This window comes from Thalassophryne amazonica, chromosome 1 (genome assembly GCF_902500255.1).
Source record: "Thalassophryne amazonica chromosome 1, fThaAma1.1, whole genome shotgun sequence".
Classification (NCBI taxonomy): Eukaryota; Metazoa; Chordata; class Actinopteri; order Batrachoidiformes; family Batrachoididae; genus Thalassophryne; species Thalassophryne amazonica.
Window position 1 is genome coordinate 47,887,139 of NC_047103.1, and position 288,358 is coordinate 48,175,496.

At 43.2% G+C, this 288,358-nt stretch overlaps 3 protein-coding genes and 1 long non-coding RNA gene across 5 annotated transcripts; 3 read left to right on the plus strand and 1 right to left on the minus strand.

The window, feature by feature from the left end:
* Window positions 1–1,533: 1,533 nt before the first annotated feature.
* On the plus strand, window positions 1,534–24,292 carry zdhhc23b (zinc finger DHHC-type palmitoyltransferase 23b). The gene is made up of 5 exons (XM_034169432.1): window positions 1,534–1,768; window positions 5,652–5,809; window positions 12,246–12,929; window positions 21,556–21,723; window positions 23,384–24,292. The coding sequence occupies exons 2-5, from the start codon at window positions 5,676–5,678 to the stop codon at window positions 23,649–23,651; spliced, it is 1,254 nt and encodes a 417-aa protein (XP_034025323.1). The 5' UTR covers window positions 1,534–1,768; window positions 5,652–5,675; the 3' UTR covers window positions 23,652–24,292.
* Window positions 24,293–24,406: 114 nt separating this feature from the next.
* On the minus strand, window positions 24,407–112,900 carry ccdc191 (coiled-coil domain containing 191). The gene is given in 16 exon segments (XM_034169419.1): window positions 24,407–24,600; window positions 29,364–29,518; window positions 29,614–29,766; window positions 48,188–48,331; window positions 48,460–48,561; window positions 49,704–49,786; window positions 50,180–50,262; window positions 56,067–56,281; window positions 71,095–71,344; window positions 71,492–71,682; window positions 71,757–71,901; window positions 83,785–83,993; window positions 84,143–84,321; window positions 95,687–95,833; window positions 95,927–96,059; window positions 112,764–112,900. Coding segments are annotated over 16 exon segments (2,412 nt in total). The 5' UTR covers window positions 112,845–112,900; the 3' UTR covers window positions 24,407–24,458.
* LOC117509720 lies at window positions 26,424–50,646 on the plus strand. Its single transcript, XR_004560478.1, has 4 exons — window positions 26,424–26,435; window positions 32,912–32,918; window positions 40,203–40,211; window positions 50,543–50,646. It is a non-coding gene; the product is annotated as an uncharacterized LOC117509720 (long non-coding RNA).
* A 196-nt stretch (window positions 112,901–113,096) lies between the features above and the next one.
* On the plus strand, window positions 113,097–176,711 carry qtrt2 (queuine tRNA-ribosyltransferase accessory subunit 2). 2 transcript variants are annotated; one of them, XR_004560477.1, is made up of 9 exons: window positions 113,097–113,232; window positions 113,444–113,669; window positions 113,748–113,803; window positions 123,109–123,185; window positions 126,785–126,994; window positions 130,570–130,769; window positions 148,863–149,031; window positions 174,946–175,057; window positions 176,078–176,215. XR_004560477.1 is itself a non-coding variant. In XM_034169421.1 (9 exons), exons 2-9 carry the CDS (start codon window positions 113,452–113,454, stop codon window positions 176,325–176,327), a joined length of 1,275 nt encoding a protein of 424 aa, XP_034025312.1. In that variant the 5' UTR covers window positions 113,097–113,232; window positions 113,444–113,451; the 3' UTR covers window positions 176,328–176,711. The 2 variants fall into 2 exon arrangements, 1 of the variants encoding a protein (XP_034025312.1); XM_034169421.1 differs by having other exon boundaries at window positions 148,863–149,014; window positions 176,078–176,711.
* The last annotated feature ends 111,647 nt before the right edge of the window (window positions 176,712–288,358 follow it).

Consider the following 288,358-nt stretch of genomic DNA (forward strand, 5'->3'; position numbering starts at 1 on the left):
CTACAGCTTCATTGCTCCACACTTTAGATGTCCTCACAACAGGTTTAGAGAGTTTAAGTCTCTGTCTGTACGTGGGGATCAAGTGGACCATCACGTGATCTGAGAGTCCCAAAGCTGCACGGGCCACCGCTCGGTACGCACCACTCACTGTCGTGTAACAATGATCTAACGTGCTCCCTTCTCTGGTCGGGCATTTAACAAACTGTTTGTATTTTGGTAATTCCTGACTGAGATTCCCTTTGTTAAAATCACCGAGAATTATAACAAGAGAGTCCAATTGCTAGTTAACAGAAAGAGCTAATCAGGCAATCACATGGCAGCAACTCATTAGGCAGCTAGATGTGATGATGACTTGCTGAAGTTCAAACTGGCATCAGAATGTGGAAGAAAGGGAATTTAAGTAATATTAAATGTGGCATGGTTTTTGGTGCCAGATGGGCTGGTCTGAGTATTTTCAGAAACTGCTGATCGGTTGGGATTTTCATGCACAACCATCTCATATCCAGTGAGTGACTGTTGTGTGGATGAAAATGCCTTGTCGAGGTCAGAGGAGAATGGGCAGACTGGTTGAATAGGTGACTGCGTGATGCTGTCATGTCAATATGGACCAACATCTCAGAGAAACATTCCCAACACCTTGTTGAAAGCCACCAAAAATTAAGGCAATTGCAAGGCAAAAGGGGTTCCAACCCAGGGTCGCAGCCTGAAAAGTTCCCCTGCTTTCATTGCGCATGCGTCATTTCGCTATATCAGCAGCGATTCACCGATTATAGCCTCGTTTCTGCTTAAAACTGCCCTCCAGGCATCATCTATCTCAGTGACAGATCTCTGAAGCTTTTGTACAACAATCATTTCCACAAAATTCAGCATTATTTCATAATAAAAGATGGGGGACTGATCAGAGTGTGACACTAGCACATCTGAGTCTGAATCGCTACCTTCAAACCGATCAGGGAGTAATGTGATTATTGACCGTCAGATGACAAAGTAAAACCTCTTTCTAAAGTCAGTTTTTAAACAGCAATGAGGCGAAAATCTGTTAATCGCTGTTAGCGCTCAGAAATTACGTATGCGCAGTGAAGGCAGGAGGACTGATCTGTATGGGGGGTCCGTTCAGACTGCGATACTGGTGCCAGCAAGGTGTCTCTAATAAAGTGGCCAGTGAGTGTATTTGTAACCTGGTATCTGTGCTCATTGATGTAAAATAGGTGATGCCCAGGTATTTATAACAAAAAATGTGTTTTTATTTTGTTGTTAGATGATTTCTATGAATGCATTGCTTTTTTTGGAGGGGGGAAAGCATTTGTTTGCATTTTTTAAAGATGAAACTCTAGAAGCCAATTTTTGTGGCCATTTAGATCATCTTGGATGCCATCATTCATTATACTTTATCTAGCCTCAAAATAACTGACATGGCTCCGTAAGTACAGGGAGAACTCACATTTTGCAGTCAGACATTATACTGCTGTCCACTAGGTGGGAGTAAAGGAGCCGTCGGCGGGAAAAAATCTACTTCAGTCGACGTCAGGAGGAGCAGCAGGAGGAGAAACCAGAGAAACACTCACCGAGGGACTGGAAACACACGACGCCTCGAACGGATTCTGCTCACGAGCTCCTTCTAGAACCGAACCCACCAAACTATTACATGTTCTGCTAACTTCCGCCACGCGCGGCGCGTGCGGAACCCCGGCACGAGCCGGAGGGAGACTTCCGGGGAAAATAACTTCAGTCGATAATCGATGTATCGACATTTAACAGCGGTGTTCAGGTATGTTGTTGTGTCAGGTAGGTTGTTCTGGTGACACGGACTGTTGTTAATGTGTGAGAAATTAAAATCTGGGTTCACTTATGCGCACAAACTCATGGAATAAGGCTAACAATCTGCAAAACAAAACACAAACATGCAGCTTTGAATCCTCAGCAAATTGTATGTGTGTTTATTTGTATTTTATTGTCAAATAAAATTCAGTTAAACTTTGTCAACATAAAAACAAAAAGTAAAACACAAAAGTCATCAAAAATCACACACATCTAGATAAAAAAAATACTAAAACATTTGCCTACTTGATATGGCTTTCATGTCTGATTTTGAAATTCACAAGAATCATTCATTCATTTGTCCAGTATCTATCTATCTAAAAATCAAATGAAAACATTTCAATGAAATTTTGTGCAGAGGTGGGTCTTGACTTGAGTCAGTAAAGAACTCCTTGGTGCAGATCTGGATCAAAGAGCAAAGCATGTCTTTGAGCATGTCTTTGATCCCGATTGTTTGATCATGTGGGCGTCATGCCATCGCTTCCTGCCTGGTCCTTTCCGTGTGGAATTTGCATGTTCTGCCTGTTTGCGTGGGCTCCCTCCAGTGATGCTAGAAGTCAATCAGAGATGGAGGTGCTGAGAGAGAGAGAGAGAGTGGAGGCTATATAATGACAACATATTTGTAATGCCGCACAGTGACACATTTGTGATTTTTGTAGTTTTAGTGCAATTTACCATAGCATGGTAAAGCAAACTAATTCTGAGTTTGAGAATTAGTCGCTAATTTCACCATACAGTAGACAGCAAACTTGAAAACGAAATTGATGCATGTTCATCATGTTCATCAACTCATCACATTATGGGAAACCATTTCACTTCAAGAGCTGGCCTGCCAGTATGTAGACCTGGGGTTGATTCTCAGTCACAGCACCTGTGTTCTTGGACAAGACACTTAAATGACATGTCACACATTATTTAACGTCCCAGTTAGTAACACACCATCAAAGTATTCATGATTGTAAGTCTATCTGCACACATGCGGTAATAATTGGCGCTCTCTGTATTTTTTTTGCTAATTATCCCTCTCGCTGAGCGACTTAACAGGTTCATTTTTGGAAAACCTCTTACTCGGCAATTCTTGGCATTTCTCAGCATGTGACTTATATTTTAGAATAAGCAGAAACATCCCGATGGCCGACAGACAGAGCGTAACGAATGTGGTTATGTCCGATAACGAAGCTTCTGAGCTTTCATTTGAAAGAGATGGCTTGGATTTACAGAGGATGTACAGAGAGGAGGCGACACACTTCACCCCAAAACTCTTAACCTTTTCAGAGTCTGTTGGATTTTGGATCCTAGCATGTGGTGATGAAATTCGCAGATTATTTCTTACATTGGAAAAAGTCAAAAGATGTTATTTTCGGGAGATAATGGACTTTCTATGTAATGTGCCAGAATTGTGAGAGAACTTGAGGAGCTAACAGTGGAGCTGCAGTCAGACATTATTCTCCAGCTGGCGATTGTACTCAATCTGTGCCTGAGGACTTGTTGTGGACCTGGACATTGCTCTCTGGCTGGCGATTGTGTGCTTGTGTGAGGACTCTTTGCTGAACTTTACGTATTTAATCTTCAGTTTTTCCCCCTTTTGTATTCTTTTTTCTCCTCAGTGGAGCTGGTAGGCTTTATTTTTATTTTACGTTAAGAGAGTCTGTCGGATTTCAGATCTGTTTTAACGCGCACGCAGACCTCGCCACTGTTTTTCAGGCTGTCTGATCACACCGATGTAATTTTTTTTTTTTTTTTTTTTTTTTTTTTTTTTTTTTTTTTTTTACGGTTATATTGATGACAACACTTATAAGCGTCCAAAGCTGAGTGTCTAGTAAAAACTCTTTCTGACAGGCTGCGTTTGTGACTAATGGCCGTGCATGGGCACTCACTCTACCCAGCTGTAGATGTGTTCCTGCCTGGCTGGTTAAAAAACCTGCATCAGACTGGACTCCGTGTCCAGGGGGAATCATCCACAGTGGAATCTGGAAATAAGCAATGGCACCATGGACCTCAGACCCTACATAGGATAGAAGAAAGCTGCTTTTGCACAGTACAACCCCATGAATGGAAATACTTATTCCAGTTCTTGTCTCTTTATGAATATATTCTCTATTTTACAATAAAAGCAGATGCAGTGTAGCATGTTTTTTTTTTTTATATAAGAGCAGTAATATTCCTGCATATGTTTCCTGCTGGTTAAAACTCTACCACAGAACACCGCATAATATAATCATCGGATGGCAAAGGGCTGAGTAGTACAGTCGCTTTTGTCATGGAGCAGATGTTCTATTTGATGCGAACACACACACCCATTAATCAGCACACACACAACACAATGTCTTCTCTTTAGGCCAATACATATTTGCTCCAAGGCCAACTCGAAGGACTCACTAGATGGATGATGGTGTTTCTCTGATCTCAGTGTCCATTTTAACTATATTTGGCTCTTTGGAAGATTAATAATAAAAATAATAATAATACATCACGTCATACTTTGATTTGTTGCTAATGAGTCCTTCAGGCTGTCTTGACAGACGAACGGTCCCCCAGAGTGTTTGAAATGAACTAAATATTCACTGGAGCACAGGCAATCTCATGTTCAGCGATTAATTGTGGATTTTGTGGACACTTAAATTTAATGTTGAAAAGCCCATTTGGTGTACATTTTGCATTATATCTCAATCAAAAGTGCCTCAATCACTCTCTTTTTTTTTCTATTATGGATTTATCTGCACCACCAAAATTGGTTGAAGGTTCCAATTTTATGCCTGTTTGTCTATATTCGTTATCAGTCGGAAACCAAGTGACAAAAAGCGCAACACAAAGATAACCAAATGTTCTGTGAAAGTTATCTGAAAAAGAATTCAGAAACTGAAAAAGTTAAAAACAAAACCCGACAACACAAAAAACTTCAAGTGCACAAACGAAATACATACCCCTGACATTTGATCACGTCTAATTTATCTTATGAAAAGCCATTTCTAACAGGACTTTGACCTTTAAAATTTTTTGTAAGGTAAAAATTTGTGGAATTGCTAACTAGTGTTGGCGAAGGTTTGTGCTCTACGAGTACAGTGTTCTTGTTTTGTTTTATTATGTTTGTGGCTTTCAGTCTGCAGTTTTTCTTGCAAAAATACACTTAGAGTTCTGCATTTACGTCACACCACCAAGACATTCCTCGTAGATGAAACCCCACTTGGCAGTAAAACTGATTCTGATTAGCCACAGTTTGCATTTCTTAATGGTTGATGTATGAAAACTACCTGTAATGATTATATGAATAAAAATGACAGGACTGTTTAAAAATAACTAATTCCTAAATGGACAGTGCAGTGTTTTTTGTTAAAGCCTTGAATTAAAGTTGAAAGTCTACACAGCAAGCACATCTTGATTGTTTCATGTCTGTTGTGGTGATTTATACATCACCAATGCCGACACATTGGAGGGTATTGGCGGGTCACTTATGGACTTTGTCTTGAAGTTGTGCAGTTTGTATAAGTGCTGCCCCTGCTTCACCACTATGTGTTCGTACCTGTGGAGTCTGAAATACAGCAGTAGGTTTGAGTGGTCAGACCGTTCACTAGCTATAAATGATTAAGCTTGACAGATGTGAGGGCAAGAGTTCGACTGGCTCAGGGCAAATGAGCAGGATCTGCTTTGCAGTGTTGCACTGTGCACATTTGTTGAGAAACACTTAATTCAAAATGCATGCAACAAGCTAGCAAGCTGCTATGTGCAGAAATAATTTAGCAAAGCAAATTTACTGACTTCCAGCATCCTTCTTTACCTTTTGCATTAAATGCATGTCGTGACAAAAAATGTTACACATTCTTTTTCAAACGCAGTGGGCTGCAAGGCTGCTCGTCGTGATGAAACGCACCAACAGGAAGCGTGAAGAAGACGAGACCCTGTGCTGCTGTGAATATGTGAATCGTCATGGAGAGCGGAGCCACATAGCAGCCTGCTGCTGTGACTGTGAAGACCTGGATGATGTCTGTGACAGGTGAAAAACGTGGCACAAAATGACACCACATATTCTGTTAGCATGCTATTTAACTTTCAAAAGCACATTTCAAACTAATCAGAAATTTTGACTGCTGTTCCAGTCAATAAGCACTGTAAACCTTTGTGAATTCTGCAGTATTTGTTGTTCACTTACTATGGTGTTCCAAGGAGGTTTCCATTACTTTGCAAGTCTTTCAGAAAGCGCTGTAACTAGGTTTAAGGATATGATTCCTTCTTTATGTTCTCCAATGCCATATACCAACACGAGGCAGAGTAGCTACCTAAACTCTGTGAGTGAGATAGATTATCTCGTCAATAGTTTTATATCCTCATTGAGGACAACTTTGGATGCTGTAGCTCCTCTGAAAAAGAGAGCCTTAAATCAGAAGTGCCTGACTCCGTGGTATAACTCACAAACACGCAGCTTAAAGCAGATAACCCGTAAGTTGGAGAGGAAATGGCGTCTCACTAATTTAGAAGATCTTCACTTAGCCTGGAAAAAGAGTCTGTTGCTCTATAAAAAAGCCCTCCGTAAAGCTAGGACATCTTACTATTCATCACTAATTGAAGAAAATAAGAACAACCCCAGGTTTCTTTTCAGCACTGTAGCCAGGCTGACAGAGTCAGAGCTCTATTGAGCCGAGTATTCCTTTAACTTTAACTAGTAATGACTTCATGACTTTCTTTGCTTATAAAATTTTAACTATTAGAGAAAAAATTACTCATAACCATCCCAAAGACATATCGTTCTCCTTGGCTGCTTTCAGTGATGCCGGTATTTGGTTAGACTCTTTCTCTCCGATTGTTCTGAGTTATTTTCATTAGTTACTTCCTCCAAACCATCAACATGTCTATTAGACCCCATTCCTACCAGGCTGCTCAAGGAAGCCCTACCATTAATTAATGCTTCGATCTTAAATATGATCAATCTGTCTTTATTAGTTGGCTATGTACCACAGGCATTTAAGGTGGCAGTAATTAAACCATTACTTAAAAAGCCATCACTTGACCCAGCTATCTTAGCTAATTATAGGCCAATCTCCAACCCTCCTTTTCTCTCAAAAATTCTTGAAAGGGTAGTTGTAAAACAGCTAACTGATCATCTGCAGAGGAATGGTCTATTTGAAGAGTTTCAGTCAGGGTTTAGAATTCATCATAGTACAGAAACAGCATTAGTGAAGGTTACAAATGATCTTATGGCCTCAGACAGTGGACTCATCTCTGTGCTTGTTCTGTTAGATCTCAGTGCTGCTTTTGATACTGTTGACCATAAAATTTTATTACAGAGATTAGAGCATGCCAAAGGTATTAAAGGCACTGCGCTGCGGTGGTTTGAATCATATTTATCTAATAGATTACAATTTGTTCATGTAAATGAGGAATCTTCTTCACAGACTAAGGTTAATTATGGAGTTCCACAAGGTTCTGTGCTAGGACCAATTTTATTCACTTTATACATGCTTCCCTTAGGCAGTATTATTAGACGGCATTGCTTAAATTTTCATTTTTACGCAGATGATACTCAGCTTTATCTATCCATGAAGCGAGAGGACACACACCAATTAGCTAAACTGCAGGATTGTCTTACAGACATAAAGACATGGATGACCTCTAATTTCCTGCTTTTAAACTCAGATAAAACTGAAGTTATTGTACTTGGCCCTACAAATCTTAGAAATGTGGTGTCTAACCAGATCCTTACTCTGGATGGCATTACAGTGACCTCTAGTAATACTGTGAGAAATCTTGGAGTCATTTTTGATCAGGATATGTCATTCAATGCGCATATTAAACATATGTAGGACTGCTTTTTTGCATTTGCGCAATATCTCTAAAATTAGAAAGGTCTTGTCTCAGCGTGATGCTGAAAAACTAATTCATGCATTTATTTCCTCTAGGCTGGACTATTGTAATTCATTATTATCAGGTTGTCCTAAAAGTTCCCTGAAAAACCTTCAGTTAATTCAAAATGCTGCAGCTAGAGTACTGACAGGGACTAGAAGGAGAGAGCATACCTCACCCATATTGGCCTCTCTTCATTGGCTTCCTGTTAATTCTAGAATAGAATTTAAAATTCTTCTTCTTACTTATAAGGTTTTGAATAATCAGGTCCCATCTTATTTTAGGGACCTCATAGTACCATATCACCCCAATAGAGCACTTCGCTCTCAGACTGCAGGCTTACTTGTAGTTCCTAGGGTTTGTAAGAGTAGAATGGGAGGCAGAGCCTTCAGCTTTCAGGCTCCTCTCCTGTGGAACCAGCTCCCAATTCGGATCAGGGAGACAGACACCCGCTCTACTTTTAAGATTGGGCTTAAAACTTTCCTTTTTGCTAAAGCTTATAGTTAGGGCTGGATCAGGTGACCCTGAACCATCCCTTAGTTATGCTGCTATAGACTTAGACTGCTGGGGGGTTCCCATGATGCACTGAGTGTTTCTTTCTCTTTTTGCTCTGTATGCACCACTCTGCATTTAATCATTAGTGATTGATCTCTGCTCCCCTCCACAGCATGTCGTTTTCCTGATTCTCTCCCCTCAGCCCCAACCAGTCCCAGCAGAAGACTGCCCCTCCCTGAGCCTGGTTCCGCTGGAGGTTTCTTCCTGTTAAAAGGGAGTTTTTCCTTCCCACTGTCGCCAAGTGCTTGCTCACAGGGGGTCGTTTTGACAGTTGGGGTTTTTCCGTAATTATTGTATGGCTTTGCCTTGCAATATATTCGCCTTGGGGCAACTGTTTGTTGTGATTTGGCGCTATATAAATAAAATTGATTTGATGGATGCTGATACTCTGTAATAGGTCACCAAAGGCAGGCTTGTGATTTTATCTGCTCAATGGAATGGAGTGCGTTTTTATTTATTTTTTGACCCTGTGAATCGTGAGATGATGAAAGATTCACACCCCTGTTCTTGTGTCAGCAGATACATTTGTAAACACAACAGCCAATAACAAGCTCAGCAGAAATTGAGGTCATGTTCGTATGTAGTACAATAAGTTGAAATAGTAATGTTTGTGACAGACCCACCTAAAATATGGACTAATGTTCATGGAAGCAAACATGCAGACTGGTGGAATACAGTGCATTATGGGTAATAACTTATTTATGGTTGTGTTGGTGACTTCTGTGGATCAGTATGATGGTCATGCAACTTCAATTTCAGTTCAGTTTATTTCATTTATATAGCGCCAAATCACAACAAAGTTGCCTCCAGGTCCCACCAGTAAGGTTTAACTTCATCAACCCCCAGAGCAAGCACACAGGTGACAGTGGTAAGGAAAAACTCTCTGATGATTTGAGGAAGAAACCTCAAGCAGACCAGACTCAAAGGGGTGACCCTCTGCTTGGGCCACGCTACAGACACAAATTACAAAACGAATATACAGGAAATTTTGGGAGTCCATGCTGGTGCACAGGACAGGTCTGCAGAAGAAGACACCACTTCCATCTCTAGATGGAGCCGCACCTCAAACGGAGAAAAAACAATCAGGCGGCAGAAAGACAACAAATGCAGTATAATTAATCAGCATTAAGCAACAAGAAAAACAAGAAATACTAAGGTGATCGCCGGCCACTAGCCCTAAGCTTCACTAAAAGACCCAGAATTTTAGATAAAGTTCGGGCCGTGGGCCACTCTGTTTACTACATGGGTTAAAGTTCTCCCTCACCGCGACAGATTTCTGTCATTTGGAAAATTTAACCACACATACGCGTGCGCACGTGGTGTCATGCGTGTTTTGGGGCTGAAATATGATAGTCTCACTGTCAAAGCAACACCCCATTCTGCGCTAATCAAAACAGCAGCAATGTCAGCGTGAACTGCGGAGGAAGGGACTGTGTGAATTTTCACTCCTCTCCGCGCTGTTTACTGCTTGCTATGAGCCACGGTCCTTCTCCTCTCTGTCTTTGTGGGAACATTGGCAGACACTCCCCAAGTAGAGCGAGGCGTGGCTTTGCTTTGAACCAATGAAGCAATGATCCGACTCTGCTTCGATGGTTTGTCGCTTTATCTTAATTTTCCCCCGCTAAATCTCTAAAGAGCATATGTCTGTGAGTAATATTTACCTTTTTTATATTAAACCGACCTGTTATGGTCTTCTAAAACAGTTGGTAGATGTATTTTATAACTTAAAAACGGGACCGATGCTAACGTGTTAGCATGTCTATGGCGTTTTCAATGATAAAGTTAGCATTAAGCTGTTCACATCTCAGCACAGTTTGTGTGCATGTTTTCTGTATAATAAATAATGACTTAGTGTTTGTTGTCGTAAAAGAGTCAAATGTATTACGAATTATAATTTATTTATTTTTATTTATATATTAATAATAATAATAATCGCCTTTATTGTCATTGTAATTTCCATTACAACGAGATTTGAGTGCAATTCCAAAAAGGTGCTTTCCGTGGTGCGAGTAATTTTTAGCCAAATGAAAGATCGTGAAATTTAACGGTATATGTATATGTAGTATATGCACAACTAATATAAACATAAGGTAAAATGAAATGTGGACTAAGTAATGTAAAACGAGAATTATATACAACTGGTTAAGTTTAATGACAATTTGTTTCGGTCAAACCACATCTAAGCTGTGTTTTTACACAAAAAAATAAAATGCAGTAAATTGCACATTTGTATCTTTTTCATGAAAATAACTTATTAAAGATCACATATTACACTTTAGTCAGGCCTTTAAAATACTTTTGTGGACTCTTGCTGTAATATGTTGTCAGTGGTTGATATAGTTTCTTTAGGCATCTAAAAATGCTCATAATCGATGAAACCTGATGGAAATCTCTCAAAATAAAACAAAACATTATTTGAGGTATGTTTTTGATGAGAATATAACATCATAACTTTATTGCAAGGTCAAACATTGATGTTGCGTGATAAAGTCCTTTTAATAATAACTCATTTCAAGAAATAATGGCAAAACTCACATGTAAGTAAAAAAAAAAAAAAAAAAAAAAAAAAAACAAACAAAAAAAATGATTAATCGATTACTAAAATAATCATTAGTCACAGCCCCAGTTTGTTTTAGGAGTGAGAGCATTTTACAGATTAAATGTGAATAAGCCAGTTTTGAGTTTCTCAGTGCGCATGCGTTTTCAAAACTGGTGACATTGTTACTTTGTGCACAGCAGAACAATGCTGTCAGTTGCTTTAGGCCCTAATTTTGTATTTTGTTGACTGTACAGCGACACAGCACCCATTTGGTGCATTCACTGGATTAGAACAGATCAAAATACTACAGAAGACAAAGAATTTTTACTTGACAGTTTGAAGTGCGTTTTCTTTGTTTCAGAAGACTTCATACCCATTAAAATTCACCAGAATATACAAAATTTGACTTGCTCTTTTAAAAAAATTCTGTGGTAGATCCCCCAGACCCCCATAGTTTGAAGTGAGTTTTCTTTGTTTCAGAGGGCTTCATACCCATTAAAATTCACCAGAATATACAAAATTGAACTTGGTCTTTAAAAAAATGTTCTAGAGGAGCACCCCCAGACCCCTCACAATCAAGACTACACCCCACCCCCACCACCCTTTTATGTACCTTTATGTTCAGGTTTTGCATTCTTTTTATGCTTTGTCTGTCTCTCCTTAGAGGCTATTTAGAATTGATTTGTATGCTGTATAATGTGTTTATTGTATTTGTTGAGGAAAAAACAGTGTGTGCCCCCACTACGCCACATTTTAGGGAATTGCTGGCATTGATTTTTGCCAGGAAAAAATTTCAGTCAGATGAAAATTTATTGCTTTAACCCATGGTTTACTAATAAAATGAATTTTAAAGGATAGGAAGCATAGTAACATACTATACCAGTATGCTAGCCATACGAAAGGGAAAATAAGTGTGTCTTAAGTCTGGACTTGCAGGTCTCTACAGAATCTGACTGTTTTATGGATGCAGGGAGATCAAACTAATTTATACATATGGAAAGAAAATGTTGTGGATTCCTTAAAAATGAGTGGAAAAATGTGTCACTTTGTTCATAAGGCAGACTTTGCCAGATAATACTGTTGAAAGTGTTTTGTGGCATTGCACCATTTTCCTGTTGTCAAGGCACATTTGACAATTGACGAGCTGTATTAAAGAAAATGTCACCTGCAATTAGCATCAGCATATGCTGTTATGCTACATGTGGTCAATACTAAGGTTAGTGGTGGACCCCATTAGGGAAGCAGTTGGTGTGACTGTATATGCTAATTGTACCTGCATTGCATGACTGCGTATCTTAACGCTGACCACAATCAGCGTTTTCTTTAATCCGGCCCATCAGTAGTGAAATGTGCTGTCACTGTGATGATGTTCAGTATAAATAATGATACATTGCACATCTGGAATTTTCACAGATCCTGGAAAACTTTCCTCTGTGGTAATAAGAAAATAATTGATAACTAACCATCAAAATGTTTGATTTTCTTCTTACTTCATCAGATTTCTGAAGAGGGAGTCTCAGAAACCAGATTCACTGTCACAAGTGGCTGCAGTTGTGACAGACAGGATTCGTGTTCCCTGGATTTGGGGCGGAGCTCGAAAAGTGGACTTGTCCGTCATCCCTCCACTTATCCTTCTTCCGATCCTCCTGCACGTCGCTGCTTTCCATTTCTTGCTCGGCCTGGTGGTTCTGACAGCTCTGCCAGGCCTGGTGCTGTGGTACTACTACGTTACCCACCGCAAAAAGGGACAAACGCTGTTTTTCCTGAGCTTGGCTCTCTTCTCTTTAGTGTACATGTACTATCTATTTATCACAGAGGTGTTTCCTCGTGGGGATGTTGACCAGGTTCAGCTGGTGGTAGTAACTGTCGGGGTCATCCTCACACTAGCTGCACTTGTTCACACTAAGAAAGGACCAGGCATTGTGCAGCCAAACCAAGCTACCGTTCACAGCACAGTAACTTATTACAGGTGTCTGGCAAACACAGATTCTGCCAGTAACGGTGGGAGGCAAGATCTCATGGTGACAACAGTCAACCAGACAGTACAGCAGAAGGAGTCAGAGCTGAAGGAAAGCAGCCAACAGAACTGGTGTCCAGTGTGCAGAGTGGTACGACCACCCAGGGCAGGACATTGTCGCATCTGCAGTGTCTGTGTACTGCGTCTTGACCACCATTGTGTCTGGTGGGTTCCATCAATTAAAGAATTTGTGCCTCTCACAGGATACTGCCAGGAGGCAAAGTGAAAACACCTAAATTCCAACAATTGCAAAGGCAATCAAAATGCATAAAAGTTTACACGCCAAGCCTTAGCACAGTAAAAAATAGTCCTATATAGGTCCTGAAACCCAGTGGAACCAGTGCTTATCCCCAGATTCCTTTGCGTGAAGTGAATGAGAGTCTACGTCTCCTCCGTGACAGGACACCCCACCCAAAGCCAGTACCCATTTACATCTGGGTGAAGTGAGACTGTGCTGATGCAGCTGGGGTGTCTTTTCCAAAGACACAGTTAGTGTGACTGGGAATTGAGTCCAGGCCTACATATTGATAGCCCAGCTCGTTAGCCCACTGAGCTATCTGTTAACATGTTGAAATCAGGCTCACATGGAGATGGAGCCAGCAAATGGAGGCTAATGCAGGAATATACAGTAGTGTTCAGAATAATAGTAGTGCTATGTGACAAAAAAAGATTCATCCAGGATTTGAGTACAACCCCTGACAAAAATTATGGAATCACCGGCCTCGGAGGATGTTCATTCAGTTGTTTAATTTTGTAGAAAAAAAAGCAGATCACAGACATGACACAAAACTAAAGTAATTTCAAATGGCAACTTACTGGCTTTAAGAAATACTATAAGAAATCAGGAAAAAAAATTGTGGCAGTCAGTAATGGTTACTTTTTTAGACCAAGCAGAGGGAAAAAATATGGAATCACTCAATTCTGAGGAAAAAATGATGGAATCATGAAAAACAAAAGAACGCTCCAACGCATCACTAGTATTTTGTTGCACCACCTCTGGCTTTTATAACAGCTTGAAGTCTCTGAGGCATGGACTTAATGAGTGACAAACAGCAGCCCCATATCATCAGTGACTGTGGAAATTTACATGTTCTCTTCAGGCAGTCATCTTTATAAATCTCATTGGAACGGCACCAAACAAAAGTTCCAGCATCATCACCTTGCCCAATGCAGATTCCAGATTTATCACTGAATATGACTTTCATCCAGTCATTCACAGTCCACGATTGCTTTTCCTTAGCCCATTGTAACTTTGTTTTTTTCTGTTTAGGTGTTAATGATGGCTTTCGTTTAGCTTTTCTGTATGTAAATCCCATTTCCTTTAGGCGGTTTTTTACAGTTCGGTCACAGACTCCCTTCTGTCTGATCATTTCTTAATAACATTTACATTTACTCTGATGGACTACCCAGCAGTGGGGAATAAGTTTCATTACACTAGAAGTCTTTCAGAAAGCGCTGTAACTAGGTTTAAGGATATGATTCCTTCTTTGTTCTCTAATGCCATATACCAACACAGTGCAGAGTAGCTACCTAAACTCTGTAAGTGAGATAGAGTATCTCGTCAGTAGTTTTACATCCTCATTGAAGACAACTTTGGATGCTGTAGCTCCTCTGAAAAAGAGAGCTTTAAACCAGAAGTGCCTGACTCCGTGGTATAACTCACAAACTCGTAGCTTAAAGCAGATAACCCGTAAGTTGGAGAGGAAATGGCGTCTCACTAATTTAGAAGATCTTCACTTAGCCTGGAAAAAGAGTCTGTTGCTCTATAAAAAAGCCCTCCGTAAAGCTAGGACATCTTTCTACTCATCACTAATTAAAGAAAATAAGAACAATCCCAGGTTTCTTTTCAGCACGGTAGCCAGGCTGACAAAGAGTCAGAGCTCTATTGAGCTGAGTATTCCATTAACTTTAACTAGTAATGACTTCATGACTTTCTTTGCTAACAAAATTTTAACTATTAGAGAAAAAATTACTCATAACCATCCCAAAGACGTATCGTTATCTTTGGCTGCTTTCAGTGATGCCGGTATTTGGTTAGACTCTTTCTCTCCGATTGTTCTGTCTGAGTTATTTTCATTAGTTACTTCCTCCAAACCATCAACATGTCTATTAGACCCCATTCCTACCAGGCTGCTCAAGGAAGCCCTACCATTATTTAATGCTTCGATCTTAAATATGATCAATCTATCTTTGTTAGTTGGCTATGTACCACAGGCTTTTAAGGTGGCAGTAATTAAACCATTACTTAAAAAGCCATCACTTGACCCAGCTATCTTAGCTAATTATAGGCCAATCTCCAACCTTCCTTTTCTCTCAAAAATTCTTGAAAGGGTAGTTGTAAAACAGCTAACTGATCATCTGCAGAGGAATGGTCTATTTGAAGAGTTTCAGTCAGGTTTTAGAATTCATCATAGTACAGAAACAGCATTAGTGAAGGTTACAAATGATCTTCTTATGGCCTCGGATAGTGGACTCATCTCTGTGCTTGTTCTGTTAGACCTCAGTGCTGCTTTTGATACTGTTGACCATAAAATTTTATTACAGAGATTAGAGCATGCCATAGGTATTAAAGGCACTGCGTTGCGGTGGTTTGAATCATATTTGTCTAATAGATTACAATTTGTTCATGTAAATGGGGAATCTTCTTCACAGACTAAAGTTAATTATGGAGTTCCACAAGGTTCTGTGCTAGGACCAATTTTATTCACTTTATACATGCTTCCCTTAGGCAGTATTATTAGACGGTATTGCTTAAATTTTCATTGTTACGCAGATGATACCCAGCTTTATCTATCCATGAAGCCAGAGGACACACACCAATTAGCTAAACTGCAGGATTGTCTTACAGACATAAAGACATGGATGACCTCTAATTTCCTGCTTTTAAACTCAGATAAAACTGAAGTTATTGTACTTGGCCCCACAAATCTTAGAAACATGGTGTCTAACCAGATCCTTACTCTGGATGGCATTACCCTGAGCTCTAGTAATACTGTGAGAAATCTTGGAGTCATTTTTGATCAGGATATGTCATTCAAAGTGCATATTAAACAAATATGTAGGACTGCTTTTTTGCATTTACGCAATATCTCTAAAATCAGAAAGGTCTGAAAAACTAATTCATGCATTTATTTCCTCTAGGCTGGACTATTGTAATTCATTATTATCAGGTTGTCCTAAAAGTTCCCTAAAAAGCCTTCAGTTAATTCAAAATGCTGCAGCTAGAGTACTGATGGGGACTAGAAGGAGAGAGCATATCTCACCCATATTGGCCTCTCTTCATTGGCTTCCTGTTAATTCTAGAATAGAATTTAAAATTCTTCTTACTTATAAGGTTTTGAATAATCAGGTCCCATCTTATCTTAGGGACCTCGTAGTACCATATCACCCCAATAGAGCGCTTCGCTCTCAGACTGCAGGCTTACTTGTAGTTCCTAGGGTTTGTAAGAGTAGAATGGGAGGCAGAGCCTTCAGCTTTCAGGCTCCTCTCCTGTGGAACCAGCTCCCAATTCAGATCAGGGAGACAGACACCCTCTCTACTTTTAAGATTAGGCTTAAAACTTTCCTTTTTGCTAAAGCTTATAGTTAGGGCTGGATCAGGTGACCCTGAACCATCCCTTAGTTATGCTGCTATAGACGTAGACTGCTGGGGGGTTCCCATGATGCACTGTTTCTTTCTCTTTTTGCTCTGTATGCACCACTCTGCATTTAATCATTAGTGATCGATCTCTGCTCCCCTCCACAGCATGTCTTTTTCCTGGTTCTCTCCCTCAGCCCCAACCAGTCCCAGCAGAAGACTGCCCCTCCCTGAGCCTGGTTCTGCTGGAGGTTTCTTCCTGTTAAAAGGGAGTTTTTCCTTCCCACTGTAGCCAAGTGCTTGCTCACAGGGGGTCGTTTTGACCGTTGAGGTTTTACATAATTATTATATGGCCTTGCCTTACAATATAAAGCGCCTTGGGGCAACTGTTTGTTGTGATTTGGCGCTATATAAAAAAATTGATTGATTGATTGACGTTGACTCCGTTTCCTCCCATTCGTTCCTCATTTGTTTTGTTGTGCATTTTTGATTTTTGAGACATATTGCTTTAAGTTTTCTGTCTTGACGCTTTGATGTCTTCCTTGGTCTACCAGTATGTTTGCCTTTAACAACCTTCCCATGTTGTTTGTATTTGGTCCAGAGTTTAGACACAACTGACTGTGAACAACCAACATCTTTTGCGACATTGCCTTTTTAATGTGTATATGGACGATCTGTCTAATCTGCTGAATCAATGTAGGACTGGCTGTGGGGTTGGCCATACAACCATAAACCACCTAATGTACACCGATGACCTTGTAATCTTCTGTCCGTGTAGCGCTGGGTTGCAGCAGCTGTTAAAGGTTTGCTCTCAGTACGGTATAGACATTGATATTAAATACAATGCAAAAAAGAGCAACAACATGATTGTCAGAAGCAATGAGGACTCTAAATTGTGTTTTCCTACCTTCTCTCTGTCGGGCAGCATCCTCCAAGTGTGTGATGAAGTGAAATACTTGGGACATTACATAACCACTGACCTGTCTGATGATAGAGACATTCACAAGCAGCGTTGTATTCAATATGCACAAGCTAATATGCTTGTTCGTAAGTTCTCTATGTGCTCTGTACCTGTTAAAACTGCACTTTTTAAAGCATATTGCACTTCAATGTACACTGCCCACCTGTGGCGGCATTACAAACAAAGTAGTATGCACAAACTTCAGGTCGCATACAATGACGGCATGAGAATGCTGCTTAAGGTGCTGCGATGGAGTAGTGCCAGTCAGATGTTTGTAAATGTCAATGTCCCAACCTGTGCTGCTGTGCTCAGAAACCTCATGTACAGATGCATGTGCAGACTCATAGATTGTGTAAACAGCATCATTCACACCCTGACCAGCCCTGCACAGAGCTCGGTCAGGTTCTTTTCCAGACTGTGGAAACATTGGCACCTCAGTTTACATGGTCATGGATTAAATTGGTCTTTTATTGTCTTTTTTGTTTGTTTGTTTTTTGTATGTTTCTCTGTGTTACTATGGACCATGTGTCTGAAATAAAGTTTGATGATGATGATGATTTACCCTCTTTTAAGAGTTTGATAATCCTCTCCTTTGTTTCAATTGACATCTCTTGTGTTGGAGCCATGATTCATGTCAGTCCACTTGGTGCGACAGCTCTCCAAGGTGTGATCACTCCTTTTTAGATGCAGACTAATGAGCAGATCTGATTTGATGCAGGTGTTAGTTTTGGGGATGAAAATTTACAGGGCGATTCCATAATTTATTCCTCAGAATTGAGTGAGTCCATATTTTTTTCCCCTCTGCTTGGTCTAAAAAAGTAACCGTTACTGACTGCCACAATTTTTTTTCCTGATTTCTTATAGTGTTTCTTAAAGCCAGAAAGTTGCCATTTGAAATGACTTTAGTTTTGTGTCATGTCTGTGATCTGCTTTTTTCCTACAAAATTAAACAACTGAATGAACATCCTCCAAGGACGGTGATTCCATAATTTTTGCCAGGGGTTGTATATTTCTTATTGTTACATGGGAAACAAGGTACCAGTAGATTCAGTAGATTCTCACAAATCCAACAAGACCAAGCATTCATGATATGCACACTCTTCAGGCTATGAAATTGGGCTATTAGTAAAAAAAAAAATAGAAAAGGGGGTGTTCACAATAATAGTAGTGTGGCATTCAGTCAGTGAGTTCATCAATTTTGTGGAACAAACAGGTGTGAATCAGGTATCCCCTATTTAAGGATGAAGCCAGCACCTGTTGAACATGCTTTTCTCTTTGAAAGCCTGAGGAAAATGGGACGTTCAAAACATTGTTCAGAAGAACAGCATAGTTTGATTAAAAAGTTGATTGGAGAGGGGAAAACTTATACGCAGATGCAAAAAATTATAGGCTGTTCATCTACAATGATCTCCAGTGCTTTAAAATGGACAACAAAAACCAGAGACGTGTGGAAGAAAATGGAAAACAACCATCAAAATGGATAGAAGAATAACCAGAATGGGAAAGGCTCACCCATTGATCAGCTCCAGGATGATCAAAGACAGTCTGGAGTTACCTGTAAGTGCTGTGACAGTTAGAAGACGCCTGTGTGAAGCTAATGTATTTGCAAGAATCCCCCGCAAAGTCCCTCTGTTAAATAAAAGACGTGCAGAAGAGGTTACAATGTGCCAAAGAACACATCAACTGGCCTAAAGAGAAATGGAGGAATATTTTGTGGACTGATGAGAGTAAAATTGTTCTTTTTGGGTCCAGGGGCCGCAGACAGTTTGTGAGACAACCCCCAAACTCTGAATTCAAGCCACAGTTCACAGTGAAGACAGTGAAGCATGGTGGTGCAAGCATCATGATATGGGCATGTTTCTCCTACTATGGTGTTAGGCCTATATATCGCATACCACGTATCATAGATCAGTTTGGATATGTCAAAATACTTGAGGTCATGTTGCTTTATGCTGAAGAGGACATACCCTTGAAATGGGTGTCTCAACAAGACAATGACCCCAAGCACACTAGTAAACCAGCAAAATCTTGGTTCCAAACCAACAAAATGAATGTCTCGCAGATGTGAAGAAATCATGAAAAACTGTGGTTATACAACTAAATACTAGTTTAGTGATTCACAGGATTGCTAAAAAAGCAGTTTGAACATAATAGTTTTGAGTTTGTAGCGTCACCAGCAGATGCTACTATTATTGTGAACACCCTCTTTCCTCCTTTTTTTTTTTTTTACTAATAGCCCAATTTCATAGCCTTAAGAGTGTGCATATCATGTGAACTGTGGCTTGAATTCAGAGTTTGGGGGTCGTCTCACAAACTGCGGCACTTGGACCCAAAAAGAACAGTTTTGCTCTCATCAGTACACAAAATATTCCGCCATTTCTCTTTAGGCCAGTTGATGTGTTCTTTGGCAAATTGTAACCTCTTCTGCACATATCTTTTATTTAACAGAGGGACTTTGCGGGGGATTCTTGCAAATAAATTAGCTTCACACAGGCATCTTCTAACTATTTTAAAGCATTGGAGATCATTGTAGATGAACAGCCTATAATTTGTTGCACCTGCGTATAAGTTTTCCCCTCTCCAATCAACTTTTTAATCAAACTACGCTGTTCTTCTGAACAATGTCTTGAACGTCCCATTTCCCTCAGGCTTTCAAAGAGAAAAGCATGTTCAACAGGTGCTGGCTTCATCCTTACATAGGGGACACCTGATTCACACCTGTTTGTTCCACAAAATTGACGAACTCACTGACTGAATGCCACACTACTATTATTGTGAACACTCCCTTTTCTACTTTTTTTTATTAATAGCCCAATTTCATAGCCTTAAGAGTGTGCATATCATGAATACTTGGTCTTGTTGGATTTGTGAGAATCTACTGAATCTACTGGTACCTTGTTTCCCATGTAACAATAAGAAATATACTCAAAACCTGGCTTAATCTTTTTAGTCACATGGTACTACTATTATTCTGAACACTACTGCAATATGGAATTTCCCAGTTGTGGTCCAACTCTAGCAGCCATATTTTGAATCCTTTGCAGGTGACTTACCCTACTATGTGGTAAACCAGAAAATAAAACATCATTGTAAGAATTTTTGGAAGGCAGAAAAGCATAAATCTCTCTGTGTCATCTATAGATATCTGTTGAATCATTGCAATGTTTCTTGGAGTAAAACTGGTAGTCTGATTAATCTGCTTAATACAGAATTCTAAGGACAATATCAGATTAAATATCACACCAAGATTTTTTTTTAACCCTTTCACTATGATTAACTGCACAATAACCAAGAAATAATGTTAACTGATTGAACAAATATGCCTTTCTAGCAGGGCCAATAACCTTCACCTCAGTCTTCCCAGAGTTCAAGAGCTAAAGAAAAAGCACATATGCAGCCTTTAGCTGCAGGTAACAAGTCTCCATGTATCAGACATTTCCTGCTTAAACAGGTGTGCAAGGTTGTATATCTTCAGTATAATGAATGCGAAACCTGTCTTTATAACCCCACAAATAAAAGGTTATGGGTATTTAAGGATCACTCTTTCTCATCATCGAGGAGTTTTGTAAGCACAGCTTGTTCTCAATAGTTTTTGGGTCACTTCTTCAGTCATTTATTCACACATTGGTAGGGTGCTGTATGAAGATGTGCATGAAGGAAACTAATTCCAGTCAGTCATCTTCAAGAGAACATTTGTAATAAATATTGCCGTGAAAATGAAAAAAAAAAAACAAAAGTGACCAGTGAGCTGACCACTTAGTTTAACATTTGAGGCAGCAGTAATAGTTTGAGCAGGTGCGGTCTAGAGAAACAATCAAAAGCCACTTGGTACAAATCAAAAATATTTGTGTACAGTTTAAAATAAGTCCTTTTATGTCTTTAGCCCCATTTCCCCCCATTAAATTATTATAATAAATCATTGCTTTAAAAAAAAAAAAAAAAGCACTTAAGACAACCTTCCTTGGATAAGACATTCCACCTGCATTGTTTGAGTCCGCGTGGCTGTAAATAAGCACCGGCCTTAACTTGGGAAGTAACCTGGTGTCACATCCAGCAGTCATGATACTCATCCGCTTCACTGTCTGAAATCTGAGGATAAGTACCAGCGCCGTTAGACTTACGTTGGAGTGTGTAGAAGTTTTAGATCATTTGCTCCATTTCATTATATTTTTCTTGAGTATATGTGTGTGGTATAAGCCTAGAGTCTCAAGAGCTGCTTTTGTATGAGTTTTTGTGCATCTGCTTTGGGGTAGGATAAACAGCTGCGTGGGACAAGCCAATCACTGCAGCTTCCTGCTTACGCTCGTCTTCTTCTTGTTGACCTCCGTATATGGGATCAGCTTGGTGCTGCAGAGTGTGTGTCCACAGCGAAACCTTCCCACTGCCCTGCTCTACTGCCCCGGGGTCTACAGCCAGTACAGGTACTGACAACCCTGACATTATGTGTATGCATTGTCTTATTATGTCATCTTTTTATGTATATAGTGTAACTGATCACAAAGTGATGAGGTTTCCTTTGAAAATTGGTGATTAAAGTTAGAAAATGAAAAGGTGAAACCTTTCTCCCCAAATGCCGCCATCGTGAACTGAGGAGAAGAACTACTGTTAGATCCAAACATATTTTGGACACTGGCAAAGTTTTACTTTGGCTAGCTGCTGCAGCATACTGGAAACCAACAATCTTGAATGTGAGCTCAACGTGCTGATGTTCAGCATAAATGACGATATCTGAGTCCATAGAAAGCAGCCAGCTGTCACCCACTCTGACCCCGCCCCATGCGCACAAACCTCTTCCTCACACAACTTTCCAGCAACACCAGGTGGCAAGATTTGATTTAATATAAAACCAAATGATCCGCACAGCCACAGCTCTCTGATACAAAAAAATTAACAAAAGATAAACGTAGCGTTACATTTATCTTTTGTTAAATAATTTTTTTTTTTTTGTATCGGAGCGCTTTGGCTGTGCGGATCATTTGTTTTTTCTCTTTGGTATTTTTTTGGTCCTGCACGCTTTTTTTATGTGTTTTGGATGTGCGTGTCTTTATTGCATCACTAGGGTTTGATTTAATGCCATCCCCAAAAACTGCAAAAAAACAGAAAAGTTAAAAATGATGTGGATGCATGAAGTGCTCTGTAGACGCAGAATGAATGGCATGAAAAGTCTGCTGGTATAGGCTCTGTTTGGCTCCATGTTTTTCCTGGTTGCAGGGAGAACGTTTCAATCAAAGCGAGAGAAAAAACGATGAGACCCAGAGAGCACGGCGGTTAGACCATGTGGCAATCGACACTTAAATAAAAATCTGAGAAAATGTTTTGTGATCGTTTTACAGTGGTTAAGCTGGACAAAAAAAAATTCTGACAATTTTAAATGGTTGGACACACAACAGCAAAAGTACCTTTTCTTATGCATTCATTGTTGCTCAGAAATCTCATCAAAAAATGGCATCTTGTGGTTATAGATGATATTGCAGTATTTTTATTATTATATAAGTTGCAGGACCAGCCAAAGGAGGAGGCGGGTACTTAAGAGTCTGGAAAATATGGTAGCTATAAGATGTAGTCTGAGTGTTTCTACAAGGTTCTTGGACACTGCTGAGCAGCAGTAATTCAGTTTCACTGACTGGGTTGAAATATGTCCTATAAAGTATTCATAAGTGATCTGGCGCTTTTCAACACAAGAAAATTGATTTGAAAGAGTTTAAATTCTCTGGCATCAGGCTTTCAGTCCAACCTGAGTGCAGTTATCACATCCTGAATATGCAACAGTGTGCACAGTCTTATCTGCTTTGTTCACACAAAGGATAGATTTCTAAATAAGTAAATTGTATGTGTATCATATAAAATGAACACTATTTGTAACCCAGATTTGGAATAATTAATTTAAAGCAAGAGTGGGATGTAATACGTTATTAAATTAATTCATTTACATGTATGTGTATCTCTGCCAAATCTAATTATGTGAAAAGCTAAAACCTTGAAAGCACTCTGCAGATGACACAGATGTTGTGCACGGTATTGTGTTGAACTGTGACTTGCTGTTCTGTGGAGACTCACCCTTTCTCCTGGTTTGTGTTGCAGCACAGCGCTGTGCTTCACCTGTGCATGGTACAGCAGCATTGTGACAGGTGGGCTCCTCCACCTGCTGATGGTGCAGGTCATTAACGTCAGCTACAACGTGACTGAGCGAGAGGCACGTGTGGCTCTGAGAGACAGGACCGCTCGCAGTGCCTGTTGGGGACTTGTTGTGGACACTGGTGTTTACTCTAGAGGGTTCCGCAGCAATTGGACAGAGTTTATGACCATGGCAGACAAAGTAAATTCTCCCACCCCAACAGACTTGGTGTAGGAGTGCTGTGCTTTTAATGTCCACTGGATGGCAGCATGGCTCCTTCTAAGATTTTACAAAGCTGTTCTGACAAAAATAAAACACTTAAGAGCTGCTGTAATTGTTACTGATGTGCGGTATTAACAGGGGTAATCCAGTTAGTTTCTCTGAGTTGACTTTGTCACATCGAAAATAACAACTACAAACTATAAAGAGTCACATTCATTGTTGTTAATGTCTGATGGCTGTTTTGTCTTCTCGCCATCTGACCTTATGATGCTGCCCCAGCTCCACTTTTCATCTTTGACAAATATCACCGTGTCCCTCTTCTGGAGACTTGGAATATTCTCTCATGCCAGCTTTACATCTTATTTCCTTGCTTAGAATCAGCAAGGGAGTTGCAGTGAGTGTGAAAATGTCTGAACTGTAAATAAATGTGCAAATCTATTCACCTTTAGACTGATCACACATCTTTAAATAGTATGTTAACATGACGTCAGTGGAACCGACCAGTTTGACCGCAGAGAGAGAGAGAGAGAGAGAGATTGGTTCAAAGTGACTCCCAAATGAAAGCCTTTGAAATACTGACATTTTCTTTTCAGTGCTTTTATTTCACATATATTGAAAACATTTGTATCAACTGTTCTAATAGATTTTGCATGTAATATATAACAAAAGGCAGCGCAGCATTGGTGCTTTTCTATTCTAATTCTAATTTTCTATTAAAAAAAACATTACTTTTCACAGGTCTTCTCCATATCAGAGAGGCTTCGGTTTTTCCTGTGGGTAAGTGTTTTATGTCGTACAGTGATATATTCCACAGTGGCGTTACAGTGGCGAGAAGCCAAAGTTTGGGAGAACCTCGGCCACTTTTCTTCCCAACTTCTCTCGACGCATTGCACTCTCTCTCTCTCGCTGCAGCAGACAAGGAAACTGGGTCCAGGCCAAGAAACATCTCCGCAACACCCGGCTGCAGTACATGCAGATGGAGAAACAAATGAACAGAGCACATAAGTAATGAGAAACTAAAATGTAGTGACCTGTGGGTTGAAAAAGATAATGAGCTCTCACATGATGTTACAACAGGTACTTTGATTAGGACAGTTGGCCGGCAGGTAGGAACGCTGACATTATTTACATAGAGCTCCCTAACCCTAGTGCCTGATGTGTTAATGTACCAAAAGTCTAGGCAGGATTTTGGAAAATGTGCTTATTTAAAGTCCCAAAGGCAAATCACGTTAATTTTTGGCATACAACATTTTTAGGGGTATGAAGGGTGCTGAATTCAAATCTATTTGCCAGGCTCAATAATTACCCATAATGCCCCAAAATGGAGAAATCCAATATGGCCGCCGCCGCCAGGTCAAAATCTAATTAATCACTTATCTTTTTGACTGTGCAAGGTAAAAACCTGAATGTAATGTGCTTTTATAGGTTTTCACATATGAGGAATTCAATGCCATGCTCAGATTTGAGATCAAGACTAAAGAAAATGCATTAAATGATTGTACATGGTTAAAAATGTCTCGAATAAGGAATATTCATGAAAAAAGTGGACCATGACACAGGTAGATGCATTCTGAAGAATTTACTTGAAACATGTTAAGGAACAAGGCTGACTGCCATATTTTAACTATTTACTTATCTGCATTATTATTTAACTATAACTGCTTTTATTATTAACTTATCTGTGTTACTGCTTAACTACAATTACTATTTATTTACTAATGGTATTTTACTTACTTATCAACAATTCGATTCATTAAAGTTCTGGGTGTGAAGAGGTAGGCTACACACTTTGACTATTCCAATCCTCCTCCTCCTCCTCTCCAGTGTTCTGACAGGAGTTGCCTGGTCTTCTACAGCTGCATGACTCCATGCATAACATTCCACTTTTCCTACAATTGCAGCGTTGGCTTAGACATCCCTTGACACAGCCATAGGTGGTGATCTCTTTGCAGGCTTTAGGGATGGGTGGCAGAGATAGCAGCTGTGGTACTAAGTGATCATCCAGGTTGATCCATCCCATTTCAGTCACTGGAGGGAGATCAGGGTTTGACAAGTCAACTTGATTCCAGACCATGGCTTGGTAGTGCGCACGCATGACATGGAATTTTGCTGCATTAAAGGTTGGTGGCAGAGTCTCTTGAGAATGACCAGTGCAGAACAACTTGACTTGCTTTATCAGAAGTGTCAACCTCAGGCACACCATAGATCTTACAGATGAATGCCTCAGTTGACCTCAGTATGTCTTCTGTTATAGGGCCCTTCCCAAGGCCAAGAAGATCAGTATGATGATTGAGGAACACCTGCCAGGCTGTTTTCTTGCTGTGGCCACTGAACTGAGACACACTATCACAACCAGTGACAGCATGGAAAGCAAGTAAAGTTTGCAACTGACCAGGAGACAGCAACTTGTGAATCTCATGCACTGGCAAATACTTGAGAGCCTTTGAGGTGCCAGCCTTCATGTACAGATATTTACACTGCATTTTCTCATAATGTGCCAGAAGCAGAAGAAACACATCTGTATCTCGTGCTGACATGACAACTGTTTTCATGTGGGCATGTATGCAGTGTAAAATCAGGCGTGTGTTAGCTTTCTCATGGTCAGCCTGTAGAGAGGTTATTGTACAACCCCTGGCAAAAATTATGGAATCACCGGCCTCGAAGGATGTTCATTCATTTGTTTAATTTTGTAGAAAAAAGCAGATCACAGACATGACACAAAACTAAAGTCATTTCAAATGGCAACTTTCTGGCTTTAAGAAACACTATAAGAAATCAGGAAAAAAAATTGTGGCAGTCAGTAACGGTTACTTTTTTAGACCAAGCAGAGGGAAAAAAATATGGAATCACTCAGTTCTGAGGAAAAAATTATGGAATCATGAAAAACAAAAGAACGCTCCAACACATCACTAGTATTTTGTTGCACCACCTCTGGCTTTTATAACAGCTTGCAGTCTCTGAGGCATGGACTTAATGAGTGACAAACAGTACTCTTCATCAATCTGGCTCCAACTTTCTCTGATTGCTGTTGCCAGATCAGCTTTGCAGGTTGGAGCCTTGTCATGGACCATTTTCTTCAACTTCCACCAAAGATTTTCAATTGGATTAAGATCCGGACTATTTGCAGGCCATGACATTGATCCTATGTGTCTTTTTGCAAGGAATGTTTTCACAGTTTTTGCTCTATGGCAAGATGCATTATCATCTTGAAAAATGATTTCATCATCCCCAAACATCCTTTCAATTGATGGGATAAGAAAAGTGTCCAAAATATCAATGTAAACTTGTGCATTTATTGATGATGTAATGACAGCCATCTCCCCAGTGCCTTTACCTGACATGCAGCCCCATATCAATGACTGTGGAAATTTGTTCTCTTCAGGCAGTCATCTTTATAAATCTCATTGGAACGGCACCAAAAAAAGGTTCCAGCATCATCACCTTGCCCAATGCAGATTCAAGATTCATCACTGAATATGACTTTCATTCAGTCATCCACAATCCACGATTGCTTTTCCTTAGCCCATTGTAACCTTGTTTTTTTCTGTTTAGGTGTTAATGATGGCTTTTGTTTAGCTTTTCTGTATGTAAATCCCATTTCCTTTAGGTGGTTTCTTACAGTTCGGTCACAGACGTTGACTCCAGTTTCCTCCCATTCGTTCCTCATTTGTTTTGTTGTGCATCTGGGGTGCTCCCCCGTCAAGATGAGGTCCCCATCATCTAACGACAATATTCGGCTTTAAAGACAACGTGTGTGCATGCAAGTCTTTACTTTTTAAAATTGAAAAGACACATTACTGTATTTACGTGTCAAACGAATAGTTGCTTAGGAAGACTCAGATGAATCTTACTACTTACATTGTGACAAAATGTCAGCTACAACATTTTGGCCACATGGCATGTTTTTCTGGGCATGGTCCAACATGCAGGTGCTGAGGTATTGACGACCCCAGCAACTGCAGGAGGCCAAGGGACGCTCACTCCTCACCTGGCTGCAGCAGACAGATGGCTAATTTTGAGAGGTGGGGATGGAGCAGTTGTTTGCCAGAGTAGTTGCCAAGCAGGACCCAAGATGGTTCTGAAGTGTGGTGGATGTAGCAACGTGCAGCACCAGCACATGCCCCCAGACCTCAGTGAACAGTGATCAAACTAGTTTTTAAACACAGCTTTACTGCATCATATGTCACTTGTACTGCAGTCACAAAATCATTGGGGTATACGAGGTCTATTAGAAAAGTATCCGACCTTATTTTTTTTTTTCAAAAACCATATGGATTTGAATCGTGTGATTACATCAGACATGCTTGAACCCTCATGGGCATGCGAGAGTTTTTTCACGCCTGTCGGTTACGTCATTCTCCTGTGGGCAGTCTTTGAGTGAGGAGTTGCCCACCCTCTCGTTGATTTTTTCATTGTTTAGGAATGGCTCAGAGACTGCTGCTTTGTTTGATCAAATTGATCAAAGTGGACACCATTCGATAAATTCAGCTGGACCTGACCGCGGGGGGTCGCGACAGGAAAAACACCTCCGTTGGAAACCTTAACGGGCAAGTTGGAACATGCCCAAGCTGTTAAACAATCAGTTACTCACTTGTTGAAAGCCATCAAAAGCCGCCTGAATTTTACAAATGGTTTTCAACACGGAGGTGTTTTTCCTGTCGCGGCGCACACAGATTTGCCGAGTCGTCACGGAAACGACTCGGCGAATTTGCGCGCACGTCTTTCATTACAAAATGTCCTTAAACAGTGGAATGTCCGCATGCCGGCCTCTGTTCTCTCACGATGTGCTGGGTGAATTAAGCCTTAAATTAGGATGTTTTCAGGTGGAAACAGGCAGACAACGGCGCCTGGAAGCGCTGCATGACGTCCCGCTGCGTGGGAAGTCCTTACACCGACAGAAACACCCCATAATCTCTCACCAGCCGTTAAACCTTTCACCGAAAACCAGCTTAATTTCTCGAATAGTGTCCACTCGGATATTCCTCACAGGTCCAGAAAAAATTTTGATAAAGCAACGCGTGCCGTCTCGAGCAGCGTGTGAAACAAAGGAATTCAGCCGAGAGGGCGGGACCACATCTCACTCAAGGCCTGCCCACAGGGAAATGACGTCACTGACGCGTGAAAAAACTCACGCATGCGCACGAGGGTTCAAGCATGATTGGTGTAATCGCACATCATTCAAATCCATATAGTAAAAAAAAAATAAAAGGGTCGGTTTATTATCTAATAGACCTCGTATGTGGAAGATAGAATTATCATTAGGAATTTTATTTCTTTATTTATTTTTGTTATCTGGAGTTACAAGCTAGTTGGCACAAGCAGACTGTGCCATAATCCCCTGGATATAATATTAATAATAATATGAAAAGACATTGTCAACTAAAAGCAGAGAAGGTACTTTGCTGGTGTTAAAGAGATGAATGTTGAAAAGACAATATGAGGAACAGGTGGTACAAAAGATTAAAATATCCGCACAAAATGTGCAGACGAGCCGGTAAATCCTCTTAAATGTACTCTTAAATCCTTTTTAAGTACTCTTAAATGTTTGTGAGCTACAGTATGTGCTCATGAATACACAACAAATACTCTCTATTCATAGTGGCTTATGTTTAGCCTTTCAAGATGACATAATTACTCTGAAGAGGAGTGTAGACACCGTCTTGGTTGGTTGTATTATTGCAACACACGTACAGTGAACATATGGGATAGTCACGGGTAACTAACCTGTCATCGTGTTTCTGAGCCCGCTCTTGACAGTCCAACTCCAACTGCCTCTCCAGGGTCACATGGACACACAGCGCCCGTAGAACCTTTCTCAGTGTGCGGGTGTGATCGAAACGCTCTGCTCGCTCTGTCTGATGCATTCGCCATTCCATCAGCTGGTAAAAGCAGCACAACATAAAATGTTAGGAGGGTTAGTTAATATTACGTTTTTAGACTGCAGTCCTGTGCATGTTTATTTTTGTATACACACTCTCTTCCAGCAGCTTACGCTCCTTTGAAGGAGAACATGCTGGTGCAGTTGGTCAGCAGATGCTTCCTTTCGAGACACGGATTCTCTCGCCGACTGCTGCCAGCATAATGTGAACTGCCTCAAGAGGATGAGATTGTGATGACTCTCAGCCAGCTGGGAGGGATTGAAAAGGAAAGCAGTCAGGCAGGCTTATGAATGCCTCCAAACGTCATCATGTGTGCCAGCTACATACAGTGGACCTGCATGAAATGATAAAGCACCTGCCTTCCACCGCTTCTCATGTCTAACACAAAAAGCTCAGCCATGCCGAAATGTGAAACATCACCACGCACAGGAACTTCTGAATTCAGCTGTGATAAGGTAGTTACATTCTGAGGAGGAATTATATTGTCAAGGAAAAATCATGTGCCACTGTTGGACGTCTTCTGTCGCCACCTTCTCATGCTGTTGAGGGACTATTTTAACTTAAATATTTGCTAACATCTCACAATTATGAGTCCATTATGTAATAAGAGTGGGTTGCCTGTGGATACACAGCATGTGGTCCTTTAACATGACTCGCTTCATGCAGCACTTCTCAAGGTCTTTCATAATAAGGGATAAAAATAAAATAGAGTATCATGGATTAATATTGATGAAATGTAACAATGTGTAAAGAGGAATCCTACTGAAAAAATACTTAGGAAGTTTTAAGAGGCAATTGAAAAGCTGTACTGATGTTGCTGTAGCTCTTTAGTTAATGTTGCAGTGCAGTAGTTCTGGCACCTCTACAGTTAAATGCTTGCATGGACACGGTGTCAGGGAGGGTTGCGCAAACCAGTGGCTTAAACGTCTTTGTTGGTGAGGAATGAGTTATTGACCATGCCTTTGTGGATGGCACTGTAATCTTTGTGCAATCGATGGATACCCTGACTGTATCATTTGAGGAGTTGATTGAGGAGTCTGAGTGTCCTGGATTAAGACTAATATCCAGACTTTCAATAACTCCCTGGACTCAGCCATTACAACCCCAATTCCAATGAAGTTGGGACATTGTGTGAAATGCAAATAAAAACAGAATACAATGATTTGCAAACCCTCTTCAACCTATATTCAATTCAATACACCACAAAGATGATATTTAATGTTCAAACTGATAAACTGTATTGTTTTTGTGCAAATATTTGCTCATTTTGAAATGGATGCCTCCAACACGTTTCAAAAAAGCTGGGACAGTGGTTTGTTTACCACTGTGTTACATCACCTTTCTTTCTAACAACACTCAGTAAGTGGGAACTGAGGACACTAATTGTGAGTGTCATTGGGTATAAAAGGAGCTTCCTCAAAAGTCTCAGCCGTTCACAGGCAAAGATGGGGTGAGGATCACCACTTTGTGAACAACTGCATGAAAAAATACTCCAACAGTTTAAGAACAATGTTTCTCAACGTTCATTGCAAGGAATTTATATATTTGATTTCAAGATGGCACAATGAACAGACACCCTGGTACTTCGGTGTGTTCTGTTTTGTCTGTTTTTGTGCGTTATTTCTGTGTCTGGACATTCTTCTGGGTACTCTTACAACAGAGAACCATAGGACTACAACACCTGTGGATTTATTTCCTGTTTTTGTCGCATCTGCGGCAGATCTATTACACATTTTAATCCGGAGAGTGAGACGCCAGAAGAGAGGAAGACATGCAGGTGTGCTTGTGCGTTTGAGGAGACGTGGGTTACGCAGTTTTACCAGGGATTTTTCTCTCCAACGTATGCCCACTTAGAAATAAAATGGACAAATTGACACTGATGAGGAGCATGAACAAAGATTTCTCTTCATCCTGTGTGCTATGCTTCATGGAAACCTGGCTGTGTGAAGAGATTCCGGACTGCGCACTCCAGCTGGATGGATTTAATCTCCTCTGAGCGGACTGGCAAGCTGTGCTCTCAGGCAAGGCAATAGGTGGTGTTATCTGCTTTTATATCAACAGTGGCTGGTGTATGGATGCGACAGTGATTACCAAGCATTGCTCTCCCTCCTTGGAATATTTTTCATTCACTGTAAACCGTTCTACTCTCTGCAGGAGTTCGCTTCACTCGTACTGGCTGCTGTTTACATCCCGCCAGACACGGACGTGCACGAGGCTCAAAGCGCACTCGCAGAGCAGATTCTGGACATGGAGCGGACATACCCGGATTCATTAATCATCATACTCTGGGACTTTAATAAAGCCAACCTGAGTCAGGAACTTCCCAAATACAAACAATATATCAAATGTCCGACCAGAGAGGAGAGAACACTGGATCACTGCTACTGCACGATAAGTGGGGCTTATTGTGCTGCACTCGGCCTCTCTGACCACGAAATGATCCATCTGATCCCCGCGTACAGCCAGAGGCTGAAGCTCTCTAAACCTGTAGTGAGGACAATAAAACAGTGGACCGTTGAGGCTGTAGAGGAGCTCCACGCATGCTTTGAAACCACAGACTGGGACTCAATGAGATCTGCTTGTGAGAGTTTGGATGAGTATACGGACACTGTGACCTCGTATATCCACTTATGCAAAGACAACATCGTACCATCACGCACCTGCGTGAGTGATAACAATGACAAACCCTGGTTTACTCCCAAACTAAAACGGCTGTGATTAGATAAGAAGGAGGCTTTTAAAAGTGGGGACAAAGATTGCTACAAAGAGGCCAAGTACAGGTTTAGCAAGGAAGTGGGCACTGCTAGATCACACTACTCTGAGAACATCCAGCAGCATATCTCAGAGAATGATGCAGCCTCGGTGTGGAAAAGTTTTAGGCAGATTACCAATTACAAGCCTAAAACCCCCCATTTCACAGACGACCAACAAAGTGCAAATAGACTGAACGAGTTCTATTGTCGTTTTGATGGCCAGTTTAACAGCCCTCACACCTCCTCCAGTCCAAGACATACCCAGCAACACATTCAGCATGGACATTAACTCTCCCACCTCCCCCACCCACCACACTTTAGCTGAGCCTACAATATCAAGGACTTCCATCCCAGAGCCCTCCTCCTCTCTCCCTGCCCCCACAGCTCTGCATATTTATGAAGATGAGGTGTGAAAGGAACGTAAAATCTCGCAAAGCTCCTGGGCCAGACGGTGTCTCACCTGCCACTCTGAGACACTGTGCTAATGAGCTTGCCCCAGTGTTTACAGACATATTCAACTCCTCACTGGAGGCTTGCCACATGCCTGACTGTTTCAAAACCTCCATCATTGTTCCTGTTCCCAAGAAACTGAGGATCACTGGACTCAATGACTACAGACCGGTGGCACTGACTTCTGTAGTCATGAAGTCATTTGAAGTCTGGTTCTGTTTTACCTCAAATCTCTCACGGCCTCCCTCTTGGACCCCTTGCAGTTTGCTTACAGAGCAAATATCAGAATCAGAATCAGAATTTCTTTATTGTCCTGAAAAGGGAAATTATTGTTGCAGCAGGAGCACACAAAGGACAAGGTACACAAAGATAACTATCAACAGTGAAAATAAGACCCAATTAAAAGTCTAAAATCAAATGTAATAAAGGAATAAACATAATAATAATAAAAGTAACTAACTAAATAACTTTTATCACTAAACTTAGTAATAAAAGTAAAACTTAATAATAAAATAAAATCATTACCCATACAGTGTCAAATATTCAATCCAGAGTCCATGCCAAAAACAAAAGTATTGCAAAAATGCAATATGTGGATGTGCAAATAAGCAATAGTAGTGCAAAATAAACAACATCAAAGGCTAATTGCCATTGAGTAATAAAATTGCACTAAGGATAAACGAGACCTGAAATCTTTTAGTCCTCCTCATAGGAGCCCTAAAACGACGGCCTGAGGGCAGAAGCTCAAACTCTTTTTTCAGTGGATGATTAGAACAATCCAGAACAGCATTAGCCTTTCTCAGGACCTGTCTGTTATAGATGGACATTACTCCGGCCTGCTGACTACCTGAGATTTTTCCAGCAGTTTTGACAAGACTGGCAAGATGACTCTTATTTGAACAATTCAAATTTCCAAACCAAGCTACAATACAAAAAGTCAAGACTGATTCAATAAAACTTCTATAAAAAAGAGTCATCATCTCAGAAGAAACCTGGAAGGTTCTCATCTTCCTCAAAAAGAACAATCTTTGCTGAACCTTTTTGGAGATAACATCAACATGAGGTTCAAAGCAAAGTTTATTATCAAGGACCACACCCAGATATTTATAGCTCTCCACCATCTCAACATCAACATTTTTAATAATAGTTGGTGATGGAAAACAGGTAGACTTCCTAAAATCAATAATCATATCTTTAGTTTTTGACACATTCAATTCCAGAAAAGACTCCTCACACCAAGAGACAAAGTCATCAACAGCAGGCCCATGGTCCTACTCATCTCCCTGAAGAAGACTAACAATAACTATCATCAGCAAACTTTAAGATGTGTCTGTTACTGACACTGCTGCGGCACTCATTAGTGTACAAAATAAAGAGCAGGGGTGACAAGCAGCAACCCTGAGGAGAGCCAGTAGAAGAGGGGAGCACACGAGAAAGAACACTGTTGACTGTCACACACTGTGACCTATGAGTTAAAAAGTCAGCTATCCAACTAATCAGGTGAGGATCAAGTTTAAAATGAAGGAGGAGCCTATCAGCAAGCAAAAAGGGTTGGATGGTATTGAATGGTGAGGAAAAGTCTATAAATAAGAGTCTGGCATGTGTCTTCTGCCCCTCCAAATGCCTAAACAAAAAGTGCAATAATGTTACCATTGCATCCTCGACACCTCTGCCAGCTCTGTATGCAAACTGCAGTGGGTCAAGCTGTTGTTTAACATGCAACAAAATTTCTGATCTGATAATCTTCTCAAAAGTCTTCATCACTAAAGAAGTCAAAGCTATAGGCCTGAAATCATTAAATACTTTGGGGGAGCCACTCTTTGCTATTGGAACAATAACTGAATGTTTCCAAAGCTTAGGTACTTTGTGCAGCTCAAGAGACCGTGAAAAAATATAATGGAAAATGCTGCTCAGCTGATCCGCACAAGTTTTTAATACTTTACCACAGATATTATCAGGGCCAGGGCTCTTAGCCTTAGTTTTCTTAAAAAGATTTACCACATCATCCACATCAATAGAAAATGCTGGAGACATTGTCAAAGTACGAGGTCTGTGATGAAAAAAGCGGTCCTTTTGATTTTTTTCAAAAAATAAATGGATTTGATTCATATGTTTTTACGTCAGACATGCTTGAACCCTTGTGCGCATGCGTGAGTTTTTTCACGCGTGTCGGTGACGTCATTCGCCTGTGGGCAGGCCTTGAGTAAGGAGTGCTCCACCCCGCCCGTCGGAATCTCTTTGTCTGAATAGCCGCTGCGGACGGCGCGCGTTGCTTTATCAACATTTTTTCTGGACCTGTGAGGGATATCCGAGTGGACACTATTGGAGAAATTAAGCTGGTTTTCGGTGAAAAGTTTAACGGCTGATGAGAGATTATGGGGTGTTTCTGTCGCTGTAAGGACTTCCCACAGAGCGGGACGTCGCACAGCGCTTCCAGGCACCGTCATCGGCCTGTTTCAACCTGAAAACATTCTAATTTAAGGCTTAATTCACCCAGGACGTCGTGAGAGAACAGAGAAGATTCAGAACAGGCCGGCATGAGGACTTTATGGGGACATTCCACTGTTTAAGGACATTTTGTAATGAAAGACGTGCGCGCAAATTCGCCGAGTCGTTTCCGTGATGACTCGGCGAATCTGTGTGCGCCGCGACAGGAAAAACACCTCCGTGTTGAAAACCATTTGTAAAATTCAGGCAGCTTTTGATGGCTTTCAACAAGTGAGTAACTGAGAAATTGTTTAACAGCTTGGGCATGTTCAAACTTGTCCGTTAAGGTTTCCAACGGAGGTGTTTTTCCTGTCGCTAACCCCCGCGGTCGGGTCCGGCCCGATATGCGACTCTGCCCGCACGTTCTTTCATTACAAAATGTCCGTTAACAATGGAATGTCCGAATAAACTCCTCATGCTGACTTCTTCTGAAAGTTCTCTGTTCTCTGACGACTTCCTGGGTCAACAGAGCCTGAAATGTGGAAGTTTTCAACTTGAAACGGCGAGACGCTGCCGCCTCGAAGTGCAGATCGCCGTCAGGCGCCGTGGGCCGTCCTTACGGCGACACTACCAGACCAAAATCTCTCATCAGCCGTTAAAATTTATCGAATGGTGTCCACTCAGTTGTGCCGTACAGTTTTTGAAAAATTTTTTATCAAACAAAGCAGCAGTCTCTGAGCCATTCCTAAACAATGAAAAAAATCGACGAGAGGGTGGGCTACTCCTCACTCAAAGAGTGCCCACAGGTGAATGACGTAACCGACAGGCGTGAAAAAACTCTCGCATGCCCACGAGGGTTCAAGCATGTCTGATGTAATCACACGTAATTCAAATCCATATGGTTTTTGAAAAAAATAATAAGGTCCGTTACTTTTATCACAGACCTCGTATCTTTAAAAACACCTGTCCGTGCAATAAAATTCTGATTTTCAAATCGAAGATAAAAACTGTTTAAATCATCTGCTAACTCTTTATCTGAAGTAAAACCATCCAATAAAATTTTGTCATTCCCCTTCCTCAGTAACCCTGTCATTGTTCTCATTCCATTCCAGGCTTTCCTCAAATTGTTACTGCTCAGTTCATCCTCAATTTTATCTTTATACAAATAGGTCTGTGGATGACGCCATCAATCTGGCTTTGCACTTCGTTCTGCAGCATCTGGACTCCCCGGGAACCTACGCTAGGATCCTGTTTGTGGACTTCAGTTCTGCCTTCAATACCATCATCCCAGATCTTCTCCAAGATGAGCTTTCCCAGATGAACGTGCCTGATTCTACCTGCAGGTGGACTGCCAACTTCATGAAGGATAGGAAGCAGCACGTGAGGCTGGGGAAGAATGTCTCGGACTCCCGGACCACCAGTATCGGTACTCCTCACGGCTGTGTCCGACCGGTACTCCAGCTCGTTCCCCTCAGACATGCGGCCCACAATGGTGGCGTCATCAGAGAACTTCTGGAGGTGGCAGCTGTCCGTGTTGTAGGTGAAGTCCGAGGTGTAAAGGGTGAAGAGGAAAGGTGAGAGGATGGTGCCCTGGGGGGCCCAGTGCTGCACCTTACCACCTCAGACTGACAGCCGCACAGCCGCACATACTGTGGGCGGTCAGTGAGGTAGTCGATGGTCCAGGTGGCGAGGTGTCCATTCACACCTGCGTCCTCCAGCTTCCCCTGCAGCAGCACCGGTCTGATGGTGTTGAAAGTGCTGGAGAAATCAAAGTACATGACTCTCACAGAGCACCCAGGTGGGTGAGCACTCTCTGCAGTAAGGAGATGACAGTGTCATCTACCCCGATGTTGGGCCTGTAGGCGAATTGCAGTGGGTCCAGGGTGTGACTCACCACGGTGCAGAGTTGAGACAGGTCGAGCCGTTGCATGGTCTTCATGAGGTGGGAGGTCAGGGCAACTGGTCTGTAGTGGGCCGGTTCCTTGGCGTGCGGTGTTTTGGGAACTGGGACCACACGAGTCTTCCACAGGGTGGGGACCACCCCCACGCTGAGACTCATGTTGAAGATGTGGCTGAGGACCTCACAGAGCTCATCTGCACACGTCCTCAGCAGCCTCGGGGAGATCCCATCAGGTCCTCCTGCTTTCCTCTGCTTCAGCCGCAGGAGCTGGCCTCTCACTTCGGTTGGAGTTACAGTGAGGGGGGAGCTGAGGTGTGAGCTGAGGTGGGCTGGTGCTGAATACAGTCGCGGGGGAGGAGGGACGAGGTCCGGGGTGCAGTGGAGGTGACCAGGGGGTAGAAGGTGGGGGGGTCGGGGGGACTGGAGGGCTTCTTCACTCATATGGCAATAAAACCTTTGTGATTCTGATTCTGAATTTAGGGATTCTATCATCTACAGTCCATAATATAATCAGAAGATTCAGAGAATCTGGAGAACTTTCTACACGTAAGCGGCAAGGCCGAAAACCAACGTTGAATGCCTGTAACCTTCAATCCCTCAAGCAGCACTGCATTAAAAACTGACATTGTGTAAAGGATCTTACCGCATGGGCTCAGGAACACTTCAGACAATCATTGTCAGTTAACACAGTTTGTCGCTACATCTACAAGTGCAAGTTAAAACTCTACCATGCAAAACGAAAGCCATACATCAACAACATCCAGAAATGCCACCACCTTCTCTGGGCCCGAGCTCCTTTGAAATGGACAGACGCAAAGTGGAAGTGTGCTGTGGTCTGAGGAGTCCACATTTCAAATTGTTTTTGGAAATCATGGATGTCGTGTCCTCCGGACAAAAGAGGAAAAAGACCATCCAGATTGTTACCAGTGCAAAGTTCAAAAGCCAGCATCTGTGATGGTATGGGGGTGTGTTAGTGCCCATGGCATGGGCAGTTCACACATCTGTGAAGGCACCATCAATGCTGAAAGGTACATCCAGGTTTTGGAGCAACACATGCTGCCATCCAAGCAACATCTTTTTCAGGGACGTCCCTGCTTATTTCAGCCAGACAATGCCAAGCCACATTCTGCACGTGTTACAACAGCGTGGCTTCGTAGTAAAAGAGTGCAGGTACTAGACTGACCTGCCTGCAGTCCAGACCTGTCGCCCATTGAAAATGTGTGGTGCATTATGAAGAGCAAAATAGGACAACGGAGACCCCGGACTGTTGAACAACTGAAGTCGTACATCAAACAACACAACAATGGTAAACATACCACTGTCCCAGCTTTTTTGAAACGTGTTGCAGGCATCCACTTCAAAATGAGCAAATATTTGTTGTGTGGGCCGCTGAAGAGGAGGTACTGCTGGCCCACCACCACCAGATGGCGCCCTGCTTGGAGTGCGGGCTTCAAGCACGAGAGGGCGTCGGAGCAACGGAGAGTGACAGCTGTCATTCATCATCTGCACCAGCTGTCACTCATCTTCCACATCACCATAAAAGCCGGACTACAACTCCACCTCCCCGCCGAGAAATCAGCAACCAAGAGGTAACCTTCTCTGCGGTAATTTCTCTGCTAACTGAACTCTTTGCAGCCGTTTGCCCTGTGGTGTCCTTATCAGAGCTGGAGTAAGGGCGTGACCGCGATGACTTCGCATCACGCTCCATATCAGCTAAGTGGTTACACAGGAGCTGCACGAGTGTGTGATTGGAGGTGGAGGTGCTCCCTCCTTAAAGAACATTTATCTGTGAGTGGACTACTGAGTGTGCGGATTCACACTCACCTGGATTTTCTCTGTTCTCTGCCAGCAGTACCAGGGTCGACAGCCGAAGGCAGAGGCCACCTGGGGACTCGGGACTTGGCGGCTCCGGTGTTCTTCAGGCCCGTTGGTGGTGGAAGCTGTGTGGGAATCAGCTCTTCTCTCGCCAGAGGTTTTCTATCTTCGAGCCTGCCCACACATCACCTGGTGTATAATTGGCAATCCATATTTCTGTCTGTATTCCGTTGTGTGTTTCCACAACATTAAATTGTACTCGTTGACTTATCCATTGTCCGTTCCTTAGCGCCCCCTGTTGTGGGTCCGTGTCATGACACTTTCCCAACAGGATTTCTCGGCCATCGTCATGGATCCTGAGGGGCGTCAACCAGAGCTTGAACGGCCAATGGAAGAGCAAGAGGCGCAGGCGTCAGCGGGAGGTGTGTTGAGTGATCTGCAGCATATTCTAACCGCTTTCACGGCTCGGTTGGATTTGGTGACTGAGCAGAATGTACTCCTTAATCAGAGGATGGAGGCTCTCACCGTCAGGGTGGAAGCGCGCGATCAAGGCGCTGCTGCAGTCCCTCCTCTTGCTGGTCCTGGGCCCGACACAGACATTCCACTGGTCGTTCAACGACCCCCCCCACCGTCCCCTGAAGCATACATAAGCCCTCCGGAACCGTACGGAGGTTGTGTCGAGACGTGCGCAGACTTCCTCATGCAGTGTTCGCTCGTTTTTGCACAGCGTCCAATCATGTACGCATCAGACGCTAGCCGGGTGGCTTATGTGATCAGTTTGCTTCGAGGAGAGGCACGCGCCTGGGCTACGGCGCTCTGGGAGCAGAACTCACGGCTCCTAACGTCTTACGCTGGGTTTGTGCGGGAGTTCAAACAGGTTTTTGATCATCCCAACAGAGGCGAGACTGCTTCGAGCGTGCTACTGTCAATGAGACAGGGGCGCCGGAGTGCAGCTGAGTATGCAGTCGACTTCCGCATCGCGGCAGCGAGGTCCGGCTGGAATAACGTTGCGCTCTGCGCCGCCTTCATAAACGGACTGTCTCCGGTCCTGAAGGAGCATTTGCTGGCTAAGGAGGAACCGCGGGATTTTGATGGGCTTGTCGATTTGGTTATACGCTTAGACAACCGTTTGAATGAACACCGTCGGGAGCAGGCCGGGGGGCGTGGCCAGGCACGAGCCGTCCCTCTCCCTTCCGGTTCGGAAAGGGTGCCGTCGTCCCCATGCTTCACTGCCAGAGAGCTCCGTGTGGCAACAGCTCCCCCTGCTGACGAAGCTATGGACACGAGCAGGGCCAAAGTGAAAGCAAATATCAGACAAAGGAGGCTGGGCCGCGGGGAGTGTTTTTCTGTGGCTCATGTGAGCACATGCAAAAGGACTGCCCCAAACGGTCAAACTACAACGCCGGTCCTTAGAAACTGGGCTAAGGGTGGGCCATAACACACACGCGGGGAAGCCCCGCAAATCTGCACGAATCCCAGTAACGATCCTGAGTAGGGATTTAACCCTTCACGCCCCAGCACTGGTAGACACGGGGTCGGAAGGGAATCTGCTGGACAGCAGATGGGCAAGGGAAGTAGGGCTCCCCCTGGTGGCTCTGCCGTCACCATTGCAGGTGTGGGCACTAGATGGCACCCTACTTCCATTAATCACACATCAGACACAGCCCATGACGTTGGTTGTGTCTGGGAATCACAGGGAGGAGATCGTGTTTCACGTAACACCTTCTACCTCCCGAGTGATTTTGGGGTTCCCATGGATGGTGAAGCACAATCCCCGGATTGATTGGCCGTCTGGGGTTGTGACGCAGTGGAACGAAACCTGCCACCGGGAGTGTTTAGGATCCTCGGTTCCACCCGGCATGACGGCTAATGAGGAGGTCAAAGTCCCCCCCAATCTGTCGGCGCCAAAGGAGTACCACGATCTTGCTGACGTCTTCAGCAAAGATCTGGCACTCACTCTTCCCCTGCACCGACCATACGATTGTGCCATCGATTTGATCCTGGGCGCTGAGTACCCGTCCAGCAGGCTGTACAACCTCTCACGTCCGGAACGCGAATCAATGGAGACCTACATCCGGGACTCCTTAGCTGCCAGGCTGATCCGGAACTCCACCTCCCCGATGGGTGCGGGTTTCTTTTTCGTGGGCAAAAAAGATGGCGGACTCCGTCCATGCATCGATTACAGAGGGCTGAACGAGATCATGGTTCGCAACCGATACCCATTACCTCTGTTGGATTCGGTGTTCACGCCCCTGCATGGAGCCAAAATCTTCACTAAACTCGATCTTAGGAATGCGTACCACCTAGTTCGGATCCGGAAGGGAGATGAATGGAAGACGACATTTAACACCCCGTTAGGTCACTTCGAGTACCTGGTCATGCCGTTCGGTCTCACGAACGCCCCCGCGACGTTCCAAGCCTTGGTAAATGACGTCTTGCGGGACTTCCTGCATCGTCTTCGTATATCTGGATGATATACTCATCTTTTCTCCGGACCCTGAGACTCATGTCCAGCATGTATGTCAGGTCCTACAGCGGTTGTTAGAGAACCGGTTGTTCGTGAAGGGCGAGAAGTGCGAGTTCCACCATACGTCTTTGTCCTTCTTGGGATTCATCATCTCCTCCAACTCCGTCGCCCCTGATCCGGCCAAGGTTGCGGCGGTGAGAGATTGGCCCCAACCAACAAGCCGAAGGAAGCTGCAACAGTTCCTCGGCTTTGCGAATTTCTACCATAGGTTCATTAAGGGGTACAGTCAGGTAGTTAGCCCCCTGACTGCCCTGACCTCCACTAAAGTCCCCTTCACCTGGTCGGATCGGTGCGAAGCCGCGTTTAAGGAGTTGAAACGTCGGTTCTCGACTGCACCAGTTCTGCTGCAGCCTGACCCTGATCGCCAGTTTATTGTCGAAGTGGATGCCTCTGACTCAGGGATAGGAACCGTGCTGTCCCAGAGCGGGGAGTCCAATAAGGTTCTCCATCCTTGTGCCTATTTTTCCCGCAGGTTGACCCCAGCCAATATTTGCACAAAAACAATAAAGTGTATCAGTTTGAATATTAAATATCTTGTCTTTGTGGTGTATTCAATTGAATATAGGTTGAAGAAGATTTGCAAATCATTGTATTCTGTTTTTATTTATGAATGAATGAATGACTGAATGAATTTATTCGGCACACAGAACAACACAATAACACACTCATAAAAGGAACAATGTACAATGAATCCATGTAGCCGAAAGGGCGAAGGCAGAAGCAAAGCTTATAAATACCCTCCCCTTATACCATAAAAAATAAAGTAAAGAATGTATAAATATACATATGAGGAAATTGATGGTTTTGAAGATACTGGGTTTTGCATCTGAATTCCCCACATATAAACATATATACCCATAAAAACAATACAAAAGAAATGTGCACAAACAAAACAACTCAGTGCACCAGAATTTTAAAACATAACCAAATGAGCAAAAGTACATAAACCCAAGCACAACAATAAAATGGTAAACCTAATTTTCCAAACTATAATGAGTAAGTATGTTATTTTAAATTTTATTATTTTATATATTATTTTATTACTTTTAAAGCTGACTAAGGTACCAAGTAACTTAATATTATCAGGACACTTATTCCAAATATTAACACTCTTAACGGAAACACAATGACTTTTTGCAGTAGTTCTGATCCTTAGTTCTCAAATATTAATGTCCCTCTCAAACTGTAGCAGGAATCCCTCATTTTAAACAGATCCTGGATTTACATTTTACACAACATCCCAACTTCACTGGAATTGGGGTTGTAGAACTGCATCAGTATGCTGCATTTATATTGTAAAGAAATTCACTTATTTTGGGGTTGTAGAACTGCATCAGTATGCTGCGTTTATATTGTAAAGAAATGCACTTATTTTGGTAGTGATGTTCATGTCTCTGAGTCCTCGGCTTTCATAACTGTCGTAACTGCTGGTAATCTCATCCATATAAAATCCTTAGAAGATTGCCTTGCATCAGTGAAAAGCTGGATGTCCAGCAATTTCCTACTTTTAAACTCTGACAAGACTGAAATGATGGTTCTTGGTCCAGTGAGACAGCGGCATTAATTTGACCAGCTATTGCTTAGAGGGTCGTGTCATACATCAAACTGACAAAGTGAGGAACCTTGAGGTAATTTTTGATCCTACGTTGTCCTTTGACCACCACATTAAAGATATTACGAGGACTGCTTTCTTTCACCTGCAAAATATAGCGAAGATTCGTCCCATCCTGTCTATGGCTGATGCTGAGACCCTGATTCATGCGTTTATCTCTTCTAAATTTATTTTCTGGTTTACTGCAGTTCAGCATTGGGGGTCTCCAATTGGTTCAAAATACTGCTGCCAGAATTTTGACACGAAGCAGAAAGTTTGACACATTCCGCCCATTTTGGCATCTCTTTACTGGCTTCATGTCCTGGTGAGATCAGATTTTAAGGTTCTGCTATTAACTTATAAAATTGTTCACGGACTGGCACCTCCCTAATTAGCTGACCTAATTAAACCCTACGTACCGGCCTGGGCTTTGCGTTCTCAGGGTGCAGGTCTACTTTGTGTCCCTAGGGTGAATAAAAAGTCTGTGGGTCACAGAACTTTCTCTTATCGTGCCCCTGTTCTGTGGAATGATCCCCCCTGCATCAATAAAACAGTCAGATTCTGTAGAGACTTTCAAGTGCAGACTTAAGACGCACTTATTTTCCTTTTCGTATGGCTAGCATACTGGCATAGTATGTTACTATGCTCTTTACTCTTAAATTAATTTTATTAGGAAACGGAGTGGGCCACAGCCTCAACTTTATCTAAATTCTAGGTCTTTTAGTGATGCCTAGGGCTAGTGGCCGACGATAACCTTAGTATTTCTTCTGTTTTTCTTGTTGCTTAATGCTGACAAATTATACTGTATTTATTGTCTTTCCAATGCCTGATTCTGTTTTTTTCTCTGTTTGAGGTGTGGCTCCATCCGGAGATGGATGTGGTGTTTGTTTCTGCAACCCTCCTGTCCTGTGCACTGGTAAGTTTTCCTGTATATTCGTTTTGTAAATTGTGTCAGTAGCGTGGCCCAAGCAAAGGGTCACCCCTTTGACTCTGGTCTGCTTGAAGTTTCTTCCTCAAATCATCACAGGGAGTTACAACTGTTGCCTGTGTGTTTGCTCTGGGGGTTGGTAAGGTTAGACCTTCCTTGTGTGAAGCGCCTTGAGGCAACTTTGTTGTGATATGGCCCTATATAAATGAAATTAAATTGAAATTGAAAAGAGACACCTAGGAAGAACTTACGGAAGCACGAGGTCACAGAAGAATGAAAATCCAAGTGTTGTGAGTCCTGGTGCTTCCCGTCTTACTGTATGGTTGTGAGGTTGGATACTAACCAGTAACTTAAAGGGGAAGAAAAACGCCCATGGATTATTTATAGCATGAATAAACACAAAAAAATGTGTTTTGATAGTTCAAGAAACACTAAAGACCATAAAACATCTAAAAAAAACCCTTGTTTTAGTCATGGTCTGAGAGGCTTTGATATCGACCGGCTGCCGCCATTTATACAGGTCAGGCGGGTGATGTCACTGGTTGGGGGGGGGGGGGGGGGGGGGGGGCAAGATGAGCCTCGTTCTGAAATTCCCTGCTAGAGGCACCAACAAAGAGGTTATATATGACTACTAGAGTCCGCACTCCTAATGTTGCCCACTAAACGTGAATGTCCCTTCATGGACAGAGACATGACACCTCCTAACTGGGGAAAATATTGACAAAGTTCCCGAATGTTAATGCATTTTCAATGGGGATTCGCAACTGAACACACAGAAAAACTCTCGCAAAATACGTGTTCAAATGCCATTCTGACCTGGATATCAAGTCGGTAAAATTAATTAACATTAAATTATGTCAGAAAGTATTAAACTTACTCTGACACCCAGAACATTCCAAAATATTAGTGGTCAAAGTTACACGGCTCTGCGCTGTTAAGCTGCGTTGCTGAGACGTCCTGCTGCTGTTTTCAGTATAGCACAGCTACTAAAACCATTACGAAACATTTATATATGTATTTTTACACAATTATCCTTTATTAACCGAGTTTCATTCATGAAGTCAGTGGTGTGTGTGCACATCTGTGTGTGTGAGTGGTGTGTGTACGTGCTGTCCGTGTCCTCGGACGACACAGGCACGGGCAGGAAACATACACCTGTTTATCAACCAAATGTCACGGACAAAGTGACAAGAACAACCAAATACTGTCTCCCTTGTTCCTCCGTTTGTGGCTTTGCCAACATGCGCATCTTTCCGGCATATTCCACCTGTTTCTTGACGAGACTAATAGAACTTCAATGAGTGAGCTCAATAAACTGCACTCGTCCCCAGCAGAGGAGACCCCAACCAGTGACGTCAACTGGAAGTGCCCTCCACTGACTTTAGCCAGTGGCGATTTACATGTCAATTTAGCGGCAAATTTGATACAAATAATATTATTTACACTGCACTCAAACATTCTGCAAGTGTATGAATAACACTTAATTTTTACCAAGGAATGCACAAACAAATTCTCAAAAAGTGTTTCTGTTCCCCTTTAAGGTGATGAATACATTTTTTGGTATTCAGTCTTTTTGGATGATACCTGGGTACCACTGCAATTACTTTGTGTCAAATGAAGGGTTACACACAGGAAGAATATGATGAGGACTATCACTGGCACTGTGAAAGAACATCAATTACAAAATTGTGGCTATGTTATGTGTTTCTCTGGGTCAATGTTAAGGACCTCAGTGGCTGGGGAAGACCAAGGGGATGCCCATGTTTTGCCAGGTACTTTCAAGAGATGTCTGGTACCAATGCATGCTCCTAGACCTGGCCTACAGTAATGTGGTAAGTAGACAGAAGTATGTATAAGTCTCCTTATCCTTAAGGGGGTCAAGTACTCGCCAGAACATGTCACGTGAGGCTTCATCACGGCGTTGTTGTGCGCCATGCGGCACCGCCGCGACGCGCGAAGCCTCCGCTCCTCTTTCCATGACAAAAACTCCTGTAACAGTGGAATGTGCCGTTCATTTCCAAACTGGACGCTGTGTTTTATCCGGGACGTCGTCTGACTAGCACAGGAATTGTGAAAAGACGTGGACATCAGCACTTTTTCGGCACATTGAGACAGACATACGGAGGAATTCCGCGCGTCGCGGCGGTGCCGCATGGCGCAAAGCAACGCCGTAATGAAGCCTCATGGGACATGTTCTGGCATGTCCAGGCACATCCACAATTTCTCGGATAATCACTCGATGGAAAAACCACCGACAGCTGTCTGAACGCCATCTCAAAGCCGTCCTGTGAGACCAAAACGGAGGTGTTCCTTTGTCTTGCTCCATCAGCAAATCGGTCGTGACGCGCGAAGCCTCCGCTCGGCTTTCCATGACAAAATCTCTTGTTAAAAGTGAAATTTGCCGGAAAATGGCTGATGTCCAGCTCTTGTGATAACCAGAGAAAGTGCACACGACGGTCTCGGATCCACAGAGCCATCCGTTTAGAAATGATCCGGTGGTTTGTGGCTCTCGATGGCGGCACGGAGCGCAGAGCGTCCTTAAAGCCGTCCTTAAAGCTGTAGTAACAGTCCTTATTCTCTGTGAAGCCCGTAAAATTTTCACCGAAAGCCAGATAAATTTTTCTAATGGTTTCCAGCTGCCAGTCTCTAACAGTTTCTGAAAAAATTCTGATGGAAAAAAAAAAGCCCAAATCATTCCGCCATTTCCTGACAATGAAAATCCGCCGAGGGGGCTGGACCACTCCTCACTCAAAGCCTGCTCACAGGCGAATGACGCAACCGACAGGCATGGAAAAACTCACGCATGCACACGAGGGTTCAAGCTTGTCTGACGCAATCACACGTGATTCAAATTCATATGGTTTTTGAAAAAAATAATAAGGTACTTTTCTAATAGACCTCGTATACTCAAAAACCTGGATGAATCTTTTTAGTCACATAGCACTACTATTATTCTGAACACTACTGTGTATATATATATATATATATATATATATATATATATAAACAGAGAGAGAGAGAGAGAGAGAGTTTTAATCCAACAGTGATTCGATTATTCATTTTTAGTCATTTGTTGAGGAAAAATTCACACTTTGAGTAGTTACAACATATTAAATATTGAGAATGTGATCCTGCTGTTTTTGTTATTGTAAACTGATTATAGATGGCAGCTCAGTGGGATAAGGAGTTGGGCAATGTATCTAGTAGACCTGGGTTTGATTCCCAGTCATGCTACCTGTCTGTGTTGTTGCACAAGACTGCATCAACAGTCTCTCAGTCCACCCAGCTGTAAATGGGTATCATCCTTGGCTGCGAAAGAAAACCGTGTCACCCTGGTGTGTGGGGCCTTGGTAGAGGATTCCACTCGGAGTACAATCATCTGCCAAGGACCCATAACTCTACTTTAATTTAAGATCAAACCAGATTCCATTGTTTAATCCATGCCAGTGGACTGTGTCTGTATGAAATTACATTTATGTCCACCACATCTGGATCATTATCTGGACCTAGAACAAAATGCAACTACGGAGAGAGAATCATGGGATCCCAAACACCCACCTAAGATCTTGATGACTATGACTATGACCCTGATTGCTCTTCTTTGTTTATGGTTATGCTGACCTGTGACCCAGGTTTCCGATCACAACATTACTCACTAACATTTATGTATTCTCAGTCTAAAACATAGATTCTTACTGTTGATCTTTGATCTTGATCACTGGGATTTCATCCTGATTGATGTTCTTTGATTCTGACTGCTCACCTTTGACCCAGATCAGAGATTTGATCTTGATCTCTGATCCTGACAGCTGACCTTTCATCCCGATCACTGTTTTGATCCCAATCACTGACCTCTGATCCTATGTGACGGATGCTTTCATGTCTCTCTGTCTTACTTTGATCTTGTACTCAAGTAATTTTAAGCCCCCCTCTCAGCCTGTGCAAAAGTTTAAACAGATTCTGTGTGTATTTTTCAGACATCATGGGACTAAAAGAGAAACTTATTAGTTGTGAAGACATAGTAATACTGAAGAATGAAAACTGGAACTGCTGGCTGCAGCTCTGTTACACCTCTTGGTTTTGTTTTATTCAAATCCATGCAGCCTGTGAAGGACAAAATTGGAAGCTTTTTGTTTGCTTGTTTGCTGTAATCGTTTTTCTGATATAATGCCTCATCGTAGATTTGCAATATATGTTAGAAAATTAACATGTTGACTGAATGCATTGTGAGAATATTGTTATGGATGGTGGCTCAGATGGACTGTACTGACGAATTACCTGTATGTTGGAGCGTCTGAGCTGAATGAGATGTTTCCATGGTGCAATGCCACACTGTAGTAACAAGAAGCGTTTGTAGTGTTGGTGGGCTAGACCTTGAAGTTCTTGCAGCCTTTTCAGTTGTCTCTGCTTTTCTTCTTCCCTCTGAACCCACACAGTAAATGATGCATTTAATAAGAGTGGAATCTCACTATAATCACTCATTCTTACGAATGCCGACTTCTGCTTGTGCTCTAACTACGATTCATCATCTCTGTGAACTTCTATTTCACCTGTCTCTCTTGCCGCTTTTCCTCCTTCCTCCTTTCTGCCACTCTGCGTTTCTCCTCCTCCTCCTCCCTCTGTCTCTGCTCATGAGCAGCTTTCATCTCTGCCTATTTCATTGATTCAGAAATTTCCACCAATATAAACAGACAAGCCATTTTTGACAGTTAAAACTTGTTTTTCTGGACTTCATCATCCTGCAGAATGATAGTAGAGGAACAACCATAATGTTTCTGTAACACTTTGCACAAGGACCAAGGTTTGAAAGTGGTTTAGAGTTACCTGAAGGGTATTGACGATAGTGCTGGACATATTTTTGTAGGGACCAAGTGGGGGTCAAAATTAAACAAAGAAATAAATTAACTTCAATCCTGTTGAAAAATAACCTTGAAATGGTAAAGTGGCCCACATAATGACTGGTTTGAAATCTCAAGGGTAAGGCTTCCATTTGGGTTTTTGAAAGGAGTTTGGTTGAATGGGTCATGTTAGAAAACGTGATTACACACCAGAACTGTTCAAATTGGATCATCTTTACAGTATTGGTAAATGTGACCTTTGACCATAAGTACATTGAACTTTCCGTATTTCTGGTCATTGTGACTTTACAGAAGGTCAGAAATCAGGCAAATCATATTTTTCGCCAATAACATGGGAAGATAACTGACTCATGAGGTCACTGGACAGAGGTGTTTGGTGATGCCGATATCTTTGCAGGAGAACAAAGGTCAAAGTCTTCAGGGTCCTACTGTTGCCTGTATAGTTGTGAGACTCTGATGCTAACCAGTGTCTTAAGATGATAACTGGATGTTTTTGATACTAGGTTTCTTTGGCTAATCCTCAATTACCGCTGGAATGACTTTGTGTCAAACAAGTGGTTACTTAAGGAGGTTCAGGTGAGGAGATTCATTTGTATTATGAGGGAACATCTATTATGTCTTTTTGGCCATGTGGCGTCTATCTCTGTACATGATCGTATGAGCCTCAGTGTTGAGGACCAGATGTATACCTGGGTGGCTGCCATCCAGGACCTGGGGTAGTTTTGTGGTGTGGTGGAATGCTGCGCCAGTACATACTCCCAGACCTGACAAAACAAGATTGGAGCATTTGTGACAGGTAGCTCTGTGGGATTGGTGATAGACTACCAGTTTCAGTTGTATACTTCAGGCAAAACCAAACTATATACTTTAAACCTTGGTGCCTGTGAAAGTGTCACAGAACATTCATATATATTATTGGCTCCATCCATTCTCACCAGTTTTGCCTCTTGCTTCTTTCTCTTCAGTTCCTCAATCTCCCTCTTTCGTTCTGCACGTTGACGTGCACGCTCCTCCATGGCTTCACACACACACACACACACACACACACACACACACACACACACACACACACACACACAGAAGAGGGGGCGCTGTGAGTTGGGCGTGCAGTATTTTCTGAACATACCAACACACACTGTACGTACACTATAACACATGCAACTGGTCGTAAACAGAAGAACTGCTGTTGGAGAGCTATCTGCATGTTATTCCTCCACACAACCGACTCAGGGTCATGCTTTGTTTTTCTGGTTATAGACCTTGGCCAAGAAGTTACAACATTCTGTCAGCACATGCTTGCAAGTGAATGTGTGCCTGTTTGCACAATCCGTGTACATTAGTTTATTGCAGCACATGGCGGCCCATCTGGAAGAGGTGGTTGTTGGGGTGGGACGGGGTGGTACAAACTGACCTGTGATGATTGGATGTGGGCGTGTGACAGTTTTTTGTACAGGTGCAGAGTGACTGTCAGGTTCTTCAGTAAAGCTCAGTGCCCTGGAAGAGTGAGAATGAGAAGAAAGAAATACACACAGTCAGAAGCATAACAAAGCTGGGCCCCCTGTTTAACATTTTCCTGATCCTTGCGTAACAGTTTTTAATAGAGACAACTACTGATGTGAGGGAAGCTCACCTTACACCTATCAAACTGCTTTACAAATGCTAAACTGTATAGAATGAAAATTTTGTTATTGATTAATATATATTGGGCCTCATTCACGAAGCGTTCTTAAGAACAAATTTGTTCCTAAGTCCTGCTTACAAAGTCTTCACAAAGATCCAGGATTTGTTATTAGGGAAGAACAAATCCTACGAACACTCAGGAGTACTCTCATGCACATTTCAGTGCAGACATGTCACATTGGTGGCGTTGTCTACTTATGAGAAGATCATTAAAATATGATATTGCAGTGGTATATCTGTGATATCTCTGTTCATTACTATATGTTACCTTTGGGTAATTTACAGAGAATTTTTTTATATTAAATCAAAAGTACACTGTAAAAAATGACAGCCCCATTAAGTTAAGTGAACTTACTTATCCTCATTTACTCCACTTGTAATGGGCAAGTTTAGGATATTGGACTCAAGTTTATATGTAACTCACATTTTCAAAGCACTTGGCGAACTTCAGTTTTTACAGTGTACCAACACTTTAGCATAAATCAATTGGAGTAGCAGCCGCACCTGCGGGGATGGAAGTGTTGCCTTGGGGCCCAGGTCTGTATCCAGACACTCAGTCAATGGTACTCCTAAAAGGTAGGGTGTGGAAAAATTAAACAGAAAATGATTTAGAGTTTTTCCATAGACTACCTGAGAGTGCCGTCTCCCCAATGATGGCCCTGATGTGCTGGTCCAACTTCGGCAGGTTTTGGGTGTCTGCTGTTCCCCCTCCACTCTGTTGTATCTCCCGTCTGGATTTTGAGATGGTTTTGTTGTTGTCGGACTTTAAATCAAGCCATTTCTTTTTTGCTGATTTCTTGCACCTCTGAAATGCCATAGTTCTTTGTTCTCTTTGCCTGCTGCACTGAAACTGATTTTCCTTTTGGCATTTTATGAAATCTGCATCTGGCCACGGCAGTGCAGTTCCATGCCCTTGTATGGACATTGATGGGCTGTTACTTATGCTAATCATATGTTACTTAGGCTCACTGGGCATGCGCTTTCAGTTTACGAGGAGATGGGATTCATCAACTTAACACAGCTGTGAACAATTCTGCAGTTTAAGAACACGATGATGAATCTGACGTAGCATTTTCTTATGAACCTTTTTAGGGACAGTTTAAGAAGGAATCTAAGAAGGTTCTTAAGAAGATTTTTTTTTAATTATATTGTAAAAATGTGTGTTGTTTTTGAACTTTTATACTGAAACTTTTCCAGTGGCTGGTAATTGTTTATTCTGTACGTGTGGTGGAATGCTGAAATTGACACGTAACCTTGCTGCCTGTCTTGGCCAGGATGCTTTTGTAAAAGAGATTTTTAATCTCAATGAGACTCTTTTCCTGGTTAAATAAAGGTTTAATAATAATAATAATTGGTGAATGAGGCACATTGTTTATTCAGATTAGTGCAAACGTATTTACTGCCAATGTGACTTTCTTTAGCATTACCTGGAAATAAGCTTTACCAGAAAACTCAATAAGATGACTTTGAGTAAGGTCTATAATCTCAGAGTTACTTTTGGTGAACAGAGCGCCTTAAATGGCAGCACACTGACATCAGCGTGTGTGTGCATGCATGTGTGAGAATGGGCGAATGTGAGGCATCACCGTAAAGTGCTTAGAGGATCTGCATCAGATGGAAAAGTACTACAGAAAAAACAGTCTATTTACCATTTTCCTAATACTTCATTCATTCATTTTCTGCTGCTTATCTGAGTCACGGTGGCAGTAGACCAAGCAGCTCACATCACACTTCCCTATCCTCAGCCAAGTCCTCTCACTCTTCCTGGGAGATCCCGAGGCATTCCCAATCCAGATGGGAAATATATCTCTCCACCAAGTCCTGGGTCTTCCACGGGGACTTCTCCCAGATGGATCTGCCTGGAAGACCTCCCTAGGCATACGACTAGGGGGTATAGTCACCAGATACATGAACCACCTCACCTGGCTCTTTTTGATGAGAAGCAGCAACGTCTCTATACAGACTCCCTCCCAGATATTCATGCTTGTCACCCTGGCTCAGAATGTTAACCCAGATATCTGACAGAAGAATATTATTCCCACCACTTTATCCACATCTTTGTTCTTTCGGTCATTATCCAAAGTTGATGATAATGGGTGAGGATTGGAGTGTAAACAGACTGCTTCCACTCTGGTTGTTCCAACCCTTCTACAAACATCAACATTAGGTATCTCGTCTGGCCATTTGATTACCAGAATTTGCTGAAGATGCCTCAGTTGTATTTTGGTTAAATTCCTGATGGACTTGCTGTACAGCGTCATGCATTCAGTCGAGTAGAGCAAGGCTGGTAGTACGGCAGTGTTGCACACCTTCAACTAGGTAGATCTTTGGATGCCATGGAAAGACCACATTTTCTAAAAGGAGTTGTTGTTTGTTGTTATTATAGTAGAAGATAGGGGGCAGCACAATGGCTTAGTGGTTAGCACTGTTGCCTTACAGCAAGAAAGTCCTTGGATCGCTTATGGTCTGTTCTATGTGGAGTTTGCTTGTTCTCCCCATGTTGGGGTTGATTCTTTCCGGGTGCTTCAGTTTCCTCCCACTTCCAAATACAGGTTAGGTGAATTTCAAACATTAAATTCACCGTAGGCATGTGAATGTGTTTGTTTGTCTATATGTGGCACTTTTCTCTACGAGCGCCTCTCGTCCCATTACTGTTGGGATAAGACTGTTGCCTGCAAATTTGAAGTATTCTCAACTATTCTTTTTTACAGTGCAGTTTTTGTCTGCAATTTCAAGCTTGAGCAAAAATTGCCTTTGACATAACACATATGCACAGTAGTTAGTAAAAAATGCCAATGTACATGGAAGTCCATTTGAAACACCACGCTGTTATTGAATTCCTCGTGACGGAGGGGTTGTGCACTGGTTGAGATTCAGTGATGAATGAGTGTTGTCTATGGAGATGCCTGTATGGATGCCAGTACAGTCAGAAGGTGGGTAAGGAGTCTGAAGGGCAAATATTACATTGAGTCTGCATGACCAGGCTCGTGGCAGGCGCCACATAACAAACACAGATGCACAGCATCTCCATCGCTGGTGTCAAAAAAAGACACTCAATTTCATCACTAACGGGATGCAAAAGTGTGTGTGTGTGTGTGTGTGTGTGTGTGGGAGGCATAAGTGTGTGCAAAAGGAAGGTGACTGCCTCACACAGAACACTCCAAGCTTTACGCTGATATACCCCCTGGCAAAAATTATGAAATCACCGGCCTCGGAGGATGTTCATATAGTTTAAATATTGTTTAAATTGTAGAAAAAAGCAGATGCCTGAAGAGAACATGTAAATTTCCACAGTCATTGATGATATGGGGCTGCATGTCAGGTAAAGGCACTGGGGAGATGGCTGTCATTACATCATCAATAAATGCACAAGTTTACGTTGATATTTTGGACACTTTTCTTATCCCATCAATTAAAAGGATGTTTGGGGATGATGAAATCATTTTTCAAGATGATAATGCATCTTGCCATAGAGCAAAAACTGTGAAAACATTCCTTGCAAAAAGACACATAAGGTCAATGTCATGGCCTGCAAATAATCCGGATCTTAATCCAACTGAAAATCTTTGGTGGAAGTTGAAGAAAATGGTCCATGACAAGGCTCCAACCAGCAAAGCTGATCTGGCAACAGCAATCAGAGAAAGTTGGAGCCAGATTGATGAAGAGTACTGTTTGTCACTCATTAAGTCCATGCCTCAGAGACTGCAAGCTGTTATAAAAGCCAGAGTGGTGCAACAAAATACTAGTGATGTGTTGGAGCGTTCTTTTGTTTTTCATGATTCCATAATTTTTTCCTCAGAATTGAGTGATTCCATATTTTTTTCCCTCTGCTTGGTCTAAAAAGTAACCGTTACTGACTGCCACAATTTCTTTTTCCTAATTTCTTACAGTGTTTCTTAAAGCCAGAAAGTTGTCATTTGAAATGACTTTAGTTTTGTGTCATGTCTGTGATCTGCTTTTTTTCTACAAAATTAAACAACTGAATGAACATCCTCCAAGGCCGGTGATTACATAATTTTTGCTAGGGGTTGTAGGATTTATAGTGCGCTTAACTTTTTCCACTTGTTATGTTACAGCCTAATTCCAAAATGGATGAAATTATTTTTTTCCTCAGAATTCTACACACAATAGCCCATAGTGACTAAGTGAAAAAGATTTTATTTTTTTAGATTTCTACAGTTGTATTAAAAATAATAAATTAAGAAATCACATGCACATAAGTAGCTTTTTAGAAAATGTCCCCCCGCCAAAACAAATTCAGATTTTCGCATACATGTGGATGCCAGAGCTCAAAATTGAGCTCAGATGCATCCTGGTTCCACTGATCATCCATTAGATGGTTCTACAGCTTAATTGGAGTCCACCTGGGGTAAATTCATTTGACTGGACATGATTTGGAAAGACACACACCTGTCTACATATAAGGTCCCACAGTTGACAGTGCATGTCAGAGCACAAACCAAGCATGAAGTCAAAGGAATTGTCTGTAGACCTCCGAGACAGGATTGTCTTGAGGCCCAAATCTGGGGAAGGGTACAGAAACATTTCTGCTGCTTTGAAGGTCCCAATGAGCGCAGTGGCCTCTATCACCTATAAATCAAAGATGTTCAAATCTATCAGTACTCTTCCTAGAGCTGGCCGTCTGTCTAAACTAAGTGATTTGTGGGGAAGGGCCTTAGTCAGGGAGGTGATCAAGAACCCGATGGCCACTCTGTCAGAGCTCCAGTATTCCTCTGTGGAGGGAGGAGAACCCCTCCAGAAGACAACCATCTCTGCAGCAATCCACCAATCAGGCCCATATGGGAGAGCAGCCAGATGGAAGCCACTCCTTAGTAAAGGGCACATTGCAACCCACCTGAAGTTTGCCAAAAGGCACCTGAAGGATTCTCAGACCATGAGAAAAAAAAAATTCTCTGGTCAGATGAGACAAAGATTGAACTCTTTGCCGTGAATGCCAAGTGCCAGGATTGAGAGAAAGATCAATGCAGCAGATACAGATACATTCTGGAAGAAAACCTGCTAAATATGTACACAACCAAGATATCAAAGTTGTGGCTCAGGACAACTCTGTGAATGTCCTTGAGTGGCCCAGCCAGAGCTCAGACCTGAATTCAATTAAACATCTCTGGAGAGATCTGAAAATAGCTGGGCACCGACACTCCCCATCCAACCTGATGGCGCTTGAGAAGTGATGCAAAGAGGAATGGACAAAACTGCCCAAAGATAGGTGCACCAAGCTTGTGGCATCATTTTCAAGACGACTTCAGGCTGTAATTGCTGCCAAAGGTACATCAACAAAGTATTGAGCAAAGAATGTGAATACTTATGCACATGTGATTTCTTATTTTTTTTTTAAATTTTTTAATAAATATGCAAAAATTTCAGCAAACTTTTTTTCATGTTGTCATTATGGGGTGTTGTGAGTAGACTTTGAGGGGAAAAATTAATTTACTCCATTTTGGAATAAGGCTGTAAAAGAAAATGTGGAAAAAGTTAAGTGCTGCGTGTGAGTATGCTAGTTGTTATTGAAATAACTGCGTAGGAGACCGAATGTTTCAGGTGACCCTCTTATGAGTATCTTACAATTTGGATGCTGCAGTGAACTTCTGCTCACTTACCTTTGCTGCGGTGTTTCAGAGTTGTGGCTCTTTGGCTTTGAAACATTTGGAAACAATTTCTGGGTAAGCTGTGGAGGTTGCTGCACTTCTAAACCAGTCCTGCTTTGCTCATCTTTTAGTTGTGAAATCTGCTGTTGCTGCTCCTTGATCAGCCTCCTCTGCTTAGCAATGATCTGATGCTGATGATCTGATCTGATGAAAGCTGCTGCTCTACACTGGAAGGCCAAAATCAACATAAGGAGAGCAGCATAAACAGAGTGTGAAGTTCCTGTAAAGTACAACCTAATCTTTAATGAGACTTGGTCCAACACCAGGAACCATGAATAGAAGCTCAAGCATGGCAGAAACTATAATTGCTTGTAGACAGTGTAGCATTCAGAGAGGAATTCACACAGTTTCAGTACACTCAGCTGTCAGTGGACTGAGCAAAGTCTCTCCACTGTGAAAGCATTACCACGCACTTTAGCTGCCAAATTGTACATTTTGCTACAATTCTGACCTCATGAACTCACTTTAATGCAGTGAGTATTATCTGAGCTTTTACGAGGGTAGGTTGAAAAGTTCTAAGGCTCACCAAGAAGGAGAAATGCCATTTCCAGAACCAGAGACAAAAAAACAATCAATGCAGTGGAAACACCCAAGGTCACCACCTCCAAAGAAGGCCAAGGTCGTTTCGTCTGCGGGGAAGGTCATGGTTTCAGTTTTCTGGGATACCAAGGGCATTGTGTTCGTGGACTATCTTGAAAAGGGACAAACCATAAATGGACAGTACTATTCTAACCTACTGAGACAGTTACACAAGGCTATCAAAAAGAAGCGACCACGAAAGCTGACGAAAGGGGTGCTGTTCCATCAAGACAATGCCCCAGCTCACAAGTCAACAGTGGCCATGGCCACTATCCACGAGTGTGGATTCGAACTGGTAGATCACCCACCATACTCCCCTGACTTGGCACCCTCAGACTTTCATCTGTTCCCAAACCTGAAAACAAACTTGGCTGGGAAGCACTATCGGAGCAATGATGAGGTGATGGCTGCCGTTGAGGACTATTTTGACTCACAAGATGAAAGCTTCTATGCCAAGGGAATCAAAGCACTCTACATACATACATACATAGATAGATAGATAGACAGACAGACAGACAGACAGATAGATAGATAGATACTTTATTGATCCCAGAGGGAAATTCAAGGCATCCAGCAGCTTACACATTAGACAAGACACACACATTGCACCAGACACACAAAATAGGGTTAAGTGAATAAAAGAAAAAATGGAATAATCAATAAAAGCTATTAACTAAAAATAAAATAAATTTGTGTGCAAGTGCAGCATCCAGTCTCAGAGAATATGACGGAGGAGTAAATGTAGTAGTGCAGTAGTGAGGAGGTAGCACAGATGTAAACAGTACACAATGTGAACAGTGTAGGTTGTGCAAAGAAGTAAGCAGTGTAAACAGTGTTGGTAGTGCAAAAGAAAGCAATAAAAGGTCAAACAGATGTGTCACAGGATTATTTCTTACTGAGATGGGAAGAGTTGAACAGTCTGATGGCCTGAGGGACAAAAGACTTCCTGAATCTGTCCGTGTGGCAGGACTGGGACAGCAGTCTGCCGCTGAATGAGCTCCTCTGCCTGATGATGGCGCTGTGCAGAGGGTGCTCAACATTGTCCATGATGGCCAGCAGTTTACAGAGGGTCCTTCTCTCTGCCACTGATGTTAGTGTCTCCAGCTCTGTTCCCAGCACTAAACCAGCTTTCCTCACCAGCCTGTACAGTTGCCCGGCGTCCCTCCTCTTCATGCTGCTCCCCCAGCAGACCACCACAGAGAAGAGGACACTGGCTACCACAGACTGGTAGAACATTCGCAGGAGTTTATGGCAGATCCTGAAGGACCCTAACCTCCTCAGGAAGTACAGTCTGCTCTGTCCCTTCCTGTAGAGGGTGTCAGTATTGGCTGACCAATCCAACCTATCGTCCATAAGTGTCCCCAGATATTTGTAGGTCTGGACCACCTCCACATCGACCCCCTCAATGGAGACTGGCTGCAGAGTGGGCCCAGACCTTCTGAAGTCCACTACGATCTCCTTTGTTTTGGCAATGTTCAGCTGCAGGTGGTTTGATTTGCACCACTCCACAAAGTCCTGTATCAGGTCCCTGTACTCTCTTTCCTGTCCCTCTCGCACACATCCCACAATAGCAGTGTCGTCTGAAAACTTCTGCATGTGGCACGACTCCGAGTTGTAATTGAAGTCTGATGTGTACAGAGTGAACAGAACTGGAGAGAGCACAGTTCCTTGTGGTGCTCCAGTGCTGCTGATCACTGTGTCTGAGGTGCAGTTACTAACTGTTACTAACAGTTACTAGTAACCCTGAATTTGTTCAATTCGACAACTGCATCATAGTCAGCCTTAGAACTTTTCAGCCTACCCTCGTAGAGGGTAAGACTACTATTTACTGTTTATATAGGCAATTCACTGATGAGATATACCGTATTCGCGGGTCTGAGCACCCTGGGCGTTCTGTACCAAAGTGTACTGGAAGTGGGGTAGGGCGTTTGCACAAACTCATTAAAACATTATGTTTGTCAGACCACCCATTTCAATAAGATGTCTGATTTCGTCACAAATAAAGAACAAATCACCTGTCTGTACCTGTTTTTTCCCCTATCCTTTTGTCATTTATTAAATGTGCTCCTTATCAGATGACTGGCACAGCAAAAAACAAAAAACAAAACAACAACAAAAAAAAAGGTGACACGCACGGTCAGTTTTCAATATTAACCACACAGACAATAATTTACTTAACTGAAACATTTTGCAGTTTTTATATTAAAGCAGAAAACTCTGGCACTGATGGAAGCTTCACAAAGGCCCTACCTGTTTAAATACAGGTGATTCTGCAGGCAAATAATCTATTTGTTGCTGCCCGTGATTCCTGCTCATTAAGATAAAAATAAAGAAAAAACTTAAATTCCCCTCAGCCTCTCGTTGAAAAAACTAGAACATTCAGACTGTCAACACTTGAAGTCAGTTTCTCCGTGTTCGGTCAAGAAATGCTACATATCTACTCTGTGTCCCACTCTCTCACACTCAAAACGGCAGCAGGAAAGATCTCGATCTGAACTCTCCTCAAAGTTTTGAATACGCACAAAATTTTGCAACTAACTTTGCAGACATCAGCTGACATGGAATGTATTTTGCTGGATGGAAAAAAGACTTTTGTCAGACAAAAATGAACACAAACTGCTAGTAGCTCCTTCACCATGTGAAGGAGGCTTGTACAAAGCTAGCCACATTGTCACAGAACACTTCCTGTTTCTTGCACAAGATCTTCCACAATAAGAGCACAGAACAAACAGATGATGAGAAAACATAGTGAAAATTCTTTTTTTTTTTTTGGCTTTTTCCAATATGCAGGGGGTCATGGAATTAATTTATTTTATTTGAGTGTTTAAAAATCTTTAATTAAAAACAAATTTAATTTCGGATGGGAGTTTAACCAACTTTAAAAAGGGGGTGGGTGGATAATTGGCCCTCAGACAGGCAAATATGGTATAATGCAGCCCATATTTGCCGTAATGTAAAATTCAAACTATGTAGCCTACTTTGATTCCGAAAGTATAACCACAGGATTCATTATAAGGACTAGATGTTGTAATCCCTGATGTTTTTACTTCAGGACTTATTGGTGAATGGCTGCCATCAGGCTTTCCCAGCGGGACACATCATCAGTTGTGTGCCTCAGTGTTACAGGGTGTTTCGGCCATTTATCACAAGACACCCTCTGCTTAGGCAGGCCCACCACAGGTTGATCAAGCCCGGGTGTGTGTCCCGCTGTTACATGTTTGCCCTAGCAGCCCAGGTGGGGTCACTCCTTTTCAGCCACAGCCAATGACTCGTTCTCTCTGCAGTGTTGGCCAGCTCCTTGATGGCTTGTCTGTGCTTCTGGCCCCTGATTCCGAGCTCCCTAAGGAGCTTTACAGTTGTTCTGGCTACGAAGCCTCTACACCCCACCTCCACCGGGCGCACCCTTATTTTCCATCCTCTGTCCTCTGCCTCGGCTGCTAAGTTGGAGTAACGCAGCTTCTTACGCTCATATGCTTCTTCGAAAGTGTCCTCCCATGGAACTGATTTAGTACGCCAAAATAGTTGAAGGCTGTCCACAAGATCTTGTGAGGGACTGACCCGAAGGCGTTCGCAAGGTCTAAGAACACCACATGCAGGTCTCTCCGTTCCTTTTTGGCAGTTTGTATCTGGTGACAGATGATACTGATGCCAGATTTCTTTGGGGATTAGTATACCTCCCGATCTTCTCCATGCTTTTGGTATCACTCCCTTCTGCCAAACCACCTTCATCAGTTTCCAGAGATATCTAAGCACACCCAGGGTGTTCTTATAAAACCTATATGGAACACCGTTGGGCCCCGGTGCTGATGCTGATCTTGCCTGCTTCACTGTCTTCTCCACCTCACTCCATGTGGGAGGCCTTACATCCATTTGATACTCAGGAGCATGAATTGGTGGCATGTCATTTGGGATGGTGACTGGCTCATGCCTCCGATCATCAGAGTAGGTCTTCTTCAAGTGCTCTTCCAGGTCTTTTCTGGGCACTTTGAGGCTCCCACTCTTTTCTCGTTCAAAAAGGCCTTTAATGAAGCTATAGGGATTGCTGTAGAAGCGGGTCCTTGTCCATTCTTTCCGCTTACGTTGTCACCTGAGGTGCTCTGCTCTTCGCAGCTTCATCAATCACTGCTTTATTTCTGCCTGCAGATCATCTAGTCCGACTCTTTCCTTCTCTGTAGCTCTCTTCCACTGCTTTCTCAATTGCCTTCTTTCCTTCACAAGCCTGTCGATTTCCCGCTGCCTCCTGGACTTTGGCTGACTTAAAGGGCCTTTTTGCTGCCTTCGGGTTTTCTCTTTTATCCCAAACCTCTCAGCCCCATAGCTGTATATGATGGATCCCATGTTTTCCAGTTTTCTTTCGACCGGACCCTTCTGTTGTTCTAGCAGGAGGATGAGGTCTAAGTCGATAGTCTCCCACTCTCTCTTCTGGCTGGATTTGGGCCACAGGATCTGAGGTTTCCTTCCTTCCATCTTCCTTTCTGTTGCTGGCAGCAGATGGCTAGGTGCTGAGCTCGGAGCTGGTGTTGGCTGTGTGGGCTCTGGGCTGTAAACTGTTGCTAGGTATTGCAGGCCTAGCTCCAGGTTGGGGACTGGTGTTGACTGTAGCTGGCTGGACTCTAAACTGGAGACTGCTGCTGGCTGTTCCTGGCTAGGCTCCAGACTGGAGACTGCTGGAGGGTCTATGCGGTGCTGAGCTTCAGCTGAGGTGCTGATACCCTGAGGACTGTGGGGGTTCTCCTGCCTCCAGGCTTCACTCGACTGATTTGGCCGTCTTCTTAAGAAGTATTGGTCAATGCGACACCCCTTGCTGAGCTTGCTGAGGCATTTCTTTAAGCTTTGATGGATTTTTAGGCCCCTTGCTGTTGTTAATTTTGACCAGCCGCAAATGCAGTTCTGCAGTTTTTGTCCTGCCAGCGTTGATGGTCCATCTGTTGCGGTGCTGATTATCTATTCATTGTCTTTTCCGTTCCTTGGTCGGTCACCATGTTATCCGTCCGGGGTGGGTCATCTTCCGCCCCCGCTCTCGCAGACCCTGGGGGTATTCTCTTCTTTGACATTTTCGTAGCAATGATGGGTGGATCCAAGATCGCTAACCAGCGCTGGATCCTGCTAGTGTGGGTTATTAACCCACAAATAGAAAGCATGGTGTCAGGTTGTTCATTTACTACTGATTTACTGGCCAGTCCTTTCATATTTTGGACACGAAATGTTGAAGCAAATTTCAATTAATTCCATGTAATTCATGATGATACACAGATTTTCACACCTCTGCCCATAGAGCCAAAATATTTGCTTAAGTTCTCAATGTGAATACTTCTGTATTCATATGACCACGGCAAATGGAGAGGGCCAAGGGAACGCTCATACAACCCTGGCAATAATTATGGAATCATCAGCCTCGGAGGATGTTCATTCAGTTGTTTAATTTTGTAGAAAAAAAGCAGATCACAGACATAACACAAAACTAAAGTCATTTCAAATGGCAACTTTCTGGCTTTAAGAAACATTGTAAGAAATCAGGGAAAATAATTGTGGCAGTGAGTAACGGTTACTTTTTTAGACCAAGCAGAGGGAAAAAAATATGGACCTACTCAATTCTGAGGAATAAATTATGGAATCACCCTCTAAATTTTCATCCCCAAAACTAACACCTGCATCAAATCAGATCTGCTCGTTAGTCTGCATCTAAAAAGGAGTGATCACACCTTGGAGAGCTGTTGCACCAAGTGGACTGACATGAATCATGGCTCCAACATGAGAGATGTCAATTGAAACAAAGGAGAGGATTATCAAACTCTTAAATCAAATCATATCAATTTTATTTATATAGCGCCTAATCACAACAAACAGTTGCCCCAAGGTGCTTTATACTGTAAGGCAAAGCCATACAATAATTATGGAAAAACCCCAATGGTCAAAACGACCCCCTGTGAGCAAGCACTTGGCGACAGTGGGAAGGAAAAACTCCCTTTTAACAGGAAGAAACCTCCAACAGAACCAGGCTCAGGGAGGGGCAGTCTTCTGCTGGGACTGGTTGGGCCTGAGGGAGAGAACCAGGAAAAAGACATGCTGTGGAGGGGAGCAGAGATCAATCACTAATGATTAAATGCAGAGTGGTGCATCATGGGAACCCCCCAGCAGTCTAAGTCTATAGCAGCATAACTAAGGGATGGTTCAGGGTCACCTGATCCAGCCCTAACTATAAGCTTTAGCAAAAAGGAAAGTTTTAAGCCTAATCTTAAAAGTAGAGAGGGTGTCTGTCTCCCTGATCCGAACCGGGAGCTGGTTCCAGAGGAGAGGAGCCTGAAAGCTGAAGGCTGTGCCTCCCATTCTACTCTTACAAACCCTGGGAACTACAAGTAAGCCTGCAGTCTGAGAGCGAAGCGCTCTATTGGGGTGATATGGTACTATGAGGTCCCTAAGATAAGATGTGACCTGATTATTCAAAACCTTATAAGTAAGAAGAAGAATTTTAAATTCTATTCTAGAATTAACAGGAAGCCAATGAAGAGAGGCCAATATGGGTGAGATATGCTCTCTCCTTCTAGTCCCTGTCAGTACTATAGCTGCAGCATTTTGAATTAACTGAAGGCTTTTCAGGGAACTTTTAGGACAACCTGATAATAATGAATTACAATAGTCCAGCCTAGAGGAAATAAATGCATGAATTAGTTTTTCAGCATCACTCTGAGACAAGACCTTTCTAATTTTAGAGATATTGCGCAAATGCAAAAAAGCAGTCCTACATATTTGTTTAATATGTGCATTGAATGACATATTCTGATCAAAAATGACTCCAAGATTTCTCACAGTATTACTAGAGGTCAGGGTAATGCCATCCAGAGTAAGGATCTGGTTAGACACCATGTTTCTAAGATTTGTGGGGCCAAGTACAATAACTTCAGTTTTATCTGAGTTTAAAAGCAGGAAATTAGAGGTCATCCATGTCTTTATGTCTGTAAGACAATCCTGCAGTTTAGCTAATTGGTGTGTGTCCTCTGGCTTCATGGATAGATAAAGCTGAGTATCATCTGCGTAACAATGAAAATTTAAGCAATGCTTTCTAATAATACTGCCTAAGGAAGCATGTATAAAGTGAATAAAATTGGTCCTAGCACAGAACCTTGTGGAACTCCATAATTAACCTTAGTCTGTGAAGAAGACTCCCCATTTACATGAACAAATTGTAATCTATTAGATAAATATGATTCAAACCACCGCAGTGCAGTGCCTTTAATACCTATGGCATGCTCTAATCTCTGTAATAAAATTTTATGGTCAACAGTATCAAAAGCAGCACTGAGGTCTAACAGAACAAGCCCAGAGATGAGTCCACTGTCTAAGGCCATAAGAAGATCATTTGTAACCTTCACTAATGCTGTTTCTGTACTATGATGAATTCTAAACCCTGACTGAAACTCTTCAAATAGACCATTCCTCTGCAGATGATCAGTTAGCTGTTTTACAACTACCCTTTCAAGAATTTTTGAGAGAAAAGGAAGGTTGGAGATTGGCCTATAATTAGCTAAGACAGCTGGGTCAAGTGATGGCTTTTTAAGTAATGGTTTAATTACTGCCACCTTAAAAGCCTGTGGTACATAGCCAACTAATAAAGACAGATTGATCATATTTAAGATCGAAGCATTAATTAATGGTAGGGCTTCCTTGAGCAGCCTGGTAGGAATGGGGTCTAATAGACATGTTGATGGTTTGGAGGAAGTAACTAATGAAAATAACTCAGACAGAACAATCAGAGAGAAAGAGTCTAACCAAATACCGGCATCACTGAAAGCAGCCAAAGAGAATGATATGTCTTTGGGATGGTTATGAGTAATTTTTTCTCTAATAGTTAAAATTTTATTAGCAAAGAAAGTCATGAAGTCATTACTAGTTACAGTTAAAGGAATACTCGGCTCAATAGAGCTCTGACTCTTTGTCAGCCTGGCTACAGTGCTGAAAAGAAACCTGGGGTTGTTCTTATTTTCTTCAATTAGTGATGAGTAGTAAGATGTCCTAGCTTTACGGAGGGCTTTTTTATAGAGCAACAGACTCTTTTTCCAGGCTAAGTGAAGATCTTCTAAATTAGTGAGACGCCATTTCCTCTCCAACTTACGGGTTATCTGCTTTAAGCTGCGAGTTTGTGAGTTATACCACGGAGTCAGGCACTTCTGATTTAAGGCTCTCTTTTTCAGAGGCGCTACAGCATCCAAAGTTGTCCCCAATGAGGATATAAAACTATTGACAAGATAATCTATCTCACTCACAGAGTTTAGGTAGCTACTCTGCCCTGTGTTGGTATATGGCATTGGAGAACATAAAGAAGGAATCATATCCTTAAACCTAGTTACAGTGCTTTCTGAAAGACTTCTACTGTAATGAAACTTATTCCCCACTGCTGGGTAGTCCATCAGAGTAAATGTAAATGTTATTAAGAAATGATCAGACAGAAGGGTGTTTTCAGGGAATACTGTTAAGTCTTCAATTTCCATACCATAAGTCAGAACAAGATCTAAGGTATGATTAAAGTGGTGGGTGGACTCATTTACATTTTGAGCAAAGCCAATCGAGTCTAACAATAGATTAAATGCAGTGTTGAGGCTGTCATTCTCAGCATCTGTGTGGATGTTAAAATCGCCCACTATAATTATCTTATGTGAGCTAAGCACTAAGTCAGACAAAAGGTCCGAAAATTCACAGAGAAACTCACAGTAACGACCAGGTGGACGATAGATAACAACAAATAAAACTGGTTTTTGGGACTTCCAATTTGGATGGACAAGACTAAGAGTCAAGCTTTCAAATGAATTAAAGCTCTGTCTGGGTTTTTGATTAATTAATAAGCTGGAGTGGAAGATTGCTGCTAATCCTCCGCCTCGGCCCGTGCTACGAGCGTTCTGGCAGTTAGTGTGACTCGGGGGTGTTGACTCATTTAAAATAACATATTCATCCTGCTGTAACCAGGTTTCTGTAAGGCAGAATAAATCAATATGTTGATCAATTATTATATCATTTACTAACAGGGACTTAGAAGAGAGAGATCTAATGTTTAATAGACCACATTTAACTGTTTTAGTCTGTGGTGCAGTTGAAGGTGCTATATTATTTTTTCTTTTTGAATTTTTATGCTTAAATAGATTTTTGCTGGTTAGTGGTGGTCTGGGAGAAGGCACCGTCTCTACGGGGATGGGGTAATGAGGGGATGGCAGGGGGAGAGAAGCTGCAGAGAGGTGTGTAAGACTACAACTCTGCTTCCTGGTCCCAACCCTGGACAGTCACGGTTTGGAGGATTTAAGAAAATTGGCCAGATTTCTAGAAATGAGAGCTGCTCCATCCAAAGTGGGATGGATGCCGTCTCTCCTAACAAGACCAGGTTTTCCCCAGAAGCTTTGCCAATTATCTATGAAACCCACCTCATTTTTTGGACACCACTCAGACAGCCAGCAATTCAGGGAGAACATGCGGCTAAACATGTCACTCCTGGTCCGATTGGGGAGGGGCCCAGAGAAAACTACAGAGTCCGACATTGTTTTTGCAAAGTTACACACCGATTCAATGTTAATTTTAGTGACCTCCGATTGGCGTAACCGGGTGTCATTACTGCCGACATGAATTACAGTCTTACCAAATTTACGCTTAGCCTTAGCCAGCAGTTTCAAATTTCCTTCGATGTCGCCTGCTCTGGCCCCCGGAAGACAATTGACTATGGTTGCTGGTGTCGCTAACTTCACATTTCTCAAAACAGAGTCGCCAATAACCAGAGTTTGTTCCTCGGTGCGCGTGTCGCCGAGTGGGGAAAAACGGTTAGAGATGTGAACGGGTTGGCGGTGTACACGGGGCTTCTGTTTAGGACTACGCTTCCTCCTCACAGTCACCCAGTCGGCCTGCTTTCCCGGCTGCTTGGGATCTGCCGGAGGGGAACTAACGGCGGCTAAGCTACCTTGGTCCGCACCGACTACAGGGGCCTGGCTAGCTGTAGGATTTTCCAAGGTGCGGAGCCGAGTCTCCAATTCACCCAGCCTGGCCTCCAAAGCTGCGAATAAGCTACACTTATTACAAGTACCGTTACTGCTAAAGGATGCCGAGGAATAACTAAACATTTCACACCCAGAGCAGTAAAGTGCGGGAGAGACAGGAGAAGCCGCCATGCTAAACCGGCTAAGAGCTAGTAGCTGCGCTAAGCTAGCGGATTCCTAAAAACACACAAAGTGAATAATGTGTAAATAATTTAGAGGTGATTCAGCAGAAGGAGTGCTTTAGTTAAGGCATGTGAAGATTACACTGTGAAAAAAATCGTTATCTAGTTAACTAGATCAATCTAACTGCACAGATTAAACAGCTAACAGATACAGCAAAACACCGCTGTGCTCCGGAACAGGAAGTGATACAATACCGCAGTGAGAGCCAACCACCAGTAGAGGCAAAGAGGGTAAATCATCATGCAATGTTGCAAAAGATGTTGGTTGTTCACAGTCAGCTGTGTCTAAACTCTGGACCAAATACAAACAAAATGGGAAGGTTGTTAAAGGCAAACATACTGGTAGACCAAGGAAGACATCAAAACGTCAAGACAGAAAACTTAAAGCAATATGTCTCAAAAATCGAAAATGCACAACAAAACAAATGAAGAACGAATGGGAGGAAACTGGAGTCAACGTCTGTGACCGAATTGTAAGAAACCGCCTAAAGGAAATGGGATTTACATACAGTAAAGCTAAACGAAAGCCATCATTAACACCTAAACAGAAAAAAACAAGGTTACAATGGGCTAAGGAAAAGCAATCGTGGATTGTGGATGACTGAATGAAAGTCATATTCAGTGATGAATCTTGAATCTGCATTGGGCAAGGTGATGATGCTGGAACTTTTTTTTGGTGCCGTTCCAATGAGATTTATAAAGATGACTGCCTGAAGAGAACATGTAAATTTCCACAGTCATTGATGATATGGGGCTGCATGTCAGGTAAAGGCACTGGGGAGATGGCTGTCATTACATCATCAATAAATGCACAAGTTTACGTTGATATTTTGGACACTTTTCTTATCCCATCAATTGAAAGGATGTTTGGGGATGATGAAATCATTTTTCAAGATGATAATGCATCTTGCCATAGAGCAAAAACTGTGAAAACATTCCTTGCAAAAAGACACATAGGGTCAATGTCATGGCCTGCAAATAGTCCGGAGCTTAATCCAATTGAAAAGCTTTGGTGGAAGTTGAAGAAAATGGTCCATGACAAGGCTCCAACCTGCATAGCTGATCTGGCAACAGCAATCAGAGAAAGTTGGAGCCAGATTGATGAAGAGTACTATTTGTCATTCATTAAGTCCATGCCTCAGAGACTGCAAGCTGTTATAAAAGCCAGAGGTGGTGCAACAAAATACTAGTCATGATTCCATAATTTTTTCCTCAGAATTGAGTGATTCCATATTTTTTTCCCTCTGCTTGGTCTAAAAAAGTAACTGTTACTGACTGCCACAATTTTGTTTCCTGATTTCTTATAGTGTTTCTTAAAGCCAGAAAGTTGCCATTTGAAATGACTTTAGTTTTGTGTCATGTCTGTGATCTGCTTTTTTTCCTACAAAATTAAACAACTGAATGAACATCCTCCGAGGCCGGTGATTCCATAATTTTTGCCAGGGGTTGCATTTCACTTGGCTGCAGCAAATAGATAGTTACATTTTCTGGAGGTGTTTATGGACCAATTGTCTGCCTGGGTGGTTGCCATCTCAGACCCAAGGCATTTCTGTTGTGTGGTGTATGAGTAAATGTGCGGCACCAGCAGATGGTCCCAGAAAACAAGAAAAAAGCTAACCAGCAAGTACCAAGTATTACTGTAGAACTAATGATCAGCGATGCAACTGTAGGTGTATGCTAGCAGTTGTCTTGGTCTCAATATAACCATTTTTATACTGTGTTACAAAGACATCTTCAAAATATCAAATCTTATTTTGATCAAACCTGGCAGGTACAGTAGTGTTCAGAATAATAGTAGTGCTATGTGACTTAAACGATTAATCCAGGTTTTGAGTATATTTCTTATTGTTACATGGGAAACAAGGTACCAGTAGATTCAGTAGATTCTCACAAATCCAACAAGACCAAGCATTCATGATATGCACACTCTTAAGGCTATGAACTTGGGCTGTTAGTAAAAAAAGTAGAAAAGGGGTGTTCACAATAATAGTAGTGTGACATTCAGTCAGTGAGTTTGTCAATTTTGTGGAACAAACAGGTGTGAATCAGGTGTCTCCTATTTAAGGATGAAGCCAGCACCTGTCAAACATGCTTTTCTCTTTGAAAGCCTGAGGAAAATGGGCTGTTCAAGACATTGTTCAGAAGAACAGCGTAATTTGATTAAAAAGTTGATTGGAGAGGGGAAAACCTATACGCAGGTGCAAAAAATTATAGGCTGTTCATCTGCAATGATCTCCAGTGCTTTAAAATGGACAAAAAAAACAGAGACGCGTGGAAGAAAACGGAAAACAACCATCAAAATGGATAGAAGAATAACCAGAAGGGCAAAGGCTCACCCATTGATCAGCTCCAGGATGATCAAAGACAGTCTGGAGTTACCTGTAAGTGCTATGACAGTTAGAAGACGCCTGTGTGAAGCTAATTTATTTGCAAGAATCCCCCGCAAAGTCCCTCTGTTAAATAAAAGACATGTGCAGAAGAGGTTACAATTTGCCAAAGAACACATCAACTGGCCTAAAGAGAAATGGAGGAATATTTTGTGGACAGATGAGAGTAAAATTGTTCTTTTTGGGTCCAAGGGCCGCAGACAGTTTGTGAGACGACCCCCAAACTCTGAATTCAAGCCACAGTTCACAGTGAAGACAGTGAAGCATGGTGGTGCAAGCATCATGATATGGGCATGTTTCTCCTACTATGGTGTTGGGCCTATATATCGCATACCAGGTATCATGGATCAGTTTGGATATGTCAAAATACTTGAAGAGGTCATGTTGCCTTATGCTGAAGAGGACATGCCCTTGAAATGGGTGTCTCAACAAGATAATGACCCCAAGCACACTAGTAAAGGAGCAAAATCTTGGTTCCAATCCAACAAAATTAATGCCTTGCAGATGTGAAAAAATCATGAAAACCTGTGGTTATACAACTAAATGCTAGTTTAGTGATTCACAGGATTGCTAAAAAAGCAGTTTGAACATAATAGTTTTGAGTTTGTAGCATCAACAGCAGATGCTACTATTATTGTGAACACCCCCTTTTCTACTTTTTTTTTTTTTACTAATAGCCCAATTTCATAGCCTTAAGAGTGTACATATCATGAATGCTTGGTCTTGTTGGATTTGTGAGAATCTACTGGTACCTTGTTTCCCATGTAACAATAAGAAATATACTCAAAACCTGGATTAATCTTTTTAGTCACATAGCACTACTATTATTCTGAACACTACTGTATGTGGAGCCAAACGAAGGGAAGATGTTCATTGAATTTGAGTAGAATCAGCCAGTGATCAAGATCAGAGGTCAATGTAAAATTGCCTACATGCCTGACATGCTGTCCTCTCTGAGCACTTCTGATGTACATTAACCTTGCAGCTGTGATGTTTGATATTAGTGAAAGATGTTTATCTCCACACTGATGCTCACCACACCTGCAGGACGTCACTGCTTCACTAAGCCTCCAGCTATCTGCCAGAGTAAAAGTTGTGATGCCACTTCACAATTAGTGTGCATATAAGCAAAATATCATAACCTAATAACCTTGACCTTTGACTTTTTGCCTCACGTGCAAAGAATCTCTTGAGCTTGTCCTTTACCGATTCCAGGTTGTGCACTACATTTGTTAAGGGTAAAAATGGCCTTTTTGGTGGCCTCTCCTGCATCGCCAAGATAATCTGCTATTGTATCTCCTGAAGTCCATCCCCACTGCCTTATGTTTAATAGTCTTTTAGCCTCCTTCCTGTCTGCTCTGCAACTTTGCCTCATTTATATTTGCACCATGTAAAGCAGGGGTGGGCAACTTGTTCCAGAAAAGGCCAAGAGGGTGCAGGTTTTCTTTGCAGCAACTGACTCCACCAGATGATTTCACTGATTAATATCATTTTGAGCAGATGGAATCAGTTAATCAGTGAAATCACCTGGTGGAGTCAGTGGCTGCAAAGAAAACCTGCACCCTCTTGGCCCTTTCTGGAACACGTTGCCCACCCCTCATGTAAAGAATGGTTAAAAAGCCATTTACTCAAATTAGTGCAAACTACGTCTTCAGCATTACCTGCCGAGGGGAGGGGTGACGTTTAAGTCATGATTTCACTTAGTGTAACATTTGTATTACAACCTTCACAATGTGACATTTTCCATTGAATGCATTATAAACGTGGTTTTGCATTTGTGCTTCAATGTTGACAAAAGTTGGGTTTGTGACTTAGCTCTTACCTTCTCTGTGGCTTCAGGTTGCTTCAGTGTCTCATGTACGGCCGCTGTTGTTTTATGGGCTTTGGCTCCACCGGCTGCAACTTTGCCCGTTGACACAGCAGCGATTAAAGTCACCATCTTCTCTTTGATGTCTCTCTTCTGTGCCAAGAGCTCTCGTTTTTCTCTCTCCATCCGACACCACAGTTGCCATTCATTAAAAAATCGTTGTAGCAATCGCCTCTGGTCGTTTTCTGTGGCCAGCTGCCACCGCCTGGAGGAAGTGATAGATGTGATCACATTTTTTACTTTCACATATTGTTTAGTTAAAAAAAAAAAGCCTGCATCCTACTGTCTTGTTGCAGAAGGTATTTGCAGCCTCAAAGGTCAGCAGAATGTGCCAACATTAATTCTCTCTTGCCTGTTTTCAGCTCGTAGCTCCTCCCGTGTCTTCTCCACTTCTCTGCGATTTTGTTCTGCCCACACCACTTTTCTCCACGCTCGCCATGCTCTCAGCTTCCTCTTCCAGTCACAGAGGGCCATGGCCTTATCCATTTGTAACCTTCGATTCAGCACCACTGAAAACCATCTGAAGAAATGGCTCTGCAGGCACTGCCATATGCACAATCCTTACATGCACGCCCACTGTTACACACCAAACATCCCACCTACACACGTTAACATACCTAGAGATTTTGCATATGAGCCATGGATTTAACTTCCTCCTCTTCATATATCTGCTCCGCCATGCAAGGTTGCAGTTTTGTAGGAGGTGGTGGACCTGACTGGAGGCTCCTTGCTGCTCTCTGACCTTCCAGCTGCCCTTGCTCTCTGTGGACATGTACAGCTCCAAGTAACCCAAAGAAAGGTTAGAAAACTGACTTGAATTTGAAATTAAGGTGGCTTGGATAAGAAAGCTGACTCATAAAGATCTTACTCATCAGTACGCTGCCATCATTTGACTCAATCTCTCAAAAACGAGCAAGAGTACAGTTAATGCAGTCAGACGAAACAACAAGATTAGTTTAAGACGTACAGTCAGGTATAGGGATGGGAATTGATAACTTTTTTAATCAATATCAATGCTGTACTGTGCTTATCAGACTGATGTCAGATTCCAGATGTGACATGATGACATTCATTTCTTAAATGCAGAAGTATCAAAATAACATTCCAGCAGTGATGAGAGGAACTGATAATGGCTAAGGCAACAGATTATGATAGTTTGAAAAATTTGGAACCAGTTCTCAATTCCCATCTGTAGCCAGGTCCATAGATATTTCGGATAGTGGCACAGTTTTGGTAATTACACGACCAAAATGGACTTGAAATGAGAAAAGTAAGAACTGCTTGTAGCGTGGACTTTCAGCTTTAATTCAAGGGGTGTAACAAAAATACAGCATTAACCATTTAGAAATTACAACCATTTGTGTGTAAAGTCCCTTTATTTTTAGAGCACATAAGTCTTTGGACAAACTCAACATTAGGATTATTATTTTATAAATAATCACTTTTACAATCAGTTTTCTTTAGAAAAATCAGGGGATTGTTATGTGGGCCACTGAAGAGGAGGTACTGCTGGCCCACCACCACCAGAGGGCGCCCTGCTTGGAGTGCGGGCTCCAAGCACGAGAGGGCGCCGGACCCTGAAGAAGTGACAGCTGTCATTCATCCCCTGCACCAGCTGTCACTCGTTCATCATCATCATCACCATCTTAAACGCCGGATATTGACTCCACCTCCTCGCCGAGAAATCGACTACCGTGAGGTAATCTCTCTGCTGATTAACACGTTGTGTAGGATTCTGAACTTCTGTTGCAGCCGGTATCCTGTGGTGTTCACCCTTATCTGGGAAGTGGCGTGGAGCGTGACGACGACAACCGCGCTACAGATAAGTGGTCACACTAGGAGCTGCACGAGTGTGTGATTCGGAGGTGGAGGTTCTCCTCCTAACTGTGTACAGACTATAGACCGCTGAGTGTAAGGATTTACACTCATTCATCTTTTCTCTGCTTTCTGCCAGCAGTACCAGGGTCGACAGCCGAAGACAGAGGTCACCTGGGGATTCGGGACTTGGCGGCTCCGGTGTTCTTCAGACCGTTGGTGGTGGAGGCCGTGTGGGACGCGGTCTCTCTCTCGTCGGGGTCTTCTATCTTCGAGCCTGCCCACACGTCACCTGGTGTTCATTGACTTTGTAATTTCTGTACGTTTAGTTGTGTATTGTCACAACAGTAAATTGTTACCTTTTGGCTTACTCATTGTCCGTTCATTTGCGCCCCCTGTTGTGGGTCCGTGCTACGACACCTTCCCAACAGGATTTCTCGGCCAATCGTCATGGATTCCGAGGGGCGTCAGCTCGAGCGTGAACGGCCAATGGCAGAGCCAGGAGCGCAGGCGTCAGCAGGAGGCGTGTTGGGTGAGCTGCAGCAGATCTTAACCGCCTTCACGGCTCGGTTGGATTTAGTGACCGAGCAGAATGTCCTCCTTAATCGGAGAGTGGAGGCTCTCGCCGCCAGGGTGGAAGCGCACGATCAGGGCGCTGCTGCAGCTCCTCCTCTGGCTGGTCCTGGGCCTGAATCAGACGTACCACTGGTCGTTCAACAAACCCCCCCACCATCCCCTGAAGCTTACATAAGCCCTCCGGAGCCGTACGGGGGCTGTGTCGAGACGTGCGCGGACTTCCTCATGCAGTGTTCGCTCGTCTTTTCACAGCGCCCTGTCATGTACGCATCAGATGCTAGCCGGGTAGCTTATGTTATCAATCTGCTTCGAGGAGAGGCACGCGCATGGGCTACGGCGCTTTGGGAGCAGAACTCACGGCTCCTAACGTCTTATGCTGGGTTTGTACGGGAGTTCAAACAAGTGTTTGATCATCCTAACAGAGGCGAGACTGCTTCGAACGTGCTGCTGTCGATAAGACAGGGGCGCCGTAGCGCAGCCGAGTATGCAGTCGACTTCCGCATCGCGGCAGCGAGGTCCGGCTGGAATAACGTTGCGCTCCGCGCCGCCTTCGTAAATGGACTGTCACCGGTCCTCAAGGAGCACCTACTGGCGAAGGAGGAACCGCGGGATTTTGACGGGCTTGTCGATTTGGTTATACGCCTAGACAACCGTTTGACTGAGCATCGTCGGGAGCAGGCCGGGGGGCGTGACCGGGTACGAGCCGTCCCTCCCCCTTCCGGTTCCGATAAGACGTTGTCCCCACGCTTCACTGCCAGAGGGCCCCGTGGGGCTACAGCTCCCCCTGCTGAGGAGGCTATGGACACAAGCAGGGCCAAAGTTAAATTAAGTGACAGACAAAGGAGACTGGCCCGCGGGGAGTGTTTTGTCTGCGGCTCTTGTGAGCACATGCAGAGGGACTGCCCTGAACGGTCAAACTACAACGCCCGTCCTTAGAATCTGGGCTAAGGGTGGGCCATAACACACACGCGGAAAGACCCCGCAGATCGGCACGAATCCCAGTAACAATCCTTTGTGAGGAGTTAACCCTTCACGCCCCAGCACTGATAGACACGGGGTCAGAGGGGAATCTGCTGGACAGCAGATGGGCAAGGGAAGTAGGGCTCCCTCTGGTGGCTCTGCCGGCACCATTGCAGGTGCGAGCACTAGATGGCACCCTGCTTCCATTAATCACACATCAGACACAACCAGTGACATTGGTTGTGTCTGGGAATCACAGGGAGGAGATAGTGTTCCATGTAACACCATCTACCTCCCGAGTGATTTTGGGCTTTCCATGGATGGTGAAGCACAATCCCCGGGTTGATTGGCCGTCCGGGGTTGTGACGCAGTGGAGCGAAGCCTGCCACCGGGAGTGTTTAGGATCCTCGGTTCCCCCCGGCACTACAGCTAATGAGGAGGTCAAAGTCCCCCCCAATCTATCGGCGGTGCCAGAGGAGTACCATGATCTTGCTGACGTTTTCAGCAAAGATCTGGCGCTCACTCTTCCTCCGCACCGGCCGTACGATTGTGCCATCGATTTAGTCCCGGGCGTTGAGTACCCGTCCAGTAGGTTGTACAACCTCTCACGTCCGGAACGCGAATCAATGGAGACCTACATCCGGGACTCCTTAGCTGCCGGGCTGATCCGGAACTCCACCTCCCCGATGGGTGCTGGTTTCTTTTTTGTGGGCAAGAAAGACGGCGGACTCCGTCCATGCATTGATTACAGAGGGCTGAACGAGATCACGGTTCGCAACCGATACCAGTTACCTCTGTTGGATTCAGTGTTCACGCCCCTGCATGGAGCCCAAATCTTTACGAAATTGGATCTTAGAAATGCGTACCACCTGGTTCGGATCCGGAAGGGAGACGAATGGAAGACGGCATTCAACACCCCGTTAGGTCACTTCGAGTACCTGGTCATGCCGTTCGGCCTCACTAACGCCCCCGCGACGTTCCAAGCTTTGGTAAACGACGTCTTGCGGGACTTCCTGCATCGGTTTGTCTTCGTATATCTGGACGACATACTCATCTTTTCTCCGGACCCTGAGACCCATGTCCAGCATGTACGTCAGGTCCTACAGCGGTTGTTGGAGAACCGGCTGTTTGTGAAGGGCGAGAAGTGCGAGTTCCACCGCACTTCTTTGTCCTTCCTGGGGTTCATCATCTCCTCCAACTCCGTCGCCCCTGATCCGGCTAAGGTTGCGGCGGTGAGAGATTGGCCCCGACCAACAAGCCGCAGGAAACTACAGCAGTTCCTCGGTTTTGCAAATTTTTACAGGAGGTTCATCAAAGGTTACAGTCAGGTCGTTAGCCCCCTGACTGCCCTGACCTCCACCAAGGTCCCCTTTGCCTGGTCGGATCGGTGCGAAGCCGCGTTCCAGGAGTTGAAACGCCGGTTCTCGACTGCGCCAGTTCTGGTGCAGCCTGATCCTGATCGCCAGTACGTAGTAGAAGTGGACGCCTCTGACTCAGGGATAGGAGCCGTGCTGTCCCAGAGCGTGGAGGCTGATAAAGTTCTCCATCCTTGTGCCTTTTATTCCCGCAGGTTGACCCCAGCTGAACGGAACTATGACGTTGGCAATCGGGAACTTCTTGCGGTGAAGGAGGCTCTTGAAGAGTGGAGACACCTGCTGGAGGGGGCTTCGTTGCCCTTCACGGTTTTCACTGACCATCGGAACCTGGAGTACATCCGGACCGCCAAGCGGCTGAACCCCAGGCAAGCCCGCTGGTCTCTGTTCTTCGGGCGCTTTGACTTCCGGATTACATACCGCCCCGGGACCAAGAACCAAAAATCAGACGCCTTGTCCCGGGTGCACGAAGAAGAAGCCAAAGCGGGGCTGTCGAACCCCACCGAGACCATCATCCCCGAGTCCACTGTCGTGGCCGCCCTTACCTGGGACGTGGAGAAGACCGTCCGGGAGGCCCTGACCAGGAGCCCGGACCCGGGGACTGGCCCCAAGGACAGACTGTACGTCCCACCAGAGGCAAGAGCTGCCGTATTGGACTTCTGTCACGGGTCCAAGCTCTCCTGTCATCCCGGGGTGCGTAGGACCGTGGCAGTAGTCCAGCAGCGCTTCTGGTGGGCGTCCCTGGAAACCGACGTCCGGGACTACATCCAGGCCTGTACCATCTGCGCCAGGGGCAAGGCAGACCATCGGAGGACGACGGGCCTCCTCCAACCCCTGCCGGTGCCTCATCGCCCCTGGTCTCACATCGGCCTGGATTTCATCACGGGCCTCCCGCCGTCCCAGGGCAACAACGTAATCCTCAAGATAGTGGACCGGTTCTCCAAGGCGGCTCACTTCGTGGCCCTCCCGAAGCTCCCGACGGCCCAGGAGACGGCAGACCTCCTGGTCCACCACGTCATGCGGCTGCATGGGATACCGTCGGACATCGTCTCGGATCGTGGTCCCCAGTTCTCTTCACAGGTGTGGAAGAGTTTCTGCAAGGAGCTGGGGGCCACCGTGAGTCTCTCGTCCGGGTACCACCCCCAGACCAACGGCCAGGCAGAGCGGGCCAACCAGGAGTTGGAGCAGGCCCTTCGGTGTGTCACCTCCGCACATCCGGCGGCCTGGAGTCACCATCTGGCCTGGATCGAGTATGCCCACAACAGCCAAGTTTCGTCTGCTACCGGCCTCTCCCCTTTTGAGGTGTGTTTGGGGTACCAGCCCCCATTATTCCCACTGGTGGAGGGAGAGGTCGGTGTGCCCTCGGTCCAGGCCCACCTTCGGAGATGTCACCGGGTGTGGCGGACCGCCCGCTCTGCCCTGTTAACGGCCCGGACGAGGGCCAAGTCCCATGCAGACCGCCGACGGTCCCCGGCCCCCACGTTCCAGCCCGGGCAGGAGGTGTGGCTCTCGACCAAGGACATTCCCCTCTGTGTGGACTCCCCCAAACTGAAAGACAGGTACATCGGACCCTTCCCAATCCTCAAGATTGTCAACCCGGCCGCAGTGAAGCTCCAACTCCCAGCTTCACTGCGGATCCACCCGGTATTCCACGTGTCCCGTATAAAGCCTCACCACACCTCGCCCCTCTGTGCACCTGGACCTACGCCGCCTCCTGCCCGGCTCATCGACGGGGAACCTGCTTGGACGGTCCGCAGGCTCCTGGACGTCCGTCGTAAGGGCCGGGGGTTCCAATATCTGGTGGACTGGGAGGGGTATGGACCTGAGGAACGCTCCTGGGTGAAGAGGAGCTTCATCCTGGACCTGGCCCTCCTGGCCGAGTTCTACAGCCGACACCCGGACAAGCCCGGTCGGGCGCCAGGAGGCGCCCGTTGAGGGGGGGGTCCTGTTATGTGGGCCGCTGAAGAGGAGGTACTGCTGGCCCACCACCACCAGAGGGCGCCCTGCTTGGAGTGCGGGCTCCAAGCACGAGAGGGCGCCGGACCCTGAAGAAGTGACAGCTGTCATTCATCCCCTGCACCAGCTGTCACTCGTTCATCATCATCATCACCATCTTAAACGCCGGATCGTGACTCCACCTCCTCGCCGAGAAATCGACTACCGTGAGGTAATCTCTCTGCTGATTAACACGTTGTGTAGGATTCTGAACTTCTGTTGCAGCCGGTATCCTGTGGTGTTCACCCTTATCTGGGAAGTGGCGTGGAGCGTGACGACGACAACCGCGCTACAGATAAGTGGTCACACTAGGAGCTGCACGAGTGTGTGATTCGGAGGTGGAGGTTCTCCTCCTAACTGTGTACAGACTATAGACCGCTGAGTGTAAGGATTTACACTCATTCATCTTTTCTCTGCTTTCTGCCAGCAGTACCAGGGTCGACAGCCGAAGACAGAGGTCACCTGGGGATTCGGGACTTGGCGGCTCCGGTGTTCTTCAGACCGTTGGTGGTGGAGGCCGTGTGGGATGCGGTCTCTCTCTCGTCGGGGTCTTCTATCTTCGAGCCTGCCCACACGTCACCTGGTGTTCATTGACTTTGTAATTTCTGTACGTTTAGTTGTGTATTGTCACAACAGTAAATTGTTACCTTTTGGCTTACTCATTGTCCGTTCATTTGCGCCCCCTGTTGTGGGTCCGTGCTACGACACCTTCCCAACAGGGATGGCTACATGAACATTTCTGAGTCACGGTAATGGACTTTATTTACATCAATCAATAAGAATTACAAACAGTACTGTACTGAATGGTAAATCTGTCTGGAGTAGGCAGTTATCAAAAAAACTGAGTGATTATGCAAGAAGGAGACTAATGAGAAAAACCACCAAGATAGGCTTTTGTGGCTGCGATTGGAAAAATTGCATTGTGCAGCTTTTGTCCGTTGCATCACAAGTTGCACACCTCCATTGTGGAGAGGAAGCGAGAAGCATTTATTTATTTATTTTAACTACTACATGAAATTTCAGCTACTGTTTACCAAAAGGCACACAGGAAATGCACATCTAGATTTGATCTGTTTTTCTTGTATGGAAATCTTTCACTGTGCTATTTCACCATAAAGATGTGAAACTGGTCATGCAACAAAAAGTTGCACTCTGCACAGTTTCTGCAATCACAGCCACAGAAACCTACACCCACAATTCCAATGAAGTTGGGACGTTAGATAAAATGTAAATATAAACAGAATAAAATGATTTGCAAATCCTCTGCAACCTATATTCAATTGAATACAATCAATCAATCAATCAGTTTTTTTTTTATATAGCGCCAAATCACAACAAACAGTTGCCCCAAGGCACTTTATATTGTAAGGCAAGGCCATACAATAATTATGTAAAACCCCAACGGTCAAAACAACCCCCTGTGAGCAAGCACTTGGCTACAGTGGGAAGGAAAAACTCCCTTTTAACAGGAAGAAACCTCCAGCAGAACCAGGCTCAGGGAGGGGCAGTCTTCTGCTGGGACTGGTTGGGGCTGAGGGAGAGAACCAGGAAAAAGACATGCTGTGGAGGGGAGCAGAGATCAATCACTAATGATTAAATGCAGAGTGGTGCATACAGAGCAAAAAGAGAAAGAAACAGTGCATCATGGGAACCCCCCAGCAGTCTACGTCTATAGCAGCATAACTAAGGGATGGTTCAGGGTCACCTGATCCAGCCCTAACTATAAGCTTTAGCAAAAAGGAAAGTTTTAAGCGTAATCTTAAAAGTAGAGAGGGTGTCTGTCTCCCTGATCTGAATTGGGAGCTGGTTCCACAGGAGAGGAGCCTGAAAGCTGAAGGCTCTGCCTCCCATTCTACTCTCACAAACCCTAGGAACTACAAGTAAGCCTGCAGTCTGAGAGCAAAGCGCTCTATTGGGGTGATATGGTACTACGAGGTCCCTAAGATAAGATGGGACCTGATTATTCAAAACCTTATAAGTAAGAAGAAGAATTTTAAATTCTATTCTAGAATTAACAGGAAGCCAATGAAGAGAGGCCAATATGGGTGAGATATGCTCTCTCCTTCTAGTCCCCGTTAGTACTCTAGCTGCAGCATTTTGAATTAACTGAGGAACTTTTAGGACAACCTGATAATAATGAATTACAATAGTCCAGCCTAGAGGAAATAAATGCATGAATTAGTTTTTCAGCATCACTCTGAGACAAGACCTTTCTAATTTTAGAGATATTGCGTGAATGCAAAAAAGCAGTCCTACATATTTGTTTAATATGCGCTTTGAATGACATATCCTGATCAAAAATGACTCCAAGATTTCTCACAGTATTACTAGAGGTCAGGGTAATGCCATCCAGAGTAAGGATCTGGTTAGACACCATGTTTCTAAGATTTGTGGGGCCAAGTACAATAACTTCAGTTTTATCTGAGTTTAAAAGCAGGAAATTAGAGGTCATCCATGTCTTTATGTCTGTAAGACAATCCTGCAGTTTAGCTAATTGGTGTGTGTCCTCTGGCTTCATGGATAGATAAAGCTGGGTATCATCTGCGTAACAATGAAAATTTAAGCAATTCTGTCTAATAATACTGCCTAAGGGAAGCATGTATAAAGTGAATAAAATTGGTCCTAGCACAGAACCTTGTGGAACTCCATAATTAACTTTAGTCTGTGAAGAAGATTCCCCATTTACATGAACAAATTGTAATCTATTAGACAAATATGATTCAAACCACCGCAGCGCAGTGCCTTTAATACCTATGGCATGCTCTAATCTCTGTAATAAAATTTTATGGTCAACAGTATCAAAAGCAGCACTGAGGTCTAACAGAACAAGCACAGAGATGAGTCCACTGTCCGAGGCCATAAGAAGATCATTTGTAACCTTCACTAATGCTGTTTCTGTACTATGATGAATTCTAAAACCTGACTGAAACTCTTCAAATAGACCATTCCTCTGCAGATGATCAGTTAGCTGTTTTACAACTACCCTTTCAAGAATTTTTGAGAGAAAAGGAAGGTTGGAGATTGGCCTATAATTCGCTAAGATAGCTGGGTCAAGTGATGGCTTTTTAAGTAATGGTTTAATTACTGCCACCTTAAAAGCCTGTGGTACATAGCCAACTAATAAAGATAGATTGATCATATTTAAGATCGAAGCATTAAATAATGGTAGGGCTTCCTTGAGCAGCCTGGTAGGAATGGGGTCTAATAAACATGTTGATGGGTTGGATGAAGTAACTAATGAAAATAACTCAGACAGAACAATCGGAGAGAAAGAATCTAACCAAATACCGGCATCACTGAAAGCAGCCAAAGATAACGATACGTCTTTGGGATTTCTCTAATAGTTAAAATTTTGTTAGCAAAGAAAGTCATGAAGTCATTACTAGTTAAAGTTAATGGAATACTCAGCTCAATAGAGCTCTGACTCTTTGTCAGCCTGGCTACAGTGCTGAAAAGAAACCTGGGGTTGTTCTTATTTTCTTCAATTAGTGATGAGTAGAAAGATGTCCTAGCTTTACGGAGGGCTTTTTTATAGAGCAACAGACTCTTTTTCCAGGCTAAGTGAAGATCTTCTAAATTAGTGAGATGCCATTTCCTCTCCAACTTACGGGTTATCTGCACCACAAATACACCACAAAGAGAAGCTATTTAATGTTCAAACTGATAAACTTTATTGTTTTTGTGCAAATGTTTGCTCATTCTGAAATGCATGCCTGCAACACATTTCAAAAAAGCTGGGACAGTGGTATGTTTACCACTGTGTTACATCACCTTTCCTTCTAACAACACTCAATAAGCATTTGGGAACTGAGGACACTAACTGTTGAAGCTTTGTAGGTGGAATCCTTTTCCATTCTTGCTTGATGTACGTCTTCAGTTGTTCAACAGTCCAGGGTCTCTGTTGTCATATTTTGCGCTTCATAATGTACCACACATTTTCAATGGGTGACAGGTCTGGACTGCAGGCAGGCCAGTCTAGTACCTGCACTCTTTTACTACGAAGCCACGCTGTTGTAACGTGCAGAATGTGGCTTGGCATTGTGTTGCTGAAATCAGCAGGGACATCCCTGAAAAAAAACATTGCTTGGATGGCAACACGTGTTGCTCCAAAACCTGGATGTACCTTTCAGCATTGATAGTGTCATGACAGATGTGTAAGTTGCCCATGCCATGGGCACTAACACACCCCAAAACCATCACAGATGCTGGACTTTGAACTTTGCGCTGGTAACAATCTGGATGGTCTTTTTCCTCTACTCCAGGTTTTCCAAAAACAATGTGAAATGTGGACTCATCAGACCACAGCACACTTTTCCACTTTGCGTCTGTCCATTTCAAATGAGCTCGGGCCCAGAGAAGGCGGCAGTGTTTCTGGATGTTGTTGATGTATGGCTTTCGCTTTGCATGGTAGAGTTTTAACTTGCACTTGTAGATGTAGCGACAAACTGTGTTAACTGACATTGGTTTTCTGAAGTGTTCCTGAGCCCACGCGGTAAGATCCTTTACACAATGATGTTGGTTTTTAATGCAGTGCCGCTTGAGGGATCGAACGTCACGAACATTCAGTGTTGGTTTTTGGCCTTGCCACTTACGTGTAGAAAGTTCTCCAGATTCTCTGAATCTTCTGATTATATTATGGACTGTAGATGATGGATTTCCTAAATTCCTTGCAATTGAACATTGAGAAACACTGTTCTTAAACTGTTAGACTATTGTTTCACACAGTTGTTCACAAGGTGGTGATCCTCGCCCCATCTTTGCTTGTGAACGGCTATGACTTTTGGGGATGCTCCTTTTACCCAATCATGACACTCACCTATTTCCAATTAACCTGTTCACCTGTGCAATGTTCCAAACAGGTGTTCTTTGAGCATTCATCAACTTTCCCAGTCTTTTGTTGCCACTGTCCCAGCTTTTTTGAAACGTGTTGCAGGCATCCATTTCAAAATGATCAAATATTTGCACAAAACAAAAACGTCTATCAGTTTGAACATTCAATATCTTGTCGTTGTGGTGTAGTCAATTGAATATAGGTTGGAGAGCATTTGCAAATCATTGTATTCTGTTTTTATTTGTATTTTACACAATGTCCCAACTTCATTGGAATTGGGGTTGTAGAATTGCATCAGTATGCTGCATTTATATTGTAAAGAAATTCACTTATTTTGGCAGTGATGTTCATGTCTCTGAGTCCTCGGCTTTCATAACTGTCATAACTGCTGGTAATCTCATCCACATAAAATCCTTAGAAGATTGCCTTGCATCAGTGAAAAACTGGATGTCCAGCCCTTAAGGTAGTGCTAATATATAGCTGTAAGCTGTTCCAGAGTCTACTACAAAACCATGTATAAATTAGAACAGTAACGTTTTTGTATATCAAATGAGCTCACTGTACAGACTGTCAGCTTTAACTGGACAATGTAGAATTAAAGTACAGTGTGTGTGTGTGTGTGTGTGTTCCTGCAGGTTACTAGCCTTCCATTTCTTAAGGACTCATTTACTTGAAATCCAAGGGATATATACGTATTAAGAGCCAGCCTATTAGACCTCAGGGCCTGTATGGGAGTTACTACTACATCAGGGGATATATGACATTGATATAAACTCGGACATTTTATCTGTTAACTGACAAAGAGCCAATAACGGAATAACCCACCTGGTTATGAAAAAGTTCAGAAACCAATATCAGAATTACTTGCAGCATTTAAAAATGGGGGACCACAAACAAAATTTGTAATTCAATTATGAACTGAAATTTTATTTAAATGTAATTTAAATTGAAAGTGACAGTCTGTGCAACAAGCTCAAATTCATCATTTGTGATTAACAATAAAGTGTTGTAATAAACAGCTAAAATTGTGTCCAACCTGGCCAGACCATAGCACATTCACATCAGCAGATATGAGTGTTCCTGTGGACTATGTACCTCTGGCTAGTCAACTTTTCCAGGCCTTTCTTTATCTCCATCTGCCGTCGCAGTCTCCCCATCTCATGTTTCATCACCTCCATGTACTTATGCACCTCCTGCCTTCTCCTCTCCTCCTCTCGTTCTCTTCTTTTTGCCTCCCGTTGAGCATCCTTCTCTGTCTGCTGCCTCCGTCTCTCTGCATCCCGTAGCACCCTGTTCTCTCGAACCTTCAGTCGCAGCCAGTGTAAATGAGAAGACAACTTGTGGCCCATCACTGCTTTTGCTTCATCATTCATGGCAATTTTTAAAACCAACTGAAGTGATTTATGCAACCTGAAGGTATTTAAAGCTTCTCACTCCACTTTTGAAGACATACCTGTTGGTGTCTTGCGTCCATGATCATTATTGGGTCTCTCATTTTCTTCCTCGTTTGTCCATTGTCCAATGATAGGTCCTTCTTCATCCTGGTTCCCAATACTTTGTGCTCCATGAGGTCTTGTAAGAGGTTAGTAACAGCACCATGTTCGTCTTCCTCAGCCAGGCGCTTATACAGATCTGTTTGTACAAATAATTGTGGAAAAAAAGTGCTAAGAGAATTCAGCGACAGTATACCCACATTTCAAACTATTGGGCATGTAGAAAAAAAATGTTACATGGGCTTTTTAACAATCTCAATCTGAGTCAATTTCCATAAATTTTGCCTATCGTATACATTAGAATGAGGCAGAATTTGAACCATGACCCCTGTCCTTAATCCAAAACCACCGTACCACTTGTGTACAGGCAGCACCTTTTCTGCCTACTGCTCCTGTAGTCCGTGAGGTCATGTGAAGCCTCCAAAACAGACATGAGATCCACTCCCTCAAACACATTTGCCACATTTTGACCTACTGACCTGAGGACCAATTGCTGTTGGAATGCAAAGCACAAAAAACACCCACCCACCCATACACACACACTCACACACACACACACACACACACACACACACACACACACACACACACACACACACACACACACACACACACACACACACACACACACACACACACACACACACACACACACACACACACACACAGTAAATCCTGAAACATATGCTTCAGTTGTTGGATCATCCTTTGAGGTGCACTATATATTTTTTAAAAGTATCATAAATCCACTTCTGAAGTATCATACTATAATTTGCAATGCATTTGTCTGTCTGTTCCTCTACTCCTCTCAGGTCCTTTGACACCAAGCAGTGTGTAATGACAGTCAAACTCAGAACTGCCCTTAAAAGGTTTGTTTTGGCAAAGGTCAAGGCCACTGGGGTCATAGGTAAGAATTTAGATTTTCATGCTGATGTCTACCAAACGTGGTACAAATACAGTGAGGAAAATAAGTATTTGAACACCACGTGATTTTGCAAGTTCTCCCACTTAGAAATCATGGAGGGGTCTGAAATTTTCATCTAAGGTGCATGCCCACTATGAGAGACATAATCTAAAAAAAAAAAAAAAAAAAAAAAAATCTGGAAATCACAATGTATGATTTTTTTTAAATAATTAATTTGCATTTTATTACTGCTGCAAAAAAAGTGTTTGACCCCTACCAACCAGCAAGAATTCTGGCTCACACAGACCTGTTAATTTTTCTTTAAGAAGCACTCTTATTCTGCACTCTTTACCTGTATTAATTGCACCTGTTTGAACTTGTTACCTGTATAAAAGACACCTGTTCACACACTCAATCAATCACACTCCAACCTGTCCACCATAGCCAAGACCAAAGGGCTGTCTAAGGACACCAGGGACAAAACTGTAGACCTGCACAAGGCTGGGATGGACTACAGGACAACAGGCAAGCAGCTTGGTAGAAGACAACAACTGTTATGATTATTTATTAGAAAGTGGAAGAAACACAAGATGACTGTCATTCTCCTTCAGTCTGGGATTCCATGCAAGATCTCTTTGTGGGGTAAAGATCATTCTGAGAAAGCTCAGAATTACACAGGAGGACCTGGTCAATGACCTGAAGATAGCTGGGACCACAGTCAAAGATTACATTAGTAACACATGATGCTGTCATGGTTTAAAGTCCTGCAGGGCAGCAAGGTCCCCCTGCTCAAGCCAGCACATGTCCAGACACGTTTGAAGTTCACCAGTGACTATCTGGATGATCCAGAGGAGGCATGGGACGAGGTCATGTGGTCAGAAGAGACCAGAATAGAGCTTTTTGGAATGAACTCCACTTACCATGTTTAGAGGATGAGAACAACCCCAAGAAAACCATCCCAACCGTGAAGCATGGGGGTAGAAACATCATACTCTGGGGGTGCTCTTATGCAAAGGGGACAGGACGACTGCACCGTATTGAAGGGAGAATGGATGGGGTCATGTACTGTGAGATTTTGGCAAAGAACCTCCTTCCCTCAGTAAGAGCATTGAAGATGGGTCATGGCTGGGTCTTCCAGTATGACAATGACCCCAAACACACAGCCAGGGCAACTAAGGAGGGGCTCTGTAAGAAGCATTTCAAGGTCCTGGAGTGGCCTGGCCAGTCTCCTGACCTGAACTCAATAGAAAATCTTTGGAGGGAGCTGAAACTCTAAACCTGAAAGATTTGGAGAAGATCTGTATGGAGGAGTGGACCAAAATCCCTGCTGCAGTGTGTGCAAACCTGGTGAAAAACTACAGGAAACATTTGACCTCTGTAATTGCACACAAAGGCTACTGTACCAACTATTAACATTGATTTTCACAGGTGTTGAAATACTTATTTGCAGCAGTAACATACAAATAAATTATTAAAAATCATACATTGTGATTTCCGGATTTTTTTTTAGATTGTCTCTCACAGTGGACATGCACCTAAGATAAAAATTTCAGACCCCTCCATGATTTCTAAGTGGGAGAACTTGCAAAATCGCAGGGTGTTCAAATACTTATTTTCCTCACTGTATGTACATAGCCTGTGGAATTGTTCAGGTCATATCAAATGTATATGATTTTGGCAAAGATAAAGGTCAGTTAATTTGATTTTCAACCAGATTTGGAACAACTGTGCCGACACTTGGGTCGATTCCAGAATTTCCCTGGCAACAGCAGCCAGAGCTCAGTCTTTTGTTTGTCAAGGTTCAGTTCAATTCAATAAATTTTAATTATATAGCGCCAAATCACAAGAATGCTGCCTGAAGGCACTTCACACGAGTAAGATGTAACCTAATCAACCCCCTGAGCAAGCACATAGGCAACAGTGGTAAGGAAACACTCCCTCTAGGGATAATGAGGAAGGAACCTCAAGCAGACCATATTCAGAGGGGTGACCCACTGCTTAGGCCATTCTAACAGGTACAAGGATTTTTACAAATTGTATAAGACGTTCTTTAGAAACATAAGAAACAGAAAACAGAAAGAGAAAAAAAAAACAGAAGACCAACAAAAACAGTCTTTAACTGAAAGAAAAAACAAAAAAACAAAAAACAGTTTATCGTGGGTCTTTAGTCCCTGTGCCTCCAGGTTGCTGAATAGGTAGGTCTTGAATATATAGGGCTTCCTGGGATCAGTCTGACCCCCTGAGGTGTAGGGCTAACATCCGTTAAAGGTGTTAAAGATTTTATATATATATATTTTATCACTGTTAAACATTTGTTCCTTTGTCTTTGTTCTGATGAAATGTTATTGAGCTGTTTTGCACCTGTCTTAACGTAACCCTGAGAATGTACTTGTTATTATTACACTGACAGCACAACCTTTGTTTCTGTAGCCACTAACGACTGGGAGTGAAGAGATGGAGGTTATTTTGACCTTATGCTGTACAAATGCTTACTGTTTTAAACAGGACACTCCAAGCTTTTGCAGAACAGATGATAAGTGCAAACAGAGGAGCCTGCAAGAACGAGATGTGCTGACCTTCAAAGATATGATTAAACAAAGGAACTGTTTTTCCACGCAGCTGCACTTATTGACGTATGTGTTTGTTTTACGGGAAGAAACTTGTCTTGCGCTCCCCCCCCCCCCTTAGGACAAGTTTCACAATGTGGGTAGGGCTTTCTCCTAATAAAAAGAGTGAGCATGCGCAACAGTCCTTAGTGCTTTCAGTGGTACTACGTGTACGGACTGTTTGCACTCCTCGCGAGCTAAATTTGACTTTCTGTCTCACTGGTGTTTTTTGACTCTGTTTGTCTTGTTAAAGGTTTTAAGAATGTTTGGAGGAGAAAATACCCAACATTGACTGGAGGCTACGTCCGGGATCTCAACAATACCGGAGGTGTCCGGCGGAGGTCGTCAAGTCCAGACGTAAATCCTTGGCCAAGGTCCGATCGATTGATCGTGTCTGCAATTGTCGACTGCCGGTGGCATCGTCTGGTTGACGAGATTTTCCCGAAGAAGACAGACAGGAAGTCGAGTCAGTGAGTAGAATTTCTTTGTAACAGTACTGAGTGAATGGTGATCAGATCACATAAACAGTTAAATTCCGCAAGCGATGATACAGAATCGTCTGTTAATGAAACACAGTTAAACTCTGTAAGGAGGTCGGACTCCTCTACGATGGCGAGGAACGCACGTAGTTAAATTCCGAAGGAGGGTGCGGACTCCTCTGTTTATATACGCGTACCGGTAGGGAATAAAAGTGTGATCACATAAACAGTTAAACTCCGTAAGCGATGGCGTGGAATCGTCTGTTAATGTAAAGCAGTTAAACTCCACGAGGAGGGCGGACTCCTCTACGGTTGCGAGGGACGCACGTAGTTAAATTCCGGAAGGAGGGTACGGACTCCTCTGTTTTAATACGAAGTAATACCGGTTTTGAGAATAAAAGTGTGAGAGTGTAATACTTTGGACAACGTAAGTGACAACCGTGTGAGTGGAAGCAAAGGCAAGTGATTCCGCTTCCTACAGGGAGGTGAAAGGAATCAACCACACGACGGCAAATTAATTGTCACGTCCAAAGAAAGTGAAAACTTCAGATTTAGAACACCCTAGGTGTGCCCCCGTCTGAAGTCCAAATTATAACAAGGGATAATAAAAATGGGGGGTAAGACGTCTAAAAATAAGGGAAATTTATCAACTGACGACTGGAAATTTATGGAAGCAAAAAATCCAAAGGCAACTAAGAAATTGGAGACCTGGATAAATAAACATGACTTTGACGGACAACTGAACCTGACTAGTATTCAGAAGTTGAAGGAAAGGTTAGAAAAGGAACATAAAGGTGATGAGAAAAAAAAAAAACAGCAATAGGGGCAGATTTAGTGGCGTTTTGGGAGGAGGAAGCAGAGAAAAGGAGACTAGAAAAAATGAGGAAAAAGAAAGGAGTAGGGAAAGCAGAGGAAGATGTAATAGTACAACAAGAACCACAAGAACCTCAGAAACAGGCGGTAGGACCGTCTGGAAAATCATTATATCCTCAGGTAGAGGACGAACCACAGCATTATGACTTAGCAGTAGGACCAAAAATAAATTATACTGAAATTACCAGGACAGCTCAGAAAGAAGGAGAGCCATGGACAGAGTTTAGATGCAGATTTGAGAGTGTATTTAAGGTCCACAGTGGCATAGTGCCAGGAACACCAGTGTATGAACAACAATTGAAAAACGCTCTGATCCAGCATTCCAACAAGGATATAAAAGCTTGGATACAGAAACATTGGATTGGACTGCCTACAGGCACATTGGAAGAAACACACTCATATTTCAGCGCACAGGTGGTGTTAACATGGTGAGAGAAGAAAGCGATGACCCCACATTCCACTATTACTATACATTTGACATTTCTGAAGAAGATGCTGCAGGATGGGGTAAAGATGTCGTTTTGCAAGCAACAGCCCTACTGAAACATCCTGAACAAAAGATGTCACCACCTGACCTGCATGTCACAATGTGGCATAAAGATCCTCCAGGTCCGGATGGTGACTATGAAAACAAATTGAAAGACATTTCACCTGTGAAGCTGACAATGACAGATTTGATTCATGATGGCAACTCCACAGCTGTCATAACAGTGACAGGTGCCACTGAAGATGTTTTAAAATTGAGATTCACAGGTATGCCATTACATGTGTCACTTTGTAAACCATATTTGACAGAATGGCAAGATTTGGGACTGACAGTCATGACAGCTTTGTCAGCCACTGATTGGAGCAGAGTTGGACCACGAACGGAGTTCAGTCCATCAACTAAATTGTATAAAGTGCCAGTTAATGTCTCATTGGTGCTGACAGCCGGAACACATATTGATGTGTCCACTTCACAATCCTGAGTGTTTCAGTTGAGTCCTGGAGAAGATGATCTTTTTTCTTCAGTACCATCAGGATTGTGGACAACAGGTCCTTCAGACGTAGGACTGATTAAAAATGCACAACCTGTAGTTATAAGACCAAAAACAGAATACAGACCATGTGTAAGACAGTATCCATTGAAACCTGATGCAATTGAAGGAATCAGGCCAGTAATAGAGGATTTGTTAACAGCAGGAGTAATAGTGCTATGCCCAGATTCACCATGTAACACACCCATATTTCCTGTAAAAAAGGCTCCGCCCTCAGTGGGGTGGAGAATGATTCAAAATCTGCAGGCAGTAAATGCTGCTGTGATTAAAAGAGCACCATGTGTTCCAGATCCACACACCTTGTTAAATTCGCTGAGACCAAATTCTAATAGTTTCTCAGTAATTGACATAAGTAATGCATTTTTCTCTGTGCCAGTACACCCAGATAGTCAATTCTGGTTTGCTTTTACCTTTAAAGGACAATGATATACATTTACCAGATTACCGCAGGGTTACGCAGAGAGTCCAACTATTTATTCTCAAGTCATGTCAGCATGTTTAGCCAATTTCGTTCCACCGGCAGATAGCCAACTATTAGTGTATGTTGATGACATTTTGATTGCCTCTGACACACGAGAAAACTGCATAACTGACACAGTAGCATTATTATGTTTCTTATTTGATAATGGCCACAAAGTGAGTAAAAACAAAGTTCAGTTGTGTAGGGATAAAGTAAAATATTTAGGACATGAATTATCAGCCACAGGGCGTACTATCCTGTCTGACAGGAAGGAAGCGATTTTATATGCTCCGAAACCACAAACTAAAAGACAGATGATGTCATTTCTTGGACTGACTAATTACTGCAGGGCATGGATTCCCTGCTATGCAGAATTGACTAGTCCACTTTCTGATTTGATGTACAAAGATGATATTTCAATGTCAACCGTGTTGGAATGGAACAAAGATGCTGAGGAAGCTTTTGTAAAAGTCAAACAAACATTAGTGTCATCCACAGTTTTGGCACTACCAGATTATAGTAAACCATTCTTTCAAACAGTTGATTGTAAGAATAAGTTCATGACTAGTGTTTTGGTACAAGTGTATGGCTCAAAATTAAGGCCAGTTGCCTACTACTCATCTAAATTGGATGCAGTGGCAAGTGCTCTACCACCATGCGTACAAGCTGTTGTTGCAGCCTCTATGGCTGTTCAAAGTAGCAGTAATGTTGTTCTATTCCATCAGCTGACATTGAAAGTTCCACATGTAGTTTCTGCACTTCTGTTGCAGACAAACATGAGCTTTTTGTCCCCAGCAAGACATCTTTCGTGCATGTCCTTGCTATTATCACAACCACACCTTACGGTAGAGCGATGTACAACATTGAACCCATCCACATTGATACCTTTACCCGAGGATGGTGAGCCGCACAATTGTCTTGATGTAGCAACTGTCTGTATGAAGGCCCGTGTTGATCTTTTGGATACGCCCATCCCACACAGTACAATTGTGTATGTGGATGGATCCTCCACTAAAAATGCTTATGGACAAACACAATCTGGATATGCTGTTGTCACAAATTCAGAAGTATTGGATTCTACTTCATTGCCATCGTCATTCTCAGCGCAAGCAGCTGAATTAGTTGCTTTAACTGCAGCTTGTCATTTGTTTAAAGGAAAAGCTGTGACAATCTATACGGACAGCCAGTACGCTTTCAGCACAGTGCATGTGTTTGCAAAACTGTGGGAAGAGCGTGGGATGGTGACATCATCTGGAAAGCCAGTAACTCATGCCACACTCCTAACTGCACTACTGAAAGCTGTGAAATTGCCTAAACAAATTGCTATATGCAAATGTGCGGCTCACACCAAAGGCTCTGACAGTGTTTCAAAAGGAAATGATTTTGCTGACAGAGCAGCAAAGGAGGCAGCAGCAGCTTCTTCTATTTTTGTTGTACAGGAAACCACTCCAGATTTGCACTTAGGTCACATACTGCTTGCTGAGATGCAACAGCAGGCACCTGAGAAAGAAAGGCAGATGTGGTTACACAAAGGAGCTACATTCGCAAATGATTTGTACTTATGACCACAAAAGAAACCCATATTGCCAAAAAATATGTTTAAATGGGCAGCTATTATGAGCCATGGCGTGACGCATGTCTCATCAGGGGGTATGATATCGCAATTGCAATCTATTTTTTGTCTTTATGGGTTCGATGCATATGCAAAACAGCATTGTAGAGCATGCATGACATGTGCAAAACACAACTCACAAGGCAATTTGAGACCCCAAAGAGGCAAATTTCCAACACTACAATATCCCTTTCAAGTGATTCATATGGATTATATACAGCTGAGTAAACATGAAGGGAAGGAATTTTGTTTAGTCATAATTGATGCCTTCTCAAAATGGGTAGAATTGTTCCCCACAAAACATGCAGATGCACTTACAGTGGCTAAAGCACTGTGCAAAGACATCATTCCACGATTTGGAATACCAGAAACAGTCTATTCAGATAATGGAGCGCATTTTGTTAATACAATAGTGCAACATGTGGGAGAAGCGCTACAGATTAGCCATACGTGTCGGACACGACAATACAGGACACATCAACAAACTAAATAGGCCAAAAAGAGAGGACAGAGGCCCCAATCCACTTATACCTGTAGGGCATCGATGTAGTAAACAAAGAGCATATCAATTTGGTGTACAGGCCTGCTTTCCCCGAAATGCTTCAGTAGTAATCAAAGTCCCTTTTACATCCTTGACACGGACACAGGATGATCAACAGGGATCATGGTATAGTGGCTATGATTGGTATATGACAAATGATCAACAGGATAAGAGATGGGAGACCTTGGTGGCAGATAGGTATGACAGATGGACGCCTAGTTGGGCTCAAACCGGGTGGGCTAAGTACCAAAGCCAATTCCTCAAAATGTATCAAACAGAGGATAGCTTGCTGATTGCAGTGGATACAAAAAACAAATCCATAATCCCACCAGGAACACCGGATCCAGAATGTTGGTTGTTTTTGTTGTGGGTCCACAAAACAGGGTCTGACCCCTACTTCTCCCTGATATTGTGTGAAGATAATATCATGGCTACAGCTAACAAGACATTAAAGCAACCAGTTATGACTGATCTCAGCAGGACAAAGGGTGCATCCATAAGAAATACAAAAGACATGAAAACAGATGACTGGTTCCTAGTAACTACAGGAATTAGTGGACAAAATAATAATTGGCTTTTAATGGCAGAACAAGCAGGACTAGCTACAAAAAGGGACTGTGTTGTATGTATGGGACCCAGACCTATATTACAGGTAATACCGGCAGCATTACCCAAAGACTGTCTGTTGACTGTAATGACACAGACATACATTGCAGCAAACAACAATTGTTCTAAGTGGGACAAGATCTATCCATTGACCAAATTGACTAAGATTAAACCTTTATTTTCAAGCAAAGTTGGGCATGCTAACCATACATGTGTAAACTTGACAGGGATAAGTAAGACTTTGGGTAGCTTAAACCACACTGCCTGGTGTAAGGATGTGGTCCATAGTAAGTCCACATTCAAGCCTGTCAGTAGGAGTGATGTATGGTGGTGTGGTGATAACAGAATCTTTGACAGACTGCCAAGAAATGTGTCAGGTTATTGTGCATTAATATCATTATTGTTACCAGTTAAAGCTATACCCATGACCCCTGAAGACGTTATGACATATGCAGCCGCTCTTATTCCTGAAGACTGGCAGAAAGGCATAGCCAGACATAGAGTAAAAAGAGATTGGAAAGGAGTGGGAGATCCAACATATATTGATGCGATAGGAGTCCCCAGAGGAGTGCCTGACAAGTATAAACTGGTTGATCAAATAGCAGCTGGATTCGAATCCTCCATCTGTTGGTGGTGTTCAATTAATAAGAACGTAGACAGAATAAACTACATCCACTACAATGTGCAGAAATTAGGAAATTGGACTGAGGAAGGATTTAAGGCTGTCCATTCACAGTTAGAAGCCACGTCCCTTATGGCCTTCCAGAACCGTATTGCTCTGGATATGTTGTTGGCAGAGAAAGGAGGTGTTTGTGCCATGTTCGGAGAACAATGCTGCACATTCATTCCCAACAACACAGCTGCAGATGGCAGCCTCACTCAAGCCATCGACGGGCTGAGGACGTCGAACAGGAAGATGAAAGAGCACAGTGGAGTAAACACCGAAGGCTGGGATTGGTGGCTGGAAGGGATGGGAAAATGGAGGTCTTTGATTTCTTCACTATTAGTGTCTATAGCAGTATTTGCTGCGATTCTAACATTGTGTGGATGTTGTTGTATTCCATGTCTTCGAGGCCTTGCAAATAGAATGATAACCACAGCAATAGGTCCAGGACCAGGAGGGGGACCAGCTTCATATCCACTCCTGGGGCAAAACAACGACGAGGAGGAAGAGGGCTCTCATGACCTGTACCCAGACCAATGGAAGTATGATGACCCAGACACCGATGATGATGACATAACCTCTGGGGTGTAAGCCTGTAGAACATACCATGATGAACCTCTTAGTGAAAATCTCAAAAGAAGTGCTAAGCTAGGTGATGCCTACTCTATGTTTAACAAGCGATAACAGGAGGGAAATGTTAAAGATTTTATATATATATATTTAATCACTGTTAAACATTTGTTCCTTTGTCTTTGTTCTGATGAAATGTTATTGAGCTGTTTTGCACCTGTCTTAACGTAACCCTGAGAATGTACTTGTTATTATTACACTGACAGCACAACCTTTGTTTCTGTAGCCACTAACGACTGGGAGTGAAGAGATGGAGGTTATTTTGACCTTATGCTGTACAAATGCTTACTGTTTTAAACAGGACACTCCAAGCTTTTGCAGAACAGATGATAAGTGCAAACAGAGGAGCCTGCAAGAACGAGATGTGCTGACCTTCAACGATATGATTAAACAAAGGAACTGTTTTTCCACGCAGCTGCACTTATTGACGTATGTGTTTGTTTTACGGGAAGAAACTTGTCTCGCGCTCCCCCCCCCCCCCCAGGACAAGTTTCACAATGTGGGTAGGGCTTTCTCCTAATAAAAAGAGTGAGCATGCGCAACAGTCCTTAGTGCTTTCAGTGGTACTACGTGTACGGACTGTTTGCACTCCTCGCGAGCTAAATTTGACTTTCTGTCTCACTGGTGTTTTTTGACTCTGTCTTGTTAAAGGTTTTAAGAATGTTTGGAGGAGAAAATACCCAACAGAGAGAAAAACAGCAGAAGCAGTCGGCCAGAAATAACTGCACCTAAGGCATTAATTCAACAGGAAAGCAGAGAAATTACTAAGGTGGCTGCCGGCAGCTCTCCCTGTGCTTCACTAACAGACCCAGAATTTTGAGACCTGCACAGCTAATAATGCTGCTAATAATTATGAATGAACAGGTTATTGTCAGTGTCAGATTGTCCAGCTTTTAGTACCTTCATGCCCACAGGTACTATTACCTAGTTGTACTTAACCATTGTTTTCATCACTCTACATAACTACATTGACAAAAAGAAGTCTCTAAGTTCTTTTTGTGGTCAGAAAGGTTTTAAGATGGTCAAGACCAATATAATCAGCCTCAGACTAAAATAAATAAATAATACATTTAAAAAATTCTGGCCTGATACCTTTAAAGTTGTTGTCATCCAGCGTAGTGGGCTGAGAACTAATCAGTGGAGCAGCGCTGTTGTTGACAGCGGAGGAGGTTAGGTCTTCATCCATCTCCAAATCCAGCTGCAATTTACTGTTCATCCAATCATCTAAAACAGCCCGAGCTGCAAGGAGCAACATCCCAAACACTAAGTGTGTATCACAATAAATGACCCCTTTCCTAGGAACACTTCAGCATTTCAAATTGGCTGACCCACCTTCACTGTGTGAGTCATGATATATTAGCTGGTCAGAACATTGTAATGGTGCAGACATGCTGTTTGTTCTTGATTTTGTTTTCTTGCTAGAGAAGACTTCAGACACAGCAAACTCAGAAGCCATTTCCACTTGCTGGAGATGAAGAAAACAAGAATGTTAATACCCCCATCACACTTAGTAAGAATGTGCACGAGCAAAGCCGAATCAGGCAGAATGTCAAAAATAAATAAATAAAATAAAACATTCCACATCTGGCAGGAAACAAGAACTGGGGAGGGCCGAACACCCAGACTGCGCTCTGACAGGCCCTGACCGATTCATGCATGTGCCATGTGCATGAGCCTCCAAACAATTTCAATTTATTTTCAATTTATTTAGCGCCAAATCACAACAGAGTTGCCTCAAAGCACTTCACACAGGTAAGGTCTAACCTTACCAACCTCCAGAGCAACAGTGGTAAGGAAAAACTCCCTCTGAGGACGAAACCTCAAGCAGACCAGACTCAAAGGGGTGACCCTCTGCTTGGGCCATGCTACAAAACATAAATTACAGAACAATTCACGGACGAATATACAAGAAATGCTGTTGGTGCACAGGACAGGAGGATCGCCAACACGAACACAACTCCCATCTCTGGATGGAGCTGCACCTTAAACAGAGAGAAAAAACAGAATCAGGCATCAGAAAGACAATAAATACTGTATAATTTGTCAGCATTAAACAACAAGAAAAACAGAGAAATACTAAGGTGATCGCCGGCCGCTAGCCCTAAACTTCACTAAAAGACCCAGAATTCAGGTAAAGTTGAGGCCGCAGCCCGCTCCAATTACTAATAAAATAAATTAAAAGAGTAAAACGCGTAAAACAAAACTGTACCAGTATACTAGCCATATGAAAGGGAAAATAAGTGCGTCTTAAGTCTGGACTTGAAAGTCTCCACAGAATCTGACTGTTTTATTGATGCAGGGAGATCATTCCACAGAACAGGGGCATGATAAGAGAAAGCTCTGTGACCCACAGACTTCTTATTCACCTTAGGGACACAAAGTAGTCCTGCACCCTGAGAACGTAAAGCCCGGGCCGGTACGTAAGGTTTAATTAGGTCAGCTAGGTAGGAGGGTGCCAGTCCATGAATAATTTTATAGGTTAGTAGCAGAACCTTAAAATCTGATCTCACTGGGACAGGAAGCCAGTGAAGGATGCCAAAATGGGTGTAATGTGGTTGAACTTTCTGCTTCGTGTCAAAAGTCTGGCTGCAGCATTTTGAACCAATTGGAGACCCCTAATGCTAGACTGCAGTAAACCAGAAAATAGAACATTGCAGTAGTCCAATCTAGAACAGATAAATGCATGGATTAGGGTCTCAGCATCAGCCATAGACCGGATGGGACGAATCTTCGCTATATTTCGCAGGTGGAAGAAAGCAGTCCTAGTAATATTTCTAATGTGGAGGCCAAAGGATAACGAAGGATCAAAAATTACCCCAAGATTCCTCACTTTGTCAGTGTGATGTATGACATACGAGCCGAGGCTGAGCGTTAACTGGTCAAATTGATGCCGATGTCTCACTGGACCAAGAACCATCATTTCAGTCTTATCAGAGTTTAAAAGTAGGACGTTTCTAGACATCCAACTTCTCACTGCTACAAGGCAATCTTCTAAGGATTTTATGTGAATGAGATTACCAGCAATTATTGGCATGTATAACTGAGTATCATCTGCATAGCAGTGAAAGGTAATCCCAAAATGCCGCAATATGTGCCCAAGGGGTGCTGTATAAAGGGAGAAAAGCAGGGGGCCTAAGACAGACCCCTGTGGAACCCCAAATTTCATGTCACTAAGGTTAGAGGTAGTGTTACTGTACAAAACACAGTGAGAACGACTGGTCAAGTATGACGCCAGCCATGCAAGGGCACTCCCAGTAATCCCAAAATGATTTTCCAGCCTATCAAGTAGAATATGATGATCCACTGTATCAAATGCAGCACTGAGATCTAACAGCAACAGAACAGTAGTGGTGTCCGAATCCATTGTAAGCAGAAGATCATTCACCACTTTAGTGAGAGCCGTCTCTGTGGAATGATATTTTCTAAAAGCAGACTGCAGTGGCTCAAAGAGATTATTCTCAGTGACACCACTTTTTCCAGAATTTTAGAGAAAAATGATAGATTTGATATCGGCCGATAGTTTGTTAATACACTAGGGTCAAGATTAGGTTTCTTAAGCAATGGTTTAATCACTGCAGATCTGAAACATTTAGGAACAGATCCAGAAGTTAAAGAAAGATTAATAATTTCCAGCACAGTCGGCCCAAGAGTGGGCCACAGGTCCTTAAACAGTTTTGTTGGTATAGGATTACGAGTTTTGTCAGCATGCCTAGTGAGATACTGTCAAATTCTGTAAATCTAGGTAATACCTCAGTAGTGGCGCCCACATCAATAGCAGGGTGTAGTGGCTGGATTAAGGCATGCCAGGATATGTTTAACCTGATGTCTTCTATTTTCTTCCCAAAGTAATTCAGGAAATTTTGTGCTGTAAAAGGAGAGCAAACTACAGGTGGTTGTCCATGCAAAAGTGTTGCCACCGTGTTGAACAAGAACTTTGAGTTATGCTTGTTTTTGTTCATCAAATCAGAGTAGTAAGTCCGCTTTGTAGCCAATAATGCATGCTTATAGTCTAAGATAGCATCACGCCACGCAAGGTGAAATACTTCGAATTTTGAACGACGCCATTTCCGTTCTTGACCTCTTGCTTTATGCTTGAGGTCACGCAGATAATCATTGAACCAAGGTGACTGTGATTTGGGGGAGCGCGGTTTTAACACAGGTGGTGCAATCATGTCGAGTGTAGTTTTGAGCACTGAGTTTAAACTATCTACAAGTCTGTCTACTGACTGGGCATTTGTCAAATGTGAAGCTAAGCAGTCTAGCTTCGAGTTCAGTCTTAGTTGAGGAGTTGATGCATCGCCGTAAAGATATACGAGGTCTGTTAGAAAGTATCCGACCTTTTTATTTTATGCAAAAAATATATGGATTTGATTCATATGTTTTTACGTCAGCCAAGCTGAACCTTTGTGCGCATGCGTGAGTTTTTTCACGCCTGTCGGTTGCGTCATTCGTCTGTGGGCAGGCTTTGAGTGAGCACTGGTCCATCCCTCTCGTCGTTTTTTCATTGCAAGGAAATGGCGGAATGATTTGGGCTTTGTTCCATCAGAATTTTTTCAGAAACTGTTAGAGACAAGCAGCTGGAAACCATTCAGAAAATTCATTTGGCTTTCGGTGAAAATTATATGGGCTTCACAGAGATTAAGGAGTGTTACTACCGCTTTAAGGACGGCCCACAATGGCGCACGGCGTGCCGCGCTCCGAGCTGCGATCGACAGGCAGAAATGACCATTTCATTTCTAAACGGATGGCTGTATGAATCCGACACCATCGTGCGCAATTTCTCTGGTTATAACAAGAGCTGGACATCAGCCATTTTACGGCAGATTTCACTTTTAACAAGAGATTTTGTCATGGAAAGAACACCTCCGTTTTGGAGTGTCAGAGGACAAGTTGGGACATGCCCAGCTCTCCACAATTTCTCTTATACTCACTCGACTGGTAAGCCACTGAAAACCGAGATAGGCGAGATAGGTGTTCTTTGTCTCGCTCCATCTGCGAATCCGTCGTGACGCGCGAAGCCCCCGCGCGGCTTTCCATGACAATGATATTTTCTAAAAGCAGACTGCAGTGGCTCAAAGAGATTATTCTCAGTGACACCACTTTTTCCAGAATTTTAGAGAAAAATGATAGATTTGATATCGGCCGATAGTTTGTTAATACACTAGGGTCAAGATTAGGTTTCTTAAGCAATGGTTTAATCACTGCAGATCTGAAACATTTAGGAACAGATCCAGAAGTTAAAGAAAGATTAATAATTTCCAGCACAGTCGGCCCAAGAGTGGGCCACAGGTCCTTAAACAGTTTTGTTGGTATAGGATTACGAGTTTTGTCAGCATGCCTAGTGAGATACTGTCAAATTCTGTAAATCTAGGTAATACCTCAGTAGTGGCGCCCACATCAATAGCAGGGTGTAGTGGCTGGATTAAGGCATGCCAGGATATGTTTAACCTGATGTCTTCTATTTTCTTCCCAAAGTAATTCAGGAAATTTTGTGCTGTAAAAGGAGAGCAAACTACAGGTGGTTGTCCATGCAAAAGTGTTGCCACCGTGTTGAACAAGAACTTTGAGTTATGCTTGTTTTTGTTCATCAAATCAGAGTAGTAAGTCCGCTTTGTAGCCAATAATGCATGCTTATAGTCTAAGATAGCATCACGCCACGCAAGGTGAAATAGTTCGAATTTTGAACGACGCCATTTCCGTTCTTGACCTCTTGCTTTATGCTTGAGGTCACGCAGATAATCATTGAACCAAGGTGACTGTGATTTGGGGGAGCGCGGTTTTAACACAGGTGGTGCAATCATGTCGAGTGTAGTTTTGAGCACTGAGTTTAAACTATCTACAAGTCTGTCTACTGACTGGGCATTTGTCAAATGTGAAGCTAAGCAGTCTAGCTTCGAGTTCAGTCTTAGTTGAGGAGTTGATGCATCGCCGTAAAGATATACGAGGTCTGTTAGAAAAGTATCCGACCTTTTTATTTTATGCAAAAAATATATGGATTTGATTCATATGTTTTTACGTCAGCCAAGCTGAACCTTCGTGCGCATGCGTGAGTTTTTTCACGCCTGTCGGTTGCGTCATTCGTCTGTGGGCAGGCTTTAAGTGAGCACTGGTCCATCCCTCTCGTCGTTTTTTCATTGCAAGGAAATGGCGGAATGATTTGGGCTTTGTTCCATCAGAATTTTTTCAGAAACTGTTAGAGACAAGCAGCTGGAAACCATTCGGAAAATTCATTTGGCTTTCGGTGAAAATTATATGGGCTTCACAGAGATTAAGGAGTGTTACTACCGCTTTAAGGACGGCCCACAATGGCGCACGGCGTGCCGCGCTCCGAGCTGCGATCGACAGGCAGAAACGACCATTTCATTTCTAAACGGATGGCTGTATGGATCCGACACCATCGTGCGCAATTTCTCTGGTTATCACAAGAGCTGGACATCAGCCATTTTACGGCAGATTTCACTTTTAACAAGAGATTTTGTCATGGAAAGAACACCTCCGTTTTGGAGTGTCAGAGGACAAGTTGGGACATGCCCAGCTCTCCACAATTTCTCTTATACTCACTCGACTGGTAAGCCACTGAAAGCCGAGATAGGCGAGATAGGTGTTCTTTGTCTCGCTCCATCAGCGAATCCGTCGTGACGCGCGAAGCCCCCGCGCGGCTTTCCATGACAAAATCTCTTGTTAAAAGTGAAATCTGCCGGAAAATGGCTGATGTCCAGCTGTTGTGATAACCAGAGAAATTACACACGATGGTCTCGGATCCATACAGCCATCCGTTTAGAAATGAAATGGTCGTTTCTGCCTGTCCATCACGGCTCGGAGCGCGGCGCGCCGTGCGCCATTGTGGGCTGTCCTTAAAGCGGTAGTAACACTCCTTAATCTCTGTGAAGCCCATATAATTTTCACCGAAAGCCAAATGAATTTTCCAAATGGTTTCCAGCTGCCTGTCTCTAACAGTTTCTGAAAAAACTCTGATGGAACAAAGCCCAAATCATTCCGCCATTTCCTCGCAATGAAAAAACGACGAGAGGGGTGGACCAGTGCTCACTCAAAGCCTGCCCACAGGCGAATGACGCAACCGACAGGCGTGAAAAAACTCATGCATGCGCACGAAGGTTCAAGCTTGGCTGACATAAAAACATATGAATCAAATCCATATATTTTTTGCATAAAATAAACAGGTCGGATAGTTTTCTCACAGACCTCGTATAAGGTTGTTGTTCCACTAAACACGGCAGCGAAACTGTAAACTTAACAAGTGAGTGATCAGACACCACTGATGTAAGAGGCATGATGTCAATATTCGTGACAGCAATTCCACGTGTGAGAACCAGATCCAGGGTATTTCCACTAATGTGCGTTGAATCCCGAATGCATTGCCGAAATCCTAATGCATCCACAATTTCCATAAATGATTTGCAGAGGGGATCAGAAGGCTTATTTATATGAACGTTAAAGTCACCAATGATCAGAATGTTATCTACACTAGTTGACAAGTTAGAGATGAACGCACCAAATTCATCTAAGAATTCAGAATATGGGCCAGGAGGCCTATATACAGTGACAAAGTAATACGACTGATTTTTATTCAGAATCAGATGCTCAAATGAGTGATATTTGTAACCCCCAACAGCTAATAAGCTAAACCTAGATTTATAAATAAGAGCAACACCCCCGCCTTGCTTCGCATCATGAGGGACGTGACTAAATGTATATGCTGGTGGGCAGGCCTCATTTAAGGGGAGGACAGCTGTAGCTTTAAGCCAGGTTTCACATAGTGATGATCAATAATTAGATCATTGATCAACAATGATTTTGAGGACAGTGATCTTATGTTAATGAGACCCAGTCTAAGGACCTCAGTGGGGTTGACAGTTGAACTGTTTGGGTTTAGGGGTGGTTCCAGAGTAGCATATATAAGATGCAGACACAAAATCTTTGCTATTGCTGGAACAACCACTGGGCCATCCTCAATTTCAACATCATCCGATATAGTAATAGGTATTAAATTTGGAAAGCATATCCCTCTATGATTTTTATGGACACGACTACGGAAGCAGGCCACAGTCTGAACTTGCTGAAATTCCCTCCCTGGCAAATAAACTGCACTATCACCATAGTGGATTTTTTGCACTAAATTTCCTGCTACGCTAATGGATTCCACACCCACATTTGTCATAAGCCTTGCAGGGTCTCTAATCACCTACTCCGTGGCCTGCTGTAGATTTCTAATGTTACCCTCCCTGTAGAGCTCTATCTATGTTCGCAGACAAGATGGCGGCGCCTTCCCCAGTAGGGTGGAGGCCGTCCGGCATCAGCAAGCCACGGTGGTCCCAGAACGAAGGCCAGTTATCAATAAAGCTAAAGCCTTGCTGTCTACAAAACTGCGCCAGCCACTTATTTAATGATGTCAGCCTGCTAAACGCCTCATCAGTACCCCGGGAGGGGAGGGGACCAGAGACTATTAATCAATGCCGACACATCTTTCTGGCAAGGTCACAAGTCCTCTCTATGTCCATTTTTGTGACCTCTGAGTGCTTCATCCTGATATCATTGGTGCCAACGTGAATAACTATGTGACTATATCTCATGTCATGTTCCTTCGTCTGTCTTCCCTTCTGCAGCGTCAGCACCCTAAGATGAGATGCAGTGTCGGGAGCTCTGGCCCCAGGAATACATTTAACGTCAGCCGGCATCTGTAACCTGACTTTGCGGGTGATAGAATCCCCTATCACTAAAGTCCGGTGTTTCGGCCTGGAGACAGGAGTGGAAGTCACTCGTAGGCTCAGAGAATTCACATCTGGTAAATCCAAGGGGGAGAACCGATTCACAGTTCGCACTGGCGAGTGTGATCGGGGTGCCACGACCGGGCACCAAGCCCTACGGTACTTCCTCCGCCTAGCCACAGTCCGAAAGCCGTCCTCCACAGCCGGCGTTTCTAAGCTGATGCTAATGGGCTCGCTAGCCGGCCCAACACTAACCTCATCTGGAGTGCCTGTAACATCTAACTCCACTGCGCTAAGAAGCTGCTCTAACTTATGGACACGGCTCTCTAAGAGAGCCACCCTATCGTCCAACATCACACAGGATTTACGGAGGGTGTCAAGTATAATAAGTAGTGTACTTTGTGCACTAAGAAATTCAAAAATGTAGCCAAGCAGACATGAGCTAACCAATAATGGATAAGCTAACCACTCCTAAGGCTCACACAGATGCAGATAAATGAATTAAAATTCACAGCAGCAGAATGCAGTGAGAATATGAGGAGGTGTTGTCCAGGATGCTAAGCAATTTCCCCAACATCCTCCTCTATGACACCTCCACTACAGACTCCAGCTCAACCCTCAGGACAGAACCAACTCTCCTGATGAGCTTGTTGAGTCGGTTTGCAGGTGGTTGAATCTACACCACTCTACAAACCTGTTCACCACATTCCTGTACTCAGCCTTCTGGTCACTGCCAATGCAGTCCACAATGGCAGAGTCATCCAAAAACTTTTGCAGGTGGCAAGACTGTGACCAGACCCTGAAGTCTGAGGTGTAGAGTGTGAACAGGAAGGGAGATAGGAGGACCGTCCCCTGTGGTGCTCTTGATGGTGTCTGATGTAATGTCCTGAAGCCTCACATACTGTGGGTGGCCTGTGAGGTAGTCTGTAATCTAAGCCACCAGTGGAGCCTTCACCTTAATGTCACGTAGTTTATCACTGAGTAAGTTGGGCTGGATAGTAGTGAACACTCTGGAGAAGTCAAACAACATGACTCTCACAGTGCTGCCTGCCTCCTCCAGGTGAGAATAAGCTGTGTGCAACATGAAGATGATGGCATCCTCCACTCTCTTGTTCGGCTGCTACGCAAACTGCAGGGGGTCCATCGATGATTCGAATGTATGGATGTGCCTTTGTATGAGCCTCTTAAGTGAATTCATAACATGTGATGTTAGGGCCACACGTCTGTAGTCATTAAGTGTGTTGCGGTTCTTCTTCCTGGGCACAGAGACCAGGTATAAGGTTTTTCACTGCTCAGGACCATCTGGCTCAGGCTCAAGTTGAAGATGTGCTGGAAAATCCCACAGAGCTGGATAGCACATCCTTTCACCACTCTTGGGCTGAGGCCATCAGGACCTAAAGCCTTTCCTGGAAACAGGTGACTAAATCCTCAGCAGATCAGATCCTCAGCAGTGATGGTGATGGGAGGTCTCGAGGAGAATGAAGGAGTAGTGAAGGAAGGGAAGCGGGGGTAGGTTGGTAAAAAAGGGGGTGGTAATAATTGGGGTGTGAGGTGAGTGCACAGGGTGGGGGAGCAATGAGAGGGGCTGGGGGAAGGGTGGGCAGAGTTCATGTTGTCAAACCTGTTGAAGAACAGATTTAGCTCAATGGCCACATGTAGGGCTCCTTCCATCATCTGGTCCGCCTTCTTACCATGATCAGTGATGGGTCTCATCCCACTTCACACCTCCCTCATGTTGTTCTGCTGGAGCTTGCTCTCCAGCTTCTTCCTGTAACTGTCTTTCCCCTCTGTGATCTTCTTCCTCAGTTCAAGCTGCAGCCTCTTCAGCTCCTCTCTGTCTCCATTCCTGAATGCAGCCTTCTTCCTGTTCAGTGTTGCCTTGATGTCCTTTGTCACCCACGGTTTATCACTGGGGTAATGGCGCAGAGTCTTGGTTGGGAAGATATTGTCTGTACAGAAGTTGATATAATCTGTGATGCAGTCCGTAATGCTTTTAATATCCTCTCCCTGCGCATCACAGAGCACACCCCAGTCAGTCACCTCAAAACATCCACGAAGACTGTCTTCTGCGTCCTTTTACTACCTATGTACCATTCTGGTGATCACAGGTTGCTGCTGAACTGCAGGGATATAAAGTGGCACTAAATAGACTAGATTATGGTCCGCTTTGACGAGTGGGGGGAGGGCTGTGGCACTGTATGCTTTCTTGACATTAGCACACAACAGGTCTACTGTCTTACAATCAACAAACTGCTTGAAAGTGGGAAGGGATTTTGAAAGGGTTGGTTAAAATTCCCAGAGATGGCAGTGAAAATACTTGGGTGCAGCGTCTGCAGCCTCGCGGTCACAGAGGTAGTAATAACATTACTGGCCTGCGATGTGTCTGCTGCCGGTGGGATGTAAACAGTAAGGACAATGGTGTGGGAAACCTCCCTCGGCAAATAATAAGGATGAAGACTCACTGCCAACAGCTCAGTGTCTGGTTTACGCACACGCTTCTTCACCGTAATGTGTCCGGGATTGCACCACTTGTTGTTCACGTAGACAACGACTCCCCTGCCTTTCTTTTTGCCACTGTCACCGTAGCTCCGGTCCACTCACACCAACTGAAAGCCGGGTAAACTCACTCCAGTATGTTGTCCTGCAGCCATGTCTCTGTGAAGCACAAGACTAAGCCTTCAAGAAACACACTGTCACTCATCACAAGTAATATTAATTTGTGCACTTTGTTCGCCAACGATCTTCTGTTCCCCATCACAATGGAAGGAAGATGCGGCTGATATCTCCTCTTCCTTTGCCATGTCCTCCCGACTCTACAGGCCTGGTATCTCCGCCGCAGTTGTTTAGTGATATCATGTCTTTCCCCGTTCAGGCTACTGTGCTTATTTTACACAGCTTATCACTTGTGTAAAATAAAAAAAAAAAAAAAAGGTAAATGGACTGCATTTATGTAGTGCTTTTCCATCTGCATCAGACGCTCAAAGTGCTTTACACATCAATGCCTCGCATTCACCCCGATGTCAGGCTGCTGTCATGCAAGGCGCCCACTACACACCAGGAGCAACTAGGGGATTAAGGACCTTGCCCAAGGGCCCTTAGTTATTTTTCCGGTCAGGCTGGATCCTCTGGTCTCAAGCCCAACGCTTAACCACTAGACCACTAAACAAAGGAGTCCTAGCGATACTCTGCCATGGCCAGGAACTGGTTCAGGAAAAGTACTCCAAACACCAGGGAAATGATAAATAACAAGTGAAGCAGCATGTATTCACTGGCCAATAAATTATTAAAAACTATTAAGTAAAAGAAAGTAGAGGAAGAAAAAAATATTGTAAAAGTGGTTAAAAGACATGATGATGAGGACGACCATGGCAGGCAGCTGTCCGTAACATCGCCATCTTGATTTTTTTAAACCATTCTGAAACATTTAAAGTGGTTTAAAGCATCTTAAGCCTTATGCCGCGTTCACACCGGACGACACGTGAGCAATGGCAGCGACAGGTTGCCATGTAATCCCTATGGAAGGACGCGTTGTGGCACCACAAAAGTTCAAGCCACGCAATGCGACGCGATGGATGCGAATGAAGCGACCCGAATGAAGTGATTTTGAGCGACTGGTGCGTTTGTGGCACAATATCGCGTTGCGTTGCCCTCCTCCCCAAGTTGAAAAATCTGAACTTTTCATCTTAGGTGCATGTCCACTGTGAGAGACATAATCTAAAAAAAAAAAAAAATCAGGAAATCACAATGTATGATTTTTAAAAATAATTTATTTGTATGTTACTGCTGCAAATAAGTATTTGAACACCTGTGAAAATCAATGTTAATATTTCATACAGTAGCTTTTTTTTTGTTGCAATTACAGAGGTCAAACGTTTCCTGTAGTTTTTTTACCAGGTTTGCACACATTGCAGCAGGGATTTTGGTCCACTCCTCCATACAGATCTTCTCCAAATCTTTCAGGTTTGGACTTTCAGCTCCCTCCAAAGATTTTCTATTGAGTTCAGGTCTGGAGACTGGCCAGGCCACTCCAGGACCTTGAAATGCTTCTTACGGAGCCCCTCCTTAATTGCCCTGTCTGTGTGTTTGGGGTCATTGTCATGGTGGAAGACCCAGCCATGACCCATCTTCAATGCTCTTACTGAGGGAAGGAGGTTGTTTGCCGAAATCTCGCAATACATGACCCCATCCATCCTCCCTTCAATACGGTGCAGTCGTCCTGTCCCCTTTGCAGAAGAGCACCCCCAGAGTATGATGTTTCCACCCCCATGCTTCATGGTTGGGATGGGGTTTTCTTGGGGTTGTTCTCATCATCTAAACATGGTAGGATGAACATGGCAGAGCCTTCAGCTTTCAGGCTCCTCTCCTGTGGAACCAGCTCCCAATTCAGATCAGGGAGACAGACACCCTCTCTACTTTTAAGATTAGGCTTAAAACTTTCCTTCTTGCTAAAGCTTATAGTTAGGGCTGGATCAGGTGACCCTGAACCATCCCTTAGTTATGCTGCTATAGACTTAGACTGCTGGGGGGTTCCCATGATGCACTGAGTGTTTCTTTCTCTTTTTGCTCTGTATGCACCACTCTGCATTTAATCATTAGTAACTGATCTCTGCTCTCTTCCACAGCATGTCTTTTTCCTGATTCTCTCACCTCAGCCCCAACCAGTCCCAGCAGAAGACTGCCCCTCCCTGAGCCTGGTTCTGCTGGAGATTTCTTACTGTTAAAAGGGAGTTTTTCCTTCCCACTGTCGCCAAGTGCTTGCTCACAGGGGGTCGTTTTGACCGTTGGGGTTTTTCGGTAATTATTGTATGGCTTTTCCTTACAAGCGCCTTGGGGCAACTGTTTGTTGTGATTTGGCGCTATATAAATAAAATTGATTTGATTTGATGGTAAGTGGGGTTGATTCTAAAAAGCTCTATTCTGGTCTCATCTGACCACATGCAGGGATGAGATTGGCAAATTCGATTTTCAGAGGAAAATAAGCCAGAGTCCAGGGGCTGCAGGCCCCGGCGGGTCCAGGGCGGAGCCCTGGCCAGGGGGTCCTGAAGCCAAAGCATTTTTGCTGTTTTAAAACATGTAAATTGCACTACAATGATATTAAAAACTACTATAAATGCCAGGTGTTCATATCTATAATTCAAACTGTAAACCCTTACTAAGACCATCTACTGTACATGTGTATTTTTGTGACCAAAATATTTTTTCCTAACTAGACTTACTTGATTTCCAGCATTCTCCACTTTCAGCAGGCACATTTGTCAACAAACATACATGTAAGGGCGGGAGAAAGGAAAGGGCGGGAGAAACGCATATATAACCTTTGCGCTGATTTGTCATAAGCTTTGTAATAACCAATGAAAACGTGCGTAAGTAATAGCTTCAACTGTGTTTCGATACGTCTCAGTTTTTATGATTTGTTGGAGGGAAAACTACTGAATATTGGAAGTTGAAAGACTACACAGTTACCTCCCTTACACTACATGCTCATTGTGCACCTACTTCATACTGGTCACTGATCAGCACAGCGTTACTTCCGCGTTCGGCTGACTGACGGACTGATCGAACTTGCTGCGTCGGCGATAACAAACAAAGACCAGTCAGTGTTCTGAATAGATGACAATTTTATTAAACAAAGGTACTCCTGGCATTAATTTTTTTTTGCATTCTTACCCCCCCCCCCCCCCCCCCTAAATTTTCTCAACGGATTTGGACGTTTCACAAAATCAACCCCCGGGACTCTCAATTCCGCGGAAATCCGTGGATCCCCGGAAAAATCTCATCCCTGCACATGACCTCCTCCCATGCCTCCTCTGGATCATCCAGATCATCACTGGTGAACTTGAAACAGGCCTGGACATGTGCTGGCTTGAGCAGGGGGACCTTGCTGCCCTGCAGGATTTTAAACCATGACAGCATCATGTGTTACTAATGTAATCTTTGTGACTGTGGTCCCAGCTCTCTTCAGGTCATTGACCAGGTCCTCCTGTGTAGTTCTGAGCTTTCTCAGAATCATCCTTACCCCACCAAGTGAGATCTTGCATGGAATCCCAGACTGAGGGAGACTGACAGTCATCTTGTGTTTCTTCCACTTTCTAATAAATAATCATAACAGTTGTTGACTTCTACCAAGCTGCTTGCCTGTTGTCCTGTAGTCCATCCCAGTCTTGTGCAGGTCTACAGTTTTGTCCCTGGTGTCCTTAGACAGCTCTTTGGTCTTGGCTATAGTGGACAGGTTGGAGTGTGATTGATTGGGTGTGTGAACAGATGTCTTTTATACAGGGAACAAGTTCAAACAGGTGCAATTAATACTGGTAAAGAGTGCAGAATGAGAGGGCTTCTTAAAGAAAAATTAACAGGTCTGTGAGAGCCAGAATTCTTGCTGGTTAGTAGGTGTTCAAATACTTATTTGCAGCAGTAACATACAAATAAATTATTAAAAAATCATACAATGTGATTTCCGGATTTTTTTTACATTATGTCTCTCACAGTGGACATGCACCTAAGATGAAAATTTCAGACCCCTCCATGATTTCTAAGTGGGAGAACTTGCAAAATCGCAGGGTGTTCAAATACTTATTTTCTTATATATATATATATATATATACTCAACAAAAATATAAACGCAACACTTTTGCTTTTGCTCCCATTTTGTATGAGATGAACTCAAAGATCTAAAACTTTTTCCACATACACAATATCACCATTTCCCTCAAATATTGTTCACAAACCAGTCGAAATCTGTGATAGTGAGCACTTCTCCTTTGCTGAGATAATCCATCCCACCTCACAGGTGTGCCATACCAAGATGCTGATTAGACACCATGATTAGTGCACAGGTGTGCCTTAGACTGCCCACAATAAAAGGCCACTCTGAAAGGTGCAGTTTTATCACACAGCACAATGCCACAGATGTCGCAAGATTTGAGGGAGCGTGCAATTGGCATGCTGACAGTAGGAATGTCAACCAGAGCTGTTGCTCGTGTATTGAATGTTCATGTCTCTACCATAAGCCGTCTCCAAAGGCGTTTCAGAGAAATTGGCAGTACATCCAACCAGCCTCACAACCGCAGACCACGTGTAACCACACCAGCCCAGGACCTCCACATCCAGCATGTTCACCTCCAAGATCGTCTGAGACCAGCCACTCGGACAGCTGCTGGAACAATCGGTTTGCATAACCAAAGAATTTCTGCACAAACTGTCAGAAATCGTCTCAGGGAAGCTCATCTGCATGCTCGTCGTCCTCATCGGGGTCTCGACCTGACTCCAGTTCGTCGTCGTAACCGACTTGAGTAGGCAAATGCTCACATTCGCTGGGGTTTGGCACGTTGGAGAGGTGTTCTCTTCACGGATGATGCGAAGGAGATGTGTTGCACTGCATGAGGCAAATGGTGGTCACACCAGATACTGACTGGTGCCCCCCCCCCCCCCCCCAATAAAACAAAACTGCACCTTTCAGAGTGGCCTTTTATTGTGGGCAGTCTAAGGCACACCTGTGCACTAATCATTGTGTCTAATCAGCATCTTGGTATGGCACACCTGTGAGGTGGGATGGATTATCTCAGCAAAGGAGAAGTGCTCACTATCACAGATTTAGACTGGTTTGTGCACAGTATTTGAGGGAAATGGTGATATTGTGTATGTGGAAAAAGTTTTAGATCTTTGAGTTCATCTCATACAAAATGGGAGCAAAACCAAAAGTGTTGCGTTTATATTTTTGTTGAGTGTATATATATATAATGTGTGTGTGTGTGTGTATGTACTCGTATATGTATGTATATATATATATATATATATATATATATATATATATATATATATATATATATATGTATGTATGTATATGCAGTTTAATCTTGCAAGACAGATAACGTAGTGCGTGGGTGAATGTGGTGTGCATGTGTTACCCTTCACATGCTCTTCTTGATCTGCCTATAACATTTTATTCAGCGCTAACATACAATTTCTATCAAGATGAGCTGAACATGAAAAGAACACAAGAGACAGACAAGAACAAAAAATGAGTGGTGACCATAATAACAGTAAGGTGATGTAATATGTGTAACATCAAAGATGTTGGGAAGGTGTCGTAGCACGGACCCACAACAGGGGGCGCAAAGGAACGGACAATGAATAAGCCAATAAGTAACAATTTAATGTTGTGACAACACACAACTAAACACACAAGATATGAATAGACAATTAACACCAGGTGACGTGTGGGCAGGCTCGAAGATAGAAGACCCCCGACGAGAGATGAGCCGCGTCCCACACGGCTTCCACCACCAATGGCCTGAAGAACACCGGAGCCGCCAAGTCCCGAGTCCCCGGGTGGCCTCTGTCTTCGGCTGTCGACCCTGGTACTGCTGGCAGAAAACAAAGACAGGATGGATGAGTGTGAATTCGCACACTCAGTAATCCACAGTCTGCACTCAGTTAGGAGGGGAAACCTCCACCTCCAGAAACACTTTCACCCGTGCAGCTCCCGCTAGTCTCTTCCCTGGATGGAGTGAGAGGCGAGGACCGTTGCACTCCCACTATCCGCAAACCCAGCTTCAGATAGAGCCCGCAGGAACACGGCTGCACACAGAACACTGTTATAATAATGAATAATCACAGCAGAGAATATTACCTCTTCGGTAGTTGATTTCTCGGCGGGGAGGTGGAGTTGCAGTCCGGCTTATGTAGTGGTGTAAATGAGTGACGGCTGGTGTGACGAGTGACAGCTGTCACTTCTTCTGGGTCTGGCGCCCTCTCGTGCTTGGAGCCCGCACTCCAAGCAGGGCGCCCTCTGGTGGTGGTGGGCCAGCAGTACCTCCTCTTCAGCGGCCCACATAACAAAAGAGGCAGAACACCCACGATACAACATACCAGGACAGACAACACATAAACAGTGACAGTAACAGTTTGTTGTGTATTTTGTGAGCATCCATGCACCTATTCCAGGACACCAGAATCTTAATCCCCTTGGGATCACCCAGAACCAAATTGTGGTGATGACCACGAACACTGGAATGACAGCTGAGAATGACTGTCACAAGCTTATGACATCGTATTCAAAAAGACTTGAGGCTGTAACTGCTGCCAAAGGTGCATCAACAAAGTACTGAGCAATGGGTGTGAACACTCATGAAAGTACATGCGATTTTTTAGTATTTTATTTTTAATAAATGTGCACAATTAAATAAAATTTGAAGGAAACATTAATTTACTTCATTTTGGAATAAGGCTGTAACAACAAAATGTGGAAAAAGTGAAGTGCTGCGATATGCATTGTACTTCTTTGTTGGCGCTGACCTTGAAGTAATGATCAAGGCACTGGGCGATGATATCTCATGGATCGCCAGAAGAGATCGATCACCTGTGGCTTTTTTAACTCCTTTGACTGTGCTCTCTAAGTGCTCTTCTACATACATGTACAATCTTACTTTTACATGAAGACTTACTGCACATTCTGATGTTTTACCTTTCCTGGACCCCTTACAGCTAAATCGCGTTTGCGTTGGGAAAGTCATCATCAGTTGCATTCAACTCCAGTATTAATGTAAATCCCTTCAGAATTTTAGAATCATCTTCTGGCTCTCTGGAAATAAACAGCACAAACTTTCAAACCGATATCACAGAACCACGGTGGATTCTGGGTAATGTGTTAAATTATCTTTGTATCCACACAAAACAGCGTTTAAGGACTACATTTCCCAATAAACTTTACGCGTAACTCAGGCGTCTCTTTATTAACCATAGCAACGATGTTGCTATGCCTACGACACAAAATCTAAAATAGAAATTTACGAGAAAGCAATATTACGCATCGTGCTAAGAAAAATAAATTAATAATATAGTTTTCCAAGTGTCGCCGCTGATGACGACATCATCCCGCGACTCGTAGTTCTACTCGATTTTCTTTTAAAATAGGTAAGCGAAGGAACTCTAATTAAACTAACAAATATACGAAAGTGTTAAATAAGCACGCGTACCGATATGTTACTGTTCTTTCTGTGTTTCCCGTAGTAACAATAAATCTGTAAGACCGCCGAAAAAGTTGAAACGAAACCGTGACACGTGAGGAGCTAAGCTAACTTATTGGCTGATTTAGGTCACTTGCGGCTCGCGGTTTAGTGACACTTTGACAGTATGGCTGCTGGCAGGATTAAGATGGAGCTCACCCATGTGGTTCAGGGAAGAAGTCGTCTGGGTGTCCTGAAGGGGCTCGGCAGGACGGGCCAGTATTCTGTGGAAGTACCGGGATGTTTATTGTACACACGCTGCGGCACAGTGCCTCACCTCACCCACGACACGCTGTACACCCTTACCCACCTCCCTTCCGTCACCCAGGTCACTCTGTCCACACTGTGAGTCTACTGCTGTCTCTCTAAGCCCAGAGACGGGTGTCTGAAATCTAAAGTGCATCTCCATCATTTTGTCTCAAGAGCAGAGCACCAAGAGGCGTTGGAAGAGTTTAAAAAGGGATTCAAGAAGTTTGCAGGTACTGTGAGATATATCTCTTTTACTGTAATCTGTTTCTTTCAGGATTTATTGGGAATTTCCTTTCAGTTCGAAGAAAAAGGACAGGAGAAGAGAGTAAAGCAAAATCGATAGGAGTTGATTATAGTCCATGGGCCAAGCAGGATTTCTATGCCGCTTAAGGGGACTAAACACAATCCAGTGTCATTATACCATGGCCGACACAATAAAATGGACAGTGACCACCCCGAGGTGGCAGATATAACCAGGGTTGATCATAAAGAATTGGAAAACTAGTTAGTTTGGGTTATCTGTGAGTGAATGTTATAGAGTAAAAACAACTAAAATCTTGACAAAGGTCAATTTCAGTTTCTACAAGGGTCAAAAGTTAAAGTTGCAACATTTTTGACAAAGAATGTTGCAAATTATTGTTTGAGCTAATAGGATTAAAAATGGAATAGTTTGATCACGCTGAATGCTTGGTGTCCAAAATAAAAGTCAAACAAGGTTGATGTCCATTGGATTCTGAAGCACCTGTCACATGACGGCGGATCAAGGAAAAATATGAGGAACTGATATGACTTTTGGATACCTGTTTGTGTTTGTTTTTGTTCTGTACAACTTTTCTCATTTTTTAAATGTGTTCCTTGTCAGCTGATGTATGGCAAATCTGTTGGAAATTTTGTCCATGCTCAAAACTTTGAGCGGACATCAGGTGGAGAGCTTTCCCAGTGCTTGCATGTTTATTTACCATTTTATCCTGTATTTGTTTGTTACTTCTGTATTCATATCCTCTGGCTGTCTGACGCTTCAGACTGGTCTTCTGATTGGCCAAGGTCCTGCGAGGGGTTTGAATTCAGCATGAGGGGAGAAAGGACAGTTCCTGAAGCAGCAACATGCAGCGCAACTGTACATTTAGCCAAGGCCAGACTGAAGAAAAGGACAGCGCAGCTGTGTTGTTATCTCAGTGTTGAAGTCCACATGCCAGATTCTCTTGGTAAGAAGGTGCTGCAGAGAAATAACATTATTTGCTGTCCTCACTGTTGCAGCCCCACTGAAAGCTGGCACAGTGAGAAGATGCTCTCAGCGCAACAACATAGTGAGGAAGTATAATGCCATGATCCCCCAGCGAGCTGGATTCTGTCAACATTTGTGTTCAGACCTAGGTGAATCCCGCTCAAATCCAGAATGGGATGCTTTGCATTGCCATTGGAAATGTGGTGTTATCTGTCCATCAGAGCCCCAAATCCAACATGTATGGACTGATGGATTAAGCGATATTTGACACCTGACAAATTATTTCAATCCTTAACTGATCAGTTTGTTCAATCATCCCATTGTATAAAGTTGGTCCTCGGGGGGGGCAGAGATGGTGAGTGGAGTGGAGGTGTTTTGTTGTGGATTGTGTTGTGAGGAATTCTTTAAGATACTCAATGCTGAGGTGAATGGAGAGCCCGTGAAGTGTCCTGAGGATTGGTGTGATATGTTCATATTTCCGCACCCTCATCAGGATCTTGGCAGCACTGTTTTGGATTAGTTGAAGCTTTTGAAGGCTCCTACCATGGATCCAGATAAGGAGTGCATTACATTAGTCCAGCCTGGATTAGACAAAGGTGTGGAACTGCCTTTCAGCATCATGGAGGGAGAGGAGGGGCAGAGTCTGGCTATGATCCTGAGAGGGAGGAATGCAATTTTATAGAGGTAGTGGACGTGTATCAAATGACAGATGGGGGTCAAACTTGACCCCTATATTTGTAACAGAGGAAGAAGGGGTGATGGTTTGGCCAGAAAATGAAGTATAGTTAACCCTAGTGCTGTGACAGTGTCTATCAGTAGGCCACCTTCTCTATGCCAGCATGTCAAGCTTCCCCAGCCTGGTCGTGTGACAGGCTGTATTACATGTATGTGAAATGCTTGTGCAGTGAAAAAAAGACTTTCCACCCCTCTGTAACACACAATACCCATATGAAGGTCATAGTAAATTAACAGAAGATCCATGTAGAATGCAACAGTGGTTATTCCTCACGCTCATACAATAATACCATGATACGGTGAAAAAGGAGAGCCGCCATGCATATATAGAAGAATATGACTTACCCCGTCAAAGATACCATCCTGGAGTATGACTGATGTTATGTTCCAACTATTTATCTAATGTGAAAGGAGTTTGCAATACTTTTGTGGATTTGGGTGGCCGTGAAAAGGGCTGTTGGGGGTTTGGAATCAAATCCAAACCGACAACTGGATCAGTCGGTATCATTGTCTCTGGCAGCACTCCTCTCCATAAGCTGCTGGTAGGAGAGTTTATATTCCTTGTTTGTGTAGAATAACCTGAAGCATGGATCAATGCACAGCCCAACATTACATGGAACACACTCATAACTGGATCGATGAGTTGTTCGTCCATCCCCAGCAGCTTTCCTCTTTCCCTTTGTTGTTGAACACAAGACACATGTTCGCTGAGGGTTGTTGGTTTTCTGCTCCTCCCTCACTTTAATGTTGGGGAAATGGCGACCTGTCAGATGTTTCACATCTCATGGATTCAAAGCATGAATCGGCGTAGCGTCGGTGTCCCGCACCAGTGCTTTCACCACCTCCCGATGGAAAACCCAATGAAGCACAGGCTTCCTTCCAAGCTTCTTGCAGTGCTCATTATAGAGGAGGTATGCATTCAGCACTGTTATCATCAAGAGGTGGAAAAAGACCTTCTTCTACCACTTGAGGGTCCTATTGAAAGTGAGATAGGACACCATCGGGTTGTGCCTGATAACAGCACCCATATACTTGTAATCGATAATACAAGCTGGACTTAGACGCTTTATCAGCTCCCCTGTCAGGCAGTCCTGCCAGCAACAGCAATGAAATTGGCACCGTGAATCATTGTGCACACACAGACCTCCTTCCTATTGTGCAATTTCAGCAGCTGCATCGTTCCATTCTCCAACTCGATGTGCTCTCCTTTCCAAAGTTTAGTGGTTTACAGCTCATTTGGGACACCTCTCTGATTCAGCCTCAGGGTACCACATGCACTAGTCCTTCTCTTCTGCAGATTCTGGAAAAGGATGGGTGATGTATAGTAATTGTGGACAAAGAGTTTGTGACCTTTGTCGAGATACAGACTCATCAGTCTCATCACAAGGTCATATATCTTCCCTTTTGCTAAAGTTGGAATGCCCTGGTCCCTCTGGTATATCTCGAACTGTGTGCAATAGCCGTTGGAGGAATCACACAGCATAAACAGCTTCACTCTGAATTTGTCTGGCTTTTGCAGCATGTAGACTCTGAACGACAGGTTACCCCTCCAGGCAATCATACCCTCATCCAGAGCCAGATGTTCACAAGGTGTGTAGAGAGACATGAATTTCTGTTTCAATATCTCATACACTGGTTGCAGCATGAAGATTAGATTGTGGCCATCCTGTCCCCATGATACATACTGGCTGTTGTCGTTCAGATGAAATAACGACAAGATCAGCAGGAATCTGTTTGGAAGAATGGAGGTTCTAGTAATTCATCTGTCGACCAATAATTGTGTCAATGTTGGTGCTGTACCAGGCCCATCCCAATAATAAGCATCAGAAATGTTTTCATTTCGTCTGTGGACACAGGACACCATTTTCCAAATTGTGACTTAGGCTTCAGGTGTTTTTTTTTTTTTTTTTTTTTTTATTTCAATTCAATTTATTTTATTTATACAGCGCCATATCACAACAAAGCTGCCTCAAGTCGCTTCAATTGAGTAAGGTCTAACCTTACCAACTCCTCTGAGCAAGCACACAGGTGACAGCGGTAAGGAAAATCTCCCTCTGATGATATTGAGGAAGAAACCTCAAGCAGACCAGACTCATAGTGAGACCCGCTGCTTATCAATCTAACAGTTATAAGGTTTTTACAAAGTTTTACCAAAGTGAAGAAACAGGAAACAGAAAAAACTGAATAGCATTATAAACAAAGTGCATTATTGAGGTGAGCATGCAGTCATTGGTGCCATGGGCAGGGCACGTGAGATAAGTCCGGCACTCTGTGGTGCAGGGTCAGCATCCATCCATTGCCTCATCAGTTTCACTTTAGTAAAAGCTGCTTTCATGAAAGACTGCATTCCAAAAGCACACTGCAGTAACTCAGAGAGGTCACCCTCAGCAAGGTGGTCCACGGGCCACTGCATCAGCTTCAGCCAGGGCATCTTGTGGTCAGTCCGGCGCCCTGGTGTGCATAGCAGTGATCTTCCGGAGATCACTTCAGTGCCTCAGACAGAGAGAAAAAGAGCAGAATCAGTCAGCCAGAAATAACTGCACCTAAAGTATGACTTCACTTGATTAAATCGACAGGGAAGCAAAGAGAATACCAAGTTGGTTGCTGGCAGCTAGCTCTGAGCTTCACTAACAGACCCCGAACTTAGATGAAGTGAGGCTGAAACCTGTGCCGTTACTACTAAGATGAATTAAAAGGAAAGGAATCATAGTTTCTTACAACCCCAATTCCAGTGAAGTTGGGACGTTGTGTAAAATGTAAATAAAAACAGAATACAATGATTTGCAAATCCTCTTCAACCTATATTCAATTGAATACACCACAAAGACAAGATATTTAATGTTCAAACTGATAAACTTGTTTTTGTGCAAATATTTGCTCATTTTGAAATGGATGCCTGCAACATGTTTCAAAAAAGCTGCAACAGTGGTATGTTTACCACTGTGTTACATCACCTTTCCTTCTAACAACACTCAGTAAGCGTTTGGGAACTGAGGACACTAATTGTTGAAGGTTTGTAGGTGGAATTCTTTCCCATTCTTGCTTGATGTACGACTTCAGTTATTCAACAGTCCAGGGTCTCCATTGTCATATTTTGCGCTTCATGATGCGGCACACATTTTCAACGGGTGACAGGTCTGGACTGCAGGCAGGCCAGTCTAGTACCCGCACTCTTTTACTATGAAGCCACGCTGTTGTAACACATGCCAGATGTGGCTTGGCATTGTCTTGCTGAAATAAGCAGGGACGTCCCTGAAAAAGATGTTGCTTGGATGGCAGCATGTGTTGCTCCAAAACCTGGATGTACCTTTCAGAATTATTGGTGCAATCACAGATGTGTAAGTTTGCCCATGTCATGGGCACTAACACACCCCTATACCATCACAGATGCTAGCTTTTGAACTTTGTGCTGGTAACAGTCTGTATGGTATTGTTCCTCTTTTGGTCGGAGGACACGATGTCCATGATTTCCAAAAACAATTTGAAATGTCAGACCACAGCACACTTTTCCACTTTGCGGCTGTCCATTTGAAATGAGCTTTGGCCCAGAGAAGGCGGCGGTGTTTCTGGATGTTGTTGATGTACGGCTTTTGCTTTGCATGGTAGAGTTTTAACTTGCACTTGTAGATGTAGCGATGAACTGTGTTAGCTGACAGTGATTTTCTGACATGTTCCTGAGTCCACGCGGTAAGATCCTTTACACAATGATGTCGGTTTTTAATGCAGTGCCGCCTGAGGGATCAAAGGTCACGGGCATTCAATGTTGGTTTTCGGCCTTGCCGCTTACGGATAGAAAGTTCTCCAGATTCTCTGAATCTTCTGATTATATTATGGACTGTATATCATGGAATCCTTAAATTCCTTTCAGTTGAACACTGAGAAACGTTCTTAAACTGTTGGACTATTTTTACACTCAGTTGTTCACAAAGTGGTGATCCTCACCCCATCGTTGCTTGTGAATGGCTGAGCCTTTTGGGGATGCTCCTTTTATACCCAATCATGATACTCACCTGTTTCCAATTAGGTGGTCTTTGAGCATTCATCAACTTTCCCAGTCTTTTGTTGCCCCGTCCTAGTTTTTTGAAATGTGTTGCAGGCATCCATTTCAAAATGAGCAAATATTTGCACAAAAACAACAAAGTTTATCAGTTTGAACATTAAATATCTTGTCTTTGTGGTGTATTCAATTGAATATAGGTTGAAGAGGATTTGCAAATCATTGTATTCTGTTTTTATTTACATTTTATACAACGTCCCAACGTCATTGGAAATGGGGTTGTAATATGCCAGTATGATAACCATACGAAACGGAGAATAGATTATAGGCTAGTAACCGAACCTTAAAATCTGACCACACAGAGACATTAAGCCAGTGTTGAATTGGTGTAATGTGTCAAACTTTCTGCTTCATGTCAAAATTCTGGCAGCAGTAAATTGAACCAATTGGAGAACCCTTATGCTGGACTGTGGTAAACCAGAGAATAGAACATTGCAGTAGAAGAGACGAATGCATGGATTAGGATTTCCTCATCGGCCACAGACAGGATGGTATGAATCTTCGCTATGCTACAAAGGTGGAAGAAAGCAGTCCTCATGATTTCTCTGATGTCTCAAAAGACAACATAGGATCAAAAGTTACCCCAAGGTTCCTCACTTTTTTTTAGTGTGATGTATGACACACGAGCTTAGGTTAAGCATTTGCTAGTCAAACTGGTGTCGATATGTCACTGGTCCAAGGACCATCATTTCAGTCTTACCAGATTTTAAACGTAATAAATTGGTAGACATCCAGCTTTTTACAGAAGCAAGGCAATCCTCGAAAGTCATGAGTTTACCAGCAATTGTTGGCATGAACAACTGAGTGTCATCAGTGTAGCAATGAAAAGTAATCCCATAACGCCACAGTATGTGCCCAAGGATACTGTATAAATGTAGAAAAGCAGAGGGTGTAAGATGGACCCATGTGGAAACCTGTATTTCATGTCAACAAGGTTAGAGGTAAGGTACCGTTATTATACCGGACACAGTGAGAGCAACTGGTTAAATAAGATGTCAATCATACAAGGACATTCGCAGCAATCCCAAAAATGATTCTTCAGCCTATCAAGTAGAATATGATGATCCACTGTATCAATTGCAGCACTAAGGTCTAACAGTAATAGAACTGTAATGGTGTCCAAATCCATTGCAAGCAGAAGATCTTTTACTACTTTAGAAAGAGGTGTCTCTGTGGAATGATGCATTCTAAATGCAGACTGCATTCGCTCAAAGAGATATTCTCAAGGTGATCCACAAGCTGCTGTGAAACCACTTTTTCAAGGATTTTAGAATGGAGTGATAGGTTTGATATCAGCCTATAATTTTTCAGTAGACTGGGGTCAAGGTTTTGGTTTAATCACTGCAGACTTGAAACATTTGGAACATTTGCAACTTGGAACAGATCCTGAGGCTAGTGACAAATTAATATAAAAGTACAGTAGGCCCAAGTGTAGGCCACAGGTCCTTAAACAGTTTTGTTGGTATAGGTTGGTATAAAAAGACAGGCTGTGCATTTAGCAGAAGTTACAAGTTTCATCAGCACACCCAGTGAAATAATATCAAATTCACCTTATTATTTCTTCTGTTTTTCTTGTTGCTAAATGCTGATAAATTATACTGTATTTGTTGTCTTTCTCCTGCCTGATTCTGTTTTTTTCTCTCTGTTTATTAAGGTGCGGCTCTATCCAGAGATGGAAGTGGGTGTTTTCGTCTGCAGGCTGCCCGTATTATGCACCAGCATGGACTCCCAAAATTACCCCAAATTTCCTGTATTGTCTATTGTGTCGGTAGCATGGCCCAAGCAGAGGGTCACCTCTTTGAGTCTGGTCTGCTTGAGGTTTCTTCCTCAGATCATCAGAGGGATTTTTTCCTTACCACTGTCACCTGTGTGCTTGCTCTAGGGGTTAGTAAGGTTAGAGCTTACTTGTGTGAAGTGCCTTGAGGAAACTTTGTTGTGATTTGGCGCTATATAAATGAAAATAAATTAAAATTAAATTCAGTAAATCTAGGTGATGTATCAGTGATGGCACTCACATCAATAACAGGGTGCAGTGATGGAACGAAGGCATACTGGGATATATTTAACTTAATGCCATCTATTTTCTTTTTGAAGTAATCAAAGAAATCTTGGGCTGTAAATGGAGAGCGACTTACAGGCACTTGTCCTTGAATAAGTGTTGCCACGGTGTCAAACAGTTTTTACCCCATTGTTTTATACAGTAGCATTCAGTTAGAGATTGTCCAAACTACACATTTTATTTTTGATTCTTCATGATCAGACAAACAATGTGGTATACTTTTCAGTATAACTGGAGCTTCTTTTTTTTTACCCCTCTGTAATCCTTCATTGACACCTACATGACTATAACTTGACTTCTATATGACTATAACTACCACCCTGGGATGGCTACCATACATTTTTTTTTGAGGCCATGGTATCCTGAGGCTGGATTGTAAATACTGTTTAGTCCTCTTAAGTGGTACCACGAATAGGTCAAATTTGGCTTTGGGCTTATGGACTGTTATGATTATGCCTGCCCAGGCCATGTCTGCCTGTGGTGATGTCTTTAAACAGAAAGTGCAATTTCATTCAGACTTAGTGGATAAACTCGATGGACATTCTCTTGCAACATCGGACATGTCAGTGTCATATGTCATAGATCAAAGTCACATCAGAGATCATCATATAAAATGCATTAATGACTATATCTCAGTCACGAGATGATATATTGCAACGTGGTTTTCTGCATAGATTCGTGCTCTCCTTTGGTTAACAATGGAGTAGATCGTTCTCAAAAACTGACTGTGCAAGATGGATATCTTCTCTGCACCACTTTGACTTCAATTATGTTCTCTGAAAAACTACTTCATAAGCTACACCAGGCTGAAAATCCCACTTTTGTATGAGCAGTTGCATGTTGTGCTTCCACGATGTCCACATTTGCACCAAGGTAAGAGTTTGTGAAAATATAAACATTATTTTCATGGACTAAGTTGGGAATGACTGGAGAAAATTGGGGTGCTTTTGAATATGTGTTGAGTTCAGTCTTCAAAAGCTGATAAGCTCCTTGAGCCTCACTAAAAATGCTGTCTCTTTTGAGTATTTTTATGAATGCCCCTGAAGAATGACCTCATTTAGATTTGCTGTGTGAGACTTGCTGTGGTACTAATCCTCACCCTGCTGTAAGCAACAAGAATTGAAATTAGAAAAGTAATTACTGTGTTGTCACTCGTTAGCTGCTGGTGGATTACTACAGTGTGCTTGTAAGAGTCCCAGATGCAGAGAGCTGTAATTGAATCATGAGGAATAACAACATTTGCTGTTAAGATACTGTCTTGTCACCTTGTGATCTTCTGCTGCAGCTGGGTTTACTGATAAGACTACACCTGATTCCTCTTTCTGCACACTCACTGTAGTCACATTAACATACAATAATGAGCTGTCTCACCCGGTCACTGCGCTTCTCAGACTGTAAACCTTTGTTCATTTTGTTTGTTGTGAGCAGTGGACATGGATTTGTGTTTTTCTATGTGCAGGGCTTCATGATACGGTGTTGTACTGCTCACTTCACGACCCTGCTACCCCTTACCCAACAGGTTACGCTACCAGCAAGGTGGGAATGAGCTCTACACACACTCACGCTCATGTGTCTTTTGGCTGCCTGCGATAAAATGGCTATCAACTCAGAAGTTTGTCATTCAAACTGATGGAGGGCTGACTTGTAATGGCAAGTTTGACAGGATTAAAGACTGCTGATGGTCAGCTGATCCACTCAGATATTAGGTTGTGCTGTCAGTGTCGGGAATGTTGGCCCATAATCTTGGATTTTACATTGTGTTATGATGCTATCATTGTCAGTGACTTAAAGAAGCATCATTATTGCAGCTGGATTATGTTCTAAAACAATTTATAAGCACATTGAATCCAGATCAGATCACCTTGTTCCAGCTGCATTGCATTTTATGACCCTAGGAAACATCAGAGAGACATTACTTGAAAAAAAAAAAATATATATATAGTGCCAGGGAACAAGTTGGGACATGCCTATCTCGGCTTTCAATGCTTACCAGCCCAGTGAGTATAAGAGAAATTGTGGAGAGCTGGGCTTGTCCTCTCGCTCGATCAGGGAATCGGTCCTGACGCGCGAAGCCTCCGCGCGGCTTTCCATGACAAAATCTCTTGTTAAAAGTGAAATCTGCCGGAAAATGGCTGATGTCCAGCTCTTGTGATAACCAGAGAAATTGCTCACGACAGTCCCAGCTCCACACAGCCATTCGTTTAGAAATGATGTGGTGTTTTCTGCCTCTTGATGGCGGCTTGGAGCGTGGCGCGCCGTGCGCCATTGTGGGGCGTCCTTAAAGCTGTAGTAACACTCCTTATCCTCTGTGAAGCCCATAAAATTTTCACCGAAAGACAGATAAATTTTTCGAATGGTTTCCAGCTGCTTGTCTCTAACAGTTTCTGAAAAAATTCTGATGGAAAAAAGCCCAAATCATTCCGCCATTTCCTCGCAATGAAACAACGACGAGAGGGGTGGACCACTCCTCCCACAAGGCGTGCTCACAGGCGAATGACACAACCGACAGGCGTGGAAAAACTCACGCATGCGCACGAAGGTTCAAGCTTGGCTGACGTAAAAACATATGAATCAAATCCATATGGTTTTTGAAAAAAATAATAAGGTTGGATACTTTTCTAATAGACCTCATATATATATATATGCAATGATGGGCACATTTCAGATAATCCGACAGCAGATAATTATCGAAGGTAATGTTTTTGCTATCGGATTAGCTTTTCAGATAAGTTTTAAAACCATTATCGGACCAATTATCTTCCAATAAATTTAGTTCCGATAACTTTCAGTCCGATAACATTTTTTTGCTGGTAAAGTTTAACGGTCAAAAACTTCTGTAAACCCTAAAATCAAACATTTTAGTCCATTTGTTGTATGTTTGAAGTAGACTGGCTGCCTGTCGCTCGCTGATGACATCATCATTAAGCGCAAAATGTGATTGGCCGGTCGACGCAGTGAGCATTGTGGGTAGTGTAGTTCAGGTTGAACTTTGGATGTTACAGTGACTCGTCCACTCGACACAAAAACAAAACAGACTAGTTTTAACATTATTTTATTTTATTTCTTTGTGGCTGTAATTTAATCGCCAAGACTCGGTGGGGGAGAGGAGCTCTCACAGCGCAGCTGTGTGTACAGAGGGAGGGACTTTTCTTCACGTTTAGACACGGTTTTGGATTAAAAAGGACGCTTTATGTGGATTATTTATTCAGATGAATCCCACTGAAACTAACAGGTAAGAATTTATATTTACTACGTGTATTTTACTCTGCCAGTCAATGCATTAATGGATGTATTTCGGTTGTTTAAGCCACACAGTTCAAAGCATGTGAAAAAAGCAGCAGCTTTTAGCTCGTAAATGACGGTGTATCTAATACCGAGATAAACTGTGACTTCTAATACTGTGTTTTACTGCTTTTGAAAGATGTTGACAGTGTTTGGGGTTTTATTTTTTATTAATTCATTTTTCGTGTGTTCTTTCTGTTTGTGATCCTTGAACTTACCCAGCAGTCCCTGTGGCACTTAAAGTGAAGCTGACAGTGTAATCTGATGTGGTCACATCCAAATCAATACAAATAGTTATCGGTTATCTGTAATAAAGATAATTTTTTTTAGCAGTTTATCGGTTTGTCATAAAAGATAACTTTTCAGTTATCTGATTAATGGTTATTGAAGCTAACTTTTTGATTAGCTGTGCCCAGTGTGTGTGTGTGTGTGTGTGTGTGTGTGTGTGTGTGTGTGTGTGTGTGTGTGTGTGTGTAAACTGCCTGATGCACAGCCTATGTCTGTCTTGACATTGTCCCTTGTCCATTGACTTATTTTTGTACTTCCGTTGTGTCTCGGGGGGACAAACAAAGTTATTTAGCAGTGATGACACTTTTTGTATGATTTGATATAATTCGATGGGTAGCTATAGCTATCTTCTTTTTTATCTTCTTCTCTTTAGCTAAAACTATATAGAACAGCCTTTAATCATCACATCCTTGTCCATAAAGATGGGTAAGTATTAAATATTAAAATGTCTCATATGACTGAATACATTAAGACCAAGTTATTGTTGTAGAACTATTGTGGTTTTACAAGAACATCATGTTGATCGGTGCATTATTCTTAGAATACTGAGCCACCAGGGCAGCACGGTGCCTTAGTGGTTAGCACTGTTGCCTCACAGTAAGAAGGTCATGGGATTGATTCGCACCTGTGGCCTTTCTGTGCTCCAGTGCTCTGGCTTCCACCCACATTTAAAGTTAGGTGAACTGGAAACTAAAAGTTGTCCAGGTCTCCTTTGTAAAAGAAGGAACAAACCTGGTTAAATTAAAAATATATATTATTCCATTTGTATTTTTGGTATTATGCAAACCTATAAAGTAATCTGATTTTTATTTTTTCAAAAGGCCTATTACTGTATTTAGTATATAACTTTAACAACGGTATCTGTAAGTTTCTTTTTTTTTTTTTTTTTTCAGAAAATGACAACTTGGAAAAATAAACATCAAAACCTTTTTAAAAACTATTTTTTAGGCTGCTTAACACTTTTTTGTACAATATTGTACGTAGGATGACAAAGTTGAGAGTATCACTTGCATTGTGAGGGAAGGCCAAGTGGATGCCGCCCATTCTTTATTTGGCATCATCATATGGGTGATTACTTTAGAGGTGGGGATGGACCACTTGTCCACTTGGGTGGACAAGTGGCAATCCAGGACCCAACACTGTTCAGTGGTGTTGTGGATGCTGTGATGCATGACGCCTGTGCGTGTTCCCACACTTGATGAATTGTCTGCTAATGGTTTTCAAAGTTGGCTGAAAAGCTAATCCACTAATGAAAAAGATGAGCACAGTTTAGCTAAACTGTGCCCACCACTGGATTTCAGACACAAAATCTGCGTGCATGCTATGAAGAGACACAAATTTCTATGATCCTGGTCCATATCTTTAAATTTTGATGTACAGTAATCTTGCAAAATAGTTAAAAAGATGGTATGTAGAGCTTTAAGGAGTTGTGTTTCTTTTGAGTGTTTTGTAAGTTATCCCAGTAACATTCTATCACCACCAGAAAATGTACTGTTCATCCATTGTTTTCTCTTTTGTTTTTGTTTTTTGTTTTTAAGTGAAAATGCTTTTTTTTTTTTACCTAGACTGTGTCGGTGTGGGGAAGCGGTGGGCGGATAGAGCTGACAATGGACAAGTTCATGGCTTTACAAAAGACAGTGCAGCCAGACTGGTACCACAGCATGGCAGATGGAGAAACATGGCAGAACAGCGCTTCTCGTAAAAGGGTTAGAAAGTCAGTGGACCGCACTCTTGCCCATTTGGATGAGTGTCTGTTGATGCACCATAAATCACAGGTAAACAAACAACCGGCAGTCAATATACACAAGATATTCTTGTTTATGTGACCTCGAAGACGTGGTAGCCTTTGTGAGATTTAATGTGCAAAACACGTATGCACAGCACAGGTACACAGAACAGGGATTAATGTTTTCTAATTTTGTTGCCATGAGGCTGCTGTGTATCTGTACTGAGGATGGCAACATTACGAGGAACACATTGCCAGTAGGTGAGGAACGGGCTGTTGTCAACCACGATTAATTGTGCATTGTCCTTCCTAATATAACATTGAGTCAAATCAAATCAATTTTATTTATATAGCGCCAAATCACAACAAACAGTTGCCCCAAGGCGCCTTATATTGTAAGGCAAAGCCATACAATAATTACAGAAAAACCCCAACGGTCAAAACGACCCCCTGTGAGCAAGCACTTGGCAACAGTGGGAAGGAACAACTCCCTTTTAACAGGAAGAAACCTCCAGCAGAACCAGGCTCAGGGAGGGGCAGTCTTCTGCTGGGACTGGTTGGGGCTGAGGGAGAGAACCGGGAAAAGGACATGCTGTGGAGGGGAGCAGAGATCAGTCACTAATGATTAAATGCAGAGTGGTGCATATAGAGCAAAAAGAGAAAGAAACACTCAATGCATTATGGGAACCCCCCAGCAGTCTAAGTCTATAGCAGCATAACTAAGGGATGGTTCAGGGTCACCTGATCCAGCCCTAACTATAAGCTTTAGCAAAAAGGAAAGTTTTAAGCGTAATCTTAAAAGTAGAGAGGGTGTCTGTCTCCCTGATCTGAATTGGGAGCTGGTTCCACAGGAGAGGAGCCTGAAAGCTGAAGGCTCTGCCTCCCATTCTACTCTCACAAACCCTAGGAACTACAAGTAAGCCTGCAGTCTGAGAGCAAAGCGCTCTATTGGGGTGATATGGTACTATGAGGTCCCTAAGATAAGAAGGGACCTGAGTATTCAAAACCTTATAAGTAAGAAGAAGAATTTTAAATTCTATTCTAGAATTAACAGGAAGCCAATGAAGAGAGGCCAATATGGGTGAGATATGCTCTCTCCTTCTAGTCCCGTCAGTACTCTAGCTGCAGCATTTTGAATTAACTGAAGGCTTTTCAGGGAACTTTTAGGACAACCTGATAATAATGAATTACAATAGTCCAGCCTAGAGGAAATAAATGCATGAATTAGTTTTTCAGCATCACTCTGAGACAAGACCTTTCTAATTTTAGAGATACTGCGTAAATGCAAAAAAGCAGTCCTACATATTTGTTTAATATGCACTTTGAATGACATATCCTGATCAAAAATGACTCCAAGATTTCTCACAGTATTACTAGAGGTCAGGGTAATGCCATCCAGAGTAAGGATCTGGGTAGACACCATGTTTCTAAGATTTGTGGGGCCAAGTACAGTAACGTCAGTTTTATCTGAGTTTAAAAGCAGGAAATTAGAAGTCATCCATGTCCTTATGTCTGTAAGACAATCCTGCAGTTTAGCTAATTGGTGTGTGTCCTCTGGCTTCATGGATAGATAAAGCTGGGTATCATCTGTGTAACAATGAAAATTTAAGCAATGCCGTCTAATAATACTGCTTAAGGGAAGCATGTATAAAGTGAATAAAATTGGTCCTAGCACAGAACCTTGTGGAACTCCATAATTAACCTTAGTCTGTGAAGAAGATTCCCCATTTACATGAACAAATTGTAATCTATTAGATAAATATGATTCAAACCACCGCAGCGCAGTGCCTTTAATACCTATGGCATCTCTGTAATAAAATTTTATGGTCAACAGTATCAAAAGCAGCACTGAGGTCTAACAGAACAAGCACAGAGATGAGTCCACTGTCTGAGGCCATAAGAAGATCATTTGTAACCTTCACTAATGCTGTTTCTGTACTATGATGAATTCTAAAACCTGACTGAAACTCTTCAAATAGACCATTCCTCTGCAGATGATCAGTTAGCTGTTTAACAACTACCCTTTCAAGAATTTTTGAGAGAAAAGGAAGGTTGGAGATTGGCCTATAATTAGCTAAGATAGCTGGGTCAAGTGATGGCTTTTTAAGTAATGTTTTAATTACTGCCACCTTAAAAGCCTGTGGTACATAGCCAACTAATAAAGATAGATTGATCATATTTAAGATCGAAGCATTAAATAATGGTAGGGCTTCCTTGAGCAGCCTGGTAGGAATGGGGTCTAATAGACATGTTGATGGTTTGGATGAAGTAACTAATGAAAATAACTCAGACAGAACAATCTGAGAGAAAGAGTCTAACCAAATACCGGCATCACTGAAAGCAGCCAAAGATCACGATACGTCTTTGGGATGGTTATGAGTAATTTTTTCTCTAATAGTTAAAATTTTATTAGCAAAGAAAGTCATGAAGTCATTACTAGTTAAAGTTAAAGGAATACTCGGCTCAATAGAGCTCTGACTCTTTGTCAGCCTGGCTACAGTGCTGAAAAGAAACCTGGGGTTGTTCTTATTTTCTTCAATTAGTGATGAGTAGTAAGATGTCCTACCTTTACGGAGGGCTTTTTTATAGAGCAACAGACTCTTTTTCCAGGCTAAGTGAAGCTCTTCTAAATTAGTGAGACGCCATTTCCTCTCCAACTTACGGGTTATCTGCTTTAAGCTGCGAGTTTGTGAGTTATACCACGGAGTCAGGCACTTCTGATTTAAAGCTCTCTTTTTCAGAGGAGCTACAGCATCCAAAGTTGTCTTCAATGAGGATGTAAAACTATTGACGAGATACTCTATCTCACTTACAGAGTTTAGGTAGCTACTCTGCACTGTGTTGGTATATGGCATTAGGGAACATAAAGAAGGAAACATATCCTTAAACCTAGTTACAGCGCTTTCTGAAAGACTTCTAGTGTAATGAAACTTATTCCCCACTGCTGGGTAGTCCATCAGAGTAAATGTAAATGTTATTAAGAAATGATCAGACAGAAGGGAGTTTTCAGGGAATACTGTTAAGTCTTCAATTTCCATACCATAAGTCAGAACAAGATCTAAGATATGATTAAAGTGGTGGGTGGACTCATTTACATTTTGAGCAAAGCCAATTGAGTCTAATAATAGATTAAATGCAGTGTTGAGGCTGTCATTCTCAGCATCTGTGTGGATGTTAAAATCGCCCACTATAATTATCTTATCTGAGCTAAGCACTAAGTCAGACAAAAGTTCTGAAAATTCACAGAGAAACTCACAGTCACGACCAGGAGGACGATAGATAACAACAAATAAAACTGGTTTTTGGGGCTTCCAATTTGGATGGACAAGACTAAGAGTCAAGCTTTCAAATGAATTAAAGCTCTATCACAGTGCTAAATCAACTCTGTCACTGTATTTTACACTGTAACTGAGTTGAACTCAGTCATGCTGTGAATGACTCTTATTGGAGTAGAAAAACTGGATTTGACCAGACGGTAGAGCTGATTTCACTGTATAATAGAGTGTATTTTAATCTATTTAGACTGGGACCAAATGTTACCCTGGCAGAGTATGTTTTACTCTGCAAAATTTACTGTGTAAATATCTGTTAGTTATTGATTTATCTAATGTGTATAATTGGCAGGAGTTGGAGGGAGTGGAGGTGTTCGGGGTAGTGGAGGGAGGAGACATCTTGGAAGAGAGGGTGCGCTCAGCCAGAGAGACAGCCAAAAGGCCTGTGGCAGGATTCTGTTTGGACGGCTTCCAGATGGGCTCCATGGATCAGGTCCTGAAGACCGAGCTCATCACTGCTGTGATCAAGGAACTGCCCGAAGACAAACCCAGGTCAGCACTCTACACAACTCTTGACAGATGCGTGGAATGGTGACTGTATCAGATGTGTTTCAACTGAACGAAAGAAAGTCATTGGTTGATGAACACTGTCCACTTTTGTGCTGTGGTATTCATTATCCTTAAATCAGTCGGGCAGAGGTAACACATTTTATTCATCCATAAGATGAGGACAGAGCTGCACTTCATCCTCTGCTGAGCAAAAACCTTATCTGTAGAGTAATAGCAATGAGTTTCTGATTGGTTTGTGACTTTTCAATAATCATTTACAAGACTGACAAGTTTCTTCAGTGATGTCATTGAGGTACATATTTTGTGAGCAGACGTATATGTATTTAAGTATAATATGTTAGCACTCAAACATTTAAATAGATGTAGTTCAATGTAGAAGAAGGTAAGTCCTGATGTTGGTACTTATCTCTAGATTCCATAGTATGAAGAGGGTGAGACATCCCTTGGATGGGATGCCAGTCCATCGCAGGCGACAAACCCAGCCGAGGCTGGTACCCATTTACAGCTGGGTGGATTGAGACAATGTAGGTGAAGTGTATTATCCAAGGACACAGTCAGATAGCATGACAGGGTTCCAATCCAGGTCTCCATATTTGTAACCCAACTCACTGAGCTACCTGCTTTTCATTTAAACAGGATCCATGAAAGTGAGCAATAGAGATGGGCGGATCCACATTTTTTTCCCATTCTAATCTGATTCTGATACAAGAGTTTTTTTTTTTCATCTCCCGATATGAAATATAGCGATCAGCATGTCCGTCTGTCCATCTGTCCATTTGTGCTTGTTCACACGATATCTCAAGAACCAGTTGGCCAATTTCGTTGATATTTAGCATAAGTGTGTACTGGGGTGAACCCCCAACACCAGTTGATTACAGTGACCTTGGGGTCAATTTCAAGGTCACAGTGAGATATTCACAATGTTCTCATTGCCACTCTTGTTAGCACAAAATCTCAAGAACCAGTTGGCCAATTTCATTCATATTTAGCATAAGTGTGTACTTGAGTGAACCCCCAACACCAGTAACTTTGATCACGGTGACCTTGGGGTCAATTTCAAGGTCACAGTGAGATATTCACAATGTTGTATTGTCACCCTTGTTAACGCAATATTTCAAGAACTAGTTGACCAATTTCATTCATATTTAGCCTAAGTATGTACTTAGCTGATCCCAGACACATTGTATCACTGATTTGTGGAGACCTGGGGCATATGTTATTTCTTGATGACTCTTGTTTGAAATTGTTCAAATTTATGTGCCTTCTTGTCCCTTGCAATTACAGAATGTGAGTTTGCTCTGTGTTCCCAGGGTTAAGAAGTCAGCAGGTTTTAGAGCCTTTGCCTACTATGCTCTTACAATGTGGAACAGTTTGCTTGTTGATATTAGAAAGTCCACTTCAGTTGAATCTTTTGAGGCAAATCTTCAATTTTATTTTCTTGTGTTTGCCATTAAATATGTTGTTTTATCTTAACTTCACTATACAGGTGAACCCCGTTAACTCGCGTGAGTTGGGGTCCACAAAATTGGACCGCGAGTTATCTGAAACAGAGAGTTAATTAAGTTGACCAAAGAAACTTAAAATCAGCTTACCTTGCCATATTATAATAGTTTTGACCATCTGAAGCATAATTTCTTCCTGGATGGTGATGATTTCTTCATCTGGAGTGGGTTCAGGATTGTTTTCTTCCTCCTCCGGTTGCTGCAGGTCAGCAGCGAGTGAGTGAAGATTCATGACGATTCAAAATGTTGGATGTGAGTCTTTAGATCCTTACTGCCGGTTCAGAATTTATACACGCGCCCGCCACACATGCAGCCGCCACATGTGGAGTGGGCGTGTATGTGGTGTCAGGAATCTTCTGCACAGAATTGTCTGCCCTCATCGCTGACCTGCAGTAGTCGGAGGAGGAAGAACAAATCATCATCCAGAGCCGTCCACACTGACGATCCTTCCCAAAAATGGTCAAATCAAAATGGACTTTTATAGGTAGTCAAAATGTTCGGGGCCCACAACTTGACCGTGAGTAAAGCTGAATCTCTATTTGCCTGCGTGAGTTAACGGAGTTATATTCACCTGTATTTACTGTTTTCTGTGATAATTTGGATTTAAAATTTAATATAAACTGTGTGCTGTGTTACACACAAGTCTGAGCAAATTCACTCAATTGTAATAAAAAAATGCAATTTCAGACTGTTATTGTCCTGATGATACTATCAAATTCGTAAATAAGTACGTATGCTGCCCTCTGCCAATGGAGGCACACACAGCACTTTTTGCACAGAAAATTAATCCCATCCTCGGTAATCAAGTATGTATGTGTCTTTTTCTGTTTTTCTTTTTTGTTGTTTTTTGACACGCGGCATGTACAAAAGTAATTAATTGAGCGTTGATGTCAGATTTCAGCTGTCCGACACCACATTTTAATTAATTGAATTGAATTTATTTTCACTTATATAGCGCCAAGTCACAACAAAGTTGCCTCAAGGCGCTTCACACAAATCAAATCAGTTTTATTTATATAGCACCAAATCACAACAAACAGTTGCCCCAAGGTGCTTCAAGTAAGGTCTAACCTTACCAACCACAAAACTGACATAGTTCAAAATAAAGAAATACAGTTTTCCAGCATTTTTCATGGAACTTACAGTGGCTTGCAAAAGTATTCATCCCCTTGATACTTCACGCATTTGAATTTATTTATGCCATTTAAAATACAAAAAGTAAATCAGGCTTCTCAATATAAAAATTTCTAAAATTATCTTCCTTAAACTCAAACTCAAAGCAAATTTCCACAACCTAATATAAATTAATTATAAATATAAAAGCCAAGATGATGGGTTGCATAAGTAATAGGCCCCTTTGGTATAACACCAATAAATAATCAGTTTTATTGCCAATTTTCTTCATACAAGTCAGGGGATGGATGCATGAACATTTCCAAGTCACTGAATATGTCTTGGAATTATGAAGAAATGCAAACAGTATGGTACTCTATGGTAAATTTGTATAGAGTAGATTAGTTCTCAAAAACTGAGTGACTGTGCAAGAAGGGGAAGAGTCAGGAAAGACACCAAGACAACCCAGAAGAAGTTATAGGCTTCTGTGGCTGTTATTGGAGAAACTGTGCATAGTGTGTGTTTTGCATTTTGTATCACCAGTTAGAATTCAGTGTGTAGCACAAACAGACCTTTTCAATCATCAAAAAAGAACAGATGTTATAGTTTTTACCAGTAGTACGACAGCTGTCAGTAACCTGATCCGTGAGCTCCATTTAATGCACGATTACTGAGAAAATAATTGACTCATACTGTTATGTCCACACCAAAGCAAATATATGATTTTATATATATATATATATATATATATATATATAAATAAAATATATATATATATATATAAATAAAATATATGATCAAAACCAAGGTTATCCTGTTAGCTTAGCTGGTTCGGACTCAAAGAACGGGGTTTATTCAGGCTTCTTTTGTCACACAATGGAGCCATCCAAGCTGCACCTATTGATCCATTTTTGAGTTGTGATGTAGTCAGAGTCAGCACTGCCTCTGGTGCCAGCATGGTGATGCACAGATATGTGCTTCATACTGGCTGTTCAGGGTCACTATAGAAAAGCTATGGGTGACATCATGCAGGCTTTGGCCAGTATATATACATTCTACGCATGGGATGTGGCAAGGGCTTGGCTCAGTAAGCAGATCAGCCCTGTCCCTCCGTTATCCAATAAGCAAATGTCATAAATATCAGACTTGATATCGATATTGGATAGGCTTGGGCCCATCTGTAGTGAGCCTTACCACCAATAGGTGACATTTGGCTTGAAGACCAATTCTGGGGCCCTGTTGGATGAGGCAGTGGAATTCTGGGGACCCGACTGTGAGATCACCACGGAGATTAAAAATTAGCTACAGCCATTCTTCTGTCTTTCAGGTGGAGTTTTTTTCTTTTTTCTTTTTTACTTCTGAGCAGACCACCACAACTGGTTGACGGAAGACCATCCAACACTTGGCAGCAACCCTGCATGAGTCTACAAGCTCAAAACTACCACTGGCAGAGCCACAGACTGCCAACATACTGTACGCCACTCTGTCATTGCTCGGGGAGACTGGCCAGCTGTGATTGTTATTAATGTGAGAGAAAGAACAGGGTTACCTTTAAGCACAGGACCATACTCAAGGCCAACAAAGCACACACCTAATCCAGCAGGTTTCAGTTTACAGTAAGAGGCTTGTGTCTGCGCAGATGTTAATATTAACTCTTGTCCATGAAATGGGACCGATGGAAGTGAGGTGTTCTTTGAACTGTGGACATTGTATAAAAAGCTAATCGCAGGTCATATGATGAAGTCATAAATGTCAAAAACACCATTACAGATATATGTATATTTATTTGTACACTTATATTGTGGTGTGTAGAGGCCACAGGGTATGTGCATCAACCATCTGATGCCTTTCATCGTTTGTGTAATCCCTCTGCTTATAGAAGGTTTTGACATCCCCAAATCATCATTACTGCATAGTTGCCTTTCACCTGATGGCAGATATCTTAAAGTAGATTGCTTTCTTTTCTGGTGGTTTGGTGTTTTTGCCCTCTGTCTGAGATGTACGTGCATCTTTAATCAGATCCGTCACTACATGATCCCTGCACAGTCTGATCTGTTGCATTTTAATAATTCACTATCATCCATTGTCTGGAGCACAATTTTAAGAATTTCCTTAGAATTTCATAACTATGTGCAACTCTGTGCACTAAGAATGCTTATGAATATGGCTCCAGTTTTAAGAATGTAGGTGTCATCATTAATTACTTGAAAGGATTTCTTTTTATGGCCACTGTTTATTTCATAGACCTGACAGCTAACAGCTCTGTCAGCTGCTGCTAATGACTCATTTCCTCCTGAATGTGATTCACATTAGTAGCATTTGGCATCAAACTGAGTAGAGTCGAGCCAAGTAGTGCTAGTTCTGTGTAGTGGAAAAGGGCCTTAGGTCAAGTCATGTCTGCTCTGGGAGCTTCTGAATGTGTGCTGATACAGTCTATGAGCAGGACTGAACATACTCTGGTCAGTGGGGAGGATGAATGCATTTATCCTGAAAGACTTTTGAAACAACATTTTTCTTGTCACCTTTACACTAGACAGTGTGGATGCCCTCATCTTATTTTTTTTTTTATTTTAAGAGATAGTTATAAACTCAGATCAGTTTTGCTCTTTTTCTCTGTTTTATATTTTTCATTGTTCTGACAAAAGCATTTTTTTATTTACTGATACTGTTCATGTTCAGTTCTTTGTAAAAAATGAATGTGTTTTGTCCCCAGTCAATGGCTGTAAACTGATGGAAAGCTGCTGGCAATGAGCTGATCTGCAGCCATTGTTGCTTTGTTTTGGTTGCATCACAAAATGTGAACCCACTTTGACAACACTGTCAGTCGATTACAGTCGATTTTTGAAAATATATTATTTCCTCAATTTCTTCTGTTCATGAAGTGATGGTTTTCCTGCTGATACTGGGTTTTTGCTGAAAGACTGATGATGTGTTGACTGTGCTTAAAACGTTGGTCGCCCACTTACTTAATGTGATCTTATTTTACTGTGAGCAACCTGGAAATGGCTGTGAACTATTTTAAATGACAAAGAAACACTGAAATTCTGATCCAAGTGGTACAAGTTCAATTATAGTTTAGTTCAATCTAAGATGGTCATGTAAATGACAAAATCCAGTATGCTTTATCCGATAAAGATCGTTATCTGATTATCAAAAATTGGATTAACGCACCTGGATTTCTCTCCAATACTCAGATTTCTTCAGTACATGTATCATCATCATCATCTTTATTTGCCAGACTCAGAGTCCAAAAAGAACATACACAACTTAAAAAACAAATATACAATTCAAATTTTAGACAATACAACCATTCTTATAAAAGACATTCATACCAGTACTTCCACATTGGTGACTGGTACCTAATTGCACTGAAGCAGGGATTAACCAGCAGAATTATCATGGTGTTCTGAACACGCTTTTTTTCCTCTACTAAAGTTCAAACACCGTCACCATTCCTTTCCAGTGTGAAGTTCCTTCCCTCATCCCTCAAATGACCTGACCAATGAGCTTTGCATTGAAGAGCGGACAAGGGATGGAATGAAGGAAAGAAGTAGCGAGAGTTACTGGTTTCATTAAAATCATAACATGACTCACTCTGAGGACTCCCGACGCAAGATGAACCGTGTCTTTTATCTGACTTCTTTTTGTAATGTATATCATTAATCACATTTATTTTGTTGTTTTACATCTGCGCATGTGTTAAAGCAGTTGTCACTCACATTTTCAGAGGTACAGCAGGATGGCCTGGTTATGGCCCGGTCACGGCTCGGTCACACGGCATACGATTCCTGAATGAAGGGAAAAAAGTAAAAATGTTACACATTGTTGAGAAAAGGTGGACGAACAAGCTTTATTGCCAAATAGCCTGCAAATCAAGAGTGTAAAAGGGACGAAAGAGGAATAAAACAAAACCGAAGCTAACGTTGATCTCGACGTTTTAAACGAAACGCATCTGGAGCCACTGTTGGAGCAGTGTGTGTCTGCATCTCTGTGTTCCAGGACTCAGCGCTGGGAAAGAGCTCAGCTGCAAACAGAAACGCGCGATCTGACCCACTGTGGAGATCTGTGCGCACATCAGTGGATCCACCTGCTCTGGTTCCTCGTCCAGAACAAAACAGGGATCATCTCCTTCATCACCAGAATCCTCACTGTCTGGTTGAGACTCTGATGACACGCTGCATGCTCCCTCTTGCTCCAATTAAAAGAAAACAAAAAACAAAACTGAAACGCTTGCTCAACATTCATAAGACACCTCATTTTTACAAAACAAAAATGCCGCACTAGCCACACACACACACACACACTAAATACTCCACCAAAATATAATACACACTGCAAAAACACACTGCAAATCTCTCAAAACTCTAACTGCTATCTGTACACCTGAAATGCTTGCGTAGGAGAGAGAGGGAGAGAGAAAGAGATAGCTCGCGCTCTCTCTCTCTGCCTTTTTTTCAAAACCCTGCTGTTTTTGATCACCTCACGCACGCACAGGCGCTGTGTACGTGGATCAGACATGCACGCGCTTCATATTCTCTCCAGCTGATCACACTGGGTTTTGTTTTCATATGTCACACCTTTGTGGATCAGAGCTGTTCACACGCAAAAGCCAACTGCTGCTGAAAGTTTTTTCACACTTGATGGCTCAAAGTCCCACTTCTGTAAACTGCCCCCTGGTTTGCACAAACAGAGGCGTAGTTCACTCTGACAGATCACAGCAGACGACACGAAACATCATTATGTCGTGTCGGCTCTTATGCCATGGAAACAAACGAGGCTGATCATGCTCCTCCAAAGCCTCCCTGTTGCTAACAAATACACAGCCATCAGTGATCGTATCGGCTGTCAGCAACTCCACGGAAACAAGGCTGATCGCGCTTCTGCAAAGCCCCGCCGCTGCAAACAAATATGCAGTAATCAAGGATCACTTCCTCAAAACTTTTGAAGTGTCAGACGCTGACAGGGCCAGCAGGCTTTTCTCTCTGCACAGGCTGGAGGACAGCAAGCCCTTCAGAGTTCATGGACAGAATGCTGCAGCTCCACTGGACTTTTTGTGCAGCAACTTTCTGCTCAGGTGCGCACGGCACTGGAACAACACCACGATCGCAGACTGCTGTGCGCTGGTAATTCTTCCTGGCCGGCCAGCACCACCGCATGACCGCGGCAGCACTCACCACATCACATGCAGAGGCAGAAGCTCCACACCGTACACACCACCACCTTGGAGCTGCATCTCTCCTTCACAAAAGCGCTCAAAAACCGGCTTCTGTACTGTATGAAAACATTCAGTTGGTCGAACGAAGTCAAACTAAACGTTACAGATGTTACAAATACTAAGCAAATGATAAAAAACACAAAGAACTACAGCAAAATGAAATACGGATGAATTGAGGTTTACGACAGAATTCGTTCAAATTTTTCAACAGTTTAAAAAAACCTGACAAAGCACCAGCTGCAGGAATGAAGCTGCGCAAAGGTTAAGCGATGCCAGCGAAAGTCAACGAAAGTACACCTGTCTTGTTTGTTTGGGCTTCGTTGCCCTTCGTTAAGTGCTGTGTGACCGGGCCTGTACTCGTCGGGCTTCGATCGCATCCTTCATCAGATCACAAAGTTCAGAGAGTTCATTGTGTGTCCCAAAAAAATTTGACAGGACATCCAAGCATCCTAGAACGGCCCTGTGTGTTGTTTCAGCAGTCTAAAGAGCAAATTTATTGTTTTTTAGAACCTTAGAGCTCAGCAGTTTTTGGACGAACTCAACCCTTTTATTTCCTGTTATTACATATTTTTGTAATGTTAATTTACTGTCTTAATGTATTTATAAATTGTTTAGGTTTTTGTTACATTATACACACTATTATTATTATCAATATTGTTATTATTTTATTATTACTTCTATTTTGTCATTTGATTTTTAAATGGAACACAATGGAAATTAGTGTTTTCACCTTTTTGTGTCATCCATGTATTTTTAATGTATTTACAATTATATTATGTACTTGGATTGACCTTACTAAATAAAATCACGCATGCACTCACGTTTTTAATATATCGATGATTTACTATCCTCTGCTGGATTGGCGTGTGAGTTCAGAATGTAAATATCAGCATCCATTGTTCAGTGTTGTTAGCTAAAGGCCCCTTCACACATAGCGCAAATATGTACAACTCCAGGGTGACACCCGTCAGAGCAGCTGGTATGTGTGCACACCACGAAACATCACGCTGACGGGCAGGCGTGCATGATGCTGGTGCAACATTTCATGCACGCGGGAACACAGTGCCACCAGCTGCACGATGTGGTTGAAAAAATAAAAAATTACATGCTGCGACAGTTCCATGCACGTGGAAACACAGCAGTTTTTCCCCAGCAGTTGAAAAAAAAAAAAAATTCATGTCACCCACGGAATTCGAACCCGCACCTTCCAAAAGCGCTGATTGCAGTCAGAAACCAAGTGAGCTACCATCGCTGTCCTGTAAAAGCTGATGAACACTGCCTCATATCAGGAAGCATATAGCCTTATTTAAAAAAAAAAAAAAAAAAAAAAATGACGCACCATATAAAAACATTGCATTGTACTGAATCCCTCTCATCAAGCAGCAATACAAATATGATCTGTCTGTTCCTCTGTAGATGACCCATGGTCACTGACGTACAGTCATGAAATGACATGAATGAGAAGCTACGTGTTATGATTTGACGGTCCATTTCAACCTGGGGGCAGCCTGTCCATGTGTGCGCGTGCGCACACTCGCTTGCTGCAGCCTGTCGCCACAGTGATATGTGTTTTTATTTATGTCTACTTGATGACAGCAAACAGATACATGCATGTCACAGTGGTCAGTTGTTCGTCCATGTCCGTACAAACACAGTACTGTCCAGCTGGGATGTCCAGAATGACAGATCTCCACAGCCGCTTCTGTCGGCAGCCACACCTCCTGTCAGTTCAGCACACACACCAAAGCCACACCCATGGGGCACTTAGACAAATTTCACTGCGAGTACGACAGTGATTGTCTGCAGTCTGTTGTCATGCCAAGACTGCAAATGGCCACACATTTTCTAAGTGCAATGCTAAGAGCATGAACTATATAAAATCCTTGACACGGTGTTAGATGTTCATGCGTGACAGCTGGAATTTGGCCGACACCTGCCTCGAGAGGGTTCGATGAGCTCACACAGCACACGCTCTGTCTTTCAGCCACTGGTGTGCGCAAATAGTTGTACCAAAGGTGTACGAGGTGTTAGAGGCAGCTACAAAATTACACAGTTTGCATATTATTCCTGCTTCATGCGCACTTAATGCGCAAATCAACCAAATTCACACTATGTGTGAAGGGGCCCTAATATTCGTATCTTCTCCAAAAATATTAGTCGTATCAGCGTTCTGTTTGGCAGCATTCATCCTTGACCCAAAATACATAAGTTTACCAAACAGCAAATGTCAGCTCTCCCCAGTTTGTTAGTGATCGATGTTGCACGCATGCCTCTTTGTCTTTTCTGCATTCTGCCACAAGCAGGTGCTTTTATTTTTACACACCCACAGACAGAGACGGTGGCGGAAGACATCAAACACAACACACTTCTAACTCATGTTAACGGCAACATGACACAACTAAACAGACTTAACCAATTGAACTACAATAATAAAATAAATCAATAACACTAACAACACTGTTAAACTAAAATGAACCATAATAGGAACATTTAAAACCCTAAACTCACCGTTGTCTCGGCCTACGGGCCGAGCAGCAGTGCAGAGTACCCGACCTTCCTGGAGTCCCTGAGAGGGGTACTAGATAGCGCTCCGACTGGGGACTCCATTGTTCTCCTGGGGGATTTCAGCGCCCACGTGGGCGGTGACAGTGAGACCTGGAGGGCGGTGATCGGGAAGCACGGCCTCCCCGATCTGAACCCGAGTAGTGTTCAGTTGTTGGACGTCTGTGCTAGTTACAGTTTGTCCATCACGAACACCATGTTCGAGCACAAGGGTGTCCATAAGTGCATGTGGCACCAGGACACCCTGAACCGGAGGTCGATGATCGACTTTGTAGTCGTATCATCTGACCTTCGGCCACGTGTCTCGGACACTCGAGTGAAGAGAGGGGCAGAGCTGTCGACTGATCACCACCTGGTGGTGAGTTGGATCCGCTGGGAGGGTAGGAAGCCGGTCAGACCTGGCAGGCCCAAACGTATTGTGATTGTCTACTGGGAACGACTGGCGGAACCCTCTGTCAGCGAGGTCTTCAACTCCCACCTCCGGGAGAGCTTCTCCCAGATCCCCGGGGAGGTTGGAGACATGGAGTCCGAGTGGACCATGTTCTCCACCTCCATTGTCGATGCGGCTGCTTGTAGCTGTGGTCGCAAGGTCTCTGGTGCCTGTCGCGGCGGCAATCCCCGAACCCTGTGGTGGACACCGGAAGTAAGGGATGCCGTCAAGCTGAAGAAGGAGTCCTACTTATCTTTGTTGGTAGGTGGGACCCCAGAGGCAGCTGACAGGTACCGGCAGGCCAAGCGTGCCGCAGCCCGTGCGGCCACAGAGGCAAAACCTCGGGTCTGGGAGGAGTTCGGGGAAGCTGTAGAGGAGGACTATCGGTCGGCCTCGAAGAGATTCTGGCAAACCGTCCGACGCCTCAGGAGGCGGAAGCAGCTCTCCACCGGCAATGTTTACGGTGCGGGTGGGGAGCTGTTGACCCTGACTGGGGATGTTGTCGGGCGGTGGAAGGAGTACTTCGAGGATCTCCTCAATCCCATTGTCACGTCTTCCGAAGAGGAAGCAGAGACTGGGGACTCAGAGGCGGACTCATCCATTACCCAGGCTGAAGTCACCGAGGTGGTTAGAAAGCTCCTCGTGGAAAGGCTCCTGGGGTGGATGCAGTCCGTCCTGAATACCTTAAGTCTCTGGATGTTGTGGGGCTGTCTTGGCTGACACGCCTCTGCAACATCGCGTAGCGATCGGTGACAGTGCCTCTGGATTGGCAGACCGGGGTGGTGGTCCCTCTGTTTAAGAAGGGGGACCGGAGGGTGTGTTCCAACTATAGGGGGATCACACTCCTCAGCCTCCCCGGTAAGGTCTATTCCAGAGTACTGGAGAGGAGAATTTGACCGATGGTCGAACCTCGGATTCAGGAGGAGCAGTGTGGTTTTCGTCCTGGTCGCGGCACACTGGACCAGCTCTACACGCTCCATCGGGTGCTCGAGGGTTCATGGGAGTTTGCCCAACCAGTCAACATGTTTTTTGTGGATCTGGAGAAGGCGTTCGACCGTGTCACTCGGGGCACCCTGTGGGGAGTGCTCCGGGAGTACGGGGTCCAGGGTCCTTTGTTAAGGGCTATCCGGTCCCTGTACGACCGCAGCAGGAGCTTGGTTCGCATTGCCGGTAGTAAGTCAAACCTGTTTCCAGTGCACGTTGGCCTCCGCCAGGGCTGCCCTTTGTCACCGGTTCTGTTCATTATTTTTATGGACAGAATTTCTAGGCGCAGCCAGGGTGTAGAGGGGGTCTGGTTTGGGAACCACAGAATCTCGTCTCTGCTGTTTGCGGACGATGTGGTTCTGTTGGCTTTGTCAAATCAGGACCTTCAGCGTGCACTGGGGCGGTTTGCAGCCGAGTGTGAAGCGTCTAGGATGAAAATCAGCACCTGCAAATCCGAGGCCATGGTTCTCGACCGGAAAAAGTTGCTTTGCCCTCTTCAGGTCGGTGGAGTGTCCTTGCCTCAAGTGGAGGAGTTTAAGTATCTCGGGGTCTTGTTCACGAGTGAGGGACGGATGGAGCGTGAGATCGATAGACGGATCGGTGCAGCATCTGCAGTGATGCGGTCGCTGTATCGGACCATCGTGGTGAAGAGAGAGCTGAGTAGGGGGGCAAAGCTCTCGATTTACCGATCGATCTACGTTCCAATCCTCACCTATGGTCATGAGATTTGGCTCATGACCGAAAGAACGAGATTGCGAGTACAAGCGGCTGAGATGAGTTTCCTCCGCAGGGTGGCTGGGCGCTCCCTTAGAGATAGGGTGAGGAGCTTGGTCACTCGGGAGGAGCTCGGAGTCGAGCCGCTGCTCCTCCACGTCGAAAGGAGTCAGTTGAGGTGGCTCGGGCATCTTTTCCGGATGCCCCCTGGACGCCTCGCTGGAGAGGTGTTCCGGGCACATCCCACTGGGAGGAGGCCCCGGGGAAGACCCAGGACACGCTGGAGGAACTACATCTCTCAGCTGGCTTGGGAACGCCTTGGGGTTCCCCCAGAGGAGCTGGGGGAGGTGTGTGTGGATCGGGAGGTCTGGGCGGCTTTGCTTGAGCTGCTGCCCCCGCGACCCCACTCCGGATAAAGCGGAAGAAAATGGATGGATGGATGGATGGATAAAACCCTAAACTCACATGGTGCATTGCAGGGCAACATGTATTGTTGACTGTTGTTTGCTAATAATATCACAAATATTTTCAAAAATATTAGTCAACTTTCTGTTCTGTTTTTACAGCATTCATCCTTGACACAAAATACATAAGCATACCAAATGGCAAATGTCAGCTCTCCCTAGTTTCTCTGTGATCGAAGCCATACACACGCACGCATACACGCACACAGAGGCCACTTGGCTATTATAATGTAATATAGATTTGAGCGGAGTTTCCTAAAACCATGTTGTCATATTTTGGCCGTGAGGACATCTCAGCATAAATCTAGTTCTATTATTGACAGGGTCTACAAAATCACAGGGAACATTTTTGGGTCACAGACCTTGGACAAGTTAAAAGATGTCTAACCTTGACCTAGTTTAAGAGGTCAAAAGGTCACATTCTGTTTCCTATTGTTATGCTCATGGCCGACAGCATAAGTCAAGTCCTAATACTGCCAGGGTCTTCAAATTCACGGTTGCGATACGAGATGAAGATGACATTAATTAGTGGTGAAGATCCATATGAAATGCTATTTCCATCGGAGAGTTGAGCGTTCACTGCCTAAATGGACATCATGAATTATTATTTTGATTTAGCCCCTATAAACCACAAAAGCTTGGATGCATATAATCAGTTTCAGGGTTTGCGCTTAGACCATTCTGGAGCAAAATCAACAATGCTGGATACAATATATAATACAACACAATGCTAAAATATCTTTGGCCATATGAGCATAAAAATAGGAAACAGAATGTGACCTTTCGACCTCTTAAGTTAGATCAAGGTTAGCCATCTTTGAACATGTCCAAGGTCTGTGGCCTAAGAATGTTCACCGTGAATTTGAAGACCCTGGCAGTAGTAGGACTGGACTTATGCTGAGGATAGACGGACGGACGGACAGATGGGCGAAAGGCCTTTGCAATACCCGCTGGCCATATTTTGGCCTTGGATAAAAATGTACCGCGTCCCTGGGATGCGGAATGTGCATCACTCCTGCAGTACACAAATGCACGCATCCCGAGTGATGTGCATTCCATTGTGCGGGGACTAGTAGTTCTTGGTGGTCAGAGAGCTAGTTGTCAGTCTAGTCCAGCTGCAGTGACATTTGAGCAGCAGAGGGAGCTATTACAGATGCAGCTAGAACTAGAACGGTTGAAATGTCCCAGTAGATCAGTAGCAGATCCCACACCACAATTTGATGTTTCTCAGAATCTTTGTTACCTAAATTTGATGAGTCAGATGTTGATACTTATTTCATCTCGTTGTTGTAATGACAATGATAATAAAGCCATCCATCCATCCAGCCATCTATTCACACATTGTTGCAGTGTGTTCTCATGGGTTGAGCACGTGAAGCTTTTTCAGTGCTGAGGGTAGCTGAGGGTAGAGTGTATGCTACAGTTAAGTCAACAGTACTGAAAGTGTATGAGCTTGTGCCTGAGGCATATCGCCAACGTTTTCAGTTTAAGAAAAAGCTTGATTTACAGACTTATTCAGAGATTGTTCCTGATTTAACATCTGAGTTTACTCGTTGGTCTACAGCTTCAGAGGTCACTACTTTTGAGGGGCTTTGTGACGTAATTGTGTTAGAGCAGTTTAAAAATTTAATACTTGAAGCAGTTGCAACGTATATTAATGAACGCAGGGTTATTTCTCCATCTAAAGCAGCAGCTCTAGCAGATGAGTATGTGCTAACACACAAAAGATAGTTTGAGGAAAACACTGACAGTCATTATGAATATGATTCAAAACAGGGTCATTCGTCTTTGTCTGGAGCTTCTAATCACAAGCCCCAGCGGGAATTTGGTCATGAAGGACCTGTTCGTAGCAATACCTGGTGTTACTGTTCTGTTGAGGGTCATTGGAAGAGGGAGTGTCCTTTACTCATATCTAAAAGGTCAGGGCAAGTTAAACCTGCTGTAATGGCAGCGCCCACTACAGTTTCTGACCTTCAGGGTGAGTTTGTACATTCTAAAGTTGAGGTTGATTCTCAATCTCCTTATGGTGATTTTTCAGCTTTCATTTCCGATGGTGTGGTGTCTTTAGTTGGCAATGGTGAGCAGGTTCCAGTCAGAATTTTGAGAGATACAAGAGCATAAGATTCTTTTGTTTTAGAGTCTGCGTTGCCATTTTCTAAACTTTCTGATACAGGTGCTTAAGTTATGGTACAAGGTATCCCAAAGTCACTTTGGATTGTGGCCTGCTAAAAGGTGATGCAGCTCTTGGTGTGCAACCCCAGTTGTCAGTAGAGGGGGGTATACATGATCTTAGATAATGATCTTGCATGGCGTAAAGTGTGGGCAGATAGTGAACCCAATATCTTTTTGAAGCAACCTTTGGTGGTTGCTACAACTCTATCTCCAGACTGCAGCAGTGTCTCTTCTGATGTGTTTTCAGTTTGTGTTATGGCCCATGCCGCTTTGAGAGTTGAAGAGAGCAAGCTTAAGCAGAAAGATCTTGAGTTGCCAGACAAATTTCATGTAGAACAGTTGTCTGTTTCTAAAGACGTATTAGTAGCTGACCAAAACGCTGATACAACTTTGTCTGATCTGTTTGATAGAATTGTGTCTGAGTCAGCAGTGAGCGATAGTGCTCTCTGTTATTTCCTGTTAGATTGACTTCTTGTCAGGAAATGGGTTCCACAGAGTGACCAGGGTCTGGGGAATCTGGTTTTATCAAGTTGTTGTGCCAACTCCACTGTGAGATAAAGTTTTTGAGACCACGCATGGGGGCGTGGCAGGTCAAAGTTCATGAAACTTATGATCGCATCCTCCGTCATTATTTCTGGCCGCGTCTTAAACGAAGTGTAGCTCAGTTTATTAGGACTTGTCATACTAGTCAGCTCACCAGTAAGCCAAATCAGGTTGTAAAGCCAGCACCTTTGTATCCAATTCCAGCTATAGGACAGCCTTTTGAGCATCTGATTATTGATTGTGTTGAATCATTGCCACGCTCTAAATCAGGTCATAGTTACCTTATTGACTGTAATGTGCCAAGCAACTAGAAATCCTGCAGCATTTCCACTTTGTACTATAACGTCAAAATCAGTTGTAAAAGCATTGACTGAATTTATTTCAACATTTGGTATTCCAAAAATTATCCAGTCGGATCAGGGTTCTAACTTTACCTCTCATTTATTCGCTCAAGTTCTTAAACAGCTTAAAGTTGAACTTAAATCTACTGCGTACCATGCCCAAAGTCAATGAGCTTTGGAATGTTTTTATCAAACTTTAAAGTCTTTGCTTCATGCATATTGTATGGAGTTGTCAGCAGATTGGGAGGAGGGCCTACCCTGGCTGTTACCTGCTGCCCTTGAGGTAGTGCAGGAAAGCACAGGGTTGAGCTCTAATGATTTAGTGTTTGGTCACAAAGTCCCAGGGCCATTTGCAGTGTTACAAGATGGATGGTTACCTGATGAACCACGCCAAAATATTCTTGACTATGTGAATGGATTTAGGCTTAAGTTGTACAGAGCTGGTGAACCGGCTCGGGAAAAATTGGAATTGTCCCAGAAGAAAATGAAGCAGAAATATGACAGACATGCTGAGTTGCTCGAGTTTAGTCTCGTGACTGTGTCCTTGCTCTTATGCTATTGGTGAATTCTGCTTTCCAAGCTAAGTTTTGTGGTCCTTTCACTGTGTTGCGCAAAGTGTCAGACTTAAACTATCTCATTGAAACCCCAGCTTGTAGGAAACCTTCAAAGTTGTGTCATAAATTTTTTAAAATCCTATCTTTCCCATGATCCAGATCAAGGCCTTTCAGCAGTGAGGTTGGTGTTGGCTGCTGTACTTGTCACTGTTTATGGTGTCCTTGAACTTTTGGAGGGGGAGACGAGGAGTTGGTTATTGGTCTAGATGAGGTTTTGAGAGGTCGAAGAACTCTCAGACCTTGCAAAATTTTAGTTTGTTGTTGGATCACTTTGATTGTGATAAACGTGATGAGGTAGTGGCTCTTATTAGAGGTTATCCTGTTCTATTTTCTGATACTCTCACTCAGACTCACCTAATGGAGCATGACCAAGACATCAGAGAGGCTAAGCCCATTAGGCAAAGATTTTATAGAGTTTTTGAGAAGAAACAGCATTCGGAGACAGCTCTGTGCAGACGGAGCTAACTGCGACTGCTCTGTCAGTGCTTTCTAATAGTTCACCAGCAGCGCCACAGTGCACGGTTTAAAATCATTTTTACTCTCACTTCAATATGCCCCTGGTTTATTTCTGAAAAAATGGAGCATATGCTTCCTGCCAGCCAGTCGGGTAGCACTATCCACATGATTTCACAAGTTTTTCCTCATCATCTTTGTGTTTTCCTCCTGCTAACAGACACTATACAGGCCCCCAGCAAGAAGGGAAAGCCACTCACTGGGGGGTGGGGGCGGAAATGTGAATGAAACTGTGGGCATACTTCAATGACTCATCTGTCATTGATCACAGTCTGAAGCCCTGGTCCCACTGAATAATGAATGATGAATAATGAGCCATGTAGCATGTTTTTTTTTTTTGTTTGTTTTTTTTTGGTATGAGTCCAGTTATTCAACAAATGTGGGAGAATAGTGGCTCTGAGAGGCAGAATATTCAGCTAACGAGGCTCATCTCTCACCGTGGTGCTAATTTCATGAAGTTCACAATTTAGCAACAACAGCGTGGGACAGTTTTTGTACAAGGTACTACGAGGACAAATGAGGATTTTAGAGGCATGTTTTTGGTGAGGACGAGGCTGTTAAAAGCCCATTATCTGAGCACCTGGTGGCTACGAGGACAGGACAGGCTATTTTGGACAGGCTCTGCCCTCTCGCACACTTCATCGTGACAATCCCACCTGCTTTGTGCGCCTGGATTACTGGAGCCGTTATCAAAAGCTGAAATGGGTTTGACCTTAATGTCTGCATGAAGAAAGGATGCCACTTAACTGCAAGCCCACACGAGGCAGTGAATGTTGTTGAATGGAGCAAAAACTACATTGTTGACTTTAAAATATGACACACAGACATTTATATTTGTTGCGGGTATTTTGCTGTGTTTGTGTCATGCTCAGTGTTTTATAGTTGCGGTGTATGTCTTTGTCCATCAGGTTGCTGCAGGGTGTGGGCTGGCCTGATGAGGTTCTGGCATGTGTGGATGCTGGAGTCGACCTGTTTGAGAGTTTCATCCCTTTCCAGGTGACAGAGCGAGGCTGCGCTCTTTGCTTCAGCTTTGACATCTCTACGGACCCAGAGCGCGCAGGTAGACACCCCCTGCGGGTGTGGTCAATTACCGTCAAGATGGCTATTGTAGTTTTGTCCCAAAATCTTATTATCAGCATCAGTAAGGGAAGTTACACTGTTTAGAATCAATAACTCAGAAAACAGTAAAGAGCCTGGCTGTTGTGTTTAACAGAAAAGTGTGTGTGGGTCTTCCAGGAAAAAGAACGGCAGCTTTATTTACAGCTACATACATCCACCTGTTGTTCAATGTTCACTCATCCCATCACTAACACCACCTGCTCCACCAGAGGCGGATCCAGCCTTTTATAAGGGCTGAGGGCCCCTCCTGGTTTCTCCAGACAGCACACTGACTTTCTTTTCGTGTCGTTGTTTCACTCTCCACTCGTTTTGGATTTTACTTTTACTCAATACTTTTACTTAAAGTACATTTTATATGGGAAATTTACTTTGATACTTAAGTACAGTAAATGTCTGATACTTTAAGACTTTTACTCAAGTGATATTTTTACAGGAGACTTACCAAAGTAAGTTTATGGTAAGATACTTGTTCTTTCACTCAAGTATCACTTTGAAGTACTTTATACAAGACTGGACAGTCCCTCCACACCCAGAACCTTCAGCATTTCTGGTCAGATCTCATCAACCCCCAGGGCTTTGCCACTGCGGAGTTGTTTGACTACCTCAGTGACTTCCACCAGGGAAATAGATGATGATCCCCCATCAACTTTCAGGTCTGCCCCTACTATAGGGGGTGCTCCAGTCTGACGCAGGAGTTGCTCAAAGTGTTCCTTCCAGTGCCCAATTATCTCCTCAGTTGAGGTCAACAGAGTCCCATCCTTACTGTAGACAGCTTGGATGGTTCCCTGTTTTCCTCTCCTGAGGTGCCTCATGGTCCACCAGAAGCACCTTGGTGCCAACCGAAAGTCCTTCTCCATGGTTACTCCGAACTCCTCCCACACCCGCTGCTTTGCCTCCCTCACAGCAGAGGCCGCCACCTTTCAGGCCTGTTGGTACCTTGCAACTGCCTCTGGAGTCCTCAGAGATAACATATCCCGGAAGGATTTCTTCAGTCAGACAGCTTCCCTAACCTCTGGTGTACACAATGGTGTTCGAGGGTTGCCGCAACTTGAGGCACCTAAGACCTTCAGGCCACATCGCTCCACTGCAGCTTCAGCAGTGGAAGCTTTGAACATTGCCTATTCTGGTTCAATGCTCCCAACCTCCACAGGGATGCCAGAAAAGCTTCGCCGGAGGTGTGATTTGAGTTGAAGACCTGTCAGACAGTGGGCTCCTCCAAACGTTCCCAGTTCACACACACTATTCGTTTGGGGTTACCAGGTCTGTTCAAAGTCCTCCCACACCTTCTGATCCAACTCACCACCAGATGGTGATCAGTTGATCATGCAGATGATATGATCACAACATCGATCATTGACCTTCGGCCTAGGGTGCTCTGGTACCATGTACACTTATGAGCATTCTGATGTTCGAACATGGTGTTTGTTTTGGATAGTCCAGGAGTAGCACAGAAGTCCAATAACAAACTACCATTCGGGTTTAGATCAGGGAGGCCATTCCGCCCAGTCACGCCTCTTCGGGTGTCTCCGTCATTGCCCACGTGTGAGTTGAAGACTCCCACTAGAACAATGGAGTGCCGCTCTACTCCCCCCCTTCCCCCTCACTTTTTGGTGCATTCACACAAACAGCAGTCAGAGTCCCCCCCCAACCACTCAAAGGCGTAGGGTGGTGACCTCTCATCTATCGGGGTAAGTTCCAATGTAGTGGCATTCAGCCATGGGCTTGTGAATATCACCACACCCGCCCGGTGCCTCACACCCTGGGCAACTCCAGAGAACAATAAGGTCCAACCCCTATCAAGGAGAATGGTTCCGAAGCTGAGGCTGTGTGTGAAGGTGAAGCCCACCAGATCTAACTGGTAGCGCTCCACCTCTTGCACACGCTCCGGCTCCTTTTCCCACAGCGAGGTGATGTTCCACACCCCCCAGAGTTAGCCTCTGCTGCCCGGGTCTGGTCCGTTGAGGCCCTTGACTTTCACTGCTACCCATGGGACAGCGCACCAGATCCCAGCGGTTCCCCTTGTGGGTGGTGAGCCCACAGGGTGGAGATGGAAAGTCCACATTGCCTTTTTGTGCTGTGCCCAACCTGGGCTCAGTAGCAAGCCCAGCCACCAGGCATTCAAAAATTCAACATTCAAAAATAACCAAAGCACTTGGCCAAATGTTAATGAGTTTTTTAAAACTTTTAAAGACCTGTTGTCTCCCCTATTGTTAAAAGCATATCATCGTGCACTAGAATCTAAAACTATGACACCATTCTGGACCAAAGCAACCATAGTAGTAATACATAAAGAGGGTAAAGACCCCAGTGAATGCCAGTCTTATAGACCAATATCATTACTGAATGTGGGTTTGCATATACACACAGCAATTTTAGCCAGATGAGTTAATCAGGTAATCACCTAAAATATTCATCCTGATCAGACTGGATTTATGACTGCTTGATACTATGGAGACAATTCACGGCACCTATTAAACATAATATCCAATAGAGTACGCATTTCAGGCGTACTCTAAACATAACAAAACGCTGCTCTACGTTTGCGCCGGTGTGAAAGGGGGTTATGTTTAGACTACAGTGCCTCTCTGGCATGCAAGAGATTATGGTATCTCAATAGGGTGTATTCGTTGTGCTGAATCACACTTCACAAAGAGAAGTTTCAGTTTTGCAAATGCCTTTTTTTTACAAATGAAAAAAATGACATTTTTACAAATACACATTTATTTGTAAAAACCAACACACACACGTTACAGTAACTTGTGTGTTGGTTTTTACAAATACATAAACAACGCTAACGCTCAAACCTTCAGAATTAGTGTTTTACTTTAAAAGATATGTGCGATGTTTTCACTTTGTAAAAATGACAGAGTTGCCATTAATGTCGATTAACTGTCCGGAATTAGTTTTGTTTATAAATGAACAAAACTCATGGTATAAATGAAACCATGAGTGAAAAGTGCTTTGCTTTTCATGTCTCCTGCCACACGTCTGTGTCGTTGCACGTGGAAAGTAAGTGACATTTCCTTACAGCAGCATAAAGACAGAATCTCTGGTTCCTTGTTCGTTTTGGGTTTGTCATCACCTTTGATTTTACCCAGAAGCCTCGGCAGTGCTTAAACTCAAAATTGGCTAATCAGCAGCCAACACTGTACTAAGTCAATACTAGTTAAATACTAGTCAACTTCTGCTATTTTTTTTTTTTTGCGGTTTATCAGCTTAGCATTGTAAAAGTTAACTTTGCGCTAGTGGATTAGTGGTTATCGAAGCTAACTTTTTGGTTAGCTGTGCCCACCCTTGAAGATATCACGGGATCCTACAGTGGCGTTATTGGGGGCAATTCCTGGAGGATTGGAGGAGAGGGCCACAAAATATCTACTGAATATTTTATTCACAGCTGCATTAAAATGTATAACTGTTAGATGGCTGCGGCCAATCCACCAACTTATAATATATGAATCCAAAACGTATGGAGCAAGACTGGCATAGCATTTTTTCTATTAAATGGAGAAAATCACATGCACATTAAGGCTCCAAAAATCCATTTTTGTTGGGTGATAGAGCCCCGTTATGGCTTTGTTAATGCAATAACAGAGTTACTGTGTGGCCCCCTGTCTGACCCTTACTTTTGGCTCCTAATATACACATGTCAAATTTTCATTTTTACTGTGATGCATACTCACTTTTTAACCTTTTGCTGCAGTTGTTGAGTGACTATATCAGTGTCCCATCCCTTCTTTGAATGTTTGGGAGTGGAGATTTAACATTTTGAGTATCTAATGTCTGAATATGTATAAACGTACACAGATACAGAAATGTATACATTGCACTGTTGTTGATAAAAATTATAGAAGTAGAGAGACTGGAATAGCAACTCAAGATCTCATTCCATTGAGTTCAGTTTGTGAGCTTGCAACCCCGAGATTTTGGCCACTTGGCCGCAAGAGTTTGGGTAATTTATTTCCGGTCATCTGCCAGAAATAACACCAGATGCACTGGTAAAGGACCGTTTCTGTGTGTTTTCTTGCGTTTTTCTGCTGTGGCTTCAGCAACGTATCCCCTTGAAGTATGGTCAAAGTGTAGCTTGAATGAAGTTCTTGTTGATTTTAAATTGTATTCAGGACAAAACCTTCTAATATTATTGATAAGAGCATACAGACTGTCAGCAACTGTGACGGAAAATCACAATAATCATTAATTATTCGTAAAACACCTTATCGTGGTGGGGGAGTTTGTGTACCCGGCTGATCCTAGGAGCTATGTTGTCGGGGACTTTGTGCTCCTTGTAGGGTCTCCCAAGGCAAACAGGTCCTAGGTGATGGGTCAGACTAAGGGCAGTTCAGAACCTCCATGACCAGTAAAAAATCAAGGACCAAGACGTCGCCCGATATGGCGGAGCCGGGGCCCCACCCTGGAGCCAGGCCTGGGGTTGGGGCTCGCGCGTGAGCGCCTGGTGGTCGGGCCCTAGCCCATGGGGCCCGGCCGGGCTCAGCCCGAAAGAGCGACGTGGGCCTGCCCTCCTGTGGGTTCACCACCTGCAGAGGGGGCCATGGGGGTCGGGTGCAGAGAGGATTGGGTGGCAGTCGAGGGCGGGTGGCCCGGCCGCCCGGTCCATGCTCACAGCCCCTGGCTGTTGGGACGTGGAATGTCACCTCGCTGGGGGGGGAAGGAGGAGCCTGAGCTTGTGCGGGAGGTTGAGAGATACCGACTAGAGATAGTCGGGCTCACCTCCATTCACAGCTTGGGCTCTGGTACCCAACTCCTGGAGAGGGGCTGGATGCTTCATTTTTCTGGCGTTGCCCACGGGGAGAGGCGGAGAGCTGGGGTCGCATTGCTTATTGCTCCCCAGCTCAGTCGCCATGTGTTGGAGTTTACTCCAGTGAAAGGCAAAAACTCGGGTCTGGGAGGAGTTCGGGGAGGCCATGGAGGAGGACTATCGGTCGGCCTCGAAGAGATTTTGGCAAACCGTCCGGCGCCTCAGGAGGCGGAAGCAGCTCTCCACCAGCACTGTTTATGGTGTGGGTGGGGAGCTGTTGACCCTGACTGGGGATGTTGTCGGGCAGTGGAAGGAATACTTCAAGGATCTTCTCAATCCCATCGTCTCGTCTTCCGAAGAGGAAGCAGAGACTGGGGACTCAGAGGCGGACTCATCCATTACCAAGGCTGAAGTCACCGAGGTGGTTAGAAAGCTCCTCGGTGGAAAGGCTCCTGGGGTGGATGAAATCCGTCCTGAGTACCTTAAGTCTCTGGATGTTGTGGGACTTTCTTGGCTGACAAGCCTCTGCAACATCGCGTGGCGATTGGGGACAGTGCCTCTGGATTGGCAGACCGGGGTGGTGGTCCCTCTGTTTAAGAAGGGGGACCGGAGGGTGTGTTCCAACTATAGGGGGATCACACTCCTCAGCCTCCCCGGTAAGGTCTATTCCAGAGTACTGGAGAGGAGAATTCGACCAATGGTCGAACCTCGGATTCAGGAGGAGCAGTGTGGTTTTTGTCCTGGTCGCGCCACACTGGACCAGCTCTACACTCTCCATCGGGTGCTCAAGGGTTCATGGGAGTTCGCCCAACCAGTCCACATGTGTTTTGTGGATCTGGAGAAGGCGTTTGACCTGTGGGGGGGACTCCGGGAGTACGGGGTCCGGGGTCCTTTGCTAAGGGCTATCCGGTCCCTGTACGACCGCAGCAGGAGCTTGGTTTGCATTGCCGGTAGTAAGTCAAACCTGTTTCCAGTGCACGTTGGCCTCCACCAGGGCTGCCCTTTGTCACCGGTTCTGTTCATTATTTTTATGGACTGAATTTCTAGGCGCAGCCAGGGTGTAGAGGGGGTCTGGTTTGGGAACCACAGAATCTCGTCTCTGCTGTTTGCAGATGATGTGGTTCTGTTGGCTTTGTCAAATCAGGACCTTCAGCGTGCACTGGGGCGGTTTGCAGCCGAGTGTGAAGCGTCCGGGATGAAAATCAGCACCTCCAAATCCGAGGCCATGGTTCTCGACCGGAAAAAGGTGCTTTGCCCTCTTCAGGTCGGTGGAGTGTCCTTGCCTCAAGTGGAGGAGTTTAAGTATCTCGGGGTCTTGTTCACGAGTGAGGGTCGGATGGAGCGTGAGATCGATAGACGGATCGGTGCAGCATCTGCAGTGATGCGGTCGCTGTATCGGACCGTCGTGGTGAAGAGAGCGCTAACTAGGGGGGCAAAGCTCTCGATTTACCGATCGATCTACGTTCCAATCCTCACCTATGGTCATGAGATTTGACTCATGACCGAAAGAACGAGATCGCGAGTACAAGCGGCCGAGATGAGTTTCCTCCGCAGGGTGGCGGGGCGCTCCCTTAGAGATAGGGTGAGGAGCTTGGTCACTCGGGAGGAGCTTGGAGTCGAGCCGCTGCTCCTCCACATCGAAAGGAGTCAGTTGAGGTGGCTCGGGCATCTTTTCCGGATGCCTCCTGGACGCCTCGCTGGAGAGGTGTTCGGGCACGTCCCATTGGGAGGAGGCCCCGGGGAAGACCCAGGACACGCTGGAGGGGCTACATCTCTCGGCTGGCTTGGGAACGCCTTGGGGTTCCCCCGGAGGAGCTGGGGGAGGTGTGTGTGGATCGGGAGGTCTGGGCGGCTTTGCTTGAGCTGCTGCCCCCGCGACCCGACTCCGGATAAAGTGGAAGAAAATGCATGGATGGATGGAAGTATAAAAATACAATAAAAGCACACATCATTTGTCATTTAAAAAGCATCATATTAATCTCATAAATATAACAGTATAAAACATAAATAGCACAGTAAAAGTCATCAAACACCGTAATAAAATCGGCAATCACAATAAAAAAATCAAACACCATAAAATAATGGTAGTATTTCTTTAAAGTAATAACACTTGGAGTATTTACCTCATGTTGAGGGAGGCTGTTCCACAAAGGTACAACTCTATTTGAAAATAAATATTTTCTTGAGTCATATCTGCATCTTTACACCTCAAAAATGCAAGAGCGACCTCTGAAACATAACTAAACACTCTCTCTCTCTCTCTCTCTCTCTCTCTCTCTCTCTCTCTCTCTCTCTCTCTCTCTCTCATATATATATATATGTGTGTGTGTGTGTATACACACACACACACACACACACACAGTTGTATGCAAAGTTTGGGCACCCCTGATAATGTTCATGATTTTCCTTTATAATTCATTGGTTGCTTAGATCAGCAATTTCAGTTAAATATGTCATATAGCAGACAAACAGTGATATTTGAGAAGTGAAATGAAATTGATAGGATTTACACAAAGTGTGCAATGATTCTTTAAGCAAAATTAGGCAGGTGCATAAGTTTGGGCACCCCAACAGAAAAAAATACATCAGTATTTAGTAGATCCTCCTTTTGCAGACATAACAGCTACTATACTTTCCAGTGAGAGTTTGGATTCTGGTTGAAGGTATTTTGGACCATTCTTCTTTACAAAACATCTCCATTTCAGTCAGGTTTGTTGGTTTCTGAGCATGGACAGCACACTTAAAATCACACCACAGATTTTCAATAATATTCAGGTCTGAGGACTGAGATGGCCATTCCAGAACATTGTACTTGTTCCTCTGCATGAATGCCTTAGTAGATTTTGATCATGGTTTAGGGCAGGGGTGGGCAACGAGGGCCGAGACAGTGCAGGTTTTCCTTGCAACCAGTCACTTCAGCAGGTGGGTGCTGATGAGCGTCTCCTCTGAACATAAACACCTGATAGTCAGTGAAATCACCTGCTGAGGTGATTGGTAGAAAGGAAAATCTGCAGTGTTTTGGCCCTTCATGGCACATGATTGCCCACCCCTGGTTTAGGGTCATTGTCTTGTTGAAAGATCCAGCCCCGGTGCAACTTCAACTTTGTCACTGATTCATGAACATTGTTCTCAGCAATCTGCTGATATTGACTGGAATCCATGTGACCCTCAACTTTAACAAGATTCCCAGTACCTGCACTGGCCACACAGCATGATGGAACCACCTCCAAATTTTACTGCAGGTAGCAAGTGTTTTTCTTGGAATGGTGTGTTCTTTTTCAGCCATGCATACAGCCCCTTGTTATGTCCAAATAACTCAATTTTAGTTTCATCAGTCCACAGCACCTTATTCCAAAATGAAGCTGGTTTGTCCAAATGTGCTTTAGCATACCTCAAGCGACTCTGTTTGTGGTGTGTACGCAGAAAAGGCTTCCTTTGCATTACAGCATCATACAGCATTAAAAACAAATAAAAGGGCTGAGTTCCTGTTCCCTTAGCTGACTGAATAAAATGGACTTTAACTGTCTTAAAAGTTGCTTTGTTGCTAATCAACTGCAAGATCTATATTTTATGTAGAGGGTGGGCCAATAAAATGTTACCACTTTTTGATCATACACAAGTTTTTGAAATGAGAACTTATTTGAAAATTTTATTTACAGACTTGTAACAGAAGCATCAGATTAACATTTGATACTAAAGGTTTCCCACTTTGTCTCTTGTTTTCCACACAGTTCAATAATTGATGACATGTTCAATCCACACTCCTCTTCTTTGGATTACAGCTGCAACACGCACATTGAAGTTTGTGATGACATTGCCACACATCTCAAGAGGGATTCTCCGAATTTGTTTTTCATTTTCAGGAATATCAATTCCTGAAAATGAAAAAGAAATCTTTATTTTGGAAATTGTACAAATTTAAAAAGTGGTAACATTTTATTGGCCCACCCTGTAAGATATATTTTAGCTGAATAGTTCCAGACGTGTGGGATACGTGGGTTTTACCTTGATCTTTCAATCTAACCTGTTCTTTGCAAACCTTCTCAGCAATAACAGTGCACCACCGATGAAGTATTTACATTTGACAGCAGGGTGACTTTGCGACCGATAATTGGGGCAGCTACAAAATGCAAGGCTCGGTAAATTATTCCAAATAATTGATCACAATATATGGTTATCTTTAACCTTGAATGAATGAATGAATGCATGAATGAATGAATTTATTTGGCACACAGACTCAACAATAACAAAAAACTGATACACAAGACAATTCCACAGTGACATGTGTGACCAAAAGGGGGTGAGCAAAAGGAAAGCTTATAAACACCCATCCCTTATATATATATACATACATACATACTCATTACCAACCCCCAGAGCAAGCACACAGGCGACAGTGGTAAAGAAAAACTCCCTCCGATGTAAGAAACCTCAAGCAGACCAGACTCTAAGGGGTGACCCTCTGCTTGGGCCATGCTACAAACACATTTAACACAACACAAACTCAAGTCCCATCATCATAAACATCTCTTGTTTAGATACATACATATATACACATACCTACATACACCTACCCATACATACATACCTACATACATATGCAGTGCGTGTGATTTTATACTACATATTTACAAGATAGAAAAACAAAGTGCACACAACTAAACAATGATCAACAAAACACCCTCACCCTCAATACCCTTCCTCCTCCCTATACCTCAAAAAAAAAACAAAAAACATGTGCCTATACTGCTGCTTAAACTGGTTCATGCTTGGACATTGCTTGTGCTCCACCCTCAATCTGTTCCACATCCTCACTCCACAAACAGAAATACAAAAACCTTTTAATGTTGTACGTGCCCACTGATGTTTTAAGTTAAACTCCCCCTCAGATTATAATCCCCTACTCTATTAAGAACATGTTTTTAATATTTCCAGGAAGTAAATTGTTTATTGCTTTATACATGATTTGTACTGTTTGAAAATGAACCAGATCAGTAAATTTTAAAATTTTTGATTTTAAGAATAGTGAATTTGTGTGGTCTCTATAACCAGTATTGTGAATTATTCTTATAGCTCTTTTCTGCAGTATGAATAATGGTTGTGTTGTACATTTATAATTATTGCCCAAGACCTCTGCACAATAGTGTAAATATGGTAAGATCAGTGAGCAATAGAGAATGCGGAGTGAGTTGTGGTCCAGAATGTATTTAACTTTGTTCAGAACTGAAATGCTTCTTGACAGTTTGCTCTGTATATGTTTTATATGAGACTTCCAGTTTATTTTATCATAAATTATCACCCCAAGCAAGGGCGCAATTTAGAACTAGAAATTGGGGGGGAGACAAAGTGTGAGGCCCGCAGGGCCGAAGCCCATAGGCCGGGGGTCTGGGGGCCGCTTTAGACCCCCCAGAAGCCAACAGTTTCTAGATAAGCTCAGATGCATTCTGAGCATCCAGAACAGTAATTTTAATGTTTTGAGAAGACCATAAAGTGGACACCATTTGACTTATGCAATTTGAAACTGTGGATATAAGTACGTTATTCTGAGAATAGCCAGCATTGATTTTATTAACATCCTGGTGTAAATAAGGTATCACCACATGTGGAGAATTCAAAAAGAATGATAGGTTGAGTTTTCATTAAAAAACAACTGCAATGTGGTACAATGTATTCATAAATATGAAAGAACAGGCTCTTAATAATTGTTAACCATCGCATACTGTATTTTTTTTTCTCAAGATTTGTTTTTGCATAAGTTTGAAAAAACAACAGATCATAAGTTTAGGATAAATTACTTATGAATTCAATTTTCGAAGTGGCACTATACAACACTTATACTGAACATAATTTTGCTTGCATAGACTGATTTTGGAGATCAAGCAATAATTGCAGATGGGCTTTCTGAGGTCCACAGATAGCTTTTCTGATTTGCTTTTCTAACTTTCAGAATTTAGTAAATTAGCATATGGTCCATTGATACTTATGTGTAGACACTAGTCCCTAGAGGCAACTATTTTTGGTTTCAAATCTGGGCAAATGCAGTCCCAAAAAATTCCGAATGTGACAAACAAGAAACAGGTGTTGTAAACAAGTCAATGCTGCTAAAAATACAAACTTGCAGAAACAAAGATATTATTCTGACATGGTTTTGCACATTAGCCTGACATGGTTTGCACATAAGACTGGCATAGCATGTTTCAAGTACACACATATATGTCAGAAGGTGGGGGGGACATACTATATTCTGTCCCCCCTGGTTGAAAAGGTGGGGGGACATGTCCCCTCTATCCTCCACCAAATTGCGCCCATGACCTCAAGAAACTTAGTTTCATATACTCTTTCAGTATCCACCCCCTGTACTTGTAACTGTACTTGTATGTCTTTATTACAATCGCCAAATAACATATATTTTGTTTTACTTAAGTTTAATGATAATTTGTTTCTGTCAAACCACATTTTCAGCTTTCCCATTTCTGCAGTGATGTTCCTTAGTAGTTTCTGAAAATCCCCCCCAGAACCAAAAATACTTGTGTTATCTGCAAATAATAGTAAGTAAGTCCCTTCGGCTTCTCCCTTGTTTGCACTCGGGGTCGCCACAGCAAATCGAAGGTGGATGTGCATGTTGAATTGGCACATGTTTTACGCCGGATGCCCTTCCTGACGCAACTCCACATTACATGGAGAAATGTGGCAGGGGTGGGATTTGAACCCGGAACCTTCTGAACTGAAAATTTTAATATATTGGACATATTAAAAATATCATTTATATAAAGTAAAAAGAGTTTTGGACCCAATACTGACCCCTGTGGGACACCACAAGCAATGTCCAAGCATGATGATGTATATTCCCCAAACTTCACAAATTGTTTTCTGTTACTCAAATAACTTCTCACCCAGTGCAACACTAATCCCCTGATCCCATACCGTTCAAGTTTATTGATTAATATATCATGATTGATTGTGTCAAAAGCTTTTTTAAGGTCTATGAATATTCCAACTGAATATAATTTATGATCTATGGCATTTGTGATCTCCTCAACTGATTCTATTAATGCCAGTGATGTTGGGAAGGTGTAGTGACACAGACCCACAACAGAGGGCGTTAATGAGCAGACAATGGATGAGCCAGAAAGTAACAATTTAATGTTGTGAATTGCACAACAGAATACAGACAAAAACAATAGAGGAGTACAGTCAGTCGTATACAAGGTGACGTGTGGGCAGGCTTGAGGATAGAAGACGTCTGTCCAAAGAAGAGCCGGATCCCACACGGCTTCCACCGCCAGCGGCTCTGAAAAACACCGGAGCCGCCAAGTCCCGAGTCCCAGGTGGCCACCGTCTCCAGCTGTCAGACCAGGTACTGCTGGCAGAAACAGAAACAGTTAATGGTGGGTGTGTGAAGACACACCCAGTAATCGTCCCCTGAGTAGTTCCTCCGGGAGGGAGAACCTCCACCTCCAGAAACAATGTCACCCGTGCAGCTCCTGTTGGTCTCTTTCCTGGATGGAGTGAGAGGTGAAGAACGTCGCCCTCTCACTGTCCGCCAATCCAGCCTCGCAGGAACACAGCTGCACACAGAACAATATTTTAATCACAGATGATTACTGCAGAGAGAGTTACCTTGCTTGGCTTAGCTGATTTCTCGGCGGGGAGGTGGAGTTGCAGTCCGGCCTTTATGGTGATGGTGTTGAGTGGTGGATGAGTGACAGCTGGTACGGATGATGAGTGACAGCTGTCACTCCCGGTCGCTCCGACGCCCTCTCGTGCTTGAAGCCCGCACTTCAAGCAGGGCGCCATCTTGTGGTGGTGGGCAGTACCTCCTCTTCATCGGCCCACACAACAAGTGATGTTGAACTATTTGCTCTAAATCCATACTGATTGTCAAGAAGTAATTTATGTTTGTTTATGAATTTATCTAATCTATTGTTGAATAAGTTTTCTAATATTTTGGAAAATTGTGGAAGCAAATAAACAGGCCTATAATTTGTGAAGTGGTGTCTATCCCCAGTCTTATACAGCGGTACAATTAACAATATCTATTATTTCTTTTTCTTCCACTGCTGTGAGGAACATTGAACAGGGATTCCTTTCTATAAGATTATCATTCCAGTCCTCAGATAACAATGAATCAGGAATCTTTTTTGCCAAGTTAGGTCCAACATTTACAAAAAAATTATTAAAGCCATTAACCAACTCATCCATATTTTCCTTTCTAATATTGTTATCAATGAAATATTGAGGATAGCTCTGTTGTTTTGTACCATTTTTAATAATGCTATCTAATATATCCCATATTCCTTTGATATTATTTTTGTTATTATATAATATCTTACTATAGTATTCCTTCCTACATACCCTTATAACATTAGTTAACTTATTTTTATATTTCTTATATCTATTTTCTGCCTCCTTAGTCCTTAGTTTTATGAATTCTTTATATAGTGTATTTTTCTTTTTACATGCATTTTGTAATCCTTTCGTGAACCGTGGTCGATCTTTGAATTTTTGTTTTCTTCCATATTGTTTTATTGGACAGTTTTTTTCATATAGTGATGTAAATATTTTTAAAAAAAGCTCCATATGCTCTATCAACATCACCTTCACTGTATACCTCTTCCTAGTTTTGCACCTGTAAATCATACTTCAATGTATTCATCTTTTCCTCTGTTCGCTCTTGCCTGTATTTTGGTTTTCCTCTGGCTGATTCCTCCAGTGGTTTCTATTATAAACAATGAAAACTGGTAAGTGGTCACTGATGTCATTGATTAATAATCCACTCACTGTATTGTTTTCAATATCATTGGTGAATATATTATCGATTAAGGTCACACAGTGGGATGTAATTTTACTTGGCCGAGTGATTTTTGGATATAAACTTATGCTGTACATTGTATTGATAAATTCATCTGTTATTTTATGCCTGTTTGGATTAAGCAGAACAATATTTAAGTCACCACAAATGAAGACAACTTTTTGATTGGTTTTTGAAAACATTTCTCCCATCCAGTCAGTGAATGCTTCAATACTAGAACCTGGTGCTCTATATATACAGCTGACTGTTACATTTTTATGCGGACTGAACTGGGTCTTCGACGGCAACGAGGGCTGGGCTGGGAATCTGTCTCCGCCGTGGGGCTTGGTTTACGGCCTCCGAGGAACTGCGGGCCGGGATGGATCCGCGACGCAGCCGCGAGGCCGGGCTGAACCTCCGACACTACCGCTGCGCTCTCGCGTGCCTTAACCTTATTTTGTGATGTTTGATATCACAGATTCCCAGCAGAATATTGGAGTTTATAATACCTGAGAACGAAGCGCTGGCTGCAGAGCAAAAGACCGGAAGTGAAGAACCCCAAATCCTCTTGTGCATGCGCGGCACAACCTCAGCCCCCAAGATCAGAAGCTGCCGTTCCATCTCTCTACTTCTATGATAAAAAGTAAATAAAAAATTAAGTTAAAAAAAGAATCAGGTGCTTCAATATGTCACCCAACTATTTTGAAACAAATGATTATTTGTGCCCTCTTGTTGAAACATAACAAGACACAAATGAATGTAGTAGTATTACGCCAGTTTTGAATTTCAGCTTGAACAGCTACATTGAGCACAAGGTCAGTACATGCATTAGTGTGTGCGTTGCTTGTTCCTACTCCATTCACCAGTTTGGATGTACAGTGGGGGAAATAAGTATTTGATCCACTGTCAGTTTTGCAGGTTTTCCCACCTGCAAACAATGTAGAGTTCTGTATTTTTTATCGTAGGTACACTTCAACTGTGAGAGACAGAATCTAAAAAAAAAAAAATCCAGAAAATCACACTGTATGATTTTTAAATAATTAATTTGCATTTTATTGCATGAAATAAGTATTTGATCCCCTACAAAAACAAACAACTGGTACAGAAACATTTGTCTGCCATTACAGAGGTCAGATGTTTGCTATAGTTCTTGACCAAGTTTTCACACTGCAGCAGGGATTTTGGTCCACTCCTCCATACAGATCTTCTTCAGATTTTTCAGGTTTGGAGTTTCAGCTCCCTCCAAAGATTTTCTATTGAGTTCAGGTCTGGACACTGTCTCAGCCACTCCAGGACCTTGAAATGCTTCTTATGGAGCCCCTCCTTAGTTGCCCTGGCTGTGTGTTTGGGGTCATTGTCATGCCGGAAGACCCAGCCATGACCCATCTTCAATGCTCTGACTAGGGGAAGGAAGCTGTTTGCCAAAATCTCGCAATACATGACCCCATCCATCCTCCCTTCAATACAGTGCAGTTGTCCTGTCCCATGTACAGAAGAGCAGCCCCAGAGTATGATGTTTCCACCCCCATGCTTCATGGTTGGGATGGTTTTCTTGGGGCTGTTCTCATCCTCTAAACAGGGCGGCAAGTGGAGTTGATTCCAAAAAGCTCTATTCTGGTCTCATCTGACCACATGACCTTCTCCCATGCCTCCTCTGGATCATCCAGATGGTCACTGGTGAACTTCAAACGGGCCTGGACATGTGCTGGCTTGAGCAGGGGGACCTTGCTGCCCTGCAGGATTTTAAACCATGACGGCATTGTGTGTTACTAATGTAATCTTTGTGACTGTGGGCCCAGTTCTCTTCAGGTCATTGACCAGGTCCTCCTGTGTACTTCTGAGCTTTCTCAGAATCATCCTTACCCCACGAAGTGAGATCTTGCATGGAATCCCAGACCGAGGGAGATTAACAGTCACCTTGTGTTTCTTCCACTTTCTAATAAATAATCATAACAGTTGTTGTCTTCTCAACAAGCTGCTTGCCTGTTGTCCTGTAGCCCATCCCAGCCTTGTGCAGGTCTACAGTTTTGTCCTTGACGTCCCTAGACAGCTCTTTGGTCTTGGCCATGGTGGATAGGTTGGAGTGTAATTGATTGTTTGCACAGGTGTCTTTTATACAGGTAACAAGTTCAAACAGGTGCAATTAATACAGGTAAAGAGTGCAGAATAGGAGGGCTTTTAAAGAACTAGAAGCACTCGGAGATCGCAAACCTCCTCCAAGGCCATAGGGTCACTGACGTCACATGGAATACCCTTTGGCAAAGAGACTTATTCCACGTCTTTTCACACATCTACCGTCATGTTTCATATTCAGTGGTTAAATCCTTAGATCTTCAGCAAATGTATTTATAAAGAGAAACTGCATGAACTACACAAGTTTTTTTTTTTTTTTTTAATAACAAGTTTATTCAGTGAGGAGAAACAAATGCTAAATTATTGTTGTGTCATAGCTTAATTTTTGTTCAGCCTTTGTGACCCGTCTTAATTAGATCCAAAAATGTTGAAATTGACCCTATCCTGCAATGATAAAGAATCCTTAAAAAATTACTGGCTCCGGATCATGTTCCGGATCATTACCAGAATTTAATGACTTCTAAGTTAGGTCAAGATACACCCCTGGTAAAAATTTCATTGAAATCCGTTGAGGATTTTTTGAGTAATCCTGCTAACAAACCAACCAACAAACAAACGATTGCGACCAAAAACATAACGTCCTTGGCGGAGGTAAAAATTAACAGGTCTGTGAGAGCCAGAATTCTTGCTGGTTGATAGGGGATCAAATACTTATTTCATGCAATGAAATGCAAATTAATTATTTAAAAAGTATACAATGTGATTTTCTGGATTTTTTTTTTAGATTCTGTCTGTCACAGTTGAAGTGTACCTACGATAAAAATACAGACCTCTTCATTCATTGTAGGTAGGAAAACCTGCAAAATTGACAGTGGATCAAATACTTATTTTCCCACTGTAGTTACTTTCAGATCTCACAGATCTTTCAGGTCTTTAATCCCTTATTGCTCCCGTTGTGTAGTTAGCGCCTTGTATGGCAGCACCCCCACATCGGGGTGAATGTTAGGCATTATTTGTAAAGCGCTTTGAGCATCTGATGCAGATGAAAAAGCGCTATATAAATGCAGTCCATTTTTACAGTTGGCACTACAAACTCATATTTATTATTAGTATTTACTTTAAACTCTAATAGACTATGATAATTACGTTAATATCAAACTTCCTGAACAAAGATTTTTTGATCTAATTGCAGACTGTGATTCCATTTTGGAACATGCACAATTAAAAACAAAGCACCCAGGAGATTCTGTCACTATGACAATGGTTGTTTTACACAAATACTTTGCACATGAGACATTTCCTAACTAAGTTTTTCTCTTGTCAAACTAAATGACCTCTGAAAAGAGCCTTGCCTAAAGCAACACAATGGTTTTTGTGTGTTTTTTGTTGTTATTGCAAATGAGATGATGGAATTACTCAAAAAAGACCGACAGCACTGACCTGCAATATGTAAAACATGCTGATATGCATGCACATAATTACCATAATTTTCAAGTTTGGTTGGTACTCCTCTGACAAGATGCATATTGGATGATGCTAGATTTAAAAAAATGATTGTCAGTGTGGTGGTAACTATCATACCATGTCACGTTGCAGGATGTGCTAGTGTTGTTCGTCATGCACCACCTTGCAGAAATAATTTGGGACCTTACTGGCAACCACCCAGGCTAAGCTGCAGTCCACATCCTGAAAGTAACCTTCTATTTACTGCAGCCGGATGCTACTTTTGGCTCCCCTTCGTTTGGTCCAATCATTGGCATCCTCAGTAATGAAACGCATGTGTGTTGGATTGTGCTCAAAAAGACAATCCGTAATGCTGTAGTATCACAGCTGCTGCTTCCTCATGATACATGTGCTAGACCTCTTATGTTTCTCCCTAAATAATTGCTCATTCGGTACAAAGATGTTGGAGCAGCATGTGGGTAATTATATTTGCCTGTTTTTACACGCATGAAGCAGGCGAATGTCAGTGTGGTGGTCAAGATGTTGGAGGATGATTTTATTTGCATCAAAAGCAGAGAGAGAACAAACCGTGAACAAAGTGATGCGTGTGTTTTCCCATGTGTGTATAGGTAGTGTGTACTTTGGAGCCTCGGGAAAGTTAAAATAATTGGATAGATAGAAATTCACTTGGTGAACTTAAATTTAGTATCTTGGGGCAATTCTCGTAATATAACCATTATATGTTGACCAGTTTTCTGAGTGTTGTCCCAAGTGAAAAGGTAAAATAAATGTGATGACAGGAGCTACACGAAATACATGACCGTGGACTGCTGGTCTGTTTGGTTCATTAAAAAGTCATGTTAGACTCTGCTGACTGAGTGAAGTATGATGTCTAACAGAAACTCATGTCAAGCAGCATAATCGATTCTGTAGAGAGAATAAGTTTATTTGGGTGAGAGTAAGTGATCACGTTCCTCTCCTAAATTTTATAATCCCCAGTGGGGGGAAGGGGCGGGGGTTGTCAGCTGTCCAATTCTTAGTTCAGGTTCTTTTTGATACAGATGACTGTATAGTAAATCACACAGCATGAATGCTAACCTGTAAAAAATGTCTAATTCAGCCTCCTGTATCACATTCTTTCAGTCATTTTCCACAGTATGTGGAACTGGACTTGATTGGGATGTTTGCTGGCAAACGTCTGGTGACTGAGCATATCTCTGGTCAGTGATCAGGCTCAGCCCAAAATTGTTAAATGGCTCTGCCACCGTGTGGAAATTGCAGTTGTCTTGGGTTCCAATTCCTGACTGCAAAAACTAGCATGAAATCCTTCTGAATAAATTCCTGACTTCAGTGATTGAACCACAACTTCAAAGCTCCTCAAACATTTGTTCTTTAAAATGACACATCAGTTACCACCTTGCCAAAAGTGTTTTCAGCCATCCAAAACCTCAGTAGGTGGTTTCTTTTTTTTTTTTAATCCATGTACAACTCCAATTCCAGTGAAGTTGGGACATTGTGTAAAATGTAAATAAAAACAATACAATGATTTGCAAATCCTCTTCAACCTATATTCAATTGAATACACCACAAAGACAAGACATTTAATGTTCAAACTGAAAGACTTTATTGTTTTTGTGCAAATATTTGCTCATTTTGAAATGGATGCCTGCAACACATTTCAAAAAAAGCTGGGACAGTGGTATGTTTACCACTGTGTTACATCACCTTTCCTTCTAACAACACGTAATAAGCGTTTGGGAACTCGGTGGAATTCTTTCCCATTTTTGCTTGATATACGACTTCAGTTGTTCAACAGTCCGGGGTCTCTGTTGTGGTATTTTGCGCTTAATAATGCACCACGCATTTTCAGTGAGCGACAGGTCTGGACCGCAGGCAGGCCAGTCTAGTACCTGCGCTCTTTTACTACGAAACCACGCTGTTGTAACACATGCAGAATGTGTCTTGGCATTGTCTTTCTGAAATAAGCAGGGATGTCCCTGAAAAAGACATTACTTGGATGGCAGCATGTATTGCTACAAAACCTGGATGTACCTTTCAGCATTGTTGGTGCCATCACAGATGTGTAAGTTGCCCATGCCATGGGCACTAACACACCCCATACCATCACAGATGCTGGCTTTTGAACTTTGCACTGGTAACAATCTGGATGGTCTTTTTCTTTGTTTGTCCGGAAGACACGATGTCTGTGATTTCCATAAACAATTTGAAATGTGGACTCATTAGACCACAGCACACTTTTCCACTTTACGTCTGTCCATTTCAAATGAGCTCGGGCCCAGAGAAGGCGGTGGCGTTTCTGGATGCTGTTGATGTCTGACTTTCACTTTGCATGGTAGAGTTTTAACTTGCACATGTAGATGTAGCGACGAAGTGTGTTAACTGACAATGGTTTTCTCAAGTTGTTGTGTGGCCACCAGAAGAGGAGGTACTGCTGGCCCACCACCAGAGGGCGTCCTGCCTGAATGGCGGGCTTCAGGCACGAGAGTGCGCTGCCGCCTCACGGGAGCAGCTGGAGATGACAGCTGTCCCTCATCATCATCGCCATCACTATAAAAGCTGGGCAGCAACTCCACCTCGCTGCCGAGAAATCAGTCTACCTAGCAGGTAAACCTCTCAGCAGTTTTGGTGCCGATCGCACAGTGATTTTTGATTGCCTTGCAGGCGTTCCTGGACCTTTCCACAGCTGGAGGCTGGGATTGTACATCCAACAGGAGACGACGTATCTCTCTCCTCACGGATAAGTAGTGTCAGGACCTGCACGTGGTTGTTTGGAGGTGGAGGTGTTTGCCCTCCGGACGGAACTGTTTGCTGACTGTTTACTGGGTGTGTGCACACACACCTACCATTAACTGTTTCTGCTTCCTGCCAGCAGTACCAGATCTGACAGCTGGAGACGGTGGCCACCTGGGGACTCAGGACTTGGTGGCTCCGGTGTGTTCCAGATCCGTTGGCAGTGGAAATCGTGTGGGACCCGGCTCTTCTCTGGACAGACGTCTTCTATCCTCGAGCCTGCCCACACATCACCGTAGTACATTGTTTGACTCCAGAAACTGTAATTGTTTGTATCTCGTTGTGCACTTCACAACAGTAAATTGTTACTTTTGGCATATCCATTGTCCATTCATTTACGCCCCCTGTTATGGGTCCGTGTCACGACACTTTCCCAACAGGATTTCTCGGCCAGCGTCATGGATCCCGAGGGGCGTCAACCATCGGATGAACCACCAATGGGAACGCAGGGTGCACAGGCGTCGGCAGGAGGCGTGTTAGGTGAGCTACAGCAAATCTTAACTGCCTTCACTGCTCGGTTGGACTTGGTAACCGAGCAGAATGTGATTCTCAATCGGAGGATGGAGGCTCTCACCGCCCAGGTGGAAGCGCGCCAGCAGGGCGCTGCTGCAGCTCCTCCTCCTGCTGACCGAGCACTGGATACAGACATTCCAGTGGTGGTTCAACGAACCCCCCCGGTCCCCTGAAGTATACATAAGCCCCCCGGAACCGTACGGAGGTTGTGTTGAGACGTGCGCAGACTTCTTAATGCAGTGTTCGCTCGTCTTTGCACAGTGTCCCGTGATGTACGCGTCCGATGCTAGCCGCTTCGAGGAGAGGCACGCGCCTGGGCTACGGCGCTCTAAGAGCAAAATTCACGGCTCTTAACCACATATACTGGGTTTGTAAGGGAGTTTAAACAGGTGTTTGATCATCCCAATAGAGGCAAGACTGCTTCAAGTGTGCTGCTGTCAATGAGACAGGGGCGTCGGAGTGCAGCCGCTTATGCAGTCGACTTCCGCATCCCGGCTGCGAGGTCCGGCAGGAATAACGTTGCATTCCGCGCCGCCTTTGTAAACGGACTGTCTCCAGTCCTGAAGGAGTACTTGCTGGCTAAGGACATAGCCGGGCGCGAGCCGTCCCTCTCCCGTCCGAAAGGGTGCTGCCATCCCCACGCTCCACAGCTGGAGAGCTCCGTGTGGCAACAGCTCCCCCTGCTGACGAAGCTATGGACACGAGCAGGGCCAAAGTTAAATCCAATGACAGACAATGGAGGCTGGCCCGTGGGGAATGTTTTTACTGTGGCTCATGTGAGCATATACAGAAAAACTGCCCCAAACGGTTAAACTACAACGCCCGCCCTTAGAGACTGGGCTAAGGGTGGGTCATAACATTCACGATGAAAAATCCCGTAAATCTGCACGCATCCCAGTAACGATCCTGAGTGGGGATCTAACCCTTCACGCCCCAGCACTGGTGGACATGGGGTCAGAGGGGAATCTGCTGGATAGCAGATGGGCAAGGGAGGTTGGGCTCCCTCTAGTGGCTCTCCCTTCTCCATTGAAGGTAAAGGCACTAGATGGCACCCTTCTCCCATTAATCACACACCAGACACGGCCTGTGACATTGGTTGTGTCTGGGAATCACAGGGAGGAGATCATGTTTTTCGTAACACCTTCTACCTCCCGAGTGATTTTGGGGTTTCCATGGATGGTGAAGCACAATCCCCGGATAGATTGGCCATTTGGGGTTGTGGCTCAGTGGAGTGAAACCTGCCACCGGGAATGTTTAGGATCCTAGGTTCCACCCGGTGTGACAGCTAATGAGGAGGTCAAAGTTCCCCCCAATCTGACGTCGGTGCCTGAGGAGTACCACGATCTTGCTGACGTCTTCAGCAAAGATCTGGCACTCACTCTTCCCCCGCACCGGCCGTACGATTGCGCCATTGATTTGATCCCGGGCATTGAGTACCCGTCCAGCAGGCTGTACAATCTCTCACGTCCTGAGCGCGAATCAATGGAGACCTACATCCGGGACTCTTTAGCTGCCGGATTGATCCGGAACTCCACTTCCCCGATGGGTGCAGGTTTCTTGTTTGTGGGCAAGAAAGACGGCGGACTCCGTCCATGCATAGATTACAGAGGGCTGAATGAAATTACGGTTCGCAACTGATACCCGTTACCTCTGTTGGATTCGGTGTTCACACCCCTGCATGGAGCCCAGATATTCACGAAACTAGATCTTAGGAACGCGTACCACCTGGTTCGGATCCGGAAGGGAGACGAATGGAAGACGGCATTTAACACCCCATTAGGTCATTTTGAATACCTGGTCATGCCGTTCGGCCTCACCAATGCACCCGCGACGTTCCAAGCGTTGGTTAATGGCGTCTTGCGGGACTTTCTGCATCGGTTCGTCTTTGTATACCTGGACGACATCCTCATCTTCTCCCCGAATCCTGAGACCCATGTGCAGCATGTACGTCAGGTCCTACAGCGGTTGTTGGAGAACCAGCTGTTTGTGAAGGGCGAGAAATGCGAGTTCCACCGCACTTCTTTGTCCTTCCTGGGGTTCATAATCTCCTCCATCTCCGTCGCCCCTGATCCGGCCAAGGTTGCGGCGGTGAGAGATTGGCCCCAACCAACAAGCCGTAGGAAACTACAATAGTTCCTCAGCTTCGCAAATTTCTACCGGAGGTTCATCAAGGGCTACAGTCAGGTAGTCAGCCCCCTGATGGCCCTTACGTCCACTAAAGTCCCCTTCACCTGGTCGGATCGGTGCGACGCCGCATTCAGGGAGTTGAAACGCCGGTTCTCGACTGCACCAGTTCTGGTGCAGCCCGATCCCAATCGCCAGTTTATCATTGAAGTGGATGCCTCTGACTCAGGGATAGGAGCCGTGCTGTCCCAGAGCAGGGAGTCCGATAAGGTCTTCCACCCTTGTGCCTATTTTTCCCGCAGGTTGACCCCGGCAGAGCGAAACTATCATCGGGAACTCCTAGCGGTGAAAGAGGCTCTTGAGGAGTGGAGACACCTGTTGGAGGGAGCTGCGGTGGTTTTCACGGACCATCGGAACCTGGAAATCATCCGGACCGCCAAGCGTCTGAACCCCAGGCAAGCCTGCTGGTCACTGTTCTTCGGGCGTTTTGATGTCCAGATCACCTACCGCCCCGGGACTAAGAACCAACGATCTGACGCCATGTCCCGGGTCTACGAAGAGGAGGTCAAAACCGAGCTGTCACATCCTCCGGATCCCATCATCCCCGAGTCCACTATCGTGGCCACCCTCACCTGGGGACCGGCCCCAAGAACAGACTTTACGTCCCACCAGAAGCCAGAGCTGCAGTCCTGGACTTCTGTCACGGTTCTAAGCTCTCCTGTCACCCAGGGGTGCAAAGAACCGTGACAGTGGTTCGGCAGCGCTTCTGGTGGGCGTCCGGGAGTATGTCCAGGCCTGCACCACCTGCGCCAGGGGAAAAGCCGATCACCAAAGGGCACAGGGACTCCTTCAACCGCTACCTGTGCCCCACCGCCCCTCACAGGGCATGACCACCATCCTCACGATAGTGGACCGGTTCTCCAAGGCGGCCCACTTCGTGGCCCTCCCGAAGCTCACGACGGCCCAGGAGACTGCAGACCTCCTGGTCCACCATGTCGTACGTCTGCATGGGATTCCATCGGACATCGTTTCCGACCGTGGTCCCCAGTTCTCCTCGCAAGTTTGGGGAAGTTTCTGTAGGGAACTGGGGGCCCACGTGAGCCTCCCGTCGGGGTACCATCCCCAGACGAACGGACAGGCAGAGCGGGCGAACCAGGACTTGGAGCAGGCACTCCGCTGCGTGACCTCTGCGCACCCGACGGCCTGGAGTGACCATCTGGCCTGGATCGAGTACGCTCACAACCGCCAGATCTTATCTGCCACTGGCCTCTCCCTGTTTGAGGTGTGTTTGGGGTACCAGCCGCCATTGTTTCCCGTGATGGAGGGAGAGGTCGGTGTGCCCTCGGTCCAGGCCCACCTAAGGAGGTGCCGTCGGGTGTGGCGCACTGCCCGCTCTGCCCTGCTTAAAGCCCGGACGAGGGCTAAGGCCCATGCAGACCGCCGGCGTTCCCCGTCCCCTGCATACCAGCCCGGGCAGGAGGTTTGGTTATCCACCAAGGACATTCCCCTGCAAGTGGAATCCCAAAAGTTAAAGGACAGATTCATCGGACCTTTCCCCATACTCAAAGTCCTCAGTCCGGCCGCAGTGAAGCTGAAGCTACCAGCTTCACTGCGGCTTCACCCCGTCTTCCATGTGTCCTGTATCAAGCCCTGCCACTCCTCTCCACTCTGCACCCCCGGACCGGCGCCGCCTCCTGCCCGGATTATCGACGGGGAGCCTGCCTGGACCGTGCACAGGCTCCTGAACGTCCGTCGAAAGGGCCGGGGATTTCAGTATCTGGTGGACTGGGAGGGATATGGACCTGAAGAGCGCTCCTGGGTGAAGAGGAGCTTCATCCTGGACCCGGCCCTCCTGGACGATTTCTACCGTCGCCACCCCGACAAACCTGGTCGGTCGCCAGGAGGCGCCCGTTGAGGGGGGGGTCCTGTTGTGTGGCCGCCAGAAGAGGAGGTACTGCTGGCCCACCACCAGAGGGCGTCCTGCCTGAATCGCGGCCTTCAGGCACGAGAGGGCGCCGCCGCCTCACGGGAGCAGCTGGAGATGACAGCTGTGCCTCATCACCATCGGACAGCTGTCCCTCATCATCATCGCCATCACTATAAAAGCCGGGCAGCAACTCCACCTCGCTGCTGAGAAATCAGTCTACCTAGCAGGTAAACCTCTCAGCAGTTTTGGTGCCGATCGCACAGTGATTTTTGATTGCCTTGCAGGCGTTCCTGGACCTTTCCACAGCTGGAGGCTGGGATTGTACATCCAACAGGAGATGACGTATCTCTCTCCTCACGGATAAGTAGTGTCAGGAAATCGTGTGGGACCCGGCTCTTCTCTGGACAGACGTCTTCTATCCTCGAGCCTGCCCACACGTCACCGTAGTACATTGTTTGGCTCCAAAAACTGTAATTGTTTGTATCTCATTGTGCACTTCACAACAGTAAATTGTTACTTTTGGCTTATCTATTGTCCATTCATTTATGCCCCCTGTTGTGGGTCCCACTTTCCCAGCACACGTTTTCCTGAGCCCACGCAGTAAGATCCTTTACACAATGATGTCGGTTTTTAATGCAGTGCCGCCTGAGGGATCGAAGGTCACGGGCATTCAATGTTGGTTTTCATCCTTTCCGCGTACGTGTAGAAAGTTCTCCAGATTCTCTGAATCTTCTGATTATATTATGGACTGTAGATGATGGAATCCCTAAATTCCTTGCAATTGAACGTTGAGAAACATTGTTTTTAAACTGTTGTACTTTTTTTTTCACGCAGCTGTTCACAAATTGGTGATCCTCTCCACATCTTTGCTTGTGAATGGTTGAGCCTTTTTGTGGATGCTCCTTTTATACCCAATCATGACACTCACCTCTTTCCAATTAACCTGTTCGCCTGTGGAATGTTCCAGACAGGTGTTCTTTGACCATTCATCAACTTTCCCAGTCTTTGTCCCAGCTTTTTTGAAATGTGTTGCAGGCATCCATTTCAATATGAGCAAATATTTGCACAAAAACAAAAAAGTCTATCAGTTTGAACATTAAATATCTTGTCTTTGTGATGTATTCAAATGAATATAGGTTGAAGAGGAATTGCAAATCATTATATTCTGTTTTTATTTACATTTCACACAATTGGAATTGGGGTTGTACATATTTAAAAACAAAACAACAAAAATTGTGTAGGATCATGCATTTATCCTGAGGAGGTGCTACTTTTTGATCCAGTTTTCTGTTTTAAAACAGTTGTGATACATATAAGATCACTGTAAAATGTTGCCATTTTCCTGACATATTAAAGAATTATGTTTGTGTGGAGATTGTGGTGTGAATAGGCTTTGGTGTGTCAGGATTAAGTGATGTGTATTTATCTTGTTTTCAGTGCTGGCATTGAACATAGGGAGTGACTCAGCAGACAACACAGAGAAGAACAGAGAGCTTAACCATAGAAAAACACAGATGACAGCCTTTGAGATGAATTTAAAAGACAAGAGGTTTGCACATCTGTTGTGACCATTAAAAGTTATAGTAATACGCGGTCTTTCAATAAAGTAACGGTCCTTTTTATTTTTTTCAAAAACTATATGGATTTCATTCATATGTTTTTACGTCAGACATGCTTGAACCCTCGTGCGCATGCGTGAGTTTTTCCACTCCTGTCGGTGACGTCATTCGCCTGTGAGCACGCCTTGGGAAGGAGTGGTCCTGCCCCTCGTCGGATTTTCATTGTCTGGAAATGGCGGAATGAGAAGGACTTTTTTTCCATCAGAATTTTTTCAGAAGCTGTTAGAGACTGGCACCTGGAAACCATTCGAAAAATTTATCTTGCTTTCGGTGAAAATTTTACGGGCTTCACAGAGAATAAGGTCTGTTACTACAGCTTTAAGGACCCCTTTAAGGACGCTTGGCGTGCCGGCTCCGAGCTGCGACGATGCGGCACAAGCCACCGGACCATTTCTAAACGGATGGCTCTGTGGATACGAGACCATTGTGTGCTCTTTCTCTGGTTATCACAAGAGCTGGACATCAGCCATTTTCCGGCAGATTTCACTTTTAACAAGAGATTTTGTCATGGAAAGCCGCGCGGAGGCTTCGCGCGTCACGACCGATTTGCTGATGAAGCGAGACAAAGGAACACCTCCGTTTCGGAGTGATAAAGGACAAGTTGGGACATGCCCAGCTCTCCACAATTTCACTGATACTTACTGGACTGGTAAGCATTGAAAGCCGAGATAGACATGTCCAAACTTGTCCTTTGACACGCCGAAACGGAGGTGTTCCTTTGTTTCGCTTCCAAAGCGACAGGCGTGGAAAAACTCACACATGCGCACGAGGGTTCAAGCATGTCTGACGTAAAAACATATGAATGAAATCCATATAGTTTTTGAAAAAAATAAAAAGGACCGTTACTTTATTGACAGACCTCGTATTTACATACTTTTTGTGAAGTTTTTATAGAGCACATGGCTCAGAACTGTGTTTGTTCTTTATGAATTTTTAAACTTTCTGTCCAGATACCAAGATGACTTTAGGCCCCTGGTGGATGGGTGTTGCTGTTACTGCTGTAAGAACCACCACAGAGCGTATCTACATCACCTGCTGGTGACCAATGAACTCCTGGCTGGAGTCCTGCTGATGATCCACAACACAGCCCACTACCATGGTTTTTTTGGCTCCCTGAGAGAAGCTCTAGCCAACAATAAACTAGACCTGCTCAAGAGACAAATATTTATGCAGAGAAGTGGGGAGACAGAAGAGAAATAAAATGGGAAAGAGGAATTAACGTAGGGGGTGGTGTGACGGTTTACTCATCCCCCAAAGAGTCAGTGGACCAGGTTGGCATAAGAACTGTTTTGTCCTGTTAAAGCCAGGCAGACGATGAATGAAGATACTACACAGACCAAAAGAGACTAAACTCATGCCTTGTAAGACCAGTCACAGGTAAAGAATGAAGAGCAAACTTTTCCCATGTTTATGCTTTGCACATTTGTCCTGTTTCCATCAATACCACTCTGTTCAGCTTGTGTAAGTGTCACTCAGGGTTTAGTGACTGATGAGGGTAAGGAGCTGAAGAAGGTCACAACAAAGGAAATGCCCAGAAAGGCAATAAAAAGTGAAGATTAAAGGTGGTGGATTGGTGATGACTGACCCTCTGTGTGTTTTAATGTTGGTGTCCTTCTATGGGTCAGACTAATGTCCTCTGAACACATTGACATAGCACAGAGACCAGAGGGATGTCCATCTGTGGCAATGAATTATTACGGAGGACCAAAAATAGACGCAATAAGTAGTTTAACTGTTGCAGTACACTCCTTCCTTTCTGAATAATGCTCCATCAATGCGTCATCTCATAATTTATCCATGTTTTCTTCATCAAGCATTTGGCCACTTGCTCTGTGAATGTATTTAGTGTGTCAGTTGATTTCTGTGTCTAGTGTTCAGATGTCTGTGGAACCTGAGATCAGTGACACCTTCTACATTCAAACACTGCAGTCAGTCTCATGGGTTTTCAGGAGGTTAACTCAAGGTTTGAGTTGACAGCTTCACCATTCCCAGTGCTCTGAAAGGATAAAAATCAGTTGTGGGTGTCTCCTGTAGTCCATGCAGAGGTGGCAAGAGGCTTTTTGAAGGTGAGAGGATATAATTGAAAGCCGGTGTGTGTGTGGAGGACAGGGACTAAAAAGAGTGTGACAGAAGTACAAAATCACAAAAAGGATCACCTAAGGGAGGAGGCTGTTGGATTTGATGTCATCAGTCATTGGGGTGGATGTGCATAATTATTTTAAAAAAATATTGGCAATATTTGTTTGGAATGGAAAGAAGATGGTGCTTTACTAATGCCTGCAGGGGAAATGAATAAGAGCTAAGACAAATAATGACCTCCAGATGGTTTATGTTAAGGCTGAATGAGAAAGGGAGCACAGAAGGGTGTCTGTAGAAGGTAGAGATATGGAGAACTATGCCCTACTTTATCTGGGTCAGGCTCAAAACATCTCAATTGCCTATCCTATGTGCACTAAGACTTTACCAAAATGTACTGCAGTGCTAAAAAAAGGGAAAAAAGTTTCTATTTCAGGCCAACCTCAATCATTTAATGATATGTGGTGAAAACCAATTTGTTCGTGCATAATCCTAATATGTCAGTAAATAACCAACGTTAGTTTGTTTTTACAAATATTTATGTAGGTTACAACAGACTTGAAATGAAGTAGAAAATAATTGATACTACAACCATGAAATGAAGAATGACAGTGAAGAGAAATGATGTAGAAAATACAAAGTGGTTTGATCTTAATGCAGCTGAAGCTGTTAAAGGACACAGTAATTTAAAGTCTTTGTAACAGTCATATAAAAACGTTGGTAATCAAACTTATGACTGGCTGGTTCCCGAAAACGAGGCTGGTAATTGGCAGCAAGTTACTCCGATTCATTGCTTTAGAGCTCTTTGCACTGAGTGCTTCTGATTGGCTCACACAGATGCAAGCTTTATAGTGCTGGCTGGTACCCGCCTCCTCTGTGCTCATTGTTATGCATGTTTATTTTTTTGCCACATAAAATTGTATTAGCCCAAGTGTAAAGTGTTTTTCACTGACACACAAAATTAAAGCAGAACGCAAAAAAATAAATGTCCCCACTTCCTGTATGTAACATCACTTTCTCAAACCACGGCAGATTTCTGCCAGGTTTTGCCAGGGTGCAGCTGCCTCCTTTTCCACCCTAGCAGAGGAGGCAGGAACCAACCAGAGCCCATGACTGGTATACTCAGTTTTTAAAATTGTGTCGTATGAGCAAAGTGACTACACTGATTCCAGTGGGCCACCTATGATTCAACGGGTTTCTGTACCTCAAGATTGGATATTATAGTTCTTAAAATGTTCTTGCATTTCATGATTATTGTATTTTCCAGAGTACAAGTTGCATCAGTGAAAAAATGGCTTTTGAAGAGAGAAAAAAACATATAAGTTGCACCAGAGTACAAGTTCCACCTTTTTTCCTGTATTATGAGTGCTTTAATTTGGGAGTGTTGTGTATTGTTGTAGCGGAATTTATTATTGGCATATATGCTTTTATATCTACAACCCAATTCCAATGAATTTGGGATGTTGTGTGAAATGTAAATAAAAACAATACAATGATTTGCAAACCTCTTCAACCTATATTCAACTGAATACACCACAAAGACAAGATATTTAATGTTCAAACTGACAGACATTTTTGTTTTTGTGGAAATATTTGCTCATTTTGGAATGGATGCCTGCAACACATTTCAAAAAAGTTGGGACAGTGGCAACAAAAGACTGGGAAAGTTGATGAATGCTCAAAGAACAAGTGTGCTGTGGTCTGATGAGTTCACATTTCAAATTATTTTTGGAAATCATGGATGTCGTGTCCTCCGGACAAAAGAGGAAAAAGTCCATCCAGATTGTGTTGGAGACTGGCCCCCCAAGACCCTTGACCTTGTCCGCCAGTCGCCGCGCGTCCGTTGATCCCAGAGAAGGTGGAACCAAAGAAGTCATGGCACAAAAGAATCTGTTCAGCTTGCACCCTGCCTGATTTACCGTTCAAAACAGAAAACCACAGAGTAGTAAAATCAGTCTTACACAGAGCTCTGTGGATCCTGTTCTCAGCTCTGATGTAGCTTTAGCTCTCAGCAGGAGATAAGAAGAGTCTCCCATGCTGTCTATTATCCCCTTAAATAACCTGCACTAACAATGATTCAGCTATTCTTGAGGCGTTTTGTCCCTTCCTCTCATTGGTCCAAGAGGTTGGTGAGAACCGTCTGCTTCTGGGAATTCTCCTCCCCTTGCGTTGTGTGGCAAAGCTAGATCGGAAGGAGAGGTATCCAGCACGTCACTTCCCTGGAGTGTCTTTACCACACCCATCCCTGACTGGCCTGTACAGGACAGGTCGGCCACATGCTTCAGGCTTCCTCCCTTGTTCCCTTGAGAATCTACAAAACAACTCTGTGTGGGCATGAACACACTTCGCAAGATTATCCTTAGTCATAACATATATCTTAAATGTCAGCAGGCTAGCGTGCACAGATGTGCCTGCAGTTCAACACTTAGTTTCACAGGAACAATATAGATGGGGTACACCTTGTCTAGACATTCCACTGATACCAAACAGGCCGCATAAGCAGTTACACTATTCCCACAATTAGGCCAAAGTAGAATGATGAGTACAATATCTAGAGCACATAATGTGCTCTTACAAAGAATCTAAATCTAATACAATGCATATTATACAATATGACTCTAAACACGTTCAACTGGACAGTGCAAGCATACATCAATCAATCAATCAATTTTTTTATATAGCGCCAAATCACAACAAACAGTTGCCCCAAGGCGCTTTATATTGTAAGGCAAGGCCATACAATAATTATGTAAAACCCCAACGGTCAAAACGACCCCCTGTGAGCAAGCACTTGGCTACAGTGGGAAGGAAAAACTCCCTTTTAACAGGAAGAAACCTCCAGCAGAACCAGGCTCAGGGAGGGGCAGTCTTCTGCTGGGACTGGTTGGGGCTGAGGGAGAGAACCAGGAAAAAGACATGCTGTGGAGGGGAGCAGAGATCGATCACTAATGATTAAATGCAGAGTGGTGCATACAGAGCAAAAAGAGAAAGAAACAGTGCATCATGGGAACCCCCCAGCAGTCTACGTCTATAGCAGCATAACTAAGGGATGGTTCAGGGTCACCTGATCCAGCCCTAACTATAAGCTTTAGCAAAAAGGAAAGTTTTAAGCCTAATCTTAAAAGTAGAGAGGGTGTCTGTCTCCCTGATCTGAATTGGGAGCTGGTTCCACAGGAGAGGAGCCTGAAAGCTGAAGGCTCTGCCTCCCATTCTACTCTTACAAACCCTAGGAACTACAAGTAAGCCTGCAGTCTGAGAGCGAAGCGCTCTGTTGGGGTGATATGGTACTACGAGGTCCCTAAGATAAGATGGGACCTGATTATTCAAAACCTTACAAGTAAGAAGAAGAAATTTAAATTCTATTCTAGAATTAACAGGAAGCCAATGAAGAGAGGCCAATATGGGAGAGATATGCTCTCTCCTCCTAGTCCCCGTCAGTACTCTAGCTGCAGCATTTTGAATTAACTGAAGGCTTTTTAGGGAACTTTTATGACAACCTGATAATAATGAATTACAATAGTCCAGCCTAGAGGAAATAAATGCATGAATTAGTTTTTCAGCATCACTCTGAGACAAGACCTTTCTGATTTTAGAGATATTGCGTAAATGCAAAAAAGCAGTCCTACATATTTGTTTAATATGCGCTTTGAATGACATATCCTGATCAAAAATGACTCCAAGATTTCTCACAGTATTACTAGAGGTCAGGGTAATGCCATCCAGAGTAAGGATCTGGTTAGACACCATGTTTCTAAGATTTGTGGGGCCAAGTACAATAACTTCAGTTTTATCTGAGTTTAAAAGCAGGAAATTAGAGGTCATCCATGTCTTTATGTCTGTAAGACAATCCTGCAGTTTAGCTAATTGGTGTGTGTCTTCTGGCTTCATGGATAGATAAAGCTGGGTATCATCTGCGTAACAATGAAAATTTAAGCAATACCGTCTAATAATACTGCCTAAGGGAAGCATGTATAAAGTGAATAAAATTGGTCCTAGCACAGAACCTTGTGGAACTCCATAATTAACTTTAGTCTGTGAAGAAGATTCCCCATTTACATGAACAAATTGTAATCTATTAGACAAATATGATTCAAACCACCGCAGCGCAGTGCCTTTAATACCTATGGCATGCTCTAATCTCTGTAATAAAATTTTATGGTCAACAGTATCAAAAGCAGCATTGAGGTCTAACAGAACAAGCACAGAGATGAGTCCACTGTCCGAGGCCATAAGAAGATCATTTGTAACCTTCACTAATGCATGAACACAACATGATCATAAAACAGTAGTTTTAGGATTATGGCAGAAACTTCACGTTGTTATACGACCGTCAACAGAATCAGGTCAAAAACATACATTTTAATCATACAGGGGTGATTCTTTAACTACAGGCACTATTGGCCTTGTAAATGTAATTTCCACCACACCATTGCCTTACAATATAAAGCGCCTTGGGGCAACTGTTTGTTGGCGCTATATACATGTGCTCTGATGTCACTGTTTATCTCCATAGAAACTACCCAAACAATCTTTCATACAAACTGTTTAAAGGGGCATTACAGTGTTGTGGTGGAAATTACGGCAATAGTGTGGGACAGCTACATTTTGTTTAAAAAAAAATCACAACAGTTGTATGACATTGAATACCCCAATTATGTTTTGATTATTTTACTGATATTTTATTCAGAGATATTTTAAAACATTAGAAAAAATGTTTCTTTACCATTCATTTTTATCATTGAAGATCAAAAGTCTGGGTGTGGGACAAGCACAAAACGGCAATATTTGCATATAATGATGCTGAAAAAAGGTGAAAAAGTCATCATAGACTACTAGAACAAATTTCTTAACACACTTTCATTGTAAAGATAACTATAAAAGTGTGAAATTTCCCCTTTTTTCTGTTTTTCATACAATATGATCAAAGGACATAATAAGTGCCCGTAGTCTAAGAATCACCCACAGATGGATGATTTATTCTGGTTGTTTCTGAAAGATAAGCACAGAATTAGTAGCAGAAAATGCAGTTACAGTGAGGAAAATAAGTATTTGAACACCTTATTTATATATTTTCTATATGCTTGCCTCTACTGGTGGTTGGCTCTCACTGCGGTATTGTATCACTTCCTGTTCCGGAGCACAGCGGTGTTTTGCTGTATCTGTTAATCTGCGCAGTTAGATTGATCTAGTTAACTAGATAACGATTTGTTTCACCGTGTAATCTTCACGTGCCTTAACTAAAGCACTCCCTCTGCCGAATCACCTCTAAATTATTTACACATTATTCACTTTGTGTGTTTTTAGGAATCCGCTATCTTAGCGCAGCTACTAGCTCTTAGCCGGTTTAGCATGGCAGCTTCTCCTGTCTCTCCCGCACTTTTCTGCTCTGGGTGTGAAATGTTTAGTTATTCCTCGGCCTCCTTTAGCAGTAGGGTTGCCAACCGTCCCTTGAAAAACGGAATTGTCCCTTATTTGGAAATAAAAGTGTGCGTTCCGTATTGACCTGAAACGGGACGCAGTTTGTCCCGTATTTCTGTGAGAATCAAAAAGTCTGTAAAATGTCAATGGAATTGACCTTGCGCTTTATATGGAAACTTACGGTAAATTTGATCCCAGCCTCTCTCCTGCTCTTCACCAATGAGCTGACAGACACGAGTTGACGATACAGAATCTCTCTTATCTCATTGGTTGAGGGACATCTGCTCGCAAGAAGATCCCGGACGAGAATCACGAGCCGACGACCATAACAAATCAGCATGGCTGATATCGACACAGACACCGACACTGGCACTGCAGATACGCCTACGAACAGCAATGTCTGTAACGTCATTACTCCTCCTCGAAAAAAACAAAACAAAAAAGAAAGCAAAAATACATGGGCAAATGGGAAAAGGAAAATGGCTGGGTGGAAAAGGTGCGCGACAACAGCTATAAGTATTGTAAGTATTGTTTACTTTTTCAGACTTTCACTGTTACATTGTTTTGGATGATATTTTTTTGTTAATTTATACACTCTTAAGCAATAACACGACAGAGAAAGATTTATTTTTAAATACATTTTTTTATATATATTTTGAAGCAGGACAGGATGCTCATATTGAAATTGTGAGTGAAAATTTATTTTGCACTAAAAATAAATTGCTAAATAATAATTTGTTTTCCGCATGTTCATATCATAACAAATGCATGTGTGCATCTACTTAAATTCAGGGTCAAGTCACACACACGCTGGGAAGGGTGAAGGCAATGGTCAGTTGGCCGGTCCATGGAAATAGAGACTGGAATTGACGTCACGTGACTAGCGGCGTGCCCCACGGCGGCCATTACTGAGGGTGGAGAGAGACCTTGATCCTGTTAAACAGAAGCGATATGAGGAGAAAAAAGGCAGCCAGTGCTTCATCATCAACTGCACGAACCACAAAAACAAATTCTCCAATACTAAAATGAACTGTACAAGAGCCTTAATGTAATTATGTAAAACAAATGTCTATTTTAAAGTCGTTATGCCGCAATTTAATGTCAGTATACTGAGACTATAACTCAACGCCATAAGTTCTTTTCATTAAGCTGCGTTCACATGCGGAAACAAAAATGTTTAAATATATTTATGTCTATATATACTTGCAGCTGTTGTTTAATATGATATGTACATGCTGGTCACAGGAGGCATTTAAATTTTAACAGTGTGGTTGGAGGGGATGGAGGAGTTACTTTTTACCCTGACTGAGGGTCAAAAGTCATAAATTCTGAATGGCTTTATATCTACTTGTAATAAAATGTTAGTAAAAATCATATATATGTTGTTGTCATTAAAAGACTAGCAGTAATATTACAGTGGAAAAAGCAGCAAGATAAATGAGCACAATGGCAAGGCATACTTCAGATTAATATTTTAATACATAGGGATTTTTTATCCAGACATGTATGGGTTTGTTAGACCTTTTAATTAGCATGAATACAACTTACAAGCGTCATTTATAAAAATCCATTGAGAATTATGATGACAGGAAAAAAAAAAAAGTCACAGTAAATGAACAGAATGGAATATTTTCCACAAATTTCCACACTTTACATAAAACATTTTTTTCTACCTAGACATGTATGGGTTCATTAGAAAGAGCAATTAAAGGGCTTTAAAACAAGCCTACTTTTATTAAAGTCTGTTAACAAATAGCGACAATAAAGTGAGAAAAGCAGCACAGTTTGTTGTAATTTCCCCAGATTTCTGCATTTTACATAAAAGTTTTTTTTTTCACCCACACATGCATAGGTGCATTGGAAAGAGCTTTCAAAGGGCTTTGAAACAAGCCTACATTTATTAAAATCCATTAAGAAATAGTGACGCTAGTGCAAAAAAAGCAGTCAGTTTATTATTGATGAGCTGCACATTTCCACCCTTAGTAACGGCGCCTTCCTCTCCTGAGTGACGCTAATAGATAGAGGCGCGCATGTCCATTCCAGTCTATATTTCCATGGGCCGGTCAGCCCTGCCAGTGAGGTGTCCCTTATTTATTTTTCAGAGAGTTGGCAACCCTATTTAGCAGTAATGGTACTTGTAATAAGTGTAGCTTATTTGTAGCTTTGGAGGCCAGGCTGGGCGAATTGCAGACTCGGCTCTGCACTGTGGAAAATTCTACAGCTAGCCAGGCCCCTGTAGTCGGTGCGGACCAAGGTAGCTTAGCCGCCGTTAGTTTCCCTCTGGCAGATCCCGAGCAGCCGGGAAAGCAGGCCGACTGGGTGACTGTGAGGAGGAAGCGTAGTTCTAAACAGAAGCCCCGTGTACACCGCCAACCCGTTCACATTTCTAACCGTTTTTCCCCACTCGACGACACACCCGCCGAGGATCAAACTCTGGTTATTGGCGACTCTGTTTTGAGAAATGTGAAGTTAGCGACACCAGCAACCATAGTCAATTGTCTTCCGGGGGCCAGAGCAGGCGACATTGAAGGAAATTTGAAACTGCTGGCTAAGGCTAAGCGTAAATTTGGTAAGATTGTAATTCACGTCGGCAGTAATGACACCCGGTTACGCCAATCGGAGGTCACTAAAATTAACATTGAATCGGTGTGTAACTCTGCAAAAACAATGTCAGACTCTTTAGTTTTCTCTGGGCCCCTCCCCAATCGGACCGGGAGTGACATGTTTAGCCGCATGTTCTCCTTGAATTGCTGGCTGTCTGAGTGGTGTCCAAAAAATGAGGTGGGCTTCATAGATAATTGGCAAAGCTTCTGGGGAAAACCTGGTCTTGTTAGGAGAGACGGCATCCATCCAACTTTGGATGGAGCAGCTCTCATTTCTAGAAATCTGGCCAATTTTCTTAAATCCTCCAAACCGTGACTATCCAGGGTTGGGACCAGGAAGCAGAGTTGTAGTCTTACACACCTCTCTGCAGCTTCTCTCTCCCTGCCATCCCCTCATTACCCCATCCCCGTAGAGACGGTGCCTGCTCCCAGACCACCAATAACCAGCAAAAATCTATTTAACCATAAAAAGAAAAAATAATATAGCACCTTCAACTGCACCACAGACTAAAACAGTTAAATGTGGTCTATTAAACATTAGGTCTCTCTCTTCTAAGTCCCTGTTAGTAAACTATATAATAATTGATCAACATATTGATTTATTCTGCCTTACAGAAACCTGGTTACAGCAGGATGAATATGTTAGTTTAAATGAGTCAACACCCCCGAGTCACACTAACTGCCAGAATGCTCGTAGCACGGGCCGAGGCGGAGGATTAGCAGCAATCTTCCATTCCAGCTTATTAATTAATCAAAAACCCAGACAGAGCTTTAATTCATTTGAAAGCTTGACTCTTAGTCTTGTCCATCCAAATTGGAAGTCCCAAAAACCAGTTTTATTTGTTATTATCTATCGTCCACCTGGTCGTTACTGTGAGTTTCTCTGTGAATTTTCAGACCTTTTGTCTGACTTAGTGCTTAGCTCAGATAAGATAATTATAGTGGGCGATTTTAACATCCACACAGATGCTGAGAATGACAGCCTCAACACTGCATTTAATCTATTATTAGACTCAATTGGCTTTGCTCAAAATGTAAATGAGTCCACCCACCACTTTAATCATATCTTAGATCTTGTTCTGATTTATGGTATGGAAATTGAAGACTTAACAGTATTCCCTGAAAACTCCCTTCTGTCTGATCATTTCTTAATAACATTTACATTTACTCTGATGGACTACCCAGCAGTGGGGAATAAGTTTCATTACACTAGAAGTCTTTCAGAAAGCGCTGTAACTAGGTTTAAGGATATGATTCCTAATTTATGTTCTCTAATGCCATATACCAACACAGTGCAGAGTAGCTACCTAAACTCTGTAAGTGAGATAGAGTATCTCGTCAATAGTTTTACATCCTCATTGAAGACAACTTTGGATGCTGTAGCTCCTCTGAAAAAGAGAGCTTTAAATCAGAAGTGCCTGACTCCGTGGTATAACTCACAAACTCGCAGCTTAAAGCAGATAACCCGTAAGTTGGAGAGGAAATGGCATCTCACTAATTTAGAAGATCGTCACTTAGCCTGGAAAAAGAGTCTGTTGCTCTATAAAAAAAGCCCTCCATAAAGCTAGGACATCTTACTACTCATCACTAATTGAAGAAAATAAGAACAACCCCAGGTTTCTTTTCAGCACTGTAGCCAGGCTGACAAAGAGTCAGAGCTCTATTGAGCCGGGTATTCCTTTAACTAGTAATGACTTCATGACTTTCTTTGCTAATAAAATTTTAACTATTAGAGAAAAAATTACTCATAACCATCCCAAAGACGTATCCTTATCTTTGGCTGCTTTCAGTGATGCCGGTATTTGGTTAGACTCTTTCTCTCCGATTGTTCTGTCTGAGTTATTTTCATTAGTTACTTCATCCAAACCATCAACATGTCTATTAGACCCCATTCCTACCAGGCTGCTCAAGGAAGCCCTACCATTATTTAATGCTTCGATCTTAAATATGATCAATCTATCTTTATTAGTTGGCTATGTACCACAGGCTTTTAAGGTGGCAGTAATTAAACCATTACTTAAAAAGCCATCACTTGACCCAGCTATCTTAGCTAATTATAGGCCAATCTCCAACCTTCCTTTTCTCTCAAAAATTCTTGAAAGGGTAGTTGTAAAACAGCTAACTGATCATCTGCAGAGGAATGGTCTATTTGAAGCGTTTCAGTCAGGTTTTAGAATTCATCATAGTACAGAAACAGCATTAGTGAAAGTTACAAATGATCTTCTTATGGCCTCAGACAGTGGACTCATCTCTGTGCTTGTTCTGTTAGACCTCAGTGCTGCTTTTGATACTGTTGACCATAAAATTTTATTACAGAGATTAGAGCATGCCATAGGTATTAAAGGCACTGCGCTGCGGTGGTTTGAATCATATTTATCTAATAGATTACAATTTGTTCATGTAAATGGGGAATCTTCTTCACAGACTAAGGTTAATTATGGAGTTCCACAAGGTTCTGTGCTAGGACCAATTTTATTCACTTTATACATGCTTCCCTTAGGCAGTATTATTAGACGGCATTGCTTAAATTTTCATTGTTACGCAGATGATACCCAGCTTTATCTATCCATGAAGCCAGAGGACACACACCAATTAGCTAAACTGCACGATTGTCTTACAGACATAAAGACATGGATGACCTCTAATTTCCTGCTTTTAAACTCAGATAAAACTGAAGTTATTGTACTTGGCCCCACAAATCTTAGAAACATGGTGTCTAACCAGATCCTTACTCTGGATGGCATTACCCTGACCTCTAGTAATACTGTGAGAAATCTTGGAGTCATTGTTGATCAGAATATGTCATTCAATGCGCATATTAAACAAATATGTAGGACTGCTTTTTTGCATTTACGCAATATCTCTAAAATTAGAAAGGTCTTGTCTCAGAGTGTTGCTGAAAAACTAATTCATGCATTTATTTCCTCTAGGCTGGACTATTGTAATTCATTATTATCAGGTTGTCCTAAAAGTTCCCTGAAAAGCCTTCAGTTAATTCAAAATGCTGCAGCTAGAGTACTAATGGGGACTAGAAGGAGAGAGCATATCTCACCCATATTGGCCTCTCTTCATTGGCTTCCTGTTAATTCTAGAATAGAATTTAAAATTCTTCTTCTTACTTATAAGGTTTTGAATAATCAGGTCCCATCTTATCTTAGGGACCTCATAGTACCATATCACCCCAATAGAGCGCTTCGCTCTCAGACTGCAGGCTTACTTGTAGTTCCTAGGGTTTGTAAGAGTAGAATGGGAGGCAGAGCCTTCAGCTTTCAGGCTCCTCTCCTGTGGAACCAGCTCCCAATTCAGATCAGGGAGACAGACACCCTCTCTACTTTTAAGATTAGGCTTAAAACTTTCCTTTTTGCTAAAGCTTATAGTTAGGGCTGGATCAGGTGACCCTGAACCATCCCTTAGTTATGCTGCTATAGACTTAGACTGCTGGGGGGTTCCCATGATGCACTGAGTGTTTCTTTCTCTTTTTGCTCTGTATGCACCACTCTGCATTTAATCATTAGTGATTGATCTCTGCTCCCCTCCACAGCATGTCTTTTTCCTGGTTCTCTCCCTCAGCCCCAACCAGTCCCAGCAGAAGACTGCCCCTCTCTGAGCCTGGTTCTGCTGGAGGTTTCTTCCTGTTAAAAGGGAGTTTTTCCTTCCCACTGTCGCCAAGTGCTTGCTCACAAGGGGTCGTTTTGACCGTTGGGGTTTTTACGTAATTATTGTATGGCCTTGCCTTACAATATAAAGCGCCTTGGGGCAACTGTTTGTTGTGATTTGGTGCTATATAAATAAAATTGATTGATTGATTGATTGACCTTGTGATTTTGCAAGTTCTCCCACTTAGAAGGGAGGAGTCTGAAATTTTCATCTTAGGTGCATGTCCACTGTAAGAGACAATCTAAAAAAAAAATCCTGAAATCACAATGTATGATTTTTTTAAATAATTTATTTATATGTTACTGCTGCAAATAAGTATTTCAACACCTGTGAAAATCAATGTTAATATTTGGTACAGTAGCCTTTGTTTACAATTACAGAGGTAAAACATTTCCTGTAGTTTTTCACCAGGTTTTCACACACTGCAGCAGGGATTTTGGTCCACTCCTCCACACAGATCTTCTCTAGATCTTTCAGGTTTGGAATTTTATCTCCCTCCAAAGATTTTCTATTGTGTTCAGGTCTGGAGACTGGACCTTGAAATGCTTCTTACGGAGCCCCTCCTTTGTCTCTCACAGTGGACATGCACCTAAGATGAAAATTGAAAATGATGAAAATGAAAATCCACGATTTCTAAGTGGGAGAACTTGCAAAATTGCAGGGTGTTCAAATACTTATTTTCTTCACTATATATTCTTCTTTGTTACCAGCACAAAGATCAAATGCCAGCATCTGTGATGGTATGGGGGTGTGTTAACTTACACGTACATCTGTGATGTCACCATCAATGCTGTAAGGTACATCCAGGTTTTGGAGCAACACATGCTGCCATCCAAGCAACGTCTTTTTCAGGGACGTCCCTGCTTATTTTAGCAAGACAATGCGAAGCCACATTCTGCACGTGTTACAACAGGTGGTTTCATAGTAAAAGAGTGTGGGTACTAGACTGGCCTGCCTGCAGTCCAGACATGTTGCCCATTGAAAATGTGTGGCGCATTATGAAGCGCAAAATATAACAACAGAGACCCCGGACTGTTAAACAACTGAAGTCGTACATCAAGCAAGAATGGAAAAGAATTCCACCTACAAAGTTTCAACCATTAGTGTCCTCAGTTCCCAAACACTTAGAGTGTTGTTAGAAGGAAAGGTGATGTAACACTGGTAAACATACCACTGTCCCAGTTTTCTTGAAATGTGTTGCAGGCATCCATTTCAAAATGAGCAAATATTTGCACAAAAACAATAAAGTTTATCAGTTTGAACATTAAATATCTTGTCTTTGTGGTGTATTCAATTGAATATAGGTTGAAGAGGATTTGCAAATCATTGTATTCTGTTTTTATTTACATTTTACACAATGTCCCAATTTAATTGGAATTGGGGTTGTATATGTTGTAAGCCAAGTGGCTTCTGTGTACATATATGTGGATATGAAAGTTGATAGAACTAATATTTTTGGGGAAATTACAGATATTAACATAACAGTGAACAATGGATATTGATAATTACATTCTAGACTGACACCCCATTTCAAATCATTATAGAAACTTTGCTTAATTTATTACCACCTTTGAAAAATGTCAGCTACCTATTTTATAAACACTACCTAATCTAGATACCGTGGATCCCCACGGGCAACACGCTAGTTGAAGTTAATTTTGTTTAGTGCTCTGATACCTGGGAAAATTCATTTCAATACAATGTGATTTCATTACAAATAGTAAGTAACTCACAAGTAATCCATTGTGCCCGTTTTTGTCCTGTACAAATCCTTTTGTCCATTCATTAAATATGTTGTTCCTTGTCAGCCGATGTGTGGCAAGTCCGTCGGAAAGTTATGTACATTTTGTGTCCAAGTAAAGCTTAGGCTGCGTATTAAATGCAAAAAAACACTGGGTCTTCCTGTGTCAGTCACAGTGAAAACTGAATTCATCAACTCAACTGGCTTAGTCTGGCTGTGTTGTACATGAGGAACATAAGTTAGGAGGAGTGATTGAGAAATTTTGAACCTGACAGAAGAAGTTGTGACTCACTGGGTGCAATGTTGAGAAATGTTGGTTTCTCAGAATGCATGCTCTACTTCTTCTGGGTCAGGCTCAAAATTTCTCAATCACCCCTCCTAACTTATGTTCCTCGTGTTCCTTCTCAATCACCCGTCATATGAAGAGTAGCATAGGTTCCTGAATAAAAATGATTGTCCATAAAATATTAACAATTTAAAATTTTCACGTTGCGTGGACTGATTTCTGCAGTGCTCTTTGTTTCCATCAGTGGGTTTCTGAGAAGTAGGCCAAAGATGATGGTTTTGCTAGGCAAATTGTGCTCCTTCACTCTGAGACAATGAGCACAATTTCCATGTCATAGAAGTCTGAAAGATGCAGTCAGCAGGTGGCCCTCATAGATCATTTCAGCCAATTATACTGATGGAAGGAGCTTTTCAGCTGGATCACAAGTTTCTTTTTTCTGTCTCTCCAGGCTGACACCACTGGGTGTACATAGCCTCACATTGATCTCATAGTTCACATGGCACACCAATTGTGTGACAGCGTGGCGTGAAAAAGAATGAGCTCAGCTGGTTTCCCAAAAACCAAAGTCTCATGAAGCTGGTGCTGTGACATGCTGCAGAAAGGATTGACAGAAGAGAGTTTCATCAGTGCACTATTGTCTTGTCAAGACAGAAGATTGAAAGTCATTTCAACAGCAAACACCTTATGTTTGAGAGGCAAGCGTGTGTGATGCATTTATTGTTTTGTCAGTTGAGAACAGCTATGCTAAAAGTAGGCTTCAATAATTGCTAACACGTTAATTGAAAAGTTAACTGTGGTAATGGGCATGTCACACCTTGACAATTTAGCTAGTGTATGCAGACTTATGAAACATTTGGCAAATACGCTGCCTACGTCGAATAAGTTATGCAGCTGTCACACCGTGACTATGCCGACAGTCCCATTTCCACCAAGCGGTCCTGGTCGGTACAGTATGGTATGGTACAGGTCGTGATAGTTAAATCTGGCTTTGCTCGCGTTTCCACCACCAGCAATACCTTTTGTTTGGTAGACGGAGCATGTAGATGTTGACATTGTCGTGTTCGTTAAATCGTGGCTGACTGCCATGTTCTTTATCAATTGCAAAAATTTATTGAAAGCATATTGACAAAAAATACAGAAACTGACTACTCCCTTGGTGGAGTGGACATCCTTGTTTAAGATTTCCTGTCTTTATACTTGGAGATGAGTGTTTGCAGAAAGATAATATTTCTGATGTTTTAAGAAAAACAGCTTAGCTCATCACATCCTGTCTTTGAAACAGTCTCTTTTCTTATTGCTGATATGAACATTCCATTTAAGGGCATGACACATACCACTGACTTGATGCAGCTTTTTGTGCAGACAATGCAGCTTTTGCAAGGCTGCATGACAATTGTTGAACTTGAACTTGAACTTATTTATTTGGCACACAACTTGTCAATAACAAAAACTGATACACAAGACAATGCCACAAAAATGGATCCATAACAGAACTAACATATCTATGACAAAATGCACGTCATCAAGAGCGCATATCAAATCAAATCAATTTTATTTATATAGCGCCAACTCACAATAAACAGTTGCCCCAAGGCGCTTTATATTGTAAGGCAAAAGCCATACAACAACTACAGAAAAACCCCAACGGTCAAAATGACCCCCTGTGAGCAAGCACTTGGCGACAGTGGGAAGGAAAAACTCCCTTTTAACAGGAAGAAACCTCCAGCAGAACCAGGCTCAGGGAGGGGCAGTCTTCTGCTGGGACTGGTTGGGGCTGAGGGGAGAGAATCCGGAAAAAGACATGCTGTGGAAGAGAGCAGAGATCAATCACTAATGATTAAATGCAGAGTGGTGCATACAGAGCAAAAAGAGAAAGAAACACTCAGTGCATCATGGGAACCCCCCAGCAGTCTAAATTTCTATAGCAGCATAACTAAGGGATGGTTCAGGGTCACCTTATCCAGCCCTAAGTATAAGCTTTAGCAAAAAGGAAAGTTTTAAGCCTAATCTTAAAAGTAGAGAGGGTGTCTGTCTCCCTGATCCGAATTGGGAGCTGGTGCCACAGGAGAGGAGCCTGAAAGCTGAAGGCTCTGCCTCCCATTCTACTCTTAAAAACCCTAGGAACTACAAGTAAGCCTGCAGTCTGAGAGCAAAGCGCTCTATTGGGGTGATATGGTACTATGAGGTCCCTAAGATAAGATGGGACCTGATTATTCAAAACCTTATAAGTAAGAAGAAGAATTTAAATTCTATTCTAGAATTAACAGGAAGCCAGTGAAGAGAGGCCAATATGGGTGAAATATGCTCTCTCCTTCTAGTCCCCGTCAGTACACTAGCTGCAGCATTTTAAATTAACTGAAGGCTTTTCAGGGAACTTTTCGGACAACCTGATAATAATGAATTACAATAGTCCAGCCTAGAGGAAATAAATGCATGAATTAGTTTTTCAGCATCACTCTGAGACAAGACCTTTCTAATTTTAGAGATATTGCACAAATGCAAAAAAGCAGTCCTACATATTTGCTTAATATGCGCATTGAAGGACATATCCTGATCAAAAATGACTCCAAGATTTCTCACAGTATTACTGGAGGTCAGGGTACTGCCATCCAGAGTAAGGATCTGGTTAGACACCATGTTTCTAAGATTTGTGGGGCCAAGTATAATAACTTCAGTTTTATCTGAATTTAAAAGCAGGAAATTAGAGGTCATTCATGTCTTTATGTCTGTAAGACATTCCTGCAGTTTAACTAATTGGTGTGTGTCCTCTGGCTTCATGGATAGATAAAGCTGGGTATCATCTGTGTAACAATGAAAATTTCAGCAATGCTTTCTAATAACACTGCCTAAGGGAAGCATGTATAAAGTGAATAAAACTGGTCCTAGCACAGAACCTTGTGGAACTCCAATCTATTAGATAAATATGATTCAAACCACTGCAGCGCAGTGCCTTTAATACCTATGGCATGCTCTAATCTCTGTAATAAAATTTTATGGTCAACAGTATCAAAAGCAGCACTGAGGTCTAACAGGGCAAGCACAGAGATGAGTCCACTGTCTGAGGCCATAAGAAGATCATTTGTAACCTTCACTAATGCTGTTTCTGTACTATGATGAATTCTAAAACCTGACTGAAACTCTTCAAATAGACCATTCCTCTGCAGATGATCAGTTAGCTGTTTTACAACTACCCTTTCAAGAATTTTTGAGAGAAAAGGAAGGTTGGAGATTGGCCTATAATTAGCTAAGATAGCTGGGTCAAGTGATGGCTTTTTAAGTAATGGTTTAATTACTGCCACCTTAAAAGCCTGTGGTACATAGCCAACTAATAAAGATAGATTGATCATATTTAAGATCAAAGCATTAATTAATGGTAGGGCTTCCTTGTTCAGCCTGGTAGGAATGGGGTCTAATAGACATGTTGATGGTTTGGAGGACGTAACTAATGAAAATAACTCAGACAGAACAATCGGACAGAAAGAGTCTAACCAAATACCAGCATTACTGAAAGCAGCCAAAGATAAAGATATGCCTTTGGGATGGTTATGAGTAATTTTTTCTCTAATAGTTAAAATTTTATTAGCAAAGAAAGTCATGAAGTCAAAGGAGCAAAGGAGCCACCGCAACTGAACCCAGAGCGTAGGCAGGGACCACCAGCATACAAGGGCAAGACCCACCCCCCGGGCCAGGAAGCACACGAGGTCCCCCAGACCCCCCCCCCCCCCCCCCCCAGCCTCCAATCCACCTCCATCCCGGACCCCACCCCGGACACCAAGCCCAAGATCGGGAGACCACCTAAGCGAAAACGGAGCAACACCCCACGAAGAACTCAAAGTTCTTCAAAGGGAGCCCTTAGCTTTTTCCCAGTGAATTTTCGGTCACTATGAATTACTGACATTATAATGGCTTCACATCAGAATCTGAAATTTCCCAGGCCCGAAGAACCCACCTTAATGGCCTCACGCCAAGGCTAGAACCTCTCAAGATTAGTAATAGTATTCTGTTTATCCAAAGGATGTGTTTAAGTGACGATTAGTAATGTGTATCCATTCGAGTGTCTTAGAACAATATTATACCAGAATAGTTAATGTGTTTAAATAGTTGAATAATTTGGGTCTGCCCTGTGAACACGTGAAGTTTTCAGTGAGATTATACACCCTAAATGGGTGGAGGTTGGTGACATCAGTCCCCCTTAAAAAGTTAGAACAGAGTGCTGCTCTCTCTCTTCGCGCTTATCTCTAGCTTCTTCGCCTCTTGCAACACTCTTCCTTTCTTTGAAATGCTTAATTTTTACTTTTGGGGTCAACAAGGCCCCATTGCTAAGCTAAGCTAAGCTAAGGCTACCATGTGGCATTCATTCATCCTTTACTCTTTGACAAACTTTTAACAAAGTTTTAACCTGATGCTTTAAGGTGCGTCAAGTCTTTAGAATTTTTAAGAGAACTTCCGAACTGAACTTTTCAAAATAATAGCAAAATTACAGAAAAGTTGACCTTCCTCTTTCTGTAATTTTCAAACGTTTTTAAAGTTTTAATATTTTTTCCCTAAATTCACAAAGACTTTAATCTGGCTCCAACAAACTTTTTAAAAGCTACCAGAAACCATTTTCAAAAACACCTTCTGTGGTCCACCCAGCTAACAATGGAACGTTGCCTGAACATTACATCAAAGTGGCAGTAACGTTGCATCACAACGTTGTAGGAACGTTCATTTGTAGACTCTCCAGAATGTTCCTGGGATGTTGCCAACCAACCAACCTAGAATGTTCTTGGGAGGTTGTGACACAACACTGCTGCAACATTGTTGCAATGTCCCCCAACATGAAGAAACATTGTGAACACTGCATGAGTCTGTAAATTGCAAGTTTATTACTTTAGAAGTATTATTACAATAGCAATGCATTAAGCCATGGACAAGTTCTCAGTAAATGGATTAGTTCTCATCTGCGCTCCAGTATTATTACAATTACAATAGCATTAAGCCAGGGATAAGTTCTCAGTATAAAATGAATCAGTTCTCATCCGCGCTGTATGACCCATGGCTAAGGTTCAAAGTTCAAAGATTTTATCGTCATTTTCACTGTGTAATTGTATACACAAGAGAATGAAATTTCATTTCTCAATCAGTGACTTCAGTGCAATAAAAATTCAATAGAATAATTTACATAAATAAATAAACACATCATAATAAAATAATATAGTCATAGAAACAGATAAAATACACTCCAGTCTCTCAGGTACATATTCTTAGTAATGGGGTCATCATCCAGTATTGTTACAATTACAATAGCATTAAGCCATGGATAAGTTCTCAGTATAAAATGAACTAGAAGGGTCAACATTAAACAAAAACTGAAGATATCTCTGCCCCCCACCCTTTAAAGCAGCAACATCAGGCCCAGATCCAGACCGGTTTGGACCAATGCAGTTGCATCGGTCAGATTTTTTTACACATTGTTCGTCATCGGTTAAAAAAAAAATCTCAAATAATCGTGAATAGTGCTGAACGTGTACCCATGGTGAGCACAGCTTTTGATTTGATCCCACAATGCACCACGCAAGTGGATCAAAACAAACATAGCGTCAGTCCAGTTGAAAAAAAGTTGTTGTGCAAGGAAAATTGGGCGCTTATTTCAGCAAAAAACTGTGAGTGGTTTGTAGTTCTCAGAGAATATTGTGGTTTGAAAGGCATTCTATGATGACTGAAATTACATTTTTGGTGGTTTTCCGACTAAAATCGTAAAATGGCCGAAACTTGGGAAAAAAAACCCACTCGCTGTCGATTGTTGATGCCGACGATATCGGACATGCCACATGCATTGATTGTAAAAGTATTTAATTTATCCATAAATCATCATGGAAGTATGCCTGGTTTAAGTGTATTTATGCCACACACAAACTTTCAGATCGGAAAACATTTATTTACTAAATACATGTATCCGAACGAAAGCACCCATTCGGTCACGTGGCATAGGACACTTACCGATAATCAAAGAAATTAAATCATTGTTGACACACAGAACTTACTTATTTTAAATACACTGTAAATTGGTAGTTATATTTTTCTTCTGGAGCGAATAAATACTATTAGAAATAAATTCTATAAAATTCCAAAAACTACACTGTAAATTTGTAGATCTATTTTTTTTCTTCTGGAGCGAATAAATATTAAAAACAAATTCTATAAAATTCTAAAAACTACACTGTAAAGTTGCAGATCTACTTTTCTTCTGGAGCAAATAAATAAATTCTGCAAAAGTCTAAAAACTTGATATTTTTAAATTATAGGGAAGTTCCACAGCCACGTGATACACAAATAAAATAAAATATGAACAAAGAATGAAGATTATTGAATAACAAGACACGTACGATTTTTATTTTATCATTGGGCAAAAATGCATCTGTCAGATTTTCACTCTGGATCCAGCCCTGAACATGTCGACTTCTGTACACGCCTTTGGTCATAACTTATAATAATAATTTATAAGTATAAAATGGATCACTTCTCATCTGACCCATGACTAATTGTGGCATCATTGTTGTGAAAGTGTAGGAACACGGACCCACAACAGGGGGCGTAAATGAACGGGCAATGGATAAGCCAAAACAGTAACAATTTAATGTTATGACGTGCACAACGGAATACAGACAATAACAGGTTTGGAAATACAGTCAATTATACGTTGAGTGACATGTGGGCAGGCTCGAGGATAGGAGACGTCCGTTCAGAAACGAGCCGGATCCCACATGGCTTCCACCGCCAACGGATCTGAAGAACACCGGAGCCGCCAAATCCTGGGTCCCCAGGTGGCCACCGTCTCCAGCTGTCAGACCTGGTACTGCTGGCAGAGAACAGAAACAGTACAGATGAGTGTGAGTACGCACACTCAGTAATCCCTCAGTCTGTGTTCCTTAGGGAGGGAGAACCTTCACCTCCAATAACACACTCGTGCAGCTCCTGTTTAACCACTTATCTGGTTGGGGTGTGAGGCGAAGCCGTCGCTAATCACACCAAACGCCAATCCAGCAGATAAGGAAACACCACAGGAAAATGGCTGCAAAGAGATCAGACTCAGTTTAGATTCAGCAGAGAAATTACCTCTATGGTAGCTGATTTCTCGGCGGGGAGGTGGAGTTGCAGTCCGGCCTTTATGGTGATGGTGATGAGTCGTGGATGAGTGACAGCTGGTGCTGATGATGAGTGACAGCTGTCACTCCCAGTTGCTCCGACGCCCTCTCGTGCTTGAAGCCCGCACTTCAAGCAGGGCGCCATCAGGTGGTGGTGGGCCAGCAGTACCTCCTCTTCAGCGACCCACACAACAGGACCCCCCCCCCCCCCCCAACGGGCGCCTCCTGGTGCCCGACCAGGCTTGTCCGGGTGTCGTCGGTAGAAGTCAGCCAGGAGGGCCGGGTCCAGGATGAAGCTCCTCTTTACCCAGGAGCGTTCTTCAGGCCCATACCCCTCCCAGTCCACCAAGTACTGGAACCCCCGGCCCTTCCGACGGACATCCAGGAGTCGTCGCACGGTCCAAGCCGGCTCCCCGTCGATGATCTGGGCAGGAGGCGGCGCCGGTCCAGGGGCACAGAGTGGAGAGGTATGGCAGGGCTTGAGACGTGATATGTGAAAGACGGGATGAATCCGCAGTGAAGCTGGCAGCTTCAACTTCACTGTGGCCGGACTGAGGACTTTGAGGATAGTGAAAGGTCCTATGAATCTGTCCTTGAGCTTTTGGGATACCACTTGCAGGGGGATGTCCTTTGTGGATAGCCAAACCGCCTGCCCGGGCTGATATGTAGGGGCCGGGGCACGCCGGCGGTCTGCATGGGCCTTGGCCCTCGTCCGGGCTTTGAGCAGGGCAGAGCGGGCGGTACGCCACACCTGACGGCACCTCCTCAGATGGGCCTGGACCGAGGGCACCCCGACCTCTCCCTCCACTAGCGGGAACAATGGGGGCTTGTACCCCAAACACACCTCAAACGGGGAGAGGCCGGTAGCAGATGATACTTGGCTATTGTGAGCGTACTTGATCCAGGCCAGATGGTTGCTCCAGGCCGACGGGTGCGCGGAGGTCACGCAGCGGAGGGCCTGCTCCAAATCCTGGTTCGCCCGCTCTGCCTGTCCGTTCGTCTGGGGATGGTACCCGGACGAGAGACTTACGGTGGCCCCCAGTTCCCTGCAGAAACTTCTCCAGACCTGAGAGGAGAACTGAGGACCAAGATCCGAGATGATGTCCGATGGAATCCCATGCAGATGCACGACGTGGTGGACCAGGAGGTCTGCAGTCTCCTGGGCCTGGAAGCTTCGGGAGGGCCACGAAGTGGGCCGCCTTGGAGAACTGGTCCACTATTGTGAGGATGGTGGTCATGCCCTGGGACGGCGGGAGGCCAGTGACGAAGTCCAGGCCGATGTGAGACCAGGGGCGATGAGGCACGGGCAAAAGCTGGAGGAGGCCTTGGGCCTTATGGTGGTCGGCTTTGCCCCTGGCGCAGGTGGTACAGGCCTGGATGTATTCCCAGACGTCGGCTTCCAGATACGCCCACCAGAAGCGCTGCCGGACCACTGCCACGGTTCGTCGCACCCCTGGATGGCAGGAGAGCTTGGAACCGTGACAGAAGTCTAGGACTGCAGCCCTGGCCTCTGGTGGGACGTACAACTTGTTCTTCGGACCAGTCGCCGGGTCCGGGTTCCGTGTCAGGGCCTCCCGGACGGTCTTCTCCACGTCCCAGGAGAGGGTGGCCACGACAGTGGACTCGGGGATGATGGTTTCCGTTGGGTCTGACAGCTCGGTCTTGACTTCCTCCTCGTGCACCCGGGACAGGGCGTCAGATCGTTGGTTCTTCGTCCCGGGGCGATATGTGATCTGAAAGTCAAAACGCCCGAAGAACAGTGACCAACGGGCTTGCCTGGGGTTCAGACGCTTGGTGGTCCGAATGTACTCCAGGTTCCGATGGTCTGTGAAAACCGTAAATGGTACCGAAGCTCCCTCCAACAGGTGTCTCCACTCCTCAAGAACCTCTTTCACCGCTAGAAGTTCCCGATTGCCGACGTCATAGTTCCTTTCAGCCGGGGTCAACCTGCGGGAACAGTAGGCACATGGGTGGAGAACCTTGTCGGACTCCCTGCTCTGGGATAGCACGGCTCCTATCCCTGAGTCAGAGGCGTCCACTTCAACTATAAACTGGCGTTTTGGATCGGGCTGCACCAGAACTGGTGCAGTTGAGAACCGGCGTTTCAACTCCCTAAACGCGGCTTCGCACCGATCCGACCAGGTGAAGGAGACTTTGGTGGATGTCAGGGCTGTCAGGGGGCTAACTACCTGACTGTAGCCCTTGATGAACCTCCAGTAAAAATTTGCAAAACCGAGGAACTGTTGCAGTTTCCTACGGTTTGTTGGTTGGGGCCAGTCTCTCACCGCCGCAACCTTTGCCGGATCAGGGGCGACGGAGTTGGAGAAGATTATGAACTCCAGGAAGGACAAAGAAGAGCGGTGGAACTCGCACTTCTCGCCCTTCACGAACAGCCGGTTCTCCAACAACCGCTGCAGGACCTGACGTACATGCTTGACATGGGTCTCAGGATCCGGGGAAAAGATGAGTATATCGTCCAGATATACGAAGACAAACCGATGCAGGAAGTCCCGCAAGACGTCATTAACCAACGCTTGGAACGTCGCGGGCGCATTGGTGAGGCCAAACGGCATGACCAGGTACTCAAAATGACCTAACGGGGTGTTGAATGCCGTCTTCCACTCGTCTCCCTCCCGGATCCGAACCAGGTGATAAGCATTCCTAAGATCCAGTTTAGTGAAAATTTGGGCTCCATGCAAGGGCGTGAACACTGAATCCAACAGAGGTAACGGGTATCGGTTGCGAACCGTGATCTCGTTCAGCCCTCTGTCGTCAATGCATGGACGGAGTCCGCCGTCTTTTTTGCCCACAAAAAAGAAACCAGCACCCAGCGGGGAGGTGGAGTTCCGGATCAACCCGGCAGCTACGAGTCCCGGATGTAGGTCTCCATTGATTCGCGTTCCGGACGTGAGAGGTTGTACAGCCTGCTGGACGGGCACTCAGCGCCCGGTATCAAATCAATGGCACAATCATACGGACGGTGCAGGGGCAGTGTGAGTGCCAGATCTTTGCTGAAGACGTCAGCAAGGACGTGGTACTCGGCTGGCACCGCCGCCAGATTGGGGGGACTAAAACCTCCTCCTTAGCTGTCACACCGGGTGGAACCGAGGATCCTAAACACTCCCGGTGGCAGGTTTCACTCCACTGCGTCACAACCCCAGACGGCCAATCAATCCGGGGATTGTGCTTTAACATCCATGGAAAACCCAAAATCACTCAGGAGGTAGAAGGTGTTACATAAAACACAATCTCCTCCCTGTGATTTCCAAACATAACCAATGTCACTGGCTGTGTCTGGTGTGTGATTAGTGGAAGAAGGGTGCCATCTAGTGCCCGTACAGACAATGGTGATGGTAAGGCCACTAGAGGGAGCCCAACCTCCTTTGCCCATCTGCTATCCAGCAGATTCCCCTCCGACCCCGTGTCCACCAGTGCTGGGGCGTGAAGGGTTAGATCCCCACTCAGGATCATAACTGGGATGCGTGCAGATCGTCGGGGTTTCCCCGCGTGAGTGTTATGACCCACCCTTAGCCCAGTCTCTAAGGACGAGTGCTGCTGTTTTGACCGTTTGGGGCAGTTTTTTTGCGTGTGCTCGGTTGAGCTGCATTGAAAACACTCCCCACGGACCAGCCTCCTTTGTCTCTGATCTGATTTTTTGGCCCTGCTCGTTTCCTTAACAACGGCAGCAGGGGGAGCTGTCGTCACGTGGAGTGCCCTGGCTGTGGAGCGTGGGGAAGACGGCTCCCTTTCGGACCCGGGAGGAAGAGGGACGGCTGGTGCCTGACCACGCCCTTCATCTCGCTCCCGTCAGTGTTCTGTTAATCGGTTGTCTAATCGTATAACCAGATCAACAAGCCCATCAAAATCCCACGGTTCGTCCTTAGCCAGCAGGTGCTCCTTCGGGACCGGAGACAGTCCTTTTACGAAGGCGGCGCGAAGTGCAACGTTATTCCAGCCGGACCTCACAGCCGCGATGCGGAAGTCGACTGCATACTCCGCTGCACTCCGACGCCCCTGTCTCATTGACAGCAGCACGTTCGAAGCAGTCTCGCCTCTATTGGGGTGATCAAAAACCTGTTTGAACTCCCTCACAAACCCAGTATATGTCGTTAGAAGCTGTGAATTTTGCTCCCAGAGCGCCGTAGCCCAGGCGCGTGCCTCTCCTCGAAGCAAATTTATTACGTAAGCCACCCGGCTAGCGTCTGACACGTACATGACGGGACACTGTGAAAAGACGAGTGAGCACTGCATCAAGAAGTCCGCGCACGTCTCGACACAGCCTCCGTACGGCTCCGGAGGGCTTATGTATGCTTCAGGGGATGGTGGGGGGGGTTCGTTGAACGACCAGCGGAATGTCTGTCTCTGGCACTCGGTCAGCAGGAGGAGGTGCTGCAGCAGTGCCCTGAGCATGCGCTTCCACCTGGGCGGTGAGAGCCTCCATCCTCCGATTGAGAATAACGTTCTGCTCGGTAACTAAGTCCAACCGAGCAGTAAAAGCGGTTAAGATTTGCTGCAGCTCACCTAACACGCCTCCTGCTGGCACCTGTACACCTCGCTCTTCCATTGGCTGTTCAAGCGATGGTTGACACCCCTCGGGATCCATGACGCTGGCCGAGAAATCCTGTTGTGAAAGTGTAGGAACACGGACCCACAACAGGGGGCGTAAATGAACGGGCAATGGATAAGCCAAAACAGTAACAATTTAATGTTATGACGTGCACAACGGAATACAAACAAAACAGGTTTAGAAATACAGTCAATTATACGTTGAGTGACGTGTGGGCAGGCTCGAGGATAGGAGACATCCATCCAGAAATGAGCCGGGTCCCACATGGGTTCCACCGCCAACGGATCTGAAGAACACCGGAGCCGCCAAGTCCTGGGTCCCCAGGTGGCCACCATCTCCAGCTGTCAGACCTGGTACTGCTGGCAGAGAACAGAAACAGTACAGATGAGTGTGAGTACGCACACTCAGTAATCCCTCAGTCTGTGTTCCTTAGGGAGGGAGAACCTCCACATCCAATAACACACTCGTGCAGCTCCTGTTTAACCACTTATCTGGTTGGGGTGTGAGGCGAAGCCGTCGCTAATCACACCAAACGCCAATCCAGCAGATAAGGAAACACCACAGGAAAACGGCTGCAAAGAGATCAGACTCAGTTTAGATTCAGCAGAGAAATTACCTCTATGGTAGCTGATTTCTCGGCGGGGAGGTGGAGTTGCAGTCCGGCCTTTATGGTGATGGTGATGAGTCGTGGATGAGTGACAGCTGGTGCTGATGATGAGTGACAGCTGTCACTCCCGGTTGCTCCGACACCCTCTCCTGCTTGAAGCCCGCACTTCAAGCAGGGCGCCATCTGGTGGTGGTGAGCCAGCAGTACCTCCTCTTCAGTGGCCCACACAACAATCATCACTCATGGCACCGCCGTCCATGGCGTCATCATTCACCACACCGTCGTCCATGGCGTCGGCATCCACATCATCGCCCATGGCTTCATCCACCCCAGCATCTGAGTCAGTAGTAACAGCAGTACCAATTCTTTCATCCTCCTTCTCTGCCTAAAAAACAAAGAAAATCGTTCATAAAAATACAATACAATAACTTCTATAGTGCCAGTCCCCTCAGCACAGTGAAGTTCAAGGGCACTCAACCAGTCCATGTATTAATATGCAAAATCCTTAATTCAATATGTCAATTTTTACAATTCATATTTTAATTTTTCGGAGGATACTATTCAATGATTTCAATCCTATCTTTCGAATAGAAAGCAGCGTGTTGTTGTGGATGGTGCCACATCCTCTTATCTCCCTAGTTATGTTGGTCTTCCACAAGGCTCAACACTAGCCCCTCTATTATTCTCTCTGTATAGAAATGATCTCCCCGATGTGTGCTCTGAACTAAATATGCAAATGACGCAGTAATCTTTACCCAGGGAAAGATTGACACAATATCTGTAGACCTCACAAATGCACTATGTAAAATACACAAATGACTACATCAAAATTGTCTTTTGGTGAATACCAAAAAACTGTATGTATGATGTTCACCAAAAGACCAATTAAGCTAGCCAGATCCCATGTTTTCTTGGAAGGGGAAGAACTGGTGCTTGTGAACCATTTCAAATATACCTGAGTGATATTAGACCCAAATCTTACATTCAAAAAACATATCAAAAAGGTAAATAACACTGTAAAGTTCAATCTATCTAATTTTAAACAGATAAGACCATTTATTACAATAAATGCGGACAAATCTTACTTACACGATGATGATCTTGTCACATATAGTGTATTGCATTACAACATGGTCCTTTGCAGGAACTGTACTGAAATCAGTTGAACAATCATCACTGTTCAATCTTAGAAAAATATAAACTTTTAAGTTTTGAGAATTTCATGCTATTTAAAATGTGTTGTGTTGTGTACAGGTCCCTAAACAATTTGGCCCCACCCCGCTCTGAGGAACTATATTAACAGGAAAAGTAACAATGAAATTAACACCAGATCCTCCGCTGGGGGTGATTGCGAGATCAAATTTAGAAATACTGCCTTTGCTCAAAATGTAGTCTTTATTAGGGGCAGTGGCACATGGAATACTCTGCCAACGACAATCAGGTTCAGCCCCACATTTGCTTTATTCAAGACAGCTTAAAACACAGCTGAAAGATAACCAACCCTGTTATCATTACAAGTTAAAGACATGCGAAAGCAATATACTTTCATATACACGCACACAACAACGCATAGGTAAGCTTATGCACACCAGCACTTTAAAGAGATACTGCAGCTGTATCTTGTTGTGAAAGTGTAGTGACACGGACCCACAACAGGGGGCGTAAATGAACGGACAATAGAAGGAGTTAAATTTGAACACTTTACTGTTGTGAATGCCACAACCAAACATAGCAGATTATAGAATAAATACAAAGTCAATGGATAAAGGTGTCGTGTGGGCAGGCTCGACGATAGGAGACGTCCGTCTAGAGAAGAACCGGAACCACACGATTTCCTCCGCCACCGAACCCGAAGGATACTGGAGCCGCCAGGTCCCGAGTCCCTCAGGTGGCCACCGTCTCTGCGTGTCGGATCTGGTACTGCTGGCGAAGAGCAAAGACAGTCAAGTGTGGCTGTGTGTACACCCAGTAACAACAACGGTGGGAATTCCACTTCCACCTCAAATCACACACTTGTGCAACTCCTGTTTAACCACTTATCTGGTTGGGGTGTGAGGCGAAGCCGTCGCTAATCACACCAAACGCCAATCCAGCAGATAAGGAAACACCACAGGAAAACGGCTGCAAAAAGAGGTCAGATTATTTGTCAGAGTTGACGATAGCTGAGAAGTTACCTCCGTAGAAGAATGATATCTCGGCGACGTGGTGGAGGTGTCATCCTGCTTTTATCCGGGGTGATTGCAGATGATCGGTGACAGCTGTCATAGTTGATGAGTGGCAGCTGTCACCTCAGCTGTTCCTGTGAGGTGGCAGCGCCCTCTCGTGCCTGAAGCCCGCACTTCAGGCAGGGCGCCCTCTGGTGGTGGGCCAGCAGTACCTCCTCTTCTGGCGGCCCACACAACAGTATCTAGCACTTTACTATCGCGACAAAGCACTTTAATTCAGCATCTTATAATAAAACTGACTGTACCTGTACACACCTGCAACTGAATTCTACCTCAGTACTTTCCTGCACTTTATACTAAGACAACAGCATTTTAACCTCCATCTTGACCGGAACAGATAACTCCTCCTTTCTATGGCTCTGGGTTATATTAAAATATGACAGTGTATTATATTGTAAATTATCAGTGCTTTTATGCTTGTTAAATGCTCTGTGTTTTTTATTTTACATCTGGAGACTATGGATGGAAATTAGCATTATGCTAAATCTGGCATATCTACGTTAAATTGTGCACCCTATATATATATATATATATATATATATACACACACACTGTCTATAAACAATTGTACTTTCATTAATATGCACTGACCCTGTCAAATAAACCAATAATGAATGAATGAATTCCAATTGTCAACACAGCCGAGTGAGTTACACTATGGAGGGAAGGCAAGCCCAAACAGATAGGATTTAAGATGTTTGCGGAAAGAGAATACAGAATGTAAGGAATGGATTGAGAGAGGGAGATTGCTCCAAAGAGCTGGGGTGCATGCAATAAAGGCCTGTGAGCCGGTCACGGTCTTCACTCTTGAAACAGTCAACACTGGACTGGGATTTGATTGAAGGGAATGACTAGGTGTGGCCATGGTGCTAGTACAAGTCACCTGCGAGTTGCTGATGCCATAAAAGTTTAACTACTTACCCTCTTTGCTGCATGGCGCAGTGTTTCAGTTAACGCATCATCGATAGTGTCTGGTAAAATTTCCATCTTGTTGCTGAAGGCTTCTGTCACAAAAACAAAATAAAAAACGGTCTTGTATTTTCGTCTTTTTTAACTGGAGAAACGATAAAATTCTTTTTAATTGCTAACTAAAATTAAATGATGACACCTTGATAACTTACTCTTCATAACTCTGTAGAGAGTGAGAGGCTGCAGGGCTTTCTTCCCTTTCCATCCTTTGAGGCTGACACCAGCCCACAACCGCCACATCCCAATTTTGCCTAGCATCGTCTTAGCAAAGGAGTTCGGCATTGATCCAGATAGCTGTTTCAGCAGATTCACCTATGACAGAATAAAAAGAAGTACGAGGTCTATTAGAAAAGTATCCGACCTTATTATTTTTTTCAAAAACCATATGGATTTGAATCACGTGTGATTACATCAGACATGCTTGAACCCTCGTGGGCATGCAAGAGTTTTTTCACGCCTGTCGGTTACGTCATTCGCCTGTGGGCAGTCTTTGAGTGAGGAGTGGCCCACCCTCTCATCGATTTTTTCATTGTTTAGGAATGGCTCAGAGACTGCTGCTTTCTTTGATCAAAATTTTTTCAAAAACTGTAAGGCATAACTGAGTGGACACCATTCGATAAATTCAGCTGGTTTTCGGTAAACATTTTAACAGCTGATGAGAGATTTTGGTGTGTAAGTGTCGCTTTAAGGACGGCCCACGGCGCGTGACGGCGATCTGTGCTCCGAGGCGGTGTTGTCTCGCTGTTTCAAGCTGAAAACTTCCACATTTCAGGCTCTGTTCACCCAGGTCATCGTCAGAGAACAGAGAAGTTTCAGAAGAGGTCGGCATGAGGAGTTTATGCGGACATTCCACTGTTAAAGGAGATTTTGTAATGAAAGAATGTGCGGGCAGATTCGCATGTCGGGCCGGACCCGACCGCGGGGGGTCGCGACAGGAAAAACACCTCCATTGGAAACCTTAACAGACAAGTTGGAACATGCCCAGCTGTTAAACAATTTCTCAGATACTCACTTATTGAAAGCCATCAAAAGCCGCCTTAATTTTACAAATGGTTTTCAACACGGAGCTGTTTTTCCTGTCGCGGCGCAGACGGATATGCAGCGTCGTCATGGAACCGACTCGTTCTTTTATTACAAAATCTCCTTTAACAGTGGAATGTCCGCATAAACTCCTCATGCCGTCTTCTTCTGAAACTTCTCTGTTCTCTGACGACGACCTGGGTGAACAGAGCCTTAAATTAGGATGTTTTCAGCTCGAAACAGCCAGACGGACGCCACCTCCAACCGCGCCGCGCGGATCCGCTTGTGAGCTGTCCTTAAAGCGAAAGAAACTCCACAATCTCTCATCAGCCGTTAAACTTTTCACCGAGAACCAGCTGAATTTCTTGAATAGTGTCCACTCGGATATCCCTCACAGGTCATGAAAAAATTTTGATAAAGTAAAGCGCGCCGTCTCCAGCAGCGTCTCAGACAAAGGAGTTCAGCCGAGAGGGCTGGACCAGTGCTCACTCAAAGCCTGCCCACAGGCGGATGACGTCATCGATATTGCGGTATTGTATCACTTCCTGTTCCGGAGCACAGCGGTGTTTTGCTGTATCTGTTAGCTGTTTAATCTGCGCAGTTAGATTGATCTAGTTAACTAGATAACGATTTGTTTCACAGTGTAATCTTCACGTGCCTTAACTAAAGCACTCCTTCTGCTGAATCACCTCTAAATTATTTACACATTATTCACTTTGCGTGTTTTTAGGAATCCGCTATCTTAGCGCAGCTACTAGCTCTTAGCCGATTTAGCATGGCGGCTTCTCCTGTCTCTCCCGCACTTTTCTGCTCTGGGTGTGAAATGTTTAGTTATTCCTCGGCCTCCTTTAGCAGTAATGGTACTTGTAATAAGTGTAGCTTATTCGTAGCTTTGGAGGCCAGGCTGGGCGAATTGGAGACTCGGCTCCGCACCGTGGAAAATTCTACAGCTAGCCAGGCCCCTGTAGTCGGTGCGGACCAAGGTAGCTTAGCCGCCGTTAGTTCCCTCCCGGCAGATCCCGAGCAGCCGGGAAAGCAGGTCGACTGGGTGACTGTGAGGAGGAAGCGTAGTTCTAAACAGAAGCCCCCTGTACACCACCAACCCGTTCACATTTCTAACCGTTTTTCCCCACTCGACGACACACCCGCCGAGGATCAAACTCTGGTTATTGGCGACTCTGTTTTGAGAAATGTGAAGTTAGCGACACCAGCAACCATAGTCAATTGTCTTCCGGGGGCCAGAGCAGGCGACATTGAAGGAAATTTGAAACTGCTGGCTAAGGCTAAGCGTAAATTTGGTAAGATTGTAATTCACGTCGGCAGTAATGACACTCGGTTACGCCAATCGGAGGTCACTAAAATTAACATTAAATCGGTGTGTAACTTTGCAAAAACAATGTCGGACTCTGTAGTTTTCTCTGGGCCCCTCCCCAATCGGACCGGGGGTGACATGTTTAGCCGCATGTTCTCCTTGAATTGCTGGCTGTCTGAGTGGTGTCCAAAAAATGAGGTGGGCTTCATAGATAATTGGCAAAGCTTCTGGGGAAAACCTGGTCTTGTTAGGAGAGACGGCATCCATCCCACTTTGGATGGAGCAGCTCTCATTTCTAGAAATCTGGCCAATTTTCTTAAATCCTCCAAACCGTGACTATCCAGGGTTGGGACCAGGAAGCAGAGTTGTAGTCTTACACACCTCTCTGCAGCTTCTCTCCCCCTGCCATCCCCTCATTAACCCATCCCCGTAGAGACGGTGTCTGCTCCCAGACCACCATTAACCAGCAAAAATCTATTTAAGCATAAAAATTCAAAAAGAAAAAATAATATAGCACCTTCAACTGCACCACAGACTAAAACAGTTAAATGTGGTCTATTAAACATTAGGTCTCTCTCTTCTAAGTCCCTGTTGGTAAATGATATAATAATTGATCAACATATTGATTTATTCTGCCTTACAGAAACCTGGTTACAGCAGGATGAATATGTTAGTTTAAATGAGTCAACACCCCCGAGTCACACTAACTGTCAGAATGCTTGTAGCACGGGCTGAGGCGGAGGATTAGCAGCAATCTTCCATTCCAGCTTATTAATTAATCAAAAACCCAGACAGAGCTTTAATTCATTTGAAAGCTTGACTCTTAGTCTTGTCCATCCAAATTGGAAGTCCCAAAAACCAGTTTTATTTGTTATTATCTATCGTCCACCTGGTCGTTACTGTGAGTTTCTCTGTGAATTTTCAGACCTTTTGTCTGACTTAGTGCTTAGCTCAGATAAGATAATTATAGTGGGCGATTTTAACATCCACACAGATGCTGAGAATGACAGCCTCAACACTGCATTTAATCTATTATTAGACTCTTTTGGCTTTGCTCAAAATGTAAATGAGTCCACCCACCACTTTAATCATATCTTAGATCTTGTTCTGACTTATGGTATGGAAATAGAAGACTTAACAGTATTCCCTGAAAACTCCCTTCTGTCTGATCATTTCTTAATAACATATACATTTACTCTGATGGACTACCCAGCAGTGGGGAATAAGTTTCATTACACTAGAAGTCTTTCAGAAAGCGCTGTAACTAGGTTTAAGGATATGATTCCTTCTTTATGTTCTCTAATGCCATATACCAACACAGTGCAGAGTAGCTACCTAAACTCTGTAAGTGAGATAGAGTATCTCGTCAATAGTTTTACATCCTCATTGAAGACAACTTTGGATGCTGTAGCTCCTCTGAAAAAGAGAGCTTTAAATCAGAAGTGCCTGACTCCGTGGTATAACTCACAAAGTCGTAGCTTAAAGCAGATAACCCGTAAGTTGGAGAGGAAATGGCGTCTCACTAATTTAGAAGATCTTCACTTAGCCTGGAAAAAGAGCCTGTTGCTCTATAAAAAAGCCCTCCGTAAAGCTAGGACATTTTTCTACTCATCACTAATTGAAGAAAATAAGAACAACCCCAGGTTTCTTTTCAGCACTGTAGCCAGGCTGACAAAGAGTCAGAGCTCTATTGAGCTGAGTATTCCATTAACTTTAACTAGTAATGACTTCATGACTTTCTTTGCTAACAAAATTTTAACTATTAGAGAAAAAATTACTCATAACCATCCCAAAGACGTATCGTTATCTTTGGCTGCTTTCAGTGATGCCGGTATTTGGTTAGACTCTTTCTCTCCGATTGTTCTGTCTGAGTTATTTTCATTAGTTACTTCATCCAAACCATCAACATGTTTATTAGACCCCATTCCTACCAGGCTGCTCAAGGAAGCCCTACCATTATTTAATGCTTGGATCTTAAATATGATCAATCTATCTTTGTTAGTTGGCTATGTACCACAGGCTTTTAAGGTGGCAGTAATTAAACCGTTACTTAAAAAGCCATCACTTGACCCAGCTATCTTAGCTAATTATAGGCCAATCTCCAACCTTCCTTTTCTCTCAAAAATTCTTGAAAGGGTAGTTGTAAAACAGCTAACTGATCATCTGCAGAGGAATGGTCTATTTGAAGAGTTTCAGTCAGGTTTTAGAATTCATCATAGTACAGAAACAGCATTAGTGAAGGTTACAAATGATCTTCTTATGGCCTCGGACAGTGGACTCATCTCTGTGCTTGTTCTGTTAGACCTCAGTGCTGCTTTTGATACTGTTGACCATAAAATTTTATTACAGAGATTAGAGCATGCCATAGGTATTAAAGGCACTGCGCTGTGGTGGTTTGAATCATATTTGTCTAATAGATTACAATTTGTTCATGTAAATGGGGAATCTTCTTCACAGACTAAAGTTAATTCTGGAGTTCCACAAGGTTCTGTGCTAGGACCAATTTTATTCACTTTATACATGCTTCCCTTAGGCAGTATTATTAGACGGTATTGCTTAAATTTTCATTGTTACGCAGATGATACCCAGCTTTATCTATCCATGAAGCCAGAGGACACACACCCATTAGCTAAACTGCAGGATTGTCTTACAGACATAAAGACATGGATGACCTCTAATTTCCTGCTTTTAAACTCAGATAAAACTGAAGTTATTGTACTTGGCCCCACAAATCTTAGAAACATGGTGTCTAACCAGATCCTTACTCTGGATGGCATTACCCTGACCTCTAGTAACACTGTGAGAAATCTTGGAGTCATTTTTGATCAGGATATGTCATTCAAAGCGCATATTAAACAAATATGTAGGACTGCTTTTTTGCATTTACGCAATATCTCTAAAATTAGAAAGGTCTTGTCTCAGAGTGATGCTGAAAAACTAATTCATGCATTTATTTCCTCTAGCCTGGACTATTGTAATTCATTATTATCAGGTTGTCCTAAAAGTTCCCTAAAAAGCCTTCAGTTAATTCAAAATGCTGCAGCTAGAGTACTAACGGGGACTAGAAGGAGAGAGCATATCTCACCCATATTGGCCTCTCTTCATTGGCTTCCTGTTAATTCTAGAATAGAATTTAAAATTCTTCTTCTTACTTATAAGGTTTTGAATAATCAGGTCCCATCTTATCTTAGGGACCTCGTAGTACCATATCACCCCAATAGAGCGCTTCGCTCTCAGACTGCAGGCTTACTTGTAGTTCCTAGGGTTTGTAAGAGTAGAATGGGAGGCAGAGCCTTCAGCTTTCAGGCTCCTCTCCTGTGGAACCAGCTCCCAATTCAGATCAGGGAGACAGACACCCTCTCTACTTTTAAGATTAGGCTTAAAACTTTCCTTTTTGCTAAAGCTTATAGTTAGGGCTGGATCGGGTGACCCTGAACCATCCCTTAGTTATGCTGCTATAGACGTAGACTGCTGGGGGGTTCCCATGATGCACTGTTTCTTTCTCTTTTTGCTCTGTATGCACCGTTCTGCTTTTAATCATTAGTGATCGATCTCTGCTCCCCTCCACAGCATGTCTTTTTCTTGGTTCTCTCCCTCAGCCCCAACCAGTCCCAGCAGAAGACTGCCCCTCCCTGAGCCTGGTTCTGCTGGAGGTTTCTTCCTGTTAAAAGGGAGTTTTTCCTTCCCACTGTAGCCAAGTGCTTGCTCACAGGGGGTCGTTTTGACCGTTGGGGTTTTACATAATTATTGTATGGCCTTGCCTTACAATATAAAGCGCCTTGGGGCAACTGTTTGTTGTGATTTGGCGCTATATAAAAAAAAAAATTGATTGATTGATTGATCGACACGCGTGAAAAAACTCACGCATGCGCACGAGGGTTCAAGCATGTCTGGTGTAATCACACGTGATTCAAATCCATATAGTTTGGTTTTTTTTAGAAAACTGCCGGTTAGTTTTCTAATAAACCTTGTATGTGTGCAATGGCAATAAGCAACTTTTATGAAAATAACCACTTCTGCAGAAGTGTTAGGAACAATAATTTACCACTGTCCTCCTAAACTCCTGGTCCTCCAGCCTTTTGCTGAATCTGTCCAGCTCCTCTGTTGTTTTAAGTCTGGCTGGCATTATCTCCAATGCAGTCAGCTTCTTCAGCAGCCTGATTCCTCACCAGTAGTTGTAGTATGCGGTCCACCTTTGACTCCAGTCTGTCGAGTCTTTCCTGCTTACCATCTGTTACAAAGTTGCTTCAAGTTTAGTATACATGAAACAGCTACAATGCAATGCTGCTGAAAGCAGGAACACGTATGTAAACACAACAGAACTACTCTATCAGTTAATAGGCCTTTCATGCAATGAAATTTGATGACATGGTTGTTTGTATAAATACATTATGAAGATGGCATCGAGCTGGCAGCTTGGTAATAGAATTGAGTTTGTGGAAGGGCAGCTGGCTCTTATTAACAAATTCCATAAAAACCTGAAAAATATCTGTCTGTCGTGTGCCCTTTCAAAGGCAAAATGGTCAGCAGTTCTTCTTTTACATTCATGTTGTCAAAAACCATTCTAATAAAAACACATAGCTGAGCCACGTCCACAGTATCACAGTAGATTAATCGAATTGCAAAGAGAAACACTCACATGCCTCAATATCATTCCTCGCATTGTCGTGTAACAGACTTTCTTGAGAGCTGCACATCCTGCAGACACGATCTTCTGATTTTTAAAATCGGCAAAGAGCACATCTGCAGCTTCCATGAAAGGTTCTTTCACAATTTTCACCATCCTTGAAAGATTTCTTTCTTCAGCATCGTGTCAGCCGTGTTCTGGCTGACACGATGAGAAGCTGTGGTTGCAGCCTTACTGGTGGTACTTGGCCGGGTGAAAATGGCCTGTTGTGCTGCAAGCCGGCTTTTAGCCGGGAAGCTAGCATCGTAGCACTTGTGGATCATCTTAAAATGCCGCTCCAAATTCCCTTTCTTCGGTAATGCCACGTTTGCATTGCAGATAAGGCAGATGGATTTGCCATTTGTATAAATGAAAAAATAATCTTCCCTCCCACTCTGGATGAAAATGATAAGTTTGGGATCGTTTTGCCTCCGCCATTGTACACTCGCGTCGTGTTCCACTGTAGCTCCTCACGACCTCTTGACCCCGCGCATGTGCAGATAGAATGAACCGCGGTAGTTCCCCCCCCCATGCGATCGACTGGAAACCAGCCCGCGATCGACCGGTCGATCTGGACTAGACTATTATTGGGATGGTGTGTATACAGTAGGCCTACTAAAGTATAGAACCCTAAGAATGAAAACTTTCAGAAACTAAGTAAATTATAAAATATAAGTGTTAAGAAAGGAAAATACAGGAATCACTTGATTTAAATTTACAACAATACCAATTCACCAGCCTTATCAATCAATATATATATATAGTAGTAGTAGTAGTTAATAGAATGTCCCCTCAACGTGCACACAACGTTCCAAAGAAACGTCCAAAAACTGTAACAAGTAAACGTTCCTGATGGAAGTTGCCAGGAGGTGGACAGAACATTCCTAATTGTGCAACGAAAATGTAACCTCCCAGCAACGTTGCAAGTACGTTCTGTGTTAGCTGGGCAGCAAGCTGATGACCTGACTGCAAGCAGCCATCCTGTCGATAAAGGCAGCCGACACAAGCCTTTGGGATCACCCGGGGAGACCACTGAGTTAACCCCCTACCCAAGTGAGCACGCTGCAAAGCGCCTACATCAACGACGCTGTCCGAACCATCTCCTCAACGGACCAGCTAAGTGAACCAGTTAAAGGTTCCAGAAAAAGGGTTTGTTGCCAATGGATAAAAAGTGGCTTCTCCTTATTCTTCTTCGTCTTTTTAAACATATTCATATGTTTGTTTAATAATTTTCTTAAAATTAATTGGCTTCAAATTTCATCACTAAATTCTAATCAGATTTATTCACTTAAAGTCTTTAAGCTTCATCTCTCTTTCACGTCTCACAAGTTAGTAAGAATTGTGTCCATAAATGAACTTATTTAATCACTGTCCACAAAAATGCCAGTAAACTGTTCATTTCTTGTATAATTGTAAATAAATTGTAAATATTTCTGCTGTGGTTCATTTGGTGTTCAGAAGGAAACCTTTGGTCAATCGTATCATAGAATTCAGACTTTCAGACCCGAGACTGATTAATTAAATTGAGACTGATTGATTAATTTGAGACTGATAAATTAATGAATGTTTAAATTAAAGTACCTATGCTTCAAATAGGTGGTGCCCCGAGGATTAATTATTTTAATTAAATAATAATTATTAAACCCTAAAATTGTTAATTATTTTGGTGACCCATTAAATGAGTCCTAGGCCAATCTAATTCAATTTGGGAGTTTAACTACTTATTCATTACATTTATTTTGGTGCCCGCGTGTGAGCCGATCTAGAATTGACTAATTTTATTACATCTTTATGGTGCTCCCGTGTGAGGCATGTAATATTCGCTTACAACACACTTATGAACAATTAACACACCTATGTGTTTGCATTTACCGTATTTTCCGGACTATAGGTCGCACTGGAGTATAAGTCGCACCAGCCACTTTATCCATTATAAAGAAAAATAAACCATAAATAAGTCGCACTGGACTATAAGTCACATGGACATACAGGTATGTTAACTTAACATGAAAAGTTCAGATGATAATATTGTGACGGCTACCATTTTTGGATGCATATTTCACCAGTCGCAACTTGTAATCTGTAGAGAATGATTTTCTTTTTGGTGGCATTTTTCGGGCCTTCTCCGTTGTCTTGTTAAGTTATCAGTAATGTTGAAATTTTTATTTTTCTATGGTAGTCAGAAGTCGCAGGAACAGTCACACAATCCTTGAGTGCCCTCTCGTGAGCTGCATTTTACCTACGGATATGTTTGTATTTTGCGGACCACATTGCGAGCCGAACCATAACCCGCACCATCGCTGAACAATTCTCTTCTAACATATTACCCGCTGTGGACCATAGTACACACCAGGTGTCAGCTGCCGATGTTCGTGCAGCACCTACCTGCGCAGCTCATGACCTCCCCGTGGTGTCGACGCCAGCTCCTTCCAAGTGCAGACGCTAATCCTCCACCGTCGCTCACCCAGTGCTCCCACGCAGCTCTCAGCGTCAACTTAAACACTCTGCTCACACTGATATCCAAGGGTTGAAGTTGTTTTGTTAGCCCTCCCGGAATAACAGCAAGCACCGTGTTCATCTGCTTCACACGCTGTTTCACAATCATTGTCTGGGTGAGGTGAGGAATACGCGTCCAGTGTTCTGTTCTCTGATTGGTTATCGCAACCAGCGTGACCTATAGGGCGGCCGCCATACTACAGTGCCCATGATGCATTGCATTTCCGTTTCCGGTGGCCATTTTAAAACATAGAGCGACTCTGTCATGTAAAATTGTTTTATTATGGTAAATTAATTGAGAATCTACCGGTATATTTTTCATTTATAAGTCGCTCTGGAGTATAGGTCGCACCCCCGGCCAAAACATGTAAAAAAGTGCGACTTATAGTCCGAAAAATACAGTATATGGGTGGACATAAAAGCATGCGCAAAGTGATGCATACAATGGCATTAACAATGGCTGTGTAAGCGTCACAGGACCTTGCAAAAGGTGCAATCTGACGTGAGCATGTATTCAGGGAACGCGAGGATTTACTTGCAAATGACAATAATTGGCTCATAGGCTGATTTCGATTACCAAGGCCACTGTTACTGGAGTTGCATGCAGAACTGTGACCGGCCCAGAGTGCACTACGCAGGTGAGCCAGGGGTTCTCTGTGCCCACCAGGGGTGCTGAAAAGGGGAGAATAAAGAGAAGCATTTTAGGGGCCCATGATTGACAGATGCCCAGACAGGCCCCTAATACAATTATAATACTGACAAAATAATATGGGGGGTGGCCCAGGAAGATTTCTTTTCATGGGCCCCAAAATCTCTGTCGGCGCCCCTGGTGCCCACAGGTGCTGACCATACTGGGCTTCCTGGCAACAGGGGCATTCCAGCAGGAGCTGGCTGATTGGTCAGGAGTGTGCCAGTCAACCTTCTTCCGAACCATGCCAGCTGTGTGGAACGTAATCATTTGAATGTCATCTAGGTACAAGGTGTCATGAGATTCACAGGTCGTTCATAACCACACTGGGTCACAGCATAGCACCATGATTCCAGTTTACATGGTAGAAACTCCATTTCCCAAACCAGATAGCACTGTGAACTCACAAGGTGATGAATCCCTCTGGAGGTCCATCCTCTGTCCCCATGGTAGCCCTTTGAGCACCAGTGGGAATCAGCTAAGATGCTCACTACTAAGCTGCCTGTATGTGATACCTTAGTAGGCAAGATACCACATGCCTCTCTGATGTATTTCAGTATTCTTTTATACACATAAATTGTGTGCTGACGATGTTTTATTTCAGCCAGGACCTGCGTCCTCTGCCTGAGTGGATATTTTATCTGCACTACGACTCTGCATCATAATGTATTAGTGTAGGTTAAAGTACTCTGGAATATATAGAGAAGGTCAAAACACATTAATGCATTAGACATATTACTTAACATAAATTCACAAACTTCTGTACTGGTGTGTGAAAATTTAATGGTATGTGAAACCTGTAAAGGTAAAAGTTGTTTTTAAACAGGGACAAGTGGGAGTGAGGTTTCTTTTTTTTCCATCTGTACTTAATTTTTCCTCACTGTGACATTATACTAAAAGGGGAGTGTAACACGTATGATACCAGCTGTATTACGTCAACACTGTGTTCTTACACACTTTGAATCTTCTGTTTTCAATCGCTCACACATTCCATGGAGTTGCTTTGACAAAATCACACTTGGATACCAGTGCAATCAGTGCAAGGTAATTTTTGATCTGTATCTAAAAGGACATTTTGTTCCTGCTGAGATCTTAACCACTCTCTTATCTACACTTATCTCATATCTGCCAGCAAGTCTGGGTCACGGCTTGCGCGTCCCATTTTAAACCAGTTAGTGACAATTCAATTTCAATTTTTAAATTTATATAGCGCCATTTCAAGACACAGTCACCCCAAGGCGCGTCACACAACACATAATTCATGACAGGACAAAGTGAATTAAAATCAAAAAGGGCACAATAAAAAGGTAAAAGACAGTAGAATAAAAGGAAATTACAAGGCAAACATAAAAACAATAAATTAATGATAAGACAGTCTAAAAAAGTGGGTCTTCAGTCTTGATTTAAAAGTCTCCACCGTGTCGGACTGCCTTACAACTGCAGGTAGATTGTTCCAGAGAGTAGGGCCACAGTAGGAGAAGGCTTTATACCCCACAGACTTTTTATTCTCCCTTGGAACACACAGAAGCCCTACACCCTGCAAACGCAAGGGCCGTGCCAGTACATAGGGCTTGACCATGTCTGCCAGGTAGGAAGGAGCCAGTCCATGAACAATTTTATAGACCAGCAACAGAACTTTAAAATCTGAACTGGCAGAAACCGGAAGCCAATGAAGGGATGCCAGAATGGGTGTAATGTGGTCAAACTTTCTACTTTGTCTCAAAAGTCTGGCAGCAGCATTCTGCACTAATTGAAGACCCCTAATGCTGGACTGCGGCAGACCAGAAAATAAAGCATTGCAAAAATCCAATCTGGAAGAGATAAATGCATGTATCAAAGTCTCAGCATCAGCCGTAGACAGGGTGGGACGAATCCTCACTATGTTCTGCAGATGGAAGAAGGCAGTCCTCATAATATCTCTAATGTGGGGATCAAATGACAACGTAGGATCAAAAAGTACTCCAAGATTCCTCACTTTGTCCATATGATGTATAACACATGAACCCAAACTAAGTGCCAGCTGGTCAAATTGATGCTGATGTCTGGCTGGACCAAGAACCATCATTTCAGATTTATCAGAATTTAAGAGTAGGAAGTTACTAGACAACCAACATCTCACAGATACAAGACAGTCTACTAAGGATTTTGTATGGGTAAGATTACCAGCAGTTATCGGCATGCACAATTGAGTATCATCAGCATAGCAATGAAAGGCAATCCCATAATGCCGCAGAATATGCCCAAGGGGCACTATATAAAGGGAGAAAAGCAAGGGGCCTAACACAGACCCCTGTGGAACCCCAAATTTCATGTCACCAAGGCCAGAGGTAGTGTTATTATACACAACACAATGAGAACGACTGGACAGGTATGACGTCAACCAAGCAAGGACACTTCCAGTAATCCCAAAGTAATTTTCCAGCCTAGCAAGTAAAACACAATGATCCACAGTAGCACTAAGATCTAAAAGCACCAAAACCATACTGGTGTCCGAATCCATTGTACGCAGAAAATCACTCATCACTCTGTCTCTGTGGAGTGATGTTTTCTAAAAGCAGACTGCAGTGGCTCAAAAAGATCATTCTCAGTAAGATGGTCCACAAGTTGCCATGAAACCACTTTTTCCAGATTTTTAGAACAGTGACATGGCCAAATGTAAAACACTTTTTTGATCACATGCAAGGCACACACATTGGAGGGCTGCCTCTTTATTGTGAATGATATCAGTGGATGTCTATAAAAAACATTACTGTAAACTGTGTTCGGGGGCCTTTTCGGAACGAGCTCCTGCGCGAGCTCTGACCAATGAGGATCCAGATCTGTCTAACTTCCCATGAATGCAAAAATAAATTGTATTTTTTCTACTTACCAAATTTTCCTTACTAGTCAGGACCGTACTATTTAAGATCCGGGTTAACATGCTGCTTCAACAGCCATGACCAAGGCAGCATGTGAAGATCTGGAGTTCCTGAATGCTCCTTAGTGGCTGCCCACTGCTCCTAGTGTGAGCACATCATTTCTAAAATTGTCTGAATTGGATGAATTAAAAGCAGAAAATACTTTTCCCGGGGGAACATGAATAAGCACTATACAATATTGCAGACTTTTCTACAACCCCAAATCAGAAAAAAAAATTGCCACAATGCTGAAAATGCAAATTAAAAAATGAAAGGCATCAGAGGGCTAATCCAAACCCTGCGCTCTCTGCACACTGGGATATGTTTTTTTATTTATTTATTTTCAGGAAACTTGACTTCATTGCAACTTCATCATGACACCGCTTACACAAATCAATCATAACTATTTTGCTGATCAGTATAAAGTTTAGATAATCTTTCTAGCCCTACTGGCTGCAGAGATAACGTACAGCAGAAAATAATGTTTTTTTCACACAATGCTTTTGTTTGTTGACTTTGATACTTGTTCTTACTTTGACTTCTTTTGCAATGTCGACAGCATGAACCTGAGATGTTTCATGATTTGTGTGGTTAACTTCATTTCCTGTTAATATTCAGGACACAATTAGATCAATTTAGAGCTAGAGTTTTTGAGGAGCAAAGGTTTCCAAAAGATCTCCAGTTTTGCAACAAATGTTTGAGAAAATTATTGAAATGTTTAAAAATAAAATCCCTTCCAATCTTTGGAAGGGATTTCTCCCTCTACCATACATAATATTTGATAAATCTTGGGGAATTTAAATGCAGGCAAGAGCACAAAACTAAGCTGAAGATGCACAATTAATGCAGACAAATACACAGATATATTGCCTTTAAGATCATATCTTTTCCTGGGATGTCCATGATTTTTTCAGCAAGACAATATAGAAACACATTCTGCAAACATTAGGAAGGCACGGCTACGGAAGACGAGGATACAGATACTGAACTGGCCTGCCTGAGGTCCTGATTTAACGCCAACAGAGAATGTATGGAGACTTTTGAAATGAAAAATGCAACAATAAAAACCTTCGTAATGCTCCACACTTTAAGATATTTGCAGGAAAAATGGAACAAAATAACACCTGAAATGCTTCATTGCTTGGTATCCTCAGTGCTAAAATGTCTTTAAAGTGCCGTGAGAAGGAATGGCAACAATACAAAGTGGTAAATGCTTTGGTGACCCACACTTATTTTGCAATGTGTTGCAGAACTGAAATGTAGAAATGATGTGCATGAAGTTAACCAGATAAAACATGAAATATTGTGGGTTCACACTGTCTGCAATGAAATCAAAACTCAAAGTAAATATGAGAATCACTACTTTTTTTTTTCCATTTTTGACATCGTCCCATCTTTTTCTGATTTGTTGTTCTTTCAGATGAATGGCAGTTTAGATTGTTTTTGACATTGTGTGTTCCTGTTTTTTTCTGTTTCACTAATTCTGGCTTTTAATTTTTTCGTGGCTCAGCCATCCTAGAGGTTACAGGAAGTCGAACAGTTGAATGAAAGGTAAGCTGTGTTCATTTGAGTGAGACATTGGATGAATGAAAAGGCCACACAGGATTTGACCTTTACTTGGAAGTGGAAATGGGTGAAGAATGCCTCATTTAGCATCATTTCATATCTGCGCTGTTTGCTAAAATGAAGAGACATGCCTGAAGGGAAATGAGTGTTTGGTAAAACAATATTTACAAATTTATGAGAGCATTACCTGGTTTAGGGCGACAGGAATTGTCACATGGTGATTTGTGTATTTTCTAAAGCTTCTAAAGCAAGTTACTATTCATGGACAGGCAGCACTATGAAAACACACCAGTGCAATAAATGAGAATTGAGTAATTCGTCTTCACAGATCCTAATGATGTGATACATAAATATTATATCTTGATGGATTTAGTTATGGAATTTCTGCAAAGAATTTGAGAGCTAATTTGTTATGCAACCTCAAACCTGATAAATGTGACTTCCGCATTTGTTTACAGCTTCTATTGTGCTGCTGTGAGAGAAAAATGTGTAATAGAAAAGAGTTAATGATGCTGCGTTTATAAAGTCTCCTTGCCATCTATCAAACCACTTACATTTTTTATTTATGGGAAAAGTCCTTTTGCACACAAAGAAAAGCATTCTGGTTAATTACTGCTTTTTATTTTCAATTCATTAAAAAAAAAAATCTTATCGTGTCATTTATTCAGAATAAGACAAATTTCCTGAATGGGACAATAAAGTTGACCTTGACCTTGACCTTGAATCAGAATCAGAATAATTTTATTGCCATATGAGTGAACAAGTTCACAACATTAGGAAATTGCTGCAGTACTTGCTGCTAACATAAAAGATGAAAAAAAAAAATATTTATATTGTGAGCACATTTTTTAAATAAAGTGGACATCTGAAAGCTACAGTGTGTAGGATTTAGTGTCATCTACTGGTGAGGTTGTAGATTGCATAATGCCATCTCCAGGCACGATTTTGATTTCACTTCTTGGTGATTCATGCTCTGTTGGGTCTGCACCCTGTTTTAAACAAATGAGAGGCACAGACACTGTAAAGAAACCAGTCAGAGAGATGCAAATATATTTTATGCTCTGCGCAGAGGAGGAGAGTAAGAGCAGGCAGTAGCAGCTTGTACGTGCTCAGCTCCAAAGCTCTCCTAAAATCTCCTCCTCTGGTTCGGCTTTTTATTTAGTTCACCAACATGAGAAAAAAAAAACAAACAAGGACAGTCAGGGAGAGGTTACACATGAGTCATGTCTGCATGGGGGAGATAGCAAAGCAAGGTAGTGGCTGGAACCTTCCATTCCTGCAACATGAGCCTTGTGGCTTGTCAAAAACAGGATAAGGCACTTATGCAAAATGAAAAACAGTTTGCTCAATCATGAAGAATGCAGACAAACAAGTTTTTCTTTTTAAATCATCCTCTTCTCACAAAGAGGAAAAGTACACATAGTCATAAAAGGAAATAAATGATAATATAAGCATGAGCTATATAAAATCCTTGACATAATCCTCCCTGTTTATCGTTTATTTACATAAGTTTGTCATGTCCAAAACACACTTAAATAGAAAATTTGTCCACTTTAACCACTTGTCTTATTACATTTTCAGCTAAAGCTTCTTAGGCTAAGAGTGTGTTAACTCATCACGTCAACAGTTCAAGCTTAAACTGGAGTTGTGGGCTTTTCAATATCATCATAATTCTCAAAACAGTCATTATAGTTTTCTCCACTAAGATCTGACTGTTTCAATGCTTGATATTTTGGCATAGTTTGTTGGAAAGCCAGATTACATTGCACGAATATATTTGAAACCATTTTGCCAACCATTGTTTTGATACAAGGGATCACACAACACATGCAAAGTCCAATCAGAATTAGGACTACAATAACTGGTGTCATCATTTTCAATAGTAACTGCCACCATGGTCCTGAAGTCAACCAGGACCAGGGATCCCACTGGTCAATGGAGCAGCACTTGGGCACGCTTGTACATCGTCTGTTGGAGTCCCTATCATAAAAGTGGTTGCATTGAAACAAGTGGTATTACATCTTGTCAGATTAGCTGAGAACTGTTGTCCCTGAAATACAGTTTGATTATGCATCCGTATAATAAGACATTCTGTCACCCTAGCAGAGTACGGTTTAGCCGTCAGAGCTGGGTGTGTTGAGGATATAGGCATATGCGAACAAACATAACAATTAGTAACATGTAATTCCATAGCCAATAAATGAACATATCTGTACCACAAATTAGTATGGTATATATGAGGGTGCCCATCTGTCTCATTCACATTATAAATAAACCTCTTCTGATGTTGCTTCTGTTGTTCTCTGGCTCGATCCACAGTGAGCTTCAATTCTTGGGTCAACCACCAGGCCAGGAATCCAAGGAGCACGAAACACACTAAGGTCACAGCGCAACCGGCTGCCCTACCAACAGTCCTGCACCGGCGGCGCTGAGCACGCCGCTCCGGGGTCTGCTGTAGTTCAGTCATGATAGCTAGGATACAGTGCTGTTGACCAACCTCACCTAATAGTGCAAGGATCTCCCTGCTTCACTGGCGTTGAGACAATCTGTTGCTAATTAAATAGACTCCCTTTGTAGCCAGACTTCTCCTTACACTGTGGAGGCAGCCAACACACGCTGTATCTTACAGTGACTTAGATGTATCCACATTGATCTCTCTGCTATCTTTACTGCAGTTGGTGTTGTTAACAGCACTTGGTATGGACCTTCCCAACGAGGACTGGACCAGTTCTTCCTCTTAATCACTCTGATGAACACCCAGTCTCCTGGTTGGACTACTGGAAGGCCGTCCTGTGGAAGATCAGAATCATCCGGCAGTAAATGTGTTTGAGTTATCTCTTTCTGTGTTAATGTCTTTTTCATAAAATCTGCTAATGTTTGTTCCTCATCTGCTGCTGTTTTAGTATCCATGTCAAAAATTGGTAGACGATATGGTCGTCCATAAAGTATCTCAAATGGTGTTAAACCTGACGGTGTTGGTGTTATTCTTATATACAATTTTACTAGGTCCAAACATTCAATCCAGGTTCGTTTTGTCTCTTCCACACATTTCCTTAATCTTGTTTTTATTGTGCCATTTGTCCTTTCCACTAATCCTGCACTTTGTGGGTGGTAAGCACAATGATGTTTTAACTTAATTTTCATGTGTTCTGCTACTCTTTGTACAACTTCATTTACAAAATGTGTTCCATTATCACTGTACAATGTCTCTGGTATTCCATAATACGGAATAATTGTCTTACACAGTGCTTTTGCTACTGTTAAAGCATCTGCTTTTTGTGATGGAACGATTTCTACCCATTTTGAAAAAGCATCAATTAATACTAGACAGTATTGATAAGGTCCACATCGATTTAGTTCGATAAAGTCCATATGAACAATTTGAAAAGGATACTGTGGTTTTGGGAATTGCCCTCTCTGGGGTCTTATATTTCCCTGTGGGTTGTGTTTCAATCAGGTAACACAGGCTTTACAAAAGTTTTTTGAGTATAAATTAAATCCATAGGTAGTAAAGTGTTGGTCTATCATATGTACCATCCCCCCTGTCGACACATGTGTTGACCCATGTGTCGCAATTGCAGCTGCTTTGAATAAGCTTTTGGGTAGGATGGGTTTGTTATGTACACAATAAAGTCCTTTGGGGTTTAGGGTTGCCCCATTTTTCAACCACAGATTTCGTTCCTGTGTTGGTGCTTGTTTTTGCATATCCAGTAAAAGGTCAGAGTCTATTAATGGTTCATTGTCTGTCTGAGCTGTGTAAATAGAAGAAGTGCCATATCAACCAGCTGCTGCTGCTTTCGCTATTTTGTCTGTGAGACATTTTCCTCTGGAGACAAAATCTGTGCCTCTGGTGTGGGCTGTGCATTTACATAATGCCAGGTGTGATGGTAATGTCACTGCTTTTAGCAGATTTGTGAGTAAGCCTGCATGTGTCACTGGTTTCCCTGTAGAGGTTATCATACCTCTTTGTTGCCATTGTTTTGCAAAGAACCAAATTGTTGAAAATGCATATTGACTATCTGTATAGACTGTCAGTTTCTGTCCTTTAGCCAAGATACAAGCTCTGGTTAATGCAATGAGTTCTGCAGCTTGGGCTGATTTAAAATGATCAATCTGTTTTGCTTCAATAACAGTATTTGGTAATTGAACAACAGCATAGCCTGTTAATGTCTGTCCTTTCTGATCCTTGAAACATGAGCCATCCACAAAGTAATGTAGTCCATCTGTAAATGGTTACAGGATGCATCTAAACATTCCCTGATGACTCCTGCTTCCAGTAATTCTGCAATAACCGGTTCAATTCCTTTTTCTGCTTCAGGTTTTAACGGATATTGTTTGATCCGTGGTCTCCAATCAGATCGTGGCTTAATTTTGACTGGCGGAATGTTTTTCAACAGTCCTACATCTGTGGGTGCATTCACCCAGAGATGAGGAGGCAGTTTGGCCAATAAAGTCTCATCTTCCTGTGTCAGCAACACAGATGTTGTTAAATTTCAATCGTCCAGATCTACTTCATGTATCACCGGTGTCGTATTTCCGATACAAGCCTGTGGATAGACTGAAATCCCACACCGACATTGCATCTGCTTCGTGCCAATCAGTCGCTTCCTCAGCTATTTTAGCAATTCCTCCAAGGTCCTTCCAGGACTGAGTGTCTGCTCTTGTCAGTGAAATATGCGGCACAGCCTCAGGTTTTCCTCTGTGCCATTTGTCTGCACTTTGGGTCAGCACTACACTACACACAGAGGTGGTTTTTCTGTTTGTGTATAGGTGTGCTACTATCTGTAATTCTGATGGAATTTTCAGAAATCCTGCTCCATACCTTTCATCCTTTTGTGGAGTGAATAGCATAGTTATGTGTAGATCTTTTGGTGACATCATTACTACGTGTTCTCTGTTTTCACAGGTCGTCAGACCTTCCTCCAATAATTATTCAGTTTGTCTCAACTCTGATAGATGGAGTTATCTACAGTATTACAGTATACAGTCATAATTCCATTTAGTTATGTACTTCAGATTTTCCGGATTGCGTTTGTGCATGCATTTTTCGTCGCCCTGAAATAGGGGCTTATTTTCTAAGCATGTGTTTCCCATGTTGGTCACCTATTCCCCTTCACTCTGCAAAGTTCAGGTCAAGCTTCTACCCCGTGGGGCGGACCTTCCTTGGAATCCCCCTCTTTGCAGACTCGTCGGGAATATGTGAGTGTTGTGCGTATGGACTTAAAATGACCTACTTCGCAGACGACAGCTTCACTTTTGTCCCCTGATAAAATGGGATATCAAGCTGTCCGTGCTTCAGTCACTCACAGTCCCATTCTCTCACATTCATACCACAAACACACTTAGTTTCACTTTTGGAATATTCAATTAATTCGCGTCTCTCTAACTGCTTCTCCTGGATTTTAGTTTTACTCCTCCTGTATTTCTTAGCCGGATGGGGACTCGAACCCTTCCGCCAAATGTGCCGGCAGGACCGGAGACTCTGACTCCCTCCCCTGCACTTTATTCCGGATGGGGACTCGAACCCCTCCGCCAAATGTGCCGGCAGGACCGGAGACTGTAACTCCCTCCCCCGCACTTTATTACCCACGTTAACGTTATTTTATCCTCACAGGCAGGCAGTAATTACTTACGTTAATTTGTTGCACCTCTCATTTGGTTCGGAGGCGTCGTCAATCTACTACGGCGAGCGGAGGTGGACATCTATGGTCACCGGCTCGATGAAGAATTCACTCCTTAGGACTTTCTTCAGTGCGTGCTGTCAGCAGTGCGTCTCCCTCCGTTTGCTCGAGAAGATCTGTTGACGCCCCACGTTGGGCGCCAGGAAAAACTGTTGGGTCTGCACCCTGTTTTAAAGAAATGAGAGGCACAGACACTGTAAAGAAACCAGTCAGAGAGATGCAAATATATTTTATGCTCTGCGCAGAGGAGGAGAGTGAGAGCGGGCAGTAGCAGCTGGTACGTGCTCAGCTCCAAAGCTCTCCTGAAATCTCCTCCTCTGGCTCGGCTTTTTATTTAGTTCACCAACATCAGAAAAAAAACAAACAAGGACAGTCAGGGAGAGGTTACACATGAGTCATGTCTGTATGGGGGAGATAGCAAAGCAAGGTAGTGGCTGGAACCTTCCATTCCTGCAACATGAGCCTTGTGGCTTGTCAAAAACAGGATAAGGCACTTATGCAAAATGAAAAACAGTTTGCTCAATCATGAAGAATGCAGACAAACAAGTTTTTCTTTTTAAATCATCCTCTTCTCACAAAGAGGAAAAGTACACATAGTCATAAAAGGAAATAAATGATAATATAAGCATGAATTATATAAAATCCTTGACATGCTCCCTTATGTCTGGTTCACACGCCAAGATTTTAAAATTGTCAGAATGTTTTCAGTACCTGAGACCCCACATATGGCTATAAGTAATCATAGATATCAATCAATCAATCAATCAATTTTTTTTTTTATATAGCACCAAATCACAACAAACAGTTGCCCCAAGGCGCTTTATATTGTAAGGCAAGGCCATACAATAATTATGTAAAACCCCAACGGTCAAAACGACCCCCTGTGAGCAAGCACTTGGCTACAGTGGGAAGGAAAAACTCCCTTTTAACAGGAAGAAACCTCCAGCAGAACCAGGCTCAGGGAGGGGCAGTCTTCTGCTGGGACTGGTTGGGGCTGAGGGAGAGAACCAGGAAAAAGACATGCTGTGGAGGGGAGCAGAGATCGATCACTAATGATTAAATGCAGAATGGTGCAAACAGAGCAAAAAGAGAAAGAAACAGTGCATCATGGGAACCCCCCAGCAGTCTACGTCTATAGCAGCATAACTAAGGGATGGTTCAGGGTCACCTGATCCAGCCCTAACTATAAGCTTTAGCAAAAAGGAAAGTTTTAAGCCTAATCTTAAAAGTAGAGAGGGTGTCTGTCTCCGTGATCCGAATTGGGAGCTGGTTCCACAGGAGAGGAGCCTGAAAGCTGAAGGCTCTGCCTCCCATTCTACTCTTACAAACCCTAGGAACTACAAGTAAGCCTGCAGTCTGAGAGCGAAACGCTCTATTGGGGTGATATGGTACTACGAGGTCCCTAAGATAAGATGGGATCTGATTATTCAAAACCTTATAAGTAAGAAGAAGAATTTTAAATTCTATTCTAGAATTAACAGGAAGCCAATGAAGAGAGGCCAATATGGATGAGATATGCTCTCTCCTTCTAGTCCCCGTTAGTACTCTAGCTGCAGCATTTTGAATTAACTGAAGGCTTTTTAGGGAACTTTTAGGACAACCTGATAATAATGAATTACAATAGTCCAGCCTAGAGGAAATAAATGCATGAATTAGTTTTTCAGCATCACTCTGAGACAAGACCTTTCTAATTTTAGAGATATTGCGTAAATGCAAAAAAGCAGTCCTACATATTTGTTTAATATGCGCTTTGAATGATATATCCTGATAAAAAATGACTCCAAGATTTCTCACAGTATTACTAGAGGTCAGGGTAATGCCATCCAGAGTAAGGATCTGGTTAGACACCATGTTTCTAAGATTTGTGGGGCCAAGTACAATAACTTCAGTTTTATCTGAGTTTAAAAGCAGGAAATTAGAGGTCATCCATGTCTTTATGTCTGTAAGACAATCCTGCAGTTTAGCTAATTGGTGTGCGTCCTCTGGCTTCATGGATAGATAAAGCTGGGTATCATCTGCGTAACAATGAAAATTTAAGCAATACCGTCTAATAATACTGCCTAAGGGAAGCATGTATAAAGTGAATAAAATTGGTCCTAGCACAGAACCTTGTGGAACTCCATAATTAACTTTAGTCTGTGAAGAAGATTCCCCATTTACATGAACAAATTGTAATCTATTAGATAAATATGATTCAAACCACCGCAGCGCAGTGCCTTTAATACCTATGGCATGCTCTAATCTCTGTAATAAAATTTTATGGTCAACAGTATCAAAAGCAGCACTGAGGTCTAACAGAACAAGCACAGAGATGAGTCCACTGTCCGAGGCCATAAGAAGATCATTTGTAACCTTCACTAATGCTGTTTCTGTACTATGATGAATTCTAAAACCTGACTGAAACTCTTCAAATTGACCATTCCTCTGCAGATGATCAGTTAGCTGTTTTACAACTACCCTTTCAAGAATTTTTGAGAGAAAAGGAAGGTTGGAGATTGGCCTATAATTAGCTAAGATAGCTGGGTCAAGTGATGGCTTTTTAAGTAATGGTTTAATTACTGCCATCTTAAAAGCCTGTGGTACATAGCCAACTAACAAAGATAGATTGATCATATTTAAGATCGAAGCATTAAATAATGGTAGGGCTTCCTTGAGCAGCCTGGTAGGAATGGGGTCTAATAGACATGTTGATGGTTTGGATGAAGTAACTAATGAAAATAACTCAGAACAATCGGAGAGAAAGAGTCTAACCAAATACCGGCATCACTGAAAGCAGCCAAAGATAACGATACGTCTTTGGGATGGTTATGAGTAATTTTTTCTCTAATAGTTAAAATTTTGTTAGCAAAGAAAGTCATGAAGTCATTACTAGTTAAAGTTAATGGAATACTCAGCTCAATAGAGCTCTGACTCTTTGTCAGCCTGGCTACAGTGCTGAAAAGAAACTTGGGGTTGTTCTTATTTTCTTGATGATGAGTAGAAAGATGTCCTAGCTTTACGGAGGGCTTTTTTTTATAGAGCAACAGACTCTTTTTCCAGGCTAGAGGAGCTACAGCATCCAAAGTTGTCTTCAATAAGGATGTAAAACTATTGACGAGATACTCTATCTCACTTACAGAGTTTAGGTAGCTACTCTGCACTGTGTTGGTATATGGCATTAGAGAACATAAAGAAGGAATCATATCCTTAAACTTAGTTACAGCGCTTTCTGAAAGACTTCTAGTGTAATGAAACTTATTCCCCACTGCTGGGTAGTCCATCAGAGTAAATGTAAATGTTATTAAGAAATGATGATGAGTTTTCAGGGAATACTGTTAAGTCTTCTATTTCCATACCATAAGTCAGAACAAGATCTAAGATATGATTAAAGTGGTGGGTGGACTCATTTACATGTTGAGCAAAGCCAATAGAGTCTAATAATAGATTAAATGCAGTGTTGAGGCTGTCATTCTCAGCATCTGTGTGGATGTTAAAATCGCCCACTATAATTATCTTATCTGAGCTAAGCACTAAGTCAGACAAAAGGTCTGAAAATTCACAGAGAAACTCACAGTAATGACCAGGTGGACGATAGATAATAACAAATAAAACTGGTTTTTGGGACTTCCAATTTGGATGGACAAGACTAAGAGTCAAGCTTTCAAATGAATTAAAGCTCTGTCTGGGTTTTTGATTAATTAATAAGCTGGAATGGAAGATTGCTGCTAATCCTCCACCTCGGCCCGTGCTACGAGCATTCTGACAGTTAGTGTGACTCGGGGGTGTTGACTCATTTAAACTAACATATTCATCCTGCTGTAACCAGGTTTCTGTTAGGCAGAATAAATCAATATGTTGATCAATTATTATATCATTTACCAACAGGGACTTAGAAGAGAGAGACCTAATGTTTAATAGACCACATTTAACTGTTTTAGTCTGTGGTGCAGTTGAAGGTGCTATATTATTTTTTCTTTTTGAATTTTTATGCTTAAATAGATTTTTACTGGTTATTGGTGGTCTGGGAGCAGGCACCGTCTCTACGGGGATGGGGTAATGAGGGGATGGCAGGGGGAGAGGAGCTGCAGAGAGGTGTGTAAGACTACAACTCTACTTCCTGGTCCCAACCCTGGATAGTCACGGTTTGGAGGATTTAAGAAAATTGGCCAGATTTCTAGAAATGACAGCTGCTCCATCCAAAGTGGATACCGTCTCTCCAAACAAGACCAGGTTTTCCTCAGAAGCTTTGCCAATTATCTATGAAGCCCACCTCATTTTTTGGACACCACTCAGACAGCCAGCAATTCAAGGAGAACATGCGGCTAAACATGTCACTCCCGGTCCGATTGGGGAGGGGCCCAGAGAAAACTACAGATATAACAGTTTTGGTCGTACAGTGTGTGGTGTGCAGCCACATGGTAAAGACAACTTACCACACACAAACAGATTTCACTCACAAACATTCTTAGGTCAGACGGGAAATCTTGCAAAACCTCTCGAGATCAAATGTGATATTGGAGTAAACAATTTTGGATTCCCCTCCGTGCTTCCTTCACCTCACTTTCTGATTGACTACACGTCACATTCAACAGGCTGCATGCTAGTTAGTTCTAGGGGGGAGGTGAGGGTCTAGTGGTTCAGCGTTGGTCTTGAGACCAGAGGATCCTCGGTTCATATCCCAGCCTGATGGGAAAATCACTAAGGGCCCTTGGGTCCTTAAGGTCCTTAATCCCCTAGTTGCTCCCGGTGTGTAGTGGGCACCTTGCATGGCAGCAGCCTGACATCGGGGTGAATGTGAGACATTATTGTAAAGCACTTTGAGTGTCTGATGCAGATGGAAAAGTGCTATATATAAATGCAGGTGTACTTATGTTATATTATATTATTATTTGAATATAGTATTTTTTATTCTTTAAAAAATCTGTTTTATTATCAATTATATGAAAATAAAAGGATTCCTATTAAACAGGTTACTGGAAGAGATTCAGACAAAATTAAACAGAACATTTCGAATATTTGAAACAGCAAATCCTCAGTACCCCCAACCTCCTGAACACAGTTTATTTAAATGTGAACGCACAGCAAGTATACGATTTATTCAGCTTATATACATCATGAAACATTGTACAAATTGTGGGAAAATATAATATATTGTTCAGTTTATGTCCTAAATGAAGCATTGTACAGAAGACTGACAGCATCCATTTCATGGTAAAAGTATTTGATGGGATGCTGGCATTAAATGTTTTATTGTGAAATGGTGCAAGCAACATGAACTATCTGATGTTGTTTAACTTTGCTACCAGTAACATCAGTGAGCCACGCCATCTTGGTACAAATGTTATGATGTTAATCAAAATAAAGATTTTGAAAATTAATCCCCCAAATTTTCACAATAAAGGACGCACATCATCGTGACACGCGCAAGCCATATCCGAAAACTGAGACTGATCTGACAAACAGTCAGAGAGACATGCGAGCCACATACCCACACACAGATGTTTCTTGCTTTATAGATAAACACCCCTAAATCATACACACTGTAGCTTTAAATGGGTGGAGGAATAGAAACGGGAGGTTTTTGTTGGGAAAGTGTAAGTAGTGAGGCCGGAAGCTGAAGCCTCACTGCGGCTGGACTGAGTACCTTGATGATCTTGAACGGACCGATGTACCGGTCCTGCAGTTTGGGGGAGTCCACTTGAAGGGGTATGTCCTTTGTAGACAACCACACTGCCTGCCCTGGCCGGTACGTAGGGGCCGGGGTCCGCCGACGGTCTGCATGGGCCTTCGTCCTCATCCGGGCCTTCAGCAAGGCAGAACGGGCGGCACGCCACACCCGACGGCACTTCCGTAGGTGGGCCTGGACCGAGGGCACACCGACCTCTCCCTCAACCACCGGAAACAAAGGAGGTTGGTACCCCAGACACACCTCGAAAGGGGAGAGGCCGGTGGCTGCTGACACCTGGCTGTTATGGGCGTACTCGATCCAGGCCAGATGGGTACTCCAGGCCGCCGGGTGCGCGGCTGTCACGCAACGCAGGGCCTGCTCCACCTCCTGATTGGCCCGTTCTGCTTGCCCGTTGGTCTGGGGATGATACCCGGATGAGAGACTCACCGTGGCCCCCAGTTCCCGGCAGAAGCTCCTCCAGACTTGCGAGGAGAACTGGGGACCACGATCCGAAACGATGTCCGATGGTATCCCATGCAGCCGGACGACGTGGTGGACCAGGAGGCCCGCTGTCTCCTGGGCCGTCGGGAGCTTCGGGAGGGCCACGAAGTGGGCCGCCTTGGAGAATCGGTCCACTATCGTGAGGATGGTGGTGCTGCCCTGGGACGGCGGGAGGCCCGTGACAAAATCCAGGCTGATGTGGGACCAGGGGCGATGGGGCACTGGCAGCGGCTGGAGCAGTCCCGAAGCCCTGCGATGGTCAGCCTTGCCCCTGGCGCAGGTGGTGCAGGCCTGGATATAATCCCGGACGTCGGCCTCTAGGGACGCCCACCAGAAGCGCTGCCGTACAACTGCCATGGTTCTTCGCACCCCTGGATGACAGGAGAGCTTAGAGCCGTGACAGAAGTCCAAGACTGCAGCCCTAGCTTCTGGTGGGATGTAGAGTTTGTTCTTCGGCCCAGTCCCAGGGTCCGGGCTTCGTGCCAGGGCCTCCCGGACGGTTCTGTCTACGTCCCAGGTGAGGGTGGCCACGATAGTGGACTCCGGGATGATGGGTTCCGGTGGATCCGACAACTCCGTTTTGACTTCATCTTCATGTACCCGGGACAAGGCATCCGATTTCTGGTTCTTGGTCCCGGGACGGTAGGTGATCCGGAAGTCAAAACGGCCGAAGAACAGTGACCAGCGGGCTTGCCTGGGGTTCAGCCGCTTGGCGGTCCTGATATACTCCAGGTTCCGGTGGTCAGTGAAAACCGTGAATGGCACGGACGTTCCCTCTAACAGATGTCTCCACTCTTCAAGAGCCTCTTTCACCGCAAGGAGTTCTCGATTGCCGACGTCATAGTTCCGTTCGGCCGGGGTCAACCTGCGGGAAAAATAGGCACACGGGTGAAGGACCTTATCGGTCCTCCCGCTCTGGGAAAGCACAGCTCCTATCCCTGAGTCCGAGGCATCCACTTCAACCACTAACTGGCGACTAGGATCGGGCTGCACCAGAACGGGTGCAGACGAGAAGCGCCGTTTCAACTCCTTGAACGCGGCATCGCAACGATCCGACCAGGTGAAGGGGACTTTTGGTGAGGTCAGGGCTGTCAGGGGGCTAACTACCTGACTGTAGCCCTTAATGAACCTCCTGTAAAAATTTGCAAAGCCGAGGAACTGTTGCAGCTTCCTACGGCTAGTGGGTTGGGGCCAGTCTCTCACCGCCGCAACCTTGGCCGGATCAGGAGCGACGGAGTTGGGGGAGATGATGAACCCCAGGAAGGACAAAGAAGTGCGGTGAAACTCACACTTCTCGCCCTTCACAAACAGCCGGTTCTCCAACAACCGTTGCAGGACCTGACGTACATGCCGGACATGAGTCTCAGGATCCGGAGAAATGATGAGGATATCGTCTAGATATACGAAGACGAATCGGTGCAGGAAATCCCGCAAGATATCATTAACCAATGCTTGGAACGTTGCGGGGGCGTTTGTGAGGCCGAACGGCATGACCAGGTACTCAAAGTGACCTAACGGGGTGTTAAATGCCGTCTTCCATTCGTCTCCCTTCCGGATCCGAACCAGGTGATACGCATTTCTAAGATCCAGCTTAGTAAAGATTTTGGCTCCATGCAGGGGGGTGAACACGGATAATGGCAACGGGTATCGGTTGCGAACCGTAATCTCATTCAGCCCCCTGTAATCAATACATGGACGAAGTCCGCCATCTTTCTTGCCCACAAAAAAGAAACCTGCCCCCATCGGGGAGGTGGAGTTCCGGATCAGCCCGGCAGCTAATGAGTCCCGGATGTAGGTCTCCATTGATTTGCGCTCAGGTCGTGAGAGGTTGTACAGCCTGCTGGACGGGAACTCAGCGCCTGGAACCAAATCAATGGCACAATCGTACGGACGGTGCGGGGGAAGGGTGAGTGCCAGATCCTTGCTGAAGACGTCAGCAAGATCGTGGTACTCAACCGGCACTGCCGTCAAATTGGGAGGGACTTTGACCTCCTCCTTAGCCTGGGAACCGGGAGGAACCGAGGATCCTAAACACACCCGATGGCAGGTTTCGCTCCACTGAACCACCACCCCAGATGGCCAATCGATCCGGGGATTGTGCTTTAACATCCATGGGATGCCCAAAATCACGCGGGAGGTAGAAGGAGTTACAAAAAACTCAATCTCCTCCCGGTGGTTTCCAGACACCACCAGAGTTACTGGTGGTGTCTTGTGTGTGAGTAAAGGGAGGAGGGTGCCATCTAGTGCCCGCACCTGCAATGGCGTAGGAAGCGCCACCAGAGGGAGCCCTACCTCCTTTGCTCATCATTAATTACATAAGCTATCTTACTAGCATCAGTCGCGTACATGACGGGACGTTGTGCGAAGACGAGCGAACACTGCATAAGAAAGTCCGCGCATGTCTCCACACAACCCCCGTACGGCTCTGGAGGGCTTATGTATGCTTCAGGGGAAGGTAGGAGGGGTCGTTGAACGACCTGTGGAACGTCACTGTTACGCACAGGGTCAACAGGAGGGAGAGCCGCAGCAGCGCCCTGAGGGCGCGCTTCCACCTGCGCGGCGAGAGCCTCCACCCTGCGGTTAAGGAGGACGTTCTGCTCGGTCATTAAATCCAACCGAGCCGTGAAAGCGGTGAGGATCCGCTGCAACTCACCGATCATTCCTCCTGCGGACGCCAGTGCGCCCTGTTCTTCCATTGGCCGTTCAACAGCCGGTTGACGCCCCACGGGGTCCATGACGTTGGCCGAGATATCCTGTTGGGAAAGTGTAAGTACACGGACTCACAACAGGGGGCGCAAATGAACGGACAATGGAATAGGTCAAATAACACACTTTACTGTTGTGAATATGCACAACAAGTACAACAGATTACAATAACGGACAAAGTCAAATTCACACAGGTGTCGTGTGGGCAGGCTCGAAGATAGGAGACGCCTCTCCAAAGTAGAACCGGAACCACACGGTTTCCTCCGCCACCAGACCCCGGGAATACTGGAGCCGCCAAGTCCCAAATTCCCAGGTGGCCACTGCCTCCGCGTGTCGGACCTGGTACTGCTGGCGAGGAATAAAGAACAATTAAAGGAGGGCGCGTTCGCACCCAGGAATCCGAACGGCAGGTAAGCTACCTCCACCTCTCGTTGGAAAATTCTCTCAGAGTAATGCACAAAGTCACAAAGATCACTGTCAAACAGTTAGCTGAGTACGTTACCTTCTCTGTAGAAACGATATCTCGGCAAAGAGGTGGAGACGTCGTCCTGCTGATATACTCCTGCCGATCAGATGATTGGTAACAGCTGTTGCAGGTGATGCGTGACAGCTGTCACCCTGGCTGCTCCTGTGAGGCGGCTGCGCCCTCTGGTGCCTGGAGCCCGCACTCCAGACAGGGCGCCCTCTGGTGGTGGGCCAGCAGTACCTCCTCTTCTGGCGGCCCACACAACAGTTTTTACAGCATTCATTTACTTCTGAATATTTTAATGTTAAGAAAAATAAAGTGTGCCTCTCACTCCGGTCACACAAAATGTACACTGTTAGCTTTATCTGTGTTGTGTATACAACCCCTGGCAATAATTATGGAATCACCGGCCTCGGAGGATGTTCATTCAGTTGTTTAATTTTGTAGAAAAAAAGCAGATCACAGACGACACAAAACTAAAGTCATTTCAAATGGCAAATTTCTGGTTTAAGAAACACTATAAGAAATCAGGAAAAAAAAAATTGTGGCAGTCAGTAACGGTTACTTTTTTAGACCAAGCAAAGGGAAAAAAAATATTCTGAGGAATAAATTATGGAATCACCCTGTAAATTTTCATCCCCAAAACTAACACTTGCATCAAATCAGATCTGCTCGTTAGTCTGCATCTAAAAAGGAGTGATCACACCTTGGAGAGCTGTTGCACCAAGTGGACTGACATGAATCATGGCTCCAACACGAGAGATGTCAATTGAAACAAAGGAGAGGATTATCAAACTCTTAAAAGAGGGTAAATCATCACGCAATGTTGCAAAAGATGTTGGTTGTTCACAGTCAGCTGTGTCTAAACTCTGGACCAAATACAAACAACATGGGAAGGTTGTTAAAGGCAAACATACTGGTAGACCAAGGAAGACATCAAAGCGTCAAGACAGAAAACTTCAAGCAATATGTCTCAAAAATCGAAAATGCACAACAAAACAAATGAGGAAAGAATGGGAGGAAACTGGAGTCAACGTCTGTGACTGAACTGTAAGAAACCGCCTAAAGGAAATGGGATTTACATACAGAAAAGCTAAACAAAAGCAATCATTAACACCTAAACAGAAACAAGGTTACAATGAGCTAAGGAAAAGCAATCGTGGACTGTGGATGACTGGATGAAAGTCATATTCAGTGATGAATCTCGAATCTGCATTGGGCAAGGTGATGATGCTGGAACTTTTATTTGGTGCCGTTCCAATGAGATTTATAAAGATGACTGCCTGAAGAGAACATGTAAATTTCCACAGTCATTGATGATATGGGGCTGCATGTCAGGTAAAGGCACTGGGGAGATGGCTGTCATTACATCATCAATAAATGCACAAGTTTACGTTGATATTTTGGACACTTTTCTTATCCCATCAATTGAAAGGATGTTTGGGGATGATGAAATCATTTTTCAAGATGATAATGCATCTTGCCATAGAGCAAAAACTGTGAAAACATTCCTTGCAAAAAGACACATAGGGTCAATGTCATGGCCTGCAAATAGTCCGGATCTTAATCCAATTGAAAATCTTTGGTGGAAGTTGAAGAAAATGGTCCATGACAAGGCTCCAACCTGCAAAGCTGATCTGGCAACAACAATCAGAGAAAGTTGGAGCCAGATTGATGAAGAGTACTGTTTGTCACTCATTAAGTCCATGCCTCAGAGACTGCAAGCTGTTATAAAAGCCAGAGGTGGTGCAACAAAATACTAGTGATGTGTTGGAGCGTTCTTTTGTTTTTCATGATTCCATCATTTTTTCCTCAGAATTGAGTGATTCCATATTTTTTTTCCCTCTGCTTGGTCTAAAAAAGTAACTGTTACTGACTGCCACAATTTTTTTGCCTGATTTCTTATAGTGTTTCTTAAAGCCAGAAAGTTGCCATTTGAAATGACTTTAGTTTTGTGTCATGTCTGTGATCTGCTTTTTTTCTATAAAATTAAACAACTGAATGAACATCCTCCGAGGCCGGTGATTCCATAATTTTTGCCAGGGGTTGTATTTGAACATTAAGATTTGGGCTGTAATCAGTCGATATCAGTGAGAGCCCAGAGGCTTCTTCTCTCATTGTGTTGAAGGTTTACATGCAGAGCCTTGATTAAAAAGTGATCACCTTCTTTTTAATCAAGGCTCTGTGGCTCTGCGGCTAATCAAGGCTCTGTGGTTCTTTGTAACGATGAAATGAAACAGTGGAATCTTGTCTTTGTGTCCCTGAGGCGCACACAACTTGGATTGCTCACTGTTGCACTTTGTGGCACTGAATGTCTGTGCCATTATTTCTTAATGGTGTAGGCTTTCAGATAACAGAGTAAGCAACCAGTGAAAATGATTTTTTATTTTTAAGAAGTCTAAAAGCATGAAAATCAGTCTATTTTTTTACTTGCAGACTTGTAGTTTTCTGTCTTTTCCTTTGTTAGGAGACAATTATAAGTTGCTTTGAATGTGTAGCTTCAACAAAAGCAAATGTGTTAAGTGTGCAAGGTGTTTCCATCACAATAATTAAAATTAGAATCGACTTTGCACTGAAATAGCAAGGTGATTTAAAGTTGCCATCTAAACATAACTTAAGGAAAATGTACTGGATTGAGTGCTGCTTGGTTCAATGTAGGTTTGTCAATTAAAAAAAAAAAGAATAAATTGAGAATAAAAGCACATCTATTACTGAGATGCGCGGGAGCATGCATTAGGTACACAATTATGATGTTTACAGGCTGTTTTATGTGTTCTCTACACAGTAGCATGTTAAACTGCATATAAAAGTCATTACATATTAATTCTGACAATTGTGCTTCCTGTATGTGCTTTCAAAATCCCCATAGTCTGGCAAAATGAGCAAACAGGAACGGTTGCAATTGGTAACATCGATTCTGAAAAGCTCAGATGATTGTTTATCCATGACAAATAAATGTAGTTGGTGTAAGAAAACTGTTAAAATGATTCCATCTGACATCACGTGACTGTTTGAACACCGCATAACAAAATACAGACACGTAGGCACAGTTTACTTTCCAGGATAAATACCTGAGGCTTCACAACGGGTCACTGGTGACCTCAGCAGCCAGTGACGCAACGGGTTTCAGCGGCCGGAGGAGCTCAGATGAAACACCGCGTCTGCGAGCCCGCAGCCGACAGCACCAGCGTAAAAACTCCGCAGCCCGGCGAGGAGGCAGTAGCAGGAAGCTGCAGCAAAAATGGGCACAGCTGTAACGGAGCCGGTCCGGTCATCGGAGAGGACAGTCCAGGAACGACAGGACAAATCCAGCAGCCTCTCGTGCGCTGCGCTCACTCCCACGCGCTTGTGTTCAAAACACATTCTCAGGCACAGTGTGTATCATTCTGCATTAGAAGGGCTCCAGCCAGATGCCAGGAATGAACCCAAAGTGACACAGAGTGCTGTGATCCAGAACCGGGCAAAGTGATCCATTTCCGGCAAATACGAGGTCTGTTAGAAAAGTATCCGACCTTTTTATTTTTTTCAAAAACCTGATGGATTTGAATCATGTGTGCTTATGAGCAAACCTTGAACCTTCGTGCTCATGCATGATTTTTTTTCACGCCTGTCGGTTGTGTCATTTGCTTGTAAGCAGCCTTTGTGTGAGGATGGGTGTCGTCTCTCGTCGTTTTTTCTTTGCAACGAAATGGCAGAACGACTGGAGCAGCGCGACTGAATCAAATTTTGCCACAAACTGGGCAATAGCCAGGTGGAAACCATTTGGATTATTCAGATGGCTTTCGGTGACGATCCTCTGGGCATCACACAGATTAAGGAGTGGTACAACCGGTTTAAAGACGTCCGCACAACGGTGGAGGGCGTGCCGTGCTCTGATCGGCATCAACACGCTGAAACGGCCGGATCATTCCAAAGTGAACGCTGTGGTGATGTGGGACCGTCGTGTGATTATCCGAGACATTGCAGAAGAGGTGGACAACATGTCCTGTGAGGCTTCAACACGGAGGCGCTGTTGCTGCGCCATCAGCTTCGTGCCGATGAATTTCGCCGCCGCTCTTTTCATGGCAAAATCTTCTGTCACAGTGGAATGTGCCGAAAAAGTGCTGATGTCCACCTCTTCCGCAATTTCTCGGATAATCATACGACGGTCCCACATCATCACAGCGTTCACTTTGGAAATGATCCGGTCATTTCAGCGTGTTGATGCTGATCGGAGCGCGGCGTGCCCTCCACCGTTGTGCGGACGTCTTTAAACCGGTTGTACCACTCCTTAATCTGTGTGATGCCCAGAGGATCGTCACCGAAAGCCGTCTGAATAATCCAAATGGTTTCCACCTGGCTGTCGCCCAGTTTGTGGCAAAATTTGATGCAGTCGCGCTGCTCCAGTCGTTCCGCCATTTCCTTGCAAAGAAAAAATGACGAGAGACGACACCCATCCTCACACAAAGGCTGCTTACAAGCAAATGACGCAACCGACAGGCGTGAAAAAAATCACACATGCGCACGAAGGTTCAAGGTTTGCTCATGCAAGCACATGATTCAAATCCATCAGGTTTTTGAAAAAATATAAAGGTCGGATACTTTTCTAACAGACCTCGTATTTGCACCACACATAATGTGGCTTCACACTTTAAGTAGAAGGGCTACTCCATCCAGACTTCTTCAGCTAGATAACATCCAAATGCCCAGTACAACAATACACAATAAAGGACATTCAGTTGCATTATGGCTCTGTATAGCGGGACTTTAAAAAGGTGATCTGGAACTGGGCAACTGACTGTATTTATGTCCAGAGATCAAGGATCCACCATGTCAATTTTTATTATACTGTTGTTTTTTTAGGATATCATATTTATACAAATAAGAAGTGTTCACTATGGTCCATGAAGTATAATAAATATATTAAAAGAAGTGTGACAGTGTACGAGTATGTTGCATATGAATAAAAGAATGAAGATTATTGAATAACAAGATGCGTACAATTTTTATTTTATCATTGGGCAAAAATGCATCTGTCAGATTTTCACTCTGGATCCAGCCCTGCACATGGCCTATAGCGCCACTGTTCCTGTTTGACTCCACTATATCCAGTGTCTCCTGCTCCAGTGCCTTCACAACCAGTAATCCGATCTCCATTTACCTTCAGTTAAATAAACTCTTGTCATTTTTCACCTCTGCTTCAGCACATCAAGTCCACCTCTTTGACCTCAGAATGTGACAGCAAATGAATAGATGATGTCTTTGTCAAGGATGTGTTCTTGCTCTGATGCTGTTAAATGCTTGCATTGATTGGGTGTTGAGTAGGATTGTGGAAACCAGGGAAGTAGGTGCTCTTGCTGTTGAGTAAAGGTTCACTGACCTTGACTTTGTGGACAATGCTGTGATTGTTGCAGAATCAATGGATACTCTGATTGTAGCACTTGAGAAGCTAAGTGAGGAATCATAGTGTCTGGGTTTGTGATGGTCCTGAATCAATACTAAGATACAGGCTTTTAACAATCAGAAATATGTTTGTATGTGGTTAAAGTGTGTGTACGAGGTCTGTCCGAAAAGTAACGGACCTTTTTATTTTTTTCAAAAACTATATGGATTTGAATCATGTGCACTTGCATCAGCCAAGCTTGAACCTTCGTGCGCATGCGTGAGTTTTTTCACGCCTGTCGGTTGCGTCATTCGCCTGTGGGCAGGCTTTGAGTGAGCACTGGTCCAGTCCCCTCGTCGGATTTTCATTGTCAGGGAAATGGCTGAGCGACTGCCACTTTGCTCCATGGAAATTTTTTCAGAAACTGTGACAGACAGCCAGGTGGAAACCATTCGGAAAATTCAGATGGCTTTCGGTGAAGATTCTATCGGCGTCACACAGATTAAGGACCATTACAACCGGACTAAAGACGGCCCACACCGGCGGAGGGTGCGCTGCGCTCCGAGCGGCCATCGACAGGCTGAAACGATCAGATCATTTCCAAAGTGAAAGCTGTGTTGATCTGGGATGTTGTGTGACTACCATAGAAATTGCTGAAGAGTTGGACATCAGCACTTTTGCGGCACATTCCACTGTTACAGGAGATTTTGTAATGAAAGACATGCGGAGAAATTCGCGCGTCGGGATGGAGCCGCTCATGGCGCACAACAAACTTCCTCCGTGTTGGAAGTCTCACAGGACAAGTTGTGGCATGCCCAGCTGTTACACAATTTCTTGGATACTCACTCGACTGAAAAACCACTGAAAGCCGTCTGAATCTTCCGAATGGTTTCCAACACGGAGGTGGTGCCTGGGAAGAGCTTATGAACCATCGGAAAGATGTTTGGCGATGTCAGTATCTTTGCAGGTGCATGAAGGTCCAAGTTTTTAGTGCCCTGGTGCTTCCTGTCTTGCTGTATGGTTGTGAGACTTGGATGCTAACCAGTGACCTAAGGCGACAACTGGATGTCTTTGGTGCTCAGTCTCTTTGGAGGATCCTTGGGTACAACTGGAACGACTTTTTAATCAAAGAAGTGGTTACTGAGGGAGATTAACATGAATAGCATTAGTCGCATTGTGAGGGAGCTTCAGCTTTGACATTTTGGCTATGATTCATTTCTCTGTGCATGATCCAAAGCTTGACAAATCACATGCAAACATATGGCTACTTTGTGCGTGCCCACTGGAACAAGCATAGACGTTCCACTGTACCAACATTCTTATATATATATTTTTTTCTCTGTTTATTTGATAGGGACAGAACAAAAAGCATTGCTACAATAACCGATGCCATCTTCATAGGTCACATAGCTAATAGCTAATTCGCAGACCTGGTCCCTAGAACATAAAAGGACACTTACACAATCATAAACAACACATGATAGTAGCAATATCACAATACAATAAAACACTATAAAATATGGCTAATGTCTACAGATTTGATTTAAGTTAAGCCATTGTCTTATTTTATGCTTAAAATCATTCAGGTCTATAAGAAATTTCAGTTCGGCAGGTATGGTGTTCCAGATCTGTGGACCTTTTAACTGCAAACGCATTCTGTCCAAAAGTTGTTTTACATCAGACTGGTCTACAGTCTCCACTCACAGCTCCTCTTGTAATGATACCGCGAGTTTGGCATTTTTGAATCATTCCTTTTACAATATCAGGAACAAGACCATTAATACATTTAAAAACTAAATTCAAAAATGAACACTTCAAAAGATTTTCAAAGCTTAAGAGTTTATACTTTTCTATGATTTTACAATAGTGCCACCTAATTGGCTTTTGGTCAAGCACTTTTAAGGCTTGTTTGTAAAGAGAATTCAAATCTTTTAGAGAGGATTGGTTCGCCTGGCCCCAAACAGTGATGCAATATAAAAAATGAGACAAGATCATTGCATGAAAAAATAATGTGGCTGCACTAACTGACAAGCAAGATCTTATGAGACAAAAACAATTCAAGTTAGTCCTAATTGTCTTAGTCATTTTCTTTATGTGACTCTCAAATTTAAGATGGGAGTCCAAGACGACCCCCAAATATTTAAATTCATCTACTCTTTGAATTTCCTGTTGATTTATTTGTATCCTAAAGTTTTCTTTGGGCTTTTGCCTTATTGAAAAACACATAGATACCATTTTAGAACAATTTAGAAACAAGAAATGATCCTCCAGCCACTGAGAGACCCGGGTCATTTGTCTATTAAGAAGCTCTGCAGCCTTCTCTGGAGTTTTTGCTGAGACATAGATTACTGTGTCATCAGCATACAGCTGGCATTCAGCCTCAGTGCAAATGGTCGGAAGGTCATTAATATAGAGACAAAATAAAATAGGGCCCAAGATGGAACCTTGTGGTATCCCCATTTTATACTCCTGAGATGGCGATGTAGAGCCATTGATTTTTACTGGCTGTGTTCTTGACTCCAAATAAGATGTAAACCAGCTGAGAGACTGTTGAGAAAAATTTAACTGCTTTAATTTGTGCAGGAGAACATGGTGGGTTACAGTGTCGAAGGCCTTACGGAGGTCTAAAAACACTGCTCCAACCACATTTCCCTGATCCAGATTTTTTTTAATCATGTCTGTTAGGTAGCATGTAGCAATTTCTGTTGAGTATCTAGGCCTAAATCCAAATTGTTTTGGATGTAAAATATTACTACTTTCCAGATAATCAATAAGTTGGTTCGCCATTGTTTTTTCAAGCACCTTTGACAGAATTGGAAGGACTGAAATTGGTCTATAGTTACATATTTTGTTTGGGTGTCCAGCTTGAAAAATTGGACTAATGAGACCTTGTTTTAATTTTTGTGGAACATTCGCCCTAGAAATGGATAGGTTAATCAAATGTGTTAGAGGGCCAACTAGAGATTCTTTATGCTTTCTGACAAAATCAGAATCTAATCCAATTATGTCTTTTGCTTTAGATGGTTTGAGATTACTTACTATTTTTTTTAACACAATCCTCGTTAATTTGTAATATTGAAAATGCAGTTTCTGATGGGCCCATGGATATCTCAGGGAGCTCTATAAGTTTACAAGTTTCTGCTAATTGTTCCACTGAGGTCACAAAATAGGTATTAAATGAGATAGCAATCTTCATTTGGTCAGTAATCAAATTGCCATCTATATTTAGTTGTATTAAAAATCTATTTTTTTGTTTGGAGTCATTCTTTGTCAGTGTATGTATTTGCGTCCATAGGCAAGCACTGTTACCTCTGGACGTTTCCATCAAGCGCATAAAATATTCAGTTTTAGCTTTTCTCATCTCACTAACCACTTTATTTCTGAGGCTTTTATAAATAGCATTGTCAGTATATCGTTCTGTTGAAATTTCCTTTTTATGAGCAGTATCTCTTTGTTTCATCAACCGACACAATTTACTAGTTAACCACGGTAATGACTGGCGTCTTTTCCTCATTTTAAGGGGCTTTGTGTACTTCTGAATCACTTGTGATAATGTATCTGTAAACATATCACAACAATTCTTTGGATCTTGCGTTTGAAGGACGGAGTCCCAGTTAATACTATTCACGTCATTATCAAGATGAGACATATCACTTTTTCTAATTCCTTTTGTTTTTTTGAAAACTGGCATTTGTGCAAAATAATGCAGACGCTTTTTTGTTAACTTTCTAGCAATTAGCGTCAAATTATGGTCAGATAATCCTGTGATATTTTTTATTACACGTTCTGGTTTATTTGTAAACATAAGGTCTATTTGAGTTTTGCTTGTCTTTGTTAGTCTTGTTGGACCTACCGTTAATTGCTTTAATTTATATTTTGAAGTTTCTGCCTTTAATTTTTGTTTACCTTGCTTGTCCAACCAATTAATGTTAAAATCCCCAAGCACAATTATTTCACTATCACGTTTTAATTGTTTAAAAATTTCATCTAATTTTGAAAAAAAAGGACACGTTAAAAGATGGAGGATTATATAAAATCACAATATTAAAACTCATTCTTGGTGATAAAACGATCTTTAAAACTAAACATTCCACATTGCAAGAATCTACATTAATTTCAATACAATGAAGTGTTTCCCTAACATATGTCAAAACACCTCCTCCCTTTCCTGTTTGTCTATCTTTACGAAAAGTAACGTAACCTGGAATGTCGATCATTTGCGTAGGGATATTGGGATTTAGCCACGTTTCACTCAGAGCCAGGAAATCCAAATTTGAGTCTGTCAATAAGTGTTCAATTTGCTCCTGCTTAGGAACAAGGCTCCGTATGTTTAAGTGGCCTCCAAGAATTCCTTTCCGCTTACATTCGCGATCCCAAATCACCTTAGCATGATTAACAGTTTGAAAGTACCTGTGCTTTTGTTTCAATGTGTTGGATTGCTTGCGTTGGGTCACATTTTTTACGTAATTATTGTATGGCATTGCCTTACAATATAAAGCGCCTTGGGGCAACTGTTTGTTGTGATTTGGTGCTATATAAATAAAATTGATTGATTGATTGATTTTGTAAAGTTGTATACTCGCTGCTGCAGGAATCGCCTGTGACCACTCGCCCCTCAATTAATGGAGTCTCTGGACTGATGCACACTGCGGTCGTCTCACCAGATATAACACTGGTAGTGAATTGCAGCTTAGGCAGTGCCGTGCTACTATTTGATGTTAAAAATGTCCATGGAGGTGTCGCCGGTAGCAGATAGTAGCTTAGCCGAAGCTGTGCTACCACTAACACCGGGGCAGTTGATGTCGGAAGTGCCCACAAAGATGCCGGTGCGCCCGTGACAGTTCCAAGGGTCAGCAGACAAGACCAGGGGATGATCCGTCCTCAGGCCAAAGCCACTCGCATCCAAGGCTTCACAGGAACCGGGCAAAGATGCAGCAACCTCCACGGAACCACTGGGAAAGCTGCATGCCGCCAAAGAAGACCAACACAGCAACGGTGAGTGGGCTAGGCTAGCAGTGCTATTGACGTTCTGGGCAGTATTCAAGGTACAGTCCCGTACCAATTCTGATGTATTCGGACCCAGTAACTGTGGTCCAGGGTTCTGTTCTGTGTCGCCGGCAAGTAGCAATACAAAAACCAATTGAAATATTGTCAATTTTGGTGTATTTGGAGACACTTTAGCATACCCGTTGTGAAGGAGCTTGGAATATATAAGATGTTGGCTCTGGGAGATGACAAGGCAGCGGTCATTATCGTTGTTCCTTTGAGTATATTGATATTTCGTCAATATACAAAATAATGTGGTCAAGTAGAGAACTGTGGACCAGGTCTTCAGCAAACATTGAAAAGGCTTTAATATCCTTCAAAGGCACACACTATCAGCAACACATTCAGGTCTGAATTTAAGCTTTATGTAAATGAGCAGCTTCTCACAACAGGTGGAGGATCATCTGTCCGCACGCCACGGCCGTGAGAAGCAAGCTGCACAACTCTCATCAATATTCACATATACTGCGTAACAAAATACCAAATTACTGTTAACAATTATTCAGACAATCAAATCACCTCTGATGTGTGCTGACAGCATGTGTCCCTCACCCGTCCTCCTTCACAGGCACGATGTGTCAAACCCAGGCGCGGTCCTCAGTGTCTCACAAACGAACATCACAAGGTCGAGTTCCCGGCAATTCTGCTTGAATCACACATGGCTTAAATGCAGAATGCCATCTCATTATCTGCTTCAGCTGAAAGTCTTTAAGGTTGCACGTGAGCATCATCCATAGGTGCTGCATATCACGTTGATGAGGGTGAAGGACTCTTCTGCCAGCACCTTCTCCACAGACAATAAATCAGTTTGCATACCACCTGGAGAGCAAAGAAAAGAAAACACCAAAATGTCCAGCCAAACCCCCCAACACACAACAGTACCCCCCCTTTAACGGGAAGCCTCCCGGCGACCGAACAGACCAGGTCCGAGAACAGCACCTCCCTCCGGGGTCCTCGTCAGGAAGCAGACAGCGTAACGCTCCCAAGGTCCACCGCAGACAGCAGGACAGGGCACCGCAGCTGGAAGGCCGGCTGGCATCAACAAAAACCCCAAAAGAGTCCCAAGTACAACCTAACATACAAGAAAAACACAAAACCCACCCAAAACCTTCCCAGGGGACCGTCCCATCCAACCCTGGGAAGAAAAGAAAAACTCCCAAATGCAAAAACCCAACACAGCCCCACAAACACAATACAAACATAAATGCACAAAGAAAAATAACAAACAACCCCCCCAGAACGACTTGCAGAGCCTAACACCCCCCAGAAGACCTTTACCGCCAGTTCCAGGAGAAATAGCCAAAGCCGGAATCCCACAGAGGCCCCCATGTACACATGGAGCAACGGCGCCCCCCAGAGGACCGTACCATCAAACCCCAGGAGGCACCCTCCCCACAACCCAGGAACCCCAGACCGGGCCACACTTGGCTAGTCAGCCCCACAAGCCAATTCCCCCCCAGAGGACTGTCCCATCAACCCTGGAGGTGGAACCTGGAAGGAAACAGAAGAAACACAAAATTCCAACCCCCGGTGGACTACATTAAACAACCCCGGGGGCAAATAAAACAACCGATAAACCCTGTTACCTTCCCCAGCACCCCGAAAGACCCCAGATCACTCCCAGAGCCCTCCGTCGGCTCAATTTTGGCGAATGGCAACAAAATTATCAAGCCGGGGAAGGGAACAGGAAAAACTAACCCGGCCCCAACCCCAAGGCGCAGCGGAAAACCGGAAATACGTCCGGTGCCCCAACCCGACCATACCCCAGCCTATCGGGAGGGGTGGAACTACCGAAATGGCGAATGGCAACAGATCGGCCCACCCCTCCGACAGAGGTATGTTCCCGCTGCACCACACCCCGGCAACACCAATGACGAACGGTACAAAGGCCCACCGAGGCTGCAGTGGAACCGGGCCCTAACCAAACAAAAAAAAAAACGCCCCTGACAACCCCCCCCTAGGTGCAGAGGTCTTCTGAGAATGAACCAACCTGCACCACCCCACAAACCACAAGACGAACGGTCTTGGGGCGAGTGAGGTTGGGGTTAGGGAAGCAGGGAAATAAAAAATAACAAAACAAAACGACCCCAGACCCAAACAGAAAATACCTAAGTACAAATAATAAAAACCAATGATCAACTGAGTCCAGCCGAGCTCCGAACCGCCTGTCGTTCACTCCACCAGAACCGCCTCTGAATCCCCAAACAATTTATAACCCCTTTCAAAAAAAAAAAACAAAACAGCCCAAATAATTTTTTTTTTTTTTTTTTGTGTGTATTATTTTGCCTGTCCCAGAACTCCTGGAGATACGTCACCACTATTTTTCTTGACGCTTATATGACGGGGCAATATAGCGGCTTCAGCTCGTCCGAGCTGCATGGGCTCATCCGCAAGAGGAGCCAGAGGTCCCGTCGGAGGAGTCTCAGTGGGGCGAAGAAGAGGCAGCCCAGATCTGTGTTGGGGAAAGCCCCGAGACGAAAAAAACCCGTTCTGATGGCCGCCCTTTCTCGCGTCCACGCTCCTTTATCCGATCATCTAGACGAATCACCAAAGATATTAGCTCATCTAAATCGTTTGGTTCGTCACGGACTGCTAGCTCGTCTTTTAATGAATCATTTAAACCATCCACAAACACTCCTCGTAAAGCTGTGGCATTCCAACAGGACTGAGCAGAAAAAATTCGGAAATCCACAGAATACTCCGCCGCACTCCGCCTCCCCTGCCTGAGATTCAGCAACCGTTGGGCAACGGTATTTGTTTTCACCGGATGGTCAAAAACCAATCGGAACTCCCGGGAGAAATCCTTAAAGGATCCTAACAATGGTGAGGTATTACTCCACAATGCAGTAACCGAAGCTAAGGCGTCACCTCGGAGCAAATTTGTCACATATGAGACACGGCTGCCATCAGAAGAGAAGGAAGCCGGTCGTTGAGCAAAAACCAGAGAACATTGCATCAAAAATGGAGCACAGGCTTCAACGTCTCCCGCATAAGGCTCCGGATGACATATAATCGGTTCGGACGCCGAATCTCTGGGTGACGGAGTTATCTGCACCGGTATCGATGGTGCCGCAGCTGGAGCAGCAGGAAGCGAAACGGCTTGCGCTGCAAGCTCCGTAACACGGGCGTCTGTTTGTTTACTTTGGTTTGCGAGATGCTGTAATTGCTCCCATATTTTCTCCAAGTGTTCTTGAACTCTTTCGGCAAATGGAACCGCCTCTGCCGCTGGGTCCATTTTAGAATGGCCGGCGCGCTCTCCAGCGCCCAAAGGGATCGAAGCCCGGCGCCTCTGGACCCACGTTCACCGCCAAACACCCCCCAGGTGGACACGACAAACCGACTCTGTGAAGGATAGAAAAGGTGAGGTAAGTCAGCAGCTACAACTAATATCCTTCAAAGGCACACACTATCAGCAACACATTCAGGTCTGAATTTAAGCTTTATGTAAATGAGCAGCTTCTCACAACAGGTGGAGGATCATCTGTCCGCACGCCACGGCCGTGAGAAGCAAGCTGCACAACTCTCATCAATATTCACATATACTGCGTAACAAAATACCAAATTACTGTTAACAATTATTCAGACAATGAAATCACCTCTGATGTGTGCTGACAGCATGTGTCCCTCACCCGTCCTCCTTCACAGGCACGATGTGTCAAACCCAGGCGCGGTCCTCAGCATCTCACAAACAAACATCACAAGGTCGAGTTCCCGGCAATTCTGCTTGAATCACACATGGCTTAAATGCAAAATGCCATCTCATTATCTGCTTCAGCTGAAAGTCTTTAAGGTTGCACGTGAGCATCATCCACAGGTGCTGCATATCACGTTGATGAGGGTGAAGGACTCTTCTGCCAGCACCTTTTCCACAGACAATAAATCAGTTTGCATACCACCTGGAGAGCAAAGAAAAGAAAAGAACACCAAAATGTCCAGCCAAACCCCCCCAACACACAACAAGACACCTCATAGCCAAGCATCCCTCAGCGTTAGTCACTGAAGGATTCATATAAAAGTCACGCTCATAATCCAGAAAAGGACAGACAGATGCATGTATGCATGATGCTATATGGCCCAAAAGTGTTTAGGGTGGGCAAACCTAGTATATGATTTTGCATATAGAATTTGAAATACATAACATAAGATAATCCTTTATTAGTCCCACGATGGGGAAATTTACAATGCTACAGCAGCAAAAGGATGGTCATAGTAGGATTGCGCAAAGTATGCAAAAATAAGGTAAAAGAAAATAAATACCAAAAAACCAACAGAAGTCAAGATCTGTGCGAAATAACAATACCGGTATATACCATAGTACAAGCAAGACAAAAAAGAATGCTTCGTAATATTGCACAAGTGTTCAAGTGATATTGTACATGAGTGTACAAGTTATTATTGCACATGTATATGTAGTATTATTGCACATGAGCCAGAAAAATTGTTATTATAATGATATTAGTGATTTGAGTGGTCTGAGTGGTCTACTGGGATCTGTACTGGTTGACTAATCAGACAGGGGCTATTGTTCAACAATGATATACTGTACAGAGTCCAAAGGTTGTTGTATGATTATGCATATCAATATTGGAATGAATTGTATAAAACATTCATAAGTTATACTAATATTAAAAGTAAAATGTGACAGACACACGCACAGACATAAGGGATAATAATTGAGATGAGATATACTTTATTGATCTCACAGTGGAGAAATTACGTTTACACTCCAGTTACCTCAGACAGCGATTAGTCCACAATTATTACTTGTTTACCATAATAAATGCACACATCAGAATTAAAAACAGCACATACACATTTGACATTGTTTATGTGCACTAAATTTGAAGAAGTCCATTATCCGAATTGAGGCAAGTGGGTGAAGGTTTTGCAGCAACCCTGAGTCGCACCACCGTCAGCTTGGGTGGGGGAAGCTAAAACCGGGGTGTGTGTGATGTGGGCAGGAGGTGGGTGGGGAGAGGGAGTGGAGCATGCTTCAGTCCTGTGAAAGAGTTTATTGTCTTTGTGAGTTGAGATAAGAAACAGCCAAATGTTCACCAAGGCCGAAGACATTCCTCTGGAGCAGAGGTGGGCGTCGAGGGCCGAGACACTGCAGGTTTTCCGTGTAACTAATCACCTCACCTTGGGCAAGGCCTTTAATCCCCTATTGCTCCCGGTGTGTAGTGAGCGTCTTGTATGGCAGCACCCTGACATCGGGGTGAATGTGAGGCATAATTGTAAAGCGCTTTGAGCGTCTGATTCAGATGGAAAAGCGCTATATAAATGCAGTCCATTCAAAGCTGGATATCCAGTAGTTTTTATAGTTACTGACACAAATGGAGGAGCGCTAGCAGCGTCATGACTGAGCGCTAGCAGCAATTAAGAGATTATCGCCCCGTTTGAGCTTAAACTGCCTTGTTTCTGCTTACAATCAACTTTAGAATGATTAAGAGGTTTTACGTTGTCATCTGACAGTTAATAATCACATTATTAGTGTGAAGTTCGCTGATCCACAGCAGGATTGTTTTCCACCGGCGCGGCTCCACCGAGGCCCGAGGCGCCAGCGCACATCCACCGGCGCGGCTCCACCTGAAGCCCGAGGCGTCAGCGCAGTTCCACCGGCGCGGCTCCACCGAGGCCCGAGGCGTCAGTGCAGTTCCACCGGCGCGGCTTTACCGAGGCCCGAGGCGCCAGCGCGGAGTTATCTGACCATGGGTCCGAAGAAGGCACTGACGGCGGAGGAGGGAGACGATATCAAGAAGTCCCTGGACTTTTTGTCTGAGGAAATCTCTGTTGTTAAAATGCAGCAGAAATCCATTATGGAGCTGGTGGAAGAAGTGAAGGCTCTCCTGATCCAGAATGCCGAGAAAGACCGGCGTCTGGTGCACCTGGAGAACCGTGTTGCGGAGTTGGAACAGTACACAAGGATGAACGACGTTATTATTACAGGAATTCATATTAAACCTCGATCCTATGCACGGGCGGTGTCAGAAGACAGCGGAGGGGAGGCCAGCTCAGTGGAACAACAAGTAGCTGACTTCCTGCAATCTAAAGGTATTCAAATGGACTGTAATAACATTGAAGCGTGCCACCCCCTGCCCAGGAGAGAGGATGGAGACAAGCGAGCAGTTATAATGAGGTTTGTCAACAGAAAACATAAAATGGCATTGTTAAAACAGGGACGGAAACTTAAAGGAACAAACATATTCATCAATGAACATCTGACCAAAAGAAACGCAGACATCGCCAGGAAAGCTTGTTTCTTAAAAAAGCAGGGAAAAATTCAACAGACATGGACATCCAACTGCAAAACATTTATCAAATTGAATGGAACACCAGAACAAGCGAAGGTTATGGTAATCAGGAACATCGAGGAACTGGACAAATACGACCAATAAGGTATGAGGACACAAACACATCACAACACCATGACACAGACCAGAGGAACCTATTCATCTACTACATCATCTACATCTGGAGAAGGATATAACTCAAAGGATTGCTGATCATGGAAAAGTAGAACTGAGAACATTTAAATACACAGACCACAATGTACTGGACTTGGAGCACGATATAGACCCGGACAATAATTTCTTCTCAAATATCAATGACAGTTGTTGCTATTATACAGATGAACAGTTTAATCGGATCATTAAAACGGATAACAAATGATCAATAATCCATTTCAACAGCAGAAGTCTATATGCAAACTTTAACAACATTAAGGAATATTTAAGTCAATTCAAAAAAATATTTAACATAATTGCTATATCAGAAACATGGATCAATGAAGATAAAGGAATGGATTTTGAACTGGATGGATATGAATTTAATTGTGTAAACAGAAAGAATAAGAGTGGAGGAGGAGTGGCTGTGTATGTGGATAAGAACATGGATTATAAAATAGTAGACAATATGACAACTGTGATTGATAACTTATTAGAATGTATAACTATTGAAATATGTGAAGAAAAAAGCAAAAATGTATTAGTCAGCTGTATATATAGAGCACAAGGATCTAGTATTGAAACATTCACTGACTGTATGGGAAAAATGTTCTCAAAAACTAATAAAAAAACTGTGTTCATTTGTGGTGACTTAAATATTGATCTGCTCAATCCAAATAAGCATAAAATAACAGATGAATTTATCAGTATAGTGTACAGTATGAGTTTATATCCAAAAATCACCAGGCCAAGCAGAATTACATCCCATAGTGCCACCTTAATTGAATTAATTATTGTTTTAAATTATTGAATTAAATTTAATTAATAATTCTCAATGATATTGAGAATAACACTGTGAGTGGATTATTAATCAGTGACATTAGTGATCATCTACCAGTTTTCATCGTTTATAATAGAAACCATCGGCGGAATCAGCCAGAGGAGAAAATAAAATACAGGCGAGTGCGGACAGAGGAAACATGAACACACTAAAGAAGGATTTACAGGAGCAAAACTGGGAAAAGGTATACAGTGAAAGTGATGTTGATAGTGCATATGAAACTTTTTTACAAATATTTACATCATTATATGATAAAAATTGTCCAATTAAACAAGACTACAGAAAACAAAAAATCCAAGCTCGACCATGGATGACGAAAGGGTTACGAAATGCATGTAATAAGAAAAATACACTGTATAGAGAATTCATAAAACTAAAGACTAAAGAGGCAGAAAATAGATATAAGAAATACAAAAATAGATTAACTAATATTATACGGGTATGTAGGAAGGAATATTATAGTAACATATAATAACAAAACAATATTAAAGGAATATGGGATATATTAAATAGCATTATCAAAAATGGTAATAAAAAACAGAGTTACCCTCAGTATTTCATCGATAATAATGTCAAGAAGGAAAATAAGGATGAGGTAGTCAACGGTTTTAATAATTTTTCTGTAAATATTGGACCAAGCTTGGCAGAAAAAATTCCCGATTCCCAACCTGAGGATTGGGATAATAATCTCATAGAAAGAAATCCCTGTTCAATGTTCCTCACAGCAGTGGATGGAAAAGAAATTATAGACATTGTGAATAATTGTAAATATAAAACATCTACCGATTTAAATGAAATTGATATGGTGGTGGTAAAACAGGTCATTGAATGGATTGTAGAACCATTACATACATCTGTAACTTATCATTTCAAACCGGTAAATTTCCCAATCAAATGAAAATAGCTAAGGTTGTGCCGCTGTATAAGACTGGGGATAGACACCACTTCACAAATTATAGACCTGTTTCTTTGCTTCCACAATTTTCCAAATTATTAGAAAAGTTATTCAATAATAGATTAGACAAATTCATAAATAAACATAAATTACTTACTGATAGTCAATATGGATTCAGAGCACATAGTTCAACATCACTTGCATTAATAGAATCAGTTGAGGAGATTACAAACGCCATAGACCACAAATTACATTCAGTTGGAATATTTATAGACCTTAAAAAGGCTTTTGATACAATCAATCATGACATATTAATCAATAAACCTGAACAGTATGGGATTAGGGGGTTGGTGTTGCACTGGGTGAGAAGCTACTTAAGTAACAAAACAGTTTGTGAAGTTGGGGGAATATACATCATCATGCTTGGACAATGCTTGTGGCGTCCCACAGGGGGCAGTATTGGGTCCAAAACTGTTTCTAATTTATATAAATGATATTGTCAATGTTTCCAAAATATTAAAATTAGTATTATTTGCAGATGACACAAGCATTTTTTGTTCAGGGGGGGGGGGGGGGGGGGGTTGCAGGAGTTACTGAGGAGGATCAGTATAGAAATGGTAAAATTGAAAATATGGTTTGACAGAAACAAATTATCATTAAACTTAAGTAAAACAAAATACATGTTATTTGGCTATTGTAATACAGACATACAGGTTCAGTTACAAGTCGAGGGGGTAGATATTGAAAGGGTACATGAAAATAAGTTTCTGGGGGTGATAATAGATGATAAGATAAACTGAAAGACTCATATAAAACATATACAAAGTAAACTGTCAAGAAGCATTTCAGTTCTAAACAAAGCGAAACATATTCTGGACCACAACTCACTCCGCATTCTTTACTGCTCACTGATTTTTACCATATTTACAGTACTGTGCAGAGGTATGGGGTAATACTTATAAAGGTACAACACAATCACTATCAGTCATGCAGAAAAGAGCTATAAGAATTATTCATAATACTGGCTATAGAGATCATACAAATCCACTATTTTTACAATCCAAATTCTTAAAATTCACAGACCTGGTTCATTTTCAAACAGTACAAATCGTGTATAAAGCAATAAACAATTTACTTCCAGCAAATATTAAAAATATGTTTTTTGACAGATCAGGGGATTGCAGTCTGAGGGGGAAATTTAATTTAAAGCATCAGTGGGCACGAACAACATTAAAAGGTTTCTGTATTTCTGTCTGTGGGGTGAGGATGTGGAACAGATTGGGAGTGGGGCTCAAGCAATGTCCAAGCATGAACCAGTTCAAACAGCGGTACAAAAATATTTTTTTTTCTAGGTATAGGGAGGAGGAAGGGTAATGAGGGTTAGGGTGTTTTTGTTTTTTGCTTCGGCTTGTAAATATATAGTATTTTGTATTTAAGTAGGTATGTGTAGGTGTATATATATATTGATATTGGTTTAGGTGTGTAGGAATCTATGTGTATATGTGGCAAAGGGTATCACTGGTTGTGGGGAAGAAGGGGTAGGGAAAAATAAGCTGATGCTTCACCCTACCCCTTTTCGGACATGTTGGGTACACAGTAGGAACTTTTTTGTTGTTGTCTTCACTGATCTATCTTGTAATTGTTGTTGTATCAAATGTTCGAAATAAACTGTTTTCATTCATTCATTCATTCATTCATTCATTCATTCATTCAAATGTTGCAAACCCACTCAGTGACTCCATAAAGTTTATATATGCTCTGCTAGTTTCAGGGAAAATCAAAGTAGTAAACTGTCACTTTCTGTTTGTTTCACAGTAATTATATTCTAAAACTCAAATAACAGTCTTACCAACACACAACCCCATGAAATGCATTTTACATGAATTTAGCTGCCAAAAGAAAAAAGAGTGAAGGAGGTGGTTGAGTGAGGTAGATAGTGAATGGGCTCTGAGAGAGAGAGAGTGAGAGAGACAGAGAGCCCTTTCTGCACAAAAATGTACTAAATCATAGAAATAAATCTTTATTTTCTGATTGTTTCAATGCAAGCATATTTTAAAACTCAAATAACAAGGCCAGCTAAAGACTTCTTTCTGTCACTGAACCTCAGCTTGCACCCAGTGCAAAGTGTGCAAGTGTCACTGCTAATTTCCAGCTGACACCAATTCACACTCAGAGCCCGTATTCTTTAATTAGTGAGTGCATTCCACTCACATGTGCGCCTGTACGTGTGTTGCTTTTAAAATGAGGTGTGTTTGGGTGCAGTGTTGGTGTGCTGCTGTTAGGTAGCAGCAGAAAACAGTTGGACCGCAGACCACCATAAACAGTCGAAAGTCGGACAGCGTTTTGCTGCTAATTACTTGCCACACTATTCAGATTTGCCTTTCAGAGTCGGGTTCACAATACGCATACACACTGTGTGTACAGTACACACAACAAAACTGAATTAAAAACAGTTAAACAAAATAAAAGTAAACACTAATAATTCATCTGCTTTATCTCAGTCCACCCAGCTCTCCATTGGGTACTGATGTTGGGTGGGTAATTGACCTGCGTCAGATTGGCGTTCTGTCCAGATCTTGGTACAAGCACTGGCACCATTGGGCCTCAGGTCCATTATGGAAGAGTCATGTGAAGCAGCAGGACCTTCATGGCCGGGACAACGGTGGGGATCGAACCCACGCGGCTCGCACAAAAGACCGCTCCTCTACCAGGTCAGCCAAAGGGGAACTCCCCGTTAGCCAAGCTAGCGGGAACGTCTTTTCAATTGGGACCCGGGACTTTCATCCCGCTACACATCTCCCCACCATTTTTGACTTCGTCCCGAAGTCACAGGTGCATGTTAGCATACTCTGTGACCCACATCCTGTTTGTGACGCCAGATTGAAGCAGCAGGACCTTCGTGGCCGGGACGATGGTGGGGATCGAACCCACGCGGCTTGCACAAAAGACCATTCCTCTACCAGGTCAGCCAAAGGGGAACTGGCACTATATAAATAAAATTGATTGATTGATTGATTGACTCAGGTTGTCTTGAACCAGAAACCTTCTGTTTTGGAACAAAGCACACTGACCACTTGGACCGCCATGCTACCTTCAAGTTGGCGACATATATAACCATACCTTTTGAGCTTCAAAACTATAAGTCACATCATGGAGGTCCATTGTAAAGTCTTTAATTTCACAATTCAGTTTACTTATACATCACCAAATATACGAGGTCTATTAGAAAAGTATCCGACCTTATTTAAAAAAAAACTAAAAAAAAACATATGGATTTGAATCACGTGTGCTTGCGTGAGCCAACCTTGAACCTTCATGCACATGCATGATTTTTTTCACGCCTGTCGGTTGCGTCATTCGCCTATGAGCAGGCTTTGAGTGAGGAGTGGTCCAGCCCTCTCGGCGGATTTTCATTGTCAGGGAAATGGCTGAGAGACTGCTGCTTTGCTTGATCAAATTTTTTTTAGAAACTGTGAGGCACATCCATGTGGACACCATTCGAGAAATTCAGGTGGATTTTGGTGAAAATTTTATGGGCTTCAAAGACATTAAGGGATGTTACTGTCCCTTTAAGGACGGCCCACAGCAGCCGTGGGGCGTGCCGCACTCCAGCTGCCATCGACAGGCTGAACGACCATTTCATTTCTAAACGGATCGCTCTGTGGATCCGTGACCATCATGTGCAATTTCTCTGGTTATCACAAGAGCTGGACATCAACTATTTTCCTGCAGATTTCACGTTTAACAAGAGATTTTGTCATGGAAAGCCGAGCGGACGCTTCGCGCGTCATGATGGATTTGCTGCTGGACCGACACAAAACTACCTCCGTTTTGGTCTCACAGGACGGCTTTGAGATGGCGTTCAGACAGCTGTTGGTGGTTTTTCAGTCGAGTGATTATCCAAGAAATTGTGGACGAGCCTGGACATGCCAGAACATGTTCTGTGACGCTTCATCACGGCGTTGCTTTGGCGGGTGCCGTGACGCGTGGAATTCCTCCGCACGTCTGTCTCAATTTGCCAAAAAAGTGCTGATGTCCATGTCTTTTCACAATTCCTATGCTAGTCCAGACGACATCCCGGATAAAACACAGCATCCAGTTTGGAAATGAACGGCACATTCCACTTTTAACGAGGAGTTTTTGTCATGGAAAGGAGCGGACGCTTCGCACGTCACGACGGCAAGAGAGACAAAGAACACCTCCGTTTCGGAGTGCCAGAAGGACAAGCTGGGACATGTCCAGCTCTCCACAATTTCTCTGATACTCACTTGACTGGTAAGCACTGAAAGGCATGTCCCAGCTTGTCCTTCTGGCACTCTGAAACGGAGCTGTTCTTTGTCTCTCTTGCCGTCGTGACGCGCGAAGCGTCCGCTCCTTTCCATGACAAAAACTCCTCATTAAAAGGGGAATGTGCCGTTCATTTCCAAACTGGACGCTGTGTTTTATCCGGGACGTCGTCTGGACTAGCACAGGAATTGTGAAAAGATGTGGACAGCAGCACTTTTTCGACAAATTGAGACAGACGTGTGGAGGAATTCTGCGTGTCGCGGCACCCGCCAAAGCAACGCCGTGATGAAGCGTCACAGAACATGTTCTGGCATGTCCAGGCTCGTCCACAATTTCTTGGATAATCACTCGACTGAAAAACCACCGACAGCTGTCTGAACGCCATCTCAAAGCCGTCCTGTGAGACCAAAATGGAGGTGGTTTTGTGTCGGTCCAGCAGCAAATCCATCGTGACGCGCGAAGCGCCCGCTCGGCTTTCCATGACAAAATCTCTTGTTAAAAGTGAAATCTGCAGGAAAATAGTTGATGTCCAGCTCTTGTGATAACCAGAGAAATTGCACACGATGGTCACGGATCCAAAGAGCGATCCATTTAGAAATGAAATGGTCGTTCAGCCTGTCGATGGCAGCTGGAGCACGGTGCGCCCCACGGCTGCTGTGGGCCGTCCTTAAAGGGACAGTAACATCCCTTAATGTCTTTGAAGCCCATAAAATTTTCACCAAAAACCACCTGAATTTCTCGAATGGTGTCCACATGGATGTGCCTCACAGTTTCTAAAAAAAATTTGATCAAGCAAAGCAGCAGTCTCTCAGCCATTTCCCTGACAATGAAAATCCGCCGCGAGGGCTGGACCACTCCTCACTCAAAGCCTGCTCACAGGCGAATGACGCAACCGACAGGCGTGAAAAAAATCACGCATGCGCATGAAGGTTCAAGGTTGGCTCACGCAAGCACACGTGATTCAAATCCATATTTTTTTTTTAAAATAAGGTCGGATACTTTTCTAATAGACCTCGTATATATCTTATACTTATATATCACCAAATCACAACAATGCTGACTCAACGTGCTTCACATGAGTAAGTTCTAACCTTACCCCAACTCCCTTGGAGCAAGTACACAGGCGACAGTCATAAGGAAAAACTCCCTCTGATGATAATGAGGAAGAAACCTCAGGCAGACCAGACTCAAAGGGGTGACCCACTGCTTAGGCCATTGTAACAGTTACAAGGTTTTTACAAAATTTTACAATTTTTTAAAAGCAGAAGAAACAGAAAACAGAAACAGTTTGGTATTGAGGTAAAAGCCATGCAGTCATTGGTGCAAGAAGTAGGACATCCTGCGATCAGTCTGGTGCCCTGGGGTGCAGGGCCAGCATCCATTAAAGGTCTTGTCAGTACCACTTTAGTAAGAGCTGTCTCCATGGAATGGTGCATTCTAAATGCAGACTGCAGTGGCTCAAAGAGGCTATTCTCCCTATAGAGGCTACTCTCTTCTAAATGAAAAAAGGGGAGGTGATGGTCTAGTGGTTAAGGCATTGAGCTTGAGACCAGAAGATCCTCGGTTCAAATCCTAGCCTGACTAGAAAATTACTAAGGCCCCTTTATAATGGACCTCCATGACGTGATTTATAGTTTTGATGCTCAAATGGTATGGTTTTATATATATATATATATATATATATATATATATATATATATATATATATATATATATATATATATATATATATATATATATATATATATATGTTGCCAACTTGACGGTAGCATGGCAGTCCAAGTGGTCAGTGTGCTTCCTTGGGCAAGGTCCTCAATCCCCTTTTTCTCACGGTGTGTAGTGAGCACCTTGTATGGCAGCACCCTCACATTGGGGTGAATGTGAGGCATTATTTGTAAAGCGCTTTGAGCATCTGATACAGATGGAAAAGCGCTATATAAATGCAGTCCATTTACCATTTATTCTCAGTAGTCCAGATCACAAGCAAGCAGGTTGGGTGTCCTGAGGTCCTGTGCCCTCAGGTGTAAGGCCAGCAGGTCTTAAAGGTATTGTCAGTGCCTCGGACAGAGAGAAAAAGAGCAGAATCAGTCAGCCATTAATAACTGCAAAGGACATAAGGCATTAATTCACCAGCAGTAGGTCAACAGGGAACAGGGATTGCTAAGGTGGTTGCCGTTTGGTTATTAATAATATGTATTAAAAGGAGAGGAAGCATAATTCCATACTACACTGGTATACTAGCCATACAAAAGGGAGAAAGGATATGTCTTTAGTCTGGACTTGAATATCATTACAGAATTTAACTGTTTTATTTCTGCAGGGAGTCATTCCACAAACAGGCGCACAATAAGGCAAAACTCTGTGGATCTTTTTTTTTTTTACCTTAGGGACACAAAGTAGTCCTGCACCTTGAGAACACAAAGCATGGGCTGGTACATAGGGTGGGATTATTTTAGATAGGTAGGGAGGTGGTAATCCATGAATTTTATGTTAGTAACAGAATCTTATAATCAGACCTCACCGAGACAGGAAGCCAATGAAGGGAGGCCAAATCATTGTAATGCAGTCAAACTTTCCGCTTCCTGTCAAAATTCTGGCAGCAGCATTTTGAGCCATTTGGAAAACTCGTAATGCCAGACTGCAGTAAGCCAGAGAATAGAATGTTTCAATAATCCAGTTTAGAACAGACAAAGGCATGAATCAAAGTCTCTGCATCAGCCGTAGACAGGTTGGGATGAGTCTTTGCTATGTTAGAAAGGTTGAAGAAAGCAATCCTTGTGATTTCTCTGATGTGTAGGTCAAAGGACAATGGGGACTCAAAAATCACCCCAGGGTTCCTCATTTTGTCAGTGTGATGTAGGAAGCACAAGCCTAGATTAAGAGCTAGCCAATCAAACTGATGTTGATGTCTTGCTGGACCGAGAACTATCATTTCAGTCTTCTCTGAATTTAAAATTAAGAAATTGTTCAACATTTGGCTTTTTACAGAAGCACGGCAATCCTCTAAAGTCTTGATGTGTATGAAATTTCCAGCAATATTTGACTGTCCTCTTGGTGTCACAAGGTGGCAAGCAAGAACAGATTTGGGCATCTACTTTATGGAACTTAAAGACGTGTTGAATCTTTAAGTGTTGACAGTGGTGGTAGCTCTCACATTAGCTACAGCAGTGGCACACTATTTAATGTTACATAAGTCTACCATACCACAATATAAATTGTTCTAAAAACAGATCAGTATAATTAAACATTACTTGTGAGACTATACCAGACAGCAAAAAATGAATTAACTTACTCATTTGTCTTCTGGCTAAAAGCTAGGAGAGCTAGCTTATTATCATGGCACAGTTGCTAATTCAGTTATTGAAATGTAAATGTTTCATATTGCAATGATTTTATAAACTGACAGTTGTAAAGCTCTTAATTTAACCTTCCATTTTTTTGGACATTCAAAATAGTTTGCCATGAGGAAAAAAAAAATGAAGTTATTTCAGACATGGGAACAGTTTGGACTCTGCACACAGTCTAACCTGAACAGCCTTGTTATTAGCCGTGGTGGGTCACTCACTGATCTTTGGGCTATTTTGAGCTTGATTGCTGCGTTTGTGATGATTCACACCCATATATTCTTTGTGACATTGCTTTTTGGTGAACAGGTTTTTGAGAATACCTCTGATGATGACATTGTGTTCATGCCTGCAGCTATCAGGGTTGAATTCCTGCTGGCAGCTAGATGTAATTACATATTTTCATTTGTACATGAACAGACTCAGTAATTCACCTACATGTAACCTCTATTCTGCATGAATCACCAGTGATGTTGCTGCCGTTTGACAATCCAGCAGTTAGAGAAAAAGCTCCACATCAGATAGCCATTAAAAGTGCTGCACAAGTATCATCATCTCCCATTTATCGGACAGCCAAAGCAGAAAAACAACAACCACAGAACAGAGGCAAAGGGAAATAAATGAAAAATGGGTTATAGAAAAAGGAAAAAATGAATATTCCAAATACTGGAGATACAGATACAAATGGAAGTAACAGCTGTGAGATGTGCAGAAAGTAGAGAAACACTGGACTCTGTGACTGAGGGATGTTGTTAGAATTTAGTGACTGTAATTGTTCTTGTGCTTATGCATCACTTGCAAATGTACACGTGTGCAGTCATGTTTGTCAGTTTGGTTGAGGACTGGGCTCACACTGCAGGAGTAGTTACACGGAGAGAAAATCATCAATTTGTTCTATTTGATTAAACAATTCTCTCTGGGCTCTTTTCAATTTACAGATTTATTAATTAACTGGTTTCACAGGACATCAGGAGTCTACAGCTCAGAGGCAATCATGGTTTTGAGGAACGCAGAATGAAAGAGAAAATATGGGCGAGAGGAGGAACAGCTAGTCTCAATCACGAACATTTATTTATTTTAAATTTCAGGATAAAAGATAATTAATATTACAGTGAAATTTGTGGAATGTACAGTGCATCCGGAAAGTATTCACAGCACTTCACTTGTTCCACATTTTGTTATGTTACAGCCTTTTTCCAAATTCATTAATCTTTTCCCTCAAAATTCTACCCACAACACCCCATAATGACAACATGAAAAACATTTTTTTTTTTTTACATTTTTGCAAATTTATTAAAAATAAAATACTAAGAAATCACATGTACTTAAGTACAGTGCCTTGCAAAAGTATTTGGCCCATTGGTATTTCACACATTAGAATTTATTTATGCCATTTCAAATACAAAAATTAAAACAGGTTTCTCAATATAAACAATTCTAAAATTATCTTCCTTAAACTCAAAGCAAATCTCTACTTGATATAAATTAATTAAAAATATGAAAGCCAAGATGATGGGTTGCATAAGTAATGGGCCACTTTGGTATAACACCTATAAATGATCAGTTTTATTGCCAGTTTGTACAGTTTTCTTCAGACAAGTCATGGGATGGATACATGAACATTTCCAAATCACTGAATATGTCTTGGACTTTATTTACATCAATTATGAAGAAATACAAACAGTATGGCACGGTATGGTAAATCTGAGTGGAGTAGACAGCTCTCAAAAACTGAGTGACTGTGCAAGAAGGAAAAGAGTGAGAAAAGCCACCAAGACACCCAAACAACCCAGAAGAAGTTATAGGCTTCTGTGGCTGATTAGAGAAATTGTGCATAGTGCATGTTTTGCATTTTGTCTCCCCAATTATACAGCTTCATAATGAAGAGGTATAGAGGAGAGTTTTCTTTCACCAAAACATCAAATCTAGGCCTGCATCTCAGATGTGTCTTCTGGCAAAATATAGCTGAACTTTCAGGTCTTCTTTTTAAGAAACTCCTCCTCTATACCCCTTCAGCATGCAGCTGTATAAGTAAGGATTAAACAACGAGAAGCCGTGCATTATACGGTCTGAATGCATGACGCGGAGTTTGAAACACCACAATGCGAAGCGGAGTGGTGTTACTCCGCGAAGTTGTTTAATCCGCGTATACCATGGTCCCACACAGTGAGCTAACACACAAATATTTATTTAAGTTAACAGGACTTGATAAAAATGTGTGAGTATTTGGGACTATTTTATGTTTTGTCTCTGATGCGCTTACCGAGTCTGCGGGCTCGAGCTGCAGCGGGCCACTCACACCACCCCCCCTCTCTGCTCTGTCGCGCTGTGACAAACTCTGGCAAACAGTGTCCAGAAACTACACTCGCTGTTTTGATGCGGAGCGCTCGGCCGGCTGCAAAGATAGAACTGTCTTGTCCAGTTCGTCCGATGTTAAAGTAGACCTGCATTGAAATAAATGTGGTCAGATTTCAGAAAGAAATAGCTGATATGTATTTATAAGACCCTTGTGAATGCAGTCAAGTAAATCTGTAAGCCCAAATTTGTAATTCAGCGGAGAAATCTTTGTTTAAAAATGACAAATTTGCAGCTAAAATTTAGCCCTCTGTGAAAACAGTTTGTACAGCCGTATCATTTCCATGACGTCAGGGACAAGACAACGTGCTCCCGCCTTCAGTCCGATCCCACATTGAAATTGATTTTATCTGTTATCGTTAACGAAATCGTTAACCGGCGACGCGGGCCACTCACACCGCCCATGTCTGCTTTGCAGCCGGTGTTGTGTCAGATTCAGCGCACAACACCGGCATCACCTCTCTGTCTACTGAATGGAGCTGCAGCACACTTGGCACAAGTCCTGAGATTACGCTCGCTGTTTTAATGCGAAGCGGCCGGTACACCTGTTGCTGCAAGGACAGACTTCTTGCGGCAAAATCCACAGCACCGCACGTCTCGGCAATCGGAGCCCCACAGCTCCGTGGACGCTGAGAGAGGTTTATATATTTTTAATGACTGGGATTCTTTGCGGGTCTCGCCTCCATATCCCGCGATGGTACCGGAGGCGAAAGACAGTAGATTTTCATTGCGACACCACTCAATCAAACGGGCGTATGAAAAAGTCCTCCAAAATAATTTTCAAGCACAAATAAAAGAAATGTGTACTCACCAAACGTGCCGCAAGACAACATGAAGTTTTAAAAAAGTAGATCCTTCCATATAAGACAAGAAAAAGGTGCAGATGCAAACTGACGTAAATCCACAAATTACAATTGTTGTTGTTTGTTACCTCAAAATTTCTGATTACGGTTAAAAAAAAAAGTTTAGAACACTTGTAATTAAAATAGCTAAATAAATCAGTAAATGGTTCTTTAGAAACCTTCTGTAAATTAAAACCACCTGTTATTTCAGATTAGATCATTTCTTGTTTAACATAAGGAACCTCAGACATTTATTTTTAGACAAATAAAATAACATGAAAATTTGTACATTTTTTAAGTCTGGTAGATTATTTATATCTCATTTCAACCAGAAAATCAGACACTGTAAATAAATATAAATGTTTATTATAAATGCAACAAGGAATAATTTAACAATGACTGCAGTGATTGTAAAGTAGGATTTCTGTGACATAAACCTCATGATGATTTTTTTATATAGTCATTTCAACTTGTAATTTCGTCAAAATATGTAATTGCCTTTAATGTTGTTATCAGGACAGAGCCATTTCAAAAATATGAATTTGAGCACAATAAGTGGAGAGCTTCTACCTGTGCAAATGTCTTTTGACTTTGATTCGTGGACATTTTTAATGATCTGTTCATTTATTGTTAAAATATAAAATGAAACAGCCTTTTAAAAAATAATAAAATAGTTGCTGTTGAAAGAGCCTTTTATTTAGAAGCAGGTGATGTTCTGCTGGATTCTCGGGACCAGATGAAGGTCTCTTCTGCAGCTTTGAACTCTGGTGGTTTTGCTGAAGAGCAGAGATGTTTTCTTTCAACTGGACTTCGTGGTGTTCAGCTCATCAATGGAAGTTTGGTTGTCTGCACAGCAAATGTTCCTGATTGGGACAAATAAAATATTTCTTTAAATATATAGAAACACTAAACAGTTATATATAAAAAAGGAAAAAAAATGGGGAAAAAATGATGGAAAAAAAAACGCTGAAAAAAAAGTTATTTAAAGTTGAGCTTTTGTGGTGTCTGAAAAAAGCTGTAGCTTTAGTTGGTAAAAATAAAAAAGACTGAACCATTTACAAATTAAAGTGTTCACTCAGATGAACTGTGCTAAAAGGCTAAGCTAACGTTAGCGATCATTAAACCTTCACAGCAGTGCAGTAAACGTCACGTTTTATTTTTATATTATTCTCACCTTGATAAAGCTGCAGAACTAAACTCCATTGGGCAAACTGGTACTTCGCATATATCCAAAAAGTGGGAGATTTCAGATTGAGTGGGTTTGCTTCATCCCCCCGGCTACCTGCTTCGCTCTGCCCAGGGATGATGCCTGAAGGCCGGCTTCTCCATGCGGGTCGGCGCGCTGTCGCAGTTCGATCAATATCCCACCAAGTCGTCAGTCCTCCCTCGGCTGATAAAAGCTTCTCCCAGCAGGGTGATGGGAGAATCGTTCTACTGCTGTTTTTTAAAGCTTTTTTGTGGTTCAGGCGACCCAAATTCAAGATGGCGATCGCTGAAATTTTTTCAGGTTGTGGAAACAGCCAGAGTGTTACGTAGCAATCTCCCCCCCCCCTTGTCGCTTCAGAAGTGAAGCGTCTGACGTCACGACGCGTTGGAAATGCATCCGACGGATTGGAAAGCGTTGACGGATTGGCCTGATGTGTTCAATGAGAAAGGCCCATTAGAGTGTACTCACGTCCTGCCGACAACGCCAGTTGTGACCGTAGGACCTTTGTGGCCGGGATGGTGGTGGGATTGAACCCCAGACGGCTCGCACTAAAGACCATTCCTCTACCAGGTCAGCCAAAGGGTTAACGTCTTTTCAATCAGGACCCAGGACCTTCATCCTCCTGTATATAAGTAAAATAAAGACTACGTGCTACCCAAAACCTGACATGTCAGAATAACTGATAACACCAACGAGATGAACAAAATAAAAAAATGATTAACTAAAATGAAAAACACAAACTGGTAGAATAAAACTAGAATGGAACTGAACTTATGGCCAAAGTATACACGTAACAAAGAAACAAAGTGACAAAAGCAAAACAGAATAGCGAATAAACACATGATGAAAATAAAATAAATAAATATAATTAATCAAAGCTGGGGCAGAAAGAGAATAAAAGAAAGGGGGGAAAAATGGGCTCAAAGCCCTGATCAGGCCAAAATCAATGACAAATCCAACCATCGCGGTGTCCAGAGTTGCACTGTTCTCCTGAGGGGTACAAAGAAGAAAAAAGAAAGTTCCCTGGAAAGGCACTCTGTCTGAGGGACTGCATGGTCCAATGCCAGCAAACTTTGAACAAAGCTGCCCAGTGGCAGGCATGTGCACCCCACACGCTTAGTGCCCCATGCGGCGTTATGCACATACACACACACACACACACACACACACACACACACACACACACACACACACACACACACACATGGCTAAGTGATAATTGCAGCCCCACGCCTGTACGCAGAGCGCACACATGCTTGCTGCACACTCATGCACATGTGCACGTGAGGAACACAGCGCTCCGGTCTGTGTTTACCATCTAGACATTTGGAGATCGGGCAGTCTGCAGTGCCTTTTATGGCCAGCTGACAGCAGTCTGTGTTGTCTACATACCTGCTGGATGTGATCTGACAGGTGTGGACAAGGCAGTCTGTCTGCGCTCCACCACTGCTGGCCACGCCTCTTTTCCCTTTGCTGTGTCGGGCATGCTTCTGGCACATTCTTGCTATGTGCGATGGGGGCTTCACTCAGCAACTCAAGTGCTGCAGTAATTGCTCAGATCACGGCATCTTCTGTGAAGTCAGTCAACCAAAGAGATCAGTAAACCTTTCCTTTTCAACACAGGTACCTAAGACTTTGGTTTCTACAACCCTGTCGAACACACAGTCTATGCAACATTGAACAGTGTAGGAACCAGAACACATTCCTGATGAACTCTAGCATTAATCCAGCTACCTAAGTTAACAACACTGCAGTCACCTGGATTAGCACCACAGCAGCTATCTGGGCCTCTACGTCTCCAGCTAACTGGTCTTCCACCTCTACAGATACCTGGGCTAACATCACTGCAGCTACCTGTGCTAGCACTACTGCAGCTACCTGGGCCTTCAGTTCTACAGTTACCTGGGCTAACATCACTGCAGCTACCTGGGTTAGCACTATTGCAGCTACCTGGGCCTACACCTTTGCAGCTACCTGGGATAACTCTTCAGTTACCTGGCCCTCCACCTTTACAGCTACCTGGGCTCAAGTTCTACAGCTACATGGACTAAAATTACTGCAGTTACTTGGGCAGCCACATGCACCATCCTGCCCGTGTCATCTGCAGCTTTCAGGGCTATGTGCACAGGACCCACTGCTGTGCTATGTCAGCCATGAGCGCTGCCTGGCTCGTTTGCACTTGTGGCTCTTGTCGGGGTTGTACGCATGAAGATAACCACCACTGCGGTGTGGCAACCCCAGCCCCAAACATCACCCAGCAGTTGGTCTCTCCGCCAGCAAACCGGGAGGCTCTACATCATCCAGGACGCCTCTATCATTAAATCTGGAGGTCACTTATTATGTGAATCAAACATTGACTGTTTTGGGATATCTGAAACTTGGTTAAAACAAACTTCAGCAGATGCACTGGTGACAATGCCAGGCTATAACGTGTTTAGGAAAGATAGGGAGAAAGGCAAGGGTGGGGGCGTGTTGCTTTACATTAAAAATACAATGAAATGTAAACAGCTGGATTTGCCTACTAACATTTCTTTTGATTGTGTTGGTGTTGAAATAGCTTTACCTAATGAAATGTCCTTCCTTCTGATTTGCTTATATAGACAGCTTAGTGTGAAAGGGACTTTTATGGCCAGTTAAAAGGTTTGCTCAAATCATATGACCAAAATAAAGCGATCATTGTGATTTTAATACTAACTGGGATGATAAACAGAATCGGAAAAATCTCAAAAGCAGTTTAGATTGTTTCAACCTTGTGCAACGAGTGGAAAAATAACAAATAATAAATTCCTCCCAGACAAGAACAGATCTTTTTTCTAATAAGCCAGACAGAATTGTCAAAACATTAAGTTATTTAACTGGGCTTTCGGATCATAATCAAATTTTATTCACTAGAAAACTTCCAAAACAAAGATATATGAAGTTAGACAAACACTATCCCATAAATGATTATGTACCCAGAAATCAGACTCAGAATCTTGATGTTTTAAAAAATAATAGACTGGGAAGAAATTTTACCTCTTGATATAGAAAGAAGTAGCCTAGCTTTTGTTACTAATTTAAAACAAATGATTTCATCTTTCATCAAAAGGGGGAAATATAAATGCAAGAAAAGAAGTCTACCTTGGCTTGACCAAAATTGCAGAAATATATTAAAAATAAGGGACTCCTTGCTAAAGAAATATTTGAAAACTGTTGTGTGGGCTGCCAGAAGAGGAGGTACTGCTGGCCCACCACCAGAGGGCGCCCTGCCTGAAGTGCGGGCTTCAGGCAGGAGAGGGCGCTGCCGCCACGGACACAGCTGGGGTCACCCATCTCCACTTCATCAATCCACTCCATAAAAGCCGGACGTCATCTCCACCTCACTGCCGAGATATCATCTACCTGTGAAGGTAATATTCTCTGCTGTGTCTGAACTTAACACTGACTTATAGTCTGAACTTCTTTGCAGCCGTTTTCCTGTGGGTGTTGCCTTATCTGTGGGATTGGCGTTTGGTGTGATCAGCGACGGCTTCGCTTCACACCCCAACCAGATAAGTGGTTAGACAGGAGCTGCACGTGTGTGTGATTAGAGGTGGAGGTGACTTTCCACCTTCTGACTGTTTTTGTTACTGGGTGTGCACACACCCACATCTCACTGTTTGTGCTCCTCGCCAGCAGTACCAGATCCGACAGTCGGGGACGGTGACCACCTGGGAATTCGGGACTTGGCGGCTCCAGTATTCACCAGGTTCGGTGGCGGTGGAAATCGTGTGGTTCCGGCTCTTCTCAGGACAGACGTCTTCTATCCTCGAGCCTGCCCACACGTCACTGTTGTGTATTGACTATCAGATTCTGTGATTGTCTGTATAATCGTTGTGCACCTTCACAACATTAAATTATTACCTTTTGGCTCATCTATTGACCGTTCATTTGCGCCCCCTGTTGTGGGTCCGTGTCACTACACTTTCCCCAACAGGATATCTCGGCCAATGTCATGGATCCCGAGGGGCGTCAACCATCTGTTGGACAGCCAATGGAAGAGCAGGGTGCACAGGCGTCGGCTGGAGGCGTGATTGGTGAGTTGCGCCTTTACCCCTCGGATAGACCTGATGACCGAGCAAAACATCATCCTTAATCGCAGGATGGAGGCTCTCACCGCGCAGGTGGAAGCGCGCGCTCAGGGCGCTGCTGCAGCTCCTCCTCCTGCCGACCCGGTGCCGAATACAGACATTCCACTGGTCATTCAACAACCCCCCCCACCATCCCCTGAAGCATACATAAGCCCCCCAGAGCCGTATGGAGGTTGTGTGGAGACGTGTGCGGACTTTTTTATGCAGTGTTCGCTCGTCTTTGCACAGCGTCCCGTGATGTACGCGTCTGATGCCAGTAAGGTGGCTTACGTGATTAATTTGCTTCGAGGTGAGGCACGCGCTTGGGCTACAGCGCTTTGGGAGCAAAGTTCACGGCTCCTTGCCTCTTATACTGGGTTTGTGAGGGAGCTCAGAACTGTTTTTGATCACCCTAACAGAGGCGAAACCGCGTCTACCGTGCTGCTGTCAATGAGACAGGGGCGCCGGAGCGCAGCCGAATATGCAGTCGACTTCCGCATCACGGCTGCGAGATCCGGCTGGAATATGACTGCGCTCCGTGACGCCTTCATAAACGGACTGTCGTCGGTCCTGAAGGAGCACCTGGTGGCTAAGGAGGAACCGCGGGATTTGGCTGAGCTTATCGATTTGGTTATACGATTGGACAATCGGTTAGAAGAATGCTGACGGGAGTGAGGCTAAGGGCGTGGTCAGGTACAAGCCGCCCCTCTTCCTCCCGGGTCCGAAAGGGAGCCGTCTTCCCCACGCTCCACAGCCACAGCGCTCCGTGTGGCTACAGCTCCCCCTGCTGACGATGCTAGGGACACGAGCAGGGCCAGATTCAGACAGAGGAGGCTGGTCCGCGGGGAGTGCTTTGTCTGCAGCTCGAGTGAGCATCAGCAGAGAGACTGCCTCAAATGGTCAAAACACAAACGCCCGCCCTTAGAGACTGGGCTGAGGGGGGGTCAAAACATTCACGTGGGTCATACACATCTTTCAACACGACTCCCAGTTACAATCCTGAGTGGGGATTTAACCCTTCAAGCCCCAGCACTGGTGGACACGGGGTCAGAAGGGAATCTGCTGGACAGCAGATGGGCAAGGGAGGTAGGGCTCCCTCTGGTGGCGCTTTCTTCGCCAGTGAAGGTGCGAGCACTAGATGGCACTCTTCTCCCTTTTATCACACACAAGACACTACCTGTAACCCTGGTAGTGTCTGGGAATCACCGGGAGGAGATTGAGTTTTTTGTGACTCCTTCTACCTCCCGCATGATTTTGGGCTTCCCATGGATGATTAAACACAATCCCCGGATTGATTGGCCATCTGGGGTTGTGGCTCAGTGGAGCGAAACCTGCCACCGGAATTGTTTAGGATCCTCGGTTCCTCCCGGTGTAAAAGCTAATGAGGAGGTTAAAGTCCCTCCCAATCTGACGGCGGTGCTGGTTGAGTACCACTATCTTGCTGACGTCTTCAGCAAGGATCTGGCGCTCAACCTTCCCCCGCACCGTCCGTACGATTGTGCCATTGATTTGGTCACGGGCGTTGAGTTCCCGTCCAGCAGGCTGTACAATCTCTCACGACCTGAGCGTGAATCAATGGAGACCTACATCCGGGACTCATTAGCTGCCGGGCTGATCCGGAATTCCACCTCCCCGATGGGTGCAGGTTTCTTTTTTGTGGGCAAGAAAGATGGCGGACTCCGTCCATGCATTGATTACAGGGGGCTGAACGACATAACGGTTCGTAATCGATACCCTTTACCCCTGTTGGATTCAGTGTTCACGCCCCTGCATGGAGCCCAAATTTTCACCAAACTGGACCTTAGGAATGCGTATCACCTGGTTCGGATCCGGAAGGGAGACGAATGGAAGACGGCATTTAACACCCCATTAGGTCATTTTGAGTACCTGGTCATGCCGTTCGGCCTCACTAACGCCCCCGCGACGTTCCAAGCTTTGGTAAACGACATCTTGCGGGACTTCCTGCACCGATTCGTCTTCGTATATCTGGATGACATACTCATTTTTTCCCCGGACCCTAAGACTCATGTCCAGCATGTACGTCAGGTCCTGCAGCGGTTGTTGGAGAACCGGCTGTTTGTGAAGGGCGAGAAGTGTGAGTTTCACCGCACCTCTTTGTCCTTCCTGGGGTTTATTATCTCCTCCAACTCTGTCGCCCCTGATCCGGCCAAGGTTGCGGCGGTGAGAGATTGGCCCCAACCAACAAGCTGTAGGAAGCTGCAACAGTTCCTCGGCTTTGCAAATTTCTACAGGAGGTTCATTAAGGGCTACAGTCAGGGAGTTAGCCTCCTGACAGCCCTGACCTCTCCAAAAGTCCCCTTCACCTAGTCGGATCGGTGCAAAGCCGCGTTCAAGGAGTTGAAACGCCGGTTCTCGTCTGCACCAGTTCTGGTGCAGCCCGACCCTAGCCGCCAGTTTGTGGTTGAAGTGGACGCCTCTGACTCAGGGATAGGAGCCGTGCTATCCCAGAGCGGAGAGACCGATAAGGTTCTTCACCTGTGTGCGTACTTTTCTCGCAGGTTGACCCCAGCTGAACGGAACTATGACGTCGCCAATCGAGAACTCCTTGCAGTGAAAGAGGCTCTTGAGGAGTGGAGACACCTGTTGGAGGGAGCGTATGTGCCGTTCACGGTTTTCACTGACCATCGGAACCTGGAGTATATCAGGACCGCCAAGTGGCTGAACCCCAGGCAAGCCCGCTGGTCACGCAGCGCTTCTGGTGGGCGTCTATAGAGGCCGATGTCCGGGAGTATGTCCAGGCCTGTACCAGCTGTGCCAGGGGCAAGGCAGACCACACGAAGACACAAGGACTTCTGCAGCCTCTACCGGTGCCTCGTCGCCCCTGGTCCCACATTGGCCTGGACTTTGTGACGGGTCTCCCACCGTCCCAGGGCATGACGACCATCTTCACGATAGTGGACCGATTCTCCAAGGCGGCCCACTTCGTGGCCCTCCCGAAGCTCCCAACGGCCCAGGAGACAGCAGACCTCCTGGTCCGCCACGTCGTGTGTCTGCATGGGATACCAGCGGACATCGTCTCGGACCGGACTCAGTTCTCCTCACAGGTGTGGAGGAGTTTCTGCAGGGAACTGGGGGCCAGCGTGAGCCTCTCGTCCGGGTATCATCCTCAGACGAATGGACAGGCAGAGCGGGCCAACCAAGAACTTGAACAGGCCCTCCGCTGCATTACGTCCGCGCACCCGTCGGCCTGGAGTGACCATCTGGCTTGGATCGAGTATGCCCATAACAGCCAGGTGTCCTCTGCCACCGGCCTCTCCCCGTTCGAAGTGTGTCTGGGGTATCAGCCCCCACTGTTCCCCGTGGTGGAGGGAGAGGTCGGTGTGCCCTCAGTCCAGGCCCACCTGCGAAGATGCCGACGGGTGTGGCGCACCGCCCGCTCTGCCTTGTTGAAGGCCCGGACGTGGGCTAAGGCCCATGCAGACCGCCGGCGTTCCCCGGCCCCTGCTTACCAGCCCAGGCAGGAGGTATGGCTATCAACGAAGGACATCCCCTTACAAGTGGACTCCCCTAAGCTGAAGGAATGTTACATTGGACCATTCCAGATCCTCAAAGTCCTCAGTCCAACCGCAGTGAAGCTGGTAGCTTCAGCTTCACTGCGGATCCACCCGGTCTTTCATGTCTCACGTGTCAAGCCATACCACACCTCCACCCTCTGCACTCCTGGACCGGCGCCGCCTCCTGCCCGGATCATCGACGGGGAGCCTGCATGGACAGTGCGCAGGCTCCTGGACGTCCATCATAAGGGCCGGGGGTTTCAGTATTTGGTGGACTGGGAGGGGTATGGACTAGAGGAACGCTCCTGGGTGAAGAGGAGCTTCATCCTGGACCCGGCCCTCCTGGCCGACTTCTACCACCGTCACCCGAACAAGCCTGGCGCCCGTTGAGGGGGGGTCCTGTTGTGTGGCCGCCAGAAGAGGAGGTACTGCTGGCCCACCACCAGAGGGCGCCCTGCCTGAAGTGCGGGCTTCAGGCACGAGAGGGCGCTGCTGCCACGGACACAGCCGGGGTTGACAGCTGTCAACTCATGACAGCTGTCACCCATCTCCACTTCATAAATCCACTCCATAAAAGCCGGACGTCATCTCCACCTCGCTGCCGAGATATCATCTACCTGTGAAGGTAATATTCTCTGCTGTGTCTGAACTTAACACTGACTTATAGTCTGAACTTCTTTGCAGCCGTTTTCCTGTGGGTGTTGCCTTATCTGTGGGATTGGCGTTTGGTGTGATCAGCGACGGCTTCGCGTCACACCCCAACCAGATAAGTGGTTAGACTGGAGCTGCACGTGTGTGTGATTAGAGGTGGAGGTGACTTTCCACCTTCTGACTGTTTTTGTTACTGGGTGTGCACACACCCACATCTCACTGTTTGTGCTCCTCGCCAGCAGTACCAGATCCGACAGTCGGGGACGGTGACCACCTGGGAATTCGGGACTTGGCGGCTCCAGTATTCACCAGGTTCGGTGGCGGTGGAAATCGTGTGGTTCCGGCTCTTCTCAGGACAGACGTCTTCTATGCTCGAGCCTGCCCACACGTCACCGTTGTGTATTGACTATCAGATTCTGTGATTGTCTGTATAATCGTTGTGCACCTTCACAACATTAAATTGTTACCTTTTGGCTCATCTATTGACCATTCATTTGCGCCCCCTGTTGTGGGTCTGTGTCACTACACTTTCCCCAACAAAAACTGGTTTGGCCACAGACAGGCAAACCTTCATACATGTTCATAATAAAGTTACACAAACTGTAAGGAAAGCCAAAGCAATATTTTCATTAACTTGATTGAAAGCACAAAGGGTAATGGCAAAAAACATGGCAAATTCAGACAAATCCCTCTGAAATGAATATAAATCCGAAACTGACAAATGATCCTTTGGCTTTGTCTAATGCTTTTAATAATTATTTTATAGATTCTGTAACTGATATTACAAAGCTCTTTTCTCAATCTTCTGTTTTATCTCACACAATCAATAAAGACCAGCCCATCTCCCATCTTCAAAATATATCAGTGGCAGAGGTAGCTAAAATTCTGTCTGCCCTTAAAAACTCCAAAGCCAGGGATGTGCATGGACTTGATACCAGCTTTTAAAAACACATGCTGAGGCACTGGCTCAACCTGTTACACTCTTGGTCAATCAATCAATCAATCAATCAATCAAAAAGTTGTTCCATCTTCCTGGAAGGAGACCATTATAACACCAGTTTTCAAGTCAGGCTGTAAAATCCAAATTACAAATTATCGACCAATAAGTATATCAATAGTGTCTAAAGTTATGGAGAAGTGGGTAGCGAATCAATTAATGAAGCATCTAGATAACAGACCCACTCCACTACATAGAATGCAATTTGGTTTCTGTCCAAGTCACTCCACCGAGACTGCAAGCTGTTTTTTCATTGAAAAAATTAAATAATTACTTGACAAAAAACCCGGTGTTTGCCCTGTGTTTTTAGATGTCAAGAAAGAGTTCAACACAGTTAATCATCACATTCTTCTTAATAAACTTAAACATTTTAACTTTCCTGCAGATTCATTAGCATGGTTTCATTCATACTTGTCAAATCTTTCACAGTGTGTTGCAATAAACGGAGTACGATCCCAGTGCCTCAGCAGTGATGTAGGAGTACAGCGGGGTTCTGTGCTTGGGTCTTTGTTGTTCTCCTTAACCATCAATGACTTGCCAGATATATGCCCTGAGCTTAATATATTGATGTACGCCGATGATGTTGTGCTCTTCACCCAGGGTGTGGATGCTAGGACAATTGCTGCTGATCAATCAATCAATCAATTTTATTTATATAGCGCCAAATCACAACAAACAGTTGCCCCAAGGCGCTTTATATTGTAAGGCAAGGCCATACAATAATTACGTAAAAACCCCAACGGTCAAAATGACCCCCTGTGAGAAAGCACTTGGCGACAGTGGGAAGGAAAAACTCCCTTTTAACAGGAAGAAACCTCCAGCAGAACCAGGCTCAGGGAGGGGCAGTCTCCTGCTGGGACTGGTTGGGGCTGAGGGAGAGAACCAGGAAAAAGACATGCTGTGGAGGGGAGCAGAGATCAATCACTAATGATTAAATGCAGAGTGGTGCATACAGAGCAAAAAGAGAAAGAAACACTCAGTGCATCATGGGAACCCCCCAGCAGTCTAAGTCTATAGCAGCATAACTAAGGGATGGTTCAGGGTCACCTGATCCAGCCCTAACTATAAGCTTTAGCAAAAAGGAAAGTTTTAAGCCTAATCTTAAAAGTAGAGAGGGTGTCTGTCTCCCTGATCCAAATTGGGAGCTGGTTCCACAGGAGAGGAGCCTGAAAGCTGAAGGCTCTGCCTCTCATTCTATTCTTACAAACCCTAGGAACTACAAGTAAGCCTGCAGTCTGAGAGCGAAGCGCTCTATTGGGGTGATATGGTACTATGAGGTCCCTAAGATAAGATGGGACCTGATTATTCAAAACCTTATAAGTAAGAAGAAGAATTTTAAATTCTATTCTAGAATTAACAGGAAGCCAATGAAGAGAGGCCAATATGGGTGAGATATGCTCTCTCCTTCTAATCCCCGCTAGTACTCTAGCTGCAGCATTTTGAATTAACTGAAGGCTTTTCAGGGAACTTTTAGGACAACCTGATAATAATGAATTACAATAGTCCAGCCTAGAGGAAATAAATGCATGAATTAGTTTTTCAGCATCACTCTGAGACAAGACCTTTCTAATTTTAGAGATATTGCGTAAATGCAAAAAAGCAGTCCTACATATTTGTTTAATATGCGCTTTGAATGACATATCCTGATCAAAAAATGACTCCAAGATTTCTCACAGTATTACTAGAGGTCAGGGTAATGCCATCCAGAGTAAGGATCTGGTTAGACACCATGTTTCTAAGATTTGTGGGGCCAAGTACAATAACTTCAGTTTTATCTGAGTTTAAAAGCAAGAAATTAGAGGTCATCCATGTCTTTATGTCTGTAAGACAATCCTGCAGTTTAGCTAATTGGTGTGTGTCCTCTGGCTTCATGGATAGATAAAGCTGGGTATCATCTGCGTAACAATGAAAATTTAAGCAATGCCGTCTAATAATACTGCCTAAGGGAAGCATGTATAAAGTGAATAAAATTGGTCCTAGCACAGAACCTTGTGGAACTCCATAATTAACCTTAGTCTGTGAAGAAGATTCCCCATTTACATGAACAAATTGTAATCTATTAGATAAATATGATTCAAACCACCGCAGCGCAGTGCCTTTAATACCTATGGCATGCTCTAATCTCTGTAATAAAATTTTATGATCTCACCAATGGCTTGAACAAGGTGCTTGACTGGCTTAAGCAGAATTGTCTTATGTTCAATCCAAAAAAAGACAGTATTCATGTTGTTCAGCAATAAATATATAAATAACTAAATAAATAAATAAATAATAAAAAATAAAAAAGGTATCAACGCAAAGTAGATAATTAGTTTTTTTTGGATGGTGAAGAGTTGGAGTTGGTAACCCAGTTCAAATTACCTTGGGGTTTTTTTGGATTCCAACGTCCTTTCAAGAAACACATTAAAAAGGTCTCAAACACAATAAAATTTAATTTACAAAATTATAAACAATTAGACCATTCATCACAACTGCAGCAGCAAAGTTCTACCTCCATTGTATGATATTTTCTCATTTGAATACTGCTTTACTACTACTCCTTTGCAAGTGTCACTGCAGTAAAGCCAGTCGAACAGCTGTACAAAAAAGCTATTAAGATACTGATCGAAAGCCTCAGTCTTATCACACTTGTGCACTATTTGAGAAATATAATTTTTTTTGAAAATTTTAAAAATTTCAAAAATAATTGTCTGATGTATCAGGTACTGAATGGGCTTGCCCACCACCTCTTAATGAATTTATTAAAAAAAGGAATAGTGAGACTAGTACTCAGTCCACAGTGTGGGGAGATTTTTGGTATAGTTTCAATAGTCCACATTTGCACAAAATGTGCTTTCTATCAAGGGTTGCTCCAGTTGGAACGCTCTACCATTTATAGTTACAGAAAGCAACACGTATGTTTTATTTAAGAGGGGACTTAAAGAATGGCTCCTTGCTCAGTAAAACTGTGAACATTAGTTGAGATTTTAGATAAAGAAAAGGGTACGGAGGAGTGTGTAAAATATTTTTTTTGTTTATGATCAGCACTTTAACATTTAGGCACTTTAGCAGTAGTGTTGATTTTGTGTTATCTTGTTTGTATTGTCATGTTAATTTGTTTATTGTAGTGTTTGTCTCGTAGTGTGTTATGTTGGATTGTATTATATTGTATTCCTTTGTATGGGTCATGTATGTTTTGTGTTGGTGGTATTTTTACCCCATGGGACTGCGGATGGAAAATAGCCTTAAGCTAAATCCGGCATATTGTTTTCTGTTCATGTATATGCATTGTCCCATTCAAATAAATTAATAAATGAAATAAATAAAAAATAATTGTGAGACATTCAGAGAATCTGTCCATACTCTGTACAGTACTCACAGTGTACAGGCTGGCTATGGTGTCCAGCAACTTGTTGGGGTTCGTGCAGATTTCCAGGATCTCTCAGAGAGCAGTCCGGTCATTCAAATGCTTTACAAAAATCAACAAAGGCTGCAAATAAGCACTGCTGATATTTGCATTTGCATTTATTGAGTGCTTACAGAGGCAGAAACACAACTGATGTTTGACTTCTTGAGTACCAAGGCAAACTTCTCCATATGTTCACTAGCAGGTAAATAGGAGTGATTCCTGTTAAGAATAATCCTTGCAGGAACCTTTCCTGTCACAGAGAGAAGTATAATGCCCCTGTAGTTGTTTTAGCATAGGCCATCACCCTTTCCTTTCCATTGTGACAACAAGCCCTTTCTTTCCATCTGTTGGGATGACACCCATCTCCCAGATTGAAACAACTGTTTGCAATGCCAGGAGAACAGAATCTCTCTCTCCCTGCAAATAGCGTTTTCATGTTGGAATGTGATGTACCGAGATGAAATTCGGATGATTGCGTCCCACACAGCTGGTGGCTCAGCGCAAGGTTGACTGGCACACTTCTGATCGATCGGTCAGCTCCCACTCGAATGCCCGTTGCCAGGAAGCCCAGTGTGTCCAGCACCTGTGTGGGCACACACAACCCCTGGCTCCTCACCATATTGCGCTCTGGGCCGGCCACTGTTCTGTGCGCAACTCCAGTCACAGTGGTAATCCAAATCGGCTTATGAGCCAATTACAACCCTAATTCCAATGAAGTTGGGACATTGTGTAAAATGTAAATAAAAACAGAATACAGTGATTTGCAAATGCTCTTCAACCTATATTCAATTGAATACACCACAGAGACAAGATATTTAATGTCCAAACTGATAAACTTTATTGTTTTTGTGCAAATATTTGCTAATTTTGAAATGGATGCCTGCAACATGTTTCAAAAAAGTTGGGATGGGGCAACAAAAAACTGGGAAAGTTGATGAATGTTCAAAGAACACCTAATTGTTGTAGAGTTGTAGTCTTACACACCTCTCTGCAGCTTCTCTCCCCCTGCCATCCCCTCATTACCCCATCCCCGTAGAGATGGTGCCTGCTCCCAGACCACCAATAACCAGCAAAAATCTATTTAAGCATAAAAATTCAAAAAGAAAAAATAATATAGCACCTTCAACTGCACCACAGACTAAAACAGTTAAATGTGGTCTATTAAACATTAGGTCTCTCTCTTCTAAGTCCCTGTTAGTAAATGATATAATAATTGATCAACATATTGATTTATTCTGCCTTACAGAAACCTGGTTACAGCAGGATGAATATGTTAGTTTAAATGAGTCAACACCCCCGAGTCACACTAACTGCCAGAACGCTCGTAGCACGGGCTGAGGCGGAGGATTAGCAGCAATCTTCCATTCCAGCTTATTAATTAATCAAAAACCCAGACAGAGCTTTAATTCATTTGAAAGCTTGACTCTTAGTCTTGTCCATCCAAATTGGAAGTCCCAAAAACCAGTTTTATTTGTTGTTATCTATTGTCCTCCTGGTCGTTACTGTGAGTTTCTCTGTGAATTTTCAGAACTTTTGTCTGACTTAGTGCTTAGCTCAGATAAGATAATTATAGTGGGCGATTTTAACATCCACACAGATGCTGAGAATGACAGCCTCAACACTGCATTTAATCTATTATTAGACTCAATTGGCTTTGCTCAAAATGTAAATGAGTCCACCCACCACTTTAATCATATCTTAGATCTTGTTCTGACTTATGGTATGGAAATTGAAGACTTAACAGTATTCCCTGAAAACTCCCTTCTGTCTGATCATTTCTTAATAACATTTACATTTACTCTGATGGACTACCCAGCAGTGGGGAATAAGTTTCATTACACTAGAAGTCTTTCAGAAAGCACTGTAACTAGGTTTAAGGATATGTTTCCTTCTTTATGTTCCCTAATGCCATATACCAACACAGTGCAGAGTAGCTACCTAAACTCTGTAAGTGAGATAGAGTATCTCGTCAATAGTTTTACATCCTCATTGAAGACAACTTTGGATGCTGTAGCTCCTCTGAAAAAGAGAGCTTTAAATCAGAAGTGCCTGACTCCGTGGTATAACTCACAAACTCGCAGCTTAAAGCAGATAACCCGTATGTTTGAGAGGAAATGGCGTCTCACTAATTTAGCAGATCTTCACTTAGCCTGGAAAAAGAGTCTGTTGCTCTATAAAAAAGCCCTCCATAAAGCTAGGACATCTTACTACTCATCACTAATTGAAGAAAATAAGAACAACCCCAGGTTTCTTTTCAGCACTGTAGCCAGGCTGACAAAGAGTCAGAGCTCTATTGAGCCGAGTATTCCTTTAACTTTAACTAGTAATGACTTCATGACTTTATTTGCTAATAAAATTTTAACTATTAGAGAAAAAATTACTCATAACCATCCCAAAGACGTATCGTTATCTTTGGCTGCTTTCAGTGATGCCGGTATTTGGTTAGACTCTTTCTCTCAGATTGTTCTGTCTGCATTATTTTCATTAGTTACATTAGAGTTTCAGTCAGGTTTTAGAATTCATCATAGTACAGAAACAGCATTAGTGAAGGTTACAAATTATCTTCTTATGGCCTCAGACAGTGGACTCATCTCTGTGCTTGTTCTGTTAGACCTCAGTGCTGCTTTTGATACTGTTGACCATAAAATTTTATTACAGAGATTAGAGCATGCCATAGGTATTAAAAGCAGTGCGCTGCGGTGGTTTGAATCATATTTATCTAATAGATTACAATTTGTTCATGTAAATTGGGAATCTTCTTCACAGACTAAGGTTAATTATGGAGTTCCACAAGGTTCTGTGCTAGGACCAATTTTATTCACTTTATACATGCTTCCCTTAGGCAGTATTATTAGACGGCATTGCTTAAATTTTCATTGTTACGCAGATGATACCCAGCTTTATCTATCCATGAAGCCAGAGGACACACACCAATTAGCTAAACTGCAGGATTGTCTTACAGACATAAGGACATGGATGACCTCTAATTTCCTGCTTTTAAACTCAGATAAAACTGAGGTTATTGTACTTGGCCCCACAAATCTTAGAAACATGGTGTCTAACCAGATCCTTACTCTGGATGGCATTACCCTGACCTCTAGTAATACTGTGAGAAATCTTGGAGTCATTTTGATCAGGATATGTCATTCAAAGCGCATATTAAACAAATATGTAAGACTGCTTTTTTGCATTTACGCAATATCTCTAAAATTAGAAAGGTCTTGTCTCAGAGTGATGCTGAAAAACTAATTCATGCATTTATTTCCTCTAGGCTGGACTATTGTAATTCATTATTATCAGGTTGTCCTAAAAGTTCCCTGAAAAGCCTTCAGTTAATTCAAAATGCTGCAGCTAGAGTACTGATGTGGACTAGAAGGAGAGAGCATATCTCACCCATATTGGCCTCTCTTCATTGGCTTCCTGTTAATTCTAGAATAGAATTTAAATTCTTCTTCTTACTTATAAGGTTTTGAATAATCAGGTCCCTTCTTATCTTAGGGACCTCATAGTACCATATCACCCCAATAGAGCGCTTCGCTCTCAGACTGCACGCTTACTTGTAGTTCCTAGGGTTTGTAAGAGTAGAATGGGAGGCAGAGCCTTCAGCTTTCAGGCTCCTCTCCTGTGGAACCAGCTCCCAATTCGGATCAGGGAGACAGACACCCTCTCTACTTTTAAGATTAGGCTTAAAACTTTCCTTTTTGCTATAGCTTATAGTTAGGGCTGGATCAGGTGACCCTGAACCATCCCTTAGTTATGCTGCTATAGACTTAGACTGCTGGGGGGTTCCCATAATGCACTGAGTGTTTCTTTCTCTTTTTGCTCTGTATGCACCACTCTGCATTTAATCATTAGTGATTGATCTCTGCTCCCCTCCACAGCTTGTCTTTTTCCTGGTTCTCTCCCTCAGCCCCAGTCAGTCCCAGCAGAAGACTGCTCCTCCCTGAGCCTGGTTCTGCTGGAGGTTTCTTCCTGTTAAAAGGGAGTTTTTCCTTCCCACTGTCGCCAAGTGCTTGCTCACAGGGGGTCGTTTTGACCTTTGGGGTTTTTACGTAATTATTGTATGGCCTTGCCTTACAATATAAACCGCCTTGGGGCAACTGTTTGTTGTGATTTGGCGCTATATAAATAAAATTGAATTGAATTGAAATTGAATTGGAAACAAGTGAGAGTCATGATTGGGTATAAAAGGAGCATCCCCAAAAGGCTCAGCCAGAGGATCACCACTTTATGAACAACTGCATGAAAAAAGGATCCACATGGGCTCAGGAACACTTCAGAAAACCATTGTCAGTTAGCACACTTCGTCGCTACATTTACAAGTGCAAGTTAAAACTCTACCATGCAAAGTGAAAGCCATACATCAACAACATCCAGAAATGCTGCTGCTTTCTCTGGGCCCGAGCTCATTTGAAATGGACAGACACAAAGTGGAAAACTGTGCTGTGGTCTGATGAGTCCATATTTCAAATTGTTTTTGGAAATCATGGACGTTGTGTCCTCTGGACAAAAGAGGAAAAAGACCATCCAGATTGTTACCAGGGCAAAGTTCAAAAGCCAGCATCTGTGATGGTATGGGGGTGTGTTAGTGCCCATGGCATGGGCAACTTACACATCTGTGATGGCACCATCAATGCTGAAAGGTACATCCAGGTTTTGGAGCAACACATGCTGCCATCCAAGCAACGTCTTTTTCAGGGACATCCCTGCTTATTTCAGCAAGACAATGCCAAGCCACATTCTGCATGTGTTACAGCAGCATGGCTTCGTAGTAAAAGAGTGCCCATTAAAAATGTTTGGTGCATTATGAAGAGTAAAATACGACAAGGGAGACCCCCGGACTGTTGAACAACTAAAGTCATATATCAAGCAAGAATGGGAAAGAATTCCACCTACAAAGCTTCAACAATTAGTGTCCTCAGTTCCCAAACGCTTATTGAGTGTTGTTAGAAGGAAAGGTGATGTAACACAGTGGTAAACATACCACTGTCCCAGCTTTTTTGAAATGTGTTGCAGGTTTCAAAATGAGCAAATATTTGCACAAAAACAATAAAGTTTATCAGTTTGAACATTAAATATCTTGTGTTTGTGGTGTATTCAGTTGAATATAGGTTGAAGGGGATTTGCAAATCGTATTCTGTTTTGATTTATTTACATTTTACACAACGTCCCAATTTCATTGGAATTGGGGTTGTATCGTCATTTGCAAGTAAATCCTCATGTTCCCTGGATACATGTTCACATCGGATTGCACCGTTTGGAAAGTCTTCTAACAATGGTAATGCAGCAAATTGTTAGTTCCATTTTCCTCATCCCTTTGTGCATGCTTTTATGTCCACCCATATAATTACAAACACATTGATGTGTTAATTGTTCATAAGTGTGTCTCTGATGTGCACCTCACCCTGATAACTTCATGGTTTCCCACTATTAATGATTCCAGAGGAACAATAGCTGTAGAAACATACATATGCCAGCCAGGATTTCTGCGTAACGTACTGCACATTTTCATGGACATTTCACTTTTGATATATCTGCACGTTTTTGTGCGTACACAGGATTTGTACATGAGGCCCCAGATCCGGTGTCGCAGACCAAAAAGACCACCCCTAAAAATCGGTCCGCCTTTTGCATCTGCGCATGCGTCATTTCGGAGCACAGTCTCTTCACTCAAAGCAATCAAATGGATTAATGGGATTATTAGCCATCAGATGATAAAGACAAACCCTCTTATATCATTCTAAAGTCACTTTTAAGCAGAAACGCGGCTGTTTTAAGCAGAAATAAGGCAAAATTCCATGACGCTTTGAAATGTCCGACGCGCAGCGAACGCATCACCTTGCAGCTCATTTAGCCGTGGTGCTCTGATCGCTTCTGCCACCTTTTATGTTGAAATAATGCTGAATTTATGTGGAAATGATTGCAGTACTAAAGCTTCAGATATCTGTCGCTGAGACAGATGATGACTGGAGTGCAGTCCGAAACAGAAACGAGGTGTTAATCTGTGAACCATGTCATTGGGGGGACTGATTTTTAGGGGGACCGTTCGGTCTGCGACACCGGATCAAACTTTGTCAGTAGTTGGGCAGTATGTCACATAGCCAGTTTGCTACTTTGATAGCTTGGTGTCTTTGATAACTTTGATAATTCTTCGATAATTTCATCATATCTGCTCTGGGACGCCATGATGCGTACTGTTCTTTTGCTTACCACGCTACACAGGTAATACACAGTTTTACTTTTAGACATATCGTTTCAGACAATACAATGCAAGCAGTCACGGCATATAAATATCAAACGCAACATTTTTCACCCATTCACATAGCTCCACTGATCCACTCAGCAGGGCCAGACCCGCCCAACTGGGGGCAGACCCAGGACAGGCTTAAGAGCAGCTATAGCCTGGAAGTCGGGGGTCTTGGCCCAAGCAGTGCATGAGACGTCTGTTGTCAAGCTCCCAGCGCTGTAAATGGTGACTCTCTTGTTCAATGTGGGCATCTTATTAATACAGCATCTGTTTTTTTTTAAGTCCATCTCCTGTCAATCTTTTTCTGAGTTCGCTCCCCACAACCTACACATTAACCTTACAAACCCTACATAACGCTGTCAAATATGAAAGAAATCTGATTTTTTTTTTTTTTTGACAGAGTTAAGCATTTTAGAAAATTTGTTCAATGTTAAAGGACAGGGATTTTTCTAATTTTCGAAGATTTTTCCTGACTTTGACCCTTGACCTATGACCTTGAAAATTTAATCAGTTCTTGACTATCAGGATATGAATCATCTGTAAAACTTTCATAACAATATATGAAAAATTGTGGGTTACATGCTGTTCACAAAAAAACAAAAACAACCAACCAAGCAAACAAATGGGTGAAAACATAAGATTGATACACCAATACAAGCTTCCACCATGTCAGCCTTGACTCTGATTTTGTGGGGATTTATAACACATACAGCCTCCTTTGAGTCATCACAAAAATCGATACACAAGGGCCTGACATAACACACAGAGCACGCATGATCGAAAAGGAGAATGAGTTGGAGATGAAACAATTTGGAATTGTTGACTCCAGGAGACTGAGAGAAATGAAGGAGGAAATAAGATGGGGGAGAGGATCCAGCTCAGAGCAGCTCTCAGACGCTGTGGCTGTCCGCTGGATTCAGGCAGCAGAGAGTGAGGAGGTGAATACTCAAACAAGTGGAGAAGATAGTGCAGAGCTATGTGTACGTGTGCTGTGGAACGCTGAATCCATACGCTTGTGAAGTTGTGATAAAACTAGAAATCAATTCAGACTGCCAAATCATAGACTTTGTGCATAATTACGAATGAGGAAGGCGGAACAGAGGAGTGATGATTTGCTTTGTGGCTCTGGTGGAGTTTTCAGTCAAAGCATTAACAGCTTGTTGATGATAATGATGATGAATACTTTATTGAGCAAGTTAAAAACATTTATACATTGCACACATTCATCTTTGAAAATCCGTACATTACTCAAAGGGAGTAGAATGAAGTAAAACTTATATTTTCTACCCCCTTTCACATGTTTTATTTTCGACTACGCAGACAAGAATAAATAAAAAATTTTTGAGATCATATACGTATACTTATATAAACACACACCTTGCATTATACATATCAACATGTATTTACATAAATACACTACCTCCATACACAAATACCCTTGCATACACCAATACACACACTAGATTCAATGAGATTTGACAGTATAACACTTTTAACCCACATATATGCACCCATGGGCACCCAGCCCATGCATGCATGCACGCACATTTACCTATATTCGATTAAACTTGATGATATATTAATTTTTTTTTTCCCACACACGTATCATGGGCAACTCGTGTGCATTCATATTTCCCATACGTTCGTCATGCCCAAATAATATAACAGTTTAGATCCACAAACATGCACACCTGTATGTATACTAAGAATTATGTTATTCAGTTTCATATTTTTTTTAATATTTTGAGTTTTAAATTTCTTTTGAATTGATGTACTGTAGTACATACTTTGATGTCCTCAGTTAGATTATTCCATAAATCCACCCCATGTCTCGTAAGGCACATTTGTTTCATTGTTGTACAAGCATACTGTTTTTTTAAATTATATTTCCTTCTTAGATTGTAATCTCCCTCTCTTTCACTAAACAATTTTTGGAGGTTATCTGATAGTAGGTTTTGTTTCACTTTAAAAATAATTTGTAAAGTTTTAAATTCGGCAAGATCTCTAAATTTTAGTATTTTGGATTGTAAAAACAGTGTACTCGTATGATCTCTGAAGCCTGTTCAAAATGGAAAAGTATAAGAATGAAATGTGGAGATACTGAGCTGTTCCACCAGTCATGGCCATTTAGTTTCAGTATTTATCTTTACACGACGGTGAGCATTTAAGTGACATTAATTGTTTGATGTCTTTTATTTTAGTGGAGCAGAGCCATAATTGCTGCATTCATACATTTACGCAGAAACAGCATCGCTTGTGTTTTTGATGTTTTCTTTGTTCTGTAAACAAACAACAGCGACAAAAACACATAACAAATACAGTAGTAAAAATACTCATAATGCAAATTATAAATAGAATTTGTAAAATTACATTTACGATGTTACTCACCTTCAACCACTTACTCTAATTCATGGTCATGGGGGCTGAAGCCTATCCCAGCCGTCCATAGGTGGGGTACACCCTGGACAGGACATGGCCACATATAGACAAACAAACCTATTTACAACTGCATGCACACCTACGGACAATTTAAAGTTTCTAATCCACCTAACCTGTATGTCTTTGGATGTGGGAGGAAGCCAGAGGGAACCCACGCACAACACACAAACCCCACACAGAAAGGCCACAGTTGGGAATCGATCCCATGACCTTCTTGCTGTGAAAAATATGTCAACAAAGAAACAGTGCTGGTAAAGGAGCAGGAAGAAGTAAACACTTAAATACTTCTACCCCCATTTTGCTATTCATATTTACATTAAAATAAATGACAACAATAAAAATGACCTAACATTCAGTTATGA

Coding starts and splice junctions, on each gene's coding strand:
- zdhhc23b (XM_034169432.1), top strand. CDS start 5,676: ATGAAACGCACCAACAGGAAGCGTGAAGAAGACGAGACCCTGTGCTGC. Junction 5,810..12,245: donor CTGGATGATGTCTGTGACAG/GTGAAAAACGTG, acceptor TTACTTCATCAG/ATTTCTGAAGAGGGAGTCTC. Junction 21,724..23,383: donor GGGGTCTACAGCCAGTACAG/GTACTGACAACC, acceptor TTTGTGTTGCAG/CACAGCGCTGTGCTTCACCT.
- qtrt2 (XM_034169421.1), top strand. CDS start 113,452: ATGGCTGCTGGCAGGATTAAGATGGAGCTCACCCATGTGGTTCAGGGA. Junction 130,770..148,862: donor CTGCCCGAAGACAAACCCAG/GTCAGCACTCTA, acceptor TTTGTCCATCAG/GTTGCTGCAGGGTGTGGGCT. Junction 175,058..176,077: donor ATGAATTTAAAAGACAAGAG/GTTTGCACATCT, acceptor CTTTCTGTCCAG/ATACCAAGATGACTTTAGGC.